Raw genomic sequence first — 263,097 nt, 5'->3', positions numbered from 1 at the left:
TAACAAACTTAACTGAAAGAGGGTGCGGTGTCACTTTTTCCCGAGCAAAGTGGAAGTGGTAATTTAATTCTATATGCTTGGAGCAACCATGAAATCAGGGGTGACCCTGGGCCAAAGCGAACAAAGCGTCGCTTCGGGCCACCAACTTTTAGGGGCCACCGATACATTAATTTCTGTTAGAAATATATAAGAAGTCCAACTCTCTAAGAAAATTATAAGGGCCCCATTTGAAAAATGTTAAGTAAAAAGGACCGTCAAATTCGATGATCTTTAAATGAATAGTAGGCCCAACAGTTTGTTTGATTTATGAGAAAGTAGAGTAGAAAGTGTTGATTCAAAAACTGGTGGAGACAAATGATGATTACGAGAAGCTTAACCCGTTTAAAAAATGTTAAGTAAAAAGGACCGCCAAGACATTAGGTTTCAAGCTCCACAATTAGAAGAAGCTTTAGAAGAATTCGTGGAGACAAGTGATAATTCAAAAACAGTTTATGATGCCGAAAATATATTAAAACAAGACTTTGAAAATTTTGAATTCCTTTTGAGCATGGTTATTTGGCATAATATATTGTTTACGGTAAACTCTGTTAGCAAAACACTTCAAACTGAAGATATAGATATTGAAGTTGCATTAAAGAAATTGAATGGACTCATTCGTTATCTTGAAGATTATAGAGAAGTGAGATTTGAAGAAGGCATGGTTGAAGCTAAAAAAATTGCCATTAAAATGGGAGTTGAAACAAGATTTCGGGAAAAACGTATTATTCGAAGAAAGAAACAGTTTGACGAGAATGCGTGTGAAGATCCATCAATGTCACCTGAAGAAGCATTTAGAGTTAATTATTACATATACATATTAGATCGAACTCTTTCTTCATTTAAGAGCAGATTCGAGCAAACTAGAAATACAAAGAAATATTTAGTTTTCTGTTTGAGTTAAAAAAGATAAACTCCCAAGATGATGGTGATTTATGATATTCATGTGTTCGCCTTGAAACCCTTTTCAAGCATAATGAGTCATATGACATAGACAGACTAGACTTATTTTCTGAACTGGAAGTGTTGAAGCGTCTTTACCAAATGAGATCAAAAGACCAACTGAAGTGCTAGATTTTTTTAAAGATATGAAAGGTTGTTAACCAAACACATGGGTTTCTTATAGAAGTATGTTAACGATACCAGTTATTGTTGCCTCTGCAGAAACAACTTTTTATAAGTTGAAGTTGATTAAGTCTTATATTCGATCTACTATGTCAGATTAAAGGTTAAACGGGTTAGCTACATTATCTATTGAGAAGAATATGGTTGACAGTCTTGATTATTCGACGATTATTAGTGACTTTGCATCGAAAAATTTAAGAAGAACAAAATTTCAGTGATTGTAATGTCAAAAAAATTATTTTTGTATATAAATATGAGAAAATATTTTGCAGTACTTATTGTTTTCATGTAAATACATTTTTACGTTTTACAATTGGATAGAAAGGGCCACATTTTCAGACCTCGCTTCAGGCCACCGAAAAGTCAGGACCGCCCCTGCATGAAATACCAGATTTCCTATATCATATATATCGCACTTTGGTTATTGGCCGGTTGGGCGAGATGAAAGCCGAACTCATTTAGTACAAAACCTACCCATGTGATGTTTGCAGCCGAAACAGAGATGGCTCTATCGATCTTCGGCTTCTGAACTTGAACGTGATACAGTCGGCTGCTTCTGGGCGCCCCATACAATAAGATTAAGACCCAAGTAGATAGAGAAGCCAGTAGTGGATCGTCGAGGATCAGGACAACCAACCAAATCGACGGCCGAATTGGCAATGATCATGTTACAACGAGAGTCTTTGAAAATCTGAGGATGTAAGAGAGTAGCAAGGTCAGAGTTTATAGAAGATGAAGATAATTGAATTACCTATCAGTTCTATAGGCACACTCGACTTTAAAGATCAGAACATATGTTTCTGATAAGAGGACTCTCCCCACATGTGTCGGCTTGTGTGAATTAGTTACTAACTACTTTAGTTAGTTATAACTAATTTACTCTTTCTCTCTCTAAGTTGTCTGATTAAGATGTATTCTATATAAGGAGATGAGTGATAACTTTGTAATTAGTTGTTCAAGAAGTTCAATAAAAGATTATATTTCAAGAAAATCATGAAGTTTTACATGGTAACAGAGCCAGTATATATCGCTTAAGAACCCTAATTTTGATTTCCAAAACCAATTGGATTCAGGAACTCGAAGAGAAGCTGATCTTCTATCATCAAAGAATCAGAGATACAATTTTCATCCTGAATGAGTACTCCAACACTGAATATGAACACTAATCAAGGTCAGAGATCTTACAATCCAAATCTTAATAGTCTTATATCTGCTAGACTAGATGGTTCCAATTTTCTTGTTTGGAAAGATCAGGTAGAAAATGCCTTGAGTGGAAATGATCTAGTGCGCTATATTGATGGCACCTATAGTGAACCCCCTCAATTAATTTTTGTGGAAGGAAGAGATGTAGCTAATCCAACTTATCTTCAATGGCGGAAAACTGATAGTTTTGTGAAGGCTTGTATTAAAGCCATCATTACCTACTCTATTGCTTCGGATATTCTAGGTTAAAATACATCTAGAGAAATTTGGTATTATTTGGAAATGATATTTCTTCAAGAATTTGAAGCACAAAAATGTTCATTAAGAAATAAGCTTCAAAACATCAAGAAAGTATCAACTTTTATATCTGAATACTTGAGCAAGATTAAGACTCTTGTTGACTCTCTTGTAGCTGTTAATGATAGAGTTAGTGACTCTGAATTATCAAGAATTGCCTTACAAGGCTTAGCTAAAGAGTATTCTCAATTTGTCATAGCTATACAAAATAGAGATGACTTTCTTAAGATTTGCAGAACTCAGAAGTATATTAACTCACCATGAACAATGGCTGAAAGAACAAGAAGCACTTAATGATCCAAGTGAAACTTAAAATCATAAGCGAAGTGTTGAGTCAAGTCAGAGAACACAATTCAGACCAAATATAAGACATTCAAAATCAGTCAAGAAATAATTTTTTTGATTATACCATTGTGCCTTGTGCAATCTGCTACAAATGGGAGCATACAACAAGACAATGTAGGATGAGATTTAAAATTTTCTCAAAATCTTCCAAGTCTACCCAAAGAAATTTCACAAATTTGCATTTACAAGAAGTTGAAGAAGATGATGAAGATGAAGAAACACTTGACCAATAAGAAAGTGAAGACGAATAAGCCCACTTTGGTGCTATGGTGAATGTGATTCTTCTAACACTGAAAGCACTTATCTTTCTTCTGCAACTGTCCAAGATAAAAAGTGGATTGTTGATACAAGAACAACAAGCCATATGACCCATAATAAAGAATATTTGATCTCTAATACTTCTTATAAGGGTTCAAATAGAGTTTATGATTGAAAATGGCAACTGTTTGGATATTGCTAGCACAAATCCAACTACCTTGGCTACTGGTTCGCCTACCTTCCAACTCAAAAAGGTCTTACATGTTCCAACTCTACAAAAGAATCTCTTGTCCATTTCAAAATTCACTAAAGAAAATTTTTGTAGTGTTGAATTTCTTCGATGGGGATTCTTAATAAGAGATTTATGGTCGAAAGATGTCTTGGCAGAGGGACTAACGGTTAACGACCTCTATAACATTGATTTTCAGATGGATTCTTATTTCACAAAGATAAAAAAGTCTGAGGTAGCATATCTAGCAAAAGCTACAACTGAAGTATGCACAATAGACTTAGACATGCATCAAAGGAGGTTATCTTATCTCTAAAAAGATATAAAAAAATTAAAATCACTTCCAAGAACTTCAAAAGTTTATGTTCCTTTTGCCAATTGGGAAAGAGTCAAAGATTACATTTTCCTGTATCAGAGAGCAGCTCATCTATTCCCCTGCAGTTGATTCACTGTGATATTTGGGGTCCAACACCCATCACTACTAAGTTTGGTATCAGATATTATATACTGTTCCTTGATGATTACAGCAGGTTCTTTTGGATCTACCCTATGAAGTTGAGATCAGATAGCTTGAAATGTTTCCAACACTTTCAGACACAACATGAGAAACTCTTCTCATTGCCAATCAAGTGTTTTCAGAGTGATGGCGCTCTTGAATTGAAGAAAAAAGAGTTTCAGTCTTATCTTACTAAGTGTGGCATTGTGTTTAGGAGATCTTGTCCTTACACCCCATAGCAAAATGGAATGGCAAAGAGAAAGAACATGCAAATAACTTCAGTAGGTAACACTTAACTTTTTTTAGCATCCATGCTAAAGGAATTCTGGTTTGCTGCTAATTTAACTGCTACCTATCTTATCAATAGAACTCCAAGTAAGTTACTCTCCTATAGAACGCCCTATGAGGTTTTATTTTAGACATGTCCTGATTATGTTATGATTAAAGTCTTTGGGTCATTATATTTTCCTTATTTGGAAAATGTAAAAGGTGATAAGCTCAGACCCAAGATAGCTAAGTGTGTGTTTATTGGGTGCAACCCCATTCATAAGGGCTATAAGTGTTTAGACCTGAGCTCCAACAAGAAATATGTGTCTAAACATGTCATCTTTGGTGAGTCTTCATTCCCCTTTACCACTCTATCCCAAATCAATTCTTCTCCAGCATTGTTGAATGAATCATCTTCTTCTTACCAAATTTTTCCTTTTCCCACTTTACCCACAAGTTCAGATATGTTACTTCCTTCTTACCATACTACCAATTCCTTAGATGATCAAGTTTCCCCATCTCAAACTTCCTCCACCTCAGAGCCTTCTCAGTCCTCCTTTTCCAAGCTCACATCAAATGGAGCAGCCTTAGTCTTTGAGTAAACCAACTTCAATGGTTACTGATGCACCCGAAAAGGTTGCACACCCAAGCGGAGGTATCAAGTAGTAACCGGCAAAGCCAGGATCGATCCAAGGATAGGAAGGTAGTTTGGATATCGAAGGGTCTTATTCGTCGGTTTAAGTGTTACTAGCTAACTTAGACTAAGACGAAAAGGGAACAAAGGTAAATGAGGAGTTTTATAATCGAATAACTAACAAAAGAAGAAAACAAGTAAAACAAACTAAATTATCAATGTAAACAGGCGAGAGAGATTCGAGAGAGGAGTTGAAGGAGCAAGAGTAGGGAGGCAACAAATAAGTGAGAGAAGTGTCGAGGTCCGAGAATCCATAATGATAAACCTATGACTATGTGTGGTCCGATCTAATGTGTTGACGTATAATCGATATTCGACTCCTGAAGTAGATGTCTCTAAGTACTACGTATATCCGGAGATCATACTTAGTCAAACAAACGTCATAAATCGGTTAATCCCGAGTCATCGAAAGTGTTGTCTAGTCGCCTAACGATGTGAAGTGCATGACAAGACACATGAAATTACGATCAAAACAATAATCGAATTAAATGAACATCAATTCATAATCAAAACATCAAATCATATTAAACATAGTCACGAATTCATCACATTTCATCTCATATAATCGACACGCTAAAGTTAGCTAAACATGGTGATTGAATAAGAAATGGAAAGAAAATGATGAGAGAATCCCCCTTTTTCGACGTGGTTCGAGGCTAAGATCGTCGGAAAATATGAGTCTTTAAAGTGCAGCCGATCTCCCCTTAGCAAATTCTGGGTTCCCCATAACGACCATCATCATCTTCTCCATTTAGAACTCAACCTCCATTAAAGCTAAACCCTAGCTTTCTCTCTCAACAATTTCTAGCCCAAAACCAAATCAAACACAAGAGAAACAAGGCAAATGACATGGGGAGTAGAAACCCTAACTTTTCCAACCAAGACGGCTTGAAGAATCCGGCCAAATGAAACAGTTAGGTCCGGCCAACTCAAACAAACATGGAAATCCGGTAAACACCAGCCCTCCCGGCCTTAATGCTGTTGTTCCGAGCATGTTCCAAGCCATCCCGAGCTATGAAGGTGAGAACCCGAGCTGCTTTTGCGATTTGAGACCATCCCGTCAAGAGTACCAGCAAATCCCGAGCTGCTGTTGTTCGGGTTGCTTCCACGCTTGTCCCGTGTGCTCTATGCTGCTGCTGCCGTACGCGCGTCCCTTGCCGTGAAGCCCAAGCTGCTGCTGGCCGGAACCTTGCTAGCAGCTCCCGTGCTTGCTCCTGCCTCGATTTTGCCCCTACCGAGCTGCTCCAATGCCGGCCAAAGCTTGGCCGGCCTTAGTGTTGGCCGGCCAAACTTGGCCGGGTCTCCCCTCTCTAGCTTCTCTAAACCAAACCCTAGCTTTTGATGATGAAAACCAAAACCCTAGCCCTTCTCTCCCAAAACTTGTGTGTTGCTTGGTGAAGAAGATCATGAATAGTAGTTTTTCTCAATTGACCCCTTTTTCTCACTTGTGTATACACAAGTTTGACTAAGTCTTAGACCATTTGACTTGGACCAAAGAGAGGGTGCTCATAAGTTCTCCATTATTCTCTTCCTCTTTGGGCTCTTAGGTTGGGCTTCTTTCTAAAGCAAGGGAGTGCCTTCATAGAATCCTTGTTTCAAAACCGAACCTCGGCTTCTTTCATTCACAACTTCTCCGTCCGAACTCCGAATCGACTTCCGTTTTCACCGTCGGACTCGTCATTGACTTCACTTGTTGTTGGACTTCTGATTTTGACCAAAATACCCCTGGTGCTCTTTTCTTCCCTTTTGCCGCATAATATGAAAATGTGATAATTCGTTCTCTTTATTCCGAATTACACGTCAAACCCCAAATAAATTACCTAGCAATAAAAACACATAAATAATAAGAAATAAAACTCGAAAAGAACTAACTCATCAAAGTTAAGTGACCTAAATGTGGCATTTTCACGCCACATCAAACATCCCCAAACTTAGAATTTGCTAGTCCTCGAGCAAACAAACAAAACAAGACAATAAAGTAAACCTAGCTCACTTTCGGAGGGCTCCCGGTTGCATTTAGCATATGCAACAAGCCTTTAAACCCTTAGGTTACCCCTAAAGGACGAGTTTTGTCTCGTGAGGGTTTCCAGTGAATACACCCACAAAGTTCTAGATTTCCAAGAGACATAAGGGTTCAACTATCGATGCAAATAAGGTGATGATCAACAAGTGAGAGACTTAAGTATGTCAAACATATGAACCAAACCAATAAACACAAAAGCATGCTAAGAGTCTCCTCACTAATAGTTTCATACTCAAGTGCAAATGTCTCATCATCATGAGTATCATCCAAGGCTAAAGTTACAAAACCTTGTTTCCTATCATAGCACATTTCGCCTCAACTTTAGCCTCACGGTCATACGCTCTTAAACATGAAATCACTCAAATCGAATTGTAATGGTTCACTCTCATGTGTGAGCATAGAATAACGGAAACTCAACACATACAAAATTAAATGAGGATAACAAGTTCTAAAACGAAATGATCTCTTAAGAATGGAAATAACCACTAACGGAATGGGGAAGCTCACTCACCCTTCTCACCCACTCTACCCTCTAATAATATCTCTTAAAAGTCAACGGATACAAGTGATGGAATGGAAGATGATGAAATCCCGAGAATGTCGACGCCTTCAACGATAAAAGAACACTCAAACAACCTTTAAACTTAACTTCTTGCCTTGAATACTTTATTTTCCACAACACTTACACAAACACAAAATAACCCATATAGACTCTTTCTTTCTTTTTTTCTTTTTTTTTTCCTTTTTTTCTTTTCTCTTCTTTTCACTTTTTTATTTTTTTCGTTTTTTCCTTTTTTTCACTTTTCACTTTCTTACACACATACCCAAACACCAAAACAAAAATACGACTAGTATTCTCAACAAATCACCTTTACTTTCACATTTTGCTTTCACATCCTTTCTTCTTTACTTTTCATGCCTTCATTCTCGAGAGTAGTATGATGAATGGATGGTGGAGTATCCGTTTTCCTAAAGTTGACACCATTATCGGGTTTCATGGACTACAAGAGTAAGGTTTATTCGCTATCCTAATGTCACTCCTAGTGGCTAAGGAAGTTGAGCTCATGAGATCTTCTAAGCTCCATTGAAAGTTGCGAAGTTGAGTAGCTCTTCATTCTACTCGGAGTTAGCGCAGAAGAGTACACTCAAAAGCAATAAAAAGGCTCAGATATCTCACATGGGTTTAAGTCTCCACTAATGACTATTTTAGGTCACTTAGAAGTGTTCCTTCTTCCTTAAGATGCTACTCACATGATAAGACACCAACACCAAAGGACTCAACATTCATGAAAAGACTAAGAGTATGCATAAGATTTATCGAGAAAGACACACATGCATCAACATACTTAAGAAAACCACTAGAGTCATACCAAATCTACCCAAAAATTTTCAAATTTGGTCAATTTGTTGAACCCTCTTGTCTTTTGAAATCTAAGGTCATGATGTCATGCGACCAAAAGGTCGTATCCCTATCCCCAAACTTAAAACTAACATTGTCCTCAATGTTCTAAGCATATACTCACCAAAAGATAAGAGGTACAATAAGTTAAAGAGAAGAGTGGAAGGATATTACCATAGCCGACGGAGATAAAAATTTATACTACCAAGACTTGTGCATTCGAGTTCCAAGTTGATGATAAGCCCATCGCCATCCCCAAACTTGGAACGAACCACGTCCCAAAAGTATACAAAGTGAGAAACACTCCTAACACATCAATATAAAACATAAGAATGAAGCATAAGCATGACCACATAAAAATGACCACTCACGCGGGATCACTCGATTGCATCAAGCTATGCAACTAGCCTTTGAGTCTCTCGTATGCACGAGAGCACGAGTTTTGTCTCGTGGAGGGTTTCTAGAGATGATACCCACAAACATCAAAGCCCATCTTAATCGGTTCAACAATCATAAAGCAAAAGACGAAAGATTTGGGGATCAACCCAAAGAAAAGATGTAACCGATAAGAACCGTCTCACAAGAATGTAATGACATAGGTATATTAGTGAGGCGGCCACAAGGACGAGGTAATCCCCAAACTTGAATGACGAAAAGACAACAAAGTTTGGCATACTAATAGAGGGGGCATGCATTTCACCAAAATGATCTACAAAGGTCTCAGGAATCAAACTAGTCATGTTGTTATGGTCCTGAGCATTAATAGTATTGCCCCTTTGAACTACCGGTGCAAGCATATATATATCACAGGTAGGGAATAATTGTTGAGAGAATGAGGGTTTAGGTCTATCAACTGGTTTTGGCCCAGATTTTGACTTAAAAGCCTCGTTATGTTCATCTCCTCTCTCGGAATTTGTAAGATCCTCGGGTATACATACCTTCATAGGGGTCTCCAAGTTAGATACTTCATCTATTTCGAGAGTGGAACTAAACGTAACACATTTAACACTAGCACTAGGTGTATTACCCTCACCTATACCCTTGGAATTTGTTGGAGTTTGGGGTTGGGAAACCATTTTCTCGATGTCTTTCAATTTTTCCTCCATCTCTTTAAGGGCGTGCAAGGTGTTTTGGCTAATTTGAGTTTCTGCCTCATAAAATGATTTCGAAACATTTTCAAGAGTCCTCTCATGATAAGACGCATAAGTGAAACCAACTAAGGGCTCTTGAAGATTCTCACAATCATTTGTAAAGGCATCACTCCTTGAACTTATGGGCTTCATATGAGTGTCCACGACATTTGTGCATCCTAGTGAGATATCTCGACAAGGAGAAATAATAGGGCATTCACCCGCTAGGTGTTCTCGACTTGCACAAATGCTACAGACACTATCAATCACCAAATCACAATCATGCATATCTATAAATTCTTTCCGAGCCATGTAGGCAATTTTATCTTCTACTTCCCCTATCTCCTTTAAAAAGTATATGCCTCATTTTGAGTAACAGTTTCCTTCGGCTATATCTCCGTCACTCTTAACGGGTGTGTCCCAATCTTGGACTTTCTCCGCTAAGAGGTCGAGATACTCCCAAGCCTCATTAGGACTTTTACTCATAAACTCTCCGTTGCACATCACTTCCACGAAGTGTTTCATTTTGGAGGTCAAGCCATCGTAAAAGAACCCGATGACCCTCCATATTTCATAGTTATGATGTGGACATGCGAGAAGGAGGTCTTTAAATCTCTCCCAACACCCAAAGAAGGTCTCCTCTTTGTGTTGCTCAAAATTCATAATTTCTCTTCTTAAGGTGTTGGTTCGATGGATTGGGAAAAACTTTTTCAAAAACACCCTAGTCATCTCATCCCAACTTCTTATAGTCCTAGGCCTTAGAGAATGAAACCATATCTTCGACTTTTCTTTTAATGAAAACGGAAATAATTTGAGCTTAGCGATTCCCTCAAGTTCTCCATTGATTGGGAGTATCGAGCAAATCTCATCGAACTCTCTCAAATGAAAATATGGATCTTCATTCTCTAGGCCTCGAAATATAGGAAGTAATGGAATAATCTCAGGGTCTATGTCTAAATTACACTCATTACTCGGAAATATGATGCATGAAGGTATGCTAGCCATATTAGGTTCAAGGTAGTCTCTAAGACTTCTAAGTGGTCGATGAACCTCATACCCATCATTCCAACTATCATTCCCATAAACATCCATTGAAGCACAATTAAAGCAAAATGCAAGCAATCACAAGTGTTCAATTCAACTACTACTATCAATAATAGACAAGATGCAAATGCACTTAAGCCGCTCAAATAGGCAAAGGTTAGGAACGATACTAGAGGTGGCGTTTGTTACCACAATTTGATCCTCTTCCCTTTTCTTGTCTCTTTATTTTTATCCCCAATCTTGTTTGCTTTCGTCCTTTAAAGCTCCTTGGATGAGTACCTTCGAGAAAACAAAAAAGAATAAAAATAAACTAGGAAAAATGAACAAAGAAAGCGTCTAAGTAAATAAGTAACACTAAACTAATGAACAAAAACGACAAACGATCTCCAAACTACTAAACCTATCCCCGGCAGCGGCGCCAAAAACTTGATGCACCCGAAAAGGTTGCACACCCAAGCGGAGGTATCAAGTAGTAACCGGCAAAGCCAGGATCGATCCAAGGATAGGAAGGTAGTTTGGATATCGAAGGGTCTTATTCGTCGGTTTAAGTGTTACTAGCTAACTTAGACTAAGACGAAAAGGGAACAAAGGTAAATGAGGAGTTTTATAATCGAATAACTAACAAAAGAAGAAAACAAGTAAAACAAACTAAATTATCAATGTAAACAGGCGAGAGAGATTCGAGAGAGGAGTTGAAGGAGCAAGAGTAGGGAGGCAACAAATAAGTGAGAGAAGTGTCGAGGTCCGAGAATCCATAATGATAAACCTATGACTATGTGTGGTCCGATCTAATGTGTTGACGTATAATCGATATTCGACTCCTGAAGTAGATGTCTCTAAGTACTACGTATATCCGGAGATCATACTTAGTCAAACAAACGTCATAAATCGGTTAATCCCGAGTCATCGAAAGTGTTGTCTAGTCGCCTAACGATGTGAAGTGCATGACAAGACACATGAAATTACGATCAAAACAATAATCGAATTAAATGAACATCAATTCATAATCAAAACATCAAATCATATTAAACATAGTCACGAATTCATCACATTTCATCTCATATAATCGACACGCTAAAGTTAGCTAAACATGGTGATTGAATAAGAAATGGAAAGAAAATGATGAGAGAATCCCCCTTTTTCGACGTGGTTCGAGGCTAAGATCGTCGGAAAATATGAGTCTTTAAAGTGCAGCCGATCTCCCCTTAGCAAATTCTGGGTTCCCCATAACGACCATCATCATCTTCTCCATTTAGAACTCAACCTCCATTAAAGCTAAACCCTAGCTTTCTCTCTCAACAATTTCTAGCCCAAAACCAAATCAAACACAAGAGAAACAAGGCAAATGACATGGGGAGTAGAAACCCTAACTTTTCCAACCAAGACGGCTTGAAGAATCCGGCCAAATGAAACAGTTAGGTCCGGCCAACTCAAACAAACATGGAAATCCGGTAAACACCAGCCCTCCCGGCCTTAATGCTGTTGTTCCGAGCATGTTCCAAGCCATCCCGAGCTATGAAGGTGAGAACCCGAGCTGCTTTTGCGATTTGAGACCATCCCGTCAAGAGTACCAGCAAATCCCGAGCTGCTGTTGTTCGGGTTGCTTCCACGCTTGTCCCGTGTGCTCTATGCTGCTGCTGCCGTACGCGCGTCCCTTGCCGTGAAGCCCAAGCTGCTGCTGGCCGGAACCTTGCTAGCAGCTCCCGTGCTTGCTCCTGCCTCGATTTTGCCCCTACCGAGCTGCTCCAATGCCGGCCAAAGCTTGGCCGGCCTTAGTGTTGGCCGGCCAAACTTGGCCGGGTCTCCCCTCTCTAGCTTCTCTAAACCAAACCCTAGCTTTTGATGATGAAAACCAAAACCCTAGCCCTTCTCTCCCAAAACTTGTGTGTTGCTTGGTGAAGAAGATCATGAATAGTAGTTTTTCTCCTTTGACCCCTTTTTCTCACTTGTGTATACACAAGTTTGACTAAGTCTTAGACCATTTGACTTGGACCAAAGAGAGGGTGCTCATAAGTTCTCCATTATTCTCTTCCTCTTTGGGCTCTTAGGTTGGGCTTCTTTCTAAAGCAAGGGAGTGCCTTCATAGAATCCTTGTTTCAAAACCGAACCTCGGCTTCTTTCATTCACAACTTCTCCGTCCGAACTCCGAATCGACTTCCGTTTTCACCGTCGGACTCGTCATTGACTTCACTTGTTGTTGGACTTCTGATTTTGACCAAAATACCCCTGGTGCTCTTTTCTTCCCTTTTGCCGCATAATATGAAAATGTGATAATTCGTTCTCTTTATTCCGAATTACACGTCAAACCCCAAATAAATTACCTAGCAATAAAAACACATAAATAATAAGAAATAAAACTCGAAAAGAACTAACTCATCAAAGTTAAGTGACCTAAATGTGGCATTTTCACGCCACATCAAACATCCCCAAACTTAGAATTTGCTAGTCCTCGAGCAAACAAACAAAACAAGACAATAAAGTAAACCTAGCTCACTTTCGGAGGGCTCCCGGTTGCATTTAGCATATGCAACAAGCCTTTAAACCCTTAGGTTACCCCTAAAGGACGAGTTTTGTCTCGTGAGGGTTTCCAGTGAATACACCCACAAAGTTCTAGATTTCCAAGAGACATAAGGGTTCAACTATCGATGCAAATAAGGTGATGATCAACAAGTGAGAGACTTAAGTATGTCAAACATATGAACCAAACCAATAAACACAAAAGCATGCTAAGAGTCTCCTCACTAATAGTTTCATACTCAAGTGCAAATGTCTCATCATCATGAGTATCATCCAAGGCTAAAGTTACAAAACCTTGTTTCCTATCATAGCACATTTCACCTCAACTTTAGCCTCACGGTCATACGCTCTTAAACATGAAATCACTCAAATCGAATTGTAATGGTTCACTCTCATGTGTGAGCATAGAATAACGGAAACTCAACACATACAAAATTAAATGAGGATAACAAGTTCTAAAACGAAATGATCTCTTAAGAATGGAAATAACCACTAACGGAATGGGGAAGCTCACTCACCCTTCTCACCCACTCTACCCTCTAATAATATCTCTTAAAAGTCAACGGATACAAGTGATGGAATGGAAGATGATGAAATCCCGAGAATGTCGACGCCTTCAACGATAAAAGAACACTCAAACAACCTTTAAACTTAACTTCTTGCCTTGAATACTTTATTTTCCACAACACTTACACAAACACAAAATAACCCATATAGACTCTTTCTTTCTTTTTTTCTTTTTTTTTTCCTTTTTTTCTTTTCTCTTCTTTTCACTTTTTTATTTTTTTCGTTTTTTCCTTTTTTTCACTTTTCACTTTCTTACACACATACCCAAACACCAAAACAAAAATACGACTAGTATTCTCAACAAATCACCTTTACTTTCACATTTTGCTTTCACATCCTTTCTTCTTTACTTTTCATGCCTTCATTCTCGAGAGTAGTATGATGAATGGATGGTGGAGTATCCGTTTTCCTAAAGTTGACACCATTATCGGGTTTCATGGACTACAAGAGTAAGGTTTATTCGCTATCCTAATGTCACTCCTAGTGGCTAAGGAAGTTGAGCTCATGAGATCTTCTAAGCTCCATTGAAAGTTGCGAAGTTGAGTAGCTCTTCATTCTACTCGGAGTTAGCGCAGAAGAGTACACTCAAAAGCAATAAAAAGGCTCAGATATCTCACATGGGTTTAAGTCTCCACTAATGACTATTTTAGGTCACTTAGAAGTGTTCCTTCTTCCTTAAGATGCTACTCACATGATAAGACACCAACACCAAAGGACTCAACATTCATGAAAAGACTAAGAGTATGCATAAGATTTATCGAGAAAGACACACATGCATCAACATACTTAAGAAAACCACTAGAGTCATACCAAATCTACCCAAAAATTTTCAAATTTGGTCAATTTGTTGAACCCTCTTGTCTTTTGAAATCTAAGGTCATGATGTCATGCGACCAAAAGGTCGTATCCCTATCCCCAAACTTAAAACTAACATTGTCCTCAATGTTCTAAGCATATACTCACCAAAAGATAAGAGGTACAATAAGTTAAAGAGAAGAGTGGAAGGATATTACCATAGCCGACGGAGATAAAAATTTATACTACCAAGACTTGTGCATTCGAGTTCCAAGTTGATGATAAGCCCATCGCCATCCCCAAACTTGGAACGAACCACGTCCCAAAAGTATACAAAGTGAGAAACACTCCTAACACATCAATATAAAACATAAGAATGAAGCATAAGCATGACCACATAAAAATGACCACTCACGCGGGATCACTCGATTGCATCAAGCTATGCAACTAGCCTTTGAGTCTCTCGTATGCACGAGAGCACGAGTTTTGTCTCGTGGAGGGTTTCTAGAGATGATACCCACAAACATCAAAGCCCATCTTAATCGGTTCAACAATCATAAAGCAAAAGACGAAAGATTTGGGGATCAACCCAAAGAAAAGATGTAACCGATAAGAACCGTCTCACAAGAATGTAATGACATAGGTATATTAGTGAGGCGGCCACAAGGACGAGGTAATCCCCAAACTTGAATGACGAAAAGACAACAAAGTTTGGCATACTAATAGAGGGGGCATGCATTTCACCAAAATGATCTACAAAGGTCTCAGGAATCAAACTAGTCATGTTGTTATGGTCCTGAGCATTAATAGTATTGCCCCTTTGAACTACCGGTGCAAGCATATATATATCACAGGTAGGGAATAATTGTTGAGAGAATGAGGGTTTAGGTCTATCAACTGGTTTTGGCCCAGATTTTGACTTAAAAGCCTCGTTATGTTCATCTCCTCTCTCGGAATTTGTAAGATCCTCGGGTATACATACCTTCATAGGGGTCTCCAAGTTAGATACTTCATCTATTTCGAGAGTGGAACTAAACGTAACACATTTAACACTAGCACTAGGTGTATTACCCTCACCTATACCCTTGGAATTTGTTGGAGTTTGGGGTTGGGAAACCATTTTCTCGATGTCTTTCAATTTTTCCTCCATCTCTTTAAGGGCGTGCAAGGTGTTTTGGCTAATTTGAGTTTCTGCCTCATAAAATGATTTCGAAACATTTTCAAGAGTCCTCTCATGATAAGACGCATAAGTGAAACCAACTAAGGGCTCTTGAAGATTCTCACAATCATTTGTAAAGGCATCACTCCTTGAACTTATGGGCTTCATATGAGTGTCCACGACATTTGTGCATCCTAGTGAGATATCTCGACAAGGAGAAATAATAGGGCATTCACCCGCTAGGTGTTCTCGACTTGCACAAATGCTACAGACACTATCAATCACCAAATCACAATCATGCATATCTATAAATTCTTTCCGAGCCATGTAGGCAATTTTATCTTCTACTTCCCCTATCTCCTTTAAAAAGTATATGCCTCATTTTGAGTAACAGTTTCCTTCGGCTATATCTCCGTCACTCTTAACGGGTGTGTCCCAATCTTGGACTTTCTCCGCTAAGAGGTCGAGATACTCCCAAGCCTCATTAGGACTTTTACTCATAAACTCTCCGTTGCACATCACTTCCACGAAGTGTTTCATTTTGGAGGTCAAGCCATCGTAAAAGAACCCGATGACCCTCCATATTTCATAGTTATGATGTGGACATGCGAGAAGGAGGTCTTTAAATCTCTCCCAACACCCAAAGAAGGTCTCCTCTTTGTGTTGCTCAAAATTCATAATTTCTCTTCTTAAGGTGTTGGTTCGATGGATTGGGAAAAACTTTTTCAAAAACACCCTAGTCATCTCATCCCAACTTCTTATAGTCCTAGGCCTTAGAGAATGAAACCATATCTTCGACTTTTCTTTTAATGAAAACGGAAATAATTTGAGCTTAGCGATTCCCTCAAGTTCTCCATTGATTGGGAGTATCGAGCAAATCTCATCGAACTCTCTCAAATGAAAATATGGATCTTCATTCTCTAGGCCTCGAAATATAGGAAGTAATGGAATAATCTCAGGGTCTATGTCTAAATTACACTCATTACTCGGAAATATGATGCATGAAGGTATGCTAGCCATATTAGGTTCAAGGTAGTCTCTAAGACTTCTAAGTGGTCGATGAACCTCATACCCATCATTCCAACTATCATTCCCATAAACATCCATTGAAGCACAATTAAAGCAAAATGCAAGCAATCACAAGTGTTCAATTCAACTACTACTATCAATAATAGACAAGATGCAAATGCACTTAAGCCGCTCAAATAGGCAAAGGTTAGGGAACGATACTAGAGGTGGCGTTTGTTACCACAATTTGATCCTCTTCCCTTTTCTTGTCTCTTTATTTTTATCCCCAATCTTGTTTGCTTTCGTCCTTTAAAGCTCCTTGGATGAGTACCTTCGAGAAAACAAAAAAGAATAAAAATAAACTAGGAAAAATGAACAAAGAAAGCGTCTAAGTAAATAAGTAACACTAAACTAATGAACAAAAACGACAAACGATCTCCAAACTACTAAACCTATCCCCGGCAGCGGCGCCAAAAACTTGATGCACCCGAAAAGGTTGCACACCCAAGCGGAGGTATCAAGTAGTAACCGGCAAAGTCAGGATCGATCCAAGGATAGGAAGGTAGTTTGGATATCGAAGGGTCTTATTCGTCGGTTTAAGTGTTACTAGCTAACTTAGACTAAGACGAAAAGGGAACAAAGGTAAATGAGGAGTTTTATAATCGAATAACTAACAAAAGAAGAAAACAAGTAAAACAAACTAAATTATCAATGTAAACAGGCGAGAGAGATTCGAGAGAGGAGTTGAAGGAGCAAGAGTAGGGAGGCAACAAATAAGTGAGAGAAGTGTCGAGGTCCGAGAATCCATAATGATAAACCTATGACTATGTGTGGTCCGATCTAATGTGTTGACGTATAATCGATATTCGACTCCTGAAGTAGATGTCTCTAAGTACTACGTATATCCGGAGATCATACTTAGTCAAACAAACGTCATAAATCGGTTAATCCCGAGTCATCGAAAGTGTTGTCTAGTCGCCTAACGATGTGAAGTGCATGACAAGACACATGAAATTACGATCAAAACAATAATCGAATTAAATGAACATCAATTCATAATCAAAACATCAAATCATATTAAACATAGTCACGAATTCATCACATTTCATCTCATATAATCGACACGCTAAAGTTAGCTAAACATGGTGATTGAATAAGAAATGGAAAGAAAATGATGAGAGAATCCCCCTTTTTCGACGTGGTTCGAGGCTAAGATCGTCGGAAAATATGAGTCTTTAAAGTGCAGCCGATCTCCCCTTAGCAAATTCTGGGTTCCCCATAACGACCATCATCATCTTCTCCATTTAGAACTCAACCTCCATTAAAGCTAAACCCTAGCTTTCTCTCTCAACAATTTCTAGCCCAAAACCAAATCAAACACAAGAGAAACAAGGCAAATGACATGGGGAGTAGAAACCCTAACTTTTCCAACCAAGACGGCTTGAAGAATCCGGCCAAATGAAACAGTTAGGTCCGGCCAACTCAAACAAACATGGAAATCCGGTAAACACCAGCCCTCCCGGCCTTAATGCTGTTGTTCCGAGCATGTTCCAAGCCATCCCGAGCTATGAAGGTGAGAACCCGAGCTGCTTTTGCGATTTGAGACCATCCCGTCAAGAGTACCAGCAAATCCCGAGCTGCTGTTGTTCGGGTTGCTTCCACGCTTGTCCCGTGTGCTCTATGCTGCTGCTGCCGTACGCGCGTCCCTTGCCGTGAAGCCCAAGCTGCTGCTGGCCGGAACCTTGCTAGCAGCTCCCGTGCTTGCTCCTGCCTCGATTTTGCCCCTACCGAGCTGCTCCAATGCCGGCCAAAGCTTGGCCGGCCTTAGTGTTGGCCGGCCAAACTTGGCCGGGTCTCCCCTCTCTAGCTTCTCTAAACCAAACCCTAGCTTTTGATGATGAAAACCAAAACCCTAGCCCTTCTCTCCCAAAACTTGTGTGTTGCTTGGTGAAGAAGATCATGAATAGTAGTTTTTCTCAATTGACCCCTTTTTCTCACTTGTGTATACACAAGTTTGACTAAGTCTTAGACCATTTGACTTGGACCAAAGAGAGGGTGCTCATAAGTTCTCCATTATTCTCTTCCTCTTTGGGCTCTTAGGTTGGGCTTCTTTCTAAAGCAAGGGAGTGCCTTCATAGAATCCTTGTTTCAAAACCGAACCTCGGCTTCTTTCATTCACAACTTCTCCGTCCGAACTCCGAATCGACTTCCGTTTTCACCGTCGGACTCGTCATTGACTTCACTTGTTGTTGGACTTCTGATTTTGACCAAAATACCCCTGGTGCTCTTTTCTTCCCTTTTGCCGCATAATATGAAAATGTGATAATTCGTTCTCTTTATTCCGAATTACACGTCAAACCCCAAATAAATTACCTAGCAATAAAAACACATAAATAATAAGAAATAAAACTCGAAAAGAACTAACTCATCAAAGTTAAGTGACCTAAATGTGGCATTTTCACGCCACATCAGTTACCTCACCCTTGCCAGTCTTGAGTGCTCATTCGATGTAAACAAGACTAAAGAGTGGTATCACCAAACCAAGGAGTATTCCTGATCATGTGTCTCATTTCTCAATACCTACACACTACTTCTGTTGTGACTGAGTCTTCTATAGTTGAACCCACCAGTTATATAGACGCCATTAAACATGAACATTGGGAGTTGGCAATGGAAGATGATCAGTTTAAAACTCTCATGAAGAACAAGACTTGGTCTACCACACCTAGACTACCTTCTATGAGTGTTCTTGGGTGTAAGTGGGTCTTTAAAATTAAATATAACTCTGATGGGTCTTTACAAAGGTAAAGGCTAGGCTTATGGCTCAGGGATATAATCAACAAGAGGGGATAGACTATTTAGAGGCATTTAGCCCTGTTGTTAAAATCAAGAAAATGAGGGTTGTTCTCACTTTGGCAATCATGTAAATTTTGGTTTTGTGTCAAACCCAGCAGTGGAAATAGTAGATCATGCCCCTGAAACTGAAGCAGAGGCAAATGTTGAAGAGGATTACACTGATGAAGAAATGGATGTTGATGAGCTTCAAAGAAAGATGTGGAGAGATCAGATGCTCTTAAGGCGGCTTAAAGAACAGAACAAAGGGAAGGAATGAGTGGATTCTGTGAAGCAGAAATAGTCTCAGAAACATGTTCGAAGGAAGAAGATGTCGAGAGCCTAAGATGGGATCCCGGAGTGGAATGCTTTGGGGGGTTTTTGATAAAACGATTTCTCTACCTATTTTTGTTCTTAAGAGGGATACTCACGTGAGATTTTCTAAGAGAGAGAAAAGGAGAGAGAACATGAGAAAGAAGATAGAGGAAGAAGAAGAGAGAGAATTTTTTTCTTTTAATGTTTGAAGGTCGCCGATCGGAAAATTGGTCGGTCGACGACCTTCGCCGGTGAAGATGATGAGGTGGCGGCGAGAGGATGATGAGATGGAGGAGAGGGAGTTGGTGACTAGTTAACAAATGTATAACGGTAACGGAGAACGGGGGCCATCTGAGTATTTTCGATAAAGTAGGGGGCCACACATGAAGCTGGTCATAAAGTTGGTGGCCATTTGGAAAATAACCCTTAAAATAATAGATGGTCACCAATTGTTCATCAATGTCCACAAATGTCTACAAAAGTAGAAATATATATTTTTGAAATATTAGTAAAAATATATTATTTCGTACGATTAGATAATCATGATAATATTAAAATAATAAATGTACACCAATTGTCATATAATGATGGGATAATAATAATAATAATAATAATATCTACTACAAATTTTGTTTTTGAATTCAATATCTTAAAATGTCTCTGAAATATTTTGTCTCCAAACTCAATGTCTTGAAATCTCTATAAGACATTTTGTCTATACATAAATGTCTCGAAATGTATTAAAATATTTACGAGACATTTTGTCTATAAATGTCCTCCAATATCCTGAACCACTACCACCCCCTTAATTTCACTTTTCTCTTAAGAGGGAAAGAGAGAAAGTCGTTTTCACTTTCCATCACCTTCCTTTCTTCTCATATCATCACAAGAATCAGATAGCCTTTCTTTCTGTGCCATACACTATGGCCTTGAATTTTCTCATTTTGTTATAATATAATTCTTACCGTATGATTATTCTCTTTCTCATTAGGGTTTCTGCACCAGGTACTGATTAATCTCATTTTCTTTCAAAATTTGCATCATCTTATATGATAGAGTTCCTATTAACTATATTAGATTAGATTTTTGGGTTATTTTCCAAATGGCCCCCAACTATGTGACCAGCTTCCTGCCTAGCTCCCTACTTTATAAATAATTTTTATATGGCCCCATTTCTTAGTTACCGTTAACTTTCCGTTAACCAATCATCATTTATCTCTCCTCCATCTCATCACCTCTCTCTGCCACCTCATCGTCTTCTCCGGCAAGGTCGCCGGCCAGCCAATTTTCCGGCCGGCGACCTTCAAACATTTTTAAAAAGTTTTTTTATTTTCTCTCTCCTCTCTTTCTTTGTCTAAATTTTTTTTTCTCTCACCTTTCTTTCTCTCTGTTGATCTGGTTCTTCAAGAACCAGATCTGACCTTGCAGACCTTCTTCAAGGTCTGTTCGGACCTTGAAGAACCAGACCTAGAGAGAGAAGGAAAGGTGAGAGAAAAAATAGTTTTAGAGAGAGAAAGAGAACAGAGAGAAAATAAAAAAAAACTTTTTTTAAATGTTTGAAGGTCGTCGGCCAGAAAATTGGCCGGTCAGAGAAGACGATGAGGTGGCAGAGAGAGGTGATGAGATGGAGGAGAGATAAATAACGACTGGTTAACGGAAAGTTAACGGTAACTGAAAAATGGGGCCATATGAGAATTATTGATAAAGTAGGAGGCTAGGCCGAAAGCTGGTCACAAAGTTGGGGGCTATTTGAGAAACAGCCCTAGATTTTATTGTCGAAACAAAAGAACCACAATCCATATGCCCTCAAAGGAAAAAAAAAATAATCATTCTAAAGCAGCTTATAGTTCCATGTTTTTGTTATTTTCCCATTTGCCTATACTTTTGTTGCTTTCTAATTAACAATAGTGAAGCCAGTAAAATCAAGATAAAGAAGAAAAAATAGTTTCCGCTATATATATATAAATAAGATCCTTGAAACTCATACTTCAAACAAACGTATAAGTCACATGACAACTTAAGTAGTCGAAACCAGATGAGCAACAAAATCAAAGTTGAGAAATCATTAAAAAAAAAAAAGTTAATTCCTATTTGGCCCCTACTTTGTGACCAACTTCAAATATGACACCCAAATTTCTGTAAATTCAAATATGACCTCCTATTTTCAGACAAATGTCATAACTACCCCTCCTATTAATGTATTTTCAAAATAAAATAAAAAAACCTAAATTCTACCTCACTTCCCTCTCCACCACTCATCTTTCTCCACGTCACCTCTCTCTCTCCAAGTCACCACTCTCTTCTCCTATGAAGGTCGCCGACCGGAAAATTTTCTGGCCGGCGACCTTCAAACTTAAAATTTTTTTTCACTCATCTCTCTCTCTCTAAAAATTCTGGCGAAGAACCCCTTCGCCGGAATCTGGTCTGTTGAAGAACATGAAAATTTTTCCGGCCGGCGACCTTCATCGGAGAAGAGAGTGGTGACTTGGAGAGAGAGAGAGAGGTTAGTTGGAGAGAGAGGTGACGTGGAGAGAGATGAGTGGTGGAGAGGGAAGAGAGGTGGAATTTAGGTTTTCTTTTTTATTTTATTTTGAAAATACATTAATAGGAGGGGTAGCTATGGCATTTGTGTGAAAATAGGGGGCCATATTTGAATTTACAAAAATTTGGAGGCCATATTTGAAGCTGGTCACAAAGTAGGGGGCTAAATAGGAATTAACTCTTAAAAAAATTACTGAAAAGCTAAACGGTTGGATGTTTACTGAACAATAATGTAGTAAAATGGCGTTCAATAGTATTCTGTCACTCAATTACCATTGGACACAAAAAATACGAAAAAAAAAACTAGTTTTGAAAAGGATAAATTAATGAGGTTTTCTATTCAAGGGATTTGCGTAATTCAACGACTAAAGTGTAAACTTAGTCTCGGGGCTTTTACATGATAAGGCATCTTATGTACGTACGTATTTTGTTTTTCAGTCAAAAATACACGAAAAGCCCAGAGAAGAAGTTGAATTTGTATTACAGCTGATAGTACCTTACTTTTCTTTCTTTTATTATTTGTGAAAAAAATTGGAAGTGTGAAGAGATCGAAATGAAATATATCCCTTTTGAGGAATCAAAATATTGGCGGAGACACATTTCAAATCGACAGCCAAAAGGGGTTCCCAAAACATGAATAGAGCTTTTAGAGTTGTTGTATCAGACCCTTTCACAACATAAATGAGATCTAATTTGTAGAAATCATAGGTTGAGAAATGCACCTTTTAGAAATACTGAGAACCTATTGATTCGTCTGTAATTTTAATTTGAAGAGGAATGATACCACGTACATTATAAAAATCAAAAGATGAAACTGAACACTAGTGTTGTTATTTCTGTTTGGAGTTCACTACAAAATTTGAGGTTCGAATCAGGTTACATTTTGTGACGAAGATGGTTTTTTCTATATTTGGGTATTGGCGAAATTTGTTAACTTACATAGACGGGTCTTTCTTTATCTTGCATGTGCTTTAAGTGGTGTTTTCACTTTCATTATCACGTTGTACAATTGTAATAGTGGCAATCTCTTTTCAAATGTCTATCTTGGGGAATTGGTCCAGTTAGTTGGGAAACCGTAAATTTTACAATGGGTTATGATAGAGTGACTTAGAATTTGATACTTAGAGGATGACATGTTTCCTCATTTAGAAAGAAAAGCGGTCCCCACCGTGGTCAAACTTTGAAAAACCTTGTCTTTTAGTGAATTCCACGTCATTGTGTCATCCTCTAAGTCATCCTCTAAGTCACTCTAGCATCTCCCTTTTACAATAGGTCTGCATCACTCGTTTCATACCCTAATATTTTACTTTTTACGATGTTATTGTTTTCTGATGAATAATGTATATAAACTTCAACTTTTATCTCTTACTTACCCTAGGGCCTGCCGGCCTGGTGAATTCTCGAACTGTGAAGCGCATATTGTTATTACATTTATAGCAGTTTTATGGCAATGAACATGTTCTCGAGGGTTTTGAATTCGTCAAAAGTCTCATTCGTATAAGTAGAATTTAAATTCCAACCAAAGAAAGTTTGTTTCATTATGAATAACTTTTTAGTTAAAATCATGTCGATAACTTTTAAATTACTGAAGTAGCTTTAGCCGAAATGATTGAATTGTCTACTTACGGATTTTTTTATCAACGTGGTTCCTAAGGTCGAATCACATTCGATCTTGCAGGTGTTGTGTTACTCTACATGGACAGTGTGTTAAATTTACTAAATATGGTTAACCTAAATTACTCAACACTAGAACTATCTCTCAAAATGAAAAGGAGGAATTATATTAGTAGTTATAAAGATTTATATTTCAGAATCTATTATATGTTATTGTTATATGTTCATTGTTAATGACGAATGTTAGTCTAAATAGGCCGGTTCTGGGCCTAGGCACCTAGGAGGCCGCCTAGGGCCCCCAAATTTAGGGGGCCGCCAATTTATATAACATTATGGCTATAGATAATATTATTATAGGGGGTGTAACCCGTGGCCGTGGGCCACGAACAGTTTGTTCAAATGCGTTACGGATCGAGCAAACTATATGCACGATAATAAGTTATTTTTGAATGAATGTTTCAATATTTATTCGTTATGTTAGTTCATTGTTTACGTACTTCAACAACTAATTCTAATAAGAAGTAACTTACATTTTAAAGAAGTCGCGAGTTTTTTTTTACAAAAATATCTCATGTTCTCATCCAAATTCGCATTTACGGTACCTGGATAACATTACAGAAATTAGTAACATGCAACATCACATTGTCAACGTAAAACAATCATCATGAAAGATCTTATAAATACGATTTTTTTTTTTTAACCAAGCGAAACAAATTTTCATTCATAAGTGCTTAAATCACAATGTTACATGGATGATCATAATTATTTCTCTCATCTGAAGCTTCATGAGAGTTACATACCTTTAAATGCAAAGTACCTCATGAAGAGAAAGAAATGGGACTAGACGCGACTCGATAAAATGACCCTAAAGGTCGAAAGATGAAAGGATCCTAAAGATCGCGGATGAAAGGACCCTAAAGGTCAACAAAAAAACTGATAATACAAATAATATAGAAAATATTAATTTACATTCCTCTTAACTGCCGTTGTTGTAGTAGATTGATCATCCTTGGTAAAGCCGCATATCATAATACCACCATCAGAATTCTTCTGAGAAGATCAATTAATAAATAACAGCAAAATCAACAACAACATCAAAATATATACAACCTGTGTTTCCAACCACAATTCCTCTCCGATAACATTCAGTCAAAATCAATATGATCAAGAACATCACTAATCGTCAAAACACAACCAAGTGATGGTAAACAATTTAGGGTCTCGAGTTGGAATTGAGGACATCACTAACTGTCAACAACATCTGTTTGAATGAAAGTTTTGAATTTCAATTGATCTTGGAAATTGGGATTGACTGGGTATGGGAAAAGGGTAAGAACAACTGGTCTATGATCTTCTTCTTCTTGTTGTGGTGTTGTCATTATTTAATCGATTTGGTTGATAATTTTCCCTCTTGAAAAGAAAAAAAAGTTTCTTCTTCCATGGAGAATCGTCTCTCTCTCATCTAATTTGATGGTAAGAGATTTAAAAACGAAATCAAGAAACAAAACAACAAACTATTTCATGAAAGAAAAGAGGGATTCCGACGAAAGGATAACGTTTCGCCGGACAAAATCAAATATTTACTCGAAAATCTCTCTTGAAGAAAACGGTTATGGAGATCCTATTTCTCTTGAAGAAAACGGTATCCTTATAAATACGAATTAGAAAAATTATTCACAATAAAAAGATTGTTTCCACTTCAACAACTAATTCTAATTAGAAGTAACTTCCAATTGAAAGAAGTCACATGTCTTCTTTAGAAAAATATCTCACGTTCCCATCCAAGTGTCGCAGTTTACGATACCTGAATAACATTACAAAAATTAGTAACATGTGACGTCACATTGTCAATGTAAAATCATCGTCGTGAAAGATCTTCTCAATACAAATTAGAAAATAAAATAACAATAGAAAAGATATTGCAATGGGGGCATGTAACCATATCGAGCAAAGACAAAACAAGATAATATGGAAGATATAATTTTCACTAAAAACAAACCATTAACGCAACGAAAAGTAAGTAGAGACAAATAAACTTGAAACATAAAGCAAATAGCACAAACCAATGACAAAATTCTGATAAGCAAGACAGGGCTTAAAAATCTGATAAAAAGTACGTACCGAAAACTGTAACTTTTCATGAGGATCTAATAACATCCGAATATGTCGGAATATAGATGATCCAGTCTAACGAATATAATACTTATTTGGAATGAATTAAAATTTGTACCTATTCAGGTATTTGTAAAAGACATAACCATATTCACTATTAAAGCAAAGCCAAGACGAAAAAGAAGTACTTGCAAATAAAAGAATTATAACCATTCAGCAATACCTGAATAGTTATAAACGCAATAAATTAAAATTCGCAATATATTTAATCAGTAAAGTTATCAAATTAGAGTGAGAAAAATGTTGACCTCTTTCAAATGTTCCTTTAGTGTGATAGGGAACGCTGAGAAGTGAGCACATCTCCAAATCACATAATGATTTCAATGTCTAAAGCATGAAAAAATACAAAGGTTATGTAGTCAAATATCACAAAAATTAATAAAAGTGGAATCTATATAAAATTAGACATGACCTGGTAAAAATATGTTTTGTTTCAAATGTGGTTGATGCACAACAAATTATCGTTACAATGTATTCTTAAGTGTAAGGATGTAAACACATTATCATAAAAGAATCATTCATTACATAAGAGTTAGATTAGAGTCACAAAAATAGAAAAAAAAAAAAAAAAACTTTTATTTCCTATATAAAACTTCACAAAAGTATAATTGTATTGTTTCTCTCTACAAAAGCAATCATCAAAGTTTGTTCCTCTCTACAAAAGTATGATTGTGTTGCTTCTATATGGAATATGCATTCATGTGCAGATATCATCTATTCTATAAAAAAAGTATGTCAATGAAGCATATGTTTTGAATATCACAAAATACATAGAGTTTAAAGACTTTTAGACGAAGTAGTTTTCAATCAAAAGAGGCATGTAAGCTATTATGATTACTCTTAAGAAAGTAACTGTATCCACATGCACCTGCGATAACCAATGAGCATGCACAACAATGCGGCTCTGGAAAAAAAAAATTGATGGAAATGTGTCTGAATGCACAGATCGCTTAGAAATTTTGTTTACCATTCCAGTTATTGTGGCTTCTGCGGAGAGAAATTTTTCAAAGTTGAAATTAATGAACTCTTACTTGCGATCTACAAAAATGTATTAGCTTTGTTATATATTGAACATAAATTAGCTGTAATTATAAACTACAGAACAATGATTAGTGATTTTGCGTTGAAAAATGCAAGAAGAGCGGTGTTTAAGTAGTATTTGTTTTATTTATAATTTTAACAACTATAAATTTTATAAAAATATTTAAAATTTTATATTTGTTTCGACTTAAAGTGTAAGGGCCCCTGTCGATACGTTCGCATAGAGCCCCCAAAAGTCAGGGTCGGTACTGAGGCTACGATGTATCATTTTATTCTTTATTTTTTATAAACATATATTAAGTATAATAGATTATATATATAATATATTTATATTTATATTTGTATTTATATTTATATATAATTGTGTTCATTGATTAGATAAACTATAAAGCAGAGAAATTAATAAATAGTTGAAAAAGTCAACTATTTTTAATTAAAAATATTAATATATGTACATATAAAAATAAAAAAATACTTTAAATTACTAAATCACATTTCACAAGTTAGCAACACCTACAAAAGACTTATTTCATTACCTATACAAATAAAAGAAGTAGAACTGTGTGTAACACGAGCATACCAAACTTGAGATAAAACATTGAGGTCATCACATCCGCCAATAACAACTCCAGAAGTTACAGCTAAACACTATCAATATACCAAGAAAAACTGGTTTCATTATATTTATGAACAAAAGAAGTATGCAACGTAAGCATAACATACTTTAAATGAAATATCGGAATCATCAAACCCGCGAATAGCCACAGTAGAACTTGCATTGGAACAAACTAAACTTAGCTACGTTGGAACCTTTGATAGTCATATTACTTATCACAATGGTAAAAACTCTTTCTTTTACAACTTTAAATATTATTTAATATAATAAATTATATATAATATACTAATATATAAATGTTTTTAAATATATAAATATAAATAAATTAACAAATATATACATATATTTCTATATATATATTTATTTCTAATACTAATTGATAGATTAAATATATTTATATAAATGTTATTATATATGTATATATATAATATATTTATCTAAATGTTATTATCTATGTATATTTATATATAAATATAATTATATATATACACAATAATCTATATAGTAAAACAGAAGGGAAAATGCTGACTGAGACAAACATCCTTTTTAAATAAAAGATATTGTCTACAAGTCCTTACCAAAATATAAAATATAGTAATTCTTAGAAGTAAAATAACGTAATTTAAAAAAATAATTGTGTCCTTAGAAATAATAACTAATTTAATAAAAAAAAAAAAAACAAAAGAAATTACAAGGGTTAAAAAAAAAAAATTGAAATCTCTCTATCTCTCTCAACATATTAACTAATTTAAGAAATAAAAGAAAATAAACAATAAGTGGAATACCAAAAAGTTAGGGTATCTAGAATATAGCAATAAAAAATAAAAATACGAAAAGTTGGGTGGCATGTTTGGGGAGAGCGCCCTATAGAAACACTGGGTTAAAATTCCGTCAAATTTGATTGATACAACTATCGTGCCCTAGGGCACGGATATACCCTAGTATACTATATAACAAATATACTATAGAAATTATTTACATTTTTAAATATATACTCTATAATTGATTGATTATATAAATTATAAAGAAAAAATTAATGAGTAGTTCATCTAATAGTTCGTTTAGGATCATGAAACCCAGTTATTTTTAACATGTTTCTCTTAAAATACCCCTATGTTATTATTGTGATTTAGATGTTTTAAAATTATATCTACATCAAACTCTTGTTTTCTCTACTTTGTAATGTTCACCAAATCCAAATTAACCACCACCTTTGTAATGTTTTGCGGTCATAATTCTTTCTAGATCATTTTAAGGCAATATACCTCGCTTGTGCGCATTATAGAGAGATTTTATGGAAACTATAGGTCTTACAAATTAGGGCACTCTTCATCATTTGTCTTGTGTGACAAATTGATCGCATTATCATCTTGATCGAGGGACACTTTCTTCAGTAGCATCAAGTATCTCATAGTTATCTTCGACTACGAAGAAAACTTTGTCGAGATGGCCTAATGACACTGTCGGACTACTTTACGACAGATCGACGACCCGAACAAACCTCCCTTAGAGTCCACATTTATCGTGGATTACAATTATTTAAGATTTGATGAACTCCACAAGTCTGTCAAACATCTATAAATGGAAGGAGACTCTCGCCTTTAAATGGAGTGATAGACATAGCTCGAGATTGTTGAGATTTATTGTAGCCCAATGCTATAAGTGGAATTTCAGACGTCTAACGTCTAACACTATCAACCTAAGATCACATGCACACTATAACTTAAAGAAAAACATACTGTGATATGATGTAATGAATCTTTAAGAAAAAAGAAGTGGTAAATTATCGGATAACAATCTAAAACAGTAGTTGAATCAATAAGCAATAAAATATAAGATCCTACTCCTAGAGTTGTCTGTCTTGTCTAACCCAATTTGATATCTTCCTCTTCTTATGTACTTGTTTATCCATGCACGCCTCCAAAAGACTGTTGAGATTCTTTCCTATATCAAAATATAGCATATAATATATTTCCTATATTGGGATAATAGAAAATAGTAAATATTAGAAACTAGTAAAGATATTAGAAGCTATTAGATATTGGAAACTATTAGATTTTTTAGTAACTAGTAAATTGGAAACTAGTAGTATTCTAACTCTATAAACAGAGTCTTGTATTTCTTTTGAGATTCATCAAGGAATAAAATAATTTCTTTGATCAATTTTTTATTTTAAAGACAAAGAATTTATTTTGTTATCAAAAAGAAGGCAAAAAGACAAACAACAACTTCAATTGTTATTGTGTGATCTATATTGTCTCACAATTTACAAGACTTTGGGTTGGTAGAACACATCTTCCCACAAATTCAGTTTCTTAAATTTTCGGATATAAACTTTTCCTTATAATTAATATAGTAGAATATATGGATCAGACAATTGGTCCAATTTTTCAGTCAGGAGGATCCTTTAATTCTGTGGTCTCAAATCATGGAGATGCATATTGCTGAACAAGAAAAAATTTCGTTTATTCGAGGTAATTCATTACCACCTGCTGAAGATGACATTAAATATGAGAAGTGGTACGCAGAAAATCAAAAAGTCAAGAGATGGTTGTTGATGTCTATGACTCCAGAATTTATGAAGAGATACATTCGTTTACCAACAGCTCGTGATATTTGCAAAGCTTTATCTAAAGCCTTTTATGATGGCTTCGATGAATTGCAAGTCTTCTCTTTAAATCAGAGGGCGTTTCTGGCAAACAGAATGAGAGGACACTTTCGGTTTACTACGGTGAACTGGTTGAGATCTTTAGTGAATTGGATCACTGTGATAAAGTGATCATGAAAAACGAAAACGATATTGTATCTTATCGTAACCCAGTTCAACGACAACATGTGCATATTTTTCTTGCTAGGTTAGATGGTGAATTTGAACAAATTCGTGGTGAAATTTTGAGAAAGGATCCCACTCCTGATTTAGAAGAATGTTATGCTTTGGTTCGTCGTGAGTTTGTTCGACGCACAACGACGGATGAAGAATCTTAAACAACTTCCGCAATGATGATTCGAGATAAGACAAAAAATAATCTTAAAGCTATTTGTCAATCCGACAAATCTTTTTATAAGTGTACCCACTGCAATAAAACTGGTCATACCAAAAGTCATTGTTATGAATTGTAGGTTATCCAGAATGGTGGGATCATAATCGAAAGAAAAACCTTAAGAAAACCCTTGTAGCTGCACTTTTTAGACAGAGGAAGAAAATCCAACTGTTGAACAAGCTTCAGGAATGGTAGTCACTACAAGTAACTAAGAGGCGGAGAGGATGAACTTTATGGATAAACTCTGCTACGTGGAGCAGTTAGAGAATCTCAGGAATTAACTAAACGAGTGTCTGCACCAAAAGTGCGAAGTGGAGAAGAAACTAACAAGTCTTAGCTCTCTATCTCAAGAAGGTACTTCTGCGGATACAAGTATGTTGGTAAAGCAGTTGCAAGAAAAGCCAAGGAACTATGAGCTTGAAGTCTAAGAAGAAATGAAGTTGAAATCATCTCATCAAAATAATGAGTTATTAAAAGAAAAATTATTGGAAGAAAAGAACCAAAGAGAGCGTGCGGAACTCGAGTTACTTAAACAACAAGAGAGTCAATTTGATGTGAGAAAGTTGGAGGATGAACTAATGGCATGGAAGTCATTAAATGATGACATTTCTAGTGTTTCATATCCAAGTGACATACGTATTAAGTTCGCAGGCTTGCAGAAAGAGGTGATTGGAAATATGACGGTAGTTGGTAAAGTAAGCGCACGTTTGAAGCAAATGGAGAGGTAACTTTAGAAGCAACTGAACGTGGTAAACAACATGCAGAATTTGTGGCCTCATTGGCCAACAACAAGGCAGAAGAGTTAGGATCAGAAGTTAAACGACGTGAATTAATGATCAGTTGTCTTACTGCAGAAAGAGAAAGATTAAAAAAGGAGGCTATTGAGTTGAAGATGCACAAGAATGTGGAAACAGAGTGAAACAGAACAAGGGATCTTATTCATGAATTGGAGACATCACTTGATAGAAATGAATCCTCCATCAAAGAACTGGAAGGCAAATTATTAGAACAAAAGGAGGTCATAGCTCACCAATATAACGAGATAAACCTGCTCAATGAGCGCAACGAGCAGCTAAACAACGAAGCACGGAGGCTAAAATCATTGGAGCAGGAGAGTGACCAGCTCAGTGAAGAAATTTATGTTTTGGAGTCTGAGTCGGGTCATGGTGATTATTCTGCTGCAAGTGCGAAGGTTTTGCAAATGGTTAACACAGTAGTTGATGTTTTTACCAAAGTTATTTCCAACTGAATATTTTTTTAATTGGTGGACAAGTTGAGCACGTGTGATATCTATGCACCAACTTGAGGGGGAGTGTTGAGATTCTTTCCTATATCGAAATATTTCATATAATATCTTTCCTATATTGGGACAATAGAAAATAGTAAATATTACAAACTATTAAAGATATTAGAAACTATTAAATTTTTTTAGTAACTAGTAAATTGGAAACTAGTAGTATTCTAACTCTATAAATAGAGTCTTGTACTTCTTTTGAGATTCATCACGGAATAAAACAAATTTTTTGATCAATTTCAACTAAGACACCCATTACCAATCCACATACCCTCAACAACCCAACCATGCCAATCACCAAGATCATTCCCATTGGTACCCAAATTGGACTTGTTATTATCATCAATGCAATACAAAAATAAAACCCATAACTATACCCTTGATAGTTAATCCTGCAAATATTAATAAAATTCCACATGAGATTATTAATGCCTTTACACCAATTAATTCTCCTCCTCCGATGGAGGCCAAGCTGTCATTTCTCCTTCTGGTGGTGCGATTACTGTTTTTAGGCCTTGTGGTGGTTGTGGGTTGAGACTGGGGTTGGCGTGTGCCGGAGATTCTGGGCTTGTCTTCTTCAATCTTCACTCTTCACTAATGTTGTTAGTGAGGAAGAACTGTGGATGAATTATCTTAAGGGATTTTAGAGAGAGAAAGTGAAGGGAGAAATTAGGAGGTACGACAAAAGATAATTTTCACGTGTGAAATAACTTATATAAGTGAGTTTTGTATACCCCTTTTAGTGTAGGTAAGAAAAGATCGAGTGTTAAAGTAAGGCCGATGTTTTAGAGAGAGAAGAAATCTTCCGAGAATGGAAGACTTTTGCAGAACATTAGTCAATCTAGTTAAGTATCTCTCTCTTGTTCATCTCTTCACCACCACCACCAACCATTATCATTTCTTTCGTCCCCTCGTTTGGAATATCAATCCAACGAGAGAGACACCTCGACAAGGATTTCAGTAAACATACTTTCAATTGACAGTGTCTCTCTCGTTAGAAAAAAAAGAATGACATAGACGGTGGTGGTTAGGGACAAAAACAGTGGTGTTAATATCGATTGAGAGTGAAGATGAATAAGACTATTCTTTTCAAATGAAAAATGGTTAGGAGGTCGGAAAGTTAAGATTGGCCCAAACATGAAAAAGATCCAACATTGCGAATTTTTTGAGTTAACTCTCTTTCTCTCTAACTTGTATTTTATCTCTTTAGGAAAGCCTGTATTGCCACTCGTTTGATCTATTTTTCAGTTTTGGGTGGCTAAGATTTTTAGCCCCCATCACTATTGTTTTGCGGAAAAATTTGAGAGTTCAAAAATGAATGTTGGGTCTCTAGTACAAGTATAAACCATATTTGTTTGTTGTCTATATTATACAAATACAAAAGACAAAGGTTTCCAAGCTATAGATTTACTACAGGAACAAACAACTTAGAGATTTCCAAGTTGTTTATTCACTCCAAGTCAGAAATGTTTAATGTGGTTAGGTGCGGTTATGTTGGAGATTTTCAAATTTTAAGTCTGGATGTGAATGGGCTTAACGCCTCACCAACATTAGAGCATCTCCACTGCAACACTCAATCTTAGAAACAGTGAGTGCCACATATGATTTTTTTAGAGTTTTTTCTTAAAACTCTCTTCAATGCAACACTCTATTTGGATCTCTAAGATGACGTGTCGAGGGTGGAATAAAAATATCTCAAGAGGACAATCTATTTCTGGAGTATCCTCTTGAGATATCTCTAATTGTCCAACTCATTAGTATCTGATTTTCAACCAATAGTAATCGAGTCTTCTATATTTTCTAAATAATTAATTATTTATTCACAAAAATAACTATGTCACATAAGTAAATAAGATATGTTTAGAGCTTTGCATTGGAGACACAAAAAAATTGAGGATCTCTATTTTCGCTACGTAGGAGTGAGAATCTCAAATTGAAACTTGACACATAGGATGAATAAAGATTTTTTTGAGTCCTGCATTGAAGATGCTCTTACCCATGCATTCTCAACAAAAAGAAAACATTAGCCATGCATGAATTTAATAGACACATCCTAGTGTATGTATGAATCCATTCACATGGCACCTATGGAACGGTTATAAATAATCATCACCCTCTGATGCACCCGAAAAGGTTGCACACCCAAGCGGAGGTATCAAGTAGTAATCCGGCAAAACTGGGATCGATCCATTCACATGGCACCTATGGAACGGTTATAAATAATCATCACCCTCTAACTTTTGTTTACTACTCAAACCCTAAGGTCCTTGACTTAGTCAACTTCTTTACACTATGTTGACTTGGATCCATAAAGAGAGGGTGCCCATATAATTCTTCCTTGTCATTCTTCCTTAGGCTTTTGGGCTTGGATTTAGAAACCAAGATAGTGCATCCATCCTTGTCTCTACATCTTCAAATTCTCACAAGGGACTAGAATACCCTCGGACTTTTTTTTTCCATATCTTCCCCGTCCGAACTCCGAATTGAATATCGTTTTCACCGTCGGTCTCGTCATTGACTATACTTGTCATTTGATTTGCTTGAAGTCTTTTTCTCTCATTTTCGGCACATCAAATGATAGTGATAATTCGCTCATTTTATTCCGAATCACACGCTTAACTCCAAAATAAGTACCTAACATGAAAAACACATAAAATATCATTGATAACACTCGAAAAAGACTAATTAGTCTAAGTTAGGCTCTCCAAATGTGACATTTTCGTGTCACATCAAGATCCCCAAACTTAAACATTGCTAGTCCTCGAGCAAATAAAACAAAATAAAAGCCTAACTCACTTTCAGAGGCATCCCGGTTGCATTTAGCGTATGCAACAAGCCTTTAAACCTCTAGGTTACCCTTAGAGAACGAGTGTCGTCTCGTGAGGGTTTCCATAGATGACACCCACAAACATCGTGGTTTCAAATACACAAGGGTCCAAAATCCAAATCATAGATAAACATGGTTCATATAGTAAAGGGTTTAAGCATGTCAATGCATAATGAATCAAGTAAATGAGCTCTTGTAAAAGCTAAAGGCCCCTTCACTAGTGATATTACCCTAAAGTGCTAGTGTCATACCATAATGAGCAACATCTATGTTCCGAAGTCACAAAACCTTGATTCCTAAGTTAGTACATTTCGCCTCGACTTCGGCCTCACGGACATACACTCCAAATATGAAATCACTCAAGAATGGTTCGCTCGTATGTGTGAGTGTGATCACTAACATGGACTCAACACATAAAAAGGGGTGAGGACAACATTTTAGAATGAATGATTTTCGAAAAGGAATTAGCCACTAAATGGAGTGGGGAAGCTCACTCACCCTTCTCACCCATTCTACCCTCTAAAAATGCGTTCTAAAGTTTAGCGGATACTAGAGATGGATGACGATGGAAGATTCCCGAGAATGTCGACTTCTTTATGATAGAACCTCTCAAGCACTTCCACAATCGTTTCTTGCTCGAATACTTATTCATGAACATACACACAAACACACATATATACAATCACATCACTCACACAAAAGAGCTAACATGCTCAAACATAACATGAACCACTATTATTTCATTCTTGCTTTCTTTTTTCTTTCTTCTTTTTTTTCATTCTTTTTTTTTCTTTTTTCTTTTCATAACACAAAGACAATCAACCAAAACAAAATACAACACATACAACTCTATTCTTGCAATCAACTTTTCTTTTCATACTTGCTTTTGACATTCTTCATTCTTTCTTCTCATGTCTTCATTCTCGGGATATAAGATGATAGATGATGATGGAGTATCCGCCTCCCTCTAATTGGTAATCTCATTAGGTTTCATGGACTACAAGGGCAAGGTTTATTCGCTATCCTAATGTCACTCCTAGTGGCTAAGGAAGTTGAGCACACGAGATCAAATGAGCTCTTTTATAAGTTACGAGGTTGAGTAGCTCTTCATTCTACTCGGAGTTAGCGCGGAAGAGTACACTCGAAGGGCAATTTAGGCTTTGAGCTCTCACATGGGTTAAGTCTCCACTAATGACTACTCTAGGTCTCTTATAGATGTTTCTTCTTCACTAAGATGTTACTCCCATAGTATAACACAAACACTCAAAGACTCGACTTTCATGCAAAGACCATTAGCAATCACAAAACTCATAAACTCGACACTTATGCATCAACATCCTTGAAACTATCACTACAATCGCATGCAAATCTACTCAAAATGTTAAAAAAATTTCAAATTTTGGCTAATTTGAACCCTTTTGTCTTTGAAACCCATGGTCATGCATTGGTTATGGTCATATCCCGCATCCCCAAACTTAAAACTAACATTGTCCTCAATGTTCTAAGCATACACTCACCAAAAGATAAAGAGGCACCTCAATTTAAAGAGAAGAGCGGAGAGATATTACCATAACCGAAGGAGATAAAAGATGATACTACCAAGACTAATGTATAAATTAAGAGGTTCCAAGTTGATGCCAAGCTCGTGCCATCCCCAAACTTGGAACAAACCACGCCTTAGAAGTAAAACATATAAGAAATACTTCTAAAATATCCAAAACATAATGAGAATAAAGATAAAAGACATGACCATATACAAATGTACCACTAACGCGGGCATACACGATTGCATTGAGCTATGCAATTAGCGTTTGATTCTCTTGTTGTCACACAAGAGCACGAGTTATGTCTCGTGGAGGGTTTCCAGAGATGCTACCCACAAACATCAAGACCCATCTTAATCGGCTAACGATCATATAGCAAAAGACGGAAGATTTGGGGGTCAACCCAAAGAAAACTATATACACATGGTAATCGTCTCACAAATATATACAAGCTATAACGTGCAAGTGAGATGAAAAGCGAAAAGAAGCCATCCTCAAACTTAGTGGATGCATGGTCCACTAAGTTAGCATAAATGCTAGGGCCGACGACTAAGAAGTCGTCAAAAGGATCGACATATAAGTGAAATGAGAGGAGGTCAGTCGAAGGCAAGAAGTCAAACTCAAGCTTAGAGGATAAAACATCCACTAAGTCCCTAGACATGTTAGGGAAGACGTCCGAAGTGTCCCAAAAGGGGTCAACAACCGAGTCTGAGATCATGTGGAAGGTCAGAACTAGACTCTAAGGGTAAGGCAATAGGCTCGGGGACCAAGTCAAGGTCCATAATTTCCTTAGGTAAATAATCCAACAAGCTATCCGCTATCTCTTCAACTACTATGTTATCGACATCCTTAAAGGCATCGGGAGCCTCAAAGTTGGTTGCAACACCTTCACTTCTACATACCTCATCCAAGTAATCACAAGTGCTAAAAATTGGAAAGTTCAATAACGTGTGATCCCCAAACTTGCTCATAGAGCTATCATCCTGAACATTACAATCTAATGTAGTTTGATCATGGTGAGATGACAATGGTCGAGGGAGTGAGCAACAAGGGTCATCGGTCAATTCCATCTCAAAAGGTCTATCAGGAGCTTCTTCGACATTTAACTTAAGACTAGAGTTAGGTGTATTACGCTCACCATCATTCATAGTCTCCTCCTGAGTTTGGGGTGCGCAAACCCCTTCCTCGTCGATGATAGGCTCCGACTCAATTTTATTAACAATATTGAGAATCCATTCCGTGATCTCTGCTACATCTCGATTGAACCTAGTCTGATACTCTAAAAATGCTTGGAGAGTGTCTTCAGACATCTCCTCGTAATAAGGCACATGAGTATAACTAGACGAAGACCTGGAAAGTTTGTTACTCCCACTTACCTTCTTGAAACTCGTGATTCAAGATTTTATTCATTCCTTAGGAATCAAAATACTTTGATTGGCTCTATGAATCGAATAATCCAACTCTTGCGTGCTTCAATCCGTTGACGGATTCCCGAAGCATGCTTATGGACATAACTGGACTAGAAGAATCTCATTCGTTTTGTCTTGTTTTGGGAAACACGAATGTTTCCATCCTTCTCAGTTTTCTACTATGGATAACTAATTTAGGTCTTCCGTTGACTTAAATTATCAAGCTACATGTCTTGATGAGATATGGATTCCATATTGTTTCTGCTTGATGCCAAAAACTAGAGTCAGTTTCCGTCTCTGCGCAGGTCTTCTATCTCTTCAGAAAGAATTTAATCTTCTGAGTATTTGAGATTACTGTTGACCTTAAGGGCTTTTGAACAACAATTTGGAATATTCTCAACTACTTGAGATTTTCCGTTTGAGACACTTTCAACTACTTGAGAGTTCTCCTGCGAATCATATTCGCTTTTGTGCGGTAGGTTTTAGATTCTATCTTTTACCTTTTGTGTGGAACCGCAGTTAATTGTCTTTTAACAGTTTTGTTGCTCTTGGTCGAACTTAATCGGCCTGTACAATTTGCATGATTGTTCCTCATGACCCCTCATGACTTTTTTCATGGTCGAATTAATTCGACTTGTACTTTTCTCCCACTTATTCTTCTAATAGTTAGTACCTTGTTACGCTAATTACTGGAAGAATATTATCATGAGCAACAAACACTTTGTTCTCTTGATCGTTTGTGGAAAAAGCCCAAATTTCTTCTAAAGAAATTGCGTCAGCCTTTTAGCTAATTTTTGTATCCTCGTAAAACACTTTTACACAGATTTAGCTTTAGACGGAGTAGGTTAAGTGCGAAAACAATCGGTTCTAGAATATATCCCAAAATATTCGAAAGACTGGCTTAAACTCATCATTGATCGAGTGTTCGACTACTCCCACTGAAACCACCATTCGTCGGATGTGTTCCATGGAGCAGAGTTGGGAAACTGTTACTCAACTCCTTTGATGGTTATCAAATTCTTGACTCAAATTTCTTCTTGTCAAGGTGATTCTTTACTTCGGTGTGTACTTTTTTTGAACATTTCAAACATTCCGACTTATACTTTATTATTTGTACGTTTCCATACTTCACGAAGTTGTCAGAGTACGTATTGAAGTTTCTCTCGTTAGCTTCTGCAAGTGATGGACCTAAAAGGTTACCCTAAAAGGTCTATACCGCAAGTGCACGGTGGTCAAGTAGTAAAAACCCGGTCAGAGCAGGGTCGATCCGCAGAGACTAGTCAAACCTATTCTAACCTTAGAACTAACACAATTTCTTTTGAAAATTGGTTTTGGTGATAAAAGAATAAAATACTAAAGTAAATAATGAAAATAAACTCAAATGGGGGAGAAACCTAGGATTTTAGAATCCATCTTAACACTTTCTAATGAAGACCTAATCATGCATATCTCTCATATCACTCAAGCATTGGTAACCTATCATACCAATCTCCGGAAAATAGTCGAATTAATACCGAATATTCCTAAGTCTAAATCCAAATCATTGATGTATCAAAGTCACAACTATTAGCTATCAATTTATAAGCATGATTCATTAAAGAAGACCATCTAAACATGAATCATCAAACGGAAAGCATAGCTACTGAAGAAAGCTCCTTACATCAAAACTAAGAATTCTTTAATTTAATAATTAAAGCATTTCAAGATATTCGAACATGAAAAAGATTTCATCAAAATTATGTTAAGAGTTCATCATAAACCCTAGTAAGAGATAACTACATATAATCATCAAATTCATCTAAAAAGAGTTTTGTTGCAAACATTAGAGCAAAAGAAAGGGAAGAGGGATATAACCAAAGAATGGAGGTGATGAACATTGATAGAGAAAATTATGATAATGATGATGATTCCTCTCACAAGAACCAAACCAAATAACAATCTTCTTCGAATTTTAATTCAAACAAATAAAGAACATCTTTCTCTGTCTCACTGTTCAATCTCTTTCTCTCTATAGATCTCTCTGTTTTTCTCTTTACAGACCTTCTTCTCTCTCTCACAAAGATACAAAAGTTATGAAGAAAAAAATCAAATAAAGCTCTCTGTTTTTTTCTTATTAATCTCTCTTTAGATTTAAAATCTTCCTTCTTTATTTAACCCGATCTTCATCAATCAACTAAATCTTTAAATTCTGCCTCATTTATCTCTCTCTCTCAGAAAATATCATTTCCTTCATTAGTTACTATTGGAATGATCATGATGATAGAAACAATATCCAAATCCTCTCTGATTTCTCCATCTCTTTCCAATCTTTCTTGGTTCCTGATTTCTTCAAATCTTCATCAACCACCACTAAGGCCTTTACTCTTTATAATTAGCTCAGCTTCTTTCCTTTCATGTTGAGTGTTAGAGAATAAGAAAAGAAACCTAAGAATCTTAGCCAAATTAATTTGAATATCTCTTCCCATTTCTCTCTTCTCGGTTTCTCTATCTACTGTATATTACTATAAGTTAGAGATGAGAGAGAAAGGGGGAAAGAGACATCAGAAATAATGAATAGATGCCAGGCTGGTTTTGACGTGGTGGTTTGTTTCCAAACCAGCAAAAGAGAAAATAAAGGGAAGGATCAGCCAACCGTGTGATGCTTGCTGTCATTTCGCGGATTAATTAGTGTAACAAGGCCTACTTTATTAAACTGCACCGATAGAGTGAGAGCCGTCAAATCCGCGTGCGAGGTACCGAGTTCATCAGATATGCGCGGAGGAGTGCTGAAGTTTATCGCTCGAAGTACCGAGTCATATTTCAAAGAAAATCCTCGGCGCCCTCTTGTTATTCCCCAAAGCATACCTTTCTCGCTTACTGCCGTCCATTTCTTGCGTTGTATCCTTGCCATGTGTCTCCGGAGCTCTTTCATTGACTTTAGTCCATCGCCTTTGACCAAAACTTTGACTAGCTATAATTTTCTCACCCGAAGTCCGATTGGACAACCGTTTTCGCCGCTGTGTTCGCCTTGAAGTCTAATTTTCATTCAGAGTATCAATATTGGTCAGAATTACCAGAGTCAAAAAATGACCAAACTGCCCTTCATGCGTCTTTTATCCGGGTTTTCTCTATTTTTCGCGTTCAACTCCTTAGAATGCACCTGCGTAAGAGAAACAAACAATTCATGAGAGTAACGGCTCGAAATGGACTAACTAACCCAAGATAAGAGATTCAGATGCGACATTTTCATGCCTCATCAGCAAGTAAACTTATAAGTCTGCATAACCACGTATGAGTCCTAATAGATTACTAGTCTCTATGCCTTTTAAAAAGGGTGACTTTGTCAATTGACAATACTAAACTTAACGAGCTTGTATCTCTTGATTTTAGCCATTATCAATGTTAACCTTTAGTTAATTTACCACTGGTTTAAAACATCAGATGTTTCTAGAAGAACAAAATAATTATTATTAAGTTCTAAGCTAGATCAGTGTCTAAAAGAAGACTTCGATCCCTTTCAGCATCCTTAGCAATACTGCTTCTGCCCCGTCTTGGATCTTTACTTCTTTCAGTCAAGTATGTAATCCCTTAAGCTCCCACTGAGCCGCTTATCTGGTATTAAATACCTGATGAAGGAACTCTATGGTACTTGTTTAAGTTTGTTAACAAGGATATTGGAACCGGAATTCATAATTCCATTCCTTTTGTCCTCCAGGTGCTAAGAGTAGTTTCCTATTAAATGGTCTAGCCATTGTTTGGAAATATTCGCAGTAGTGAGCAACATTCTTAATCATGAACTTGGCAACTAATCGCCTTTTCTTTGGTCAAATGTTTGTCTCACTTGACTGACCCTTTGCCCCTTTTGAATCTCAAGAACTTCTTCTTAGATTCCTTTCACCGAATCTTAAGAACTCTTTCTTAGATTCGATGTTCCCATATGTTCTGCTCAGTTGTTCATAACAATCTGAGTGACTCATCTAAGGTCTTATCTATCTTTGTTCAATTGACATTGAATTGGGTGATGGATGAATTCTGATGACTTTTAGATTGCCTTAGAGTTCTCGTACCTCTCCATTTATGACTTCTGTAGGAACTTCTTCCTCAGTTTGTCTTAATGGTCATGCCATCATCCATTACTCTTCTAGAGAGAATGTTCTATGATTGCTTGCAAAAGGCTTTTGACCTTCTCTGGTATGAGTCAACATTGGGTTTGGGTATTCTGGTACGCTTTCCTTTTGAATCTGAGAACTATTCTCGGATTCATTCTTCCATTCTAGGAAGTTGATCAGCACCTCCCTTAGGTGTGATTCAATGTTGAACTCGTTTCCTTGTGTCATCTTAATTCTACGTAAAAGAATTGCAAAGTTTTAAACTCATTATCGTTTTTGGAAAAATTCAGTTTTCCCATATTATTCAATATAAAACCGTCCCTGATTGAATAACATGATTCCAAGATCCCAGTTCTTCGGAGTAAAGCGGACTAGGGCCCAACCCTCGACTCCGTGGTTCCAGGTGAGCAAACTACTTCACTGATCATACCCTTATGACTCTTGGTTGATAGATTTCATTAATGAATGAATAATCTATCCTTTTACCCGTATCCAAAACTCTTTTGTTGATCTGGTTGAGTGGAACCATTTAGACATGTAGGCCTCTGCAATAGGCCTACCCGCATTGTCCCGAGGTAGAGACGGTACTCTGCGAAGGCCGACCCACCATCAAGAACAAGGGCACAACGAGTGTCTTAATCTGGATAGGCACTACACTCAAAATTATTTTTGGGGACTTTTACGCTAGTCTGGCACGTGTTCCTGGTTTGGCCCCTAACCTAGAAGATCTAAACTCCTTTAGTTTCTCCTTGTTTCATCTTTGGTTCGCCTTAGATCGCCATCTTTGAACCTCCATTGATTTCTCCCACTCGCCTTTGGATCTCATCCTCGAGCTTCTTCAATGGACTCATAGACCCTAAACTCTAATTACAAGACTCTAACGATTCCCAGATCGTATAAACTTGAAATTAAAATTAATTAAAAACTTGCACCCATCCGTGCTTAAAACAAGAATTAAAAGAAACAATTTCTATGACCATACTAGTTTCCTGCATTCACATCACATGCATTCATATAATATTTAAAGGCTAAGAATTATATATGAATGGTAATCCGGGAAATACTTTTCTCGACATCAAATGTCACATTACGGACCTTAAGTCTAAATTCGAAGAATTTGACTAATGGTGCGTATCGGTTTTGTCTTTTATGATTATTAAAATCATCTTTAAGAAAAATTCCGTTTTGGGCTTTTGAAGGCCCGGGTCAATTTCGGAAAAAATTGATTTGATTTTTGATGATTTCACAAATCAATTTTAAGAAAAAAATCCATTTTGGGCTTTCGAATGGCCGAGAACAATTTTGGCAAATTTTGGGTGAAATCGGGAGAAAATTTTGACTTTTGTCGAAAAAACTCCCACTCGGGTCAAGACCCGTAAAATTTCGGCTCGTGGACCTAGGTCAAGCTTAGAAAGGCCCAGGACACTTCTTGGTCAAGGCCCAACAAGTTGGTCCGGGTCAAAGAGTCCTAGGATGTGCATAGGTCCGGCCCATGCACCATATGGCACAAGGCCAAGTGCTCGGGCTGTGCCTAGCACGGTCTGGCCGAGACTAGGTGCGTCTAGGCCCGGTCTAGACGCATCTTAGCTCTCGGCCTAGGCATAGGACACGTCTTGCCACTAGGCCAGGACGTCGGCCTAGGCCCAGACGCGTCTGGTCTAAGGTCGGGCTCTAGGATGCGTCTCGGTTCAGGTCTAAGACTCCTAGGCCGTCCCAGACGCATCCTAGATGCGTCTGGCCTTGGTCGCAGCTGCTGGGCCATCTCGGACATTGTCCGAGATGCCCAGAGCTCCCGAGACGCATCCACATGCTTCTGGAGGAAGCTTCCTCACGTCTCGGATCACATCCGAGACGTGCTCGGACCTTCCGAGCCCCCAGACGCGTGTTAGACGCGTCTGCTCGAGCTGCATGCATCTCGGACGCATTCGAGTTGCCTGGGGCGCGCCCTAGACGTGCCCCTAGCAGTCGCGGACGCGACTGCTCTGGCCGAGACGCGTCTGGCCAACAACATCCCGCATGCATGCAACCCAATTTTTGAAACTTTCAAATTTTTTATTTTTTCTCTTTTCCATCTCAAGCATCAAAGTCCAACTTTTAGAAACTTCCAAAAGCGTTCAAATTTGATTTCCAAAAACTCTTGAAGTCTTCAAATCACAACTTTGATCTTTTTAAGGGAACTTCTAAAATCCAATTTCTTTGTTTTTGAGATGATTCCAATTTTTAGAAACTACTAAAAAAACCAAATTTCTTGATTCTCATCTAATCAAAATCAATGAAAACTAAAGTTTTGAAAACACTTTTCAATACCAAAATTAATCAAAATTGATTCTTTTGAAACACTTTCAATCATCAATCTTAGATTATCAATTTGAAAACCATTGAATCACATTCAAATTGGATATTTAAAACACTTTTAAACATAACTATCAAGTGATGGGCCTAAAAGGTTACCCTAAAAGGTCACCACCCGCAAGTATACGGGTGTCAAGTAGTAATATCCCGGTAAGATCGGGGTCGATCCACGGAGACTAAGTGAAACCTATTCTAACCTAAAGCTAACACGGCTTTCTTCAAAATTGGGTTTTGGTGATAAAAAAAATAAAAAATTGAATACTGAAATGAATAACGGAGATGAACTCAAATGGGGGAGAAGACCTGGGATTTTAGAATCTGTTTTAACAAATATTAGTGATGAACTAAACATGTTGATCTTTTCTTATCATTCAAGTTTTGGTAACCAATCATACCAAACCTCTGAAAATAGTCGAATTGAAACCAAATAACCCTAAAGTCTAAATTCAAAGTATCGAAATATTAAAGTCGCAACTACTAACTATCAATCTATAAGCATGATTCATTAAAGAATTTAATCTAAACATGAACCATCAAATCAAAAGCATCGTTAGTGAAGCAATCTTCGTATATCAAAACCTAGAATTTAATATTACTACGATTAAAGCACATTAAAATAATAGACATGAAAAGAACATCAACATCATATGTTAAAATTTCATCAAAAATCCTAGATTGAGATATTTAGGTACTCATAGTTATCAAATTCATTACAAGGAGTTTCAATATAAGAATCAAGAGTAAAAGACAAGAGAGATATCACCCAATATTAAGCTTCCATGATAATGGTGATGAACATTAATGTAGATGAAGAAGGTCGATTAATGTTGATGAGAGTCCCTCTCACAAGGACAAAAAGAAAACTCAAAGAACCATTTTCTTTAATCTCTCTCTCACAAAAAGATTTAAGAAGTCTTGTTCTCTCTATCTCTCTTTTCACCAAAATATGTTCTTTTAACAAAGAAGAGAAAAAAGAAAATATATAGAAATTTGTCTCTCTTTACAAGTCTCTCTTTAACCTCCTCTCTCTTTATCTCTCTCTCTCTCTCTCTCTCTACATAATTACTCTCAAATAAGAAAATAGAAGAAGCTCACTCTTAATCTTTCTCTGTTTTTCTCTAAACAACAGCACCAATCTCTCTCTCTCTCTGTTTTTAATACACTCTCAAAAACAGAAAAGAAAAAAGAAGTAAAAGAAAACTGTTCTAAAACCTCTGTTCTACTCCACTCTCTCTCTCTCTCTCTCTCTCTCTCTCTCTCTCTCTCTCTATAAATGTTGAATCATTGAGGCTCCTCCAAAGAGAAGATAAAAGATAAGATGTCTCTGTTCTGTCCAAAGATGACATAAAATGTTCTCTGTTATTCTCCTTTTTATAATAACTCTACTTGAAAAACGAATCCTTGCTTTCCCTGTCTCTGAAATATGCAAATCCTCTCCATTATCCTCATTTATTTGATTTTATCCAGCTCCTATCATCTCAGCCCAATCTTCCCCTCTTTTCGTTATAACAAGATCTCCTCAATCTCTCTCTCCTGTAATGGTGAGTAGAGATGAGAGAAAGAAATACGCAATGGGTTGTCATGTGATTACCCAATCCCGGTTCCTCTTAAACCTTCCTTCTCTACTGTAAAAGATATTATTTCTCTTTTTGGTTAGTGAGGAGATAAGAGAAGAGTAAGAGAGAAAGAGAACAGAATCTTCTATCTTATTTCCTTCAATCAAACTCTCTTCAATCTTCCTTCTTTATAATCTTTCAAATCCAGATAATGATCTATGTGATGTGCCAAGATTCATTTTAGAGATCCTTAAGAGGACACTCTTGAGTTTCTCTAAGTTCCACATAAGCAGATCAATTCGTTTTAAACTAAAATATAGGTTTTTAGAGTTTCTCTTGAGTGTTGCATTGGAGAGGGTTTTGAAATAGAGTGTCTCTAAATGGCCAAATAGGAAAGAGACCATTTAGAGATCCATTTTTCACACTTGACACATAGGATTTTTAGAGTTTTTCTTGAGTCTTGCATTGGAGATGCTCTTAGCTGTCCATGAGAAAGATTCCACGCATCGTGGAATAGTTTAAGAAGTTGCATCCAAGAACCAAATGAGATGATGTGGCTGTAAAGGCTCCAAACCCTTGGATCTTATGGAAACACTAGGCTACACTGTGATGTAATGCTTCAGGATGCATGGAAGTGTTGGCTACTGGATATCCCTGCGTACAACCTTGTATGCCCGAATAAAGCCCGAACCAACTCCGCCACGTGTCATCTAGTCAACCTTTGTAGACTTTACTCATTGACTTAGCATATCTTTCTCATCCGGACTCCGATTCGACTCTCGTTTTCGCCGTTGGGTTCGTCTTGGACTCTAAGTTTCATCAAAGTATCAACATTGACCAAAATACCAGAATCTTCAAATGACCAAAATACCCTTTTGTATGTCTTTCTCCCGTTTTTATTCATTTTTCATGCTCAATTCTTTAGAAGACACCAGGGAAAGAGAAACACACAATTCATCAGAGTAACTGCTCTAAATAGAATAATTAGCCCAAATTAAGAGATTCCGATGAGGCATTTTCATGACTCATCATCAAGCTAATCAAACATGGATTAGTCTGAAACTTAGCAAAAATTAGTTATTTGCAAGAGGCTTTGAAGCCACTGTTGGGTTTTAGTCCCTACTAATGTTTATAGCGAAATCTCAGACATCTCACGTCAAACATTAGTCTCCCAGGATCACATGCATAAACTAATAATTAACTAAGTAATTAAGTAAAACTAGAAGATTACCTTAATCGCTAGTTTTCCCTCGAATATTCCAATCACTTTAGAAGACCAAGAGCTCCAATTGTTTCTCCTCTACTTGGGACATCGAATGGACTCCTTAATCTCCCACCTTGAAGGTCAGCTAGAACCCCAATGGTAGTTTGATACGAAGAGCACTTCTTCTTGACTAGTTGATAGCTTTTGGGAATTAGCTCACTTTCTCCTCTCAACTTGATGTGGTAGAGTAAGAAAGCTATATGAGAGATTTCACACCTTATTCTCTGCCCTAAGAGTCTTTATATAGAACTCTAGTAAGAGTCCACCTCTAATTTGGTTTCCTAAAAGACCATTTAGAATAAGATTAAGGAAATTGCCGAAAATAGCAACTAGTTGATATTTTCTCAATTCCTTGAGGAGGTGGCGTCCAAACCCAGCCAAAATTGGCAGATTTTATGTTCCTTATTAGAGAAACCGACCCTCCAAAAATCTGCCCCATGCGAGCCAAAAAAGTCTCTTTTTGGCTCTAGGCCCAAAACCCCTTTTTCGGGCCTTTTTGCTATCTTTGCCTAAACTTGTTTTAGGCCTATGAGATATATTTATGGGACACTCCCATTATTATATATCTCACTCCCACTAGTCATATCATCCGATTAAACAACCATTCTTATGTGTAACCCGTTGTAGGATCCAATCGAAGTTAGCCGCGAATTACTTCGTAATTCGACGATCGTAGTTGGTTTCTAGCTAAACACTACGACCCCTAAATAAATCGGACTTCATGATCTTGTTCATCAATTGTCCTAACCGACAAATTGGTCGCATTGCAATCTTGGTCGAAGGGCATCTCCTTCAGCTCATGCCAAAGCCTTGTACTCGGCTTCAGTACTTGATCGAGCAACTATAGGTTGCTTCTTTGAGGACCAAGCCACGAAAGTATCACCAAGAAACACTACATAGCCTAAAGTAAAACGTGTAGAATCTGGCTATTCAACCTAATCGGAATCACTATAGGCAGTTGGTGAAGTTATATCACCAGGGAAAATCTGAACACTAGAACCAAGAGAGCCCTTTAGATACCTTAGGATACACTTGACCAATTGCAAATGAGGCTCTCTAGGAGCATGCATAAAATGTGCTACATAATTCACACCAAACGTAATGTCAAGCCTGATCATTGCAAAGTACTGTAGACAAAATGTTGGATCAGATAAAAGCTCGTCATCCTGGTTTGAAAGCCTTTTACCAAAAGGAATGTGAGTAGCTATGGGTTTACAATCAAGTAAGTCACACTTCTAAAAAAGCTCAAAAGAATACTTCTTCTGAGTCAGAAGTAAGCCAAAAGAATTAGGAAGAGGATCGATAGTCGTTTTTACCCTTTTCGGGGACTAATCCCGTTAAACACAGATGCTCTGCGCTTCAGTAAATCCTTAAGGAATTAGAAATTGATGAGCAGAGCATTGCCTTCTACTCTATCGGAGATATGCGTGACCTCATTTTTAACGAATCTATGCCTCACTGATAATATGGACTTTTGTTTACAACTAGCCTTGACAGGTTGAGAAGTTTAACTAGATCTTCCACTCCTTAGCATCCCGTCGTTCTGCTAAGGAGTGATGTGACTCGTGTTGACACAAATATTAGTCAGTTTTGACCAGTCAAGAAGCCTACAAATTGACCTGGCGACTAAGAAAGAGTAAGGACACATAAGGAAACCTTCAGAAAACAAGGGGTATTGACTGTTAAATTTGACTAACATAATCATTATCTTGGGAGCTAAATTGATAGCGGACCATAAATGGAGATCAAATTTCACTTCGGTTAAAAATTGGGGGCCAAGTTAGAGCTAACCCTTTTACATACTAATTGTGCTTCCTAAAATTATTATTCAAACTACTCTCAACCGTTGGATTTTTCTCATCACTTACTAACGACAATAACTATCCGTCCGATATCACTAATGCGTTGATTAAATGACCTAATAACCCTCCAAAAGTAAAAGTGATACCTTCTTCTTTTCTATGGGTCGCTATTTAAGATCTCAAGTTTCAGTAGCCCCCCATTTTACCGCATACCTCTCCATCATCGTGTGTTAACTCTTCGTCTTCTTCTTCTTCTTCTTCTTCTTCTTACTTTCTCTCTCTAAATCTCTGTCTCCATCTCACTCTACGAAGACTTTCAAATCTTCTAAAAGAGGTGGGTAAGTTCTCTTTTCTCTTGATCCTTATGTTTCTGTTCATTATATGATTTTTGATTCTTATTGTTAGTTTGTTTAGTAACAAATGATTTAGTTTTCAGTTGATTTTTGGATTCCCTTTTACTTGTTTAGGGTTTTGATGATTATATATTCAGGAAAACTATAGTGATGTTTAGCTTAGCTTAGTTGATCTCTTGATTCTTATTTGTTAGCTGTTGTTTGTATATCATTTCAAACTTTTAATGGTTATATTTGTTGTATACAATCATTAGTTGTGTGGTTATTTGATGTGATTTGATTGTTTTTCTTGATTTCTTCTAATATGTTCATTAGAATGTGAATAATATATGTGTTAATATTTTTCAGTTTTTCAATCTTGATCTAGGGTTTCATATGATATGTGTTGATTTTGTGTGATTTTGCTCTGATTTTCGCACATTATTCTTCCGTTTTGGAATTTCTAGGGTTTTACGATGTTATTGATACTTTCGAAGTGGATTTTATTTTGCTATTGTTATTGGTTTACCTTTCTGGGCAGCCTATTATGGAGATTTATGATTTGGGTTTTCTATTACAAGCTATTTCATTTTACTTCTGTCATGAAAATCAGTCCTACTAGATCTGGAATTGGGGTTTCTGCATTTATATACTCTTCCTAGTCCCCGCTTTTACCAAATCTTTCATTGGTTTAAACTTAGTAACATGGTCGAGTTTAATCGCTTAAATCATACTCTGCTTGGTTCTTGTTTCTTCGAATCTTATATTGGTAAAAAATCTTAGTAACATAATTGGGTTTTGTGTAAATTGGTTTACATAATCCTGAACTAGATTGCGGAAATACTGAATAGGTGATTACCCTTAATGTAATATTGTTTTCTCTTTTGTTGTTCTTTAGTTGGTGCTATACCTGAGGTCCTGAACTTTGTACTACATTAACTTCCAGGGCTGGGATAACTTGTTCAATTGAGGATATGTGTACATTAAGTCATTTTAATTTTGCCTTACTGCTATATTAAGATGAACACTGAATCGAGTTGTATCGTGCTGAATGGTGTTTAGTTTTATTGTTGAATGGATGCAACATCTAGTTAGTATTAAACTTCTATAGTTAAGTAGCAGTAGTTGTACTTTTTCTACTAATGTCACATTGACATGGGATCGTGCAGAGATGGCAACTGCAAGTCCTGCACCTGCTCCTAGTGCACCTGCTCCTAGTGCCCAAGTGGTCGGTAATGCTTTTGTGGAGCAATACTACCATATTCTACACCAGTCTCCAGAACTGGTATTCAGGTTCTATCAGGATTCAAGTGTTGTAAGTCGGCCAGGACCTGATGGGGTTATGACTTCAGTTACAACCATGAATGTAAGTGTGCTGAACCCTAAATTATCTATTTCTCTCAAATACATGTAGGTAGTTGAAATAGTGCTAAACTTCATCTAAATAGCCTAATATGATTAACCCTGTGTCAGGCCATTGACGAAAAGATACGTTCCCTAGCCTACAATGACTATAAAGCAGAGATAAAAACTGCAGATGCTCAGGAATCTCACAAGGGTGGAGTCATTGTATTAGTGACTGGATGTCTTACTGGGAAGGACAATGTGGGGAAGAGGTTCACACAGTCATTCTTTCTAGCGCCACAAGACAAAGGTTACTTTGTCCTAAATGATGTTTTTAGGTATGTCGACGAAAATGTATCTGTGGAAGCCAACCCTATTCCTGTATCTGTTAATGGAATAAGCGAGAACATTGAAACAGCTCCTTTGACCCCAGCCCCTGGTAAATTTCATTCCACTTTCTCCTTTTTGATACTTTATTATAAACCATGACATTTAACACTTCATTCTTTTGTTAGAACCCTCCAATGTTCCTGTGGCGGAACCAACAACAGTTATCTTGGAGGAGGAACTTAGTAACGGGGAAGAAGTATATGATCCTCCTGCAGACGAGAAAAGTGTGGTTGTGGATGAAAAGGTTGTTGAGGAAGCTCCAGTCCAGACAATCGAAAATGAGTCTCATCCGTTAGCAGAGCCTACTGATACCATAGTTGCAGAAGATGCTCCCAAGACCTATGCTTCAATTGTTAGTTCCATTCTCATAATTGATATCTTTCTCAAATTTATGAAAGGAATTTCCCAGTTAAAGTTACTGTTGTGATATTTGTTTAACAGCTGAAGCTTATGAAAGCGAATGCTGTTTCTAGTCCGGTATATGTTCCTGTCAACACCACGAAGGTGCTTACTAGCACTGCGAAGGTGGCACCTGCTACTATTGGGAAACAGGTATCTACCCCTAAACCATCTGAACCTGCAGCACCTGCTCCAGCGCAAGAACCTGCAGTTTCTAGCAACACAAACACTTCTGAAAGTATTGTTGAAGAAGGTAACACAACCTTTTCGTTTTTCTCTTATTACCATCCTGGTCATTTTCTTTCTAATTATCCTTTCCATTGAATGCTCTTGTAACTCTTTCTTTGTTCTTTGTATTCCTCACAGTTGAAGGCCACTCCATCTATATCAAGAATCTGCCTTTGAATGCATCAGTTGCACAAGTAGAGGAAGAGTTCAAGAAGTTTGGAATGGTTAAGCCTGGCGGTGTTCAAGTCAGAAGTAATAAGGTTTGGTTTTATTTTATTTTAATGGATCCATTTGATTTCAATACAGCATCCGCCACACTGTTTGTAGAGTTTCATTTGTTCTCTCATCTGTGTAGCAAACGGGTTTCTGCTTTGGCTTTGTCGAGTTTGAGCTTCTGAGTTCCATGAATAGCGCAGTTGAGGTATGGTTTCTCCAATACTGTATCCATTCCAAAATCTTGGGGAATTTGTTGTTTATTGTGGTATTGTTTTGACGAGCGCATACAACCATTATATTAGTGGGACTAACCAAATACAGTAATAAAATCTAATGACCAATCTCCTGGTAGCCCACGTAGCTGTGTTTGCCTTTGCAGTTATGATGAGGACATCTTCAAGGCTCCCCCTTGCTAGTTAGATTATGAGTTATCTGCAGCTCTGTTATCTTGTTTTACTTCAGGTTTTTAAGGTCAGTTATCTGCTTTTATGTGTAAGAGGCAAGTGTAAGCAAGGGTAGTTATGGGTGGTTATGTCACAAGTGGATGACATGTGTAGAGTAGGATAGTTCTAAGTAGTTATATTCTAATATATAAATAAGGATGTAATCTGTAGAAAAAAAAATAGATCAGATGTATAAGTTTGAAGTTCTTAATTGATTCCTTAACTTCGGTGTGAAGCCTCTTGGAGTGATTCTAAGAAACTGTTCTCGGTTTGAAGCCATTAGTATTATTGCGTATCTGTTTATGCAATCTTGTTACCTTCCAGTAACTTTCTCTGTTTTTTACCCTTGGATGATGAGGTTCATTCCAGCTAGAATGTACATAATAACGAATGGTAAGAAACCCTTTACCATTAGGTAATATTTGGTCACTTTCTTGTGGTTTTGGTAGTGGAGAGAAATCGAGACTAGTGATGATGCTATATTTTGAAATAGTTGAAGGTGAGCATAACACTGATTAAATTGATCTAAATGTGCGCTATATTTTGTAATTTACTTTGCTATAAGGGTGGTGGTAGATGGTGGAATTTGGCAACCTTTTTACTGCTAGTGTTGCTTTATAGTGCTAATTTCAGATGATGTGCTTCTGATGACTTTGTCACTGTTGTCATGATTTTATCCCTATATATTGCTATGTAATACATGGATCATCTTTTACGGTTTACTCTTTATAAACGTGTATTGTGTGCTTTGTATTATAGAAAGTGAGGATCACCTTTTTTATTTTACGGATGTTACATGACATAGGTCAATTTTAACTTGTTACGTGCCTCTATGTTGGTCGAACTCTTTCCTTCTTTAAGCACTTCTGGAAGCTTGAATTACGTTAGCAAATAGCAACAAGCGAAAAATTCTTTATCTGCCTTGTTTAATCTACATAACATTTGCCTGTTCATTTTGTAGGCATCATCAATCATAATGAGTGGTCGACAAGTGTTTATTGAGGAAAAGAAAACGACAACTCGAGGCAAGTGAAACTCTGCATGTTTGATTTTCTTAGTTTCAAAACTTCGCTGAAATATTGAGAGCTTACATAAAAATGGAAATGATATGTAGTTAGGTTATTTATTTTATAGAGCGAATCAGATTTAGGAGTAATTTTGTTCCGACACTATCTTTTTCATGCTTTTATCTCTTCAAGTTGATTTTTATCTTAAAACGGGTTTTCCTCTAATGCATATGCTTTCAGCAAGAGTGAACTTGAGAGGAAGTCTAATTGTCTTGGAGATATGGAGTATGAACTTATTTTGAAAAAGTAAATTACATGAGAAAACATAACTTGGTAATTAAGGTTAGAAATTCATGAACTTGCAGTGGGTGGTGGTGGTGGTGGGAGAGGGCGATTTCCTCCAGCAAGGGGAGGATTCAGGAACGACTTCAGGGGACGTGGCGGCAATTTTGGTGGAGGTCGGGGATATGTAAGGAACGATTTTGGTAACCGTGGTGACTTTTCAGGCCGACGTGGTCCACAGGGCCGTGGTGGTGATGGGTACCAGCGAGTCGATCCGAACAGTAACGGTAGGGTTGGTGTTCGTCAAGGTGGTATCAGCGAGACTGCTGCTACTGCGTGAAACTCTACCTGAGATGATAATGTTTTTTTGAGGAGTTATAGAAATTCGTCAGGGTCTGCCCTTGATACTTGAAGTTGAGGTCGGTGATTATATAATTTCTAGCACTGGATAGGAACTAAAATTCTTTTGATTCTGGATATAGTTTTTACTTGTTACCTTGAGATGAGAGGGTTACTTAGTTATAATTTCTTTTTCTTGAAAATTTCTACTCCAAATTTTGTTGGTTACCCTTTTGTTCATATTGAGGAATGGATCCCCTATTTAGTTAAAGAAAACCTAGCTTCCCCTTGCTGGATTATCTTGAAAGATTGAAACGTTCATTAGATTATGATACTAAGGTTGTGTTTGTGTGAGTACTACCTTGAGTTTTATTGGTCCGACTTGTTTTGGTCAAGAGCGTATTTCAATAAAAACTCTAATAATTCGATCTGGCAATCTAATCGAGTATCCCTATGTAAATGTGGTTAGTACTCTAGTCAAAATTAAGATTTGATATTGAAGGGAAAGCAAATATCAACACTAAGAGATCGTAGTTATTTGTGTCTTACATTGCTTGTGATTCGATCCTAGCCCTCGAAATTGAGTTTATATTAAACTGTTCGAAATGGAAATATTTGTGCATGGCAATTTTCTTTACCATTAAAGAAAATCTTACAGTAGAAATAATCATAAGGTGAGGGAAAATGTCTTCACCAACCAATATAACTGAATTTCTTCACTTTAGTAATAATAAATAATAGTAGTAGGGTAAAGAGATGAAAAAAAACAGATTAGGTTAACTTCTGCAAGTTAGATACAAAACTAGAAGCACCAAAAGCAGCTGAACCACCAAGAACAGAAACAAGAGCCACCAAAACCTGCAAGATAACTTCCCATGTGTAGTCCTCAGGAACAAGATAAGCACATAAGGGACCAAGAACAAGCAAAGCCAAGCTGAGGTTCAGGAAAAGCCCTGGGGTTCCTGGATCTGTTGCTGCTGACAGAACTCCGAATTCTTCGGCCTTGGAGAGCAGACCTAATTTCTCGATGGCGGATAGGGAAAGACCTGCTTTCTCAGCAGCGGATAAGAGTCCGGCTTTCTCAGCTTTGGTAAGAAGTTTCAGTTGTTCTACCCTTGTTAGAAGCTTTATTGATGTTCCTTTCGTAGTTGTGCTATTTTTCGAGCTTGCCTTAATTCTAGAGACCTGCCATTGTACATAGAAATGATAGATAGTTCGAATTTAATTTTCTAATCATTCAAAGAATTTGCATCTCATATTGAAGGGATGGAATACATATTACGCTATCGAACCAGGCTTATCCATATGCAAATTGAATATTAAATTAGCCATAAATATAATAGAATTATTTACAATATAATGAAACACTGACCTTTCTAGCAACTTGAGGAGAAGCTGTGGAAAAAGAGTTTTGGGTAGCCATGAAAGATGATGAAGGTGGTGAGATGAAGGAGAGTCCTCTGCTGCAGCAAGAAACTCTCATCTCTTTCCTTCACTGGTTCTGATTTTGGGTTACTTTTGGTGGGTGGTAGAGGGAGACTTATGGATAACTAAGTTTCCCAACTTGATTTGAAGGGTCACGTGTTCAATACTGGTCGGCTAATTGGATGAACCATCTATCCTCATGAATGGGTCTTCTCAACTTCTTTTTTTTGGGTTAATTCTATTTTGCCCCCCTAAAGATGACTAACTGACCAAAATAGCCCCTTAAAGTTGACTAACGGAAAAGTGCAAAGGGATTAGTATTGGACGTTGGTCATCTTTAGAGGGGTATTTTAGTGAGTTGGTTATCTTTAGGGGGGCATTTTAGTGAGTTGGTTTCAAGGTCGTCGGCCGACGACCTTCGCCGGTGAAGACGATGAGGTGGCAGAGAGAGGTAATGAGATGGAAGAGAGAGAGAGGTGATGACTGGTTAACAGTGTTATAACGGTAACTCAAAAGGGGGGTCATCTGGGTATTATTGATAAAGTAGGAGCCTAGGCAGGAGGCTGATCACAAAGTTGGGGGCTATTTGAGAAATGATGTAGATTGTGCGGAAGCGTAAAAGTAATGGAATCCACCATTGTTATTAAACTAAAGTAATGAAATAAAGCTGATGAAATAACGATAAATATGATAAAAACGATAAACTTGATTAATGATAAACTTGATTCATAATATTCTCTGATCTGAATTACAAAGACATACCTGACTTCCTTTTATAGGAACTTAGACACTTCTAGATAGACTCAAACTAGGATTCCTAAATATCAAAGATACTCAAGCATAGAAACTTCTAAACCCGAAACTCTCAAATCTAACCCTAATGGACTCGGCCGTGAGGCCCAATGACTTGGCCGTGAGGCCCATGATGATGACCTCCATCATACTCCTCGTTCGAGAACAAACTTGCCCCCCAAGTGAGACCCAACAATGCGATCCTTAATTTCCACTTTGCACGGAAGTTGCTGAATATCCGAAGAAGAAAAATATTGACCATATCACCAACTATAATTTGAAACATATATTGCCAAGATACTCGCAAAAGAAATACCGACGTATAAACGTCCAATAAGTAATAAGTTGCGACATCGTCCGTCGTCTTTTTGTTTGACGAAAGAAACCACATATACTACCTTCTTTGTTCTTGGAAAAACGATGAATGTCGTCCTCCCATCCAAAACGTATAATAAGAAGCTGTTAAGAACTTGAAAGTACCATATTCTACCATATTTGAACAAAAGGGGGGAAAATACCACATCATTCTTGTGGAAAAATCAACCTTGAAATCCTTTACTTGAACGATCTTCCCACGTTCGTGTTGCTTATAAACCAAACTCGAATATGGCTCAATCAAATTTAAACTAGAATGAACTGGCTTTTTCAAGCTAAAAGAGGATAATTCACTTTGTTCTTCTTTTTCCTCGGTCATTGAGAAAATTTTGTTCTTTTTCAAGAACTTCTTCTTCAATACCATCGAACACGGTGACCGAAGTAACATTGGAGAACTGTCTACTTGATTCAATCTTTGTCTCCACATATGAAAAATATTCATCGAAAGGAAGAAAAACACACCTGAAGATAATTTTCAATGTAGTCCAATCATCTACGAATTTTTTCTCTTGATTAATGAGTCTCCATTGCATTGAATTGTTTATAGATTCTTTTAGACATATGTTGTTCGATGAGAAAAACCTTATCTTTGTCATGGATATCTTGGTTTTTGAACCAATCTTCCATATGTTGAATCCAAAAATTTATATGATATTGACCGTCGAATAGAGGAATTTTAGAAACAGTATTAATTTTTTCTTGATATTTTCGATCAACATAAAATTGTTTTGAATCTCGAAAGGGATCCCAACCTAAACATGGAAAAACATTCCAGCATTCAAGGAGAGATGTATCCATGAAAAAAAATCATCTTTCATTCCCAGATTCTTCAAGCTCTGATAACCAGCTGGTGTAGATTGTTGCAGAAACGTTAAGTAATGGAATCCACCATTGTTACTAAACTAAATTAATGAAATAACGATAAAAGCGATAAAACGGTAAACTTGATTAATAATAAACTTGATTCATAATATTCTCTGATCTGAATAACAAGGACATACCTGACTTCCTTTTATAGGAACTTAGACACTTCTAGTCTTCTAGATAGACTCAAACTAGGATTTCTAAATATAAAATATACTCAAACATAGAAACTTCTAAACCCGAAACTCTCAAATCTAACCCTAATGGACTTGGCCGTGAGGCCCAATGACTTGACCGTGAGGCCCATGACGATGGCCTCCATCCAGAAAGAACCCTAAAATTTAATATACATTCATCCCAAAGGGTAAACTATTTTACTGAAATTTTATAAGACATTGTGTCATGTACTGTACACAATAAAATGTACAGTACATATACTTATGTCTTATACAATTTTCAAATTTATTACACTTTTGATGGAGAAAGTATATGACATTTTGTTATGTCCAGTACATAATGAGATGTCTTGTACATATAATTATGTCCTATACACTTTTAAGATTTTTTACACTTTATGGGCGAAATATACATTACATACTAAAATGTGTTATACATTGATTCCAAAAAACGTAAATTATTTACTGAAGATTTATGGGACATTTGTGTACAGTACAAGAAAAAGATTTCTTCCCTATTAAATTTTCACTGAATCTAACTTTCCAAATTATTTCACCATTAGATTTCTTTAAAATATTTCTTCGCCATTAAACTTTCACCAAATCTGTTCAAGAAATCAAACCATTCCAAAATCAATATCCCTAGATATGATTTCTTCACCATTAAGTTTTTATCAAAATCACCATTTTTCACTATATTATAAATCTCTGTGAAAGAAAAAAAAAATTGGCACCGGGGAGATAGAAATGAAGATTTTAGCAAAAAATTTAGAGAGAGAGAGAGAAGAAATAAAATTTCGATTTGATATTGCATCCTTAAGATCTATTCTTGAAATCCCATTAATCTTCACTTCAAATAAAATTTTAGAGCGAAAGAAGAAATACAATTCTGTAAATATGAAGAGAAAGAAAGATGATGAAGAAAATTTAGAGAGAGAAACAATAAATGAAAATTAATTATGTCCTGTCATCTCCATAAAAAAAGGAAGGTTAACTGGTTTTTGTACACATTCTGATTTTTTGACCTGCTTCTCATTTCCGGTTCACACTGGAGGTCTAAAATTTCTAAGGAATTTAAGGGTATATTGTCAAACAAACAAGGTGAGCCCAATAAAAATGATCTTATTGCAATCCCAAATAGTGAAGAAATTAACCATACCATCCAAAGCCTCAAAAGGGACATGACCCTAGGCTCGGACGAATATCTCTGATTTTTCTATCAGTCCAACTGGAACACAATGGAGCCAAACATTCATAAGATGGTCAAAGATTTCTTTAAAAATTCTAGCCTTCCTATAAATAGTAACCATTCTTATATTTTTCTACTACCAAAAAATCAAAACTTCTCAAACACTGTCTGACTTCAGACTTATCAGTCTGACTTCAGACAAATCTGAGTATATAATTCTAGTGGAAATATAGAAAAAATGAACTTAGGTCAATGATTCAAGAGAAGACTAAAAGTCCGTGGGTCAACCAACATCAAGTCAACAAGGGAGGTCTAATCCAAATGAGGTCTGCCACTCAACCCCTGAACAGGGAGGTCGATACGATCGTCTTAGATGCCTAAGCCCTGACCTGACTCAAATATGACCAGGTCTGTCCTGGGATCCACGAGAAGGCTAGGGAAGTCCATGTAACCAATGTTGGTACCTTAAGCAAAATACGGAAAGGTAGAAGTGTGCCAACGGTTACCACCTTAAGTTTGAATCTAATCAAATATCTCAATCGAAAAAGATCTTAAGTATTTACTTAAACTTAGGCTTCAAAAGTCTCAGAAAGAGGAACACATCTCCTAGACTCCAAAAGATACAAATCAAGGATTCTTAAATAAAGGTACTCCTAAATATCTAAGATATGGGATAACTCCAAAGAGGGAAACTCCTAAACCTCTTACACAATGGTGAACCTCCACAACCATAAAGTCGCTGCCTAGAAACATTCGTCCAAAGCATCCTATAAAAAAACACCAAATCACATCGAAAAAGGTACGTTGAATGCACATTCAAAAAGAACTCTAAGGTTCATTCAATACTCAAATCTTTTATCTGCAAGGACAATCTGACTGTCTTAAGCGTCAGAGAGGTTTCCGAACTCTTTGCAGGTTTTCTCCTCCAGGTTCTGAAAAGCAGGAGCTAGAGCAGGATCGAAGAAGAAAAGAATCAACGGAGGAGGAACAATCAATCACGCTTGACTCAACTTAAGTCTCTTTATTTTCTTGATTTTTCTTTTTCTTCCTCTTCTAATTTTTCTATTTTCATTTTGATTTTTTTTTTCAAAATCTTCATGAAAACATTTAGATTTGTTAATTAAAGAAAGAGAACAAAAATTGCTCCAAAAAAATCTTAATTTCTTATTAGAAACCGGCTATTAAAAACTTACTCTTTTTTAAGGATTTTATCTTCTGATCAAGTGTTTCAAAGTTTTTGAATTGGTTAAATAATTTTGTCAAACAATTGTACGACTTTCTTTTAGAAGTTCTCTTTTAGGAGTAATATACACAGAAAAGATTAAAATATAATGCTTGTTAATTACATAGTGTTCGAGGGTTATTATATTCGAGATTTACGTATACAAAAAAAATTGTTCCATTAGGTCAACAAATCATTATGGGAGAAAGTGTGACCGAAATACGAATAGTTGGTTTTTTTATGGTGGTTCATAACAGACAATTTAAATCTTATGTGTTTACGGGCACACCCAAGGTTCAAAACACAATTTAGATCGGCTGCGTCTATGGCACACTCAAAGATTGCTATAGGCCAATTTCTCTCAAGGTACGCCGTACTTTTTCCCTTTCTTCCGTTGGCACACCCGAGTATTTCTTGATTTTTTTCCTAAAACCTTCAGATTTTTTCGTGTTCTTTGTTGGGTATCATCTATAGTTTGTTAATTAAAAAATGAGACTAAAGATAGGCTTCAAAATATCTCAATTTCTTAGTAGATATCGGTTCTAAAAATCTCACTCTTTTCTTTTTTTTTTTATGATTTTATCTTTTCATCAAGCGTTTAATTTTTTTTTGGAGTGGTTAAATCGTTATAGAGTTTATCATTGTTTTTAGGGTGATTTTCGAGTGATTTGCAAGTAAAAATCGGTCACTCAAATCTGAAAAATTTGGGTGTCGGACTTGAATTGGTCTAAGGTTTGACTTTAGTATTCTCAGACAGAGCCGTGGCTGAGAATTTGACGGCCCAGGACCAAACTTTACAAGAGGCCCTTTTGTATGAAAATATAAAGTTAAAAGATACTACTCATAAAATGTATTCTCAAACAAAATTGTTGACGAAACCAAACACATTGTATGATGTTTCTGAATGGGACTAAACATTTTTTTTTAATAAAAGATATTGTCTAGAACTCCTTCCTAAAATTGAAAATGTAGTCCTTAAAAATAAAAACATATTTAAAGAAAAAAGTAATATTTTCCTTCTTAGAAATAAAATAACTAATTTAAGAAAAAATGAACAATACGTAAAGTGCCGAAAAGTAGAATATCTAGAATATATCACTATTAAATATGAAAAATCGGTGGTATGTTTGGAGAGGGGGCGTAGAGCAATACTATGGGATGAAGATATAGTCTTTTAAAGTGGGCCGAGACTAGAGGCGGAGCCAAGAATTTGAGCATGGACGAGCTGAACTTATATTAAGGGTTTCAATTTCTATACACCCCTATTAAATTTTAATAGCTATGAATATGTATACATCTGAAAAATATTTTGTATAAAAGGAATTATATAAATGATCATATAATCATAGTGCTGATTCACATTTATTTTGGAAAAAATTAGAATTTTGACTAAACTACAAAATCATTGTAGCATTGGATCCATATCTATCTTTTATACAAAATAGACATTATTTGGTTTAATACTAATAGGAATCTTTGTACGAAAAAAAAATTCTTAAAATATTTTAGTATGAGAGGAGAAATATACACAAGAATCAAACCTTAAAATAGTGAAGAAGGCAACGCTAAGGGGGGGGGGGGGGGGGGGGGGGGGGGGGGGGTATTGGTTAGGGACATTTAAAATGTCTCCAAATGTCTGTGTTATTGGTTAGGGACATTTTAAATGTCTCTAAATGTCCGTGTTATTCGTTTGAGACATTTCAAATGTCCTGAAATGTCTGTGGTATTCGTTAGAGACACGAAATTAAGGACATTTCAAGACAAATTGGTTTTGGAGACATGTGAGGACATTTTAGTGTAAATTTGGAGAGCTTTTGGAGAGAAAATGTCTCTCAAAATATGGAAGACACTTGTGGACATTTCATTAAGAAAGATAAAAATAATAATAATTATCAAATTAGATTAAATAATTTGTAATAAATAATATATAAAAATATTAATTATTATAATACTTTATTATAGTTATCATGATATTATTGCCATTACTATATTATACTATTATTATATTATTATAATATTATCTTATTATTATATTATTATACTATATTATTATTATCTTATTATATGTTACTATATTATTGTATTATTATTATATTATATTATTACTATATTATATTATTATTATCCTATTATTATTACATTATTTTCTTATATTACTATATTATTGTATTATTATTATTATTATATTATTATATTATTATTATTATATTTTATAATATTATCTTATTATTATATTACTATGTTATATTATTATTATCTTATTATATGTTACTATATTATGGTAATTATATTATATTATATTACATTATATTATATTATATTATAGAGTTAATTCCTATATGGCCCCCTACTTTGTGACCAGCTTCCTTTATGGCCCCCAAATTTCTGTAAATTCAAATATGGCCCCCTATTTTCATGGAAATGTCATACCTACCCTTCACATTAATATATTTTCAAAATAAAATTAAAAACAAAAACCTCAATTCCACCTCACTTCCCTCTCCACCACTCATCTCTCTCCACGTCACCTCTCTCCAACTCACCTCTCTCTCTCTCTCCAAGTCAGCACTCAAAATTAAAAAAAAAAAAAAAAAAAAAAATTTTCACTCACCTCTCTCTCTCTCTCCAATCAGCACTCTCATGAAGGTCGCCGGCCGGAAAATTTTCCGGCCGGCGACCTTCAAACTTAAAAAAAAAAAAAAAATTTTTTTTTTTTTCACTCACCTCTCTCTCTCTCTCTCTCCAATCAGCACTCTCATGAAGGTCGCCGGCCGGAAAATTTTCCGGCCGTCGACCTTCAAACTTAAAAAAAAAAAAAATTTTTTTTTTTTTCACTCACCTCTCTCTCTCTCTCTCAACATTCCGGCGAAGGGGGTTTCCCTTCGCCGGAATCTGGTCTGTTGAAGAACAGACCAGATCTGGTCTGTTGAAGAACAGACCAGATCTGGTCTGTTGAAGAACAGACCGATTTGGTCTGTTCTTCAACAGACCTGGTCTGTTCTATTGAAGAACAGACGGTCTGTTCTTCAACAGAACAGACCAAATCGGTCTGTTGAAGAACAGACCAAATCGGTCTGTTCTTCAACAGACCGAACTGGTCTGTTGAAGAACAGGCCGATCTGGTCTGTTCTTCAACAGACCAGATTCCGGCGAAGGGAAACCCCCTTCGCCGGAATTTTTAGAGAGAGAGAGAGAGATTAGTGAAAAAAAAATTTTTTTTTTTTTTTTTTTTTTTAAGTATGAAGGTCGCCGGCCGGAAATTTTCCGGCCGACGACCTTCATGAGAGTGCTGATTGGAGAGAGAGAGGTGAGTGGAAAAATTTTTTTTTTTTTTTTTTTTTAAGTTTGAAGGTCGCCGGCCGGAAAATTTTCCGGCCGGCGACCTTCATGAGAGTGCTGATTGGAGAGAGAGAGAGAGAGGTGAGTGAAAAAAAAAAAAATTTTTTTTTTTTTTTTTAAGTTTGAGTGCTGACTTGGAGAGAGAGAGAGAGAGGTGAGTTGGAGAGAGGTGACGTGGAGAGAGATGAGTGGTGGAGAGGGAAGTGAGGTGGAATTTAGGTTTTTGTTTTTAATTTTATTTTGAAAATATATTAATGTGAAGGGTAGTTATGACATTTCCATGAAAATAGGGGGCCATATTTGAATTTACAGAAATTTGGGGGTCATAAAGGAAGCTAGTCACAAAGTAGGGGGCCATATAGGAATTAACTCTATATTATATTATATTATATTATATTATATTATATTAATAATGATATTATTATCATATTACTATCTTATATTATTATTATTATATTATTATATTACTATATTAATATATTAGTATACTATATAAAATAATACATATTTACCAATTGTCCATCAATGTTCACAGATATCTACGGATGACTACCAAAGTTGAAAAATATATTTTCGAAATAATGGTACAATTATTTTTATTTCATATGATTAGACGATAATGATAAAATTAAATAAATAAATGTCCACCAATTGTCCATAAATGTCCTCAGATATCCACAGATGTCCACAAAGCTCGAAAAATATATTTTTAAAATATGAGTACAAATATATTATTTTGTGTGGTTAGAGAATAATGATAATACTAAAATAATAAATGCCTACAATTGTCATCCATGATGAGATAATAATAATAATAATAATAATAATAATAATAATAATAATAATAATAATAATAATAAAGTAACAATAATAATATCCACTACACATTTTGTCCATGGATTCAATATGTTGAAATGTCTCCAAAACATTTTGTCTATAAACCAAATGTCTTGAAATGCCTATAAAGACATTTTGTCCATGAATCCAATGTCTTGAAATGTCTATAAAGACATTTTGTCTACAGACAAATGTCTCGAAATGTCTTAAAATGTCTCGAAATGTCTACGAGACATTTTGTCCACGAATATCCTTCTAAATCCCTATCCACTACCCCCCTAAGTATAAGTCAGGTGGAAGACTCGAGCTACATGATAAAGAAGGCAACGTAAAGTAGAAGTTACAGGTGGGAAGACTCGGGCAGCAGCCCGACTTAGCCCACCTGTCGAGTCTCGAGAGTAACTTTTAAGTGCATTGTATAGATGCATCCATTAGATGTGTGTTTATCTAAATCAGTGGGTCGATTAGGTCAATTCCACTGTTCGAGGGTTCCAGCCCACAACCGTACCAAGGCCACGAGTCTCAAAGCTCGTGAGAATGGTTGTTTGTTATAATGGGGATTCCTGGCAACGGCAGGATTCTTCGGTCGCTGAATCTGCGACTTGGAATTAAAGTGGATGACTTATTTCTCATACGTGTCAATACTTCATTCTATAACCGTCCGTACTTTTCTGGAAAACAGCTCACAGAATCCCATCCCTTTTTTAGGGTTAGAGAGAGAAAGTGTGGGTGAATGGTGGATGGAGTGAACATTACCGCGGCTTTACGAGGCCGCATCATTATTTCATTGACACCTGTCTTATAATTTTCTATACGTGGTTCTTTCTCTCTCTAAATTACTTTCTTGTTCAAATAGAACGTTACAAATTTATTCAGAATTTGACAGCTACGTGTCATCAGTTAACCTTTTTACTTTTGCCACTTGTCTTATAAGGAAACGTTTCTTTATAATTATTCTCATTTCAAAGAAATTTTCATTTATTAATTTATAAACACACACCTCTCTCTCTCTCCTCTATTTGTTTCTCTCTCTATTCTTCCTGAAACTTTTTGTTTCTCTCTCTTCTCTCTGATAGTTTCTTCTGTTCTTCTTGGCATTTCTCCCCTAGTTTTGAACATGCAAGTTAAAAAAATCTGCTACTTGGGGTTTGTCCATTATCCCTCATAGAGTAGTTTATTAATGGGTTCTCTATTGGATTTTCCTTCATTAACTGGGTTTCTGTTTCTATGATGGGTTTTGGTTTGATTGTGAAGTTTGTGAGTCTGGGATTTTTTTTATTTGACCAAAGAATTTAAAAGAGAAATTTTATTTTCAGTTTTGATTTTGTAGTCTTTGTTGATATGGATGAAGAAGGAAAAGAAGTTGAAATAAGGGAAATATCTTCACAAATGAATGGATACCCAAGAGATTTTCTTCTTGGATTAACAGAAGGAAATAAAAAACCCAAAGATTTATTAGAACAAGAAGAAGAAAATCAAGAAATTGAGCTAAATCTTGGGTTATCATTAGGTGGTAGATTTGGTTTAGATCCTAATAATCTCAAAGAGAACAAAAACCCTTTAAGTAGATCATCATCAATAGCAGGATTAACGACATTATTTAAAGAAGATGACATGATTTCTTCTTCTTCTCAACATCAACAAGAAGAGGTTAAATTTTCAGGACTGGTAAGAACTGGTTCATTACCAATTGAAACAGAAGAAGAATGGAGAAAAAGAAAGGAATTACAATCTCTAAGACGCATGGAAGCCAAAAGAAAAATGTCTGAAAAACAGAGACATTTTAGGGCTGGTGATTTTGAGGTTGATAAGCCAAATAATGAAGAAGGAGGTTTAATGGGTATTATGAATTTGAATGTTGAAGGTGGTGGTGGTGGTGGTGGTGGTGGTGGTGGTGGTGATGATGGTGGAGGGGGTTTAACCTGTTACCCGTCCCGTATGCCTCCATCGGTGCCAGGGAACGTTGGGTTACCAGCATGGGCTCGTGGAGTCGTTGACCGGAGCACGGAGGGGCCTCTAAATGGGAAAAGTAACATTCTTGGTTTGCTAGGGTTTCGCTCATCTTCGCCCGTCTCACAGGGAAGCTCTGAGATAACCGAATTTGAAACCCGACCCGTTCAAGGTACTACATGTTTGCTGGTTTTGCATATTTATACTTGATGAACAATTTTCCTAGATGAAATTTTATACTCTTTCTTTGATTGAGTATTTTAACCTTTTGTGCTTGTTCTTGATAATTAGGGTTCTCATTTAGTCAACCTAAGATTGTACAGTAGTTTGCGTATTAAAAACAAAAATGGAATTAGGGTTTAGGGGAATCTTTGTTAAATATGCACAATGTGTTTGTTCTATTTGAGAATAATAGGGATTAGAGTGTGAAAAGTAGAGTAGAATATTAGGTTTAGTACGTGTGATACGTCACAACAATTATGGCGAGCGAGGGAAATGGGTAGACTACATTCCTAGGAGAATATACAGAAGAAATCAATTCAAAACTTATAGAGACAATCTTGGGAGTTAAATAATTCGAAAGTTGGATTGCAAAGAAATATTCGTAACATGAACGTACTTCAGGGGAGTTGCAAATCAAAGGATAGATCATATCTTAATGATTAATTTACTACTTGTTGATTGGTTGATCAAACAACAAGACTACGTCCTTGCTGACACACTAACTATAATTATGGGATGTAGATTCTAAAGATATAAATCTAAACTAAAATGACAACTAGTCTACGTAATTATTGTTCATGGGTGTCGTTATCGGGAATAGAAGCTTACCTCAACTATAGAAATAGTGGATTGTTTACTACTTCCGACATATCTTCAATAATCTAATGTAGTAACCAAAGCGTCTTTCGGTCAAGTTTTTAACTACTACATACAAACCACATTACCTCCGGAAGATTATTGTTGTTACATTTGGTTCGTAGATGTAAAGGGATGTGTTTATCGTTTCCTCTTCGAAAAAAATTAATGTTCTAAAAGTGACCAAACTATTTGGTATTTGTAGTCTATGAAACATGGACTAGTACGAGGTATGTGTATCTAAAACTCCGAAGTGATTGGATCATTGAGTATCTGTCACGGTATAGAAAACAAAAAAGGTTATCCACCTTACATGTCGAGTGTGGTGGATCTTGGTTGAAGAGTCGTACCTCAAATTAGATAGCAAGCCATGCATGAGGCTTCTACCCTTACCCGATCTACCCTTGGGGCATTATTTTAATTTTGATTTTTTAAAATACATCCACATCTCCTGTTTTCTCTCCTACACGTCATCAAACCCTCCACCTCAACTCACCTTGTTCATGTTGCCGGCAAATCGTCGACTGACAACTTTCTTCGGCGACCTTAAAAAACAATTCATTATTTTTTTTCTCTCATCACCTTCTCTCTCTCCTAGCTTCTCTTACTAGTTACTAGGTCCCCCTTCGCCGGTATATATAAACTAAAACAATTCATTAATTTTTAATAGTTAACATCACCAAGCTCGTTTTGGGGTATAGCATATTAGTTTTTTATGTAGAAACGAGAGGATAGATGGATGGACACCAGGAAGGAAGCGGGTTAGAGGATATGTTGTTGTCTCATTGTGGAGTTCATTAACAAGCATATTGCGAGGAGAGTTTCTACTTTCACAAGTAACTTCATTAATGGTTGCGAGTTTGTTCGAGTCATTGAAGTTCTTGAACTTATATTCTAGAGCCATCTTCCTCCTGGATGTGGCAAAGGGGCTTCTGCTTCAAGGAGTCCAAGTCCCGTTATAGTGGTCGGGTCATGACCGCCCATTTTAATTAACTCTGGTTTTCTTTATATAAAAGAATTATTTGTATATGGTACAACTTGCATCCTTTTATGGTTTTATTCTACATTTTTCATGCATGTTTAGATCTCAACAAAACTTCCCTTTCAAATGCTATACAGTTCCATGCAAGTTCCTGCTTTTAATACATTTCCGCTCATGTTAATGACTAAAACTATCACCTTCGTAAATTGATTTAGTTCATACGAACACGTATAGGGAAGCTTAGCCTAGAAATTAACACAATAACAATCAAATAAATGAGCTGCTAGTTAGTCTTAGATTCCAAACTTTGAACTTAACTAAAATAACAAAGATTCGCATAATTTTAATTCTACTGGATGTTTAATTCTCCGAACTAAAAACAATTGCATTAGCTCAAATTCTTTTTCAACAAACTCAAGTAACGTGAAATAGTGAACTCCTTCGATAAAAGTTTGTAATGGCAATTCTTCCAAAAGTCAATGAAAACTTGGCAAGTTATTGAACTCATAATACTTCCTAACGGCAACTACAAAAATTAATAGAGTGAAACTAATTCTAAAATTAAGAAAGAATGAAACTAATTCTAATCCGGATCGATAAGCAAGAAATAAGCAGTAGATGCATAAAGAAAATAAATAAAAATAGTTATTTCCCAAAGTTATAGTGGTGTCTCTAGAACTTAGATTCACATCATTAGTAGATTTAACAATGCAAGCTATTATTAGTGTAAACATCTCTTGTTCATTTATTAGTGGGAACTCGGAAGGAAATACCAATATGTTATTTGATTCTAATTAGTTGCTAATCAGATGGTAAGTCTCTGGTCGTTTCGAGCGATCTAATCATGAAAGCATCATCCACCTACATATTGTATCTGATTTGCATGACCTATGTATTGTTTATAAATGAAAGAAGATTATACTTGATTCTCATAGGTTTGAACAAGCCCGTTGAGCTGGTAAGAAGACAGTCTAGTGTGCAGGCGATGCAGCAGCAAAGTGAGCAGAAACCCATTATTGCAACTGAATTATCTGGCATTACTACTGGAGTTGAAGCAGAGAATCCATTAAAAAAACCAAAGGTAATAAGCGATAGAGTAAAGGAGACTGGAACAACGGCTATCGATGATATGCCGTGTGTGTTTACAAAGGGAGACGGTCCAAATGGCAGAAAAATCGAGGGTTTTTTGTACAAGTATAGAAAAGGAGAAGAGTTGAGAATAGTATGCGTTTGCCATGGAAGCTTTCTCACTCCAGCTGAGTTTGTCAAGCATGGAGGTGGAGGCGATGTTTCAAACCCTTTAAGACATATAGTTATTAGCCCTCCTCCCTGCTTTTTGTAGCAGGTGAATAATTTTAGATCTTTATATCAAGATTGGCAAGAAGAAACAGGAAAAGGGAAAGAAGATGGCGGGGAAGTGTGGGTTTTATTTTTATCATTTTGGGGTTTACATATCTTCATCTCCTACTGGTTTTGTTGGTTTATTTCAAGTCTTAAGAACATCAGATATTGGAGTTGTGTGTACAGGGAAATTGAGAATTAAAAACAGATAAATTGTTCAGGTTGTGGTCTATAAATAACTTCTTATTACACATTCTGGGTGCATTTGTTCTCGTTCTCCTAGCAATGTTTGGAAATAAACCAAGCAGACTCAGGACAGATTTTTTATATGTTTGTCGTGATCCGTAGTTCAGTAAAAGCACGAATTACAACAAGTCACATAAGTTTATGTCTAGAATTTGTCTAGTTTTTCTCATTTTTAGCATTTTTTGTAGTCCGAGTTGGGTGTTGGTAATGGGAGAAAAATAATATTGGGATTATTGTTGTAAAGCACGGTGGTGAGACGGAGTGTGGTGCTCCTCTTAAGAGGTTAAACACCCTTCTCTAGTGAGGCTTTTTAAAATGGTGGGGTCTTTTTTGAATGCAAAATGGTGGGGTCTTGGTGTGCCAAAGCGAACAGTATCAGAAACTTATGGTTCTGTAATGGGTGTTCTTGAGAATTTTAGATTAATCTACTCATCATGGTAAACGATCATGTGAAAGCGGACAATATCACCAGCAACCCAGAAGGCTGGTTCGCACCATCTTATGTATAATATGTTATCAGCACGATTCACACTACTATGATGTGGTCTTGAGAGGTTGTGTTGTGAAGCAATCTTGTATCGGTGTGAGACGGAGTGTGGTGCTTTTCTTAAAAAGTTGAGGACCCTTCTCTAGTGAGGTCTTTTAAAATCGTAAGGCTCGGGTGTCCTAAAATGACGGTATTACTAGCAGTTCAAAAAACTTGTCTGCATGATCTATGGTAGACCATACCCAATATTATTGCGCATGGAAAAAAAATAAAGAAATTTTTGTGGACCAGGACCATATCTACTAATAGGGTGGTCTTCCTCTTTCAGCTTTGATGATGACGCCCTCAGTTTTGTAGACATCCTCTTTTTTTTTTATCTTTGATGATGAACCCCTCCCTATCTTGAGGGGTCGAATTGGAGAGCGTCTGATTGGGCCAAAAGAGCTACACTCCCAACATTTTGTGTTGTTTTACTCTTCTTTTTTAAAGTATTTTATTTTCTCTTTCCTTTCCTAAATCCGACTGGTTATTTATCAGTGACCTTCAACTGAGTTATTCTTCTCCTTTGCTACTCTTTTACTTTCTTTGTGAGCGTCTAATTGTGTTAAAATAGCTACACCGCCAGCATTTTATGTTCTTTTACTTTTCTTTTTTTTGAAGTATTTTATTTTCTCTCTCCCTTCCTAGGTCCGGCTGGTTATTTGTCAGTGACCTTCAACTGAGTTATTCTTCTTTTTTTCTACTTTTCTACTATCTTCCATCTACCATCACCAGAATCATGGCTCTCATTCTTTGTCTCTCCCTCGCTCCTCCCTTTCTCTTCCCTATTTCTCTAAGAATTCTAGATTGGGATTTTAGGAGAAACATCAATTTGTGGTTCTGGTGAAGAGATAATGGTGGTAGTGGTGAGGGAGAGTGGAAGAAGAAATTCTTTTAAAAGAAGTTGGAGGTCGCTGACAGATGGTCCGGTGTCTGACAACAATCATTCTGGGGAGTAAGGAGGAGACAAAGGACAGAGAGGATTACTTTTGAAATACGGGTAGTAAGCAGTTAGGATACCTCTTCTTTTAGTTAGTCACAAGTTAGGGGCCAAAATTGAAATCAACGGGAAATACCATTTTTTTTTTAGAAATTAGTTTTAGGTCCCTCGCCACCAGTGAGCAGTTAGGATACACATTCTTTTAGTTGGATATAAAAATAGTTCTAAGTATATTGTTTTTCCTTTTTTTTCTCCATTTCTTCTCATATCTCTTCGCCAACGTGAGGTTGACGTTTTGCCGACGAATCTTCTTCTTCTCTAATCTCTATATTCTTCAAATTCTTTCACTCTATCTTCATTTCTTTTTCTTTCATCCCGTATTAATCTCCATCTTTATCTTTTTTACAGGAAGCTAGATTTCATTCCATTAATCATAAGGATTTAAAAGTATTGTTCTTATAAAAGGAAACTAAAAAACTAGGTACAATCGCCCGTTCAATGAAAAGAGTATTTATTTGGGTTGTACGAGCTAAACATCAACGACCCTATTGTATTTTCTTAGCTATCCAATAAAAAGTAACCTATACAAACACACTTTTCAACTCCAGAATCTCAGAAATGGTAGCTTGCGTCATCCAGCTGCAAGTGTTCTTCTTTAAATTTACCGCTTTAATCACTTCGCTGGAATCAGCTTCAATTGCAATCTTCAAAAGTTGGAGTTGAATTGCCCATTCTAGGGCAAGCAAACGTGCTTGTCACTCTCCTTGCTCACTTGATTTGCAGCGGATTGATGTTGTTTTGGCCAAAATAAAGGTAGCAGAGTGATCATGAATAACTAATCCAATGGCTGCAGTTTGATCTACTGTAACAAAAGATATATGCAGATTAATTTTAACACAATTTGAAGGTGGTGGTTTTCAAGTTTGGGCAAGTGAAGGACTTGACTGTCTATTTCGTATATCCTTACGAGGAAAGAGAAAGGTATGGGTTAATGAAATGGTCATTTGGATATTGGTTGTGGTTTATTAAAGTGAAGCAAAAATCCTCTCGAACACAGAAGTACACTTGTCTTCGTCTTTCTTTCTAATTTGTATTTTGTACCAAAAAATAAATGTCAAACATGAAAGGTAAAAAGGAAGGGGTGACCGAAATATTCATTTGATTAAGAAAATAGAATCATAAAGATCAAGGACCTAATATAATGTTGATCACACTACAAAATATCAGTTGGACTCGAACCACATAATATGATTGAAAAAGTTGGAATTAAGATTTTACGAACAATATATTTATATTGTTCTGGTCTACACGTAATAAGGGTAAAAGAGGTATTCAAGTCAAGTATTCCTACCCAAGATACAATCAAAGGAAATATTCTCATATATATCTTCATAATATGGATGCACTAGAATTAGGATTATTTCTATATTTACGTTATTTATTTCCATCAATTGTAATTCCCTTCTAGTATACATAAATATGGAGGTATATGGTTTTCCTCATCCAAAACCTAAATCTTTCATGGTTTCAGAGCTACAAAACTCTAAAGAGTATAGTTTGGATCCTATTTTGCTTCCGCTTATCCGGCGGCAGTAGTTGCTTCCATGACTACCGTCCGCCGGAATCATAGTTATTTTTTTTCTTTGTTTTTTTTTTTCTAGTTTTTTAATTAGTTTCGTTCATACTTATCAATAAATTTATTCAAGGTTCATCGTCGGAGTTTTTTGATATTTTTCAATAAGGTTTCAGTAGTTGAAATTCTAGTTATCAATATTATTGGTTACGGGTTTGAGAGGTTTTTGTTATCAATCATGGACGAAATATTTATAATGGAAAGGGGATCAATGGATGTTTCGAGAGTTAAATTGGTGTTCAAGTAAGTTCAAAGTCAATTCAATTTTGGTGCACGGTCGATATTTATAAAAGACAATTTTCGCCGATCGATAATATCGGTCGTCATTGTTGTCGTCGTTTGGAGTGCAAAGTAGCTGCCTCCGCGTTGGTGTGTTTGCTAGGTTTGTCTTCACAAAGAAGACGTCTCGTGTTGTTGCCATGAGCCTTTGAACCCAGAGTGGTTGCGCTTACTAAGTGCAACCTTTCTCGTTGTTATTACGTCATGTTTGTTCGTTATTACTGCAGGAATTTTTTTCGATCTACACCAAAGAAAAGCTTGTTGACCAACTAATTCCATGATTACCTTAAGGAAGAATGCGTCGAAGAATCGTCTCGTCAAGTTATTTTTCAAATAAAACTTTCGGTTTGATTCCCCGTTCAATTTGCGGGAGGGTAATAAGGGTAAAAGTGGTACATAAATCAAGTATTCAGCACGTTCAATTTCCATGATTACGTCATGTTTGTTATGGTCTACACGTTTTGAATGGCAAGATGAATGTTGTAGGTAAATAGTAATTGGAATTTATGAAAAATATCTTTGGGGCAGACTTTGTTTAAGTTGGTGTAATCGACACATATGCTCCATGTGTTATTTTTCTTTGGAACCAGCACCACGCCAGCTAACCAGTCCGGATAGTGTGTTTCCACGTTTATCTTGTTATCTCCGCATGTTTCCCCAGGGTGAAACTTCTCTTTTCTGCTTTTAGGACCATGTAATTTGCCTTGAACTTCAATCAGTGGAAAATAGATTAGGTACCTCATCCGTACCGAAGGCAAATGTGTGACAGTGGCTTTTAGGAATTTAACCTATTCTTGTTTTTCTACCTCGGACAGGGTACTCTCGATGTGAGTAACTTCGGAGGTCAAGTTTCCGATTTGGCCAGTATCATGAGATCTGTCGATAAGCCTAGCTTTGTTGTTGAGCCAGATTCTCGCTCTTTCATTATTGTATCGTTATCGTTGTCTATCCTTACTTTGGCCTCTGCAGTACCAATCTTCCTTGGATTAGGTCTTCTGGTTTCCGTGTTATGGTTTGGCTAATTTACTGTGTTATTGTCAGGGAGTTTGCATCATGCATTGCATGATATTCCCCGCTAATTCTTGTGACACCGTCAAAGATGCTTTAAGTGGACCTCTTGCTTCTTGCTTTGAGAATGTCACATTTGTCGCAAAATCTTCTTCTGCAAACATGTGGAACTTGAAATAATTTCGAGCATAAAAAAACGATTCCGCGAAGAAGCTGGTTGTAGGGTACAAGGTATCAAATGTTAAGATTCTCTGCTGGAGTCTTCCCTCCTTCTAGGTGATGATTTCTACAATTGAGTTTACTTTGTCACTCAGATAATGATGTATCAACGAACCAAACAATGAACTTCTTCTTGTATTTTCTAGGGACAGAACCTGAAAAAAATCATAAACCTCTCCAACGCTCAAGTTAGTAGAGTATTTTTGCAGTCAAAGAATAAAATTCAAAGTCTAAATTTAGAAGTTAAACTTTGCATGACTGATACATGCGAACCTGATATGTTTATATAGACTCGGTTGACCTACTATGATGATCGGTTGTGATGATGCGGCGGTGAGACACCTGCATAGATGAAACCACGCTTTGATGGTTGTCAAAAACATAACTTTCCTTGTTTGCATGTCTTTCTCATTTGATAGATCTTCTCAAACGAAAGTTAGTTTTTGGCATGTTTTATCCTTTCACGGCACCTGGCATGTTCAAGCTTTCCTTAAAGCTTAGACGGACCTCGCTTGTTTGGTTGATCGTGATTTTCTCTTTTCTAGACTTCGAATCAGGACAAGGCTTAGGTTGGGTAAACCGTAACTCGAATTCGCCTTCTCGTGTCTTGAGGCAAAATAGACTTAAGGGTCTAGCTGATTTCCGCATACCTCCCTTATGAGTTGACCAAAAACTACACCAAGGGCCTCACCGGTAAAGTGACCCTTGAGACGTCAAACCCAACGTAATACACTTGTTCTTGTTTAGGCCCAAGCCGGAAGTCTCTCAATGGGTCGTTGTCGACTAAACCCTTGGAACTCATGTCGAAGCCCAAACACATGCAAAGAGTTTCCAAGTGCACAAAAGTCCATGCGTGTGAATCTCTACACGTCCGGAGCTCGACGCGTCTAAATCTCTACGCACCACGTGGAACAAAACATGTAATGAAGATAAAACGAGAGTGATCTCAGACTTGGTCAAAATGCCTTCAAAGGCAAATATTCCCCTCATTGATGACACTTATAGCGTGGAAACATCTCACACGTTGATGAGATCGTGTACACGCATACTCAGGCCAGTTACCAGATGACATGCACAACCGTTGTGCATGTACAACCAGTATACACGTCACCCAATCTCCAGTATCACGTCATGCACTTACTTCGTACAGTTAGCCATTATTCATCCCAACGGATCTCTCCTCGTGCCCATATAAAGAGGAGTACCTCCATTTCTTAGAGGATCGAACACAGAGCAAAACAACTCCTACTTCTTCTTCTCCACTCGTTCTATGTTCTTCGATTGTCCTTGAGTGCGTACGAGTTACCTGGTCCCCATATGCCTTATCTCCTTTTCTTTACATACTCTTCTAGTTCTAATCGTTCTAGACGTCTTCAAAGATATTATCGATATCATTTGCTCGACGCTTACAGAGATCCTCAAGGAGACCAAAGGTTCTCGGCGCTTCTGGTAACATCTTAAGCTCACACGCCTGATAATCTTCTCCCGTAGCCCCGAGCTCCGACTATTCTACGAGCCTAGCCATTCTCCGATTACACGTCACCTGTGATAACCTCGACATTTCGTTTATTATTCATTATTATACTTTGATGACTTAACTGTCGGAGGCCCCTTAGCAGACACCATCCCGGTGTCCCCCAAGCCTTCACGGGTTTGTTCATGTTTGTTCACCTTCTTTTACAGGTTACATCTAGACGTTGATTGTGCCCATCAATCAAGATCTCGACGTTTGGAATTCCAGAAGACGTTCACGCTTCCGATCTTCTGATTTCCGACCTGTAGACTTCCCACCGTCTACACCTTACTGCTTCAAGCCCCAGAACAGAGTTTTGACCAAGGTCGACCTGGACTTAGGTGACATTGCTCTTTTGAATTCACCTCTCTAGTGACTTGGACACGGGTTGCGCCATTTGTTTCTTGGTTTGTTGTTAACTTCTTGACTTGGTCAAAGCTGACCGTTATTTGGCTCAGCATCTATAACAAAAATTCAGAATTTGACGTTTAGGGGTTTTACAATTGAAATATTTGTAACACAGAAAGAGAGATAAATTTGATTATCTTCTACCGCATTGAAGAATAATCTATCATTCTTGGGAGAAAACCCCCCTGTCAGAATTACATCTGTACAGCAATTGTTAAACTATAGTTGTTTGAAGAAAATCCTATGAGAGTTAGGTCAATTCAAATAATAAATTAGTCTTTCCAGATGTATCAATTAGTTTCACACAATGGATCAATTGTGTGTCATTTTTAACGCATCAAAATTAATTAAATCAATGTAGGGATCAACTGATAAATATAATCTTTTCTTAGATGGGAGGCAAAAAATCCAAGAAACCCAGTGGAAGGAAAAAGCCAACAACCAATATCCCAGTATCCACTTATTTTTTTGAAGCCCCCAGTATCCACTTATGAGACATGCAATAAATGTGGGGAGATTTATGAGAAGGCAAAAGGCTGGAACCATCACATTACCACCACCGTGCATAAAGAAAAAATGAAGAAAATACGCGGAGCAGCAAAATGAAGGAAAAACGCGGAGCAGCAGCAGCTGGAACTTGACAATGGTTATCAGCAGCTAGAACTTGACAATGGTTATGGTCTGTTGACCCTTTACTTTAGTTATATGAACCTTTACTTCAGTTATATGAACCTTTACTTTTGGATGAATCTTCACTAGGGTTTTAGTTATATGAACCTTTACTTTAGACTATTATGATGAGTTTAATATGTTCATGATTTGCTATACTAAATGTTATAAATCTGCAACAATCAAATCTTGAATTAGAAGAGAAAAGAACATTAGGGAATGAAACTAGTATAACCACAAATTCAGCAAATCATTATGTCGATAAGTTTTTTTCGGTGTTCTAGCCTATCTTATATGCACTATATCAGTAGCTTCCTTGATCTTGTGTATATATTCTTTGTTGTGACCTGTGAATTAAACTATTACAATCACTTATAGAATTTTTTTTTTTGAATTGTTCAGCGTGTCTCGAACCCTTGACCTCTAGGGTGGAAGATTATACCTCTTACCACTCCAACCAATGGTTGTTGACAATCACTTATAGAAGTTACTTTCCCAATTCACATAGTTCATTAGGGATTCTAATACTGTATATTCAAATGACGAAAACTTTGGGGGTGTTTGCTTTTGTAATTGTCTGGATATTACACATCCAGGTCTGACTCACCTCACTCGTCTGACTAATAAGGATCCAAAATCTCTCCACGCTCAAGTTAGTAGAGTATTTTTGCAGTCAAAGAATAAAATTCAAAGTCTAAATTTAGAAGTTAAACTTTGCATGACTGATACATGCGAACCTGATATGTTTATATAGACTCGGTTGACCTACTATGATGATCGGTTGTGATGATGCGGCGGTGAGACACCTGCATAGATGAAACCACGCTTTGATGGTTGTCAAAAACATAACTTTCCTTGTTTGCATGTCTTTCAGATTTGATAGATCTTCTCAAACGAAAGTTGGTTTTTGGCATGTTTTATCCTTTCACGGCACCTGGCATGTTCAAGCTTTCCTTAAAGCTTAGACGGACCTCGCTTGTTTGGTTGATCGTGATTTTCTCTTTTCTAGACTTCGGATCAGGTCAAGGCTTAGGTTGGGTAAACCGTAACTCGAATTCGCCTTCTCGTGTCTTGAGGCAAAATAGACTTAAGGGTCGAGCTGATTTCCGCATACCTCCCTTATGAGTTGACCAAAAACTACACCAAGGGCCTCACCGCTAAAGTGTCCCTTGAGACGTCAAGCCCAACGTAATACACTTGTTCTTGTTCAGGCCCAAGCCGGAAGTCTCTCAATGGGTCGTTGTCGTTTCCACGTGCACAAAAGTCCATGCGTGTGAATCTCTACACGTCCGGAGCTCGACGCGTCTAAATCTCTACGCACCACGTGGAACAAATCATGTAATGAAGACAAAACGAGAGTGGTCTCAGACTTGGTCAAAATGCCTTCAAAGACAAATATTCCCCTCATTGATGACATTATAGCGTGGAAACATCTCACACGTTGATGAGATCGTGTACACGCATACTCAGGCCACTTACCATATGACATGCACAATCGTTGTGCATGTATAACCAGTATACACGTCACCCAATCTCCAGTATCACGTCATGCACTTACTTCGTAACAGTTAGCCATTATTCATCCCAACGGATCTCTCCTCATGCCCATATAAAGAGGAGTACCTCCATTTCTTAGAGGATCGAACGCAGAGCAAAAAAACTCCTACTTCTTCTTCTCCACTCGTTCTCTGTTCTTCGATTGTTCTTGAGTGCGTACGAGTTACCTGGTCCCCATATGCCTTATCTCCTTTTCTTTACATACTCTTCTAGTTCTAACCGTTCTAGACGTCTTCAAAGATATTATCGATATCATTTGCTCGACGCTTACAGAGATCCTCAAGGAGACCAAAGCTTCTCGGCGCTTCTGGTAACATCTTAAGCTCACACGCCTGATAATCTTCTCCCGTAGACCCGAGCTCCGACTATTCTACGAGCCTAGCCATTCTCTGATTACACGTCACCTGTGATAACCTCGACATTTCGTTTATTATTCATTATTATACTTTGATGACTTAACTGTCAGAGGCCCCTTAGCAGACACCATCCCGGTGTCCCCCAAGTCTTCACTAGTTTGTTCATGTCTGTTCACCTTCTTTTACAGGTTACTTCTAGACGTTGATTGTGCCCATCAATCAAGATCTCGACGTTTGGAATTCCAGAAGACGTTCACGCTTCCGATCTTCTGATTTCCGACCTGTAGACTTCCCACCGTCTACACCTTACTGCTCCAAGCCCCAGAACAGAGTTTTGACCAAGGTTGACCTGGGCTTAGGTGACATTGCTCTTTTAGATTCACCTCTCTAGTGACTTGGACACAGGTTGCGCCATTTGTTTCTTGGTTTGTTGTTAACTTCTTGACTTGGTCAAAGCTGACCGTTATTTGGCTCAGCATCTATAACAAAAATTCAGAATTTGACGTTTAGGGGTTTTACAATTGAAATATTTGTAACACAGAAAGAGAGATAAATTTGATTATCTTCTACCGCATTGAGCTTTGAAAATGATTTCGATATACACGAGCTTTGAGAGTTTGTATTAATGGTAAGTTCGTGAGTATAAATAAATAAATGAAGTAATGCAGATAATAAAGGTGTTATTTAAGAAGAATCAACAATAATTTGATAATTGAGTGGAAAAAATCATTCGAGAACGAACAATCGTTCAAGATTAGTTCTTCGAGGAGAGACATCATTTTAGCTAGAGATATACTAGTATTTTAGTTTCAGGTGTGGTAATTTAGCATTTTACTTACATATTTAAATACAAACATGTCCCTACTAAAGTCTAGACTATCTTTATGGTGTGTTTGTATGAAGGAATTATGGATCTATGATTACACTGTTTCATGAATCCTAATGATTTTTTTTGTTTGTTTGTTTGAGTACTAATAACAATCCTAGGATTTCTATTGATTTTTTTAAATGCTTCTTAAAACAAAAATTCATAAAGAGTTTTTTGCGAAAAGTGTTTTTATTAAAAAAAAAAAATTTCTCAGAAACCGTTTTGCCTAAAATCCGTTTTAAATCCTTTCTTCTCTCCCTACTCTCTTTAAAGCTCCGACAAAGGGGAGCTTGGTCGGATCCCCTAATTTTGCCCGAGAGCCCGATCGGGCTCTAACGGGCTCGGGCAGATCGGCCCGCGGGCTTTTAAAATAAAAATAATTGAAAAAAAAACTTAATTAAAATAAGTTAAACCGATTTTCATCTATGATTTTCATTTATGATTTTCATCCATGATTCATCAACCTTTATTCATCATCCATCATTCATTATCCATCATTTACACAATACTCTATCAACATAAAAAAAAAATTACATCATTTAAGATTAAAAAAAACAGAAACAAAAAAACAATATAAAACTTCCTATTGTGTAAGCGTCTTATACATCAAAAGATTAGAGAATATAGATGTAAACCTTCCTTGATTTGATGTTATGGTCGCTCTGTATTGATTGGATCCTTTGGCATCTCAGAAAACTTCGATTCGGTTACATAATAAAGAGAGATATTATGAGAAGCTTTGATCGGTTACACCTTAAAGAGAAAGTGAAAGATTCAGAGAGAGAAGAGAAGGGTTTCTGACTGATAGAGATGCAGAGATTCAGAGAGAGAAGAGATTCAGAGATTCAGAGAGAGAAGAGATTCAGAGATTCAGAGAGAGAAGAGAGAATAGAGAGTGAGAGATAAAGATGCAGAGAAGAGAAAAGAGAAGGGGGCGGTGGGGTTGTAAAGAGTTATTAGGGTTTGGTGGTGTATTTAAAGAGTTAGTTGTTAGGGTTCTGACTGATCCAACGGCTGGGGATTTATCCGCCGTTGGATCATGTACAAAGTCGCGGGTATGTAACGGGCGGATTGGGTAGGCTATATTGCGGGTAGCGGGTTCCTTCGGGCGGGCGGGTCTCGGGCATATTTCGGGCGGGCGGGTCTCGGGCGTATTTCATGCGGGCGGTATGGCTCGGTACTCGGGTAAGACCTCCTACCCGAGTACCGCCCACGCCCGCCCCGAAATTTCGGGGCGGGTACGCCCGACTCAGATTCCATTCGGATTACTAACGGTCGGGTCGGATCTCGGATTCTTGGACCGTTTTCCCACCCCTATGCAAGAGTAATAGAATTTTGAGCAGAAAAAAAAAAAATCTTAATTCTATGTATCCAAATACACCCTAATTGAACTTTTTTATCTAAGAAGGAGAGAGAGATTTTACCAGCTATCCAAATTAACAAACTTATGGAATCTAGCAACAAATCGATGGAATCTTCTAAGGCTTAAACGGATATACGATTTTTCCGAGAAAATCGTTGAAATTGTATGTATCTTGTTCCTAATTTGTTGTCCTACAATCTACACAACTAAACAGTATCTTTGTTTTGTCACCGTTAGTTCTGATATCAGAAAAGTTTCAACGGTTAATATTGAGAAAGTTATTTGATTGGTATTGCCGCGATGTACGAGATAGTCTTCTCAAAAGTCTTCATAATTCGTAATCCCCAACCCCAACAATTCATATCTATAAATTATTATGATTTCAATAATTTGAGAGAAGAAGGAGAAAGAGAGCAGTCAAGATGTCTTCTTCATCACTCTGTAAGCTAAATTCTTGAAACCCTAGTTTTATTTTTTAATCTGTTTTGATTTCTACATGTTTGATTACTGTTTCTAGTCTATAGATGTTTGTTCTTGAAGAAGATATTTGGATTTCTATTGAGTTAATTATTGTTGCCCTAGTTTCTTATTATTCCTGATTGGTGTTAAAAAATGTTTATTCAGTAATTTCTTTGATTAACTATCAACAATTTCTCTATTTATGTTTGTATAAGGTTCATTATAATTTCTATTTGATTACTATATTGATTCATTTAATTTTTCTAGGGCTTCTCTCTTTTATGTTTCTATCAATTGTTGCTGGAATTGCTGGGAGACCTTTCTATCCTCTTCCAAGCAAACTGGGTGTGAAGAATAAATCACCATTACAAACTTCTCGACCTTATAATATCGCTCATCGAGGCTCGAATGGCGAAATTCCTGAAGAAACTGCTGCTGCTTACATGGTATGGCAGTATCTAATTCGAACAGCGTAAAAAAAAATTATGTCGATAAGTTTTTTTCGGTGTTCTAGCCTATATTATATGCACTATATCAGTAGCTTCCTTGATCTTGTGTATATATTCTTTGTTGTAACCTGTGAATTAAACTATTACAATCACTTATAGAAGTTTTTTTTTGAATTGTTCAGCGTGTCTCGAACCCTTGACCTCTAGGGTGGAAGATTATACCTCTTACCACTCCAACCAAGGTTGTTGACAATCACTTATAGAAGTTACTTTCCCAATTCACATAGTTCATTAGGGATTCTAACACTATATTCAAATGACAAAACTTTGGGGGTGTTTGCTTTTGTAATTGTCTGGATATTACACATCCAGGTCTGACTCACCTCACTCATCTGACTAATAAGGATCCAAAATCAGCCCAAAACCGTCATCCAGATGAATCACACATCATGGACCAGAAAGAAACAAACATTCTAAAATCTAACTCGGGTCAATTCAGACCTTGAGTCAGAATTCAGATTTGACTTATAAATAGTGAGGAATGTCTTAAATAATATTATGTTTGAATCATAGAAAACTGAAACTCCAAAGTTGAGTAAGAAAAAAATGAAAAATCCTGTAAGATGCATAAACTACATCATTGTGAGCAAAAGCTATGTGAGGGAACTTGGAGAAACTAGAGAGTTAATATTAGTTGGAGAAGGAGACATTACTACAAGTTTTCTTTTATTCGATGGAGCATTATTGTGCCCTGGTCACTGTTTGTTGTACATCAAACAATTTATGCTTTAAACACAAGAAAGTAGATATTCAAATGACATGAAACGTGAGTTGGATGTAGTTCTTCAAGATTTGTTGCCTCTATTAAGAGTTTTTCAGTAGTGGGATCGAAACCAGGGGTTTCGTTTCAAATATGCTTTTATATTCAAGGGTCGAACCATATTTTAGGTTGAGTTGCTAGATCCTTATGCAGTATGTACTGTTCTAAAGATTTTGGTTTCTGTTTGCAGAGAGCTATTGAAGAGGGTACAGATTTCATAGAAACTGATATTCTTGCTACTAAAGATGGAAAGCTAATTTGCTTTCATGACGTAACACTTGATGCTACGACCGATATTGCAAACCATAAACAGTTTGCAGACCGTAAAAGAACATATGAAGTCGAGTATGTGAATATGACCGGATGGTTCGTTGGTATGTATCACATGCAACTCTACTCAATTATTTTTATTTTGGATCATTAACCATCTTACTAGTTTCAATGTTTCACATGTTAATAACCTAAAGTCTTTTCTATTATGAACAGTTGACTTCACGCTACAAGAATTGAAGACCTTGAGAGTTAAGCAGAGATACCCATTTAGGGATCAACAATATAATGGTAAAATCTTGAATAAACCCTTTTCGATATTAAGACATGTCAACCATATCCTTGTCATTGTCATATTCTTATAAACATGTTTGGTGGCCATTTGGCAGGTCAGTTCCAGATTATTTCTTTCGAAGAGTTCATCTCAATTGCTCTAGATGCATCGAGAGTTGTTGGAATCTATCCAGAGATAAAAGATCCAGTTTTTATCAACAAACATGTAAGTAATTTCCTTGTGAATCTTCAAAGAGTAGGAAAGCGAAATATCAACACTTTTTTCCGCTCAACCAAGTATATGATGTTTGCGAAGTGAGAATGAGTGGAACTCTTTTAGTTACGTTTTTCAAGTCCATTTACTTCTGCTCATCCAGGTGAAATGGGCTAATGGGAAAAAGTTCGAAGATATATTTGTCGATACACTTCAGAAGTATGGATACAAAGGCTCGTATCTGTCAAAAGATTGGTTAAAGCAGCCTGCGTTTATCCAGTCTTTTGCTCCAACTTCACTTGTACATATTTCAAACATGACGGATTTGCCAAAAATCTTCTTAATTGATGATACAACTATCCGTACCCAAGACACAAATCAGGTTTTTCTCTTCTTGTTTTGACTTAAAATCTATCGAGCAAGCACTATATATATGTAGTACATATGTTGACATTTTGTTCATCTATATGCAGTCATATGATGAGATTACTTCAGATAGCTACTTTGAATACATAAAAGAGTATGTGGTAGGAATTGGACCATGGAAAGACACGATTGTACCTCCTGACGGAACACATCATCTCACCACGCCAACAGATTTAGTTGCTAAAGCACACTCTCATGACCTACAGGTTGGTAACTTCTGATGATGTCCATATTAATAGCGCTGATATAGTGCCCTTATTGTTAATTTTGTTTTCAGGTGCACCCTTATACTTACCGAAACGAGAACCAGTTCCTACACTTCGATTTCCATCAAGACCCATATGCAGAATATGATTACTGGATTAACACAATTAAGGTAGACGGACTATTCACCGATTTTACAGGGAGTCTTCATAAGTTTCAGCAAATGACAACCTCGCGAGAGGACAAAGACAATTCTGCTTCAAGAATTTTGCAGAAGATCGCCCAAATGATCTTGTCCGACAAAAAGACTAATTGATGAGTTGTGGAGGTGATGTAATTAGTATTTTATGAGGTTGGTTATGCTTGATTTCATGTGAAATTAGGAAAAATACACTAATAACAAGTGCATAGCAATGAATTTTGTGATTAAAGTAGTTGGTAGTTTTATTCCTGCTTGTTTGATTTGTTCAGAGGATAAGGAGTGTCATTGAAGTGTTTGCTTTATGATGTACGTAGGAGAGGATTAGTAGTTTTAAACTAGAACAATGTCAACACTGATAAGGTTGAATCGTCATAAATAATGTCAAAGCCGATAACATCTCGTCTCTAAGAAAGATGTTCAAGTCGTCCGTTGCTTAACGCAACGCCCATATCCAGTGGGTCGACCTATGCAGTGTTATAACTGCTCGAGCTTGATAAATATGTAAGATATTTTGTGTATTCATGGGGTCAAGACACAAAACATACACCAGTCTGTCTGGGGGTCTGGGCCTTGGGTGACAACAAGGTGGAAGTATTGGTGACTATTAGGGGCTTGGGTCCTATTATCACATGGACCTCATTTTTTTTTAGTGGAATGTTAAGAACACTCCCATTTTTAATAAAAGCGCCCCTTTTCTTCAAACTTTTACACTAGTTTATTTTAAAGGATAAGCCATTAACATTTCTAGGAGGCACCTTTAAACTTCCCTTTGCTTTACCTTTATGCCTTGTGTTATTAACTTATAAAGTTTTGTCTTATGCTTCCACTTATGTGTTCTTATTATTCTTCACACTTCAATGTAAGATGACCCAAATCTAATCTGGCCAGTTTGTTTTTCTTATTTAGTTTTCTTTATAAACTAAGTACACCTGGTGACATGTAATTTCTTCTTGCTTTTATCTTAAACACATTAGGTTTTTTATTGACACAAATTTAACATTTCTTTCAGGAATGTAGATATTTTTAATGACTTGACATGAATTAGTATGACTCGGGTTTCATTAGTACTAGTGTTTTTTCAACGTATTCCTTAAAGGGAAGTTTTATAAGGCCTCCCCAATTTTGTTAAAAGGCTTCCCCATGAACCATTTTACTTGCTAAATTATCACTCAGGGGAGGCCTTTTAACAAAAATGAGGGGCCCTATAAAATCTCCCTTCCTTAAATGGCTTACTACACTGAAAATTATTTAGTTTTCTAAATTGTCTTAGAAAAGAATTGATTTTTTAACGTGTACTAAAAATCATGTGAACAAATTCTTTATTAATAGAGTATAAAAGTTCTTCTCACATGTGTTTACACCTTATATGTTCTATTTTCATTAATTTTTTAATGATATAAAAGTAGTTGACCTTCTCTGAAAATAACAAAAAAAAAAAATCTCAATATACAATACATATATATCATTATAATAACTTTTTATTTTTTGGTGAAAGTCATTATCTTAATTTAAATAGAAGAACCTTTAAAATAAAACTACAGGTTTACCCTTTTACCATAAAAGATTGATGCTCCCAAGATTTACCATTTAAAACAAGAAAATGGAGTAACACTTTTCTTATTTTCTTGTTGAAAGAAAATAACACCTAAATAGACATTTTGTTTCTTAATATATCAATAACATATTTCATCAAAAAAAAATATCAATAACATAATGTCCTAAATATTAGTATTTTTTTTATATGGAATCTCACTAATTTGAAAATTTTGTTCACAGACTTTTTAGTGAAAGAAGTAATTTCCTTATATCTCAACTGTCATTCTTCTTCATGGAATCTCACTTTTTCTCTCACTACAAAATCACTGTCTGTTTCTCTCTCTAAATTCTTTAATCAAAAAATTTTCTGTCCCTTTTGACTCCCAAAAGAAATGGGTAATACACCACCTTCTTCATCTTCTCCAAAACCAAGAACCAACATGGACCTTAATGAACCTCCTCCTCCTCCTCCTACTACTTATCATCGTCCTGCTTATCATCCTCCAAAACCCACACTCCAAAACCCATCACCAGTCATACAAAGACAATTTTCCACCGGAATCGGAAGAGTCCTTCGCCGTCCGATGGAAGATGTACGGTCAAAATACATATTTGGACGTGAATTGGGTCGTGGGCAATTTGGTATTACTTATTTAGTTACTGATAGAGAAACTAAAGAACAATTTGCTTGTAAATCAATTTCAATTCGGAAATTGATGAGTAGATCAGATTTTGAAGATGTAAGAAGAGAAATTCAAATAATGCATCATTTAACTGGTCATAAAAATATTGTTGAATTGAAAGGTGCTTATGAAGATCGTAATTCAGTTAATTTAGTAATGGAACTTTGTGGTGGTGGTGAATTATTTGATAGAATTATAGCTAAAGGACATTACTCTGAAAGGGAAGCTGCTAATTTATGTCGTCAAATGGTTAATGTTGTTCATTATTGTCATTCAATGAGAGTTATGCACAGAGATCTTAAACCTGAGAATTTTTTGTTTTTGAGTAGTGATGAAGATTCACCATTGAAAACTACTGATTTTGGGTTATCTGTTTTCTTCAAACCAGGTGATTAAATAAATACTTCCATCTTTTTCTCTGTTTTTGTTAGTTGAGTTATTTTATCGAATATGTTGTGTGCAAGTTTTAATGTATACAAATTTCTTTTATTACAGTTGAGTGATTAGTGAGAATAGTCCCACATGGGAAAATATACTCTGGTAACTTAGAATATTATATCTAGGTCATTTCGACTTACTGTCAAATTGGTTTTGAGCTGGATGTTAACACACTTAACATGATATCAGATATAGGTTGGTTGTACGTGATAGGCCCAACATTTAGACACCCGACAAAAAGGCATATTTAAGGCTCCAAGAAAGCCACACATAAGGGGGGAGTATCGAGATTGGCCCAATATTTAGACACCCGACAAAAAGGCATATTTAAGGCTCCAAGAAAGCCACACATAAGGGGGGAGTATGAGAATAGTCCTACATCGAGGTCCTCTTTACTGATTGCGAATTTGTTTTGAGTTGGATCCCCACAAACTTTAGTAATTAAAATAGTTCAATTGCGAGTAATTGTTAAATAGTTATCATCATTAGAGTTGCTTTCATCTCTAGTTTGTGTTGTTTTAGTAGAATTATCGAGAAAGAATTGTCCATATAGATCATGTTAATGAAAAAGATTATGACATGGGAATTGTTTTGTACTCTCTTTAGTTTCATTTCAATTGAAGATTTGGAGTCTAGTGATAGCGTAGTTTTAACGGTGACTTAGTCTTTGAGGTTCACTTGAGTGCAGGTGAAGTATTTGATGACATTGTAGGAAGCTGTTATTATGTGGCTCCTGAAGTATTACGAAAGAATTCCGGAGTTGAGGCTGATATCTGGAGTGCTGGTGTGATACTCTACGTTCTTCTTAGCGGCTTCCCACCTTTTTGGGGAGGTATATGCTTCATTTATATTTCTAACTAATGGTGCTTAATCGGCATCCACAGAATGGTGGTTTTACTAACTTTTATAGAATGGCACCAGATGCTGCTTTGGTAGTATGAGTTTTTTTTTCTTTTGACTCTCCTTTTCTCATGCAGAAACTGAAGAGGGCATCTTTGAAGCTATTTTACGGGGCCAAATTGATTTATCTTCTGATCCGTGGCCTTCCATTTCGAGTAGTGCAAAGGAACTTGTACGAAATATGCTTCAGTATGACCCAAAAGAACGTATTACTACTGTTGAAATTCTAAGTAAGTTCAAGTTCGAAATTTGTGTTTATCTTTTTATGTATTTGGAGGAATCGAGAAGTGTAACTCAAATCTGTAAACAACTCTCAGATCATCCATGGGTCAGAGAAGATGGTGATGCATCTGATGAACCAATTGACAGTGTTGTCTTATCTAGGATGAAGCAATTCAGAGCAATGAACAAACTCAAGAAAGTAGCTCTTAAGGTTAGTCTTGTTTGGTCATCTTTCGGTTTTCATAAGATCACCTAATGTGTTGTAATCTAAACATTCTTTGACTTTATTTCGTTATCAGGTCATTGCGGAAAATCTATCTGAAGAAGAAATCATGGGGTTAAAAGAGATATTCAAATCCATGGATGTAGATAACAGTGGAACAATCACATTTAATGAACTCAAGGAGGGTCTTCCTAAACTAGGAACCGTGCTTTCCGAGTCTGAAGTTCGACAATTGATGGAAGCGGTATGATTTCATTTTTCATTTAATCGTCTTTGTTTTCCTTTTCATTTCATGAGCTATTGTCGATATCTCACACGGGTAATTTACTTATCCGTTCTCACTCTTTGTTAGACCAGCCTCCCTTTTTGAGAAGTATATAAAATATAATATGCCGTTTCGAAAGTCTCTTCAGAACCTAGACTTCTTACTAGAACAAAGGGTATTTTATTTTCTCCTGAAAGGCAATAATGTATGAAGAAGGCTAACCTTAAGAGCTTATATTGATGGAAATGGAATCATTGATTCGTGAACAACAATTTTGCTCTCTCTGTGCGATGAAAGACTAGACTTATTAAAATATTGCTCTCTCTGTGAGATGAAAGACTAGATTTGTGTGAGCTGAAAAGGAGACATGAATGGGGCGAGAAATTGTAACAGAGAGCAATTAAAATCTCACAGAAGAAACACATCCTAATTCGGCACGAACATGTGAAAATTGACCCAAGCTAGCTCTTTGTAATTCGAGGCTCACACATCAAATGTAGATTTGATCTCAATAATGATCACTTCTGTAAATCTACTGCACCTTCCAAGAACCAAGTGCTCCTCTGCTTTCATACTTAGTGGGGGATGGCAAAGAAAGTTAGCTCTGACATATCCTTGTACATGGAGATCCCTGGCTGGGGGAACTTCCAGGAGAGGAAGTTGTTTACCATCTTCTTAGAAGGTGTAAAAATAGTTGCCTCCAACCTGTGGAAGAGTAGTAGCAGGAAATAATCCAAGTTTTGAAAATTCATCTGCTCTCCACGAATACGAAACCCATTTTCTGAAGTCTGTCCTGAACACGAATTTTGCCAAGGTACCACCCAAATGAATAAGAGTATTAAGGTTTTCACACTAAAAATCATTCTTACATCTACTTCCAAGTTGTCTCGTCAACTATGTTCGTGCTGCTTCTGCACTGGTTACTGTACTTACCACTCAAAAAGGTTCCCCCTCTATTCTAAATCCGCAACAGCTCCGTACTCTCTGATCTCATGTCCAAAATCGTAGAGCCTTTCTGCAATGAAACTTGGTATAGGGCCAGGAAAAATTCTTGCAGTTTAATAAATCACATGTAAAAGATTATACTTTGTATGACATTTGTTTCTAAATGTGGAGATTATGTGCAGATATATCGTACGATGACTGCGTCTAGTTTAACAGATTTGCCTACATGTTATACCTACTTTCATCGTTTTTCTATCATATTATAAGTGAACAACGATTTTGCTTCTTTTTTAATTCAGGCTGACATTGATGGTAATGGAATCATTGATTATATAGAGTTTATAACGTCTACTATGCACATGAATAGAATGGAGAAAGAAGAGCGTCTCTACACTGCCTTCCAGTATTTTGACAAGGATGATAGCGGGTGATCTTTCATTTCTCGTTAAAAAATTTTAGTTATAATTTTCTCGACACTCGAAATAACAGACTTCAAAGTTTCCAGTATTCTCTTATCACTAATCTTTCTTAACTACTCTACTTTTAAGGTACATCACAAAGAGTGAACTTCAACAAGCTCTCACAGAGTATAATATGGGTGATCAGAAAACTATCAAAGAAATAATTGAAGAAGTCGATACAGACCATGTACGTTTCTTTCAAATCAGTGTTCTATAATTATGTGTACATATGTATCTCATGAACATTTTTTTACCTTTTATAACTCCATTTTTTCTTCTTCGATTATAACTGCAGGACGGGAGAATTAACTATGAGGAATTTGTCGCCATGATGAGAAAAGGCAATCCTGAAATTGCAACTATTTGGAGGCGTAAATGAGTAATAGCACAGTTACTTTAAGCTTTGAAAGTGGTGTATTAAGATTATGGTTTACTTCATGGTTTCTTGTTTCTTACATCAACCATGAGCATATGGTGACTACAAATTTTTTTTTTGTTGAAATTGGTGACTACAAATTAGATGATTGACTGCTAAATGATATAATGCTTATTTCTGATACACTGCATTAAAAAAAAACTTGGTTCATGTCGATTCAATTATTATGATAGTGATGTTTTATACTGATAGTTGTCTGTCACTCTGTCTCTTTTGCTGCTGAATGATTGAATACTGTGATAGCTGGAGGAAGTGTCTGTTATATATGTGTGAGCTCGAGCTTAGTAATTGTCGAGGCCTTTGGTGGGCTCGTGGAGCCTTTGTTAGGAATGAAACTTGGTATCAACGGAGTTGAGTCTGGGTGTCAAAACCGAGAACCATATTGATAACTATTAAGGCTTGGGGTGTCATAGACATAAGTCTCTCTGCTTCTCATTGATGCTGGATGATTTAAACTTAACTCTCTTTCTCTCTCTTGTGAGTTGAGTTCATCACAGTAGATATTTCAGGCATTCCTGGTTAAAAGTGATCTCTGTACTGTTACTATTTTTTTTTTCTTATATGATCTCTCTTCTACTCCAACATCAAGACCGCTCCGAGTTATCATCTTTCTCGATCGGTATGTCATTACTGTTACTATTTTCCTTCTTATAAATCAATAAGATCTTAAGATTTTTTCAGTGAACAGAAGAAATACTAAACCATCCTCGGAAAACACCAAAGCGAATGATCTATACTCGTCAAAAGTGAAACTAACTGGAGTAAAACAAGGAGGTGAAGGGACTAATCCGAACCTCTCTTCAGACAAATCAAAAGCGCCGATCCTCCCTATATTTTCCGCCCAGTTAAGAGCTCTAGTCGCGAGGGTACAAATAGTAACTCTTAATATTCCAAACTAGAGAAGGTGGTGTACTGGTGTGTGAATAACACTTGACTCAATAATAGTAAATTAACCAGGTCAAGTGAAAATGGTAAATAAACAAAAGCTTACAAATTTCCGATTATATTATTGAAGAAAGAAAAGTTCCCGAACAACAAAAAGAGAGTTCATAAGAAATTTAAACTAGTATCTCTTAAATGCTTACCCATTTCTTCTGCGAATCATCTCCAGATCTTTTTCTCTCAGCAGTTAAGATTATTTTCACTTCATCTAGTAATCATTTACCAACTTGTATCGTTTTTGTGGTTTTCTCAAGAGCACTCAATGAAACGAAGGTGTTCATATGATCAGGTATAACTCGATAAAACGTATCAATGCAAACATCCACTGGAGATTTTACTTCTGTAGTTTTTGTGTCGTAGAGATAAAGATTTGATCTATTGTATAATAAAACTTTACGGCTCTTTGTCAAGAGAATTTGAGGCATACCATCAACAAAACAATCAACCAAATCCACTTTTATAATCAGTTCCATATTCCAACTCGACGAGTGGGAGTTACCATCTTTTTTATACAACCATAGCTCTACTTTTCCGTTGCTATGATCATAAGAAACACTCAGCAATCCTCCGAATACCCCAAGTCTAAAAGTGTTGTCCTTTTCAATAAGATTATAATTCTGAGGAAAACAAGGAGGAGATGGGAGGACTCGGAAACTTTCGTCGGTCAAATCAAAAGCCACAATCCTCCTTGTGTTCTCCTCCATCCAGTGAAGAGCTCCATCTGCAAAGGTACCAATTGAATAATTGAACCATTTATCACGTTCCAACTGGTAAGTGGTCTCTCCAACGTTTCTCCATCCACGGTCACTGCCAAGAGTGTATACATGGATGATTGCAACAATGGGTTGCATGATTCCAGCATAGCGATGTTGGGAATCATCATCAGAGACAGAGTAGTCTATTTTGACGACCTTGTACTCGTTCGTGGGGGAACTGTAACCAAATCCGACACCCACCGTATAGAATTTTCTAAAAGGATTATTTGCCACCGTGTTAAATTTAGGAAGATTCACATACTCTCTAGTCATTCGATTACAAATAAAAATAGGTTCCCATAAACATTTACCATCACTTAAACAAACTAAACCATTACATGAACCAACAGTACAAGAATAGTAGGAAGAGTAGGGTGGTTGAACTTTAAACCTTCTAACTGTCATGCTAGACTTCTTGGACTTTTGATCATAATTATATTCTCCATAACAAAGTGGAAAATTATATTGAGTAGCGAAAATGAAACCTAATTTACCAGTTGAATCATTAGGATCTTCAATTTGTTGAACAAGATGCATATGAGCGAAGGAAGAATGGCTTATTAGAGATAACCAAGTTTTGCATACTAATTTACAATTTAATACAGACAATCCTGGCAAGCGAGTAAGTATGTTTAATATGATCTCTTCAAGTATAAAATTATTCATCTCTCTTACTTCAACTATATAAGTACTATAATATGATTAATAGTAACGAATTTAGTAAGAGATTGATAGCAATAGATATTGTTTCATACCAGAGCAAAATTAGGTTGGGGTATACAACAGATTGAAGGAATTAGGTTAGGGTTTGATGATCAATTTCTCGCCTACCTGGGATGGTTAGCCGTTCTAGGGTTTGATGATATAGGTTAAAAGAACAACGGAGAAAGTTTAGTAGGAGTGAAAGACTCAAATCTACTTTGGAGAAAGACCACCTCTTCGGCTCAAACACATTATTCTACTTATGTCGATCTCTTGAAATAGAAACTCAAGATAGGGTTTTAGAATGAGGGAAAGTTTGAGATTTTGGAGGGAAAGATATTATTTGGAAATCTGGGTTAAAATGGGGGAAATTAGGTCAAATGACCTTTGACCCAATTGACTTTGGTGGAATGACCCTTATTTCTCAAGTTCCTTGAAATGACCCTATTTTTGCTATTTTCTTCCAAGTTTGCCCCTCAATATAAAATCGAGTCTAGATTTTCTAGACACCCGATTTTGATCCAAACCGAGAAACCCCTCTCTCTCTAGAACGAAATTTGATGGGTTCTTAGAGTTTTCAAAATCATTCCACCCTTCCCTCTTCAATTTATATGGCATTAATCAATGCAATTGAGTCTCAATCATGAAACATCTTGAATCTTCTCTCTCATCTAGGGTTTTAATTTTAAATCTCTTCTTCTTCATCGGAAATTTCGCCCAAATTTTTACTTGGTTAGGGTGGTTGATTTGTTGAGGTAAGTTCATCTTTGTTATAGCTACCTTATTTCATCTTGATTTTTATTTCGTTTCTTACTATATGTTGTTTTGTTTGGTTTTGAATTGGTTTTTGATTTATCTACCTATTGTTCATCTTCTTAGAGTGTTACAACTTCATGATTATCTATTGTTTTAGGTTATGTTTTGATTGTTTATCTAATGTTTAATGTAATTTCATCTAATATATTGTTAATTTTTCAATTTTTGCTTGGGTTTTACCTTAATCTTATGCATTAGTTACTTTGCTTGACAATGTTCACCATGTGTTTGTTAATAGTCCTCAATGAATGAAAATATTGTTCATGTTTGTTGAAGTTTGTTCTTACTTCATCTTCATTACTACATCTTATGTATTGCTTGATTGTAAATTTACATCTTGAATTCATCTTCCTTAATTGGTGCATACAACAAACATCTTCCTTATTCTTGGACCAAATAATATAGATGTCATGACAAATGGTAGAACTTACAAGAATTTATAAGATGAAGTTACTTTTTTTAACACAAAACAAAAGTTCCTCATCTATCTTCAGCATTTTCACAACATTTCCACGACCAAACTGATACTTCAGAACTGTTGTTTTTTACTTGGGAACCTTGCATATGGTGTAGAAGCTGACTTTTGCAATGAAGGTTAATGCAAGTTGCTGCTTAAAACTAAAAAATAATGTGTATAAAGTTCTTTTGTTTATGGTCATCCTTTTCTGCACTAATGCATGTGGTGCTAAGCATAATTCCTGAAAATTTGGATGAAACACTTTTAGCGTGGGAGAGTGTTACTTTTCAAATTGGTACTTCGCTTTTGTCAATTTACATGTTGAATTCATCTTATGTGTTGTCAATTTACATGTTGAATTCATCTCATGTTTGTATGTATTTTGGAAGTTAGTAGTAATTTTAGTACGTACAAATAATGAATTTATTTTTGTTTTGTAGGGTAATTCCTAATAGAATCCGTGAGCATTTGGTTATTTCATGGTGGTAGATTGGAAAAGGAGTTCAAATTGTATTTCTTGACGCAATGCACGGTGCATGCATTTAACACCTTAGTAATAATTTGAAGGCAAAGTTTAAGAAAGATGATTTCCTTTCGTTATTTTTTAGAGCAAGCAAAAGCTACAAAACTTTCAGACCTTAAACGGTTATTTTTTATAGTATGCCACGATTTCTCGATACATAGTGAATGAATTTGTATTTTTGATTTGCAATGTTTGAAAATTTGACCCAAATAACAGAGAAGAAAGATTTAGAGATATTGTCACAAAGATTGTTGTGTCGATGAAGAAAAATTATTTGTGAAGTCTCTTAATGTATCTCAAATGAAATATATTCTAATGTAATATGACCTTTTACTTTGTCCACTTTTAATTCTGTTGTGAACTCATTGTATGTATGTGACTATTCCAAGACGTAAATTTATGTTCTTCCATGGTTGTAAAAAAACTTAGACGGTGTTATATGACAAGAGTACAGTAGTCTAGACTCGGACTGCAGGTGTCTAGACTCGGTCTCCAGGAGTCTAGACTCGGACTCCAGGAGTCTAGACTCGGACTCCAGGAGTCTAGACTCGGACTCCAGGAGTCTAGACTCAGACCGTCTCAGTCTAGACAGACCGTCTCAAGGAGTCTTTCAATGTCTACTCCCACACTGTGTGGACAAATCCATAAGAAATTTAAGCATTCAAATTAATATTACTAAATTGTAATAGATATCAAAGTAAAATAAGTCGAAGTATTTCCATAGGTGAAGTACTTTGAATTGTCCCCGAAACCATAAAACTCAATTTTGTCAAGCTATTCTTCCTATCTTCTCATACTATTTTATTAAAAACTTCACGAAGTTCTCTAAGTGTTTTCCCGTCTGATAGAACTTTTTCGGTTTGTTTACCACCAATATACTTTATTTCGTCATTCACATTTTACAATCTACCACCATGGAATAACCAACCGCTAACGGATTTCATTAGAAATTATCCTACAAAACAAAGATAAATTCATTATTGGCATGTATTAAAAGTACTACCAACTTCCAAAATACAAACAAAACAAGATATTATGCTTGAAGATTATTAAGTAATACAAGGAAACACAAGGTCAAACATCAACAAAAAATAGATACATTTAGAAGCTATATATATATATAACACCGATTTCATCGAGGAAAGTAAACTTGTATAGGTTACAATCTAGACTGAGTCTGAACTAGTATAGGTTACTAATATTGAGGACTATTAACAAATCATGTCTAGCATTCTTTCAATTATTCGTCACGTTGCAAATATTTTAAGTGGGATCATTCACAAAAGATTATCTTATGTCTCGCAAGACATTAATACCTAAAGATATGAATTGATAGCCATTGAGGACAACTATCAAACACATGAATGATGAACAAACTTCAACAACATTAACAATACTTTCATTCATTGAAGACTATTAACAAACACATGGTGAACATTGTCAAGCAAAGTAATCAATCCATAAGATTAAGGTCAAACCCAAGCCAAAATTGAAAAATAAGCAACACATAAGATGAATTTAACATTACACAATAGATAAACAACCAAAACATAACATAAAACAATGTAATAATGTACTTATTACAAGGTAAACCCTAGGAAGATGAACAGTACATAAATAAATCAAAACTCATACAAAACCAAACAAAACGACCTATAATATGAAACAAATTAACAATGAAGATGAAATATGGTAAAACCATAACAAAGATGAACTTACCTCAACAAATCGACCAAACCCTAACCAAGTAAAAATTTGGGCGAAATTTCCGATGATGAAGAGACGGGAGAGAAGATTCAAGATGTTTCATGATTGAGACTCAATTGCATTGATTAATGTCATATAAATTGAAGAGGGAAGGGTGGAATGATTTTGAAAACTTTAAGAACCCATCAAATTTCGTTCTAGAGAGAGAGGGGGGGTTTTCTCGGTTTGGATCAAAATCGGGTGTCTAGAAAATCTAGACTCGATTTATATTGAGGGGCAAACTTGGAAGAAAATGACAAAAATAGGGTCATTTCAAGGAACTTGAGAAATAAGGGTCATTCCACCAAAGTCAATTGGGTCAAAGGTCATTTGACCCAATTTCCCTTAAAATGGTAGTTGAAAGATTATGGTGATAAAATAGGGAAATTGGGTTAAATAACCTTTGACCCATGAGAATTTGTTGGAATGACCTTGATTTTTTGTTACCTCTCAAATGACCTAATTTTTGTCAATTAGTTTCAAGTTCACCCTCTAATATATATGGAGTCTAGAAAATCTAGACCCCATATTTCGCCCCAAACAAAAGATAAAGGAGAACACCCCCTCTCTCTCTCTAGACTGAACCCAATAATTACAACGCAATGAAAGAATAGTTCAAGTGAAAATGAAGTTTGATTAGAACAAATTGAGAATAAAAGGGGGAAAAATAGTTTTGCTAATCAATCATCTTCTTTACCTATGATGTATAATGAGAAATTGAAGGATTTCTTATGATAAAGCTATTTAATAATCATCAAGAGATTAATGAACCCATGATGTATAATGAGAAATAAATGAATCTTCAATTAACCTTAAATCCCATGAATTTGTGTTCTTCTATGTATATTGTTGGAACCCTAAATCCCATGATGTATAATGAGAAATATAATGAACAATTGTTTGGTCAATTTGTGTTCTTCACTGTATATTGTTGAAACCCTAAATCCCATGAACCTTATTTTGCTATAAGCTATCAAAATTTGATTATTCGCCATTACTAATAAAAACTGAAACCCTAAATCCCAAATACACATACACTTCAAAGAATCCTGTACTAGCAAACACAATTAGATGCCCTAAAAATTGAAACCCTAAACCCCAAACCCCAAATACTAACTCAAAAAATTGAGACTTAAGTTTCGTTTTATAGAGAGAGAAAAGGTTTATCTAGGTCTGTCTTTAAGAATTGTGGAGTCTAGATTTTTTAGACTCTCTATATATGAGAGGGTAGTGTTGGAAGAATTGGACAAAAATTGGGTCATTTAAAAGGTAAACAGAAATTGAAGTCATTCCTACAAATTCTCATGTGTCAAAGGTTATTTAACCCAATTTCCCAAAAAGAAGGATTTTTGAGTGAAAGGTCCAATTTTTGGGGGGTAAAACCAAAATAAATCCTACCTTCCCAAAAAATGAGTTTTCAGTCCAAATGTGAGGACAACTCATTGTTTCCTGGTTTTTTTTTATCCCCCTCTTGCCCTTGGATGGGACATGCTGACGTTTCATGACAAAAAAAAAAACTGAATGGTAAATAAAGTAATTTTTCGTACACAAAAAAATTCAAATTTTTTTGAAAATTCAAACAAAATTTCAAATTCCCGCCCAGCAAACCATCTCTTCCTGATAAATAAAATAATTTCCCGTACACAAGAATATTCAAATTTTCAAATTTTTTTGAAAATTTCAAACGAAATTTCAAATTCCCACCCAGCAAACCATCTCCTCCCGGTAAATAAAATAATTTCCCGTACACAAGAAAATTCAAAATTTCAAATTTTTTTGAGTAATTTCAAATTTTCAAATTTTTTTGAGAAATTTCAAATTCCCGGTACAAAAGTGTCTAGTACAGAAGAAAATTTTCGGTAAATAAAATAATTTCCCGGTCACAAGAAAATTCCCGGTACAAAAGTGTCTAGTACAAAGAAAATTTCTAGTAAATAAAATAATTTCCCAGTGCGTCAGACAATTTTTTTAAAAAATTTCGTTTCCCGAAAATTTTTCGATGGCAATTCCGTAAATTTCTGAACAGTACAGATTCTGATGGACGGGTTGTCAGATTCCTTTTTAGAAAAAAAAATCGTTTCCCGAGAAAATTTCGATGGCAATTTTGTAATTTTCGATGGCATGAACCGTAAATACTTTGTTTTCCAAGGGTCATTTCGTCATTTTTCCCAACCTGACTCTTTGGACCTGCCTTTTATTTTTTTCGCTACCTAGGATGGGAAACCTATTTCTTCCCTCATTTTGGATGGTTAACCCAATCCCCCTAAAAAGAATCTGCAAACAAGTATCTGCAATATCAAACTAGGACCCAAGTACCCAACACAAAGTGATAAATCACGTAAAAGATGAGAATATAGAGAACAGAGAAAGAGGGATATGAAACAATGATCAAAAGGGAAGGAAAAATTAGAGAAAGAAGATGCGAGTACGAAAGAGATGAAAAAGAATAAATAGAGAAGAGATGAACGAAATCCCCACCCCCTGTTCCCTCTCTATATCACTGATATCTTTTCTTTCCCGCCCTCCTTTGTCTCGTCTGTTTCAAAGAAACTCAATTGATGAACATATTTTTTGCGAAGAATATTAGCTCCTGCATTTAATTTTCTTTAAGCAGTTCTATAAAAGATCAGCATGCCATTAACGTAAATCTAACAAGATAAAACATAGAGGTAAAACTAGTTAACATTAGATTAATGTAGTAAACCGTCAATTATGCACCCATTTAATATAAAATTAGAGCTTAAGTTGTGAAGGAGTCAAACATTAGCCTTCACGAAATGAGCCCAATTCTTTTTACTTGAGTTCAGGAATACTAGACATGAGCGGACATCTATCAACTTTGAAGTGTTCATCCTCTTTATAATTATAATAAACGAGTATGATAGCACAGAGCTCTAATTTTCTACTCAAGATTAGTAAAGAAAGTCTCTTTGTGAGTTCCATGGAACAAAATTAAACAAAACAGTTTGAACTACAAGCTGCATACTAGTCAGGTCATAAGTATCAAGTTTCTATATAAAAGAGACATCGACAATTATAATAGCAAAACCTTAGAAACACCATTGTCCAAGATGCATGTTCACAGATAACAAAAATATATAGGGTAAATCTTCACAAAATGATGACGACCAACAGATACCAACATACGGGAAATTAAATAAAGAGAAAACATAGGAAGATAACAAAATCTCAAATCTGTTCATTGTAAGTCAGACTTACACGGTCTAGAGCTTACTTTCAGATTTCCTCTTTCTCCACCTGCTGGCAGTTCAAGACGACGCTTTCTACCTCTAGTAATCACATCACCAACTTTAATGATCTCCGTACTTTCTTCTAAAGCTTTCAATGAAACAAATGTGTTCATGTGATCAGGTATGATTTGATAAAAGAAATCCTTTTTAAAATCGACAACTTCTACATCTGCAGTTTTTGTATCGTAATGATAGAGTCTCTTCCTATTGCATAATACAACATCACAGTCCTTTGTCAATAGAACCTTCGAGATATTGTACTCACTATCACTCATGAAGTCCACATCGATAATCAGTTCAACGTTCCAACTCCGAGACTGGGAGTTATCATCTTTTTTCAATACGTCACTACTGTTACTATTTTCCTTTTCTTTATATGACCATATCTCTATTTTTCCTTCCCTATCATCATAAGAAACACTCAGCCATCCTCTAAACACCCCAAGTCTCAAAGGGTTATACTCTCCTACTGGTATATCGCCCTTAGGAAAACAAGGAGGAGACGGGAGCACTCGGAAACTTTCTTCGGCCAAATTAAATGCTACAATCCTCCCTCCCTTGTTTTCCGTCCAGTGAATAGCTTCATGTGCAAAGGTACCAAGTGAGTAATACCACTTACCACATCCCAACACGAAAGTGGTTTCTTCAAGGTTTCTCCACCCATTTCCATCGCCAAGAGTGTACACTTGGACGATACCAACGGATCCACCAACACAGTAGACAATTCTGACAACCTTGTATTCGTTAGAGGAGGAAATATACCCAAACCCGACACTCACTCTACGATATTCCGAAGAAGGTTTTTTTTCCATCATATTTAAACTGAAACTTGGCAGATGCACACACTCTCTGGTAATTGGATTAAAGATATAGATAGGATCCTCGAGTCCATCGTTAACAGCTAAACAAATTAACCCATTACATGAACCAACAATCCAACCGTTAGAAGTGGGTGACTTAATTTTCGACCTTACAAGTTTCATGCTAGACTTGGACTGATTATCATCATATTCTCCATAACAGAGTTCCACTGGACTCAAGAAAAGGAAACCCATTTTACCAGTAGAGTCATTTTGATCATCTAGTTGTTGAAGAAGATGGAAATGAGCAAAAGAAGAATGCCTAATTAGGGTTAGCCAGGGTTTGCATACTAATTTGCAGTTAAATACAGATTCTACAGGCAAGCGAGCAAGTATGTTTACTATGATCTCTTGGGGTATAAGATGATTCATCTCTCTTTACTACTTTTTCTATGAAAATTTAAATGATTCAAAGCAATATTTAGTTAGAGATTGTGAAAGAGAAAACAGTAGAGATGTCTTTATACCAGAGCGAAATCTTCTTCAACCTCACAGTGGATCGCTAGATTGAATAAATTAAGAGTAGAAGTAGAGCTTGAACTTCTGAGTCAGTATCAGATCAGAAAACTGAATGATGGTATTCTCCTAACACTTCTCCCGCGCAGTTGGTTCTAGGGTTTAAAGGGAGGGAGTTTGAGATTTGGAAGGTAAAGATTTTTTATTTTGGGAAGTCGGGTTAAAAAGGTAAGTTAAGACAGGGATATCGGGGGTTCTACAAACGCTCATCATAAAATGCTATTGGGGGCGACATAGTTGTAGCGACTCAAAAGCGAACTAGTGGAAACCTGACACGTGGCGCCAGAAAAAGAGAATCACGTGAACTTCAAAGAAAGCTTTTTCGATTTTTACACTTCAGTCCATATTTATCCCGTGTTTACAGTTAACTCCCTCTGCCCAAAAAATTCATTTCCAGCAAAAGTAAACCCACACTCCTGACTGGTCTCGGCCTCTCTCTCTCTCTCCATCCTTTTTTTTTTTCTATTCTTTATTTTGTTAAACGTCTGTCCATCCTCCTTGACACTTTTGAGTCTTGTTTGATAAAATAAGTGCAATTTAAAACAACGTTTGTTTCTAATGATATAATCTATGTTTACTTCTATAGTATATGATGTTTCGAGTATGTTAAAGAGCTTTGGAATTTTTCACAACCTATGTAGTAAACAAAATAAAATAACATACCATAACACTATAATGTAAAATATGTAATAAACTAATTGATCTACCGATGAACTAAACAGGATCACTGTTATTGATGCTAAAATTCCAATTGAATTTTATGCTAAGACTCAATCAACATTATGGCCCCTACTTACAAAACGAATGACTTGTGTCACAGTTTTGACCAAACTCATTAGACAAATTATCTCGCTTGTATAGTTTTATAATTATAACTATTATTATTGAGTATTAGTTTAGGAAAAGGTGAAAATTTGCAAATATCAAAATTGTCTAATTGTGTGTGTAATAGTTTACAAACTTAAAGAGAAATAATGAAAATTTTATGTTATGATTTTCATATTATCTTTCAAGCATGCTGCAAGAAAATCATAAGATTGTGTTAATATTAGATGAACCCAAAATAAGGAAAATTAATTTTTTTGTACCAATGATTTGAAATATGGTTAAACTGATCATGTAACTCTGAGTCTAGCCAAAAGTCGATCTTCTTTAGATTCAACTACTATTTTAATATCTGAATTATTTAGATATTCAGAGTCGTACGAATTATGTACGCGAAACCGCACAATTTAACCAGAAAATGAATGATTGGATATTCATTTTTAACATTTTTAGTAGGGTCCATGATGTTTTGGTTTGTGTACCCAAATGTTTATGATCCAAGTTAAAGAAATATAAGGGTTGGTTCAAGAATCCAAGTTGATACTGGCCCCAAATTGACAGATCAGTAAGAAACGGGAGAGAGAGACCAGCTAGGAGTGGGGGTTTACTTTTGGTAGGAATGAATGTTTTCGGGCGGAAGGACTCAACTGTAAAGACGGGATATATATGGACTGAAGTGTAAAACTCGAAACAGCTTTCTTTGAAATCCGCGTGATTTTCTTTTTCTGTCGCCACGTGTCAGGTTCTCATTAGTTCGCTTTTGAGTCGCTACAACTATGTCGCTCCAAATAGCATTTCTCAATCATAATTAGTGTAGACGCATCGTTTACACGAGAGGAAAATTCTAACCCCTAAAATTCAACCCAAAATACCAAACCAAACCCAACCCGGAATAATATCTAGAGGTGCTCAAAAGGCCGGGCCGGTCCGGGTTGGGCCCAGGACTGGTCCGTTCCGTACATGCCCGGACCGGCCTGGCCCGTACGGAAAACGGGCCAGGTCAACTCGGGTTTTGTTCCGGGCCCGGGCTGGGCCTCTATTTTGGGCCCGACGGGCTAGGTCCGGCCCAAAAAAGCTCGGTTTGAGCCCGACAACTTGTTTTTTTTTTTTTCTTTTTCTATTTTTCTTTCTTTAAATATTTATATTCCTCCTGATCATTTATATCCTATTTAAAAAATATAACAAACTTAAGTTGGAAAAGAAATTTTTGGTAAGCTTTAAAAAATCTTATCTAAAAATAAATTTAGGTAAGTTGTTGAGTTAGAAAGAAATATTTATGTTTAGGATTCATATCCTTATGTAAGTTTAGAAAATCTTTTCCTTTTTAAGTTAGAGAATATAAAAAGAATATAGGTAAGTTTCATGAAACCATTTTTGTGTAAGTTTTAGAAAATCTTTTCTTTTCGAGTAAGAGAAGAAATTTTTAGTAAATACTATAAATTATTTAAGTAAGTTCCATTTTGTTTTAATTTACTTTAGGTAAGTTCGATTTTTTTAGGTAAATAGTCATTACTTTAATACTACGTGATAAGTTTTATTTTCTTTTAAGTAAGTTCTATTACAAATAGTTTTATATTTGTAATATTTCTTTTTAATTTACTTTTAGGATTAGTTAAGTTTTAATTGAGTTTCATATTAAAAAAAAAAAAAAAAATTAGCCTGGTCAAACCCGGGTTTGGCCTGGCCCGGCCCGGATAGGCCTGGTCTGGGTCAAGTCACGGTCCCGGGCTGGGTCATAGGTTTAGCCAACCCGGGACCGGCCCGACCCGGGGCTATTCCAGCCCGGGTTGCTTGGGCCCGGCCCGCAACCCGGCATGGACCGTTCTATTCCAGGTCGAGCCGGCCCGGTCCGGCCTTTTGAGCACCACTAATAATATCTACTATATAATAAAACAGAAGGGAAAACGATGACTGGGACAAACATCTTTTTCTTAATAAAGGATATTGTTTAGAGAGCCCCGATTCAATGAGCTCAAGCTCATAAGGTGAACTACGAGCTTGAGCTCATGACCGTTAGATCATCGGAGATTATACCATAAATCAATTTATAATTAGATATTCCTTGATTTCATCCTTGATTTAAGGATTAAGTTATACAAAGAAATATTTTCGTTAGATCGCTAGAGATTATGCCATAAATATTTTCATAATTACTATATTACCATCCCTTCCATCTTACTCCATCATTCCTCTTTCTGTTTTCTTTCTTTTTCAATCACTCTTCATCATCCTCCTCTAAACTTTCATCCTCCTCTAGACTCTCCTTCCCATATTATAAACCGATAGAAATCACGTCATCTTCAATTTCTTCAGTAGCGAGGCGAGGATATAATGAATTCTGTTACTGGATATGTTTAGTAGTAACCAATGAATCTAAAACCATTACAGAAAAAATTTGATTATTTAAAAAAAAAACTAAGAAGACAGTAAGGTTGAACTGAAGTAATCATAACTAATTAATCTCTTTCAAGTTTATCTTTTTTGATCATTGAATAAGCAATGGCATGATTACCTATTCTTCTCAACTTACGACCCACTGGTTATTTGATTATGAGTTTTGAAAGAAATTCTACAATTGTGAAGAGCATTGGTGTTCTTTATAATACTTGGAACAGAAATTCATGGTTGATTGGGAATCATAAAACCCAAAGTTGAGGCACTTGATTACTACCAATAGAAATCTTGATCGGGTTTTGTTGCTTATTGAATTCATCTTTTACTTAAATTTTGATACTTGGGAAGATGAGTAATTCAAACTAGGATGGAGACTATAGAGATCTTCCATTGATGAATTGAAGAAGAAAGAAAGTGAAAGTTAGAGATAGAGAGAGAGAAGAGTTTGCGGAAATAACAGCCTAATACAACTTTTGGTTATGGCAGTTTAGTAATTAAACTTATATGGATGGGTTAATTTTGTTGGTTTGTAGGGATTCCTTTAATTAGAGAGAAAACAGCTGGATATATTTTGCTATGGGTAGATCTTGATAAATCCAACGGCCATGAGCTCAAGCTCATATTTCTGTCCATGAGCTTGAGCTCATTTAATCACCACCCTTGTTTAGAAGCCCTTCTCAAAATTTAAAATATACTCTTTTGTAGAAATAAAGTTACCTATTTAAAAACAATAATCCTTTACTTCTTAGAAGTAAAATAACTAATTTAAAAAAAAAAAAAAACAAAATAAATTTCAACGGTTAAAAAAGGAAATTAAAATCTCTCTCTCTCAATAAAATATAACAATAAATTTCGTAACATTTGATTGTTACAAGTGTTTGTGCCCTAGGGCACCGGATATACCCTAGTCTAAAAACAACTCAAAAGTTGAAAATATTATGTTACCCCCCCCCCCCCCCCCCCCTTTACACAAATGACGTCCACTTAATTCCCTCAAACGAATCCCCTTCACTTTTTTCTTTCCTTCTTTTCACAAAAAATGAGACAAGCCAACCACTCTCCCATCAAATCGTAAAAAGCTGATCCGGTTATTAAGGCAAAAATCAGACTCTCTCTCTCTCTTAATGTCCACAAAAAGCTAACCCAATTATTAAGGAAAAAGTCATAGAAAATCAGACTTTTTTCTGCATTTATGAACTTGTGTTTGCATATTCTGAATTGCTCTAAATTGGGTTTTATATGTTGTGAACACTTTTCAAAATGTTTACACTAACATGGTTGGATGCATTTTTTTGAATGGTATTAGTTCTTGTACAAATGTTGTCAACATATTTAAAAATGTTTTAATATTTCATGGTTGCTCTTAATGTTGATAATTTTTCATGGATGTATTTAGTGTTTTCCTTTCCCTCCTATATCCCAAAGCACTTTTCCGACCAATTTTAGTTTTTATCTTTTTACGGGAAAAACGAGATAAACGCAACCCATACAATCAATCATTAACCATCTGATATTTAAAGAAATGGTTTCACATAAAGTTATTTATTGGGAACATTTTACAAAATGTTCTGAGTACATTTTTAGAGTTTCAAATTAATTTAGGGTGCTTCTAAAGGCACCAAGCCAAAAGGCTGTTAGCATCCATCTCTATTAGCACCAGACCCAACTGCTCATTTCTCTGTTAGCACCGTTCAACTATGTAGGCACCAGTCAAAGCCAACTTAACCCTAACACCTCCATCCGTTTATCACAAAATCAAACAAAATCTATCGGACGGACTGAACCAGTTCGAGCCTTAAGAGGATCAAACATATCTGTTGATCCGGGACTTAAGAGGACCAAACGGATCAGAAGATGCGAGTACGAAAGAGATGAAAAAGAATAAATAGAGAAGAGATGAACGAAATCCCCACCCCCCTGTTTCCTCTCTATATCACTGATATCTTTTCTTTCCCGCCCTCCTTTGTCTCGTTTGTTTCGAAGAAACTCAATTGATGAACATATTTTGTGCAAAGAATATTAGCTCCTGCATTTAATTTTCTTTAAGCAGTTCTGTAAAAGATCATCATTCCATTAACGTAAATGTAGCAAGATAAAACATAGAGAGGTAAAACTAGGAGGGGAGAATCTAACATCAGATTAATGTAGTAAACCGTCAATTTATGCACCATTTAATATAAAATTGGAGCATTTTAATAACAAAGTAGTTGATGATCGATCGGTGCTCCATCAAACATCCGTGGCGGTAAGGTTAATGATTCCTAACATAGCTAATAATACTGGTTTAGCTGATATTATGCAGGTCCAATCATGGATTCCTCCACCTCCAGGAAGATTCAAAGTAAATGTTGATGGGTCTTTTACCCAAACAAGAGCAACAGCAGGAGTGGTTGTTAGAAATTTTAAGGGTGAAGAGATCGAACAAAGAACGGCATGTTTCGCCCCTATATCTCCCATCCAAATCGAAATTGAAGCCTTCAAATTAGGGCTGGAAACAGCTGAGAACTTAAGGTTTACAAACTATATATTGGAAGGGGATTCGTTATTAACCGTCCGATACCTCACAAACGGTGTGGATCAGATCCCATGGAGACTGTTGGATGAAATACTAGAGCTACGTGATATAATCTCACGAAGCCACGTGGAAGTTGTCTTTTGCCCAAGAAGATGCAACTCAAGAGCCCATGAGCTGGCGACAGCCTTTCATCCTGATAACTAGCAAGAAGCAGTTATAGCCTTTGGTTAATGTAATTACTATTGGTTACGTATTTTTTGGAATACGGAACTGTATTGTATACGATTTTTATATAAAGGTTTAACTTCAAAAAAAAAAAAAAAAATATAAAATTGGAGCTTAAGTTGTGAACGAGTCAAACGCTAGCCTTCACGGAATGAGCCCAATTCTTTTTACTTGAGTTCAGGAATACTAGACATGAGCGGACATCTATCAACATTGAAGTGTTCATCCTCTTTATAATTATAATAAACGAGTATGATAGCACAGAGCTCTAATTTTCTACTCAAGATTAGTAAAGAAAGTCTCTTTGTGAGTTCCATGGAACAAAATTAAACAAAACAGTTTGAACTACAAGCTGCATACTAGTCAGGTCATAACTATCAAGTTTCTATATAAAAGAGACATCGACAATTATAATAGCAAAACCTTAGAAATACCATTGTCCAAGATGCAATGCTCACCGATAACAAAAAGATATAGGGTAAATCTTCACAAAATGATGATGCCGACCAACAGATACTAACATACTGGAAATTATATAAAGAGAACGTATAACAAAATCTCAAATATGTTCGTTGTAAGTCAGACTTACACGGTCTAGAGCTTACTTTCAGATTTCCTCTACTCCACCTGTTGGCAGTTCAAGACGACGACGCTTTCTACCTCTAGTAATCACATCACCAACTTTAATGATCTCCGTACTTTCTTCTAGAGCTTTCAATGAAACAAATGTGTTCATGTGATCAGGTATGATTTGATAAAAAAAATCCTTTTGAAAATCGACAACTTCTACATCTGCAGTTTTTGTATCATAATGATAGAGTCTCTTCCTATTGCAAAATACAACATCACAGTCCTTTGTCAATAGAACCTTCGAGATATTGTACTCACTATCACTCATGAAATCCACATCGATAATCAGTTCAACGTTCCAACTCCGAGACTGGGAGTTATCATCTTTCTTCGCTATGTCATTACTATTACTATTTTCCTTTTCTTTATATGACCATACCTCTACTTTTCTTTCTAAATCATCATAAGAAACACTCAGCCATCCTCTGAACACCCCAAGTCTGAAAGGGTTATACTCTCCTAAAGGTATATCGCCCTTAGGAAAACAAGGAGGAGAAGGGAGCACTCGGAAACTTTCTTCGGCCAAATCAAATGCTACAATCCTCCCTCCCTTGTTTTCCGTCCAGTGAATAGCTTCATGTGCAAAGGTACCAAGTGAATAGTACCACCTACCACATCCCAACTCGAAGGTGGTTTCTTCAAGGTTTCTCCACCCATTTCCATCGCCAAGAGTGTACACTTGGACAATACCAACACGAGGTGCGCGTCCACGAATCATACAGTAGACAATTCTAACAACCTTGTATTCATTAGAGGAGGAAATATACCCGAACCCGACACTCACTCTACGATATTCCAAAGGTCTTTTTTCAATCATACTTTCACTGAAACTTGGAAGATGCACACACTCTCTGGTAATTGGATTAAAGATATAGATAGGATCCTCGAGTCCATCATTAACAGCTAAACAAATTAATCCATTACATGAACCAACAAGCCAACCCTTAGAAGTGGGTGACTTAATTTTTGACCTTATAAGTTTCATGCTAGACTTTGACTGATTATCATCATATTCTCCATAACAAAGTTCTAAAGGACTCAGAAAAAGGAAACCCATTTTACCAGTAGAGTCATTTTGATCATCAAGCTGTTGAAGAAGATGCATATGAGCAAAAGAAGAATGCCTAATTAGGGTTAGCCAGGGTTTGCATACTAATTTGCAGTTAAATACAGATTCTAAAGGCAAGCGAGCAAGTATGTTTACTATGATCTCTTCGGGTATATGATTATTCATGTCTCTTACTACTTTATATGAAAATTTAAATGATTCAAAGCAATATTTAGTCAGAGATTGAAAGAAAAAAATAGTAGAGATGTCTTTATACCAGAGAGAAATCTTCTTCGACCACATATTGGATCGCTAGATTGAAACAAATTAAGAGTAGAAGTAGAGCTTGAACTTCTGAGACAGTAGCAGATCAGAAAACGGAACGATCGAATTCTCCCAACATTTCTCCCGCGCTGTTGGTCTTAGGGTTTAAGTGGGGGGATTTTGAAATTTGGAAGGTATAGATTTTATTTTGGAAAGTCGGGTTAAAAAAAGGTAAGTTAAGATATGGAAATCGGGGGTATTTATCCTAAATTTGATTCGCGGCTGGAATTCATGGTTATTAAATTTGAGTTATTAAAGGTATAAACATGTCGGACTTTAGGCATCTTTCATTTCGTTGAATTTGGGTCTCTTTCATTATAAGTTTAACTTAGGTGGTTATCGTACTTATCACATCTTCATGATGTATCAATGCTTTGTAACGACTAACGTAGATCGTACTCGATATCTCAAAAAAAAAGATTGTACAGAAACAAGAATGAGAACAAAATCAGTTTCATTATAAGATATATACTTAGATATCCATTAATATTTTACTATTAATTGTATGACAATATATATAACATTTAATCATGTCTGGTTCAGGACCCACGGGATTGTCAGTAAAATGACCTTATCGGACCTAAAGAACAGTTCAGTAAAAAAAAAGACCGACCATTATAGACCGGCCTTTTTTTTGTCCGGTTTTTATGGTACGGTCGTTCAGTTTTCAATGGATCTTCGCGGTCTTTAATTTCACCCCTATCTAAAACCTTTTTGAGTTTTGAGGCTTTGCTTGTAAAGAGGCGCCTACATCAACTATTTTGTGCGCCTAAGGGTGGGAATTATGCCCGAAAGCCCGAAACCCGTCTCGGAACACCCGAGTCCGAAGAGGAAATGTTCAGCCCGAAGCCCGACACGGGTAGTGCACACCCGGCCCGCCTCTAGATAGTGGGCGGGCTTGGGCTACTTCTGAAAAACACCTACCCGTCTATGAAGCCCGTCTAAGAAGCCCGACTAAAGAACCCGTCTACAGACACCTTCAGCTATGATCCGTGTGATAGTGGTGGTAATTCTTTTACTCCTACATCCAACGCCCAGAAAAGAAAGGTTCCTTCACCTTGACCGTTGGATGTATGGTGGTAAGTTCCTGAACCCTATTTCAATCAATTTCTTATTTCTACAAATCCAGCCGCACCTCCTTGTTTCCTCTTCCACCTCTTTCCTTATCCTCCTTACCTTCTCCAACCTATCATTAACAAACACCAATCACTTCTTTGCCAACCTAATTTCTCTTGCTCTAAATGGATGAACAGAGAAAGATAGTGGGTGGATAAAAAAACATTGAGTGGTTCTTAACCGTAACTTTTGCTCATTGATCATTTGTTTCTTTTATATTTTCTTTCTTAAATGTTAATGTATATATATTTTTAGATTTGTAACTTCTCTTTATTCATGTTATGATGATGATATATGTATTTTCTCTCTCTCTCTCTCCCTCTCTCTATTTGTATTATCAGTGTATTTTTCTCTTCGTATCTTTCTTACCCTCTGTATATTTGAGTGGAAGCTGGTGATGACCAAAGACAATGGTGAAGAAAATCTGTCCATAGAATATAATATTTGACTCTTTTTGGCTAGGGTTTGTAGAGATCTTTTCTCTTTTTTTCATTCATGATGGTGTGATCATTCATATCTTTTTATCATCTTAAATTCTTAATCCTAAATCTGTAAGAACATATTCTTTTATGAAGATGATTATATTAGATCTTTAACTTGAGTATTTATATATTTTTATATCTATTCTATAATTTCATAATTTGGATGACCTACCCGAAACCCGGCCCGCCCATAGCCCGAAGTACCCGCGACGGGCTAGTGCACATGACGGGCTTTGTGCAAGAGACTTGAGTTTTTGCCCGGCCCGAGTCCGCCCGTTTAGTGAAATGTGCATTGAGTAGGGTTGCTCGAAACCGAGACATTGGTGCCTATGGGCGCCCGAGCCCGGCCCGTTTCCCACCCCTATGTGCGCCTATAGTACCTCCCAATTGTAGACCAAACGAAATTTTACACGCATACACATATTTACAAGGGAAAACGACGGTTTAGGTTTAAAAAGATATCATATTAATAAAAAAAACCTACATGATTTCTATTAACTACAATTTATTAAATTATTGTTAATAACAATAAATGAAGTTTAGAATAATATAAGTAATTACTAATAAAGTCATTTTTTATATTTTTTATTCCACAAATACCCTCATCTACTAAAATTCAGTCTCTCTCAATGATCTCAAACATTTGGGGGGTTTTTTGGGAGGGGGGGGGGGGGGATTTGCTGTTTGGACTCCCTTTTTTATAATTGACTTGCTATTTGGACCCCATTTTTTCAAGAGTTGCATTTTGGACTCCCTTTTTTTCAAAGTTGCTTCTTCTGATCTTCTCCCATTCTTGTTCGTCTACTTCCTTTATTCTTCTTCTTCTTCAATTCTTCTAATCTTATTATTGATTCTCACTTTATGATTTCTTATAGACTTCAGAAATCTTGTTGAGAATCTCTTGTCACGATTGTTCGCTTGAAAAATTTACAAACCCTATAATCTTCTACAAAGTTCATTTGAGTTCTGACTGAAGTTCGTTTTCACACGGAGAGAGAGAGAGAGAGAGAGAGAGAGAGAGAGAGAGAGAGAGAGAGAGAGAGAAAGAGTCTTCAACACAAATTTGTCATCAATTCGAACAGTTTTATTGTGAGAACAACTAGTTTTATTTTTCCCAGATTCAAGTACTTGATCTTGATTTTTTTTAATTTCAATGCAATTTATAATGTTCCGATAACTTTCATAATTATAGATTCTATGAATTTGTTATGGTCACTGTCATTTCTCTGAAGTAATTAATACTGAAACTATGTAGTGTTTCATGATCATGTGATGAGATGAGGATGACCATAAAGTTTGGTGAAGATATGTTACACGTACAACTAACTTGTTGAATTATCCGAGTTTGGAAGGGATTGTGTATCAAATAAAACATATGTTAAGGTATCTCACCAGACCATCCCACCGAGCCCATCAAGAGAGGTCCAACCGACCTCATGCAAGGCCCAACCGACTGACCCACATGCCTAAATCGGCTAGGGTTGGATATTAAAGAAGTTGTTATTTTATGTAATATTCTTGTCTAAGGAAGTTTCCCAATTTCCCTAGATTACTGCTATGTGTAACTTACTTGTAAAACTATAAATACCCATGTAAACATATGAATAAAACACACAGAGAATTCTTTCTCCCATCTCTCTCTCTCTCCCACACGATTTCTCTTCCTCTCTCTGTGTTTAGTTAATTATTATCTTCTATTATCAAGAGGTGATTTACCTCCTCACATGGTATCAGAGCCAATTCAATTTTTTTTAATATCACTTTATTTCATCATGACTACTGATATCGATTCTGGAGATTATACTCCTCATTCTCCACCTAATCCGGTGTTTGATGTTCATCACTCTGATTCACCAACTACTATTCTCATCACTCCATTATTAACCGGAGATAACTATGCCTTGTAACGTCCCGTGCTTTCGATTCAGAAAATATAAGACTAAGGTTAGGCGAAGGGCCATTTGAAGTTTAGAGAAAGTTAGGACAAGGACTAAATCAACAACTGGTGCAGAAAATAGGGTGTTTTCTACGACCAGGAAATATTTAGGGGCTGCTTTGCAAGTTTATAGAAGTTGAGGGACTAAACTGTAAATTCGAGTGGATAAGTTGTAAGCCAAAAAAAATCATATTTTCTTCCTCTCTTTAAACCGACTGAGATTAGGGCTTAAGCTCAAGGGAAGAAATTGATTAAGATTGAGAGTTGGGTGAATTTTAAAGAGAAATTTTGAGTTCAATCAAGAAGTAAGTGTTGTTCTTAAGCTTTTTTGTTTAGGTTTTTGATGGAAACTTAATTTTCTCTCTCTCTATGATGTTGAATTGAGTTTTAATGGTAGTTTTCTTTACTACTTGAAGAACTTGGTGAATTGAGGAGGAATTGGAAGAGAATAATCAAGAGAAAGCTATTGAAATCGATTTTATTGGAATCAAGGTAAGAAATTTTGATCCCTATGGTTGTGTAATGAATTTTTAAGGGTATTTCCTTACCTTTATGTGTGATTCTATGATGTTAGTTAACTTAAAGAGTTATGAAGTTATGTATGAAGAATCAAGTGGATGAATAGGTCAAGACTTGATGAAAAACAGTAGGTTTAAGAACAAAACTGCTACTGTTTTTGGGTGTTTAGACAGTCTTAAAGGCTTCGGAAGAATTTTGGGTCTTCATAGATATTATAGCTCGTCTCGTTCCGATTCCAGAAACATATTATAATGATTATTCGGAGTTCGTATGAGGACGATATGATGGTTAGAGTATGCAGCATACGAGCAGTAAAACTGATGCACTGCTGCGTATCTTTTAGGTTTTTCCGGCATGTTTTAGTCGTAATTAGGAGAAGACACCTGAGAATGAAATGCTAGGAGTGAAGTTAACTTTCCGAAAACTTAAGAATCAGTTGAATCGGATTAAAGACTAAAGAGTATTGTTTGTTTGAGTGCGCAGTGCGCAATTAAGACTACTTTGTGTGTTTATGCATTTTGGATACGGTTCATTCGGATTTTAGCAAGAGAACCGATAGAAATGTTAAAGGGCATAAATATACTTTAAGCGATATATGATTCAACTTAATTAAGTATGACAACGAAAGTTTTTAAATGGTCGAAAGTACTCGGTATAGTCGATTTCGTTACAAGGAACAACTTCGGAATAGTTTGGTTTATAACGGGACCTAATATAGGTTGGATTTGTATATTAAGGGTGTGAATAAGATATTCTTGTTGTCAGAGTGAAGGTGACTCTTGTTCCTTGTACTTTCAGCAGGAAGCGAATACTACGTAGAGGAGAGACCCGAGGAGTCCGAATCTCAGGTGGACGACAACGAACCGGAAGTGTACTACATCTGAGGTAGGATCCTATGAATCTTACTTGGAGCACGGGTATTCCCCGTTACACCATTTTATATATATATATTTAGTTTTTATCTTTTTCTTTTTCTTTTCCGTTCTTTAGTTAAAATTATGACATAATATGCTATGGTGGGAATGTATGTGGTGTGTTGTGTGTTATGGATGTTTATCTTTTAAAAACAAATTGGTTTTTCTGAAAAATAATCACATGGAGGCGGAATCGCTTGATCTGTGTGATCGTTTTGTGTGAATTGTAAACACGTGGTGGCGGAATCGCTTGAGCTGCGTGTATAACATGGAGGCGGAATCGCTTGATCTGTGTTACGTGTATTGATTGTTTGACGCCGGGCATTGGTTGGTCCCCTTGTTTATTTTTTCTGTTATGGATTAGCCATGAATTCATGTCAAGGGTTACACTCGGTGCATGCGCAGCCGTTTGGTAACGACCATTCCAGTTTACCCAGAATGGGGTCCGAGAGAGATTGGGAGTTGGGGTATTCCGACCCTTGGAGTGATTAGGGGACTGACCAGTGCCATGTTTGTTTATTTATTCTGCTAAGCCACTGGTGTTTGTGGTTTGAATTCTGTATGATATGTGATTGATACTTACAACATTTTCACCGAAATGAAATAGGGTGCTTACCCGAGTTTTCGTAATAAGAAAATACTTAATCCCTTAAAGTGGACACTTATAAAAGCTTGGCTTTAAACAGGGTTTACCCTACCTTGAGAGACAAGAAAGCTCTTCTCCTTTGGGTTGATGGGACCTTTAGGAGGGCTCTGTTCTTGTAGCTTTGGGAGCCTATCAGATCATTTAATATTATTATAGGTTCATGCATATGTTTGGGTATTCTTCGAATGGTCAATGAGTTACCTTGCGAGGAAGCGTCAGATCTGGCCGGAGATAGGACGCGCCTCAAGACGAGATAATTGTATCGCCGTGGGTATATGGCTCTACTAAGCGACGATACTCTTATAGTCGTCTGGGTAAGTCATGACATATTCTAAGCGTATCATTGTTTGGGTGAGATTTACTATTCGATGCGTATTGAGATCACAAGTTAGCCCGATGGGCGATGATGACGAAGGGAGAGTTACGGAAGCTCTTACCGGGGTATTACGTGGATCCATGTGTACACTGCAGTAGTCAACTGTTCGATAAGGCGCCGCCTGCCTACGTACTAACAAAGGCCTAACGGTTCTTCCTAGCCGAATAGTAGGTGACCCCGACTGAGGGCGTATTCAGTCATGATCTTGGTAAGCTAGAAGAATTATCTTGCTGTATTGCCTTGCTTGATGTGCATAATATCAATTTGTACTATTGTATCACCTAAACTATTGTTTTATTAAAAGGTTGATGTGTGGTGCGGGTAGGATGTCTAGGTATCCTACTGAGCTAACTTTCGAGTTATCTCACTCCTTCATTTGTTTTTGTTCAGGTACTATAGTTCCAGATCGATCTAATCTTGCTTGTGAGCAACTGGTGATGTGAGATCGATTTGTTTTTGTATATTTTGAAGTTATGTATATTATCAGAACGAAGAATATATATGTATCACTGTAGTATATAGTAGGTGCGAGATGTTTGGGGTTTGTAGTTTGTTTTGTCGTGATATGAGTTTATGTGCATGTATATATGTATGTTTTGGCAGGTTTTACAGGTTTTATAGACTCAATTTACAGAGGAAACTCTGCCGAAATTTAGTCTCGTCTTTTTGACTTTTAGTTCGTTTTCAAAAACTATGATTTCTTATTAGATTTCCGCTGCTTCATTTTATTTGTTTGATAACAGAGATAAGTGTGTTGGCTTTGGTTTATTTTAGAAACTCTGTTTAAGCGAGACTGAGACTTAGTTTCTTTTATAAACTGCCGGGCAAACCGTGTCTCGGAACACTGGGCGTCACAGTTGGTATCAGAGCATGAGTACGTGCATTGGGCCGACTGGCATCAGAATATATTCTGTGCAATAATGAGTGAGGTAACTAAAAACACCAAGGCTTGATAAATTCGTAAAAGCTTCAAGATAAAATATGAAAAGATAATAATATTGCTGATTTTATTTTGTTTTATTTGAGATTTTAAGATTTTGATTCTATCTTTGCTGACTTTTATGTGCTCAGCACATCTGAGTCAGGCCTACGTGAAGGTCCCACTCAGATATCATAATGTGAGTAAGGTTCCTTTAACGGTAGGTCACTTACATTGTGATTTTGTTTGCCGAGTACATTGCCTGCAGAAGATAGTGATGACAATCAACTGAGCATTATTGAGGTACGAATTGCATTCATATTAGGCTTAGGTTCATATCATTGGTTGGTTGTGGATAGACTTCTCTGATTTTCGATACTTCGATGTACTCTGAAAATGAATACTTGGTGAACGGTTTACATTGGTCGTTTGTTTCCTCGATTATTGTGCAAGGTGGTACAAGTGGCCGATCAAGGATTGATAAGATGGTTTGGTATAAAGTTTTGGGCAGGGCGGCATATTGATGTTGTGAAAGTATCAAAGACAAAAGTGCTTGAGGAAGTTAAGTGTAGTTGACTTTTGACATTATACAAGTTCACAAAGATCGGCAATTGGAAAATGCTAAGAAAATTACAAGATGAAGATGGATATATTGGTTCATTTAGGACAAGGATAGCGAGCTAATCCCCATAGAAGGACGATTTGGAAATCTATAATGACTCAGGGAAACCGAAGCAAGAAATGGTGCTAACAACCAGGTGTCCAGCAACAATAACCTAGGGCATCAAAGTCAAGGAATAATATGCGTGGACAACTTATCTGATATGGATGAATTTGTGGTAAAATTTTGTGAGCCTAAGTCACTCGAGCAGGTGATTCTCATATGAAGACATTGCCAGAATTAATTAACCTAGGTGAATCGGTAATATGAGAAATGCTATCGAGTAATGAAGAAGCTACAAATTGAACCACTAAAGAAGTATTGTGATCATAATGGTGCGAAAATATCTCTACGAAGGATTAACTAGATGAGAAGATGAGTCGGACCTTTTGTGTTATGGACCTCATGGTAGTTGTACACCTTCCTTCATTTACGAGTTTCGATCAGATCAATTAGAGAGAGTTGAGGTTGACTTTGATCGGTTTTGTTTCGAGCATGTATTATTTTAGTTTGATTACAGATAAGGTATGGTCTGGTTGAAAGAAAGTTATATGATAGAAACATATCTTTTATCGGCTATAGTTGTTGGTGGTGAGATTTAGGGGCATCAGACACATAACCTTATCGAGAGAGACTACTTCACTGAATGGTAGTTCGTCACCTGGAAATAATAGATGTGTTGGTCTTCAGATTTATAGATGTGGCACAAATGTCAGTTATGTCGGGGGTTTTTATCAGTTGTCAGAGTATTATCAGTGACAAGGATAGTTGTCTAAGTCCAGTTGTTATCTGGTACATCTTTTCATTCAGTTGCACTATACGAGATGGTATTCTCAAGTTATATGTTGACTGCACGATATTGAGTTCGATTTTTCTAAAGGATATATATTTTTCATATAAGACTACGATGGATTTCATCGACAATATTCAGTTTATTTAGTGATTGAGGAAATATGGTCTAGCAGGCTAATGTACGGGATTGAACTATATTGGTTCAACGAGATACTTCGTTGTTAGAGGTCGTATTAATTGAGACATTATTGGTTATTAGAAATATCTGGGATTCTCAGGTTATTGTAGAATGATTATCGAGGGTTGGTTTCTGTATGACTTGTATAGATATTATAGCGATTTTCTATTTATATTATATCGTGTTATCGACAACAACTATGTTTTCTTTGGGATTATAGTTTCGACGCCAAAATCGACTTGTATATATTATAGATGCCCTTAATCTTTATTTTCTTATTCTATGGGCAACGGTATTTTCTTATATTATTGAGAAAGATATTTTCTGAAGATGTGGGATCCACGACAACTTATACTTACAGATAGATTATAGATTATAGGGGGCTTCATTCTTTATTTTCTTATATCGAGGATAGTTATAGAATATTCTTGGGTCTTGTAGTAAGATGAAAATTCGACTTTATTGTTCAGTTGTTTGATATTTAGAATTTGTTTCAGACTTGGAGGTTGATGTCGGAAGAGGAAACATATGTGACATCATTTCTATGGTTGCACATATTAGTGTTTAACCTCAATTTCACTTCATAATATTACTAGTTCTGCAGAAGAATTCAGGATATGAAGGGTTGGACCTTTTTGTTTATAGAGTTTAGCCAGACTGATCTTTGTTAGATGCAGTGGGTTTGTGATTTAGAAATGGTACAGGTTCTCTCAAGTTCAGAGTTGGTCGAAAGAACTGGGCAAAAGAATAGAAGAGGTTGGTTAGTTGTCTTCTTAGCATACAATCAGATTTATAACATCATAGTCGTTGGTTAACATGGGATCAAGAGATTACTTATCAAGGGTTCATTGCATTATCTAATTGTTAGATTCCTCAGATTTTAGTGTGGAGTACTTTGGATAAGAATTCGAGAATTGTTTGTAGTGGTTAAGTTATGTACATAGTATTGGGGTACCACGTTGAATTTCATACCCCATCTCTCTACAGATTGTTAGATTGGTTGTCTGAATAAACTGGTTAGTTATCAGTATCTTTTGTTCGAATTGATAGAATATTGCCGCTTAAGTATTTTCATGTGACAGTGTTTTCTCACAACAACAACAACAACAACAACAACAACAATACTCAGTTTATTCTCATCAGATTGATTCGTTTGTGTTTTTGTGTGGGAACTTGTATTGTCAGCATTTATAGATTTGAGTTATAGACTTTCTTGGACCAGATAGGCAGAGAAGATAGGAAAGTTTTGTTGATCATCGACAAAGATTCTTGACTATGAGGGTGAACACTTTTTTTTTTATGTCAGAATTTTACGACAGAATAGCTCAGGAGATTCGGACTTCTGTTAACTACCTTTAGGAATAAGGGAATCCTAAGAGATTTACAAGCTACTAATGTCCAGGTTGGCGTCGAAAAGGCACTTCTCTTGGTTCGAGATTTGTGACAGCTTGTATTGAGATTGACAACTGTTGTTTCATTATTTACTCTCTTTGAATTTCGAGGACGAAATTTCATTTAGGGGGAGAGAATTGTAACGTCCCGTGCTTTCGATTCAGAAAATATAAGACTAAGGTTAGGCGAAGGGCCATTTGAAGTTTAGAGAAAGTTAGGACAAGGACTAAATCAACAACTGGTGCAGAAAATAGGGTGTTTTCTACGACCTGGAAATATTTAGGGGCTGCTTTGTAAGTTTATAGAAATTGAGGGACTAAACTGTAAATTCGAGTGGATAAGTTGTAAGCCAAAAAAAATCATATTTTCTTCCTCTCTTTAAACCGACTGAGATTAGGGCTTAAGCTCAAGGGAAGAAATTGATTAAGATTGAGAGTTGGGTGAATTTTAAAGAGAAATTTTGAGTTCAATCAAGAAGTAAGTGTTGTTCTTAAGCTTTTTTGTTTAGGTTTTTGATGGAAACTTAATTTTCTCTCTCTCTATGATGTTGAATTGAGTTTTAATGGTAGTTTTCTTTACTACTTGAAGAACTTGGTGAATTGAGGAGGAATTGGAAGAGAATAATCAAGAGAAAGCTATTGAAATCGATTTTATTGGAATCAAGGTAAGAAATTTTGATCCCTATGGTTGTATAATGAATTTTTAAGGGTATTTCCTTACCTTTATGTGTGATTCTATGATGTTAGTTAACTTAAAGAGTTATAAAGTTATGTATGAAGAATCAAGTGGATGAATAGGTCAAGACTTGATGAAAAACAGTAGGTTTAAGAACAAAACTGCTACTGTTTTTGGGTGTTTAGACAGTCTTAAAGGCTTCGGAAGAATTTTGAGTCTTCATAGATATTATAGCTCGTCTCGTTCCGATTCCAGAAACATATTATAATGATTATTCGGAGTTCGTATGAGGACGATATGATGGTTAGAGTATGCAGCATACGAGCAGTAAAACTGATGCACTGCTGCGTATCTTTTAGGTTTTTCCGGCATGTTTTAGTCGTAATTAGGAGAAGACACCTGAGAATGAAACGCTAGGAGTGAAGTTAACTTTCCGAAAACTTAAGAATCAGTTGAATCGGATTAAAGACTAAAGAGTATTGTTTGTTTGAGTGCGCAGTGCGCAATTAAGACTACTTTGTGTGTTTATGCATTTTGGATACGGTTCATTCGGATTTTAGCAAGAGAACCGATAGAAATGTTAAAGGGCATAAATATACTTTAAGCGATATATGATTCAACTTAATTAAGTATGACAACGAAAGTTTTTAAATGGTCGAAAGTACTCGGTATAGTCGATTTCGTTACAAGGAACAACTTCGGAATAGTTTGGTTTATAACGGGACCTAATATAGGTTGGATTTGTATATTAAGGGTGTGAATAAGATATTCTTGTTGTCAGAGTGAAGGTGACTCTTGTTCCTTGTACTTTCAGCAGGAAGCGAATACTACGTAGAGGAGAGACCCGAGGAGTCCGAATCTCAGGTGGACGACAACGAACCGGAAGTGTACTACATCTGAGGTAGGATCCTATGAATCTTACTTGGAGCACGGGTATTCCCCGTTACACCATTTTATATATATATATTTAGTTTTTATCTTTTTCTTTTTCTTTTCCGTTCTTTAGTTAAAATTATGACATAATATGCTATGGTGGGAATGTATGTGGTGTGTTGTGTGTTATGGATGTTTATCTTTTAAAAACAAATTGGTTTTTCTGAAAAATAATCACATGGAGGCGGAATCGCTTGATCTGTGTGATCGTTTTGTGTGAATTGTAAACACGTGGTGGCGGAATCGCTTGAGCTGCGTGTATAACATGGAGGCGGAATCGCTTGATCTGTGTTACGTGTATTGATTGTTTGACGCCGGGCATTGGTTGGTCCCCTTGTTTATTTTTTCTGTTATGGATTAGCCATGAATTCATGTCAAGGGTTACACTCGGTGCATGCGCAGCCGTTTGGTAACGACCATTCCAGTTTACCCAGAATGGGGTCCGAGAGAGATTGGGAGTTGGGGTATTCCGACCCTTGGAGTGATTAGGGGACTGACCAGTGCCATGTTTGTTTATTTATTCTGCTAAGCCACTGGTGTTTGTGGTTTGAATTCTGTATGATATGTGATTGATACTTACAACATTTTCACCGAAATGAAATAGGGTGCTTACCCGAGTTTTCGTAATAAGAAAATACTTAATCCCTTAAAGTGGACACTTATAAAAGCTTGGCTTTAAACAGGGTTTACCCTACCTTGAGAGACAAGAAAGCTCTTCTCCTTTGAGTTGATGGGACCTTTAGGAGGGCTCTGTTCTTGTAGCTTTGGGAGCCTATCAGATCATTTAATATTATTATAGGTTCATGCATATGTTTGGGTATTCTTCGAATGGTCAATGAGTTACCTTGCGAGGAAGCGTCAGATCTGGCCGGAGATAGGACGCGCCTCAAGACGAGATAATTGTATCGCCGTGGGTATATGGCTCTACTAAGCGACGATACTCTTATAGTCGTCTGGGTAAGTCATGACATATTCTAAGCGTATCATTGTTTGGGTGAGATTTACTATTCGATGCGTATTGAGATCACAAGTTAGCCCGATGGGCGATGATGACGAAGGGAGAGTTACGGAAGCTCTTACCGGGGTATTACGTGGATCCATGTGTACACTGCAGTAGTCAACTGTTCGATAAGGCGCCGCCTGCCTACGTACTAACAAAGGCCTAACGGTTCTTCCTAGCCGAATAGTAGGTGACCCCGACTGAGGGCGTATTCAGTCATGATCTTGGTAAGCTAGAAGAATTATCTTGCTGTATTGCCTTGCTTGATGTGCATAATATCAATTTGTACTATTGTATCACCTAAACTATTGTTTTATTAAAAGGTTGATGTGTGGTGCGGGTAGGATGTCTAGGTATCCTACTGAGCTAACTTTCGAGTTATCTCACTCCTTCATTTGTTTTTGTTCAGGTACTATAGTTCCAGATCGATCTAATCTTGCTTGTGAGCAACTGGTGATGTGAGATCGATTTGTTTTTGTATATTTTGAAGTTATGTATATTATCAGAACGAAGAATATATATGTATCACTGTAGTATATAGTAGGTGCGAGATGTTTGGGGTTTGTAGTTTGTTTTGTCGTGATATGAGTTTATGTGCATGTATATATGTATGTTTTGGCAGGTTTTACAGGTTTTATAGACTCAATTTACAGAGGAAACTCTGCCGAAATTTAGTCTCGTCTTTTTGACTTTTAGTTCGTTTTCAAAAACTATGATTTCTTATTAGATTTCCGCTGCTTCATTTTATTTGTTTGATAACAGAGATAAGTGTGTTGGCTTTGGTTTATTTTAGAAACTCTGTTTAAGCGAGACTGAGACTTAGTTTCTTTTATAAACTGCCGGGCAAACCGTGTCTCGGAACACGGGGCGTCACATGCCTCCTGGTCAAGAGCTATGAAGATGGCTCTTCGAGCAAAAGATGAGTTCGGGTTTGTTGACGGTTCTATGCCCAACCCCACTTCTCCATCTCAATTACATTCATGGGGAAGATGTAATTATCTTGTTAGTAGTTGGATCATCAATTTTATTGCTCCGGATATCCGGTCTTCCGTTCTATACGATGATAATGTCGTCGATATTTGGCGTAATCTATATGATATGTTTTTTCAAATCAATACTCCAAAAATTTATCAATTAAAATGGGCAATTACTTCCGTCAAACAAGAAGGACATGATGTTTCTTCATATTTCACTCAACTTAAATCTCTTCAAGATGAGTTACACACCTCACCTAGTCAAACCGTCCCGGGCGTTAATCTCACGGGTTCGGTTAATAATCTCTCAGGTATTTCTTTTCAATCCCCTCCTTGGGTTATCGATTCCGGCGCCGCCAAACACATTTGTTGTCACTTATCTCACTTCTCTTATTATACTAATGCCCCATCTAATTATTTTGTCCGTCTTCCGGATGGTTTTCGCATTAAAGTTAGTCATATTGGAACGATTGTTTTCAATAAACAATTTCTACTTCATAATGTTTTACACATCCCAGAATTTAAAATCAATTTTTTTTTTGTTTCTCAAATCACTAATTCTCTTCGATGTCTAGTAAGACTCAATTGCGCTTCTTGTGTCTTTCAGGACAAATTGACGAAAGCGACGATTGGACTTGCTGATCTCCATGATGGACTTTATTTTCTTCGCACGGATCTTAGGATTTGTTCGTTTTTAGTTTCTCATACTAGTCTCAATAATAAAGATGTTTCCGATATATGACATTGGCGCCTCGGACATCCTCCTTTTACTACTTTTAAGTATTTAATTTCAAGAACTCCATGTATGAAGTTAGTTTCAATCAATAAAATTCTGTGTGAAATTTTCCCCTTGTCCAAATTTACACGTTTACCTTTTTCATTAAGTCATACTTCTTCTTCTCGTTTTTTAGAACTTATTCATGCCGATTTATGGGGATCTTTCTTTGTCCCCTCACATTCCGGTTGTCGTTTTTTCCTAACTTCGGTAGACGATTTCACTCGTTGTACTTGGATTTTTTTAATGTCAAACAAATCTGACACCTTCAGATTAATCTAAAAATTTTCACGATATGTGTCAAATTAATACAATTCGTCCATCTCTCACTTACAATCCGGACATGGAACGATTCCTATTCCCAGAATTCAGACCATTCGTTCAGACAATGGTACGGAATTTATGAACAACGTTATCCAATCTTGGTTCCGCAAAAAGGGTATCGTCCATCAAACTAGTTGTCCTCATACTCCTCAACAAAATAATATCGTCGAAAGAAAACATCGACACATTATAGAGGTAACACGTTCTTTACGCCTTCAGGCTCATCTTCCACTCTCCTTTTGGGGTGAGTGTGTTCTAACGGCACTTTATCTAATTAATAAATTGCCCGCACCCACATTAAAGGGTCTTTCTCCTCATGAAAAACTATTGGGATCTCCTCCAAAGTTCGATCATCTTCGGGTCTTTGGTTGTCTATGTTTTACTCGACGATTATTGGTCAAAACCAAATTAGATCCCTGCGCTTTTCCGGGAATTTTTGTCGGCTACCCTCACAATAAAAAGGGCTATCGCGTCTTCGACTTAGCCTCTCGTAAGATAATCACGTCTCGTGATGTCATTTTTCACGAAGATAAATCTCCGATGTTGACTCCACATCCGGTTCCTCCGACTACTCCTTCACTGTCGATGGTCTTCATCCCGGGTGATGGCACATTCGTTTTTCCCACCGTCTCGTCTCCATCTCCTCATTCGGGTCCTACGATCGGACTGATGTACCTATCAGTATACCTTCACGGGTTTAACACATCGCCCCTGCCGCTACAGGCACCTCAGGCCAACCGTCCTTCGTTCCCTCTACGAGCACCTCCGGGCACAACCCTGATATGTCTACTAGCCCAGCTCGGTCACCAATCGCTCCCGCATCAATTTCTCTTGAGGCACCCTCACCGGCTGAACCGGCTACATCTCATCGGCCTACACGCGTCCGCCGCCCACCGTCACATCTTGATGACTATATTTGTCACTCTTACCCGAATTCTAAAGCTTTATTCCTCTTACTGAGTATCTCGATTTTAAGAAACTTTCAGACTCTCACCAGGTCTTTCTCAATTCGGTTATCACTACCGTTGAGCCTACTTCGTTTTCTCAGGCTGTTAAATCACCTCATTGGCGTGAGGCAATGGAAAAAGAAATCGTCGCTTTAGACTCCAATAACACATGAACCATTACAGACCTTCCCTCGGGAAAGAGGGCGATCGGCTGTAAATGGGTATATAAATCAAATACAAAACCGATGGCTCTATCGAATGATATAAAGCTCGTCTTGTAGCAAAGGGCTACACCCAAATTGAGGGTCTCGATTTCCATGACACCTTTGCTCCAGTCGCAAAGTTGGTTACAGTCCGAGTCCTTCTCTCAATCGCAGCTGTTAAAGGTTGGTCTCTTCACCAACTAGATGTCAACAATGCCTTTCTCTAGGGTGACCTCGATGAAGAGGTTTTCATGAAACTTCCTCCTGGTTTTTCCAAACAGGGGGAGTCTAAAGTTTGTCGTTTGCAAAAATCACTCTATGGCCTAAAACAGGCATCCCGTCAATGGTTCTCCAAATTTTCTTCTGTTTTAATCAAGAAAGGTTTCAAACAATCCCTTTCTGACTATTCATTATTCTCTCTATGCACATCATCTATTCGTATATATGTTTTGGTTTACGTGGACGACATTATCATCACCGGAAATGACGAATCAGCCATTTCTAAACTTAAAACCTTTCTCCACAATACCTTTTCTCTTAAGGATTTAGGTCGTCTTCAATATTTTTTAAGAATCGAAGTTTCGCGATCATCCAAAGGTATCTTTCTCTGTCAACGAAAATACGCTCTGGATATTATTAAAGACTCAGGCCTTTCTGCCTGTCATCCTTATCTGTTTCCAATGGAACAAAAGCTCTGTCTCAGTCCTTCCGATGGTGATCCTCTTCCAGATCCCACCATTTATAGACGTCTCATTGGCCGTCTTCTGTATCTTACCGTAACACGTGTTGATATCAGTTACGCAGTTAACAATCTTAGTCAATTTCTCTAGAAACCTAGCACTACTTATATAGATGTTGCTCATCGCGTTCTGCGGTATCTCAAAGGATCTATTGGCCATGGCCTTCTCCTATCTTCATCCAGTTCTCTCCATATAACTGGATACTGTGACTCCGATTGGGCTCTAGCTCACTATGTTGGGTTCTAGCTCACTCTCTTGGAAATCCAAGAAGCAACCTACAATTGCTAAATCATCTGCCGAAGCAGAATATCGTGCGCTAGCACATCTTACTAGTGAGCTTCAATGGTTGCAGTATCTGCTTAAGGATTTTGGTATTGATCATTCTTCACCCATGACGGTTCACTGTGATAATAAAGTTGCTCTTCACATTACCGATAACCCAGTTTTCCATGAACGAACAAAGCATATTGAGATTAACTGTCACTTCGTTCGGTAAAAGATCAAAGCAAATATCATCGCTCCTCATTTTACACCAACTTCTGAACAATTGCGGATATTTTTACGAAACCACTTGGAGCGGATGCATTCAAGAAGCTTATTGGCAAGTTGGGCATCACGTCCCTTTCTGCTCCAACTTGAGGGGGAGTGTTAAGGTATCTCACCAGGCCATCCCACCGAGCCCATCAAGAGAGGTCCAACCGATCTCATGCAAGGCCACATGCCTAAATCGGCTAGGGTTAGATATTGAGGAAGTTGTTATTTTATGTAATATTTTTGTATAAGGAAGTTTCCCAATTACCCTAGATTACTGCTATCTGTAACTTACTTGTAAAACTATAAATACCTATGTAAACTTATGAATAAAACACACAGAGAATTCTTTCTCCCATCTCTCTCTCTCCCACACGATTTCTCTTCCTCTCGATGTGTTCAGTTAATTATTATCTTTTATTATCAAGAGGTGATTTACCTCTTCACAACATATTTACCATTAGGGCCAGTGTAGTTGTTACTAACATGATCTTAGGCTCCAAATTACTTTTTTGAATTTATGCTACAAAACTCGTACATAAGAAACTAAAATATGCTTGTGTTGCCTTAGTTCGAGCAACATCTAACGGCTCTAGTGCTATCAACAGTTACTACATGTACTAAGAGGGAAACCAATTAACTTTTAACATAACTTAATTATTTGTGGGGATTAACAAAAATTTGAAGCTAACCGTTTAATTCCTAATTCTGCTGAAGCAGTAGTAATGACACTTGTTCCGCGCTTAGGTTGGCCTCATTTTAGGGTTGGAAGAGAATCAAAGTATCAAACAATAGTATATAAAGCAATTTTTGCTTCTAGACTATACTTTATTGAGTTTTTTCCCCTTTCTTTCTTAGAGTTACTAATGTTTTAGATTTCTAACCAAGAACGAGGTTGTTAGTGTCCGCTATTTTGTCATTCTGATGAGAAAATGTTGTTGTATGTAGCCATTAGCAATATTCACATAGTAAAGTTGTTGCGAATTGTAGTGTTCGTTTGAAGTTAACTGTGAACCTTTTCATGCATTTCCATATTTCCCACCTCAACTGCATCCATAAATGTATGACTGTAGTATCAGTTGGAATCGTAGATTTTGTCCATATGACTAGGATCATTTGAGCTTGTGCATCTGTTTCCTTAGTCCTTAGATGTTATACAAAACTAAAAATAAGTTATTTTGCTTCTGCTTTTGCTAGTTTTGTGTTAGAAGAGAAAAACAAATTATTGGAGATTGCAAATAGAAAGAACAAAGATACTGAAAACAGTATTGCTTCCGTGTAATATACTATTTATTCAAAGATGACTTTCCTGCCGTGTTTTAGTCTCTGGGTAAAACATGTAAAGATGCATTTTAGCACTTGGCATATGAAGCTCTATCTTTTGTGAGAATATAAAATTTTTTCTTGCCCACAGTTGATTCCGAGATCAAGTGAAACTCCTAAAAAGGGAGACGTAAGTTTTGTATCTCCTACAGGAGAGGAGATCACCAACAAAAAATAATTGTACTTGAAGGCTCATCCAGGAGGTCTTCCTTCTTCCCAGTTCGACTGGACTAATGGTATTGTCTCTTTTTTCTAATTCTCTTCCTTTTAAAGTCGTCATCAGAAAGTTCTTTTGTTTTAATAAACATCCAAATGTAAGCAGTCGAATCACCAAGACGACGATCTGCCAAAATCATTGAGAAGGTGAAGGGTACAGAGACACCTAAAAATGAGCCACTGAGAAAGCGTGAGAGGAAATCAAGCTAAAAGATGGGAGCAAATGACAATGACGAAGTAGACGATGAAGTCCCAAAGAAAACCAAGATGCTGCAGCTAGACAGGAACCGAAAGAACGGAAAGATGACGGGACGAACAAAGCAGAGACTGAAGAGAAAAATGCAGAAGAGGTAACTACGGGAGATGGAGTTGGTTCCAAGAACGAAACTGAAGACTGCATTGCGGATTTCGAACCCAAGGAAGAGAAAGTCTCTGAAGGGACACCTCCCTTATCAGATTTTGTTCTACCTGAGAGAAAAGGAGGTCCTCTGAGAAAGAAGGTTTGGGTAGGCAGCGATGCTCCTCGGCAAAGTTTACTCGAAGCTATCCTAGCAACAACCCCGACTATAAGGAGAACCAAGAGGAATAAGAACCACCAATGACCCACTCGGTATAATTGCCAAGGAGCCCAGCATCGGAACATATCTCCTTTTCGTTGTTGAAACCCTCAATGTAATGTCTTCTCTCATACACAAAATATTCTCTGAAAACTTAGTCCGGATTTCATTTCTTCTTTTAGACTGGATTCATGAATGGTGGTAAAAAATGAATGGCAGTAGAGTCGATTTAGTTCAAGTATTGGTGCATAAGTATTATATACTATCTTTATGATTCATAATTTCTGCTAATCGAGTGATCTGTTCAGACACCAACCAATCCAAGCTCGCAATTCTTCATTTCAGGCATTCTTCCTTCTAGTTATATTATCACCCTCGGACTTTTGAAAATTTTATTACTGACAGTCAACTAAGGTGAAGATGTGCATCAATTTTTGCATATAAGATTTCAATTTTTGACATAGGAATTCCAAGGCCATTGCTTATCAATAGGGTCAAACTCATGATTTTGTAGATACATACTCTTAGTTTATATTCTCGATGATATGCAACTCAAGATTATATTCAAAGCTTGCAAATCATGTTTGCAACTTATATTTGCAATCACAGTTTGCAGTTTACATTATGCAAACACACGTTTACAGAACACGGTTGTTGCAAACACGTGTTTGCAGAAGTTATTTGCAAACATTTGTTTGCAGAATAGATTGTTGCGAACACATGTTTGCAGAAAAAAAGTAAGGAAAAACGCCATTTTTCTGTTTTTTTTTTTAAGTATTGAAAGTGGATCTCGTTAGAGAGCTAATGAAAAATGATTTCTAAATATATAATCTATTATATTAAAACAGATCAGTCGGTTATTCAAGGGATAAGTCTGGCCGTTCATTTTATTTTAGAGATTTGGTTCGGAACACATCTGACGGATAATATAAAATCTTTTTATGTAAATACACTAAAAAAAGAAGGGTATCTATGTAAATCAGTCAAAATTGGTTAGAATAACTACCCACATATTTCTCTCCCTATATTTTTTCTCCCACGGATTACATAAACTACCAACTTTATAGTAGAAAATCGTGGGAGAGATCTAAATAATTAACCCACTCTCCCATATCTTCCTAATTTCTCTCTCAACCGCCTAACTATTTCACTTAAAATTGAAACTAAGTCTCCCAATTTTTTTTATCTAATCTTTTCTGTTAGTGATATTTCTTCCATAAATACAGTTTTCCCTCTCTCCTCTTTAAACACACGATTATCTCTCCTCTATTGATTTCGGAATATGATTTACAAATTAAGGGAAGTTAATGTAATTTATGTTGTAATTTAAATTTATTTTTCTCTTCCTCAAAGGCGTTAACCAAGAGGGATCTTCCCCGTCCATAGGACGGGGAAGAAACCTGCTATTTATAGAAATCCGACATCCCAAACAAAAGTTATATCGATTTAAAGTTTAAAGAAAAAATAAAAGAATTTAGTTAAACAAAATGATAAAAAAAGGTATTTTAGTATTTGTATACTTTTTTACCTGAATAATAATTTTCAAATGTTTTACATTTTTTTTACTTATTTTCTATATTATTTTGACCCATATAGTAATTACCCCTTTTTACTATCCACAAGCACATGATGTTCGCACACGACCATCGTGAAGGGCAACTCACCAATGCACATGATATCTATTCGCTCCCTCAACTAAGAACCCCCTATCTTAACTTCTTGATCCGCCGTAGTCTCTCTCTATCTCTCTCTCATATGTATCTTCTTGTTGATTAATTTCTTCCACTTATTTAGAACATGTCCTGCTCAAACATGGATGACCATGGTACAACAATTAATCGACCAACACATTGCCAATATGGGATTAGGCTTTTGCAATATTGATCTTCTCAAGCAATATCTCATACTCATGCTTAGAGCAAGCAGAGAAGAGGACACGCGAGAATGAACAAATTGGAGAGAGAAAGATCTTATCTTCCAGCCTCCTTGCCGTCTTTTATTTAAACAAATATAGTAATGTTGATCTCTTGTGCTAAGAATGAAAGCGTATTAGCTCACACTTAAGAATAGCAATATAAATGTCTTTGGGAAATGAGATTAGGACTATATGGGATCAGTTTGAGACTTGTTCGAACAAACATGTGTTTCGGGAAATAAACCAGGCGGCCGACTATCTGTCGAAACTGAGGACACAGGAAGGAATGTCAGAATATATGACACGTGATCTTCCTTTCGAGTTGCAGCAAATAGTGAGAGATGATCATAAGGGTGTAATTAGAATTCGGTATACTTAGGGATTGTGTGTTAGTGATGCTTTCCTTTTTTTTTTTTGATGAAGGAGTGATGCTTTCCTTATGATTCTTTTGTTACTTTCGTGTTCTTAGTTATTCTTGTTCGGGGTCGGGCCCTTTAAACCCGTTGACAAATTCAAATAAAAAAATATAAATGTCTTCTGCTCAAGAAAAACTAGACTGAACCATTTACGCCCATTTTTACATTTTACAGGTAGCTAAAGTTGATAACAGCGCAAATAACACATTATCAAGATGGAAGAGTTCATTCTCTTCGCAAATTACAAATAACAACATAGTATATGATATCATAGAAGCTAGAGCCCTAGTTTTTTGTTCAAGATTAGTAAAGTACGGCTCTTCGTGAATTCAGTGAGCCAACCAAAGAGAAAGGTTTGAAATACCAGCCGCTTACTAATAAATCGTGATCTGATCAAGTCATGACTAGCACAAAATATCTCAACTGGTTTTCAAGTTGCTAACAAGATAAAACTGAATGAAACCATCACTAGTCATCTGCAAAGTCATATAACATGGCCAAGATGTTGGGAGTAAACAAAGTTATAAAGGGCAATTGTCAGAAATCGATGTCGACCAAAATACATCAACAACATATCAGAAAATACATACTATACAGAAACACTAGGAGGGTCACAGAGTTTCAAATTAACTCCATCCTAACACACACTTACTCCACATTGCAGTTGATGCGATTACATCCACCTCTTCTAAATCTCTCAACGAAACAAGGGTGTTCACGTGATCAGGTATCGCTTGAAAAAATAATTATTTCCTAAAATTTACATGTTCGACATTAGCATTTTTTATATCATACCGATAGAGATCTATCCCTAAAATTTCACATTTCTTTCTGCAAAATAAAACTTCACCTCTCTTTGTCAAAATAACGTCAACGCTCTCTCCTAATGATGGGAGTCCCGGCATATTGCTCCTAAATTCTTTCATAAATCCCACATCGATATTCAATTCCTTATTCCAACTCCACCATATGTTATTACTACTATTACTACTACTACTACCTTTTTTCTTCTTATATGACCATACCTCTACTTTTCCTTCCAAATCCTCACAAGAAACACTAACCCATCCACGAAACACCCAAAGTCGAAAAGTTATATTATCTCTAATTTGAAAATAATACGGAGAACAACAAGGAGGTGACGGGAGAACTCGGAAACTTTCTTGGGACAAATCAAATGTCACAATCCTCCTTGTGTTCTCCATCCAGTGAAGAGCTCCATGTCCAAACGTACCAATTAAATAATCCCGAGTTCCCCATTCCAATGCATAAGTGGTTACTCCAAGGTTTCTCCACCCAATTCCACTGCCAAAAGTGTATACTTAGACGATACCAACAAGAGGAGATTTCTCGTAGAGGATTCTAACAACCTTGTACTCGTTAATGGCAGAAATATAACCGAATCCGACACTCACCCTACAATAGTCTGAAGTTCGTTTATCAATTATATCGAATTTAGGAAGATACACACACTCTTCGGTTATAGGGTTACAAATATATATAGGATCATGGAGTCTATTTACAACACCTAAACAAACTAAACCATTACATGAACCAATAATCGCATAACGAAGACCGGGTGATTGAACCTTTGACCTTGTAAGTTCAGTGACGGAATTTGATCGAGAATCATCATATTCTCCATAGTAAAGGTCAAGTGAGTTAACCAAAATGAAACCTAGTTCACCACTTGAATCATATTGATTCTCAAGTTGTTGAAGAAGATGCATATGAGCAAAGGAAGAATAGCGTATTAGAGTTCGCCAGGGTTTGCATATTAATTTGCAATTCAAGACAGACTCTAAGGGCAAACGAGTAAGTATGTTTACTATGATATCTTCAAGTATAATATCACTCATCTCTCTAACTACTACTATTTTCTATGAAAATTGAAGTGATTCAAGAAATACAAAAATTTAGTGAGAGATCGGGAAAAAAAACTGAGAAGTAGATTATGTCTTCATACCAGAACGAAATCTTCTTCAACCAAACATTGAATCGCCAGAATTTTACGAGTCAAGAACAGAACTGGACCTTCGACTTCTGAATCACTTCCGGATCAGAAAACTGAATCACAAACTTTTCCCACATCTCACGTTCTCACTACTGCTTTAATCTAGGGTTTTCAAATGCTGAAAGTTTAAGCTGTAGAAGGAAAATACTTCTTTCTTTGTTGCAAGGAAAAGATAAGGTATTTCATAAGTTGGGGTGAAAACAGTAATTTTTTTTTTTTTTTTTGAAACCAAGCGAAACCATATTCATTTATAAGTGATTCAATCACAAGTTACATGGATGATAATTTTTAAAATTACATGAGAGTTACATACGATAAGTTCATAGAACTTTCGAATGTAAAGTGCCTCATGAAGGGAAAGAAATTGACCAGACACAAACTCAAAACAAAAGACCCTAAAGATCCTGAAGATCGAGAATGAAAAGACCCTAAAGGTCGACAAATATAGAACTGAAACTAAAATTGCTCCAACGAGAGAACCACCGTCGCCGATGAATGTAAATCGCAAGGCCAACCACCACCATCACTGCCGAACAAGTCTTTGAGTCCTTATGTTTATGCTTGTTAATTGATAGATCCAAAGATTCAAGAAGTCAAATGTTGTTGTAAAAATTCCTGTTGAACTCTAGAAATCCCAAATCTCTCTTCTTTTCTTCCTCTCTCAGTACTCCACCAATCTGTTATTAAATCTTTCGAATCCTTTAACAAATTGAAAGAATCGATGTGTGGTAAGTCCAGAAAACAATCTATAAAAACTCAATCTCAAAAGGAAAACAACCCTAGAAACTATTTATTGAAGGATAACAAACTACAAACGGAAACAGTAATTTGAAGATATGTAAGTACAAAAATGCTAAACGACCCAATTTTTCAGAGCGACCACGGGCCGAAAGCAGACGTGGCTCGTGGCCGTCTCTAAATGGTCAGCCTGTGAGGAGAGAAACGGTCTGACCACTTGGACACTGTCACGTAGGGGTGAGAAACAGACCGGACCGGACGGGTAGTCCACGGTCACTTACTCTTCCGGTGCGGGTGGAAAGTGACGGTGAAATGGGTTAATAACGTACTAGAACCATGAAATCGGTTATTGGGTCGGCTGTTGGGCTTGTGGGCGACACTAACAACGGAGGTCCGAGACTCTCCAACCAACTTCACCTCGTCTTCTCCGTCATTCTACTCTTCTTTCTCGCTCTAAAAACTCTCATCTAATTCTCTTCCTCACACTAACCACAAAGCTAGAAAGAGAAAAATACAGAAAGTAAAATCTCCTTTCTCTTCTTCTTCAATGGCTTCGATTCTACTTTCTAGGGTTCCTATAACAAACAACAACACAATCTCATTTTCCTCATCTATTTCAAATGCTTTACCATTTTCATCTCGTCGTTCATCATCGTTCACTTCATCTCCTACCATTATCAAACCAATTAAGAAGATCTCAACTGTTAATGCCAAGATCAGAGAGATCTTCATGCCTGCTTTAAGTTCCACCATGACTGAAGGAAAGATTGTTTCTTGGATTAAATCAGAAGGAGATGTTCTATCTAAAGGAGAAAGTGTTGTCGTTGTTGAATCTGATAAAGCTGATATGGATGTTGAAACATTTTATGATGGAATCCTTGCTGCTATTGTAATCGGAGAAGGTGAAGTTGCTCCTGTTGGTGCTGCAATTGGATTACTTGCTGAAACTGAAGATGAAGTTGCTGAAGCTAAATCTAAAGCTGCTTCAAAATCCTCTTCTTCTTCTTCTTCAAACGCCACTCCTCCTCCTCCTTCTTCTTCTCCACCTCCTCCTCCACCTTCTTCTGATTCTTCACCAGTGAAATCTACTCCTAGTTCTCCTCCTGTTTCAGAAGGTCCAAAGAAGATCGTTTTAACACCATATGCGAAGAAGTTAGCTAAACAATATAAGATCGATTTAGGTTCAGTTGTTGGATCTGGACCATTTGGTCGAATTACGCCATCAGATATTGAATCTGCTGCTGGAATTTCGCCTTCTAAGAGTACTACTCACAATGTAGTATCACCATCTGCTTCTGCTCCTGTAATTGCTCCTGCTTCTGTTCCAACTCCACCTAAATCTGCATCTTCTCTACCTGAAATTCCAGGTTCTACTATTGTTCCTTTTACTACAATGCAATCTGCTGTGTCAAAGAATATGATTGAGAGTCTTTCAGTTCCGACTTTCCGTGTTGGTTATCCTGTTAAAACTGATGCCCTAGATGCCCTTTATGAAAAGGTATAATGAATTTCCATTTGGTGTTTACTTGAATTAGTATTCATTGTTAGTTTTTTAGGTTTCGGATTGAATTGTTTGGATGGATTGATTGAATTTCAGGTGAAGCCGAAGGGCGTAACAATGACCGCGTTGTTAGCTAAAGCTGCAGCAATGGCTCTCGCTCAACATCCAGTTGTGAATGCAAGCTGTAAAGATGGCAAGAGTTTTACTTATAACAATAGTATTAATATTGCTGTAGCAGTTGCGATCAACGGTGGGCTTATAACTCCTGTTCTTCAAGATGCTGATAAGGTTTGGATATCGATTCTTAATCTCTTAGAATGTATTATTAGTCGTGTTTATATTCTTGCATCAATTGGTTGTTGGGTATTTTGAGTTCCAAATATTGCTAATTTTCTACCTAAATGTTATGAGTTAAATCTTACCGATGACCTTTTGTTATAGTTGGATCTTTATTTGTTATCTCAAAGATGGAAAGAGCTGGTAGAGAAAGCTCGTGCGAAGCAACTTCAGCCCCATGAATACAATTCAGGTTCTCCTATTGCAGAAGTTTTTAAACTTCTGGGATTTCGAGTTTTTTTTGTATTTGACCTGTATACGTTAGTTGTTTGGTTTTGTGCTATCGGAATTTGAGAAGATAAACTTTCTTTTGCTCCATATGCAGGAACTTTCACTCTGTCCAATTTAGGCATGTTTGGAGTGGACCGATTCGATGCTATCCTTCCACCTGGTCAAGTATGTGGTTAACTCTAGTGCCATTTTCATGACCATTTTTTGCACGATATTTGTAATGCTTAAGAATTTATTCATCATGAGCTCAATATGATGTGCAGGGAGCTATAATGGCTGTAGGGGCATCAAAGCCTACAGTTGTGACAGATGAGGATGGATTTTTCAGTGTGAAGAGTAAAATGCTGGTAAGCTTTTCTTTTAAGTTTCTTCTATTGTTGATTATTTTCATGACAAGTAAGGCGACATTGCAAATGATAAGCTTGCTTAGAATCTAATAATAAAGAACGGAGTAATACTATTTATTCGAATAGTTGTCTGAAAAGTCTTCAAGTTAGGGTAAGTTTGTCTTGCAACAGACGCTAACAAGTCTCGCTAATGAGCACTTCGGTTAAAGGAGGGTGTGAGAAAGATGAAAGAACAAAGAGAATGGTGAAATGCATGAGTTTAAAAGAAAAGTCATGATAGAAGATGAACTCTGGCTTACATTTAAATGCAAAAATCAACTTTATCATTAACCCAGCATCGGAAACAGAAGCTAGCCTTACTAACTATCATGCTCGAGCCTAATAACCAAGATGCTTTGTTATTCTTCTGGAGTTCCTAGTCTATAAAGCCTAAAAAAATGATGAGTCTACACCCAAACTCTCCAAATTATCACTCACCCACCTAGTAGTTGTAGATATTAACCTTAGCAGGGGTCATATCGGACAAGCTAAACACGAGATGTTACCTAAGTGAACTGCCATAAGCAGTGTGCGGAGTGAAATTTTTATTGCCCCCCCTAGATTCCTAGAACATCAACTACTACCTGGCCAAGTAAGTATACCCAGCTAGCCTATTGTATTGGGGTTGAAATAATCTTTGGCAGTAGTTTCAATTACCATCAACCTAAACAGACGAAGGCTAATATCAAGTAGCTTCAAGGCTGAAAACCAACTTACCAAAAAGTACAGTATCTAAGTGGGTAATAGCATCGATATCAGTTCCTTTGCCAGGATCTTTGGTTGGGAGGCAGACAAATGGCCTTTCTACTTGCCTAGGGTTGGTACGAGGACAAGGTACAAGTGGAAACAGATCTAGAACCTTAGTGATGTAGTTTAGTTAAGGACCCACAGTATTAGCTTCAATTAGCAGAAAGACCGTGGTTGAAAGTAAAACTAAACTACAATAAGAATTTTGAACTTTATAATAGTATTAAATAGTTATTCTACTTCCTGCATTTTATTGCATAATAACAATTGTCATGACTATGAAAGTTCTAGTTATAGTGGATCCATTTAGATCTAATCTTTTACTCATGGGAGATTACTCATTCAGCCTGAATGCAAATATTATTCTCAGGTTAATGTGACAGCTGATCACCGGATAGTATATGGCGCGGACTTAGCATCCTTCCTCCGAACATTTGCGAAGATCGTAGAAAACCCAGAGAGTCTAACAATGTGATAGACCAAGAACCGTATTTTACCTTTTTGTTGTTGGACGAGAAAAGCCATGATCGAGTTCCTATCTGAATGGAGGGGGTCTACAGCAGAAGAAGTTGGTTTTTTAGAAATATTAATTAGAACTGGCTTTGGTCATTATGTCTCTATTTCTCATGCTTGTTTATTTTTCTATTTTAGTGTTGATGTTCTATTTATTGGGGGTTGAATGGTTAAAATTGATAAATAGGATCCATTTTTGCTGAAATCTGCATGTAAGATTTGCGATATCTTCGAATTAGGTACCCCTTACTGTCTGTTGCATGTCTGCTCCTTATGCGAGGGCAGGGGGTCGCGTAAGCTCAGTTTGGACATGTTTGCCGTTTGCAATAACAACCCGAAGCCTAAAAAAATTGACATGTCCTGTACTCCTATTAACCAAGAGTAACACGAAATAATAGGATATGATTACACTCAATAAATTCGTATTTTAATGAAATAGGATATGATTTTTTTAGTTTTACATGGGTTAACTTCCAAGTAGGTTACTTCAACAAAAAAAAAAAACTTCCAAGTAGGTTATCTATATTTCAACAACAAAAAAAAGTAGTTTATCTATAACTTGTATAGTTGTATGACACTTAAGCAAATACTACTACCTAAACAAACACAAAGTTAAGTATATTCCGACTGGAGTCCAAAAAAATTGGTTCCCAAACAATTGCTAGATAGATGCTTGCGATTTTATGATATTTGACTTCAGCCAATATAATTTTTGTACTTCTTAAATCCTATATAAAAGGTTATTTCGAGAAAACCTAATATTCTGCCAGTGCTTTTCTAGTTTATCTTCTTGAGGGTAAGTTGTTTACATGTTTGTTTCCCTGTAGACAAATAGCTTGTATATGCTTAAATTAGAGTACATTTTCACCATAAAAGAGTATAAGAGTAATAACATAAAGAAGCATCACAAGATGCTAATGATATTTGGACATGCTATAGTCCTTAAGTAGCTTCATCAACGCGGAAATGAATGTCAGAGATAAGGAAGTATGTTGAAAAAGGAGGATATAAAATCGAAAATGGCGGAGATATAGTAATGTGGGTTGACCCATAGATTTTTTTTTTGAGAGGATACAAACCGGAGAGAAATATAACTGCAGTAAGTGTTAGCTATGGCTTTTGGGTAGCTCATTTCATAGATAAGATCTCGGTTGAGATGATATTTAGAATCCCACCAGTATGGATGTTAACGGGAGAATGCAGTGTTCACGGACAAGCCCTTATACAGTCCCTAACAGAAGAGCAAGCGGCAACCTCTGTCACAATGCACTTGCTAGATGAATTTTCATGGTCTAAATCACGGAGAGTTACTGGTATTGCTCCTAATGTATGGTCTAGATCTCCTCTACGAATGTGATTTAAACCCCATGACACCATGTTTTGAGGCTGCAAGCAGCAAGCTACGGCGAAAAGCAGCCTAGAAATATACATGCCCAATTGAGATGTGATATGATTTCATCGCGGTGCCTAAGGAAACAAGGAATCAAGCCTTGGAATAATCTGAATCAATATGACTCAATGAATTTGCTAATCGAATTTATACTATAAGGTTGATCTAGGCCGGAGGCAGACCTACGTCAAGGCAACTCTTCTTTCAAACACTTCTTTTTTTGTTGAACTTCTTTCAAACACTTTGGTAGTGGAAATGATGAAGAAGCAGCTAAGAGAAGAAGGAAAATCAGGCATGCACCAAGTTGGCCCAATGCTTGTTGTGGCAACTTGGGAAACTAATAAATAAACTAGTGTTTCAACAACAGAAGCCTTCTCAATCCCCAACCATTAGTGCACCAGTAATCCTTAGTAGGAACTTTAATGAAGGACGATAAGAATTAGACGTCGAGGAAGGGATATAGAATACACTGGTCATACTTGAAACCTTCACTCCATCCAAAGGTTAGACTCAATGTCGATGGGGCTTAAGCAAATCTCAAGGGTGCAGCGACAGGTCTTATGAGAAACTCAACGGGTGATGTGTGGATGTATTACAGACTGCTCTCATGCGAGCTTAGCCATGGAAGCAGAGCTAAAAGCTATTAGGTCGAGTATCAAACTAGCATTGCAACTAAAAATTACTAAGAGATTAAAGGGGATGTAAAAGAAATTATCCGCTCATGTTCCACACAAGCTCTATGGAGGATAAGAATAATAGTGGTAGAGGAAGAAAAAGATAGTCCAATTTGTTTATGCGTCGAGAAATTCTGATATGGCTGCGCATAGCGTAGCTCAATTTACTTCTCTTAACAATGTCAAGAAGGTATGGATCGAACAGAACATATCGAGTTGTATTACTCAAGCTGGATAGATCTTCACTCTTGCTGTGCAATTTTAAAGAATAAAAGACAGGAGCAGGTTTTCCATCAGAAAAGATACATGAGTTAGTTGAATGCTAATGAGAACTTGCAATATTAATATGTATACAGAGAAATGAGGGCACAAAAAAGAAGCACTAAGCTGAGACTAAATTGTTTTCTCGTTGCCAAGAAATGCGAGCGTTCTAAAATTTTCTTGTGCCGAGATGAATTGTGTGCCTGCACAGGAACTGACATTGTATATGATTCAGAGGGATTTCCTGAACGAAATAATGGTATCACCAGTCCAATGTGATATTCTTTGAGATATACAATTTATCGATATATTCTATTACTGGAAGCGAAGCTTTGATGTACCTTCTCATTTCCTTCTCCACTGAGTGTTCTGCAAACCAAGGGATAATGATAAGCAAACATGATATGATATTTGATGTCTCTCTAGGAAATGGACTAATCGTCACAAGTTCAAACATAAGAAAGGTAACTACGAAATAAGCTAAATTGGTTAAGAAAGTATAATCGATCCTTTTAAGCCTTTGAGGGAATCTTGTAAACGATGAAAAAGGTTTTGTTTGAAGGCGAATAACCGAGTTATTTAAAAGTTTAACAGTCAAAAACAATTTTGTGAAAAGTTTACTTGAATAGAAACTATAGTACATATATTCACGAAGCAAGAACTTAAACTCAAACAGACAATCACCTGTTTCGTTAAGTTTTAGTATAAGCTGTTGCTTTGATGGAAGTGCATACATTCCCGCAAAAACCGCTGTCCTAACTGCCCACGTATGATATGGAGCACAAACTTCTGCATAAGCAGATGAAGCTGCTTCTCTCAAAGAACATTCACTGAAATGGCAAAAAAGTAACGTCTTTAACAACACGTAACAAACGCTTACGTATAAAGCGTTATTCACGACGAATGAATATTTTCTAGTTGCGCAAAATATTCATCTATTAACAGTCCATAAAATAGTGCGCATAAAGAATTGCTCGAATAAAGCAAACTACTCAAATAAGCAACATGAATAGATGAATACAAGATTTAACATACTCTGATGATAAGAATTGCTCGAATAAAGCTCTAATGAGGTCAAGACCCTGTCTAACTCGTCGTAAGTTCCGTGAAAAGCTCCCTGGTTGTCTGACAGTATCATTTTCAACATCATGGTCAAGAATATTCCTCAAAGTATCATATGTTTTTGATGCTTCAACTAAACCTTGCACCTGAAAAGATCAATTGCAGCAATAGTTCGACTCAGAACATCTGAATTCAAAGAGCAATCTACAAGTTACTAATTATAAACTAAGATAAAGTGCGATGAAGTTTGACAAGAAATCATAGAGAAAATCTAATCGCCACGATGTCATTCATTTGTTCTTCATTAACGAGGGAGTAACTAAGCCATATAGTACCTAGGCAGACGCAGAACTATACACCAATATAGCCTAAGACCAAACAAGAACTGATGCAAACTCTAAACGAGTCGTTTTTCCCATCATACATGCACGATTTATAATTTATTTTTCACTATACCGATACAATTTCCATCTCAAAGTAAAACCTAAAAGGCTAAAACCCTTTTTTTGTACCTTCAAAATGCAGATGTTAGCTGAAAAGTGTACAGCAAATTGTCAAGTTACATACGCATATGCTTGAGTCTTGACAACCATTGTGTCGTATTGCATATTTGCATTACCCATCATATAATGTGGGATCTACCGAGAAGATATAACCATATTAACTACGACTTTGAAATGGTAAGGTTCCAAACTCAAAACCAATTGGCAATGACCTGCACATTATATTCTTGTTGCTAGATCGCCCTTCTCCAATGTGGGACTATTCTCACACAATATTCAGAACTTAGAAACACCCCAATTTTGTAACAACATAATAATAAGTAAAATACTACAAAGATTGAATATTTTAGCCCTAAATGTACAAAAAAAATGAAGAAAAGAAAATGTGGTACCTTGGCAACGTACTCAATCTCAGCGAATTTAAAAGCAATGCCAAGGCAACCAAATAAAACAGAAACGAGAGAGCAAGCATCAGTGAAATTACTCAATCTAAGATCTTTAAAGTTTTTGGAATCGATTGATTTAGCAAGCTCTTCGAAACTAGCAGCAATGAGGGAAAGAGGTGTTGGTGTATTAGTTATTCTTCCATTGGAATCATTCATGGTGACAAAATAGTGGAGGTGGAAATAATTGGGTTTGTTTCAGGTGAAGCGATAAGTATGGAAGAAGAAGAAGAAAGGTGGTGAGAGAATCCATTGACGTGAGATTACTTGGCGGTTTCATGGTGAAGGAGAGAGTGATTGGGGGTTTGAATTGTATTTCTGAGGTTTGCCTACATATGCGGCTCGCCTCAAGTGAAGAGTGCATTATTATTAAAACTACAAAACTTATGGATGGAATCGGATCGGACTCTTTAACAAAAAAAAAAAAAAAAAAGAAAGGATCGGATCGGATCGGATTGGACTAACTTTTTCCCTACTAGACCTCCATGGCAATACTGGTGCCCGTGGAGAAAAATTATTCGGCTTAAAGAGTCTTTGGAGTACTTCAAAATTGAGCACATATATATACATAGAAGCGAATCAGATCAGACACAGGTGGTGGCACATGAAACCCTCATGCTTGGCATTTGTGCGAAACTGCTACATTAACATGACGAAGACATAACCAACACCATATCAAGTCATTAAGCTTACGTGGATATGAGTTGAAAGTTTGACTCTAGAATCTAAATCATTAAAAAACAAAGCGTTCAGATTGAATGGTTCAGATTTTTGAGTCAAACTTTCAATTCATGTTCATGTTAGCCCTTTCAACAAAAAGAAATGTTCATGCTAGCCCGATGATTAGGAATGGACATATGGTGTTGATTATGTCCTCCAATCCTCCGTCATGTTAATGTAGCATTTCATAAGGACGATTGGACTAACTTTTTTGCATTGCTAGACCCTCGTGGCAACACTACTGTATGTGGAGGAAAATCGTTCCTTTTGAATTACTTTAAGATTGAGCACATCTACATGAAAAAGAATAAGTCTACAGATATTTTGGCAAGTTGGATGACAGACTCGGCATTTGGGGAACTCTCTTCTCCTAAGGTTACTAAAAAAATTATTGAACATTCTTCAAGAAGTCTGGTTGATTATATATCAGAGGTTTATTTTATTTGTTTTTTTTCCCTTGGGATCTGGGCCCTCGACCAGTGTATCGTTTCAAGAGAACTTTTTGCCCTACTGACGGGGTAGGCTCATGCAGTCATGCTACTACATGAACAGGAGTAACAAACTAAGGTCAACTACCAACATAAAATGCACACAAATTATTGGTCGTTAACTAAAATCTAGCTGCATATTATCCCCCAATTCATATAATCTTTGTTGGGTCAATTGAATCAAAGTATAATAAGATATTGAAATAGAACATCTGTGTACCTAAAAGTATCATTAGTATGATTTTAAATACTAGAACTTCCAGTGGTCGCGCAATCATAGTCCGACCTCCACAGATTTAGGATTAAGCACAATTGTTATTGTCTCTACGACCATGTGGAAGACCAAAAGTGATTGCACTCTCAAGAATTCAGGAAACAGGAAACCGTCTCCCTGCCTAAGCGGAGAACCAATCATTCCTCTTTGCTCCCCATCGAAGGGGATGCCAAATTGGGAGAAAGAAGGCAGAGAGAAGATATCGTTGTCACCACCTTGCTCCGACATCAAAAGAGGGGCTGATAAAGTGAAAGGAAGAAGGCAGAAAGAACTACTGCCAACACTACGCTCCCCATGGAGACAAAGGATAGCAGTGTCAGAGAAACTATCTCCACCACCTCTGTTTCTCTTTCATTCTCCTGTTTATGCTTTTCGCCTCTCATACGACAGAAAGGCATTTGTCTGAGTCATGTAAAACCATTTAAATTTTCAAACCAATAGATAACAGTAAAAGATGATAAAATATCAGGAGAAAACTTAGAAATTTCCTCACCAGACTTTGTAATTTATAATACTCAATCCAAACTAACTAAAGGTAACGAAAATGAGTACGAAAAGGAATAAAACATAAAAAGAAAAAGGAAGTCTTCAAGGCAGAAAGAAAGTTGTTTTCAGAAGTTGGAAGTAACCGAGAACAGGCAAATCTCTCCCCCCACAAGATTAATCGAACTCGTGGCCATGATCTAAAAGGTAGTTAGCAGCGAGCTCCTCGTTCTTGTTGCAGGCAAAGAACACTTGCAATACCACTGCTCTGTCAAAACCCATTGCCTCCAGCTGCATCACACTCGTAAATACAATAAGAGTTTTTTCCAGTACTTAAAAAAACAGTAACATTGCATAATACATCTTAATTTACTAGAGGCTTCAACAATCGAAGGTGAAAGCTCGAAGAACATAGAACTATGAACTAGAAAATGTCAATGATCAGCTGACAGATTATATCCTGTCAACTTTGTATGATGAATGCCGAAAAGACACCGTTTTTAAAGTGAAATCTATGGCCGTCGTACACTTGGAAAAGGCTTAGACTGGTTGAAGTCCAAGAAGAGTGATTAACACATCCAAAGTTTCAAGTTGTAGTCATGATTGATAAGGCGTGGACCCCTTTTAAGAGTTTGTACTCGTGAAGATATCGAAATATTCTAAGGTAATATCCAAGTCCAAACAAGAGCAATTAGTAGTTTTCTGTATACGAAATTCAAAAAGTAAACATACACATGAACTTACACGTTCAATGGCTTCCTGCTCCTCGGGTGTTACTGCTACTTGCTGAGGCATGGATGCAGCAAGTTGCTCCATCATGTTACTGATTCAACATTGATTAACAAATTAAACATCAAATACTACCAAATAATAAATGTAGAAAACATAGGTAATTCTGCAGTGGGATCTTACTCCTCTCCTTCAGCAGGTTCATTGATAAGACTAAGGAAATCAGCCTGATGTTCTTGGATGAGTCTCACTAATTGAGGATTTTGCTTCCCTAGCTCTTGAAGCATAGGCTGCAATTAAGATCAATGTCAGGTACCATCAACAGAAGAGAACAAGACAAGCAACACATTGGCTTTCTAGTGAATCAAATCAATACCTGCAAAATTTGTGGATTTGCCTGCACCATTGCTCGCAAAGCTTGGAACTACATAAGATTAATAAAACAAAAGGGGAAGAGAGAAAATGCAGTATTAGTCGGACAGCTAAATCTGAAATATCTGAATCACCATGCAAATACATTTCAAGTACCTGTGGGTTGTTTCTTAAGAATTCCAAGTTCCCTCCACCAGCAGCAGCATTAGCACCACCCATATTTGGGAGGCCCTGGTTGACAGAATTTGAATATCATCATGATTATTGAGTAACAAAATTTCAACATATTTTAACGTCGAGGACCCAGTACATACCTGTGGAAAAAGATCTAATGGATTTGCGTTAGGTCCACTAGAAGGGACCGCAGCCTGTGCAGGTTGTGGGGCCTGTTGAGCAGGAGGTACCAGAGCTTGCCCACCCGTAGGAGCTTGGGTTGCAGGCACCACATCTGGTTGCTCAGGGATACCCTGATATGGAAAAGCATAATATTGATGAAACCCCGATAAAGCTCAATCATGGAGTTCAAATGATCTTGAGTAGAATTGAACCCGTTTTCCTCGTAAAGAGAAGTAAGAACTTACAGAGTACAAATAGTCAACAGCTCTCTCTGGGTTATTGAAAGCGGCACGGAGTGCGCGAGCTACAGTGTCTCTGTCCCACATTCCTCCCCCCATTTCAAGTATCTCCTGAATGGTCCCCTCAAGGTTACTTCCAGCAACAAGATTAGACGCTGCCTGACCATAAACATCTGACCCCTCGCTGCTTCAACACATCATGAAGGAATATCAATAAAAAACAAACACTAGAAATAACCAGGTGAATTGATCATTTTTATAAAATGTTAAAAGATGCTACTATTAAAACTGGATTAGCTACAAGTAGAAGATGCAGTCTTGGAGGATAGAACAGTATATATGTAGGCAGTTTATAGCGCAAGTATCTACTCACGGGGCAGTAACCGACGGAGTAGGAGTGGCAACAGGAGCCGGGACAGGAGTTGGTGGTGCTCTGTAATAATACAAGAAAGATACATGAACAAACTAATGGCACAAAATAAACATGTATTCAAGTGAATAATTTACATTACTACTTATACTAAGTTCTGGGAGGACAAGTAGTGTATGTAAGCACTGCTCATCATCTATGATAGAAGATAAAATACAGATACGGGGTCCATGTAATCCTACACTATATGGGAATTACTGGAATCTATAACTATTTAAAGACTTCCACAAATCAGCAACTACCTATTTTTCCTCTACCAAATTCTAATTTAAACCAAAAGCATAGTAACTACTTTCAGAAATCGAAACTCACTGGACCGTAGTTGTAGCCGATGCGGGACTTGCAGTAGGAGCCACTGAACTTGGTGGAGCCTGCATCGAACGATGCTAGTTAGACATAACAATTAATCACTAACCTTGGATACATTGCCAATTACAATTCAGATCACTACTAGAAAACAACAATTTTCATCTTCTTTCTGTACCATAAAAGCATAAAGAAATTCACGAAACGAATTTATAGATATTTCTCTTATTTCAACTACCTTTACCGACATAACATGGCCTGTTTTTAGAATTTTTGCTGCTGTTATCTGTATCTAATGAGAATATGTACGAAAAAGCTTTTGCTTATATGGAGGCATGACTAAGATGAATGTTCAAACTACTGCAATAAATATTATGCACTTACCTGAGCACTTGGTGTAGGTGTAGCAGTTGCTGTTGAAGCACCACTAGTCGAGCTTTTAGCCTAAGTAATTTAAACACCATAACAAAAATGAGTACCAAGGAAACTGAATAGCCAATGAGTGTATGATAAAATACTGATATAACTAATATCTCATTAAATATTAGAAAAAAGGAAATTTCCACACACTGGAAGAAGTAAGATCTGATTTTATAAACGGCTAGCTTAAATCTGAATTTACATCACTTCATTTTCAATCCTCCAATGAACAAAGGGTAACCATTGTTTGCTCTTTCAAAGAAGGAATGCTCTTCTCGACAAGGCAATCCTTTTATTACAACAATTCTGCGCTACCATTTTGAGACTCCTTTTATTACAACAATTCTGCGCTACCACTCCAACCAAAGGTTGTTGGCAAAATATCAGTCTTAGTTCTGCCTACATCAGTTCTATACTTCAATGAACATGTTGTCTCTAAACTAACCAAAAATATGCTCTATAAATCAGAGCTGACTTTGTGTTACAAATTTAATTATGTATTAACAGCGCGGAACACTAAGTGCACCCATTTAGAGAACTAAATATAAAGAGAAATCCCGTCTGAGTATCTTCCTCATGGGGAAACCAATAATAACTACATCATTCAAGACTGAGTCACATAACGTCATCCAGGATTAAATTGTACAGGTAAGAAATATTCATGAAATATTAGTATGGAAAACTCATTTATCCCTTACCTTGGTCAACATCATGACAATAAAACTATTGTCTGCAACATTGTTTTCATTCAATGTTGTGTCATCTTTAAGAACTTTCCCCTGGTGAATAAGCATTTGTTGTGAGGCCTGTGACCCCTGAACCGTTTCAATGTTTTTCTTCACATCAGAAACCTGCAAAATACAGTTGAGTGATAAGTCACACAGTAGAACAAACATGTATACAAAAGACTAGACAAGTTTCAATAAACATCTCCTACAAATTTCACATTAACACATGTTAATGGAAAGCAGTATCTCTAAGGCGTGAACCTGAGACACCTCATAAACCTAGAAAATCACGAACTTGGTTACTTTTGCACCTTAAATATGCTTGAACGCCTAGCAAAAGGATGAATCTTGGAAGAAAGGAAGATTTCTTTTCTTTCTACCCTTCATGTCTCTCTGGATCATACAGGTTCCCATATCTAAGATGGAATTTTCACTACACGCTAGTGCTAACCAGAGTACGGGCAAACAACAAGTACCAACTAACAAGTATTAACATTTGTTTGCTTTTATTCTCCTTACCTCCAACCCTATCAAAAAGCCCTAACGTTCACTCTTTAGACAAAACTACTGAACGGTGGAGAAAGCACAGAAATGTAACATATCTTTATATGAAAAGCTGGTAAACTTCACCCATAAAACATAACGCTGTATAACTCTGGTACCCTAAATCAATTAAATCAAGCAACAATGAAGAACTTGAATCTACCACACGGAAAGAATAAATACTCAGCTTGAAAAAGAATTCACCCTAAATCATCTAGTCCAACCATCTTACTAACAAGAAAAACCATTGATCAATGATTTATGCACATAATATACTAAGATTATCAATCGCATACCTAATCTTAACAAAAACAGATACGCAAGTACAAAAACATAATAGAAACCCTAATTCTCACTCCAAATAACGAACGAAGTATGATAAAAGATTAAATCCAATAAACAGAAAACGATGAATAATACCTTATCGTCTGGATTGACTTCAAGATCGAACTTAGAACCGCTGAGGGTTTTCACAGAAATCTTCATCTTCTCTGTAGATGTTAAGAGAGAGAGAGAGAAAAGGAGAAGAGAAATGAAGTGTGGAGAGAGAGAGAGAGAGGGGAATTATATAGAAAATCTGAGAGAGTCCGAGACCCGTCCGAATTCTACTTGTTTCCCTTCTTCCTGTGTGTTCGCTTCGCCTGATTAAAAAGGGGTTTTTAGAAAAAGCTAGACTTGTATTTCGAGATCTCTTACTTGAGAAACACTCTTTCTTCTATTTATCTCTCCAGACTAGAGGATTAGTTAGTGTTTCTCTAAAATTTTACTAAATCCAAGTTCACGGTAGGTCTTGTGGGACACCCAACATACCCAATATCCATGGATTTTAGGGGTGTGGGGATTAGATCCCGTCTCCGGTGGGTCGGACTCCAGGATTTTATGTTCATTTAGATTATCGGATGTATAATTTATCAAAAATTTGTGTCTCAAACCCGATCAAGTTTACATACTTTTTCTAGTTTCGGGCTGTGGTACACTCTTATGTCACCTGATTAGGTGATCCTAAACTTTTAACAGACAAGACGAATATGAATTGTGGGGGGGTTGGAAATTTACAAAAAACTAATGCACAATTCACTTAATATGTAAAAGAAGTTTTGTTTCTTTTTCACTGTGAGACAGTGACTACATTTGTTTGTAGGCTACTTTGCATAATTTTGGGCCAAAATGACCTATCTTTAACCAAAATTAGTTGAATTTAGGATTTTTTATTACCTTTCAACTTGATTTTAAGGTTCCCATTGAAGAAATTTTAAAAACTTTTCACTTAGAGGAAAGTTCTTCTCGTTAAGTGAATAAAAATGATTAATATAGTTAGTTCTTCTAAGTAGCAGTCACGTACCGTCGGTCAAACACTAACAAGTCGGGATTGGGTGAGATGTCAGGTACCATTTTAAAATTCGTAACGCCCCTATTTTTTATATACTAGGTTTTCGTCGAACGCTAGTAGATCACACTTTTTGTGAAACCTGCATTCCAAAAAAAACTGAACTTGAATTGTATTTTCTCTCGGATGAAGAAGAATGATAAATTATAAAGAAAAAGAGAAAAAAGTGTAACCGATTTTGAGAGACCGTGAGAGAGAAAACTAGAGAGAGAAATTACGTGGAGAGTAGTTTAGATAGTTTGAACACAAAGATATTTTAGGGAGAATGTAACCGATTTTGAGTTTTAAACTAATTATCGACACTAATACCCTTTTGTTTTGATTCGAATTACATAAACAGGGTTTATATCGGTCATCAGATGTGATTTATATCAAACTCTAAATAAAAATGATTGGTCAGACTTATACCTCATATAACTGACTTGGCTGTTTTAATATATAGGATAGCAAATTGGGTAGAAGTAACAAAATTCTAGGTCAGTTTGGTTTGGATGAAATACTAGTGGGTTTAAAAATCATATCCTCTTTACTTTTGAAAACAAACACACAGAAAAGAGAGATGGTGCAGCCGCTCCTTAATGAAGGTAGTCTAAATAAAGAAGAAAGGAAACAGAGATAGCATTTTTTAGAGAGCAAACGAGGCATCACTCTGATCTTAAAGGCGTCTAAGGCGAAAAGAGGTAGATTTTCTATCTCCTGTTTCTTTTGTAGGCTCTTTCAATTTATTCCATGATAGGTTTAATATTGCTAATCAAATAGTTTCAATCAAGAATGACTAAATGGTTTAGATATTAGTTTTATCTAGAATTTCATTAAACATCTATAGAAGACAGTATTTCGGTCTAATATAAATTAAATCTGGTATTGATACGTGATAAATTTGGATGTTTTTGTTATACGTTTAGAAATTTTTGTTTGTCTACTTTCTAACGGTTGAAACGGTGCATTAATTAGAGTTCCGAGTGAGAAGTTATGATAGTTTTCGTACAAGGTGTTAGAATAGTCTCCGTTGATCTACTTTAAAATTGAATCTGGTATTGATACGTAATGAATTTGGGTGTGATTCTTACATGTTTAGCAATTTCTGTTTGTCTACTTTCTAATAGTTCAAACGGTGCATTAATCGAATTTTCGAGTGAGGAGTTATGATAGTTTTCGTACAAAGTGTCAGAACAGTCTCAACTGTAATTCGGTCTAGTTTGAAATTGAATCTGGTATTGATAGGTGATGAATTTTGGTGTATTTCTTATATTTCTTGAAGGTCTATTCATCTACTTTCCAATTGTTCAAACGGTGTATTAATCAGACTTTCGGGTGAGGAGTTGTGATAGTTTTTTTGTAAGGTGTCCAGACAATCTCCAATGAACGAATTTATGTAGATAGTTCACATGGTTTCTAATCTTTAGGCAATGTATCTCTTCTTGTGGTGAGTCTCTATTTTTGTTAACTATTATTTTTATTGCTTGTTTGAGGTTGCTACCTCCGTGGAGATCTACTATCAGCATCTTCTCTTTTTGACTTGTCATGTTTCGTAGGTTTGGTATATTTAGTGAACTTGTTTGTAATTCAGTATAAGCGCCCATGTCTGTTTTATATAGGTCTGAGACACCAAGAACCTTGAAACCACAAATTTGTGTTGACTTACATGTCAAGTTTGGATATTATAAAGTTTATGTTAGTTAAAGCCATCATAGTTTATATCTACTGAAAAAAAAGGTAACATCGTTGTAATGCGAGGGTTAGTATTGGATTAGAATACAAGAACCTTGAAAACCTAATAATCAAGAGCATAAGTTATTAGTTTCTATAAGCGTAAGCTAAATCGCTTTGTATAATGTTTGTTGTCACGGTTGAATTTCAGAGAATGACAATAATTAATATGAATGCAATGCTTCCTTAATTGGATATATTGAGCTTGCCTACCCGGACCTTAGGTTTGTGAAAATCTACTACAATTTTAACTCAGCTATTTTATTTTGCAAGTATTGATTGTGCACTCATGGTAGGCGTTGCTCGTGGATCCAGTTTGAAGGTCTCAAATCTTCAATTTCAAGGCGGTTAGCTTGAAATTTGTGATTTGGGACGCTACAAAATGGTATCAGAGCTCTAGTTTTAGTGGTTCTAGAGTAATATTAATTGTGGATTTGATTGTCGACGTTAGACACGTCATTATTAGGAACGCTTTGATTATTGTCTTGCACAACTGGTGGAATCTAGCAGAATATGTGTTCTTGGAATTGCTTTCTTGTGAAAATCTCAAAGAAGTTTGCCTTTGTATTTTCTGAATCTAAATTGTGAGTACGAATTTTCCATATGAAGGATAATGCCAATTGATACGATGTATTTTTGTTTGTGATACGTTTTAGCAAATGTCTTATTTGGCCGCGATGTCAAACCTATGGTATGTGATTGTGATTATAGCAATCCATATGTTTATGGTGTACATGAGGGTAGTGAAACTCCGTACTTTTATGGGGCTTTGAGTTGTTTAAACATATGATGTCTTCTAGTGTATTAGTTGGTTATGAATCAACTTAAAAAATTTATTGAGTGAGAAAATGTTAACTAAATTAGAAGTTTACTCGACGTAAGGGTCGATAAACACATGGCTAATGTGTGGTAAGCTACGTAGTGGACCATTGAGTTAGATGTTAACTCAAAAACATTTATCAAAGTGAGGCTAAGCATGATTGGCTCAATGAGAAGGTCGATGTAAACACACGTTCGCCAATAAGGTGGGTTGCCTAGTGGACCATAGACTTAAGTCCTAATTAGGGATCTGATTGTTTAGTCATCATCTATTAGTGGTTGGATCGTCGTTAGAGTCGATGCAAACACAAGTCCGTCAACATGAAACTAGGCTACCTAGTGGACCACATAATTGACTTCTGGTATAAGAATGATTAACAACTAGTGGTTGGTTTGGCAAGAAAGTCGATGCAAACACGACTAGCTAATACGTAGTTAGGCTATTCAGTGGACTACAAAATTGGTTGTTATGGAATGATGATAAATCAGAACTAAGAATTGTTGACTCGACACATGGATCGATGCAAACACCAGTTTGTTAATGTGACATCAGACAATCTAGTGGACCATGATTTAGAATCTGACAATGGATTGAATTGAGACTGGTTGGCTCGACATGTAGGTCGATGCAAACACAAGTTTGTTGTCGTGATAGTGGACAACATAGTGGATCATGGTCTCGAGTTCTGTTAATGGATTGAACAAAAACTGGTTGGCTCGACATGTTGGTCGATGCAAACACAGGTTTGTCAATGTGATAGTGGACAACCTAGTGGACCATGGTTTTGAGTTCTAATGTGGATTGACAATCGTAATCCCATTATTAATTAGTGGTTGACTTGACATGGTGATCGACGCAAACACAAGTTTATTCTTGTGGACCACATACTTCTAGTTTGAGTAGTAATTTATTAATCAGAGGTTTACTCGTTTCCTGCTCATAAGATGCGATGACCGAGGGGTCGCATGGTTTACTAAAGAGGATTAAGTCAATGTAAACACGAATGGAAAGTGAAACTATCGAGAGGACCTCAAAATTAGTTGTAACACGTCGAAGGAGAAATCGAAATGTATGAATCTTTAGAATCGCATAATAGATCTGTTTAGAATACATTATGATGGAAGCTTTGATATCATATGAGTCTGCAATTGTCACCAAGAGATTGTACATCGCTTGTGACTCACTTGTATCAAGTCTGATCATGTGTGAATTATGATTTGTTTTAGCGAGCTTGTGAATGTTGTTGGATAAAACCTCTGAATACGGAGTATCTTATGTTGTGTTTTATTTCTTGTGTTTGTAGAACATATATGTTCTAGCATTTGTTAGTTAATTACACTTGATTGCATATCGTTCGTAGTTGTGGTATGTGCGATTTCGAGGACGAACCTCTTTTAAGGTAGAAGATTGTAACACCCTAATTATTTCGTAATAGTGGAAGTAACAAAACTATAGATCAGTTTGGTTTGGATGAAATACTAGTGGGTTTAAAAACCCTAATCCTCTTCACTTTTGAAAAGAAGCATATAAAAAAAAAGGTGCAACCGCCCCTTAGTGAAGGTAGTCTAAATAAAGGAGAAAGGATACAGAAATAGAGTTTTGTAGAGAACAAACGAGGCATCATTGTGATCTTAAAGGCATTGAGGCAAAAAAAGGTAGATTTCGTATCTCCTAATTCTTTTGTAGGCTTTTTCATTTATTTCATGATAGGTTTAGTATTGCTAATCAATAGTTTCTATCAAGAATGACTAAATGGTTTAGATATTAGTTTTATTTTGAATTTCATAAAACATTTACAGAGGACAATATTTCGATCTAGCATAAATTGAGTTTGGTATTGATAGGTAACGAATTTGGGTGTCTATGTTATACGTATGGAAATTTTTGTTTGTCAATTTTTTATTGGTTCAAACGGTGCATTAATCGGAGTTACGAGTGAGGAGTTATATATGATAGTTTTCGTACAAGGTGTCAGAATAGTCTCCACCTGTCTACTTTAAAATTGAATCTGGTATTGATAGGTAATGAATTTGCGTGTGTTCTTATATGTTTGGAAAGTTCTTCTTATCTACTTTCTAATGGTTCAACCGGTGCATTAATCGAATTTCCGAGTGAGGAGTTATGATAGTTTCGTGCGAGGTGTCAGAACAATCTCTACTGTATTTCAGTCTAGTGAAATTGAATCTGGTATTGATAGGTGATGAATATGGATGTGCTTCTTATATATCTCAAAGGTCTATTCATGTACTTTCCAATGCTTCAAACGTCATATTAATCAGAGTTTTGGTTGAGGAGTTAGTTTTTGTGTAAGGTGTCAAGACAATCTCCAATGAACGAATTTATGTAGATAATTCACATGGTTTCTGTTCTTTAGGCAATGTATCTCCTAGGTACATACCTTCTAATGACAAGTCTATTTGTGTTAACTATTATTGTTATTGCTTGTTTAAGGTTGCTATCTCCGTAATGATCTATTATGAGTATCATCTCTTTTTGACTTGTCATGTTTGGGTTATTTCCCATATGACACCCAACTTTGTGACCAGCTTCCTGCCTGACCCTTTACTTTAGCAATAATTCCTGTATGACCCCCTTTTTTCGTTATCTTTAATTGTTCGTTACTCTCTCTCCTCCATCTCATTTTCTCTCTCTGCCACATCATTTCAGCATGCCACCTCATCATCTTCCCTGGCGAAGGTCGCCGACCGGCCAATTTTCCGACCGGCGACCTCCAAATATTAAAAACAAAAACTTTTTAAAAATTTCTCTCTCTAAATTTATTTTATTTTAATTAATTCCTCCCCTCTCTCTCTAAATATCCACTACACATTTTGTCCATGGATTCAATATGTTGAAATGTCTCCAAAACATTTTGTCCATGAATCAAATGTCTTGAAATGTCCATAAAGGCATTTTGTCTATGAATCAAATGTCTTAAAATGTCCACAAAGACATTTTGTCTACAACCAAATGTCTAGAAATGTCTTAAAATATTTTGAAATGTCTACGAGACATTTTGTCCACGAATGTCCTTCTAAATCCCTATCCACAACCCCCCCCCCCTCCCCTATTATATAGATGGGTTAGTTTCAATTTGCCCCCAACTTGTGACCTATTAGAAAATTTAGTTCTCATATTTGTCCAACATTCGAATTCGACCCTCAAGCCTATGATTTTGTTAGTCAATTATAACCGTCAATAACTTCTTTTGTTACCCTTCATTTCAAAAGTATAGAGAGAGAAAACGTGTGATGGATTTGAAAAATCGTGAGAGAAAAATGTAGAGAGAGAAAATTAATAACATAAAACTATCGATTTAATCTTAGTCATATAATCCTAGATTAGAAGACAATAAATGGTCAGACTTATCCCTTAACTAACTTACTAACCTGTGGTAATATATAGGATTTCGGATGTTGGTTTTAGAAGGAATCGACTCAAGTGAGTAGACAAACGGGTTTTGGGGTTGGCATAGAAAACAAAAATCGAAGTGCCCATATAATTTCCAGGGCTGGTTGACGTAATGTGGCCTCATGGGCTCACATTCCCTCGTTTGAGGAGAGAACATCCTACTTCCAACGGTGGTGCTTCTAGCAAACTAGACATGATAGTGGGCTTGTTTCATCAATGATTGGATTAAGCTAGTGCTTAGCTCGTTGGGTAGCTCTATAGGCGGGTGTCATTATGGCTAAGACACCTCCTCTTGCTGGTTGTAGTCTTGTAGAGAGGCACTTTAGCCAAAACCGGTCGCGGAGAACCTCACTAGCTCGTATTAACTCCCTCCGCGCCAAGTGAGGATTGTGTTGGGGAAGAGTTGTTCCACTTCGTTTAAGTGGGTTGATCCTAAGCTAAGAAATTGGGGTTCCAACTAAGTTGAGAGAGTTGGGTAGTGATAAATGTATGTGTAAAATAAAAATATTTTTCAACGACCTACTATTTAATACTGGTTGTCTTAAATGAACCCGTTATAAGTTAAATTGTTGTATACCCACCCTTGGATATAATCCACCAAATATTTTTGTAGGAAAATAAAAGTGAGAGAGACAACAAATAAATTGTTGGAGGAGTTTATGTACCCATCAAATTTTCCTCTTTTTTTTGTTGGAATTTTTTTTCTCCATTCACTCAGAGCAACTTTATTGTGGGCTGGCTCGGATTTCCAAATTCAAATTTGAGAGTCCTTACGCACATGAATTTCAACCCAGGAGTCTTACGATTGGGAGTCCGAGCTGGGGGGCTTCCAACCCCTAAATATAACCGTTGGGAGCTCGGGCTCCCAATCCCCAAAAATAACCGTTGGGAGTTCCTAACAAGGCATTTGGGGTGGATCCCATTTGTTTAAAATCAATAATACTTTAAGAAGAAATTAAATCAATAATATTTTAAAATGCAATTTTTTTAATAGAATTTTATTGATTGAAACGCCAAATATATAAATTCTCCCAAAAGCATATAACTGAAATACATAACTTCCCCCAAAAGTATATAACTAAAATTCAAAATCATAATTTTTAGAACTAATAATTTCATGTTTGAAAATTAAAACACAAATTCCACACACATACACCACACATGCACATAATTTGGATTTGGGAGCTCTTATGAGGAGTCCGACATTAGAATTGAAAAAAATTAGAGACTCTCAAAATTGAGAACCCGAGTCCTATATTGGAGTTGCCGAACAACCTCTCATTATAGTGTGGGTCTTTCGTCCTCTGTGTAGAGGAAATTGTGCTCCTTGTATGAGTTTGGCTACTTGGTTGGTGGGGAGTGGGGACAATGTTAACACTACTACCAAACAAGTCTAATCTTTGATGTGCAACATTATGCATGCGTAATGTGGTCCATTGACCATAAAACTCAACAGCTTTGCTACCACTTTATTCTCTTTTCAACTCCTTCGTAGATTGAATAGTAGTTCTAGCTTTTGGAAATTATTAGATCTACTAATTGGATATGTAAGTGTTCTTGTAAACAGTAGCGTCGTTGAGAATTTAGAGGATCAATGCCAAAAAAATGGGAGTCATTTCTCCGATAACTTTGAAACGTAAATTTCTTTGCTAAATGTAAAGCATTTAGCAAAAGTCCAACATAAACTAAGTTAGAAATATTTTATTACTTCAGATGAATGTAAGTTGTGTATTTCTTTTGTTCCAAAAAATTTGTTTAAGCAAGAAGCACACACATCGAACTAAAGTTGTTCTGTGAAAAAAAATGAAACAATAAGTATTACATTTCACAAGTAGTCTTTTAAGTGTATAGACTAACCTAAAACTAGTTGATTATCTATAATTAATAGTTGTTACTATTAATAGTTCGGGATAATAATGAATTGAGAAAATAAATAAAATTGACAAGAGAGAGTATCAAACTTGTGAGTTCATGTGTTCTTATGCAAGATGTTTACCAACTACGCTACAGTTCTTTTGTTGAAGCATTTTACATTGTCTCGTTAGTAGACTTGATTCGAGATTTAGGAACACTTCAATCTTACTATTTAGTAGTGTGAGGGTGCGGTGCGGCCGCACCGTTCGCTCCCCCTCAAACACGCCTATGCTTGTAAAGGCACTTTTTTTTTTTGCTCAGGTTGGCCTTCATTCTTGTCACTCTTCGTGGGTTCAGACTGACCTAAGTCTTTGTTATTCAAGTCTAATAAGGATTAAGCTCAGTCTAATTGCGCACAGACTTGCCTATTCATGAGAACGCCAAAAAGAAAGGTAAAAAGAATGTAGCTTTGTAATTCTTTTACATTATAAATGCATCATCCTAATCGTCATATCTGACTCACATAATGTGTTTACCATACCACTATTTCGTGTGTTGTTTGTTTCCACCTACATTATTGGTTCTTATTGCAGACTACTTTATCAATTAAGTTCTAGGTCATGGACCATTACTTTCTCTAAATAATTGAAGAAATCTTTGGACATACACCCTACCACATCACTTGTTTCTTTCAATCTATTCATTAGAGGGTACGTATAGATTTAGGTCGGTGTTCATTCTGATCTTTCTTTCTTTTTTCTTTCTCAATGATTCTTTCGATCTACGTGGAAGTTATTTTGAAGTCGCAGTAGTTTTCAATAACTCAAATCACAAACTCATGTGACCAATCATATGCTATTAACCAATCATCAAACTACTCTCTACTGAATATGACACTTGTGTTCCATGGCAAGACAAAAAAAGAGTAATGGGGTGTAAGTTGATTACATTAGAACTAATATAATAATATTCTTACATTTTAATATTCCCCCGGTGAACTCAGTAGGGATTAATTTGGAGGGTGAACTCAACTACTAGTGAGTATTGAGGAAACAAAATCAAAATTCCTTTTAGTTCTATAATATATGTATTCTTTATTTTTTTGATAGGAACTTGAGGAGACAAATGAAAATTTTATTTCGTTTGAGTTTAATTACTTTTCGTGTCCATAGTTACTGTAAATTTAGCGATAAAGAAATTTTAATTTTGTGATAAACAATAGCATCCAATTATCAACCATAAGATTTCTTGAATGTTGAAGGAAATAAAGAAGCATTGACTCATTCATCTCCACCAATAGTTGAAGTACAAGCTCTGGTCAACAGACCAGAATTCCGCCGAAGGGAGACTCACTTCGCCGAAGTTTTGAGAGAGAGAGAGAGGTGGAATTTAGGTTTTTGTTGAGAAGAGGCCAGGGAAACTGGTTAGCAATTGATGACTAGTTACTTAGATCCTATAAATTTATAGTTTAATTGAATTAGAACTACAGGCCGAGCCAAGAATTAAGGTAGAGATAGGCTGAGATTTGAAATATAAATTATTTTTTGTATCTCAGAAGTGGAGGATAATTTTTTCTTTTCCAGCTTTAAAATATCTAACTATTTTTAATTGATTACGGATATATTCACACATATAAATTTTGTCATGTAAATAAGATATAATTTGTATTTAAAATCAAATTTGTGATAAAATTGGAACACATTATTGAATAACCAATCTTTGTCACAAATTCAAAAAAATAAACGAATCTTTTTCACACTATTCAATTACTCTACTATTGATTTTTATATCTAATTTGGTGCTTCTATTTACACAAGCTCGTGTTTGCTTTTACAAAAAATAATTAGGTTTATTAGTAATATGATAAATAGAAGTGTTAGAATCTGGATATCAGAAGATATATAACTTGATTAAAGAAATCGATGTTAAAAGTAAATAAAATATTTAATAAGAAATTGATGTAAAGATAATAAAATGTTTGATAAGTTGGAAAACAATTGGTGAAATAGTGTTAAAACTGATAGAAGGAGAAGCAGACTATTGACATCAAGAGATACTTAATGGCTTTGCCTCTGATTATAACTCAGATAACTCCTCTTTGTTCCTCAATAATACAAAGAGAGATTTCAAAATATAATTGGTACAACAAGCCATAAACTAACATACCAATTGTCCACATGGGATATGTTTATTGGCTAGATTACAACTCAAATAACTCCTCTTTGTTCGTCAATAATACAAAGAGAGATTTCAGATTATAATTGGTAGAACCACCTTTAACCTAAGGAAATGCTAGAATCACAAAAGATTTTGACAAAAAAGTTATCCAACTGATGTGGTGGTTGAGATATTCATCTCTCAATAGTTTAGATTTAGTCAAAATTTCAAATCACAACCGCTACATCAGTTGGGTAACTTCTTTTGTCAAAATCCTTTGTGATATTAACACTTTCCTAACCTAAAATACCGATTGTTTACATTTTTTCAAATATCAATTGTTTACATGGGATTTGCTTATTGGCTAAGTAATATTTAAATTATCCAAGATCCTAGGTACATATTTGTTATTGTGGACGGTCTTCATAAGAACATAAATATTTTGGCAATCAGTATTACTATTTATCGATTCATTGATTTACACAATATACCGACAATACAAGTTTAAGTTTCAAAAAAGAAAATACAAGTAAAAAAATTTCTCGGGTTGTCATGCCCGAGAGATCTCAGTGCAAAACCAGTCTGAAAGCTTATACAAAGTCACAAACTGTGTGGTCTGTGTGCTAGTAAGAGAGCGCAAATTGCCCGGTCTGTGTGCTAGCAAGAAAGCCCGGGTAATTCCAGTCCGGTAGAGATTTTAGAGGTATAGCCTTATTCACCAATTATTGCCTTGAGACGGGTTGACTCGTTGGGCTTCTGCTCTTTTCTTTACTTCTTGACATCTGTTAACGATTGACCATTTTATGTACCATCAGTTTTGTCCGGCCTAAGAAAAATTAAACAACGAAAAAGAAATTACAAGTATAAATATAAAAAAAACAACTACAAGTATACAAATCTCTCGGACTGTCATGTACGAGACGTCTCAGACCAATACCAGTCTGAAAGCTTATACAAAGTCACAACCTATGTGGTCCGTGCACTAGCAAGAGAGTCCAAATTGCTGGTCCTTGTGCTAGCAAAAAGAACGGATAAGTCCAGTCCGATGGTATAGATTTTAGGGTTTAAGTTTCACTAAACTAAATCAGTCCAACTTTACTTTTCTTCTTGAAATAGTCTTTCCGAACATTACTTTTCTTCTTAAGTCTTTTTGACAAATGTCTGCTGCCGATGGTATAGATTTTAGGGTTTAAGTTTCACTAGATTAGAGCATCTCCAATGGGGCACTCAATCTCTAACACTTAGAGTGTCACATATGACTTTTTGGAGTTTTTGTTAAAAAATCATCTCCAATGGGACACTTTGTTAGACACTTTATTATGAGGTGGACACATTTATTGTAGAGTGTCTAGAGAGAAAAACTCTAAAACTAGAGTGTCTCTTTGAGACTCTCTAAGGGGGAGGGGTAGTGGTTGTGGACATTGGAGGACATGATCGTGTCCCCCAATGTCTGTGTTATTGGTTGGGGACATTTAAAATGTCCCCGAATGTCTGTGTTATTGGTTAGGGACATTTAAAATGTCTCTGAGTGTCCGTGTTATTCGTTTGAGACATTTCAAATGTCCTGAAACGTCTGTGTTATTCGTTTTTGACACGAAGTTATTGACATTTCAAGACAAATTGGTTTTGTGGACAATTGGAGACATTTTAATGTAAATTTGGAGAGCTTTTAGAGAGCAAATGTCTCTCAAAATATGGAAGACACTTGTGGACTTCAGTAAGGAAGATTATAAAATAATTACTATTATTGTAATAGTTTAATATAGTAATATTGATATTATTATCAAATTACTATATTATACTATTATTATATTATTATAATATTATCTTATTATTATATTACTATATTATATTATAATATTATCTCATTATTATATTACTATTATTATATTATAATATTATCGTATTATTATATTACTATATTATATTATTATTATCTTTTTATTATATAACTATATTATTGTATTATTGTATCATATTATATTCTATTATTATTATTATTATATTATAGTAATGATGATATTATTATAATACTATTTTATTATATTACTATATTAATATTACTATTATTATTATTATATATAAAATAATAAATATTTACCAATTGTCCATCATTGTCAACAAATATCTACGGAAGTCCACGATAGTCGAAAAATATATTTTCGAAATAGTGGTACAAATATATTATTTCATATAATTAGACAATAATGATAATATTAAAATAATAAATGTCCACAAATTGCCCATCAATGTCCACACATATCCACAAATGTCTACAAAAGTCAGAAAATATATTTTCGAAATAGTGGTACAAATATATTATTTTCATATAATTAGACGTTAATGATAATATTAAAATAATAAATGTCCACAAATTGTCCATCAATGTCCACAGAGATTTTAGAGATCTCAATATTCAATTTAAAAGTGACATGTGTATTAAGTAAGAGATTTTAGAGATCTCCATTGGAGACCAAACAAATTTAGAGTGTCTCTATATGGACATTAGAAAAGAGAATCTTTATTTGATACTTAACATCTAGACTTTTAGAGTGCTTATTAGAGTGTCCCGATGGATTAATGGAGATGCTCTAAATCAGTCCAACTTTATTTTTTTTCTCGAAATAGTCTTTCCCAACTTTACTTTTCTTCTCAAGTCTCTTTGACAAGTGTCTGCTCATATTTTTGTCATGATTTTTTTTTTTTGACAAATGTCTGCCCTTAGATTGGGCTCCAGCATCATCTTGCCACACCTAAGCTGCTGGACTCAAGTCTGTTAAGTGTTAACAAAACAGTAATAGAAATGGAGAAACCTTAGCCAAAACATCCTGCATGATCTGTGTCCTTTGGGAGTTTAGCAAAACGTATGTACACAGGTGGTAGCCTTTAAGCTTGGGTAATGAGTCTGAGTGGGACCCAATGACCCACCCCAATGACCCCACCCAATGACCCATCCATCATCAATTCATCATCACATGCAAATGACCACCCCATCCTCCTCTTCACATGTATCTTCTCCTTCTGCCCCCCCCCCCCCCCCCCCCCCCCACCCCACCCACCCTTTATATCTTCCTTCATAAACCCCAACCCACAGCACTTATTACTACTTGTACTACTACTACTCATCCTCTCTCTCTCTCTCTCTCTCTCTCTACTTTCTCTCACTAACAATTACAGTGAAAGAAGGTCACCCATGAGGTTCTTTTCTTCTCCATGGCTTCCTCCTATATTTGTCATCATTTTTTCTCTTCTTTATGTTTCTCTACTAGTCTCATCCACCACCACCACCACCACAAAAATTGGTCAAGGGTATAGCCTTATCTCCATTGAAGAGTCTCCTAATGGTGGTCTCATTGGTCTCTTGCAAGTTAAGAAGAAAACCAACACTTATGGTTCTGATATTCCCCATTTACAACTCTTTGTCAAGTATAATCTCTCTCTCTCTCTCTATATCTCTAGCTTTTAATGTTTATTTGTCTTTCATTTTGTGGGTTTATTAAATTTTTCTCTCTCTACTTTTTCAAATTCTTGTTTTTATGACATCTCTATCTCTTTATTTCTTTACCTAATATGGGTTTATGATAATATTCACTTACTAACAACCGTTGGATGATCTTCTTCTAGGCATGAAACTCAAGATCGATTAAGGGTTCACATAACTGATGCTGATAAACAACGATGGGAAGTTCCATACAACTTACTACCAAGAGAACAACCACCAACATTGAAGAAACCTCTGAGAAATTCTGGGCAAATCCCTTTATCATCTTCTTCTTCTTCTGAAAGTTCAGGGAATGAACTTATCTTTAGCTATACTTCTAACCCATTTGGATTTGCAGTAAAAAGAAAATCAAATGGACAAACCCTTTTTAATTCAAGCTCAGATAAATCAGACCCATTTAGTAATTTGGTATTTAAAGATCAATATCTTGAAATTTCAACAAAATTACCAAAAGATGCTTCAATTTATGGGTTGGGAGAAAATACCCAACCAAATGGAATTAAATTACAACCTAATGATCCTTATACTTTATATACTACTGATATCTCTGCAATTAATCTAAATATGGATTTATATGGATCTCATCCAGTTTATATGGATCTTAGAAATGTGGGTGGTGAAGTTTCTGCTCATGGAGTTCTGTTATTGAACAGTAATGGAATGGATGTTACATACAGGGGAAATTCTTTGACTTATAAGATTATTGGAGGGGTTTTGGATTTTTACTTTTTTGCAGGTCCATCACCTCTTTCAGTTATTGATCAATATACTCAATTAGTAGGAAGACCTGCTCCTATGCCTTACTGGGCTCTGGGTATGTTTTTCTTTTTGACCTAATTTTTTTTGTTTATTCCAGTATAAATCTTGGAAACTGTTCATAATCTACCATTAAATACTAGATTTTGTTTTAGGTTTTTTTATTATGTTAACAATTGATATCTTTTTGCCTTAATTGTCAATTTTGCTTACCCTATTATGGAGTAATATAAATTGATTTGTGTATTTAATGTCATCTTACCCAATTAGCCGCACCATGTTTGTCGAATGATAATATAATTATATAGTATTGAGAAACACAAAGATAGGGTAATATAATTAGATCCAATCTTGAGAAACACAATGATATGGCAAATCTTTATATTGTTTGTTTTTGTGTGAAAGAAACATCTAGATGTCGTCGTCGTAGGCGTATATCATCTTCACTGAAGTTTAAATGTGGGCTTCATGAGTAGATTGTGAAAATCAATTAACAAACTAAAGTAAAATTTCTAGATCAGTATATTTGTAAAGCTAGAAAAAAGAATCTAGAAAGCATTTTTCTTCTTCATTTTGTGAGTAAATTTTCTTGCTAAGTAAAGGTTATAGTCAGTCTTTTTACTCTTTTATAAAAGGAAAACAGAGAGATATGGGTGTCTAAAAGTGTTTATCTTTTATTATCTTGTAGTACTGATAAATTTGTTTTGATCTTAGCATATAACATGGAAGTGGTCCTACAAGGTCTGATTTTTTAATGGAGGGTAGGGCTGTGGTTGTTGAATAATGGGTCCATCTACTGAAAAAAACAATTTGCATATCTTGTATCTTTGTTCACATTTTTGGAACTTGTATGGTCACGGAGGGAAAACTCTGTCTCGAAAACTAAGTTTTGTTTGTATACTAATATATTTATTATATAAAGATAGAACATTTTGTTTACTGCCACAAGGAATTTTGAAGGATGTTCTTTGGGAAAAATTGTTAGTTTTTACCACACGATTGAACACCGAGCTCTGTATGTGCAGAATCTTGCGGTAGTATATATAGCCTACAAGTGTTGTGGAATATGAATACCGCATGAAATGTTAGAATTGTCCTACGAGAGGAGTTGTAGGTTCCGACATCTCTAAGTGGTGAAAAATCTTGGAGGAAAGATAAAGTTTTGTGGCCTCCACCACTTAAAACATAGTCAATAATGTAGAAAGACCAAATTACATGAATAAAGCAATTCTAGGAGCCAAGCTATGATGAATCATATGATGAATTTGTTAATAAGTATTTATTAAAGTGGGTGCATTTTTACGTCCGTTTTCCACGGATACCCTCTATATGTGTCAAATGGATTGGACTTTGAACATATCATACGATGGTTCTCTGATTTCCATACATGTATATATATATATGTGTGTGTGTGTGTGGGGAAGTATGAGTTGATGACATAGACTAACTAACCAAGGCCTACTTAATATTTGAATACAGGATTCCACCAATGTAGATGGGGTTATAAGAATGTATCTGTGGTTGAAGCCGTAGTTGAGAACTACAAGAAAGCTCAAATCCCTCTTGACGTGATTTGGAACGACGATGATCACATGGACGCAGCCAAGGACTTCACTCTTGATCCCATCAACTTTCCTCGTCCAAAGCTTCTGGCATTCTTGGACAAAGTTCATTCACGTGGGATGAAATATATCGTCCTCATTGACCCTGGTATTAATGTGAACTCTTCTTATGGTGTATTTCAACGAGGAATGGCTGATGATGTCTTCATCAAGTATGAAGATGAACCTTTCCTAGCTCAAGTCTGGCCCGGCCCAGTCTACTTCCCAGACTTCCTTAACCCAAAAACTGTTTCTTGGTGGACTGATGAGGTAACCCGGTTTCATCAACTAGTACCTGTTGATGGACTTTGGATCGATATGAACGAAGCTTCGAATTTCTGCTCGGGTAAGTGCACAATAGTGAAGGGAAGGCCATGCCCCGGAGATCCTGGTTGGGAATGTTGTTTGGACTGTAAGAATATAACAAAGACAAGATGGGATGATCCTCCTTACAAGATAAATGCTTCTGGAGTTCAAGCACCGTTAGGATTCAAAACTATAGCTACAAGTGCAACTCACTACAATGGAGTCTTGGAATATAACGCTCACAGTCTTTACGGGTTATCTCATACCGTTGCTACTCACAAAGCCCTTTCTGGCCTAGAAGGGAAAAGACCATTTATTCTAACACGGTCAACTTTTGTCGGTTCGGGCCATTATGCTGCTCATTGGACTGGTGATAACAAGGGTACATGGGATGATCTCAAGTACTCAATATCTACAATGCTAAATTTCGGTATATTTGGTATCCCGATGGTTGGCTCAGATATATGCGGATTTTACCCAGCACCCACAGAAGAACTCTGTAACCGTTGGATTGAACTCGGTGCATTCTATCCATTTTCAAGAGATCACGCCAACTACTATTCGCCAAGTCAAGAACTTTATGTGTGGGATTCCGTTGCAGAATCTGCTCGAAATGCACTTGGTATGAGATACAAGATCCTTCCTTATCTTTACACATTGACCTACGAAGCTCACATTACAGGTGCTCCTATTGCCAGGCCAATTTTCTTCCATTTTCCAAATTTCACAGAGGGTTATGAATTAAGCACTCAATTCTTGCTTGGTAGTAGTGTAATGGTTTCGCCAGTACTCAAGAAAGGAACTTCAAAGGTAAATGCTCTGTTTCCTCCTGGATCTTGGTACAATATTTTCGACATGACACAGGTAGTTATAGGCAAAGGGCGGCACGTAACTCTCGATGCACCGTTACATGTAATCAACGTTCATGTTTACCAAAACACTATCCTTCCAATGCAACAAGGTGGATTGACTTCAAAAGAAGCAAGAACGACTCCGTTTAGTCTAGTAGTTGCTTTTCCATTTGGTGCTTCAGAGGGAGATGCCAAAGGAAAACTTTATCTCGACGACGACGAACTTCCTGAAATGAAACTTGGAAATGGGTATTCTACATATATTGATTTTTATGCTACTGTGAGTAAGAAAGCAGTGAAGGTTTGGTCTGAAGTTCAAGAAGGTAAGTTTGCATTACAGAAAGGTTGGACTATTGGGAAGGTTACAGTTTTGGGATTGGACGGAATCGAAGAATCGCTTACTGTCGACGTCGACGGCTCTCCTATGTCAGATGTTTCTAGTGTTGAATTGAGTGCGTCCGAACACTTTTCTGTAGAGAAGTTAGAAGGAGACACCAAGAAGAAGACTATGATGGTAGAAATTAAGGGTCTGGAGTTGCCTTTAGGGAAGAAATTTGCTATGTCCTGGAAAATGGGTGTATGAGAGAAAGAGATTTGGGTTGGGTTTTAGGTGTCCAGTTGTAGTTCTAATCAGTGATGGGATAATGAAACTGCCCATCCCTTGCTTGAGAAAAAAAGAGAAGTATTGTTCATCTTTACTTTATTTTTTTTCTTTAGAAAGGCCTTTATTGTAGTTTGAACTATTTGGAATAACAAATAATATTTGCAGTTCTGTTATCTGCAAGTTTTATAGGCACTCTCAATTGTTCCTTTTCCGGCCATTGTCTTTGCTTTGGGCATTACTTAGAAGCAAAACAAGAAAAACTTTATCCCAAAATTATGAACCCTGTCACTGTCCAATTTGCTTATTAGTTGTGGGGATTTATTGTCCATTTCTTCAATGTTAAAGCGTGTTCCATAGATGGTTTCGGTTAAAACAAATTTGATTATGGAGCATGGTTTCGGTTAAAACAAATTTGCTTGCTCCATAATCGAAATCAAAAATATGAAACCGTATTGGTTTGTGTATATTTTATTTGTGAGCTATCTAGTTATGATAGGTTTGTTCACAGGAAGGGGTTTGAAATCAATACCTTGTCAAGAAACAAGCTCACCAACCATCATAAAACCTAGCCAACAACTCTCATTCAACTCCATAAGATCTAAGTACTAGTAGATACAATCTATTTAAACACCAACCATCATAAAACCTAGCCAACAACTCTCATTCAACTCCATAAGATCTAAGTACTAGTAGATACAATCTATTTAAACCCGTTCTAGGGCTAATATTGTCTTCACTTTAGCCACCCGCCCTCTAGCTTGACCTTAAGTTTTTAATTCAGTAAGTATGCAAAATAGTTATATATTATTAGCTCCCTTTGAAGTCTTCTAATCAAATAATAGGCTATTTTGGCCCATCCCTTAGTGACTTCATGAATGAAAAAACAAGCTAGCTAGAGGAACAAAAACAATCATTATTTCAACCATTCTTGCACTATGAGGTAAAGCAAAGAAAACAAACCTACTACTACTTGATCTAAAATTTAACAAATCTTGCAAGTAACCAATTAACTTTTATGTATATAACCAACTACACATTATCTATTCTTTTTCATTTCTCTTTCTTTCTCTCTAATTCCCCAAACACCCAAACCCAAAATTCATCATCAACAACATGAGCAACAACGAGTACAAACTTTTCCCCTTCATCTTCCTTACTCTTTTTCTCTCTATCTTATGTTACAATAGTCGGTCGGCTAACGCTTTGCCGGGGAATCTCTATACTAATTCAAGGTGGATAGTTGACGAAAATGGGCAACGGGTAAAATTCGCCTGCGTAAATTGGGTATCACATCTTGAAACCATGGTTCCTGAGGGGCTTAGTAAACAACCATTGGATTCGATATCGAAGAAGATAAGATCAATGGGATTTAATTGTGTGAGATTAACTTGGCCATTGTTCTTAGCCACTAATAATACGTTAGCGTCGTCGGTCACGGTCCGGCAATCCTTTGAGAGTCTAGGACTGGATGAATCCACTTCTGGCTTAGAAGAAAATAATCCAACTCTTCTTGATCTTCCACTGATTCAGGCTCTACAGGTAAAGTCAATTATTATCCACTTTACTTTAAAATAGGAAAAGAAATGGTCATAAACCAAGTGTCTCCTTTTTATTGGTATATGAAACTTAAAATATCTTATCTACAATTCTATATGTCAGACCCAATAGGTGATTCCTACAAATTTGTAGGGTGACCCTCAAATTTGATTGGACAAAACTCAGTAATTTTTTTTTTTTTTTTGTTGAAAAACAAAACTCAGTAATTAGAGAAGAGAATTTCAAAGGCGCCTAACATTATTCCCCTTGGCGCCCTTCTCACACTTGGGATTGGGAGCACCTTAAAATTTGGCTGTAAAGGGGCGCCAACAATCAAACAATGGGGCGCCTCCAGAAGCATCTATTAGAGAAGAGCCGAAGAGGGAAGTTCTAAAGGTGCCCTTAAGTCAACACTTGCTCACCAAGCGGTTGATAGTTTTGACATAAATTCCAAAACTTTCCACATTCAATTCCATAAGAGTTGGAATCATGGTTATTGAATTTTGTTTATTAAAGATATAAATTATAATATAATAAGTTTGTGGGGGATTTAGGCTCTATGTTGCGGGTATTAGAGCAAGTCCAAGGCTAGCCGGTCCCGGGCTCTTAATTTCACTTTTTCATTCAAATTTAAGGGCCTCAGCTCAGTCCCTAAAATTCAACTCCAAGAATAGCCGGTCACAGGCCCTTAAATTAGATTTTAAAAAATGTGTGAGTTTTTGTCAAATTTTAAAAACAAATAATGTGTGAGTTTTTGTTAGATTTTTACAAAAAAGATAATCAAATTAAATAATTTAAAAAAAAAATCGACCGTTGGATCGAATCCACCGTTGGATGTGATCCAACATGTGACCGTTGGGGACCTCCCCAACGGTCATATGGGTTGTTCAGCCCTTGTTCAGCCGGCACCGAATAAGGGCCGCTGGGGTTGGAGCAGTTCAGCCCAAGGGGGCTGGGCCCTTAATTCAAATTAAGGGCCTCAGCCCCCTCCCCCTTGGACTTGCTCTTAGATCTCTTTAATTTTTTATTAACCTAGACAGTTATCGTGCTTATGATATCTTGATGATGTATTAATGTTTTGTAATGGGTAACGTAGATCATGGTCCATTTCTCAAAAAAAGAAGGTGCCCTTGAGAACTCACGTCATAGTGAATAATAAGTGAAAGTTCTGTAGGCGCCTCCTTTCAAGAGCCCTTTTCTTTCTAAGTGGGGGTTATTCGTTCAGAACTTTTGTAAGATCTTCAAAGGTCTTAAGAGCTTTGAAGTTTAGCGTTATTGGTTCACAACTTTTTTTAAGAACTTCAAAGTTTAGTGTTATTGGTTCCGGTCTTTTTTTAAGAATTTCAAAGTTTAGTGTTATTGGTACAGATCTTTTTTTTAGAACTTCAAAGTTTAGCGTTATTCAATTTTTATGCAAAATTAAAAACTTTTAGTCCAAAATCCGACCCAAGATCTTTTGGAGACAAATTTACTCACAAATTACCTGAATTCAAAGTTTTACCAATTGAGGTGGATCTTCGAAATTCTTTTTATAATGGGTGTACGCAAAAAATATTGGGTTAAAATAACCAACCAAACCCTTTTATCTCTCTATATAAAACAAAACATACTAAACCCTGGCCGTGAAACCGAGTAACCTCCTGTCTTTCTTGTCGGTTGTTGTTCCACATTCTTTCTCTGCCTCTCCATCCGTTGAAGAAGGTACTGCAAGAGTGCAAGGTAATTATTTCTCTCACTACCACTACCACTTTTTCCAATCACCAATTTTCTCTCACTGCCAATACAGTAATCATAGGTTTGAAAAGTTATCTTTTGATTTCAAAAGTAATAATAGGTTTAGTTTCCAATGTATTTGTGTATAGTTGCTGTTGATTTCAAAAGTTATCTTTTGCCAATACATGTATTTGTGTATTTGTGTATTTGTGTATGGTTTGATTTTATGAATCCAATGTGTATATGTCAGTAGCATGGAAAAGGGTCAAGCCAATATTTTTTTATGAATCCAATGTGTACCGTAACAGTGAAGGAACATCTTTTTTATGAACTAATGTGTATAGGTTAAACATTTTTTTTACGAGTCCAAGTCAATATCTTTTTTATGAACTAATGTGTATAGGTTAACATCAGTTTGCTATGTAGTATTAAAAGATTACTATTTTTGATTCCCACATGTATTGTTATATCATAAATATTATTTTATTTTTTAAGATTAATTTATGTGAATTTATTGTTCCATATTTTGTATCAGATTAATATATTTCTAGGTTAATTATTAAATAGATTTTGTTTACGTTCAACTTGTTTTTGTTAGATGAGTTCACACAGAGCGAAAAAGTATATGAAATGGACCTTAGATGAAAATGAGGTGTTACTTCAACTTATTGTTGAAGCCATGAACAACGGTAAATACGGTAAAGATGGTGCATTGTCGAAGACGTAGTATGACCAAGTTATAATTCCAGCTCTAAATAAAAAATGGACCCTTCAAAGATCTAACAAAAAAGATCCAGACTTTTTAAAAACTTCAAAACTTTTAAAAAAATGTCCTAGTACTTAATAGTTTAGTACATAAAAGTTATGGTCCCTTCAAAGTTTTAATAAAAATTTCTGAGATCTTTGAAGATCCGGACTTTGAAGATCTAGTAAAAAGACCTTAACGAATAACAGGCCCTAAAGGTCCTCTCTTCCAAAATGACCAAAATTGCTATAGGGGATTTTGAATCAATTTAGACCGGAGCATTATAAAGTAATTTTTTTTTTGTTGAACGCATTATAGAGTAATTAATTTGAAACCAAGACAAAATTGAGTATTTTGTAGAGAAGTTTCAGTTGCAAAACAAATATTTAGTTAGGGGTTGTTTTCAAGTCAAATTTAAAATCTGACTCAAGGTCTGAATTGGCTCTCAGTTAAATTTCAAAGTCTTTGTGAGGTCTGACAGTTTGAATCGATGGTTTAGGCTGATTTTGAGTCTATTTGATTCAAACCTATCAAATTGATGAGACAATGAGAAAAAAAAAACACTACCATACTCAAGAATGATTGAGTATTAAATCAAAAGTTCTCTTCCACAAAACTGGGAAATCTGATACATTCATGTGCTTTTGGTTCCAAAACTGGAAAATAAACAGGCAGTAGTAGCAAGTATGGAGGAGAATGATGTAATGGTGATACTAGACAACCACATTAGTAAGCCAGGATGGTGTTGTAGCAGGACTGATGGTAATGGTTTTTTCGGCGACCGTTATTTTGATCCACAACTCTGGATCAAAGGACTCACTTTTATGGCCACCATTTTCAACTCTTCTAGCAATGTTGTTGGAATGAGTCTTAGAAATGAGCTCAGAGGTGAAAAACAGAACATCAAAGATTGGTACAGGTAATTTGCACCAGTTTCTGCCCTCTATTTTCACCTTTTATTCTATATAAATGCATCCACTTATATCACTTTATGTCAAAGTTTAAACAACGGTTAGAAAAACGATTGTTATAGCATGAATAGAACATATCGGCAATCGTTACTACTTTACTCTATGGTCATATTGGTTTAGTGTTGAAGTGTGTGGAATAGAACATATCAATAGTTTCTTCAAATAGACTCAACTAGTTTTTTTTTTTGATCTGGATGAACATTCAGGTACATGCAGAAAGCAGCAGAAGCCGTCCATACAGCAAACCCTAATGTCCTAATTATACTTTCAGGGTTAAATTTTGACAATGATCTAAGTTTCATCGACAAGCAACATGTGACCCTAACATTTGATAAGAAGCTAGTTTTCGAGTTGCATTGGTATGCATTCACCAATGGGCAAGATTGGAAAAATGGCAGTCCAAATCAAGTATGTGGAAGTCTAGTGAATGGTATAAAGAGAAGAGGAGGATATATAGTTGAAAAAGGGTTAGCTCCATTGTTTATAAGTGAGTTTGGGATAGATCAAAGAGGTACAAATGTGAATGACAATAGATTCTTCAATTGCTTCATGGGGTTTGCAGCTGAACTTGATTTAGATTGGGCTTTATGGACATTAGTAGGAAGTTATGACTTGAGAGAAGGAGTTAAAGGAATGGAAGAATTTTATGGAGCTTTGACTTGGGATTGGAGTGATATTCGAAATTCGACCTTCATTCAAAAGCTTTCCTCAATCCGATCACCTTTTCGAGGTATGAGTGTGTACTTTGTATTAGAATGGAGTAAAGGGGTAAGATCTAAGGAACGACAATATAACACCGTGTCTATCACCCCTCATATCAAAGGCAGAACTACTTGTAGGCTAGCCCGACTAGCTTATCGACGGATTCAATAATAGACGAGCCTAATGGGTTCAAATTTTTTATGTAGGATTTATGCATCCATTGTTCTAAATATTATCTTGTCGAAAAATGCAGGGCCTGGCTTCTCTCAGAGGCGTACATACAACATAATGTTTCATACATCAACCGGACTTTGTGTCGCTCGAAAATCTTGGTTTGAGCCACTACAATTAGGATGTTGTTCAAAATCTGATGCATGGAATTATACACCACAAAAGATTATATATCTAAAGGGTACATATTTCTGTATTCAAGCTGTTGGAGTAGGGAAACCAGTTAAACTTGGGATTATATGCACAGGCTCTAATTCCAAATGGGAAACAATATCCGACTCGAAAATGCACCTTTCTTCAACTATTGACAATACTCAAGTGTGTCTTGATGTTGATTCTAACAATGCTATTGTTACTAATCCTTGCAATTGCTTAGGTAAAGATAATATGTGTGATCCTTCAAGTCAATGGTTCAAAATTGTGGATAGTACTCGAAGTCCATCGTCATATTTGAAGCTCAATTTACCGACGGAGAAGAATGACAACCCACAGATATTGGAAACTTTAACGGTGCAAAATTCTGAAGGAAGAAGCATAATTTGAAAGGCTATACAAGGTCGAAAAGGAAGTATGTAATAGTCGTTGATGAACAAGCACACGCTTTCATTAGATGGGAACAACGAACAACTTTTATTTCATTCTTTGTCAACAAGGTCGAAAAGAAGTATGGTCATATGATGATGTCTCATGCCTACCTACATAATGAAAGTGTCTAAACATATATTAGGAGGCACTTCTAAGACATATTTTAGCAGAAATTCGAACAAATATAACTTTCTAATGTCAAATATTTCATTTTTAGTAACTCAAAAGCTTTTGGATTTCCTTACACTACAACATTTGATTTAGGGTTTGTTTGATACGTGTGAAAATAAGATGGGAAAATAGATTTTCGTAAGAACATCCATTTTTTTTCTGTTTGATAGAACCCAAAAAGTGTGAAAGCGGTTTTCTAATGGGGAAAAAAGGTTAGGAAAAGCACTCTTCAAAAATTTTACCATTAAAAAAGTGAGAAGTCAACAGTTGGTAGCCCAAGTGGTTCCAAAGTGTTGACATAAACTCCAGAAAGCCCTGGAGGTCCCAGGTTCGAATCCCAGAAAAAGTGGAATCTTTGGTTATTTGAATTGGGATTATTAGGGTGTAAATAATGTTGTTGGGCTTTAGGCCATGTCTTGTTGGGCTCTAGGCCCGGTTCTGTTAGTGTTTGAGTGAAGAAAGATAACTAAGGAAGTTCCATAGGCATCCATAATTTTTTTTTTTTTTTGAGAAATTGACTACTATCTACGTTAGTCGCCGTCTAAGTTAAACAGATAACTAAACCTACCAACACAAGCCCTAAGGCTTCTGTGATTTTGGAGTTTATGTTAACACTATCGACCACTTGGCAACCAAGTGTTGACGACACCCATGTTATTACTCGCCCCTTTTACAGTAAAATTTGCAAGAAAATTTAGTTGCGGAGAGCACCTATAGCAATAACGGTGCCTATATTATTTCCCCTTGATTTATTCAAGCCCCGTACCTTGGAGTACATATCATTGATCCCAAATCAATCGAATTAGTGGTTAGGTGACATAGTTAATTGTTATATAGGAAGATGAATGTACGAAGTTTTCATTTTCCTTATGTGACACCAATAGAGGCACCCTTGTGTTTTTCTTTTCGGCATAAAGAAACAAATGTTCCAATATTAACTTACCACGGTACAAAAAGAAATGTTCATATGGAAAAATGAATCACTATCATTTAAAACCGGATCGGCTTACAAGTTGAAATTTGACTCCAATATATTTTTTACAACAAGTTAATAATACTCACCCATTCTTAACAAAAAAACAAAAAAGTTAATACTCACCCACAAAATAAGGGCTAAACACCTATCAAGTGAGAGAAAATAAGAAAATGTCAATTTGGGTGAAGAGGAATCGAAGCCAAATCGGTGTATCACAACAATAACCGACTAGGTGGTATGTCTAGTCTTGTGAGAGAAAAATTCTTATTTGGGTGATAATGAATCGAAATGAAAACGGTGGTGAATCACAACCGATTCCGTACTCTTAAGTTTCCTTAGATGAGGCACAAATATCTTGCTTGGGTTCCAAGAAACATGTTAAACCCCACAAAATCTTTAATTCCAAAATGACCCCTAAAAACTGCCTTTTTAAATACCTCATTAATTCAATATTGTTTTTGGAAAACAAATTAACATATAAAAAATAAATACTAATTAGGAAAAATAGAAATACAAAATAATAGAAAGAAATAAAATGAAATTTCCTTTACAATTGTGAAATAAATACTATTTATTTATTTTTAGTAACTCCATTAATTAAAAATATCTAATAATAAATGTGAAAGATTCTTAATTTATAATTAAAATAGATATAAAATCAAAACAAAAAAGGGAAAAAATAAAAAAAAAGTTGGGTTAAAAGGAGATACGTTTTATTTGGTAAGTTATGATTAATTCAAAGACCCTTAATTAAAGGACTATTTAGTCGGGTATAGAGTATGACCGCCATTAAAAATAACTCTTAAAGAGACACGTTTAATTTTGACAGGTAAAATATTTGTACTGCCAGTCCAGAATATATTTTTACCATGTCATATAAATTCTTTAGAAGATGAGAAGGTCTCTATTGTGATTCAGTGATTGATTCTTAGAAGAGCTCAAATCTTGAGTATAAACAGAGAGAGTAAAACCAGTAGAGAGAGAAAGTATCATTCTAGAGAGAGAAACAGAGAGTGTGTCATTTTAGAGAGAGAAAGAGAGAAGCAAGCACAAAGAGATTTCTACTGCTACTACTTCTACCAGGTACTTCCTTTTCAATATTTATGAGGGATTTAAGTGGTTTGATGTTTTTTTTTTTACTGAAATTTCTATTTGGTGTTTTAGATGATTTATTCTTGTTTATTAGAATTGGGTATATAGATGATGAAGAGATAAATTTGTTCTTAATTTATTTGGGTAATTGATTAGAGATGAAATTCTAACCATAAATTTGTAATCTAATTTTGTTTTTTTCAGTTTTTTTTATGTGCAGATTTTCTCTCTTTCTTTAAAGAAGAAGAAGAGAGGTTTTAATTTGACAAAGTAAAGAAGCGGATTTATGTCGTCTGGATTTAATCTATTGATTTCATTCTTCAATATCTTCTTCATATCTTGTCTCTGCATGCAAATTTGGTTTTGTTATCAATATAAACGAAAACAGGGGTTTGAAACCGTTTCGATGCGTTTGAGATCAAAACGGTATGTTAATTTTCATCATTTCACTAAATTAATTCTTACCCAGATTGAGTTTTTGATTTTTATGAAATGGGTTTTGATTTGTTTTGGATTTGGGTTTTTTTTATTTTGCAGAACTGGTTCTGGAGTTCAATACTTTGGGGCTTCTCATAGTAAGAAATTGTTTGGTTTATTTTTGTTCTTCAGAATAACTCTCTCTTAATTAGGGTTTTGGAGTTTTCAGAGATTTTGCCCTTTGGTTAATTATCTTCTTCATTTTTGAAGAAATTATTTCATTTAATTATATTACATATTATTGAGAGGATTATTGAGAATGGTGGCTCTTCAAAGTAATTTGGCCCGAAAAATGAAGAGCAAATTAGTTGCTAATGGCCAATTATTAGTGGAAAGGAAGAAAACAATTCGAATTATTTATACTGATCCTGATGCTACTGATTCTGATTCTTCTGATGATGAAATTAAAACATCAGATAGAACTGAAAAGAGGAATGGATTTAAGAGAGTTATAAAAGAACTTCATGTTACATTTCCTGTTTCTAAATCATCTGTTCCTTCTCTTGAGAGAGCTGAATGTGTCGAAACCCCTAAAGATGGTGTAGAAACCCCTAAAGATTGTGCTGAAAACCCTAAAGATGGTGTGAAAAACCCTAAAAAAGGTGTCAAAAAACCGAAAAATGTGGGCAAAAATCTTAAGAAAGGGGTTACCTCAGTGAGGACTAGGTCGAGAGCTCCTTTGCGATTTAAGGGAGTTAGGCAAAGAACGTGGGGAAAATGGTCTGCTGAGATTCGAGATCCGATTAGAGGACGACGAAGATGGTTGGGTACTTATCTTACAGCTGAAGAAGCAAAGAAAGCTTATGATGATGCTGCTAGACAATTCGAATTGGAACTAGAAAACATAACTCTCACCGGAAAGACTAAGGTAATGATCAAGAAGAAGGAGGATAAGAAACATGAGAATGAAGATGTATTCTCAGTTTGTGGGTCTACTTCACCTAGAAATCTTTCAGTTTCGGATCAAAGAGATGAAACCCAAGTTTCTGCGTCATCTCCTTCCTCTGTTTTAGACATATCTTCTTCTTCATCAAAAGCTCTTATTGAAGTTGTAGGCAACTCAATTCAGATCGAACAGGATGGAGGGGAGGTAAAGAAAGAATTTCTTGAGCAAGAACAAAAACCAGCCGAAGAATTATCAAATTTTGGTATCTTCAATGAATCTATATTGCAATCTTCAATGGGGGAAGGAACTGAGATGTCTTTTGATCAACTAAATTTTGATTACAATGAATTTGGTTCAAATGATTTTGCAGCACTAGATGAGCTTCCTATTTATGAGTTTGGAACAGGAGTAGGAGATTATAATGACTTGATGAACTTAGATGTTGATTTCAATCTCAATTCTGAGGATATGTCTTGGACAGATGATCAACCTATGAAGAATATAGTATGCCAATAAGTATTTACATATTTAATGAGAGTTGTTAAGCAAATAATTCTCAAACAGTACTCAAGTTTACTGGTTGAGTGAGAGTTTTTATGTTTAGTAGAGAGAGATTGGGGAGAAATGTCTTGGGGTTAGAGATTGGGGAGAAATGTCTTGCGGTTGTCTGTACTGCCTAGAGTTAACCCAAGGTTTTCTTTCTTCCCAATAAGAGAGATTAATGTTCATTTAGGGATGAAATTTTGTTTAATCTCTTAATTATCTACTCTAGTATTTTTGTTAGTGATGGGAATTTTTTTTATCTTTTTGGATTTGTTAACTCATGAATAGTTTATTTTTTCAATCTATGCATGAGTCTCATATGACCATTATGAGTTGCACTACTTTTTTAGGTGAAATTTGGGTGTGTTAAGGTTCTTTTTCTAACCAAAATTTATCTTTTTTTTTTTTGTTGAACTAAGGAAAATTTATCTTATTAATATTGAGAAGATTTTCATAGGTATAGATATAGATAGAACATAGTCTCCCATATCCTTTCTTGCTGGATTGGTAGTGGTGGATGTTGTGGGAAAAAAAGAACAATTTCGAAATTAATAGGCCACCCTCCTTCTCATGTCGCCCTTAAAGGTCGCGGGTGACGACCTATGACCTATATCTCTTCTTTGTCTCTTTTATTTTTCAGTTTCTATCTTTTCTCTTTGTTTCTCTCTCTCCATCCCTTTCTCTAAGTTTCGGCGTTCAGCGGAACCATTTGTTGGGTTTCTGGAAGAACGAAATGGAAACTAAACGTCGTAGGTCGTTTGGATTATCCTCTGATTCAAATGATGGTTGTTTCTTTTTGTCTAGACAACCAGGCGAGGGTTTGGGCGAAGTGGGCCTCCACTTTGCCAGAAATGAGAGAGAGAGAAGAAAGAGTGGGACATAAAGAAAAGAGAAAACGAAAAGAGAGAGAGAGAGAGAGAGAGAGCAGAAAGAGTGGGAAATAGAGAAAAGAGAACGAAAAAAGAGAGTCAGAGGAGGTCGATGATGACTAACAAACGGTGTTGGTGGTGGAAATGTCGGTAGAGTTGATGGTGGAGGTGTGGCCTGAGTTGATAGTCGTGGACTCGTGGTTGGAGGGGAAGATGGAGGAAGAAGAAAGTGAATAAACATTAAAAGCTTGGTGGTGTTTGTAGAAAACAAAACAATACACAATTTTTTATTTACATTTAAAATTTTTTATTTTACAAATTTTTTGTTTCCCAAAAACATCAACCTTAATTAAAGTTCTAACTTCTCTCAAATTATGTTGATTCTCTCAAAACATCAACCCTATTCTTTAATTATCATAGAAAACAATTTTAGTTGACTATTTTTTCTCTATGTAAGCAAGGGTCGCCGGTAAATTGTCATTATCGACGAACTTTAATTTTAATCGAACCTTTCTATCTCTCCTCTATCCACTACCTTCGACCACCATTATTTCTCTCTCTTCCTTCCTCTTTCTTTTCCTCCCTCTCTCTCTCTCTCCTCCTTCCTTTCTCCCTCTCTCTTACTCTTCTCATCCCCTCCTCATCTCTCTTTAGAAGCTCTGACAAAGGGAAAGATCCCTTCATTAGAAAACGACACTGGTTTAGGGGACTTCTCAAACCAATGTACTAGTTTGGGAGATCCCCTAAACCAGATTCGTTGGTTGAGGGGATCCCCAAACCAGTCTGATTTTGGAATCCTCCAAAACCGAAAATTTGTTTGAGATTTCGCAACCAACGTACTGGATTTGGGGATCACTAGTATCATTTTATCTAATTAGATTCTTAAAAAGGTCGCGATTTTGGGACATCCCGAAAAGTCTGCGGAAAATAAAGACTTAGTTAATCAAGATTGACTCATGAAGCATATTTATTTTAACCCAAAAATTTACTTGATCGTATTTTGCCCTCTAATCTTCATCTTCACCTCACATCCACCACCACAATTTCTGCCCACCATTACCATTTCTGACCACCGACCACCTCTTCTCTTGCCCTCTCTCTCTTTCTCTCCCTCGCTCGACCTCTCTCCCTCTCTCTTTGATCGGAGTTGGTAGTGGTCAGAAGCGATGGGTGGTGGTCAGATGTAACGGGTGGTTGTCGGATGTTGGAGATGAAGATTAGGAAGTTAAAAACAAACAAGTTAATTTTTTGGATTCAAAACAAAATGCCCCTCATTCAACTTTAATTAAGGAAAGCTTTCACAAAGATAAAAAAAACATGAACATGGTTTTAAGTTGAGACAAAAGTACTCTTGAACTTTAGTTTAGTAAAGCCTTGTGATGAAATATCCATTGACAACATCAACATATTCTAGAAGCTAGCAACAAGTCGAATTATTATATGTAAGCACCTATTTGCACATGAACTTTTCAACACTTTTGATTGTGTAACGGTGTATACAACAACAATGTGGGGTGCCTATTGAGAAAACTAAATCATGTCTAATCAAGAGAGTCTGTTTCAACCCATCTATTAATAACAAATTTAAAGAGAGACTGACCTATTTACATCCTTACCACGAGAACCTAAATCTGAAAAGTTCAGGTGGACTTTCCACAGTGAATCTTGAGGGGATTGGTACCATCCCCCTCCTTTTTTACTTAGATCCGCCTTCCCTCCTGACATTTTTTGTGGGTGGACAGTAGCGTTCGAGTCCCACAGATTAGGCATTTCGAGGATACTCGGACTGGACTCAATCCAAGTTGTTCAGAACTAGGGGATTAGGGTCAGTCTTAGTGTTGTCGAACTTGCCTAGTCTAGGGGGAGTGAATAGAAAAAACCAACCTGAATATAAAAGAAAGACTCATATATCCACTCTACGGGGAATTATCGTAGTTCTTTTTTTTTTTTTTTTTTTTTCTGAAGAAGAAAAATTATGACTTTTCTTAGTGGATTGAGGGAAACAAACGTGTCAAACTTTTTAAGGAAACGAGTTATTGTGTCACAAATTGTGTGTGATATCATGTGTTGAAGAATAATTGGAAAAATCCCTAAAAATAGAAATTGAATCATGACGTACATGTGACTAGATTCAGAAATGAACCAACCTGTAAATATGTTCATATGATGGGCGTGCATGTGATTTTGCAGGCACCACCATAACAGTTTGTCTAACTGTAGTAGTCTTCGCTTCTCCACCAATATCCATTTATAGAGATTAGAGAGAGAGAGAGAGATGGCTACGGGAACGCGAAGGGGAATGGCGGTACTTGAGGATCTGATAAAGAAGGCGGGTGGTTGCGCCGTCGTTGATGGTGGATTCGCTACACAGCTCGAAAAACATGGTGCTTTTATTAACGACCCTCTTTGGAGCGCTCTTTGCTTAATCAAAGATCCCGATCTCATTAAAAAGGTCTCTCTCTATAAATCTCTCTCTCTCTCTCTCTCTCTATTTATAAATCTCTCTATTTATATATATATGTTGTATATGAGAATGAATGAAATCTAGGTTAAAAATGTAAAATTTGTAGGTTCATTTGGAGTATCTTGAGGCTGGTGCAGATATATTAGTAACTTCATCTTATCAGGTACCCTATCTATTCCCCCTATTCTCATCAAATTTTCATTTTTATAAAAAATGATAGTCTCTTTTTTTATTCGATTGGTTCCTTTTTAAATCTATGAATTGGATATGAAGGAAATCTTAAATCATTGTATAGATCAAAAGACTATTTAAATGTAAAATGTTTATTAATATGTTTGTATGGGATACACAAAGTTTAAACTCTACAATTTTCATGTTTTTTTTTTTTTGGATTCCTTGCTTATGTGAGTAATGGGTTGTATTTGTTCTTTTCCTTCTGGCTTTTCAAACGCTTTTAGTGGGATTTCAAATGCATACAGTTTAACTAGTCTATTTCGTTTTGCTACTATTCAATTTGTTCTTGTTTTAGAAAGTTGGTTAGCCTCCTTCCGAATTGTCTCGCATATCTTCTCGATTGGAGTGAGAACGACCATTTCTATCGTTGTTTTAGATAGCTTACAAATCATTGTTTCCATTTGTTTTAGCTTATTGGTAATCCTAAGTTCGACTTGATTGAAGTTGTCTTGTAGTCCTCCAAATGAAGCGTCCAAATTTTCAATCCTCTCTTTTTTATTAACTATATGAACAATGCTCTGTACCAATGATAGGTCTCAATCAAAGCAGTGAAACAAGTTTGCAAATAAAATTCTATTTAGGGCTTGAATAAACCACAACTTAGTTCATTATCTCTATTTTTTTTTTCTGCAATACAGATATTTTAGTTTGCAAATAGAACAAAATAAACCAACTACCACAAGAACACCTAAACTAACAAAGTGACTACCCGCTATCACTAATTAACTACCCACTCTAAATTACTGTAACTACCCTAAGGATGTATGTACTATGGCTTGGTAATCCACCAATTATTTACTACCCACATCTTTTTCAGCTCATCAAGATGTTGTTAAATGTGATGCATTTGAGGCCCCCTCTTTCTAAAAGGCTATATTTTGTTTTATATTTTCCTGTCCCTTTTCCGAGTTAGCGTCTTATTGAATGGTGGTAGAAAACTTAGGTGTTTGATCATTCAAATAACTGAGTTTATAAGCATATTCCGTCATGCTCTGGGCATTAAAATTTGTGATGTAGATAAGTCTTGGGCAATTCTTTACTTGCTACTTACCATCCTGTCTAGTCCCCGCTCTATTAGTACTTGTCTCTTTTGTGCTACCGTGCTTCGCCTTTTATCGCCAACAATCTTGCCTCATTCTCCTAATTTATGTTTTGTGTTAAATATCAGTTATAATTGTTTTGGTTCTGATTTTGCAGGCGACAATCCCAGGATTTTTATCTAGAGGTCTATCTATGAAGGAAGGAGAAAGTTTACTTGAAAAGAGTGTTAAGTTAGCTCGTGAAGCCCGGGATTTGTTTTGGAAATCGTTGGAAAAAACTCCTAACCACAGTTACAATCGAGCTTTAGTGGCAGCTTCCATTGGTAGCTATGGAGCTTATCTTGCAGATGGTTCAGAATATAGGTTTACATCTTAAGGACTACTTTTTAAACTCAATTTTACTCGTTCTTTCCTGTAACACTAAAGTTTCCCTTTGTATTAACCTATATTTCTTCGCTTTACGGTATATAAATCTGAGTTTCTGTAATTTGATTTGTGTCTTATGCTTCCAGTGGATGTTATGGACCAAGTGTGAGTTTGAATAAGCTCAAGGATTTCCACAGACGGCGACTACAAGTTCTTTTAGGAGCAGGTCCTGACTTGTTAGCTTTTGAGACTATACCCAATAAACTTGAAGCTCAGGTTAGCCTTCCTAGACACTTCTTAGTTCTTAGAAAGATCAAGCGTATGCAGGTGGTAGCTTGTAATGTGTAAGTCTGACCCACCCATTAATCAGGCCAGTCCCAGGCTAGCCTGTCATGTCTCGTTTATTTCACAGGTCGGGCTAGGACAGCCCATGGCCTATCTGGGGCTGCTCGAGATAGGCCTGGCCGGAAGCATTTGAAATCACTATGTCATTCTCATAGGGTAAAAGTAAAATTTCTGAAATAGATTCAAGTTGTGTAATTTGCAGGCCTGTATTGAGTTGCTTGACGAAGAAAACGTCCAAATTCCGTCCTGGATTTGCTTCAGCTCGGTGGATGGTGTGCATGCCCCCTCAGGAGAGAGCTTTGAGGAATGTCTCGACATTATAAACAAGAGTGAGAAAGTAAATGTGGTTGGAATCAATTGTGCACCTCCCCACTTCATAGAAAGCCTAATCTGCAAATTCAAAGAGGTAAGGTTACCAAGTTCTAAATCATAATACAAAGTTCAATCTTTTCAAAGGCTTTCCTTCAGTGGGTCTACATTTATATTCTTGAACTGTGAAATCTCTCTTGTTTTCAGCTGACTGATAAAGCAATAGTCGTTTATCCGAATAGCGGTGAAGTATGGGATGGCAGAGCGAAGAGATGGCTGGTGAGTTCAGTGACTTCCTTGATTTGTTTTCTTCTATTCAATTTATGTATCAACTTTGAATCTTGATACTTGATCTCAAGCATTTATTTTTTATATACATTGTCTAGAGAAACTATAATAAGCTTAATGTTGACAGCCGTCGAAGTGTTTTGATGACGAGAAGTTTGAAGAATATGCAACAAGATGGCGTGATTCAGGTGCTAAGCTGATTGGAGGATGTTGTCGGACAACCCCTGCTACCATTCAAGCGATTTCTAATGTTCTAAAACACAATCACTGACTACAAGTCTCATTGTTTCATTTATTAAAGGAATTATGTATCTGTATTTGTAATCCTAGTACTAGTTTATTTATGATTCAATTCCTGAAACTTGTATTCAACAAAAGTGTCTGTTTCTAGTTCAATGTTGATTTATCTACCGTTGAGAAAGTGAAAGACTTCAGTCTAGGCTGCTTTCTCTTTTGAGCATGGTTGTGGTTGACAATTTAGTGGTCAAAGTTCAAACTTTGATGGGACTCCTTGCGAAAACTAAGTTTCTTTTATTACACCCACACGATTTCTCTTTTTGCAGAGACTTTTATTTCCGCTACGCCTTATTTTCGAATTTTAGAAGAAAAGAAGGAAAATGAACTCGCAGAATGTGATTAAATATTTAGCTTTGGTTCACTTGCGTGAGAAGAATATGATGAAATATTTAGGGTTTAATATTTGGGCTTCTCATACAATCTAATTAGAAAGATAGAATTAAGAGAGGCCAAGAGAGATGAGATCTGGGTAATTTCTTTTTTGGGGGTGCAAATACCAGACCCATTGAGTTTAAGACTAATGAGAATAACATTAGGGAAAGTTTGTGCTATTACAAAAAGAAGATAGTAATATTGCTAATAGTGTGAACTGAGTTTTATATCATTCATACACAATCTAAGTAGCATACCATCAATCACATCTTTTTGTCCATATGACAAATTAAGAAATTAGTCAAATTAAGGTATTTGTTGGATATTCAGGATGGATTTGAAACATTTTCAAGGGGTGGTTTAAGGGTGCTTCTAAAGGCACCGGGCCAAAAATCCGTTAGCATCTGGAATCGAAATAAACTTACAACATTGATCGTAACCAATCCAAATAGACAAGCTTTTCACACTTCAAAATGACAACAACCACTGACAAGTATTGTTTGGCCAATCTTTTTTTTTTTTTTTGAAATGTTCAGCGTGTCTCGAACACTTGGCCTCTAAGATGGAAGATTATCTCTCTTACCACTCCAACCAAATGTTGTTGGCACTAAATTCTCTTTGCATTTTCCTTGACCCAAGATCTTACACCATCAATCATTTTTTATGGAGTTAATGAGCAAGTGTCCATGACGGGCTTTGTACATAGAATTTTCGAATCTACCCAGCTCGAGCCCGCTCTCTAAGCCGTGTATGCCATAAGTGTGGGTACCCGGAACGCCTGAACCCGAGACAGGGGTACCCACGGGTACCCGAGCCCGACTCGTTTCCCACCCCTAGGTAGGGGTGGGAAACGGACCGGACGGGTAGTCCACGGTCACTTACTCTTCCGGTCCGGGCGGAACCGACAAATTCTTGATTTGTCCGTTCGGACATCCGGACAAATCGGGCGGTTACTTGACAAAATTTGGTTATCCGTTGCCCGTCTGTGTCCGCCTAAATTGTCGGGCAATCCGGTTACCGGACTGGTCGGACTCAGGCACAATGTTTCTTTTTTTACTTGAATGCCTATAAAAGATATTTATTAAGATTTCACCCAAGCAAAGTCGATAAAACATAATCCCACATTGTAAACTTTGTATTTCCATGCATATGTAAGTATGTAGTCTAAATGTTAACTATATCAATTGATTCGCATAAACGTGTAAGTGTGTAGTCTAAATGTTAACTATATTAATTTATTATAACTATCTATATATGATTAAAATGTCTAAATAAGTCGAAAATATCAATCGGTCGGGCTTATCTGTCGGACTCGGGCGGAATGCCGGTTAGAGCCTCTTGTCCGTGTCCGTCCGACTAAATTTGCCGGTCCGGTCGGGTAGTGTCCGTCTCGGACACCGGGCGCCCACGGTCACATCGGACTCGGGCGGTTCGCGGGCGGATCCGGACTCACAGGCCTTTTTCCCACCCCTACCCCTAGGTCTCACCATAGGCAAGTTATCCAGCAGTGCAGCTCGGACTGTGGTAGGTTTAAGCTCGGGCCGTGGTAGGTTTAAGCTCGGGCCAAATAGACTCTGTTCATATTTTAATTGTTCCATACTTCGCCAACAACTACTCTTCGATTACAAAGTTTTTAGAACGAAGAACAGAAGAGAGACTAATCACAATCAGTAAAAAAGGTTTCAAAGATGGAAGAGAAGGAGAATGGAAGTGAGAGATGGAAAACAGCCATTGTGAATTTATCAGAGATGGGTTCCAATTTGGATTCTTTACAAAAGGTTTTGATGAAGAAAGCTGTTTTTCTAGATGAAGAAACTTTTGCTAAAGCATCTCTTACTTCAGAACAAGCTAGAACAATCAAGGTATTTCGAATTTCGGTTCTCTCATTCTTTTAGGGGTTATGTTCGTTTGATAATTTCACGATCTGGGTAGGTTTACTTTTATCTTTTCCAGATTCTGTTTTTCACAATTTTGGGGCATAATTTTATTAAATTTGAGTTTTTAACAGTGAAATAATGAGATTAGGTTTTTGGGTTTTCTCTATTTGGTGATTTTTATGAATTGGGTTTGGTCTACTGTGAATTGACTGTTGATCTAGGGTTCTGTGGATAAATTTGCCTTGAGTTTAGAGATATCTGGAAAGAAAAGGATCTATCTTTAGTTGTGAAACTAATCTATTTAAATGTATAAGAACTGATCTGAACTATGAATGAATTGGATCATCAAAGTAGCTCCCATCTGATAGATACAATTTTCTAGTTCATAATTTCCCACTTCATTCTGCTAACTTTGACTCCATCCTTATGGATTTATCACTACTCAATGCTATTAGCTATTAAACTCTCAATCTGCGCTTCGAAAATGGTGTTACAAGTATTTTCTCCATTGTTGTTTTGTAAGTATCAATGTATCATGACAATGGAAGTTGCAGTATAGCCTTTGAGTTATTTGATAATTTGTGCAATAAATCGATGAAATGAAATGGAAGTAGTAGAATGTTCAATGTTGGCTAGAAGGATATTGTTGTTTCTATCATTAATTCATGACATATCGCTGAATGCTGATATATCATTTTATCACGTCTCGTCACCGTTATGCAGAATTTCTGATCTATCACCCTCACCCATATATTCAACATATACATATCTGATCAGTAGCCATTAGTGGCTGGATATTTTAAACTTCTCTTGACGGTTACCTCATCTCTTGTAGTTAAAGGTTTAAACTGAAAAGATATTGGGGTTCACATGAAACATCTCACTGAAATTACATGTAACATTGTTTAGAAATAAAAGAAGTATCTGCTAGAACTACACGGCAGTGTGAAATCGAGGAAGTATGCGCAAATTGGTGCACATGGACATTCAATTTATCTCTTGCACTTTTCGAATTGATATTGAACAAGGGGAGATGTTGTCTTGTTGATAGAGTTTGAGCCACGGGAGATGAATTGTTTTGAGATTAACGAGTTCATTTTTCTAGCGAAGTATGTTGTTGTTATTTGATAGTTATATGAAACTCTTGCTTTCTATAGGATCAAACATGTGCTTCTTGAGAAATATACAGCAATCAAGAAGCATTTAATACTCTTATGTACTGGTCTATTGACCTGATTTCCATGTACTTCGCTTATTTGTTCCAGCAATTTTTTCTCACTGTAGGCACTTGAACAAAGGGTAGAGGCATTAGAACGGGAGCTTGATGCTGCAATAACTGCTGCTGCACGGGCTCGTGCGGAAAAGCGTCAGGCTGAGGCAGCAAAAAGAGCTGCCGAGTTACATGCACAAGAGGTTACCAGAGAGCTCGAGAACACCTCAAGTACGTATTTTGTGATTCTTCGTTTCATTACTTACTCCGGATCTAAAGATTAATATGTTTATATTTACAATTTTCATCAAGCTTTATGTTATGATGCAACACATGTCTCAATACCAGCCATATTGTCCTTGATTCAGGCACCACCCAGGCCCACGGGCCTAGTTCCACATGGTACAAGGTTTTCGTTGGCATGGTCGTGCCCTAGATCACCCCAGGCTTTCCCACTCTAGGCGCCAAACCCACCCAAAAGGCCAAGCCAACGTCGACATGTCAAACAAGGTGTTATGTTATAACCTAGATCTCAAAGGTCTCCTTAAGCGATGTGGGGCTAAGTGCCTTATACATAGCTTGCATCATCTACAAATTGAAAACCTACACCTTATACTGCATTCTTAATACAAACGAAGGATACATGATTCTTTGGATTTCGGAATCCTAGGATATATAGTTACCAAGAACAAGGGATTCGTGTTCCTACCAAATCCTACCTTTCGCCGAAAAACCTTCTTTGTGTTCCTTCATCCAAACAGACCGTTAAAGATTTCATCAAGCTTATTGTACTTGCTAATTGTAAACCTATACTAAACTGCCTTAATGTGAAACGAAGAAAATAACAGTTCCCGGCCTGTTAATTTTCAAGCATTAGTATAAAATGTTTCAGATTATGAGTTAGATTTGATTAATTAATAAACCTCGAAAGATTCCTTAGATTAGATATAAGAAACTTACTGTTCTTTATTTTCCTAATTGATTTCATTGCAGAGGTTTTCGAGCTACACATGGAAGAATTACGAACTAAGCAGGCTGAAATATCAAAAAGAGATGGTGAAATTAAACTTTTAGAAGCTATAATCCAGACTCTTGGTGGGAAAGATTCTCTAGATACACGTTAATAAGTCTATTATTTCGTGTTCAGTCTTCAATTGTAATATTAGTTCAAACATAATTTTACGAGTCAATCAATATATCATGATGATATTTCTTGTATATTTTCATCTGAAGAAAACTTGAGAATGAAAAATAAAATTCCACTAATCCCATTCTTCTCGAGGGGGCCCATTTGGAGCCATAGGACGGAACCAGGATTCTAACACGAGGAGGGCAGGCGGGGGGGGGGGGGGGGGGGGCCATTTGGAGCCATACCCAAAAGCCAGGGACGAACCAGGATTCTAACACGAGGAGGGCATTTGGAGCCATACCAAAAGCCAGGGGCGGAAGCAGGATTCTAACTCGAGGAGGGCCGAAATGTGTTATTCCTCCCCACAATATCATTTTTACGTGTTATGTCAGATTTCTCATTTAAGACATTTTAAAATAGCAATGAGGCAAACTACCACATATTACACCTGCTGAAAATTTTCTAAAAATGATGAGGGCACACGTGAAAATCCTCCAATTTTTTTTTCCAACTTTTGGAGGGTGAAGTTTTTGAATTTTGAATGCGCCTGGCAATAGTAATTATCCCGTCTATAAATATCCCACTCACTTCAATACCTCCTTATTTACTAGTACTTCTCTCCACTTTCTTCTCATTTTCTATCGTCTTTCCTGTTCGGTTCCGGGATCACAAAGGTGCGAAACCCTAATTTAGTTGTTTTACTTTCAGATTCATCTATTTACCACTTCATATGTCTTTTCCTCTGTTTTTTTTTTGTCAATTTCGACCAAAAAAACGTATTAGATATTGTTCATTTATCTCTTAATTTGTTCTTAGTTAAGGAATTGTAATGATAGATTTCATTGATTCTGATGTTATTTTTTTTTTTAATCATTTGATGTTTTCTATGGCATCGTGGATTTTTATCTTTCCTAAGCATTTGAATTCTCTCTATGCTTGTATTGCCTTTGGTTCTACTCTTATTGATTAATCTTGAATATTGTTGTATATGGCACTGGCATAAATGAAAACTGATCTATGAGATACCCTAACGAGGATGGTAGATCTGAAGCGGGGTTGGACATCTGTAAGGATTAATTCGAATTTACTTATAACATGACTTTAATACGAAAGATTAGTTAGTCTCTCTACTATGATTACTTAGTAAGTAAACAAAACGTATGACTTTAACAGCCCAAGAGGTAATGTTGAACAATCGAAGTTGAAGCATTTAAGAAACCTTTTGATTTTCAAGCTCTATAAGGGGCCGGAGATTTGATAGAGAATTGGAAACATCGAAGTGAGCTCGGGCTTATTAATAGGACGATGAGGAAGTAAGGGTGTAGGTTTATTCATGTTCATTTGGTTGACTATGGAGTAGATACTATATGTGCATTTTGCCCCTAGTCCTTATAGTTTAGAACATTAAATTTGATCAACTGATGCAGTGATAACTATATTTTTATTAGACTTCTCTAATTACTTTTGTGATTATATTTGAATGATTAGTTTTAAATTGGTATAATTGGAAGTAGCGGAGTGAGAAGTGTTGAAGGTGGTGGTTGCACATTGTTTTGAACGCGTTCCTAATATAAGCTAATAGAAAACTTAAAAACCCAATTTTGAATTTCATTTATTGTGTTTCCTCAACACGAAGAATGCGTCTTTAAATGGAAATAGAACATTGTAACCTATGTTCTTGCTCACAGCTTTTCCATTTTATTTGGTTTTCAGGTGATCCATTTATGCACCTGATATATGCTTTCATTTCTGTTTCATTCTTCACTCATTTTATTTGCTTCCCATCGTGCAGAGTTGTATCCGGAGAGAAGTTACTAGAGAGACTATGGGTCGTGGAGTCAGTAGTGGAGGAGGTCAGAGTTCGTTGGGGTATCTCTTTGGGAGTGGCGAGGAACCAAAACCATCCCCACCTGCTGCTGAGAGTCCTGTTCAGGTGGCAGACGATGTACCTTCAAAAAAGTCGACTACTTCGGCAACACTGGATAATAATAAGCAGATTCCAGCAGGGATCCAACAAGGTAGCCAAGCGAACAATTACTACCGTGCAGATGGTCAGAATACTGGAAATTTCATCACGGTAAGATAAAACTATGGTTTTTTAAAACTAAAATTAATTATTCTGATCTTGTTTACTCAGCTAACTCTGCATATTACCCACTTGATCAACTTATCGTTATGACGAAAATCGGTTATCTTGATACCAATTATCTGTATACAGGATCGACCTTCCACCAAGGTTCATGCAGCTCCTGGTGGTGGATCGTCCCTGAATTACCTCTTTGGTGGAAATGGTGGTAGCAAGTAAAGATATTCATTTCTCATCGAAAAAAAGTAAAGATATTCATCTTCCTTGAGAAAGAAACAGACAATGCTAGCTGATGGTGATGCAGTTTATCATTATCAACCTCTTACTTTTCTTTTCTTTTCTTTTTTTTTGTCAATCAATTGGGGCTGGTTATCTTAAGAGAGTTTAAGATCATGTCCAGGAATCACCATCAATGAGAAGACTTCATTTAGGAAATGAAGAGTGTTATCTTCCATTTTTCAAGTTTTGTTTCTTAGATTAATGAGATAAACATGGTGCTTATCTGGTTTATGTAGCTGTTGTTTTTTTGACCAAAACTCCTTCCATCTTAGTCACAACTGCCGACCACAAGCATTTTTTTCTTTGTGGCCCTTATTTTGCGACTAGCTTCTTTTTTTTACTACATTTTTTTCGTAAATTCAAAATAACCTTCTTTTGTTAATACCGTCAGTTAACTTTTTTGTTTTCATAACTGCCCTCCTTGTATAAATGATTTGTAAATTCAAAATTGACCCCCTTTTAAATGTGGGTTAATTTCTAGAATATTCCAACTTTGTTAGAACAAACTAAGGGGTCAAAATGAAATTGATTTTAAAACTTTAAAGACACCTCTCTCTCAATTGAAAAATGATAACTTACACATCTTCCTTACTCCCAACCACACTGTCTAAGCTGACGTGTACAAGGAAGATGGGTAACGACGTAACGTGATAAGTTGCCGTTATTTTTAACTTTGATTGTCCTTTCTACATGGAGAGAGCAATCCCAACCGTCCGTCATTTTCCAGCAAATCGAACCGTTCATATAGATTAATAAGAACACGAAGGTTTGGTCTGTTCTTCCTTTCATTGAAGAGAGAATTACTGAAACCCCCCAATTCTGATAATGCGTTTACTGAAACCCCCCACTTTTATTAGTAATTACTGAAACCCCCCACTTTCGTTAGATTTGACGGTATTGTGCCGTTAGAGAAAGTGAAATGACCAAAAGACCATTTACTAAAACCGGACCTAATAAAAGTAGGGGAAAATGGGGCGCCTTCGACTAAAATGTGGGGCGTTTATATCACTGAAGTGTCTTCTCCCTCACGGCCTCACGTACTGAACCTAAATCGCTCATCTCCTCCTCCCTAATGAAACCAGACGAACTCCCACCTCCATGAAACGATCTCCCTTGCTGAAACTAGACGAAGACAAATCAATAAGCACACTTTCCGAAGATAAACCACTCAAACCACCCCTCAGATCACCACCCAAACCACCACTCCATCTTCACTTGACCAGCAATTTGGCCGAAAAGGCATCAAATTTACACAATCCAGCGACACCCCAATTGTCCAACTTGCTGTTAGAAATGGAATTTCTCTTTCTCTTCGAATACCCGACGGTCTAGTTACCTCCTACAAACCAATTTTTTTTGGAAAGATGATGGTTATGAAGAAGTTCTTTATACTGTACCTGGTCCTGTTGGTTCAAATTCTATTAGGTGGTATTGGTTTAGTCCTTAATGATGTTTCTGAATCAAATTCAATAGTCACACCTATATGTAATACGGCTCAGTGGGTCGTTAAAGACATTGATTCTGACTCCATTGATGCTCTTCAGGTACTTCAATTATATACCATAACCATCTTAGTGAAAACAAGAAACAAAAAACTCAAATTTTCTTGGATTACTCTGTTTTTTTGCTTATTTATATCATATTCACTTGTGGGTATATTGGATCTTCTCTGTTAGTATATTTCGATCTCAATTATGGGTTCTTCTAATTTCGGTTCGAGAAATTTTATTTGAGCTATTTTGTTTGCTGTTGCAGGTGGAGTTGAGTTGCAGTAATGGAACTCTTGACATAACTTACATTATTTCATTGTATCCTTTGAGTATGGCAACAGCAGTAGTAGTTAAAAACAACGGCAAAAAGCCCGTAAATTTAACGAGTGCTATTTTGAGTCATTTAAAATTTAAAATGAGAGGTAAATCTGCAGTTCAAGGACTTAAAGGTTGTTCATACTGTACTCATCCACCATTATCTTCGACTTTCGAAATCTTGTCTCCTGTTGAAATAATGAAACCTGACTCTTCTTCGGGTTGGTTTTCTAGTCCTGAACCTGAACTTAAACAAGGTTTATGGGCAGTAAAAGATAATCTATTCACAATGTTGAAGAACAAGTTTAGTAGAGTTTATACTGCACCTCCTACTGAAAGACTAAAGAGAATATATAGAACTCCACCTTCGAAATATGAAACGATCGATCAGGTAAACACTTTCTTAGAATTCTCATTTTTTTTTCCGACTTCTATTTTGATGGTTTTCGAGTATTTTTCATCATTTTGGGTGTTTCTTAGATCAATTTGCTTTGTTTTTTCTTCGTTTTTCAGGGTCGAGAACTTCTATTTAGGATTATAAGGATGGGTTATGATGATATTTACTAGTCAAGTCCAGGTTCTTTCCATGAAAAATATGGGAAAGACTATTTTATTTGTACGGGTCCTGCGTCTATGTCAGTGCCCGTAGTTGTGAATCCGGGCGAAGCTTGGCGTCGGCACAAGTTATTGAGCATGACAATTTGTAATTAACATATAAAATCATAGTTTATCTTTCTAAATATTTGTAAAATGAATGAATTGGTTCATTATAATCAACTAAATCTTTTGTTGAAAGAATGGCCAACCAAATTGAAATGTAAACCCGAAGTCCTAATAACAATGTCATTCAAATTTGATCCAATTCTCCACCCTGGTTCTGGTATGTGTGAAATCGTTTTTGAAGTTGTGGTCGGTGAAATAACGAAGAAAAACTACTTCGTTGAACAAGAACTTCAACCGCATTTTAGTGTCTAATTTTCGATGTTAACTAAGTAGAACGTAATTACTAATAGAAGTGGGGGGTTTTAGTAAACGGATTATTAGAAGTGGGAGTAAAACGTAAGAGGACAAAAAAGTAATATCGAAAATATCAAAGTTAAATCTAACGAAAGTGGGGGGTTTCAGTAATTACTAATAAAAGTGGGGGGTTTCAGTAAACGCATTATCAGAATCGGGGGGTTTCAGTAATTCTCCCTTCATTGAATGTAAAATTCAAGTTGGTGAAAGAGAAGAAATGCCTTCCAGCCAAAACCTTAGAATTATAAGAAATTCTTCAAATTACTGGGTATACCTTTCAATAGCTTATAACCACTCAACAGAAAGCATTCAATATAGAACGGTTCTTACAAACCTAAGTCCTATAATTAGGGCAAAACTGAAGAAATGAATCAAGAAAATTCATATAAACATAAATAAAACAGAAACCGACGAGAATCATCACATACATGAGAAATTACTCAGATCAACTTCAAAATTTCCGATCAAGGATTAAGAAATCGAGAATTCTTAGATCTGACACCAATCTTCAAAAGAAGAAATTAATGAATCAAGAAGCTTTAAGATTGATAGGAGCTTTGATGTACTTAACAATTTCAGAACTACACTGATTTTCTCTAACTTCATGTTTGTGATGTCTTGATACATACTCCGACTCAATCATGTTTCTTCTATTGATGTTCATGGCTTAATTTCTTTTCTCTCAACAATCAATCACGAAAAACACACAGATTTTTTTGAGAATTCGACTACGGTCTACGTTAGTCGTTGCAAGGCATTGATGCATCATGGAAATGTAATGAGCACGATAACCGCCTAATATAAACTGAGAATGAAAGAGGCCTAAAGCCCGGCAACGAAGAGGCCTAAAGCCCGATAAATTATTACATTATTCATAGCCTAAATTACATAGGATAAATCTTGATGGCAACTGCTTCCACCGAGACTCGATCCCACGACCTCATGGTCTTAAGGAGGGTGTCCAACCGTTACACCAAAGGGTGGTGGACTCAAAAAACACCATAGCCTAAAAAACACACAGATTTGATCCATCGTTCTCTTTTAAAAACCTAATAAGAACTCAAAAACAAGTTTTTTCAAAGATTACTCCATGAAAAAAACATGAAGGGACATCTTTCTCTCTCTCTCTCTAAAAACTTTCTCTCTCTTGGAAGCCTCAACAGACAAATGACAAAACTAACCTTACACTCACTCCATTAACAACATTAACCACCGAGACCAGTCATCATCTCTTTCCAAATACACTCATCACTTCCCAAGACAAAAGTTTATTCTTTTTTGACACATCACCCTAGACGGTAAGGTGGGGAGTATGCATGACGGGTACTGTATCACGGTTGCTCTCAATTTCATCATCTCTCTTCCACGTCATCTCTCTCGCCATCTCATCATCTTCTCTGGCGAAGGTCGCCAGCCGACCAAAATTTCTGGTAACCTTCAAACTTTTTTTTTTCTTCTTCAAAATTTTCGACCTCCTGCCGACCTTCAAACTTTAATAGTTTCGTCTGGAAACCAAACAAGATCTAGTCTGGTTGAAGAAGAAGGAGGAGGAAGAAGAAGGAGGAGGAAGAAGAAGAAGGAGGAGGAAGAGGGAGGAGAAGAAGATGAATGACAATTATGTTTTGTATTTTTAATTATTGTATTAGTTAATGGTCCTTAGATTAATGATTGTTTTAATATTTAAGGGCTTATAGAGTTACTCCCTTATTAATGAAAGTCAATTAAGTCAGACATAGTTGACTTGCACCGGTTTCCCGAAAAATAGTTGTTCATATAAGATATTTAGTTCTCCTATATTAGCCACCAATAGTTTTGGTTTCTCTTTAGTTTCTCATAGATATTGTAGCTGGTTTAGGGCAAGTCCAACATGGGGCTCGGGCTCCCAATTTTGGGAGCCCCTGATTTTTAGGAGCCCCGGGGTTTTTCTCAATTTCAACGTCGGACTCCAAATCGGGGCTCCCAAATCAAAATAATGTACGTGTGTGAAGTACGTGTGCGAAATTTTGATTTTAGATTTCTATTATGAATTATTATATTTCGACTATGAATTAAAATATGATATTATTCGAGAGAGATAATTTCAAAAAGATAAGCACAAAAAAAGAGGTAAAATTAAAAAGAAGTAGTTCAAAACATTTTAAGAAGATTAAAAAAATCAATTGAAAAAAAGAATTTTTTAAAAAAAAAGAAAAATATTTATATATATATAAGTAAGGTGGATCCACCCCATTGTTACCGTTGGAAGTTACCCAACGGTAACAATTGGGGTTGGGCTCCAAAAATTTGAATTTTTGGAGCCCATCCCCCCACGTTAGAGTTGCCCTTAGTCTCCAAAGCTTGATTCGTATCTCCCCAAAAATTTGTACCGAAGTTATAGTTCTTGTGCGGCATAACAACCCCATCTGTAAACGTAGCTTTCGTATGTGAAGTCTCTACAATCACCTGATGGTCCTCGTCCTAATGTAACCCACTTCGTCTTTTCCCGTCGCAAAAAAAAGAGTTGTCCTACATTGAGTAACCTCATATCTTCCACTAGAACGGAGATAAAGCAAAAGAGATAGAAAATGACTTTGTAAATTGATAATTAGACCCAGGGCCGGCTCTGAGATTTTGGAGGCCATAAGCGGATTTTAAGGTGGCCCTCACGTGTTTAACAATAAAAAAATTATCGGAACTTTCTACATTTTTCTCTACACATAATGTGAGGTTTAAACATGAAACTTGTGTTCATAACTTAAAGTTTGAATCAAATGATCTGATTGAGATACTCGAAAATCGGCTTGGATTCGGGGGAGAGCCTTCGTCGGCCCATGGTCGACCTCATGATCAAGTGGTACGCGAGTCAGTAGCTGGTTTAGTTTTTTCTTTAAACTGAAAAAAAAATATTAGGAAACGATTATCCAAGAAAAGAGCCCAAACAAATTCCATGCCTTCTTTTTGTGGAGCTTATGGTGATAGTACTGTTGGTTGAGGTTTCGGGGTGATTGTGGCGGTGGTCGTGGTATTGAAGTTTAGTAATGGAGGCGGTGATGGTAATGGAGGTATCACGGTAGAGATTTAGTAATCGTCGTGGTAGTGAAGTGTCAACTAAAGTAATTAAATAAAATACAGTTTAATGGTGGTAGTTGTGGTGTTGAAGTTTAGTAATGGTGGTGGTTGTGGTGATCGCATTGGTGGTAGTGGTAGTGCTAGAGGTTTAATAATTGACTATCCGTGATTGTGGAGGTACAGTGTGGAGGCTTAGATATTGTGGTGGTGGTAGAAGTGCCAACTAAAGTAAATAAAAAGAATACAATTTAAGAATAAAAAAGTGTTTATGCTTGAGATCAAGCTTGGGTTGTTTGGACTCTTAACCATGATTTCTACCCCATGAGATAAAGTAGACAACTTGTTATTATTGATAATTATTTTTATAAAGATCAAAGGAAATCGAGGCTATTTTAATTCTCTAGCTATAACCTTTGTGCGAGGCTCCTTGGCTCATGGGGGCCGAAGCGAAGTTTTGCTCGCTTGTCTCCAGGGTCGGCCCTGATTAGACCGGTTTTGAACAAAATCAAGAAGGAACCTCAAACTTCAAAAACGTTAATCATTCATTAGTATATATTATGAAAGAAGAGAAGTATTTTTTTTTTTTGATGAAGGAAAATACCATTAAAACCAAGCGTCTATTACATAACAACTAGAAATCCGAAAAAAAAGACACAACATCATTCCAAAGGTTCTTACACCCGTGAGCTCGCCCCCATTTGGCTAACGCATCTGCATAATTATTACTATTCCTAGACACATGAGAGAATATAATTCCTGAAAAGTTTTCCTTGATGTCTTTGATCTGCCGGATGATACTTTGAGATTGCCATTGAATACATCCTTCTTCGCCATTGAGAGCTTGGATTATTGCTTTATTATCACTTTCTAAATGCACATAAGATAGTTGCATTTGCCTCGCGCTAAGTAGACCATATAATACCGCTAAACTTTCACATTCTTCAGCATTTTGCCCTCGTACACTATCTGCTACCGCCAGTATAAAGTTGGCTTCTGCATCTCGCATAATATTCCTGCCTGTTCATGTAAGTTAACAAAAGAGGCATCTACATTGATTTTAATATAAGGTGTCGATGGAGGTCTCCATGTTTGTATAACCGTTTGTTTTTTACCCTTCGTGGTAGTGCAACTCTCAGTTCTGAGAGGGGTAGTAGTGGTTTTGTTTATCCTTTCTATCATTTGCATTGGATTCTGTTTAATCGTCGAAAAGCAGTTTTCACATCTGGCTTTCCATGGAAACCAAAGAATTTTAGCATACAAATTAATAGTTTCTTCGTCAAGGGATTTCCATTGGTGTATCCATTGAATAGTGGTACTAATGTGATCAGTTCTAACTTGGTAATGAAACCAAGTTGCTTTCGCAAACGGGCAATGCAACATAACATGATCTATGGTTTCCTCTTCATTACAGTTCACACAGGAGTAATTATTACCGATGAATTTGCCGATCTTTGATTTTACTGGTAAGCTATTCGTACAACACTTCCATAGGAATAGTTTGATCCTAGGAATAGTATTCATATTCCATATGAAAAACCAGTCCATCTGGTCCTGCGTATTATAGATAGTATTGGTGCGTAAAAAATTGTACATGGATTTAAGAGAGAAGTTACCTGATTTAGTCAATGTCCAGATTGCTTTATCTTCATCATTGGGATTAAGGTTGATGCTAAGTATCGCCCTGCAAATCTCATTAGTAAAGTACTTATTTATTTCATTTAAATTCCACGTACCGTTCGTGATAAGTTGAGAAACCCGATCATAGTTACAACCTCTATCATTAAGAATAGGTGGAGGATGGTTAGGTATCCAGTAGTCAGTCCAAATATTGATTAGTTCTCCTTTGTTAATATTCCAAAAAATCAGACTCTCACTTTGATCATAGTATTTCGATATAGATTTCCACGGCCACGAATAATGATTCTTGGGGAGCTTAGGTTTCTGGGATTTATGAAAATACTTCCCTTTCAGCACTTGGACCCAAATAGCCTTCGGGTTGCTGATAATACGCCAGTTCAGTTTGTGAAGGAAAGCTTGATTGTCGAGTTGAGGAAGACGAAGCCCGAGACCACCATATTTGCGAGGTTTGCAAATAGAATTCCAGTTGATAGTATGGAAAGTTTTGGATTTTCCCCACCAGAAAGTCCGTTGAATAGACTCAATGCTGTTGCTTATGCCTTTAGGAAGCGCAAAGCACTGCATTTGGTATCGGGGAACAGCCGCTGCGATGGTTGATATAACTACCGAGCGGCCAGCTTGCGAGAGGAGAGGCAATAAACCAAAGATCGGACAAAGAATAGATTCACATAACTGCTAAGAAAATATGATAATCACTAAGAAAGATAAACCATACACTAACACAAATATCTCTATACCTAAGCAACTATCTTATACTAGTTGCAAACAAAGTAAGCTTCAAAAACTAATACTCCTGACCTCTGTGCTAGGGTTAAACCAAGAAGAACAGAGCTAAGTATAACTTCAATCAAGCTAGAACACTAGAGCAAAGCAAAGAAAATAGGCATAAACAGAAGTAATTAAGCTAAGGACAGGAAGGGACTTCCCTGTTTGGCTGCCTTTGCTGGTTGTGATTTTGCTGTTGCTTGTTCGTGTGGTGTATGCTTGGAAGATGGCTGTTGGTGATTTGTTTGGTTTTGGTGTGGGACAAGTTAGTAGTAGGTTAAATTGATTAGGGCTTATTAATTGATTGTTGTTTGTGGTGAGTTTTTTATGATTGCATGTACTCTTATGTTACTTTGTATTTGTAATTTAGATGGTGAGATGAGTTTCTAGGGTTTGGTTAGGGGAAAAAGGAGAAGAAGAAAGGAAGGGTGGCTGACGTCAGCCTGGTGTTTCTCTCTCCTCAAAAACGCCCTCGAAAGAAGAGAAGTAGAGAAGCATACAAAAGCAAGATTGCTGATTCACCCATTCAAACAAAAAGTAGAAAAAAATAAAAGTAATATGTGGAAAGTAGTCATTATCCACAAAGTAAATGGGACATCTCTTTTCATAAAAAAAAAATAAAAAGAAAAATGGGACATCTCTGAAAAAAATAGAAAAATATGTCCTAAAGAAAGGTACATATGTTACTCCAGACAGGTTCCCTTATGCTTTTAGGAGATATATATACTTTAAAGGCAAAATATCAAGGTTTAATGTCAAAAATATTCTCATTAATCTAAATGATTTAGTTTCTTGAATTAGAAAAGATATGTGGCCTGGTTTAAACGTATATATCGTATGCTTTGTGCTTCTCGGTGTTGCCCTAATTATCATCTATATATTCGAGCTTATGAGGTTCCTAGTAAAGCAATTGTCGACTCCTCTCTCATCCTCTCTATCTCTTCGTTGTAATGGAGACTAGGGATAGGTAGTCTATTTGATTTCTTAGGTATTATAGTTTTTTGAGTTATTTCTTTTTAAGCCCCTAGTTTTACTCTACATAGTTTATTCATTCTCAAATTTTGTAAAGTAGAAAGGAAGTAACAACTTATTTTGAGAATCATAACAAACTCAATTTGTTTTAAAAGGAAGAAAATTCAGTTATTTCATATTTTTTATTCTCTTTTGTGTTGAAAATATTATTACGTAACATATGTTAACACTACTTAATTATATTTCTTCATTGTTGAAATTCTAGGTTAAGAAGAATGTACACTTCAAAAATCCCAACCATCGGATCAACGATTTACCATAAAATATTTGTCTCCATGAACATGATAAGCACATTTTTTTTACAATAGCTTTTAAATTCTATTTATCGTCATTTTTATTCAAAAAAAAAAACAAAATTCGAGGTTTAGAAAGTCTTGAAACATACAAGATGTTGTTAAAATATCTTACTTTTTCTTTGTGGGGGAACCTATGAACTCAAGAGAAAGTTTTCTTTCAATTGCAATTTTTATAATGAAAGTATTACCAATATAACGACAATTGTTTACGTTGTAGTATTGGATGAAAACGCCATCAATGTCGAAATCACAGATTTGGTACGCAAGAATGTTTTATTAAGACCACGTTCAACTGATAGAACTTTATTCCTGACTTTTTGGGCCGAAATGAAGTAATTGATTTCTTTATAACATATTAAGGGGATATGGTTGAGGATGTGACCATAGAGGGAACAGTTGGAGTTTCTCCATTTTATGGAACAGTTTTGTTTAGGGACGATCTATTGTTACAAATACACTAAATGAAGATAGGAAGGTTTGTAGTCCATGGAAGGGATTTTTGAGGCAAAAAGACAGAGGGGGTTATTGGTGATCATGGGACTATTAGTAGTTCAAGTTTTAAGTTAATTGATGATGGTAACTATGTATCCAATGTGGAAGAGTTACACTTAGTGCTATTGTGTTTTATGATTAACTACGTATGAATAAAAACATTTGATTATGGAATCACTGAAAACATAAAAAAGGTTTGATTACGGAAACAACCCAAGTTTAATATATTAGTTGGCAAAAGCTTAAAAAGTCTTACATGTTATAAATATTTGATTGACGGTGGAAAACCACCGCATTTTGTAACTTTCACCACCATTAGTTCTCCATCATTACTTTGTATTCAAACACCATTATTATGTGGTTGTTGGTTATGTAACTCATCTAGCTAAATGCTTATATAAAGAGGTTTCTTGCTAATGGAGAATATGTATCATAGCATCAATGGATCAAAGTATCAATGTACCAATGTACCAATGTACCAATGTACCAAAGTATAGAATTTCTCTGCAAATACAAGAATACAATCCAATTCTTCTTGTCTATTATCTCTTAATTTATATTTCTTTTATCTTTTTTCTTATCTCTTTTATTTTTCACAACATTACATATATTCTTGATGATCTTTTACAACTACATATTCTGATGTATATAGGCACCCTATACGCGCCCCAAGTTATTGTTGTAGGCGCCCTAAAAGGCTAACAACAAGCTTCATTTTTCAATCATAGACAATTTTCCTAGAGAAAGGAGAGACTTTTCTCTTAAAGTAGAATTTTATGGGTGTTTTGGTGATAATATGGAGAAAGAGAAACCTTGGGTCAAGTGACTCACATTTCTAATTTTTTCCTCTAAAATAGAGAAACTCTTGACTCACCTATTACTAGAGAAAAACTTTCTTTAAAGAAAATTATGACATCCTAAACATCCCATATTCTACTTGCTCACTACTTTATCATTGTTATACAAATAATGTTGTCTGTAACCAAAAAATTATGCTTCCCTTCTCTCAGTATATATATATATATATATATATATATATATATATATATATATATTTCTCCATTTTTTTTCTTTGCCCTAAATCGCAAACACAACCAATTTCTTAACCTATGTAGTTTTATGGTTGTTTGTAGTTTTGGAGCCATTTCTGATTCCTGGTCATGTAAATTATGAGCTGAAAATTCAAATTTACCTATAAAAATCAATCTCTTTAACCTCTCTTTCCTCTTTGTATCTTCTCTCCAAACAAATAGGTCTTTTGAGAGGGTTTGGCTTCTTGGTTTTTGAAGAAATTTGTCCAAACACCTTGTAATGGCCAAAATTCGTATTACGCTACTCCGCCTAAATGTTGCATAGGCCCAGCCTACTTTGCATAAATGTCATTGAGCCCAACGCGCTGACCCACTGGTTGGACACCCTTTAACATGGAATACGACTCACTAAAAGTCTAAAGGCTTCGAAGCCAATGTAAATGACCATCTAGGCGAACATTTATCCGTTGATAATACTCCAAGCACCCCTTGATCGCCTCAAATCGAACCAACCTCAACTCCGAAGATCAAGTCACATATCTCTTGACTAGGTAACTCAAAAACCCCACGTTGCCTTAAATACCTCGAAGCCATCTCAGGCTACGTCACGAGTCTATCAATCGCATATAAATTGGAAAGAGACTCATACTGAAAAAAGCATCGAATGTTAGCTTAAACTTGACGACTCAAATATCCTCTCAACCACTATATTGATCTAATATCCCCTCTCGCATTTAATTGTTAGAATATTTAACCTTACACATGCATATAGTCAAATACAAAACCACCTGTAATATGCCATGTATAATATAAACTAGACATGCTCTCCACAAGATTCAAAGAGATTAAACTTAATCACGAAAGCGTACCTTGATCCATAGCTTGAAGATGGTTGGGTAGGGTTGATCTTCCACTTAGTTCTTCTTCCTTTAGAACCTCTCTTGTAATGAAGGGATTTCACACTTAACCAAAATATAGAGATTAGGGAAGAAGCCCAAATGGGGACCATAACCCCTATTTATAGACTTTTATTTCTAATTTGGCCCCTCATCAAATTAGAAATCACTTATTGGTCTCTACATGTTTATTCCATGACACTTTGATACCTACTAGTCAAGTCAATCCATATTAGACCACTTTACGACTTGACAATTTACTGAGATAGCCATACACATGTCTATACATATGTGAGCCCACATATATTGGAATTTCTTCCAACAATCTCCCATTTGGGCCACATATGCTATCTAGAAATGTGTACATCCTTATGAGCTCAAAATGTGCTATCAAATATTAGGTATCCCAAACAATCTGGTCCATCAGTTGTGCTAATATGGGATTAAAGGGACTTTCGTAACATTCAATCGTCACTAAATCCATCAGTAGTCACACATACCAACATAACCAAATGACATAGATCAATCATGGACGCGTAGCATGGAAATTACATGCAATGTGATCTTACCATGCCTGTTCCCAACTGGTCCTACCGAAACTTTATTGAGATCCATACTTAACTTAAAAACAAAGTGGAATGTACTTAATACTTTATTTCTGCAGAAAGACTTTAGCTGAAATAGAAAATAGAGCAACATCTGAATTACATCAACCCAAACATAACAAACTCCCACTAAACCGAAGTATCCTTAAGTGGTGCAACACCCATGTGAGCAACATGCTCATGAAAGACCTTAGGTGTCAATCCTTTAGTCAGCGGATCCGCAATCATGGAGTTTGTCCCAATATGCTCTATAGATAACTGTCCACTTTGTACTCTTTCTTTAACAACAAGGAACTTTATGTCAATGTGTTTTGACCGAGAAGAGCTCCTGTTGTTGTTGGAGTATTGAACTGCTGAGTTATTGTCACAGTATAACTTTAGTGGTCTTTCAATACCATTCAGAATGCGCAACCCAGTGACAAAATTTCGCAGCCATAGTCCATGGTTTGATGCCTCATAGCAAGCCACAAATTCCGATGCCATGGTGGAGGAAGTCATGAGTGTTTGTTTAGCACTCTTCCAAGATATAGCTCCACCAGCCAGTAGATAAATGTAACCTGATGTAGATTTCTTACTATCTTGTCATCCAGCAAAGTCAGAATCCGAGTACCCTATGATCTCCAAGTGATCTGATCTCTTGTATGTGAGCATGTAATCCTTAGTTCTCTGCAAGTATCTGAAGACTATTTTGGCTGCTTTCCAGTGATCCATTCCAAGATTGCTTAAATATCTGCCTAACATACCGACAATGAATGCTAAATCTGGACGTGTACATACTTGAGCATACATCAGACTCCCAATTGCTGAAGCATAAGGAATCTGTTGCATTTCTTTAATTTCTAGGTTGGTTCGAGGGCACTGGTTTGGACTAAACTTGTCTCCTTTAGCGACCGGGGTGTCTCCTGATTTACATTCTTGCATACCGTATCTTTTACGAACTTTTTCAATATAGCTCTTCTGTGATAATCCAAGAATACCTCGTGCGCGATCGCGGTGTATCTGGATTCCTAATACAAATGAAGCTTCGTCAAGATCTTTCATATCAAATTTCTTTGATAGAAATTTCTTAGTTTCATGCAACATTTCCTTATCATTAGTAGCAAGTAGTATGTCGTCGACATATAAAACCAGGAATACAAAGCTACTCCCACTGAACTTGTGATACATACAATCCTCAACAATATTTTTCTCAAAACCAAATGAGACTACGACTTGATGAAATTTGTAGTACCACTGTCGGGAAGCTTGCTTGAGCCCATGGTTGGATTTCTTTAATTTGCAAACCATATTCTTTGGATCACCAGATACAAAGTTTTCGGGTTGCACCATATATATTGTTTCATCAATGTCTCCATTGAGAAAAGCCGTTTTGACATCCATCTGATGTAGCTCAAGATCAAAATGTGCAACAAGTGCCATAATTATCCTGAAAGAGTCTTTCGAGGAAACCGGAGAGAAAGTCTCTTTATAATCTACTCCTTCCTTTTGAGTGAAGCCTTTAGCCACAAGACGAGCGTTATATCTCTCCACATTACCTTTCGAATCCCTTTTGGTTTTAAAAATCTATTTGCAACTAATGGGTTTCTTACCTTCAGGTAATGGGACAAGATCCCAAACTTGATTGTCCTGCATTGATTTGTATTCTTCATTCATGGCGTTGATCCATTTTTCAGAGTTAGAATCCTGCATGGCTTGACGAAAGTTGATTGGATCATCTTCTGTCAATCCACCAGTGTCCTCATGTTCTTGGAGATATACTACGTAATCATCCGAAATAGCACTTCTCCTCTTTCTGTTGGATCTCCTTAATGGCATTTCCTCTTGAGGTTGTTGAGTTTGTCCTTCAGGAACAACTTCCTGAACTGGAGTGGGGAGTTGTTCAACATTGTCTTCTAAGGGTTCCAAATCTCCTTCTTCGACAATCGTACGCATGAAGATTGGTACATTGTCAGAAGTAGTAGCAGGGATACAATCGGTTTATCCTCAAAGACAATGTCTCTGACCTTATTTCTCCCTCCAAACTCAACATCCTAAAAAAATACTGTAGTTTGTCTCAAAAATAGACTTTCTTGTGGGATCATAAAATTTGTAGCCCCCTAGATCGCTCCGAGTATCCAATAAAGTAGCTGCTTATCGTTTTGGAGTCCAACTTCTTTTTGTTCGGCCTATAAAGCCTTGCCTTAGATGGACATCCCAAATATGTAGATGTTTTAGACTTGGCAGTCGCCCTGTCCAAAATTCATATGGTGTTTTAGCAACTGCTTTAGATGGTACTCTTTTAAGGATGTAAGCTGCTGTCTTTAAGGATGTATAGCTTATCATAAGCACTTAGGGAACCAGTACCACACTTATTTGAATTTAAAGAAAGACTAAACTGATTGTTTCCAAATGAACAATGATAACCAGATTTGTCCAAAACAGAAACTGAAACCAAATTTCGTCTAAATGACTGTACAACAAAAGTGTCTTTCAAATCTAAATAAAAACCAGTTCCTAATAATATCCTGAAATAACCCATTGCCTCGACCTCTACCGCCTGCTTGTCTCTCACATAGATGTATCTTTCACCATCAATTGGCTTTCGGTAGCTCAGACAACCCTGCATAGAAACACTAATGTGAGTAGATGCACCTGAATCTAACCACTACGTGTTTCTAGGTACTGAAGATAAATTAACTTCAAAACATACCAAAGTAAAGAACATACCCTTCTTGGCACGCCAAGTAGCATACTCGGTACATTCTTTCTTCATATGCCCTGGTTTTCCGCAAAAGAAATAGTCGTTTTCTTCCTTAGGTTTCTTTTGCTCTGGACCCTTAGCAGCTTCATTATCCTTATTCCTTTTCTTTCCCTTCCTTTTTGAAGTACTGGCCAAATGAGCACTTTCAGAGTTCTCATGCTTCACTCTTTCCTCTTCTTGCACACAGTTCGAAATGAGCTCATTAAGATTCCACTTCTCCTTCTGGCAGTTGTAACTGACCTTAAACTGACCAAATTGTGCAGGAAGAGAGTTCATTACCAAATGCACGAGTAAGTCCTCAGACAGCTCGAGCTTCAGTGCCTTAAGTTTGGAAGCTATATGAGACATCTTCATGATGTACTCCCTTGCCTTTATACCTCATAGAAGTCAGGTTCGCCAAAAGCGTTCCTGTTTCTGCCTTATCGTTCTTTTCATACCTTTTTTCGATTTCGGCAAGGAAATCAATGGCCTTAGTTACCTCAGCAGAGATTGCGCCTCGAAAAGCTTCTGGAATGCCGCACTTAATGATCATGAGACTCATGCGATTGGAGCGATCCCATCTCTCATAGTGTCTCCTTTCATCAAGAGACCTATCATCCGTAATGAAGGAGTTGAAGGAGATGTCCTTCGACCAAGGTGACAATGCGAACAATTTGTCGGATAGGACAATTGATGTGGAAGATCATCAAGTCCGATTGACTTAGGGATCGTAGAGTTGTAGCTAGAGACCAACTACGATCGTCGAATTACGAAGTAATTCGCGGCTAACTTCGATCGGATCCTACAACGGGTTACACATAAGAGTGACAAATTGATCTAGGATATGACTAGTGGGAGTGAGATATAATCATGGGAGTGTCCCATAAACATATCTCATAGGCCTAAAAAGGAATTAGGCAAAGATAGTACAAAAAGGCCAAAAACAGGGTTTTTGGGCCTAGACCGGTTCGGGTACTTCTAGGACTCGGATTGTGCTGAATTTTGGAGGGTTAGTTGCTGATATAATAAAAATTATATCTGCCAATTTTCGTGGTGTTTGGGAACCTCCTCCTTAGGGAATTGAGAAAATACCAATAGTTGCTATTTTCGACTATTTCCCTAAATCTTATTCTAAAGGGTGTTTTAGGAAACCTAAAAGGAGGTGGATTCTTATTAGGGTTCTATATAAACACTCTTAGGGCAGAGAATAAGGTGTGGAATTTCTCTCTAAGCTTTCTTACTCTACCACATCAAGTAGAGAGGAGAAAGTGAGCTAATTCCCATTAACTATCTATCTAGTCAAGAAGAAAGGAGTTCTTCTTTTCCAACCACCATTGGTGTGCTAGCTATACAACAAGGTGGGAGATCAAATTGATTGCTCGTGTCCCAAGTAGAGGAGCTACACTTGAAGCTCTTGGTCTTCTTCAATCAATTCAACTAGTTCGAGGGAAAAGCGATTAAGGTAATCTACTATCTCCATTAGATTAATTACTAGTTTTGCATGTGATCCTGGGAATACTAGTGTAGACATTAGATGTCATATTTCTGCTATAAACACTAGTAGAAGGGTGTAAATCCCTACAGTGGCGTCAGAGCCTCTTGCCATTAACTAGTTTTTGCTAAGAATCGAACTAATTAATATGCTTAATAGTTTGAAAATTGAGTTTATAAAAGTATTTTAAACTCATAATTTGATGGGATTCAATAAATTTTCAAATTGAGAATCAAATTGATGATTAAAAGTGTTTTAAAAGACTCAATTTCATTGAATTTCAAACTAATCCATGCTTGATTATGTTGATAGTTATATTTAAAAAGGTTTTAAACATAAAATTTGATTAATTATGAATTGGATTCAAAGATTTTTTTCAAATTGATTTCAAAATTGTTCTTTAAAAAATTTCAAAAACCTAGATTTTGATCCAAAATTGGTTTGATTAAGAGTTGTTTTTAAGTTTTGGAAACTTTTGAAAAACAAAATTTTGGAATTTTAGAATTTTAGAAGTGTTCTAAAAAGAGTAGTTTTGACTTTAGGAAGCTCTCAAAACAAATTTGGAAAAATTTAAAAGTTTCTAAAAGTTTTGAAAAATTTTAGAAGTATTCTAAAAGGAATTTCAAAAATTTAAGAAAAGTTTTAAAATTGGAAAATAGCAACTTAAAGTTGCATAAGAAAAAAAAAAAAAAAAAAAATTCTTTTTGGAAACTAGGGTTTTGAAAACCCTAGTGTCCGGCCAGGAAGCGTCCTGGCCGGACCAGAAGCTCCTGGATGCGTCCTCTGGACGCGTCCAGAGCAGCTGCTGAGACGCGTCTTGAAGACGCGACCAGCAGCTGCGATAGAAGCTTCTGGACGCGTCTTGAAGACGCGTCCAGGTCGCGTCTAAGACGCGACCAGCAACTGCGAAGGAGCTTCCTGGACGCGTCTAGGACGCGTCCAGAGCACTCGACCAGACGCGTCTTGGAGACGCGTCTGGGAGGTTCTGGGTGTCTCGGACTAGTCCGAGACACCTAGTGCTGGTCCGGTCCAGTACCAGACACGTCTAGGACGCGTCTGGTACATGGACTAGCGTCTTGGCTCCGGCCAGGACGAGACCAGGCCTTGATAGGCCTCGGCCAGGACATGCCGGCCCTATGGGCCGTGCTATGTCCGGACCTTGTCCGAGCCCTTTTTGGGCTTGGGCCGGGACTTGTCTAGGACTTGTCCCGGGCTTTTTTTTTTCGAGGCTTTTCGGACCACAAAAAGGGACCATCATTCGAGTGGGAGTTTTTGCCAAAATTTTTTCCGATTCCAACCAAATAATTCCAAAATCAATCCGGGCCATCCAATAGCCCAAAACAGATTTCTCTTTAAATTGATTTATGAAATCATTAAGAATCGAACCAATATTTTTTCCGAAATTGACCCGGGCTTTCTCGAGCCCAAAACGGAGTTTTTCTAAAAGATGATTTTAATCATAAAAGATAAAACCGGAAAGCACCATTAGTTAAATTCTTCGAATTTAGACTTAAGATCCGTAATGTGACATGTGATGTCAACAAAAGTATCTCCCAAGATAATCATGCATATATAATTCTTAGCCTTGATATATTATATGATTGCATGTGATGTGAATGCGGGAAACTAGTATGGCCATAGATTTATTTCCTTATTCTTGTTTTAAGCACGGATGGGTGCATGCTTTGTAATTAATTTTAATTTCAAGTTTATACGATCTGCGAATCGTTAGAGTCTTGTAATTAGAGTTTAGGGTCTATGAGTCCATTGAAGAAACTCGAGGATGAAATCCAAAGGCGAGTGGGAGAAATCAATGGAGGTTCAAAGATGGCGATCTAAGACGAACCAAAAGGCGAAACAAGAAGAAAACCAAGGGTGATTAGATCTTCTAGGTTAGGGGCCATACTAGGATCCATGTCTGCTTGATTTACTTTCTCGCGCGCATTTACTTACTTATTTACGCTTTATGTCGTGGATGTTAGTTAGGCTAAATAGTTCACTATAACAAACGCCAGACTAGCGTAAAAGTTCCCAAAAGTAATCTTGAGTAATCGCCTATCCAGATGAAGACACTCGTTGCGCCCTTGTTCGAGGAAGGTGGGTCGGCCTTCGCAGAGTACCTCCTCTACCTTGGGACAATGCGGGTAGGTCTATAGAAGAGGCCTACACGTCTAAATGGTTCTACTCAACGAGATCAGCAAGAGAGCCTTGGATACTCGAGGCAAAAGGATAGATTAGTCATTCATTAATGAAATCTATCAACCGAGAATCATAAGGTATGATCAGTGAAGTAGTTCACTCACCCGGAACGACGGAGTCAAAGGGTAGGGCCTTCGTCCGCTTTACTCCGAAGAACTGGGGTCTTGGAATCACTTATTCAATCGGGGACGATTTTTATTGAATAATGTGGGAAAACTAAGTTTTTCAAAAACGATAACGAGTTTTAAAACTTTGCCATTTCTTTATGTAGAATTAAGATGACACATGAAAACGGTTTCAACATTGAATCACACCTAAGGGAGGTGTTGATCAACTTCTTAGAATGGAAGAATAATTCCGAGAATAGTTCTCAGATTAAAAAGGGAAAGCGTCTAGAATACCCAGTCCCAATGTTGACTCATACCAAAGAAAGTCAAAAGCCATTTGCAAGCAATCGTATAACATTCTCTTTAGAAGAGTAATGGATGCTAGCATAACCATTAGGACAAACTGAGGAAGAATTTCCCACAGAAGTCATAAATGGAGAGGTACGACACCTCCAAGGCAATCTGAAAGTCATCCTAACGGAAGACAACAGAATACATCTATCACCCAATTCAATATCGATTGAACAAAGATAGATAAGACCTTAGATGAGTCACTCAGATTGTTATGAACAATTGAGCAGAACATACGGGAATATCCAGTCTAAGAAAGGTTCTTGAGATTTGGTACAAGGAATCTAAGAAAGAGTTCTTGAGATTCAAAAGGGCAAAGGATCAGTCAAGTGAGACAAACATTTGATCAAAGAAAAGCAGTTGTCGAGTACATGATCAAGAGTATTCCTCATTACTGTGAATGTTTCCAAACAATGGCTAGACCATTTAAAAAGGAAACTACCTTTAGCACCTGGAGGACAAAAGGAATGGAATTATGAATTCCGGTTCCGTATCCTTGTTAACAAAGTTAAAAACAAGTATCGTAAAATTTCTTCATCAGGTATTTTATACCGGATGTACGGCTCGGTAAAGCTCAAGGAAATCACATACTTGACTAAAAGAAGTAAAGATCCAAGAGGGAGCAGAAGCAGTAATGCTAGGGATGCTGAAAGGGATCAAAGTCTTCTTTTAGACACTGATCTAGCTTAGAACTTAATAGTGATTATTTTGTTCTTCTAGAAACATATGATGTTTTAAACCAGTGGTAAAATTAACTGAAGGTTAACATTGATAATGGCTAAAATCAAGAGATTCAAACTCATTAAACTTCAGCATTGTCAATTAGGTCTTAAGGACTGAATTGACAAAGTCACCCTTTTCAAAAGGCATAGAGACTAGTAATCTATTAGGACTCATACAGTGTTATGCAGACCTATAAGTTTACTTGCAGAAGCTAACGAGAGCTACTCCAATATGTACGCTGATAACTTCATGAAGTATGGAAACGTACAAATCATAAAGTATAAGTCGGAATGTTTGAAAGGTTCAAACAAAATACAAACCGAAGTAAAAGAATCATTTTGACAAGAGAGTTTAAGTCATCCGATTAGATTGGAGTGATAAAAACTTGAGTCAAATACTAAATAACCATCAAAGGAGTTGAGAAAATGTTTCCCAACTCGCTCCATGGAACACATCTGAGGGATGGTGGATTCAGTGGGAGTAATCGAACATTGCTATGCATAATTCGATCAAAGATGGGTTTAAGCCAGTCTTCCGAATATTTTGGGACATATTCTATAAACGATTGTTTTCAAAACTACCAAAATTCCGTCTAAAGCTAAATCTGTAAAAGCGTTACAAAACTAGCTAATATCTGACGCAATTTCTTTTTGAAAGAAATTTGGGCTTCTTCCATAACCAATCAAGAGAACAAAGTGTTTGTTGCTCATGATAGTATTCTTCTAATAATTAGCACTAATTATTACAAGAATAAGTGGGAGAAAAAGGTACAAGTCGATTTAATTCGATCATGAGAAAAATCATGAAGAGTCATGAAGAACAATCATGAAACTTGTACAAGACGATTAAATTCGACCAAGAGCAACAAACTGCGGCTCCTCGGAAAAGGAAAGGTTAAAGATATGATCTTATAAACCCACCGCACAAAAGCGAATGTCATTCGCCGGAGAACTCTCAAAACAAATGAAAATGTCTCTAAAGGAATATCTCAAAGTAGTTGAGAAAATTCCAAATTGTTGTTCAAAAGCCCTAAAAGGTCAAATCTCAAAGACTCAGAAAATAAAGGTTATTTCTGAAGAGATAAAAGACCTGCGCAGAAACGGAAACTGACTCTAGATTTTGGCTAGAAGCCAAAATCATCATGGAATCCATATCTCGTCAAGACATGAAGCTTGATAATTTAAGTCAACAGAAGACCTAAATTGGTTTTCCAAAGTAGAAAACTGAGAAGGATGGAAACATTCATGTTTCCCGAAACTAGACAAGAAGAATAAGATTCTTCCAATCAAGTTATGTCCACAAGCATGCTTCAGAAATCTATCGACGGATTAAAAGCGCGCAAGAGTTAGAATCTTCGATTCAAAAAGGCAATCAAAGAAGTTTGATTCCTGAGGAAAGAAGAAAATCTTGAATCACGAGTTTCAAGAAGGTAAGTGGGAGAAACAAACCTTCCGGGTCCGTATGCTGAGTACATACAAAAGATTGAGTACGACATAAGATGTTGTATAACAGTAACGAACTGACTCAATAAAGGACCACACACAAAAGGATAAAATGCCATTTTGGGCATCTGAAGATCTATAAGCATAGATCAAAAGGATGATAGGATTAGAGAGACTCAGTACTCTGAGATGCTTGAGATCCGAAACAGAAAATCTAAGACTCGGAAAGTCTAAAAGATTTCGACCCAAAAACTCATGACAGAGGGCGTTGCAAAACTCGAAGTCTGAAAAGACACCGATGAGCTAGCACGCATGAGAGAGACATTTATGTTCGAAAACATAAAGTCAATCATGTTGGACATGATTAGCATTTAAACATCCGAATTCGAATTGGAAAACCGAAACACTACTTAGTACATCCTAGAAGGCTAAAGGATGAAGTAGTACAAAAGTTGAACATGTCATCGTAGCAAACTTCCAGACATGGAAGGAAAGTAGGCTAAAAGTGTTTTAAGCCGGGAACTGTTGCAAATACTACATAAAGAATTAAAAGCCTTAACTCTAGTAAAAGTTACTAGATATTATCAAGGTTGAAGTTAGCAATCTTCAAATTAATTGATAATAAGCAAAGTTTAAAACCGACTACCACGGTAGTCAAACTAAACTGTCACCTAAGACATAGTATGAGATTCATACACAGTCTAAGGCATGAGGTATAATTTTAAACCTCGACAAGTAAAACTGAGTGGGTAAAAAGAGTTTTACGGAAGAGGCTCAGATTTACAACTCTCGTTATCAGAAATAATAGAGTTATTTCACAAGTCGTCTAAATTTGGTTTAGTATTTAAACGACAGTCCATTGATGATAAAACATTCCGAATAGGTTTGTCAGATACGTGATCTGATGAATGAAACCCTATTAAGTGAACTTGGAATATTTATTATCGAATTCCCTAGTCCAGGTCATTGCATGGACAACAATGACTCACGAAGACTAGTACGGGAGTCGATGGGATAGCGCAGTTTCATGGGCTATAGGAATGGTATATTCTATTCGACTACATGGGTGTGTAAAAGGTTTATACACTGGATAACCCTCAAATGAGAAGTACATCACTCGTGATGAACGTCAATACTTCTCATAAAGACAATTGGAGAGATTCCTCAAAACATGAGTGCTCCACTCATCTTATGTAAGGAATGCCCGACTTTGGTTCCGTTAAACGCCGCGCCGTAAAAGGAGGTTATAAAGACGGATACTGGGAAGGACAGGATAGACATGAAGTTAAGTGGGAGCGCAAGAATGGATTGTGTCACCCTAATCACATTAGGTACAAAGTGTCTCAAGGCCACTTGATGAGTAGCAACTGAAAATGCGTGGCCGCGCTCAAACGGATTAAAAGTTAATCGTTTGTCTTTTACAGTTGTACTCGGATATCAAGAAAGTATGAATGATGTGACGTATCAGATGGGATACTAAATTGACACGGGAATCGAGGCATTGCACTTGTTCTAAGTCCAAGTGGGAGTCTGAAGGAGTTGAAGGAGATGTCCTTCGACCAAGGTGACAATGCGAACAATTTGTCGGATAGGACAATTGATGTGGAAGATCATCAAGTCCGATTGATTTAGGGATCGTAGAGTTGTAGCTAGAGACCAACTACGATCGTCGAATTACGAAGTAATTCGCGGCTAACTTCGATCGGATCCTACAACGGGTTACACATAAGAGTGACAAATTGATCTAGGATATGACTAGTGGGAGTGAGATATAATCATGGGAGTGTCCCATAAACATATCTCATAGGCCTAAAAAGGAATTAGGCAAAGATAGTACAAAAAGGCCAAAAACAGGGTTTTTGGGCCTAGACCGGTTCGGGTACTTCTAGGACTCGGATTGTGCTGAATTTTGGAGGGTTAGTTGCTGATATAATAAACATTATATCTGCCAATTTTCGTAGTGTTTGGGCACCTCCTCCTTAGGGAATTGAGAAAATACCAATAGTTGCTATTTTCGACTATTTCCCTAAATCTTATTCTAAAGGGTGTTTTAGGAAACCTAAAAGGAGGTGGATTCTTATTAGGGTTCTATATAAACACTCTTAAGGCAGAGAATAAGGTGTGGAATTTCTCTCTAAGCTTTCTTACTCTACCACATCAAGTAGAGAGGAGAAAGTGAGCTAATTCCCATTAACTATCTATCTAGTCAAGAAGAAAGGAGTTCTTCTTTTCCAACCACCATTGGTGTGCTAGCTATACAACAAGGTGGGAGATCAAATTGATTGCTCGTGTCCCAAGTAGAGGAGCTACACTTGAAGCTCTTGGTCTTCTTCAATCAATTCAACTAGTTCGAGGGAAAAGCGATTAAGGTAATCTACTATCTCCATTAGATTAATTACTAGTTTTGCATGTGATCCTGGGAATACTAGTGTAGACATTAGATGTCATATTTCCGCTATAAACACTAGTAGAAGGGTGTAAATCCCTACACGTAAGAGGGGCGGGTTGCTCCACCCTAAGTGCAAGATCCAGATCCATGCAGCCCAGAACGATCATAACGCTCTCTTTCCAGTCCTTAAAGTTATTCCCATTGAGAATGGGAATGTTGTTAGCATTCATTGGTATATTTGCAGCAACTATACACAGAGAATATATATAATAAATTTACATGTTCACATCGTGATATTTAAAATTTAAACGATAACGAGATACATAGCAGAGTACCGAGCACAACATTAATATCAAGTCTTTGGACAGTAATACTAATTTGTAAGTGGTATCTCTGTTGCAGTAATCAAACATAGACGATAAATCCTGTCAAACAATAAGTCTATCTTTGGACCAACTCATTATTCACATGGACACCTTACAATCATCTCACATTTATCACCGCATGTGTGTCGGCCAAATATTAAACTACCTTTGGGTCGAATTAATATCCGCATGAATTTACATACACACGACCTACTCCAACATTGTCATTGAACTAATCTACATAAAAGAGGTCACTTTGGCGACATTTTACTTCAATAAGTTCTATCAAATGTCGAATATTATTTGAGGGATGTATCAGTTATTAGTTGTTTAAATTTTACAAAATAAATGTTCAAAAAAAGAACTTTTAATTTGGTCTGTAATTGACCCAGTCAGATCTGAGTCAGGTATGTCTGACTCAGCCGAGTCAGATCTGAGTCAGCACTGTCTGACTCGGTCGAGTCAGATCTGAGTCATAACTGTCTAACTCGGTCGAGTCAGATCTGATTGACTCAACCGAATCAGATCTGAGTCAGATTTGTCTGACTCAACCGAGTCAGATTGACCAGTCAGTCCGGTCTTCCCACGTTCCACATTAAAGTGGAACGTGAGTATCCCACTTTAAAGTGGGGCGTTACTAACAGTATCCCCACTTTAAAGTGGGGATACTGTTAGTAACGCAGTCCACATTAAAGTGGGGTGCTGACGGTTTTCATTCCCCACTTTATGGGGAATTAAAAACCCAACTTTAAAAAAAAAAAAAAAAAAAAAAAAACAGGAACTTAGTTCATTGAAAAAAAACTTAACACCAAATTTTCATAAATAATTTGTTTGAATCAATAGGTTTCCACAAAATTTTGATAACTTAAGTTTATACTCAATTCAAAAAACTAATTTTACCTAAAATCAATGTGACTCAATTTATATCAAAACTTTGATTCTTAAACATTGAAATGAAACCAAATCACATAATATAAATACTTATGTGTCTAGATAACCTATCTACAAATTATCCGAACTTAATTCCATGGAAGATCAAGATAACCAAAATTTTGGACACAACAAAACCTTCATATGGTTCATAAGATAAATCAAATACCATAGACTCCTAAATTTCTCAATGAACCTTAAAATTGGGGTGGCTCTGATACCAATTGTTGGAATATTTAACCTTATACATGCATATAGTCAAATACAAAACCACCATGTAATATGCCATGTATAATATAAACTTGACATGCTCTCCACAAGATTCAAAGAGATTAAACTTAATCACGGAAGCGTACCTTGATCCACAGCTTGATGATGGTTGGGTAGGGTTGATCTTCCACCTAGTTCTTCTTTCTTTAGAACCTCTCTTGTGATGAAGGGATTTCACACTTAACCAAAATATAGAGATTAGGGAAGAAGCCCAAATGGGGACCATAACCCCTATTTATAGACTTTTATTTCTAATTTGGCCCCTCATCAAATTAGAAATCACTTATTGGTCTCTACACGTTTATTCCATGACACTTTGATACCTACTAGTCAAGTTAATCCATATTAGACCACTTTACGACTTGACAATTTACTGAGATAGCCATACACATGTCTATACATATGTGAGCCCACCTATATTGGAATTTCTTCCAACATTAATATCCTCTGAAAGTTGGTCATCATCATTTCTTCTTCGTCGTTGCTTACGAGCACTTTCATTCGCTTGTAGGAGGAATACGTGATGCCATAATATTTGTATCATAATACGTGATGCAAGGAATATACACTAAATGATCAATATGCTTTCTAGCAAGCATATATTATTAGATTCTAAGGAATTCAGGTGTCACTAGTAAAAAAATAAAAGAAAATGACGATTAGAGCGAGTGGGACCCTTTAACTTAAAAAAGTACAAAATTCACGAACTGGGTTTTCCGTGACGGAATGAAAGGTCACGGATAGGCCTATCTGTGAGACATTTCACACTTCAGTCCGTCACCATCATTTTTTATGGCAGACTCATGCTAGGGTTTAAGGTTCTAAGGCAAATTATATAAAAAAAATACTCCAAATTTTTTTGAAATCACAGAAAAATAAACATTCTAAACATGTTATAAGATGTTAATGAAGGCAACTCTTGTTTGATTTGATCGTTAAATACTATTTTGCTAAACAATGAAATTACTTCTTTCTCCTTATCACAAGATTGTAACACATTACGTTTAATGCCTCTAAACAACATATCAACTAACGACATTGTTCTCATGGCTTAGGCTACCCACTATGAAGGCAAGGGATATCTCTACTCCGATGTATCTAATTAACTGTGTTCAGTCTCGCACGATAACTGGACGAACCCAACATCACCCAGATATTACATCATGTGGACCTTACTGATTGCCGCTGTCAAAGCCTTCTGATAAACCTACGAGGTATGTACCGATCTTTGAATCGCGAAGAACTATATAAATATAGACATGTGTGACAAAATCCATATGATCGTATATTTGTTTGCTTAAATAATTACGATTTACAATTAACAAAGGGAACACAAATGACTTAGAATACATGCGTATACTATGACATAAAACCCAAATTTAGGCATGGGCTTTATTAATTTTGTTGAATGATTATATCAGAACGATCAAAATTAGTGTACCGGTTCTGGAATTCATTATTCTTCTAGTTTGTCGAATATGAATACTCTTTCACATCTCTCCTTCATTCCAAAATGTCATTTTTGCCAGAGACGTGGGGTGAGGGGTACAGCTGGTGTCATCATACTTGATGATCCAAAAAATGGTAATCAGATGACTACGGTTAATAAGCCAAGAAAAGAAAAAAAGTCTAAGAGGTCAACCTCTGTCAAGCCAAGAGGGATGTTGAATCTCGAAAGAAGTCTGCAGCTCAACAGAACTAGGGAGTCGGTACGATTGTCCAAGGTGCCTAAATCATGGTTTGTCTCGGATACAACCAGGTCGCCCTGGGATTTAAGAGAAGACAGGGAGGTATGCGTAAGTGGGACCGATACCCCAATCTCGAAATATAGGGGCTAGAAGCGTGTTTGATGCTTTATCGACTTAATCCCGAGTCATATCAATGATCCCAGTAGGTGGGGATCTTAAGTATTATTATATTTTGGCTACAAAAGTCTCGCAAGGAGGAAATTTTTCCTACATAATCTACTAGATCAGAAACACGATTTTTCATAAATATCAAGTATCCTGGCATTAGGGAACCTGACTAAATCAAATATACAAGATAATTCCAAAGAGGAATCATAATATCTCACAACTACAACATATTATTTTAATCCAACACAGTGGATTTTAGCCGCCTCATGAACAAGACCTATCAACACTCAGTTAAGGAAGTTATAAAAGGTAATAAACTCGCCTCAAAGCATGCAAGATGAGCGAACAAACTCATATTCTACGAGTAAGTCACAACTCCATAAATGTCGGGTTCACGATCAATACTCAGTATTTAACTTCAAGTATAATCTGACTGTCTAGAGCGTCAGAGAGGTTTCTGAGTTCCTTGGCGGTTTCACTCCTAGACCGAGAGGAGTAAAACAGGATTCAACATAGTAGCCTCACCATCTTGAGTGGTAGTAGAAAGAATGCTTTTGACATCACTAGTACCTAACCCCTTTGGCCCGCCCCATTTTTTATTGCAGAGTTCGTTAATGAAAAATATCAATTTAATAATAAATGTTTAGACATACCAATTGGCAAAGATACTACCTTATGCCTCAATGATGATGCGCTTAATAATCATACAACAAACTTTTAGTATTCATTTACCTACATACTTGAGGGGCCCCTAGGAATACTCTGTCCAAATTTTTTTTCTCCGGTCATGTATCTTTATTTTTCCATCTTAATCACATTCTTTTCGGCTACTTAACTGAAAAAGAATTTATTTTCCCTTCTCTCAAGTATGATATTTTTTGAAAGTTGGTTGTTTGGGTAAAAAATTATCTGTAATAACAAAACAAAGCAAGTAATTTTTCTAGTATTAACTAGAAATTGTCAAAATATTCTGAGTAAATTATTCATAAAGTGCAAAATAATATGGGTAATTATAATGAGATCATTTTCTAAAAAATTTGTACCTGAAATACCTTTACACATTAAAATTCGCTTTATCTATAAATAAAACCCCAAAAAATTTGTAGGGGTTTCATCTTATTCTTCTTCTTCTACGATTTGATTCATCAAACACGTTTTGATTTAAAAGTAATATGAAATTCAGGTTTGGAGGTTGAAGAGAAAGTTGAATTTCCAGAAAATATGTAAGAACTTAAGAGAGACCCATCAGCTGCAAATCTTTTCTACTTCTTAGTCTTCTTCAAATCTTCTTCTTATTCATATTTTTTCGTTTTCTTCTTATTTTTCTTTTCTAACGAAACCATAAAGGAGATTCAAAACTTCTGGGTTTGCAAACCCAGGTTACAGCAACTATAAACTTGTACAAACTCAGTTTGCAAAACGCAAATTCGAATTGAGTTTGCAACATTGAAATGCAAACTTACTTTGCAAAAGAAATATGACAAACTCTGTTTGTGCGTTTTTTTTTTTGAAAACTTTTTTTTGAAGAAAAAGTATTGAAATTGGATCTTGTTAGAAGATAATGAACAATCCTTTCTAAATATATAAATTTTATAGATATCAACATCTTAATAAAAAGTCATATACATTTAATGTTTAAACAAAAAATAAAAAATTAGTTGCACGTCAAAAGGGTATTTTAATCTTTATATGTATTTTTACCCAAATAATAATTATGAAATGTTTGTTGTGTTTTACTTACTTCTAAGGTTGTGTTTGATGTCACCTATTTCCATAGAAATAAGAGAGTTTTTATGCAAATAGGTATTTATACCGTTTGATAAAATGTGTATTTCCATGGATTCAATTTTCTTAGAAATCTATTTGAGTGAAATACACCAATTTTAATTCTTTTCTCCATCCTAGGAATTAGATTACATGGAAAGTCAAAAATAATACTAAAAAATATTATTTTAATATATTTAGATACTTGAAACCTGAATACTTATCTATAATACAAAAATGACATTTACCTTTATGTTGTCTTTTTTTTTGGGATATCCTTATGTTGTTAAATAACATATGTATCCTTTTATAAAATCAAACTAACATTTTAGTATTATGTTTTCCAAATAACATTCTTACCACCTCTAACACCAAAATGAGAACGTAAAGATGAAAATGTCATTTTGACAACATGGATAAAATTATCATTTGGACAGCATAGCGGTAAATATGTCATATTAATGGCATAAAGGTAAAAATGTCATTTTAGCAACATAAGGTAACATGTTATTTTACACATAAGGGTAAAATGTCATTTTGATAACACAAGGATAAAAATATCATTTTACCAACACGAGGGTAAAAATGTAATTTTACCACAAAGGTAAAAATATCATTTTGACTACATAAGGCATGAACAAAAGCTTTTAATTAAAATTATATTTGCGGAAGTGAGTTGCCAACCAAATAACAGAATTTCTAATTCCACGAAATAATAAATGACAACCAAATGAAAGAACTTTTATTTCCATGGAATTATTTTCTCTGGTATCAAACACAACAAAATATTATTTAGAATTATTTTGTTAAGACCCCCATCAACATTATAACTAGGGCGTCTTCAATATGAATTAAAAAAAATTATCAAAAAAAAAAGAGAACAACGTAATAAAGGTCTCACGTGAAGATCCATACTTCAATTCATGATCGCTTGTCCTTATTCTTTTAGTAGATACTAGCGTATATCCCGTGCCCTAGGCCACTGACACTTGTACCAAATAAATGTTACGAAATTTATTGTTATATTTTAGGTGGACAATATACGGACAAACAGATTTCTTTTGTGGACAAATATGTTGGGTTGAAATATAACTAATTTTAAAGAGGACAATTTATTTCTTGTAAATTTCTTCCACATAATTCACAGATGCTTTCTCCACCCAACAACCATCTCCATGATGGTATTTCTCTTGATGAGTCAAGACTGCCCAACAACAGAAACCCTAATTATCTTATATATTTGTTCCTATAATTTGATGAATAAAAAATCTATTAAAACCCTAGTAAGAATAATAACTCATTCTTCATCCGTTTATCTAATTGTTTTGCTTCTTTTATAGTTTTCTGCTTAGTAAACCAGTGGAGGAACAAATCATGATATAATGTAGAGAGACAAACTACACTTCCACAAATTAATCTGTTTTTCTATCGTAAGTAAATATGTTTGATTTGATTTTCAAACCCCATATACTAAGTAAATAGGAAGAAGACATCCCAAAATATCTAAATCCTTATATCCCCACCAAGTTGTTTCACATAAACAGAGAGGAGAATGAATAGGTAATTTAATTGACATGAATGATGTTCTACAAAGGGTTTTTGTTCCTCACTTGCATGGTGATGATGGCGGTAAAGGTTAGGAAGTATAGAGAGATAAAGAAATTTGGTTGTCCACTTAAATTAATATATTACTAAGGTATATCCCGTGCCCTAGGGTATATCCCGTGCCCTAGGGCACAGACACTTGTATCAATCAAATGTTACGAAATTTATTGTTATATTTTATTGAGAGAGAGATATTTTTATTAGTTATTATTTTTTTTTGTTTCTTTTTTTCTTAAATTAGTTATTATTTTATTGAGAGAGAGATTTTAATTTCTTTTTTTAACCCTTGAAATTTATTTTGTTTCTTTTTTTCTTAAATTAGTTATTTTATTTCTAAGAAGGAAAAAATTATTGTTTTTTAAATAGACAACTTTATTTCTATGAAGGACTATATTTTAAATTTTGAGAAGGGCTTCTAGACAATATTTTAAATTTTGAGAAGGGGTATTGTCTAGGGTATATCCCGTGCCCTAGAGCACGGACACTTATATCAATCAAATGTCACGAAATTTATTGTTATATTTTATTGAGAGAAAGAGATTTTTATTAGTTATTATTTTTTTGTATTACTTTTTTGTTTCTTTTCTCTTAAATTAGTTAGTATTCTATTGAGAGAGAGAGAGAGATTTCAATTTCTTTTTTTAACCTTATTCTATTGAGAGAGAGAGAGAGATTTCAATTTCTTTTTTTAACCTTTGAAATTTATTTTGTTTCTTTATTTCTTAAATTAGTTATTTTATTTTTAGAAGGAAAAGATTATTGTTTTTAAATAGGTAACTTTATTTCTACGAAGGACTATATCTTAAATTTTGAGAAGGGCTTCTAGACAATATCTCTTATTAAATAAGGATGTTTGTCCCAGTCATCGTTTTCCCTTCTGTTTTATATAATAGATTCTTTAAAGGCAAAATATCAAGAATGAAAATCGAAAAAATTCTCTTTAATTTTAGTGATTTTGTTTCTTGAATCGGAAAAGATCTGCAGTGTGATTTAAATATGTATCTTTTGGTTTGTATTTCTACGTGTTGCCCTAGTTACCCTCTATATATTTAGCTTATGAGGTTCTCAATAGAGTAGTCGCCGACACCTCTCTCGCCTTCTCTATAGCTTCAGTATAATGGAGACCCGGGATCGGTAAAATATCTAATCTCTTTGATACTATTATAGTTTGCTTATTGCCTGTCAGAACTTTATAGTTCATCATTCGCTGATTACTTTTATTCTAAATAGTTTCTTCTCTCAAATTTGTGAATTAGAAAAAAAAAGAACAATTCATTTGGGGAATCATAACAAAATCAATTTGGTTTAAGGGATTGTATTTAATTGATTCATTTTTTTTTTACATCTTCACTGTCTGAAAATTTAGAATGTAATAGATGTTACTACTCTGTTCGTTGATATTCCAGGTTTAGAAGAATGATGTACAATTACAAAAACGGCAACAATCGGATCAACGATTTACCATACAATATATGTATTTATCCACAAGGTGAGAACATGTTTTTTAACAGTAGCTACTAGGTTCTCTTTGTTCATCAATTTCATTCACCCCCAATTGGGGCTTACAAAGTATTGAAAGAGATGGTCTCAAAATTTCTAATTATGTTATTTTTATGATTGTCGGTAATTTTCAAACGGATTGTAGTCTTCAGATTGATCAACCCGAAATCATGTTCTGAAAATCATACGATTACACTTGTCGACATCCAAACTACAGAAGAAATTAGTAAAAGAAAATTAGAAGTAGGATAAAAAATAAAAATAAAACAAGTAAACTACCAAGAGCTTCTAGCTTTTTTTTTAGTTTAACAAAAAAAAAAAAAAAAAGAACTTCTAGTTTTTCAATCATTCTTTTTTGGTATCTAGAAGTCCTACACACAAGTCACATTGAGATAACTTAGTCAGACTCATTACTATTTTTGACTGAAAATCAAATAGAAGCTCAAACGAATCAAGTATTAAAGTCTCTAAAAATAGTGACTGCTGTATCACAATACCCCAGGCACAAGAGCAGAAGAGCCAAGTTCAACAAAGAAGAAAAAGAGCAGAAGAGCCAAACCAACGTGGTTACCAAAGTTGGGCAGTTGAACCAATGACACGACAAAATGGCATTACCAAAGGATTGGATGACCAGGTAATTTTTATCTACAAACTTAATTTCACAAAAAAAAAACCTCTACTTTTCGTGTTCTCGGTTGTTGAGTAATCAACAGGGTTGACGATGGTCGAAACTTGTTTACCCAAGCCAAGTGGTTAGGGGTGTTCATTTAGTATCTAAACCAACCAGCCTGGATCGGATTTGGAGACCGACCCAATGATGATCCGGATTCGTTCGGTTGGTAAAAGGTCAAAACCGAGTGGTTTGGATCGATTAATTGATTTGGTCGATGGATATCGAAAAAAACCGAACCAAACCATAGATTATTATTTTTATATATTATATGTATAAATATATATGACGGGAATCATGGATGGTTGAGATTCAATAGTTAAGTTAGTTCCATCAAAATATTCCCATATTAAAAAAATAAAAAACTGAAAATAAAAAAGAACAATTAGAAAACCTATGTTTATTTATCTTCCTTGAATGTTGAGAATTTATGTCGGATTAATTACGCACATGTAAACGTAAGTGTTTGTGACTCAATACTAATTTTCAACATGTCTAAAGTATAATTATAACAGGTTTTTAAGTCGAAAATGAAAACTTTTGTTTTATGGTAAAATGTTACAGGTGGTTCGGATATCCAACCGAACCAAATCGTTCATGCATAGTTTAGGTCGGTAGTTGAACCAAATCAAACCATGAACGGATTGGTTCAGATTGAGATTTGAAATAACCAAAGCCTTCGGTTTGGACTTTGGATCGGCCCAAGGTATGAGGTTCTCTGGAGCAGTAAGACGACGCCTAACCTAATTTTCCTGCCAAGAGAGAAAGTAGGGGGATATATATTGAGAAAGACATGAAAAAAAAAACAAGAAAAAAAGGAAAGCCCGTCAAACTTGGCGGGTTTTGCGTAACCCTCGCCGGATTTCACGAGGGTTTAAACAAAAAGAACCCTCGCCGGATCCGGCTAGGGTTCACTGGAGTTTTGTACAACAAAAACCATGTTTGTTCAACCAATTTAATCTTTTGGAGTTAGGATATTTTTAGTTTGGTTGTCCAAGGTTTGATTTTTCAAAGTTTCTTATTTTTCTTTAGGTCAGATTCTTTAAATGTTTCTCTGGTTGTTTGGAGTGAGATAGGCAGAGAAGCAAAGCGAGAAAGAGAAAGAAAAAGTTGAGAGGGAAAACGTGAAAAAAATAAAATAAAAATGAAACCTTCTCTCCAAAAACGCTTTTACTCTCAACCTTTTTTTTTAATATAGAACCATGGATTCCACCTCTCCTGACAATCGAAGCTGAGACTTCAAGGATTTTGAAGTTTATGTCAACACTATCAACCATAGTACCCGCGAAAACCCTTAATTTTGTAGACAGAGCACATACTAATCACTACAAAAGAGGGACTTTCGCCTTCTTATTGCTCCAGAAAACCGTCAGTAGCAGTTTTAATTACTACAGGCACTTGTGTTACTAAGGGGTAGATGTTTCAAAATCTAAAAACTTGGGTTGTCTTTCCATTTGCCCTAGTTTCTCGTCTACCCTAGTTCGAGAGAAGAGAGTAGTGGTGGCCAACGGGTCATGTCGGCACGGACACGGACTGGCACAACTCGTTTATAAGGCAACACGACACGGCACGGAACGTCGCGTGTCGTGTCGTGCCGACCCGTCATGGGTCAAGCGGGTCTGGGATTTTAAGCTTCCAGACTCGTCAACCACGACACGTTAGGAATGAAAACACGACACGCCACGACCCGTGACGTTCCTATCCCGCCACGACACGTTAACCCGTTAGAAACGGGTACTTTTGTTTTTTGTTGAACATTAGAAACGGGTACCTAATTTACAAAACATTGTTGTTATCTTGTTTAAAGTAGTTGTTAATTGATCAAATTAATAGTTAATAAAATTATTAAGTAATAAAATAAACATAGATTCTAAAGTTTAAACATAGATCACAACGTTTGACTTAAAAAATATTTAGTGCTTTCTTTTGTTACGTTTGGCAACAGCTGACCCATTAGCCACGACCCGACACAACAACAGTTGGGACCGTTACGGGAACGGCACGGCACGACAACGGCTGGCTCATTGCCATGGGCATTTTTGTGCCAAGACCTTTTAGTCTGGGCACGACACGCCACGGCACGCCACGGCACGATACGCCACGGCACAACTCAAAATCGTGTCTAGTGTGGCTTTGGCGTGTCTAACACGCCACGGCTGTCAAACGGGTCGAGCCGCCACGGAGATAACGAGAAAGAGAGAAATACGCAAAGAGAGATAGAGAGAGAGAGAGAGATGAAGCTACTGAAGTGTAAACCCTAGAAAAAGTTTAGACGAAGCTGCTGATGCCGAGGTTTATTGTTTCCCGCTCTAAGTCTTCGTTCCTCTTTGTATCTAATGTGAATGTGTTAGCTAGAATCTGAGTTTGAATTTATATACATATTGAGATCTTTTCATGTGTTTGTGTTTGAATTTGAGTATCAAAAGATCTAATAGAAATCCTTTCTATTAAATCAATCATATTAGCTAGAATCGGAGTTCGAATTTTCTAACTTGTTTTGTTAATATCAAATTAATGACAAGAGAAAGTTCAAAATAATCCAATTTGAAACAACGGAGCTGAATTTTTCTTGCTGAACTTTGCTTTTTTATTTTGTTAGAAATCAAACTTTTGGATATCTTGTCGTTTTCCTTTCTAATTCATATTTTTACCGGAAGATTCTGTTTGCCCTATCAGATATGATGGTAAATGGATTGTCTCTCAAGTTCCCTTTCAGTCATGCGTCCTTCACATGTAGCTGGTTGCTTTTGCATGATAATGTTCACTTTCTATCTGCTATGGAATTCAGGATCTAGAATTTAGAATCAAATTATGATGTTGCTTAGTGGAAGTCTATATCAATATGTTAACAGCAGCTACTTCCCAAACCAATCTGTGATTTGTATCTACCAAACGAGGATACTAAAATGACTTTGCTGGATGAGGATGGGGTAGTATCCACAGTTAAGTATCTTCTTAGAAAGTGGGGACTGAGTGGTGGGTGGAGAGGTTTCTCCCTTGTGCACAAGTTAGCCGATAGTGATGCATTGGTTTTTCAGTTAGTCAATGCTACCAAGTTCAAGGTGATTTTTTGGCCCATCCTATTGAAATTTTTCATCTCTGTTTATTTTACAGCTAACTCATGGTATTTTCTCTTCGCCAATTGAGCATTCAGCATGGGTTCTTGTCGATAATTTCGCATCTCTGTTTTATAGGTTTACATCATAAGGTCGTGTAATTCGTCCGAAGTTGACATTGTCTTTCCCAAATTGGATACTTCTGCAAAAGCAAACAAATGGGTATGCACTTTTTTCTTGTAAAACATCTAAGCTTGAATAAGTATAAAGTTTAGGATTTGGGAGAACTTTTCTCTACTAATTACCAAGTTTTTACTACTTTGAACTGCCAACCATGTCAATGTAAACTGAAACAATTGGCCAATATGCAGTATATACCATTGTTATACTTCACCATTGTCACTATTATTGCACGATCTACTTCTAGTGAAGTCTCAATTATTTGTTTCGTGAAGTCTAAAAACAAATCATTCTTAGCATTGTTTAATACTTGATTGTACACGAAGAAAAGTAAATTGAGTTTAGTGGGTTGTACCAAAAATTGGTGGTAATACTTCAAAGACTAAGTAGTTGATATTGGACTATTCTATGTTCAGGGTTGGTAGGCGATATGGCATATAAATGGAGGATGGTTTTTAGGTTATATACATGTACGATACGGCAGGTACTTATTCATTCTCTTCTTCTTTTTTCATTCTTCCAGTTTCTAATGAAGAATGTATTTTAACTCGAAAATCTGTTTCTGGGTTTTTATGGTTTCTAAGATTCATAGCTAGTAATCTGTTTCTAGGTATTTCATGCTCCCTGTTAGAATTGTTTGACGTTCTTGATTCTTTAATCTTATTCATGAGATCAATGAATACCCTCTCTATCTCTTCCCAGACCCAATTTCTCTGTTTTAATGCAATCAACATTGCCAAAAACTGCAATTAAATTTTGTCATTACTCTATATGAATTATGATAATCTGTCTGTTTGATCATTTATTGGAATAGGTGAATTTCTTCTGCAATAAATTCTAGTACAATTGATTTAGTTGCTAGAAATCTAATAATAATCTTCTATATTTTCACAGATTGTCCTCTGGATTTGAGTGGGTCATATTTTAACTTGCTATATAGTTCATTATGAAATTTAAAGCATTGGAAACCTAGCTTTTGAATTACTACATCAATTTTAATAATCTTAATAATTATGTACTTTTTTACAGCGAATGGGGGGAGTAGAAAGCTATATGGTATGGTAGCAGCTGAATAGTAGGTATTCAAACTTTAGAAGAGAAGAAAAATTGAATGTTTTGACGATCTAAAAATGTGATGCATATTCGTTGTTTTTTCTTCTTTGAGTTGGATACTTGGAATAGCAGGAGCTGAATAGTAGGTATTCAAACTTTAGAAGAGAAGAAAAATTGAATATTTTGGAGTAGAAAGCTATATGGTGTGGTAGCAGCTGAATAGCAGGTATTCAAACTTTAGAAGAGAAGAAAAATTGAATGTTTTAACGATCTAGAAATGTGATGCATATTCGTTGTTTTTTCTTCTTTGAGTTGGATACTTGGAATAGTGTTTTGAATATACATATATGAATGATTTGTGAATATTTTTTTATTAGATTAATTTGAAATCATGAGATCAATGCAATTTGGGAAATTATGAAAAAAAATGTTTTATCAGTAGGCGACGGTTTTTATTGCGTCATTACTGCACAATAGCGATGGTTTCTCAGCGGGACCAGAAAGTAAAATATCAAAATTCTTTCGCTACGACAAGTTTCTTATTAAAGCCGTCACAAATAATAAACATCAACGACGGTTTTTCAGCTGTCGTTCCCAACTGTCAGTAATAATATCCCCGACGGCCGTTCTGGTGGCGGATTTTATGTCGTCGCTGAAAACACTTAGCTGCGGTTTTGTCCACCGCTAAACTGTTCTTTTTCGTAGTGAATGGAGTTGGTGCAGGCGATGATGGTGTTGAAAGTTATCAACGCTCTCATTCGGGAGAGTCAGTTTGACTCTTAGGCTCGGTGGGAGTAAGATGTTATAAGTATCTTGAATATGGGTCGATGTCCAACCCGGTTTGTGACCCGTAAATGTTTTTACTCGACCGATTTTTCTTGTGTTTGCCCTGGTTTATTAGGGTGGTTATCAATGTAAGGGGTATGCATATATTTTTGGAATTGGAAAAAGACGTAGTGAGGCACTAGGATTATGGTTCCCAATGAGTGATATAAACTAAAACCTAAAAGATGTCTTGGTAACTGAAGGAGATGTCCTTCGACCAAAGATGCAATGCGAGCAATTTGTCGGATAGGACAGATGAAGATCATCAAGTCCGGACGATTTAGGGGTCGTAGTGTTTAGCTAGAAAGCAACTACGATCATCGACTTACTTAGTAATTCGCGGCTAACTTCGATCGGATCCTACATTGGGTTACACCAAGGAATGTCTATTTGATTGGATGATATGACTAGAGGGATGAGACATATAATCATGGGAGAGTCCCATAAATATGTCTCAAAGACCTAAGAGAAGTTTAGGCAAAGATAGTACAAAAGACCCGAATAAAGGGTATTTGGGTCGGGCATAAAAGAGGAGTTTTAGGGCCCATTAAGGGGTCGGTCATATCTGCCCAAGATGGGCTTCATAGGGCCGGCCGTGCTTGGGATATCAAGAAATAGAAACTAGTTTCTATTTTTGATAAAACCCTTGATCTTATTCAAAAGGGACCTTTTAGGATACCTAATTAGGGTTGGACTCTATCTTAGGGTTCTATATAATGTCTCTTAGGACTTGAATAAGGTGCAGAAAAATTCTCAAGAAGCTTTCAATCTCTACAACATCAAGTAGAGAAAGAAAGAGAGATTATTCCCAAACTAGATATCTAGTCATAAAAGAAGAAGGGGTTCTTCAATCAAACCACCATGGGTGCTCTAGCTAGCAACAAGGTGGGAGATCAAGTTGATCATTCGGGTGTCTTGAGTAGAGTAACAACAATTGGGCTATTGGTCTTCGCATTCGATTGGAAAGGTTAGAGAGAAAACTAGCGATTAAGGTAATCACTAAACTAGTTAATTTAGTTATGATTATCAGCTTATGCATGAGATCCTAGGGATACTATTGCTAGACATTAGAAGTTTGAGATTCCGCTAACAACACTAGGAGGCACCATAACCCAACAGTAACTTGTTCTTCGTTCATAGTGAATATCATCGCGCCACTGTTCGTCGTGGAGTAGGTCTCATTAACCGAACCACTTAAATCTCATATGTCATGTGTGATTGTCTACTTTCTTTACTGCTTTTCTTGATTGGTTGTTCTTCGTAAAAACATATATCCTGGGGGCTACATATGCAGGGGTAAAGTAAGCTTATAACAAAGCTAAAAGTAGCCAAAGTTCGGGCATGACAAAGTTTTGTCTGAGGTTGAGGTGTCGGAGTCTGAGTAACGCAAATTAGCTGTAGATCTCTCTGCAACGAGGGTGGTGATGGCCGAGAAAATGAAGTATATTTCAAATGATAGTAGATCAAGAGCAACATTGTAACTTATTACTAAGCCAAATCAACATTTTGTGGTTGAGGATTGTTATGTAGAAGATTGCGAGTGAGGGTTGATCTAGAGAATCGAAGATGCGAAGGCCACCCTTAGAGAATTCGTAGCCCAGACATCCCATCATACTGACCTACTTCCATGAAAACTAGATATTGTGGTACGCCTGAAAATCCAGTTGGAGCGTAAGTCCCTGTTAAAGTGAGAGTTATTCCGGCAAACTTTGTGGATGCTGGATAAACATATTGCCAAGATCCAGACAGACTTTTCAAGCAGAACTCAGTATCGAGGAAGATCTCGAAAAACAGAGGGTAAAGGCGTTGGCCAAAGCCCTAAGTCCATTCTCAGCTCCAGGCGAGCTTGGGTCCCTCTTTAGTCCAGAATCAGTTGACCAGATTGATAGAGACTGGGAATGTGCTCGATTGTTCCAAGCTGAAAATTGGATTCTTCTTCGTCAATCGAGCACCATACCAACATTATTGCGGGTCTATGGAGTAGATAGATGAATTCGATGATTGATTCTCCTTTTGTCTTTTCAATCTGTATTTTCCTAGCACATCGTTTAATCAACTAGTTTGGCTTTCTCATGTTATTAATTTCATGTTTTTTTGTAGGGTTATTTCCCAAATAGCCCCCAACTTTATGACCAGCTTCCTGCCTAGCCCCCTACTTTATCAAAAATACCCAGATGGCCCCCTTTTTCAGTTACCGTTAACTCTCCGTTAACTAGTCATCACTTCTCTCTCCTCCATCTCATCACCTCTCTGCCACCTCATCTTCTCGCCACCTCATCGTCTTCACCGGCGTAGATCGCCGGCCGGCCAATTTTCCGGCCGGCGAACTTCAAACGTTACAAAAAAGAAACTTTTTTTTTTCATAAAAATCTTCTTTTTTCTCTCTTCTTCTCGAGAAAAGCCCTAAAAAAACCTATGAAGAGAAACTCACATAAACAAATTGATCCAAGATAGATAGATCGTTGAACAGCAAAAAAAAAAACTCATTCTGAATCTAATTTATTTCTGAAGATGGTCAGAATCAATAATCCGATTTGGGGGAGTGAAAATCTGGTTCAAAGCTGATGATGATTGTTAGAAGATCTTCAAAAACCTTACCATTCTCTTTCTCTCTCTAGAAATGGCGACCTGTATCATATTCCCACTACCAACCTAACCCAATTCAAAATCCCACTACCAACCTAAGTACCTAATCCATTTCATATTCCCACTTAAGAGAGAGAAAGCAGATGATTCAATTAATAGACATCTTCTATTTGAAGAGCCATTAATCAATTTGCCTCTTAGAAAATGGATGATTCAATTAATAGACATCTTCAAGTTTCAATAGTTTATTTCTAGGGGTGTTCATTTAGTATCCAAACCGACCGATCCAAACAGATTTCAACAGTTTGGATACCGATCCAATAGTATTCCGGATTGGTTCGGATGTTAAAATGGCAAAACTGAGTGGTTTGGATCGGTTTATGGATTTGGTTGACGGATAACCGAACAAACCGAACCAAACCATTTATTGTTATTTTTTATATATTATATATATACATATAAATGATAGGAATTATGAACGGTTGAGATTTAATAGTTAAGTTAGTTCCATGTTTGTTAATATCGTAGCTTAATGCATGTGTAACAGAAGTAAATGACGTGGAGAGTTGTAGCTTAATTCAATAGTTAAGTTAGTTCCACGTTTTTAAGTTGAAAGTGCGAAATTTTATATATGGTAAAATATCACAGGTGGTTCGGTTATCCAACCGATCCAAACCGTTCATGCATAGTTCGGATCGGTTACCGAACCAAACCATGAACGGAGTGGTTCGGATTTAGATTTGAAAAAACCGAACCCTTCGGTTTGGACTTTGGATTGGCCGAAAAAGTCGGTTATCCAACCGATGTTCACCCCTATTTATTTCCATGTCTAAGTGATAATTGGGGAGATTTGCCTCTTAAAGTTGATAGTTCCCAAGATATGGTTCTATGTGGTGTACTTCATGAAGCTATTAACGTTGGTTGGACTTATCAAATCAAAATCCTAAGTTAACTGGTCAATTCAAATCAAAGTAATAAAACAATCTTCTGAAACTAATCCCCCATTTTTAGGATCCATGTAGAAGAACCACGACCTCTAGATGAATCACTGCCGCGAGATCGACTTTCCAATTTGAAATCTGAAATACCCATCTTCAATTTCTCTCTATTGTTTAGCTTTTAGGTTGATTTTGGTCTGTTTCGAACAGATCTTGAAGGTCGCTTCGATCTCCGGCGAAGGGGAGACCCCTTCGCCGGAGTTTTAGAGAGAGAGAGGAAATAAATAAAAGAAGAAAATTTTCTTTTTTAGAGAGAGGAGAGAGAAAAAAAATTTATGAAGGTCGCCGGCCGGAAATTTGGGTGGCCGGTGACCTTCGCCGGGGAAGATGATGATGTGGCGTGATAGGTGACTTGGCAGAGAGAGAGGAGATGAGATGGAGGAGAGAGAGTAACGAAAAGTTAACGGTAACTGAAAAAGGGAGCCATATGGGTATTTTTGTTAAAGTAGGGGGGGGCTACGCAGGAAGCTGGTCACAAAGTTGGGGGTCATTTAGGAAATAACCTTTTTTTTTGTACAAAATTACTATGATTTTTCTTTGTTTTCAATTGAGATAATGAGCAATCATGTGAAATATGGTTTCCAACGTACTTGTTATGTTGCCCATACCTGTTATGTTGCCCCTACCTTTTGACATGAACTCCAATATTCAATTATGATTTTTTTTTTAGTAAGATGTTAAGTATGTCTATATACTTATTCTTATTCCCTAGTCTTTTTCATTTTTTATTCATTTTACAACACGTCATCGTGAAAACTTGCTTGAAAGTTGAAATGAGGGGAAGATTAGTATTGTATCTTGAGATATGTGTGTAGACACGTTATATGCCTGACGGATCGAGATGATGAGATCCGACGATCATGAATATTCCAGGATACTTAAAGATATTTGAAGTTCGAAAAATTATATAGATCCAAGATATGATGTTTCACATATTTGGGATATCTCTTGTAATCACTAATATTATTATTAGATGGATATTATTTACTTTGCTAGATTAGTAGGAAACGGGAAATCTAATTTACTCTATAAATATTTGTTAGATTTTAGGTTAGTCCATTCAGTTATGTCTGACCAATGTAACGAAACAACTCCAAATTTTTAGTGAATACTAATGAAACTATTATTGATTTCTCTGTAGATATAAGTCGTGATTATCCGAACCACGTTAAATTACCGTGTCGACTATTTCAATTATCTCTAAGATCGTCACATAATCCACAACTTCACACTACCTGTTATTTTCCCAGTAGAATAAGAATGTAAAGGCAAACTTGGGCAGTTACTTTGATGTTACCCTTGCATCTCAATTGTTGGAGAAAAACTTGAAGTGAAAGGATTTAAATGAAGGGGCAAAGACCCTGAGCCTAGGCGGCCCACCTAGGCCCCCCAAAATTAGAGGGTCCCCGATTTAAGTAACATTATATATAGATAATATTATTATATGTGTTATTTTATGCACATGTACATCACATTTGTTTGGGTAGTAGACTTGGCATAGTAATTTGAACCTAAGATCTGGGGTTCGACTCCCATGACTTGCAATTATATTTTAACTTTTATATTTTTTCGACTTAAAGTGTAAGAGCCTCGTCGATACGTTCACCTAAAACCCCCAAAAGTCGGGGCCGGTACCGGCAAAGATGAAGGTAAGTTCACTTTCCTTATCTAAAAAATAAAAATGGGTGATTTCCACGTGACCCAACGTGACTAACTCGTCTAGTTGGGTCCCAATATTTTCAGTATTCCTATTTGGCTCCATCATTAGGCTATCCGCAGTTACCTCTTCAGATTCTTTTTGTATTTTCTATTTTACCCTCCCATGAGCTAATCCATTCTCAAGACATTCTTTATCCAATTATTATTTTATTTTTTTCTTTACATCTTTTTCTCACATCTTCTCTCAAATTTCACCATATTCAAAAGAAATCACAATATTAGAGTGAAAGAACTATAACTTTGTTTCATATATAACAACTATAACACAAGAAGAGAAAAAAAGAAAAGAAAAGGAGAAAAAGAAGATGTGAAAAAAGCAAAAGAATTGATTGATCAATTCAAATAAAATTGGTAGACATTATATTTTGATTATCATTATCGACAATAAAACCAGGGTATCTTTGAAAAGATTAGAAAAAATATTCAATAATAGTATGGAATAAGGTAAAAAAGATCCAAGATTTAGTTCCAGACCTACGGTCGACACCAATTGCCATGAATGTCGTTAGTAAGTAGAGAATAATGGCAAAACTAATCAAGAATAAAGGTTGAAAATATTCTCTTTAATTTCTATAATTTAGTTTCCTAAATTACAAAAGTTATGTCATGAATTTCTACGCGTATCTTTTGGTTTTTATTTCTCCGTGTTGCCCTAATCTCTGTTATTTATTCTAGTGTACAAAGTTATGAGCAGAGGAGCCACCCAAATTTCTCTCTCTCTCTCTCTCTCACACTCACTTTTGGTCCTCGTCGTAACGAAAATCAGGGATTGGTAAAGTATATACTTCTTTGTTATTGTAGTTTGCTTCTTGTCTATAGGAACCTTATATTTTCACCGTCGATTAGTATTACTGTGGATCATTTGATTCTCTCACAAATTTAATGAATTAGAAAGAAAGTAACAATTGACCAGGAACAACAAAATCAATCTGTTTTAAAATATCATATATTAAGTTGTTTCATCTTTGACTCTTAATTTTTTTTTTTCTGTAAATTTTACAATGTGGAGAATTAAACACTACTTGAATTACATGACTAATTCGTCTAGTTACCCCTAATATTGTGCACTGTTCCCACTTGGCCCACTTTCCATTTCAGTTAGCTCCCTCCTTAAAATTGTCATAGTTGTTAGGTTTTATTGTTTCTGTCTCTAATTATTTCATTTTTCTCTCATATCTCCCCACTCATCTTAATCTTCTCTGTTGGCCTCTATGTTCATGTTCTCTAGTATTTATCTTCTTATCCTAAACATTAGACTTGTAAGAGAAGGGTGCGACTAAAAGCACCCCCCAACCCGCTGTTAGCACCCATCCAAAACACAAATTTAGAGATGTCCCATGTACAATCCGGGGTGCTAACAACACTTTGGGGGGGTGCTTTTAGCCCATCCCGTAAGAGAATCCACCACATTTTCTTTGAAGTTAGGGATGAAGTGGTTATTAAAAGTTAAGCATACAATTTCTAACACAAAAGCACTAAAAACATTCAACAAAGTAGTTCTAGACGGGGACTTAAAATTAAATTTGTATATTAGGTGAGAACCTGAGTTGATTCATTTGATTCTTGATTTTCTAAAACATATCTTATGAGTCAAAAATTTCGGTTCTAACTCATCTTGTGTTGCGTTTCATTGGCGTCACAAGAGCCAGATGATGATGCTTATAAAGAGCAACAACCAAGTGAATTTTAAGTCAGAGAACCACCTTTGGATACATTTTCTAGAGAGAGCAAAAAAAAAGAAATCCAGATCTGTGTGACAAAAGGAAGATGTTGAAAGTTCCTTGAATATGGGCCTATATGTAACAGGTTTGGGACCTGAAAATTTTGTTTCAAGATAATGGTTTAGACATTTACCCATATTCAAAGCCCTTTCAACATCTTGATTTTCTTAGTACAATTTTCGGGTTTCTCTCCTTTTTTTTCTCTCTAGAAACTGTCTATGAGTGGTTTTCTCACTCTAAAATCACTTGGTTGTTGCTCTTTATAATCATTGTCATCTGGCATTTGTGATGCCAAGGAATGCTAATAAGATGAGTTATAATCAATATTTCTGATTCATAAGAGGTGTTTTAGAAAAGGAAGAATCAGATGAATCCACTTCAATTCTCTCTTAATTTATGAATTTAACTCTTAAGTTAACTTTCAAAACTAATTTTGTTAGGTGTTTTTAGTACTTTATCGGTTTATTGTGTATTTGAAATTGTGTGTTTTGAAATTGTGTGTTGATTATGAATAACCACTTCAGTCCTAACATAAAATAACAATTGGGGGATCCTCTTTTTGACCAGGCTTATAATTGAACTTGAAGATGAAGAGAGTAAATAGCATTGAGTGACTCTCCACAAAAAAAAATAGCATTGAGCGATGAGAAGGAAGAGAAAAAAAGAAGAATAATGAAAAATGGTCGGTGATTTGGGGTAATAAGAAAAGCTTCCGGAAAATAAAATATCAAAGGGTGGAAAACTAAAAATGTTCCCCCAAACACACCTCCCTTTTATGTGGCCGGTATTATCGCTGGCCGACGAAACTGTTGGCGTTTTCATCTTCTATCCCCTCCCCCCCTCTCTCATATCTTTCTTCTATCTCTCCTCTTTTTCTCTGACCCCTTTCTCTATCCTTTCTCTATATCTTCAATGAAGGGGAAGAGCCCCCTTCGCCGGTTATATGGTTTCCAAACGAAACCGATCTGGTTTCGTCTAGAAACCAGACAATCCAGACGAGATTTGGTTTGAAAGATGAGATCTCGTCTGGTATGGCTGCTAGTAACAAACTATGGGACCTATTCAAAGGGTAAAACAAGATATCAAGGGTACAATGAACATGATCTATAGCTTAATAATAAGTAGACTACTTCAATGTACATAGAGATCTATGTCTAACCCTGTGAGAGCTTCTATAACTCTCTCTTCACCATCATCGCTCATGGGGCTAGCTTGTGATCCCAATATGCATTATAATCAGTGTCACCCAAACAGTGATATTCTTAAAATATATCACGACTTACCCTGACTATTATAAGAGAATCATCGCATAGGAAGACCATATACTCAGGCTGATACAACTAGATCGTATTGAGAATCGTCATATCCCCGACAAATGTGGTGTTGCCTTGCTAGGCAGTTCAATAATAATTCAAAAAATATCTAAACATATTCATGATCACAATAATAAAAAATCTTGATGGATCTCACAGCTACAAAGTTTGAACCCTTCAAAAAAGTAACATCAACCAAAGGAGAAGACCGCTCTAACATCTCAAGGAAGAAACCTTGTTAAAACCAAGCTTTTAGCAGTTTTCACTTTCACAAATTACATATTTTTTTTCTTGACGAAAGTGGAAAAAACACCCTTTTGGTTTAGCTAGGTGAAAACATTTTAAGTCTCAACCACATATCATACTAGAATTCAAACATCGTAATTCCCCACTCACTCCATGGGTCGGAATACCTAAAATCTCTCATATCTTGCGTGTGATTCAGAGTAATATTGAATGGCAGCTACCCACTCGAATAACCACGAACTAGAGTGTGGTACTCTTGACATGAATTGATGACTAATCCATAACAAAAAGTATGTCAGGGGACCAACCAATATTTAGTCGTATAATCATTAAAGGTAAGGCGATCCAAGTAATTTAGACACCACAATATTAAGAAGCGATTCCGCCACCACATGTCTACCGTCCACACAGAATTATGACCCGGTTTAAGCAATTCTACCACTACATGATCATAGTTTAGGTAACTCTTCTGAAAAGAATTCACCTTCTAAAACTAAAGACTCATAACGTACAACACATAAATACACATCCATATCATATTCCTTCGGTATACAACGACCGACTATCCTTTCAAAATTATGATGATACTTATATATTTTGAAAGCGGGCGAATCTTTGGAAGTAATACGAGCTCCTTGACTAATGCGACTTGATCTTCCAGACACTTGAATGCTTATGAATTCACTCGAATGCTTCTTTCTTCGAAAATATAGACACGCTAGAATATTTCTGAAATCAGAATTATATTTCCGACACACTGGAGTGCCTATTTTAAAAGAGAATGATCGGAACTATTTTTTGAATGAATTTGGGTGGTTTTGTAGGGATTGAGTAGGCACATTTATTAGGGGCGGGTCCCCTAGTTTTTGGAGCATATCCCTTGGCTTCTTGGGACACAACTCTTGAATAAGAATTAGTTATAACCATATCTTGGTCGACAGCCTTCTGCATCGTCAGATCGGGATCAATCTCGCGGAGAGAACGTCAGTCATTAGATCAATACAGAATGGTGCCCAACAGAATAGGACATAAGCCGTTAGATTAATGATCTGGGCTATCCCACTTCCTGCATGAAGTGGGTGGGACGCGAGTCATTGGATCCTCGCGCATCCAACGCTCCTAGAAATGACCCACCAAGATCCCGAAGCCTACGACGCGCAACCGTTAGATCTAGAACATTCCCACGGCTTGAACTCGGGTCGTCCAGATCTGGACGTATCAGCTTTGCACAAATGCCCCCCCCCCCCCCCCCCAAGCAGACTTGTTTGTTTTGTTGTTTAGTTCTTAAGTTGACCGAACTTTGTCAAACTTTAAACTTGAATTTTTCATTCATCTGGAATCGAATTAGAGTGATTTTTGGCTAAAAATTGAAGAGCTCGACGAGACGAACGCACTAACATGCTGTAATTCTAAGTTTGACGAGTCTGGTCGAGCCAAAATTGACTCTGGTTCCAACACAAATGGCCATTAAATCTCGAGGGTACTCCTTAAAAGAGTAGAATGTTACCCTCTTAATGTAAACATGAGATATTATCCTTGCAAGTCAAGTTTTTCAATACAAAACCGATAAAGGATTCTCAAATTTAGAATTAAATTGGCATGAAATACCTCAATTTCCGCAGTTGGATCTATTTTCATGCCAATTTCATGTTCAGTTTCTATAGAACGGTTTGTTTTCAATATGCATGTATTTTACATTCAGTTTCCCGGGAGCAAATTTGAAAACCAAACCTTGCAAAAATAGGAAAACTAGGAAGTAGACAACATAAAAGAAAACGAAGAAAAAGGGAAGACTCATTAAAGCCAATGAACCATTTGTGAAGGACATTACCCTGTCTAAAATCCGACATACCATTTCCTATAAACTTGTGAGATGAGAAAAATCTTTGTCAAGTGGGAGGTGAGAGGAAGATAACACGTCTTCATCGATGTTTCAGATCAATATAATGGGATGCACTATACCGAACTCCAAAATAGTCTATATGACACCTTTTTGTCTTCCAAGAAATTTAGATCATAAAAATACTTAGTTAGCTTAGAAGTGCGCTTCTTTTTTTCCCATTTTACTTCCTACTGCTTTTGGCAAATTTAAAAAGCCACGAAATATATCAATTGTTTCCGATGCTATTAGAATAATCAAATCAAATTCGAATAGAAATAGATAATAAGCATACGTATTAGGAGACCATAAAGCAATGCATAAATGAAAGGAACAACCGGTCTATCATTAAATAGTGAACAATAAAAAACATCTCCACCGGCAATAATATTATATATATATATATATATATATATGTATATGCATTACGCCTTCGTTGTTCTTGACTAAACTTCACCTCTCCTACAAATCCCTCTATACAATATGTTTCTCTTGCTATAACAAAAAAAAAATAAGGAAAACTTGTGGCAAGAGAGACCCTGTAAAGTAAGGATGCATAACATTGATGAAACTACATTAAGAATGACTGTTGAAAATATAGAGTTAACTTATACATTTCGTCGACATTCTAGTTGCATTATCACTATATCACAAACCCATAAACTCCATTCTACACTTAGGAGTGTCAAATTTGAAAAATCATACACATAACTCAGAAGTATGAACCTATAAACCAAGCTATTCATTATATCAAAGTTTGACGAATTATGAATAGTTGATCTAGATATTTCAAACTACTGTGAACCTTTATCGAATATGAAAATCGACAAGCCAAATCAATTTGATAGCACCTTGATTATATAGAAGTCAATAATAATTAATCAGACAACATGTCATAAGTTTCATTTCTAGCTAAACGAACGGATCCATGGCAATATCGGATCAACATATGGTGTGCATGAATAGGAGGAGATGGTATATATATATATATATATATATATATATATATATAGATATATAAAATAAAACAGGTGGATGGGTGCTGACTGGGACAAACCCCAGGATAAATCCAGCCGTCCGTCCCACGTCAGCACTATCATCCACCATCGGATTCAACAAAATCTCTAAAATGACAGTGTGGACGGTTCTTCTTAGTTGGCGGGATGTATCTTCTCACTTCACCAGACACATCTCCTCTCTCTCACTAAAACCCACACTTAAATCATGGGCAGATTTCAATTCCATTCATTCAATTTCATTCTCACTTCACCGTGACTTCCTCCTCTGCCTTCTCAACAGACATATCTTTTCAAGACAGACATATCTTCTCAGTTTTGTTCTTCATTTTGTTGCTTCTCAGTTCTGTTCATTCATTTTGTGCCTTCTCAAGGAATGTTAGGATTTTTGTGAATGTTTATATGTTGTTGATTGCTTATTGGGATAATGAAATTCAAATAAACCGGAACTAGGGTTTCTCAAATTGGTTTACGAAGTAGGTTTCCTGAATCAGAAACTAGGGTTTGTTTTGTTGCTTCATTTTGTGGCTTCTCATTTTATATTCAAGGAGATAGTCATCTTCTCAGTTCTGTTGCTTCATTTTGTGGCTTCTCAGTTGCTTCATTTTTTGTCTTCTCAAGAAAGGTTAGTATTCTTTTGCTTCATCTTTGTGAATGTTTATCTGTTGTCGATTTCTTATTTGGGTGATGAAATAATATTTATTTAAATCAGAAACTAGGGTAACCCAGGAAATAGAGTGAGATTTCTTCACACATTGATTTACAAGTAGGTTTTTTTTATCAGAAACTAGAGTTTGTTTGGTTATTTCAAACTAAGGTTTCTTCTCATTTTATATTCAGGGAGATAGTCAGAAAACTGTAATAAAACTGAAGCTCTCTAATGGGTGAACTAGGATTTGGAGGTGATGCTCTATCTTCGTTACAATAAACATATAATTTTTAGGTTAATCTAATTTGGAGGGCTATTCTTATCTACTTTGTGTATGTGTTTGATGTTGTCATATATGTGCTTAACTCTTTATCATGTGTTTGATGAAGTGTCAAATAGAAATTAATATAGCATGTGTTTGATGCTGCCATATGTGTTTGAGTAAATGTCTAAAGAAATTTTGAATTAGAACGTAAAATAGGATAACCTCCTACCTTTGTTTTCTCAATTTGCGTTATCGTGATTTTTTCTAATATCGATTTCGTAAAAAGATTTGGGCTTCTTTTTCTTTTCTATCATTCCTTGCTTAGGAATAGAGATTTCATTTTCAAGGCTACGTATATACATGGTTTTGGAGCACCTACTAAAGGATTTAGTTGTCATGAGTTTTACATTTAAGATTCTTAGTTTTCTTTAGGCATTTTTTAGAATTGTCAAAATGATGAATGATGAGAGTATTTTTTATTGTAGATGAGCTCTTAAACCGTTATTTTTAAGAGCTTCAAAATGATTCAAAATGATGGAATTGACATCGTAGGCCACCATTTCTTTTCTATCATTCAATGTTAGATCGACACGTTGAACCATAAATGGTATAGAGAATACTAAAAATATGGTGGGAAAATTCTCCAGTGAGGAAAACAATCACATCTCTTCAGCTTCGATGATTAGCACTTCTTTCATTAAGAGGTTAGCCCTAAAAACCTAAGTTCTCTTTAGTTAATTTTCAAGTAAAAAATCCTAATCTTTTGTTGAAAGCCATTAGAACTCTTTCTTTGTGGTTTTGAGTTTAGGTTTTTATGGAATCAGGTGATGGCAGGAATGGCTTCATCAAAATGTATGTGGTGTTTCATTGAAGTCGATTTTAGCTTTTGGACTACAATATAACCTTTATCTTGCTATGTTTCGATTTGCAATACTTGAAACTTCTGTAAGCTCCTATAGTTTTCTTTGAAGTTATTCTTTCAGATAAATTAAATTAAACTTCAGTGGTGTCGTTTGTTTATATCTAACTTAGATGTTTGATCATCTCTTCCCTTTAACATTGACTATTTGATTAAGGTTGTGAGATTATCTCAGGTGGTATTTGGCTAGACATATTTTTGCAGGATTTGCGTTATCGCGAGCCATGGATGTCAGAAGATTAAAAATCAGCGTACGTATATATTTTAGATTTATACGCATTCAATTATCTAATCTCCCAATTACTGGTCAATGTTCTTGATCCTATACAGCTCTAATAATAAATGAGGTTTTAATCTATCTAATTTACGAAAACCTATTTGTTCTGATAGTTTGGTGTTTCGAACTCAAATTACTGGTCAATGTTCTTGGTCCTATATAGCTCTAATATATATATATATATATATATATATATATATATATATATATATACACACGTATGGCTAATATATATTTCATTTTTAATTTTATTTTCACAAATTGGGACAAATGCAGAGAACTATTCTTCACTGGAGATCAAACGAAGCCAACTCAGGTCGAAGATCTATGTTTTTAGGTTTGTCCTCTAATCACGCCTTTCTCCAAACTTTCTTATGTCATTGTTGTTCGATATGTTTCAAAATGTTTGTATCTTTTGATTATGATCATTGTTACTTGTGGAAACTTTTCCTTACCTTTGAAAGTTTCCTTAAATCTAAATTAGTAAGGGGTTTGTAGGACACGTGTAGTTTAATCTACAACAAATTCCTATCTATTTATACAAGGAAATACAGAAAAATTATTTGCAGACCTTCAATTATGTACTTCCAAGTACAAAATATGAACTTTAGGTTGCTACCTATTTCGGTTTAGTGGTAGTGTGAGTTAATTTTATGAAAGTCTCAATATGAGTTTATACACGTACAAGTGAACTTGAGAAGGTCATTGTTGCTTATGGAAGAAATAACGCTTTTCATTCTACTAATTTACTTGCATATTATTTTTTTATATGGACCTTATGGAAAGTTGGGAAACTTGATAATGAAATAAAATGCGTAAAGCATCTATTTTTTTGGGAAGGTAACATGAGAACAACTTAACTTTCTGAAGCTAAACAATGTATGTGGTTTGTGGTGTTTGCTTGTCAATCTGGAGGTTTTCATTTGCCAGAGCTTATATTTTACTACCTTGCAAGTTATATTCGATATTCTCCGTCCATTACTTTTGTTTATACAATCCATGTTTCTATTGATTTGATTAAGCTATGAAAATCTTTATGCATTATCTTTAAATTACCTATCTTGTGGTATTAAACACTGAAAATTTTCCATAAAATGCTACTTCAATTACAGAATTACATTGTTATGTCGCCACATTGAAGTGGGAACAAATAATGCAAACTTCATCAGAATACCTTGATCATGCTTGTGTCGCGATAAGTAGTACATGCACAGGAGATAAACATCAACGGCAAGAAGTGTTTGTTCAAGTGGAAAGGACCAAATAAGATAAGTTCTGATTTAGGATTAGAATTCTGGTTTGATTCATAATTATATGTGAACATACTTTTAACATTTGGGTATATGTTAGATAGCAAATTTTGAGAACTATATTTGTTTCAACAGTCTCATCGTTTGGGTTCGGGTTCGGTCTGGTTATGATGACTAGGATCAGTTTGAAGTAGTATTGTTGATTTGTTCAATCAGGTTGGTAGTATAATTTTATTCTATTCTTTTGAACCAATTCAAATTTCTATTAATAAGTTCAGATTTACTTATGTTTTCCGTGCCGGAGACACGGGCCATACCCTAGTATATATATACTTCAAAGAAATTTCATTGAATTTGGATTTTGAATTAGGAAATAGTGAAAGACTTGCATTGTTTACTTCTCCCAAAGAAATTTCATTGGATTTGGAGTTTGAACTAGAAAGTAGTTAAGGAAAGACTTGCAGTGTTTTCTTCTCTGAAAGAAATTTCATCGCCCTTAACAAAAGAAAAATCATCGAATTTGGAGTTTGAACTAGGGAATAGTTAAGAAAACAACAAGGCTACACAACCCAGGACTCCCACTTGAATCGCATGTCAGAGAAACTCACATGTTCAGTCACGTGGAGAAAGAAACAAGAGTTTCTCTCACATGCAGTTCAAGTGAGAGTCCGTAGAAGTGGGCTGAGTATAATTTTTGTTAAGAAAAAGACTTGCAATGTTTTCTTCCCTAAAGAAATTTCTATGCATCCTAACGACTCCCCTCCAGAACTGTATTGCTTGGAATCTCAACAATCACCTCATCATACTGATCTCACTCTATCCACTAGCAATGAGAATAAAGATAAAAAGTGAAGAGCTAAAAGTGACTTTTTTAAGAGGATAGGCGCACCCTAGATCTCACCATTCTTGCTCTCATCTCTCTCAACTTCTTCCACTACTGTCCTGTTCAGATGCCTCTTGAAAGCATTTGCCTCTTCTCCTTGGCTCTTCCCCAATTGAGATTGAGATTGTTCAAGCTCATGTGGAGAAACAGTTCAATCTCATCTGGAGAACATTTTTCTACAACTTGTATACCAATGGATTTCAGTCTTCACCAAGACATGGAAGAAATCAAGAAATCTTGGTCGAAATCGAGCTGAATTGTAGAAAAAACCACCCAAATAAAGCCGCACGGGTTTTTTCCTCTCTTGGATTATCATCATTCTTGGAATTAAAACACAAATCAATTACCTAGAGTTTTTTTTTTTTTGATGAAAGCAATTACCTAGAGTTGTGAACAAACAGTTTCTTTAAGCCCTAGAGCTCCAGCTTATTTGCAAGGCGTCAAATAAGAGACTGCATGAGCAGATATCTTGTAAATTTTCACAACTCTCAGGCCAGCTAGCTGTTCGGCCCGAGTTGTCACGGGCCTCGTCAGGTCTCATCCTGCATCTCAGCCGGGACAACAACATTTCTCATAGCCATGACAGGTGAACCACAACAAGTTGTCTCGCAACTGTTGGCTAAATTGGCCAACTATCAAGCTAAAAATAGACAAGATTCACACAAGTATCACAATTGAAACTTGCTCACGGTCATGCACTAAATACCAATTGAAATAGAAGAAGATTTTCTAGTAACACACATGAAACAATAATGCAGGATGAGGATTTAGGTTGAATAATAGCTAGAATCTCAATTAGGAAACAGAGCGGAGAATACACACTTACGCTCTAATCAACTACCTAATCGGGCAAATATAGCTCAATCTAACTCTGAGATTGTATTTTTAACCTAACTAGTTAGCTCTCCAAGTCAGGGATGATCCCCAAGGTACAGAGTCGTACACAGACGCCTCAGCCAAGCCAAACAGATACCACCAAGAACAGACTATTTTAACTCGGATGGAGAAGCCTAAATCTGCTCCAAATCAACACCGAATCATCATATTCACTAGGGTTGTTACATGCTCACTGGTCATGTAGGACTCCTGATGCTAGGGGAAGCAGGAACTTTCACTATAGAAGGCTATTACAAGTGCTAGGTTTATTGTCAACATATAAGAAGTCAAAACAGCAAATCTCCTCAAAACCCTAAATTGGTTCTTCTCTGGTAAATACTAATTTGACATCAGTTTTGACTGGAAACGTTATCATACAGGATAGGAATGACTATGAAAACCCTAAATCATTCTAAACTGAATCTATTTGCAAAATATGATAAAGAGCATACAATATTAAAGCACAAACTGATTGATTATCAAAATCTCCATCAATAAACTTTAAAGACCAAGTCTCATAATTCTAAAGACAAAAATTCAACCTTCTGATTGGTCGATTCTAGATCCAGATTCTGAAAATGAAAACAAATAAGAAGTCCAAACAGCAAATCTCCTCAAAACCCTAACTTGGTTCTGCGCCAGTGCCTGCGCTTAGCATTGTACCTGGATAAGACAAACAAAGAAATCAGTTTCGATGAAAATGGAAGATCGGAAGAAAGTTTTAGTATGATTATAGAAAGGATGAAGAGGGAAACCTAATGGTGTTGTCGGTCCTCATACGGATCCAGTGAGGAATGGGCCTGTTCTGCCTCATCTTCTTCGCGAGCTTCTTCTTGATCATGAACGATTTGTGAGACGGCTGCAATTATTCAGGAAATGATAAAATTAACAAGTTAATCAACTATCAATCAATCACACAAAACCATTAGGTAACAGAAAAACCCTAGAAAGGGAACGGAGGGGCAGAGAGAGAGAGATGGATTCACCATCTTCGCTTCTGGTAAGCTCCCGCGATGACGGCTCTCAATGGTTAAAGATCAATGAAACCCTAGAGATTTTGATTTATAGATAACTCGATAGTTCACCGGCACCTTAGACGGGTCGGATCTTGGGCTTCGTCGTGCTCTATCTTATGGGCCTAACCTCAGTCATTAAGAACAACGGGAAATTTTAAATGCACTCACCATTTTGTTATCTGACTAATGGAGATGTGACTGTGGCATGTAGAAATGGTAAGTGTACATAAAATTTCCGTGGAACTATATTACCCCTCATAGAGATACATCGAAGTAATTTTTTAAGTTTTTAGAGTGTTGTACATGAGATGTCTTTTGAGTAAAGGACCTCGATAGTGTATTCAGAGAAAGACAATCTCAATTGAGATTTGACGTGTAATCTTTTCTAGTTGTGCATTACAAATACTCTAAATACAGCAATTGATTTATATCCAGCAAGGGTTGCGTGGTCGGGTCCTCTTTCCTCTTAATTTCGGTTTTTTATTTTCCCTTCTTACAATAATGTAATTTTGAAAAATCAAAAAAATTAGGCATTTAAGTAGTGACATGGATGGTATACTATTTGGATTGTGAGCGAGTGGTACAAGGTTCAATTCACAATGTTATCTCTATGCATAGTAGGTTGACGATTTGATAATCTACACTATTTTGATCGTATAACAACTCAAATATATGTACGACATGCAAGACGGAAATGGCGCGTAAATCCCATCTCTTTCTCTGTCCGTCTCTCTATGTCCTTCTAAACTCTAATTTTAGATTGTACGGTAAGAAATGGCTTAAATACTCAATTCAACTATTTCCGTCGAACAATGAATTCGGATTCATCCATGATTTAATGCATTTTTCATGTCACATTATGTGAAAAAAAAGTTTATTGCTTCACGTGTTATTATTTTTAACATTCATATTTTTGTAAACATATTGGTTGAAAATCTGCACTGAGACCCTAAATTATTTCTCATGACCTTGTATCCAACCAGGGTCGTTCTTGAGATTTCGGAGGCCTGAAACGAGTTATAAGAATGTGGCCTACATAAGAAAAATGTATACATCAGAATTCTCAACATTTTTCTTGCGCACATGTGAGGTTTAAATATGAAACTTGTGTTCATAACTTGCAGTCTGAATCGAACGATCTGGTTGAGTTACTCAGAAATCGGTTCGGAGAAAGACATCGTACGTCCTTAGTCGATCCACCGGTCAAGTGGTTCAGCGAGTCCGGAATTCGATGAGTCAGCAGCTTGTTCAGTTTTTTTTTTGACAGAAAAAAAAAACATTAGAAAATGATTCTTTGAGAAAAATGTCCAAAGAAATTTCAACCTCCTTTTTTTGGTGCTTAAAAGGTGATAGTGTGGTGGTGGAGGTTTAGTAATTGTGGTGGTCACGGTGGTGGTAGTTGATGTACAATGGTAGAGGTTTATAAAATGTGGTGGTGGTAGTAGAGGTATAATGGTGGGAGGTTTATTAATCGTGGCGGTGGTAGAAATTTCAACTAAAATAATTAAGAAAAGTATAATTTCATAGTGGTGGTTGTAGTGTTGAAGTTTAGTAATGGTGGTGGTTGTGGAGATACAATAGTAGAATTTTAGTAATTGTGGTGGTGGAAGTAAAGTTACAAAACTAAATAGATAATTTAAGAAGCAAAAAAAATGCGTGTGCTTGAGATCGAATGTAGGTTGTTTGGATCCTCTTATCATGTTTTTTTACCAATTGAGCTACTTTATACTACTTGTTGCGTTTAGTACATGTTGTACAAAAATAATCAAAACCGAAACCCCTTACTTCTTTCTACTTGTTCTTCTTGTGAGGCTCTTTGGCCCTGGAGGGCGAAGTGAGGCTTTGCTCGCTTCCCCTTCAGGGTCGACCCTGTATCTAACCACGTTTGTCCATATAGCATCCCTAATGCAAAACTAAAAACAACTCTAATTGTCCAAGTGCTTATAACATCAAGATTCACTTTCCTAGATGACATTACTCAGATTCTTCGTACACAATACATCTCCAATAAAATACTCTACAGACTAAAAATCACCTAGTTGACATTTCGTATATGGATAGTTTTCTTGTTACTCTAGAAAGTGTTGAAGTCGACAACTGAAGTCATGATGAAAATTTTAAATGTTGAATTTTTTCTTTAGACATCTTAGAATTAAATGTTACCACATTGTCAGAAGACTAAAAATGAATTTTCAATAGAAATTTTTAAATTCCAAAAATCCTATGGGGTAGTAAAGTTTTTAAATGGGTTATTTCCCAAATGGCCCCCAACTTTGTGACCAGCTTCCTGCCTGGCCCCCTACTTGAGCAATAATTCTCGTATGGGCCCCTTTTTTCGTTATCTTTAACATTTTGTTTCTCTCTCTCCTCCATCTCATTTTCTCTCTCTGCCACATCATTTCAGCACGCCACATCATTATCTTCACCGGCAGGGGTCGCCGCCCGGCCAAATTTCCGGCCGACGACCTTCAAATTTTTTTTTCACTCTCTTCTCTCTCTCTCTAAAAAATAAAAATAAAATTTAACACGAACAGACCCTGATCTGGGTCTGTTCGTGATGAACAGCCCTCCGGTGAAGGGAAACCTCCTTCGCGGGAGTTTAAAGAGAAATTTTTTTTTTTTAAAAAAAAATATATATTTAGAGAGAGAAAAATTAAATTTTGAAGGTCTCCGGCCGGAAATTTGGCCGGCCGGCGATCCCTGCCGGTGAAGATGATGATGTGGCGTATTGAACTGATGTGCAGAGAGAAAAAATGAGATGGAGGAGTGAGAGAGTAATGGAATGGTAAAAACGGAAAAAGGGGGTCATACGGGAATGATTGCTCAAGTAGCCAGGCAGGAAGCTGGTCACAAAGTTGGGGGCCATGTGAGAAATAACCCTTTTTAAATTAACTCTTGCGCGAAGATGCTATTATTTAGCTTTAATGAATTTCGGGCATACCTAACCGATATTTCTACCCGGAATAGTTATATTCAGATAAACAAAATAAATTTAATGGCATTCATGTGCTAGATACAAAGGCCAACGTTTTAGAAAAGTAAAATAGTTACCGGGGTGTGAAATTTTAAAAGGAATATGTAAATTTTGAAAGTTTTCCGGCGAAACAAAATTTATGGGGAATACCTTTTAGCAAGTGCAAATACTTTTTATTTTTTTCTGATAGGTCCTTCTCTACTCTCATATCCCACTCTCCTATCCCACTTTATTCTTCCTTCTAATAATCAACATTCTTAGAGAGAGAGAAAAAAAAAACCTAGAGAAATCATCAAGAAATTCTTCTCATTCTTCATCTTCAAGGAATCAAGTATGGTTCGTTCAAAGGCTTGTTCATCCAAACAATAGTCTTCAAGAGAGGTAATAATTCTTCTTATTATTCATTATTGAGATCTCTAAAACCTAGGGTTTTGATTTTCGTAACCAAGGGTTTTATTTCTTAGATTTTGTAAACTTATAATCTATTTAGGATGTTCAGGTATGTCATCGTAGTTCGCTTGCTCGACCTCAATCAAGACGTCATATGACAACTGTCTCCAATATCTATCGATGGCATCTAGTGGCATATGAACATTACTAGAAAGTTGCTCAATCAACTCATGTTTACAGGGTAAACCATGTATACGCCTAAGTATACAAAGGCAAACATTCTCAATCCCATAATCAACCATGAGTCACCTCTTGCAACATCATATCCATCGTGCGGTGTCCAACCACGTTCCTCAATTTGTCGAAAAATCTTAATTTGATGGGCATGCATCACCTTTCTCAAATTATTCTCAAATGAGTCCGTGAGGCCAATAAATTGAACATCTAAGCACTTATGAGCAGCTTCCCAACATGAAACAAAATTTCCTAACGAATTATTCAAGAAACACTTCAGCCTCTCCCGTGTTCTCCCTCAGTTCTACTTGTTGATGTGGTGTCGTAATGTCGTATCTGGTTTGTCCAAAAATTAATAAATCTCTCTTTGTAGAGTGACAACCATGTATCTTGACAATAACTTACTAACTCTAGGGAGATTTTTCTCCATTTCTCTACGAGCTTATTAACCCGGGTCTTGTATAGTTCCTCGGTATCTGCCCACGTGACAAGCTGCCATTCATTGAAAAACTCATCAACCATTTTATCTTTCTCAAGTTTCTTCTCACTTGCATCCATCTTCTTATCATTATCGACAATCTCTAAGTATTTTCAGCCTTGACCCGGACATTCTTGTTTATATGTCATATACAAAGTATATGTTTCGAATCTGGAAATATGATCTCAATTGCATTTACCAATGCGAGTTCCCTGTCAATAATGAATGCAGTAGGAGAGTCACCAATATATAACTAACGCAAACATTCCATAACCCAAGTATAATGTTCCGTCTTTTCGTTGCTTATAAATGTGTTTGCCACTGTGAAGGTCTTCCCAGTCGAAGTGGCTGAGACTATCTGGAGAAAAGGGTGTTTGAACTTGTTGGTTTTATAAGTGCAATCAATGACAACAAACTGAGGGAAACACAACGCAAGCTGAACACTCCTAGGATGTGCAAAAAACAAGTCATTTACCTATTCAGGATTTTCATAGCATCTATACTTGACTAAATACTGGTAATCCATGCAAAACTTCATAAACTGTTGCATTACTGACCTACCTTCACTTTTCTCACACTTGACCTTGCGTTGTGCATTCTACACAGTCCTCATTGTAGAAAAGTTATCTTTCTTCGTTTGTTTTATATGCAACAATATATCTTTGGGGCGTGATCCACTTTTAGTTAGTGCAATAACTAATTCTAGTTAATCTTCTTTAAACCTAACTGCATATGCATGACCCGTGAGGCTTTTCTCCAACAGGTGGTTGTGGTGTCTATCTAGTAATTCAACAATCCACTTGTCGTGAGGTACGTTATATTTTACCTTTATACCAAATGGCAATCACGTTTAGAAGAACCTGTACGCTTCCTTTTACTTGGGTCCGTATTAGAAACTCAATTTTTCCCTTTGTAGCTACCAAAAACACCACTTCGACTACACAGAAACAAGGTATACGACCCCTTTCCTTCTTTGTTTACTAACCTCCCCCCCTTTTTTCACAATAACAAATCGAATTTCTCTAGTAATTTCGGTGCACCAAACTATTGCCTTATCTCTTGAATCAAACAACTGTGGCATATAAAAAAATACATTATGTGTTTTGCAAGAATGAATCAATTCATACATCGATAACAAGGTGTTTCACAAATTACGTACCATGCCTTTTGGAAATAAAATGTGATACATCGACAAACATTAGAATAGGTGCTCCATCTCTGGACATTGAAGAAGCATTTGAATCAAGTTTAAAAGACTGAAAAGAATGAAAAGGAAATAAGTACATAAAATATCTAGTGGAAGAAAAAAGTCACTGAAGCATTTCGTGGACTAAGCAGACACGAAATATTCTGTGTCTCCGTAAGCCACGAAATATTTCCTAATATGGAAGCGACGAAATGGTTCGTGGGCCGTACAACAACGAAACGACTTTTTCCTTGTTCACAACCCTCCGAAGTTTTGAAACAGCTGGGGTTTTAGAGTTAAAAAAGTTCGAAATAAATAAAGAAAAAAGTCATTACCTCTTCAATGTCATCTAAACCCAACTATGATTCTTGGTCTTCTTGAGTGATGCCATCTTGAGTTATACTTCCATCAACATTATCAATTTTGTTAGGTTCTTTCTCCATATTTTAGGGTTTAAGAGAGTGTAACTAATATGAAATTTTTGAAGAAAAACAAAGTTGTTTAATAGTTCAAAGATGAAGATGAAGAGTAGTTATGAACATATATAAGTTTTGAAAGAAAAATTATGAGTATGAAAAACTTGAAGAACAATAATAGAGGTGTAATGGAGTTGAGTAGAAATTTTAACAACCCAACTTTTTTGTTTGATCCCTAGAAAGATTTTCTAAGTTTTTTTTTTGTTTATTGAAGTAATTAATTAGCAAACCATCCAAAATTTGAAATTGTTTTTTAAGTCTTTAAATTTATCTCCCTATAACAACTTAGAAAAGAAATTTGTCAAACCAATCAATTTTTGATTAAGTCTTCACACCCCGAAAACTATTTTGCTTTCCCAAAGCGCTGGCCGATACAAATACCATCAAGACAAGCAAAATATAAATGGACCATGGAAAGAGCCTCAACCAGGAAGAGGAAAACAGCACTTGTAAATATCGAGTCGATGCCCAATAATCTTAAATCAGTTGATAATCAGTTTATAACAATTAAAAGATAAGAAAGGGTTTCTAAACTAGTTGGGACAACCAATAATTTACCCAAACATCTGTAAACCAAAATTGTTTGAGCACTTTTAGCCCAAACCAGAATTATAAATTAGCATGAAGGTTGCAGTGAAAAAACTACCCTCCAGTAGATGCTAACAAAAATTTCGGTACTATTCGTTTTCTGAAAACTTCAGAAACTTAAATAAGCGATGACACTACAAGAAAACCTTCGATTCCACCAGTTATTCTGCTGTAGAACTTTCTTTCCGGCCTTGCAGCTACAACTTCATATATGTCTTCAATTTTTAGAGATCATGGGAATCTAATTTCTGATACGAAGCTTCTATGGTTGAAAAACATTGCCAATCTGCACATCTTTTGGTTGACAAGAAGCGGAATACGTTATGTAGCTAAAGAGTTCCCTTCCAGAACCGTACTGATCTATCAGTTCCACATGAGATAAAGGCCGACTCAGTTGGAGACTGCTCCAGCCACCTTGGTGCACCAATGTGGTTGGACGGCAACCTAGCCACTTTCTCGGCGGTTAAAGCATCCCAGACAACAATCTGCAGTTCATTTTTCTGTTAATTCCGTTCCGTACACTCGAAAATTTTTGTCAGAATGAACTTCATAAAAGCTAAAGGAAAAGGAGAAAACCTCATTGCTAGGTTCGTCTATGGATAGGATGAACTCTTCTGTTTCGTTGAAAACAGCCTGTGGATACAAAATAATTCAAAGATATTGAAGGTTTTACCAAGAAACAAAGCCATGAAACTTCTCAGTGTCAAAATATATCCTACATGTGTTCGTATTTAAGTTCAGCAAGGAATACTTGTGGATAAGGAATAACTCGGAAATACTAAGGTCATCCTCACACACTTCATGTTTTTCTTTATTCAGAATGTATTTAGAAAGACCCCTTGTTTCAGGGTGTGCATTTTATACAAATGGCACAGGTTTTCCCCGTCTATTCAAGAGCAAAACCCTTAAAGATTTTAAATATGCACCAAGCCACCAACCCTTTTCTTGTTAAGTACAACAACCATGAGTTCCATGACATATACTACCATTGCCGATATTCACGCAGAAGAGGATTGCAAGCTACTTATTAAAAAAGTTATAAATTTAGTAAAACTTTCAATCTTGTTGGGAAGAGAATATATTGTAGAAATATATTTGGTTTGTGGAAAATTATGAAAAGATGGAAATATTGATGCAAAATAGCAATGCAGACTGCCTAAACTAAATGATGACACTTTAGATGACACGAAATGTTATGAGAAGGGCCTTATCTAAACCTAAGACAGCTAACTATGCAATAAATTATAGTTTAAGCTTGCTGGAGTTTTATGTAACACTTGATGTGCAATGCAATATGATGATTTCAGCTAACTAAATACACTAAACCATGCTCTGATACCACTTGATGCAATCCTAGGGTTTAGAAATATAAAGATAACAATGGGAGTAAACCAGAACTTCAACAACTAGCAAATTATATTAATCCCAAAGTAAATAAGCAAACAAAAGTAGTAAAGTTAAGTTCAGGTAACAACCAATAAGTCTTAGCCCTCACAACCTCATTACCAAACAACGACTCCTAAACATAACCAACTTAGGACAAGCACTAGACAACAATACTTGGGTAAGCAACAAGTACTAAGATGTGGAAACAACAAGGTTGAAAGGTGTGAAAGTCAGAGAATAGAAAGAGAAATTGAGAGAAAAGAAAGGTGCTCAGAGAGAAAGTAGAGAGAAGAAGAAAATAGAACTAGAGGAGAGAAAGAAATCAGATGAGAGAGAGAGAGAGATAGAAAAGAGAGAAAGAAGGTTAGAAAGGACAGGAACGAACCTGGGAAGAAGAAGATGATGGAGAGGAAGAAGAAGACTTGAGAAGTAGGATTTAGGAGGCAGCTATAGCTGAATACTCTTAGTTGTGATCTGCCCTTTTGTGAAGGTTGAGGTGGTATTTATAGAGTAGAAAACTTGCTGCCCAAGTCTCTAGAAAGAGGCAGCTTGCTGCCAAGTCTCTAGAAACTTCTTCCTTGCTGTCCAAGTAGCCTCTTGCTGTCTAAGTTCTAGAGAACTCTAGCTGTTGTCCCAAGTTAAACAAAAAATAATTCCTAACCATTCTAAATACCACAACTAACATAACTAACTGTTAGACACACACACACTACACACTCACACACTACATGACTTGTCCCTAGGCTACATCAAATATTATCTCATTTTATGTGAGGAAGATCTTCTCAAGAAGAGGATCATCCTCAAATGTCATGCTACGGACAATTTCCCAGCAGAGAAAAGATGAAACCCTCATTTCTTTTGTTCCAGAAGATGCAAAATTTGAAGATGAAGAAATTGGAAGGTTAGAGTTTCTACGAGGCATTTATATGTTTCTCTCTAGGTCAATCTTAGATTTACATTATTCTCCATTTCTCACGCAAAACCTATTTCATACTTAACTAATTTTGAGGTAGTTTCTCTTCTACTTCATAGTTCTTCAGTTCTACCCATAAATTCATGTGGGAAGTGGGGACTAAAATTATCTCCTACATATTGAACTTTTCGTACTCTTTTCCTCCAAAGTCTGTCAAAATATATTGTTCAACCATCACAGCAATAATTCCTTACTTTGGTTGTTTCATCAGAAATAAGTAACATGAAAAACTGTGAAGTGCAATTTCATGTCAGTTGAGGCGAAATGAAACTATTCATTTTGGTGGAATATGTGAACATTTATTCCACAACTGCAATTATAAATGACAAACCTGGCAACGCAGCTGTGTATGTGTAGCTCCTACATATTGTTTGACCAGCCTTCCTGTACCTACTTCCCAAAGCTTCACCATGGAGTCCTTCCCGCAAGAGAGAACAAACCTAGTAAATTAAAGACACTCAAGGAGATGGTTAGACTGAAAGCGCACATATAAGTGTGTGATGTATGATGTTAACTCAGCAGCGAAAGCAAATGATTCTGTTTCTGACAAGCATAATTAACAGGAAGCTTTTTCTTTTCGTTTGAATAAGCAGAACAAGGAAGTGGGTTTAGGGATTTCTTTTTCGTCAGGCGGCTGATTAGTGAACATCATACATTCATAAATCATAGGCCCTAATTGGGACCTCGATGCAACAAGAAGAGCGCAACCAGCACTTACTATAACACTGTCAGGCGGCTAGAGAAGTGTGGGATTTCTGTGTTCATTCTTTCAGACTGAGGTGGGTAAAGCAGGCGTCCTTAGATTGTTGCATCTCTCAACGGAAGAACCTGAAATTTCCAAAGAAAGGGAGAGAGCTGTGGAAGATAATCCCACATGCCATTGTCTGGAGGATATGGAAGGATAGAAACAAAATCATCTTTCAAGATAGCATTTGCGACAAAACAGAAACCATCCAGAATATTCAGGCGAACCTCTTCCATTGGAGAAGACAACTGAACTGAGCTACGAATTTTTCTTTCTTATACTTAATGTAAACTGCGAGGTTATAATGAATACTTTCTAATTGTGGGTCTTTTCATCATTGTCTTAGTGTTCGTCTCAGGATCCACCTTTTATAGGACCCTGACATCTTTGTATTCTTTTCTTCCTTCATTCAGTCAAATCGTTCAAAAGTAGAACACAATAGTCATCTGAAAGAAACTGATTGATGACGAATAACATGAACCTAACGTGGAAACAAATTTTTTACCTTTGGTCCTTTGTGAAATTTGCACTGGTGGACTCAGCCCCATGTGCCCCAACGATGGAGCGCACGCATTGGGCTGTTACTCCATCCCAGATCCTCACAGCACCATCCTTAGATGCTGTCACGTACATGCCACCAGTAGACGAGTACCTAACCTGCGTAACCACATAATATTTAATATAAATAGATAGATGTCTGTAGATCCACTTCTGGTGCCACTTGTTTGGATCAATGTTACCTGGTATGCGGGTCATTCTGGTACATGGTACAGGTACCGGTACATGATACGTTGAATTCTATTCCAGTACGTTGTGGACTATTATCTATGTGTGTGTATATATATTATAGATAAGCCTATTCTTAGACATTCTATCTCCATGAAATTTAAAATCTTAATTAGTTAACTAAAAAAAATCTTGTGGTTAACTACTCAATTAGTTGAGCTAATAGAGTTTTACAGATTAAAGTTGAATATTCCAATAACACCCAATTTGGATTACTGAATCATAAAACAACCCAAAAAGGGTACGAGGAATACACGGTACACAAAGGGAGGTAAAGTGCCTGGTAACATTGATTTGAATCATCTGCAAATTAGTAATGATCCTCAACTTGAAAGAAACTGTACGGATATTGAAATGACAGAAAATAGAATATGAATCCACATGCCTGATTGATTGCGCCATTTACACCTATTTCTGGTGCATTTGCTGATAAATAACACTGAAAGGTATTTATATCGTACAAATGTGCAATTTGGTGATCAGTTCCTGAAAATGCATTTCCATCCTCATTAACAGTCAAGATTTGATAAGTGCTGGACAGTTTGAGATTCCAGAGACATGCTGAGCTCTAAAATGCATATTGAAGGGGTGCATATATGTATATGAGAAAACTAAACTGCTGCCAGGTTTAATAGTATTGAGTGAAGTACTAAATATTATAAAATGCATTTAACTAGTTTCCGGCCCTCATCTGGATCAAATGCCAACGCACACTCAATGACATTTCAACATAATGGAATAAAAAAAAGTCTATTGAAGAAGAAGCAAACATAACAATACCTGCTAAAAGGAAGTCCCCTGAAGGATGGAAAGATACAGATCTCACATTATGGGTATCCTGCACCAATACCCCGAAGAGAATGTCAACCAGATAGAAGCCAGTTTTGTTCTCTAAAACGTATGGAGTTCAATTTGAAATATAGGGAAAGTTAGGAGAGGGGAGGCAATCTGAACCTGGATAACACGAAAAGCTCTCTTTGCCACTGTTTTTGAAAAATCGAAAAACCTGAAATAGATTTGGTTAAGCAATGTAACATACTAGGATTAATTATTACATTTGTCTTAAAGAACGGGTCACAAGGCCCATAACTCTCATCCACATGCCACACTTGAAACCAAAAAAAAACTAAGAAAAGATGTACGATAACTCTTTGCCTATATTGGATACAAGGACACGCAAATACACTTGTCAAATAGTCCCTGTCAGTTCATTTGGTATAATGTGACATTTTGCATGCAAATCTTTGCTAACTTGTACACTTGTCACTTTAAGGTAACATCTTTTCTGTAATAGTGGTTGTTCCAACAGTAACAAAAAGACACTAAATTATTCTACGAATCGTGTTAGACACCTCATAGCACAGCCGAATATTGATTCATATATTCGCATCCATGTTACATAAAGTTAAAGACCTTCCAAATGCTTCTTCCTCATCTCAAACTTCACCTCTCTCATAAACATACACTTCTGTCAAACATCTCCAGTACTACATTTTACCAATAACTTAAGGGCAAAAAGATTTAGATTTTCACAAAAACTAGAATCATGAATTGCCAATTTTTCATTTAACTTCGTAGTAAAAGAATGAATACAATAGGAGAAAATAAAGATTAATATGGATTTATTAAGCAAGCAACACAAATGAAAGTTCATTGGGATTAGCCGTGTAACCAAAACAAGTTAGTGACATGGTATAAGTATGTCTGAAAGGGCAACATAGTAATGACTTGAACTCCACGGGCAAAATATTTCGGTTTTGACGGCCACCAAAAATACTTCTAATATTTTCCATAAAAACTTCTTGCGTTCTTCTAAAAATAAACCATCATTTACTCACCATCAGATTGCTATTATTTTAAAACTAAGCAAGTAACCAAAATAGTTCCACGAAATATTTAGGTTTCCAAGCAAACCAAAATTTTAGCACCATAGGCGATTAGTAGCTAACTGTAAACCACTTGAAAGGCTGAAGATTCATTTCTTGAAACTTGAAAGTAACAAACAGTCTACTTGAAAATAAATGAAGGCCTTTTGGAGGTGTCATAGACGAAACCAGGATAATACTGCAAAATCAATTTTTATTTATTCTAGAGATTTAGAAAGGTGTAGCATGCAACTTGCACCTTATCTACTTTTAAGTTAGGTTCCTCTCATTTTTATGCAACATCTGTGCAAATCTTTCCTTAAGGAGCGGTCTGCACCAAATTCTCTTCTGTTGTTTTCCTCTCATTCCAACTTCACTCCCAATGATTGTATCTCAATACCAAAAAAAAGTACAGCTCCTGAGTTTCTACTTTGCTGCTAGAAATGTGACGTATAAAATGGGTAGGAAAGGTCACACGATCTATAATTCGCATTATGACATTCTAATGTCAACGGAATTAACATAAAAAATATGAATATACGAAAATCTCCCATATAGACAAAATTTTACATTTTCTTTGTCAGATGACAAACTACAAATCTTACTTTATTGTGTGATCCTTCGCTCCGGATATCAGTATACTAGATTGAGGATGGAAATCCAGATCATTCACAGGCTGCAATTTAACCAGTAAGCTTCTGTTTAAGTGAACAAGTTAACAAAAAGTCAAAGAAGTAATTTCAATAATGTCACAGATCCAAAATATGAGGCAATTGATAAGGTGCTTAAGAAATCTAGCTCAAGACGAATCTGAACATGATAAGGTGGATACAGATATCAAGATACAAAGTCTAACAAACATTATGTTCCTCGACAAGCTAAAATGGCACCTTTACTCATGAAATAATAGGAAATAGATAAGAAGAAAACAATCAAATAAAGACAGCACCAAAAATCTCTTGATCAAACAAAACTCGATGAGTTGATATCGGGGAAGTTCAGTGCTTTCAACACCCTCGGTGATAAACTGAGTAACGTGCATCCCTCTTCCAAAGACTGAAAAGAACAAACAAATTGCAGCTTTGGGGATAAACTCATTTTGGGAGAAAATGAGTTCTTGACATAACTTTTTTACTTTTATCACGGCCAGTTCAGGAGCACTCTGTTGAGGACTTCACATTTAGATTAAGAGATGAACACGAAGTTATGATTACACATGATACCATTACTATGTATGTCTTGTAGTTGATAAGGGAAATTCACAAAGTTGTCTCTCTATCTCTTCTTTGTTAGAGGGTTTAACACTGTAAATGACACTATACATTCATATACTGATAATTACCTAAAATACACCAAAAAATAAATAAACAAAGTTATAGTAGAAGGAAATGCAAATGGTCAATGACAAAAGATCAATTCCTTACAAGCAGTCCATTCAGAAAACTAGTAACAGAGAAAGAGGAATGAACATAGCGTAGTACCGCAGCACCTAAAGGGACTTGAAAGAATTTAAGTTTTTGATATTAAAAATTATTTGCTGACAGAGAAACAGAGATTTACTTGTAAATGGTCATAGAATGTCCTTATTACAGGTCGCACTGAACCCTCTACAGATTCTGGGAGCATCATTTGCTTCAGCTTTGAAACCTACAAGGAAAGTTAAAAATCTAATAAGTAGGAACTAGACGAGAGTAAGAGATGGTAGTGTACATGAATAGTCGAATAACTAACCTCAAAGAGCTTAATTGACGTGTCAGCACTTCCAGTTGCAACAAATCGCCCATCAGGACTAAATCTTGCACATCTAGATACGTTCTACACAGTTCAACTGGCACTGTCACAATAATACCGTTTTTTCTAGAATGTAATATATAAAACCAATCAATTGTAGAAAGATTCCTATGATGAGACCAAGTCCCCCAAACAAAATAGACCTTTCTCAATTAAACGTGTTTCTAGAATATATATATATATATATATAATATCATAAAAGCGAATTACCCTACACATGCTTTGCATTTCAGATATGTACCTTATGTTCGGACACATGTCTCGTCTCGTGCTTCGGGAAGCTCTTTGAGGTGCCCTTGGTATCTTGCACAGCACTGTTCTTGAAATAAAAGTTCATTAGCAATTATGTTTTTCAAACAAAAGATGACATTGCTATCGACGGTTGAAGAAGTTAACACCCTCTAAGTACCTAATTACGCTTCTAGTTTTGCAAACAGCTTAATGCCCAAACAGGATCCAGGTTAACAAGCAAAACCGTTTTACCACATGGTTATCTAACCCGTTTCCTTTCTCTCAAACATCAAAATGATGCTAATCCGTCAAACGGGCGAAGAAGCGGAGTGGATGGGTGAGAGTCAGTCGTGTATGTTGTACAGAAGGAAACATGAACACATGATAATTTGGGATTACATTAGCACAAATATGCGCCCTAATAGAGTATTACTTATCATAATTCAGTTATCTAGTTAAGCACTGTTTCAAGATATGCTCATGGAGAAATAAAACGGAAGTAGCAGTATATTTGAAGAAGATAATCAGTAATGGACATAACATAAGCAGAGACATGAAACTTGACAATAGAGTAGATTCTACAAGAACGACATTCGTACGCCGATCCAGCTAATTAGATTGCCCCTAGGCCAAATTCTCTTTCATCAATAGGGATCCAACTTTTAGGCTTACGCTCCCTATGAAAAGGTTTGCAAAAGTTAGGCACCTTGTATGTAAAGTTTGCACATAGTGTCCACTTTCAACAAGTATGCGCAGTTCGCATAGGGAGCCCAAACCTAAAATGTTGACAGTCTTTTTAAACACGACAAATAGGAAATCGGGTCTTGGCCCAATTTCATGTTCTCTAGATAAATATGGACTTGTTGGACATAAAATTGGATAAACTCTTAGTCAGGATCCGATCTTTTTCACTTGATAGTTATTTACTTCAACTTATTACTTATGTACTTATATGTTGCCCATTTGAGACGGTGATTTCTTGCATACATTAACCAAATAAAACTATAATCCACTCATGAAATTTCATCTACAAAAATATACATAGAAGAATGTGTTAAGATAAATTGCCTGAAATCAATAGAAGTGATACGAGGAGGTACAACGACGCCATATCCGATTGCAGAACCAGAATCAAGAAGAGCAGTAGGAGCAATTCCTTTCAATGCATCATCTCTTTCCACTGATAGTCCCTGTTAATTACACCATTAGAACAAGAAAAACTTTAACAATACCAAAAATTGTACATGATATCAAGGCAATAAATTTAACCTTAGAAACCAGTTCAAGAAGCTTGTTTGGAGGTGCTTCCACATTCAATGGCGTCATTGTAGCTGAAGCAACCGCTATAGCAGCCTGTAGAATAGATTAATCACATTTACTCGTTTCCATTATTACAGAGAGAGAGAGAGAGAGAGAGAGAGAGAGAGAGATTACTTGATTGAGGTTGTTATCTCGAAGATGAGCGACGATCAATTCATTAACCTGACGAAGCAATTTTGCGTCCTGCAGAATCTGCTCTAGACTTGTCTCCATAGGAGGGGAGAAATGTAACTTTCAAAACCCTATCTCGTCGTCCAAAAACCTAAACTTTCAGATCAACTCAAAACCTAATTAGATTATCCAGTAATGGAAAGAAATTCCAGTACAAAAAAAAAGTTCGTCCAGCAAAATTCACTTCATTTTCATTCAAAACCCTAGTTCCAGATGAATTGCGATATTTCAGTCCTGGCTAGTCACTGCCTCGAGGGGTTACCCCAAACTGCCATTAGTGTTCTTCACTCCCGCTTCCCGATCACAATTACTAATCTAACCCTGTTAACCCGTCTAAATTACCACGGAGATGTAAATTGGGGTTGTCCAAAGTATACGTGTTTATCCGAGAATAGGAATGGGACGCAATTCGTTTGTTCCGGTTCTTATTCCACGTATTACACAAATAAATATTTGTCCTGATCAAAAAAAAAAATTTTGAACGTGACTGCAATACTCGTTACGAGAGCATTGATATATCAATCAGATCGAATAACTACGATAACCGTCGAATTTAAACTCTTAGGCCCTGTTTGGCGCGCGGGAATGGAATGTCATTTCCGGGAATCACATTCCCGTAATTCGATTCCCGGGAATCAGATTATTTTGGTTTAATGTTTGGTTCGACCAGGAATAGGAATTCCATTCCCGATGGATTCCTAACTTGTTGTTTGGTTTGTGTAGGAATAGGAATGTACTTTTTTACGAAAGTCCGGTTATATCCTTTTACTTAAACTACATAAATTATAAGTCAACTTTGTTACTCCCTCCGTCCCATTTTGTTTGTAGTTTTGGGAAATTGAACTTATTAAGAAAACCTTATTTAATGTTGATGACTAAAGTTACTTTACCAAATTATCCCTATTTAATGTATAATATTCCTTGGAAATAACATTGATAGAAGAGTAGAACTAATTAAAAGTAAAGGGTAGTTTTGAAAATGTCATCACATTAGTAATTAAATGAGTTATATAAGGAAAGTTAACAAACATTTTAGGACATCCATAAAAGGAATAACAACCAAACGAAATGGGACGGAGGGAGTATATATTTTAATCAGTATTGTCTATTCAAAGTTATAGATATGAAATAGTAACGTAATACACTAATTTAAGTTGTATTTAAAGATTTATTTAAAATAAATAAGGTCTCGACTAATTTTTTTTAAACGTTATGAAATCGATTTTTAATGAACAAGGAGCAAGAGAGAAGAAATAAAACTAGAGATATGAAGAGAGAGAGGGAGAGTTACGTTCGAGCGAGAGAGAGTGGGTGGGAGAGAGATAGAGTGTGTTGCTATGGTGGTGGTTGAAACCCTAGGTTTTTAATTTTTTAATAAAAATATTATGAGAATGACGATTTTAATATTAGTCATTCTAATATTTTATCAAGGATTGTTTTGTCCGGAAATATTAAATCAAATCATTCCCGGGAATGGGAATCACAAACCCACCCCCTCCCTAGGTTTGCTATTACCCCATTTAGGGGGAATCCCATTCCTCCGGGAATAGGATTCCCCCTGCATTCCCGCGAGCCAAACATAGTCGGGAATGTGATTCCTGGGAATCACATTCCATTCCCACGCGATTCCCGCGTGCCAAACATGGCCTTATAGAAACGGACTTAAAGTCCAACTAAACAACATCCTAAAACCAACTGAACTACGAGCCTAAAGCCCAACTAAACTACTTTATTTATACCTTTAATAACTCAAGTTCAATAAACCATGGATTCCACCTCCTCTGAAATCGAACTTGAGACCTCCACAGTTTTAGAGTTTATGTCAACATTGTCAATACGTCTACGCCTTTAATGGCATAGTGCGTTAGCCAAACTGTCTTTGCTTATGGTTGCAAGTGTTAGCGGAACGTATCGACT

General features: G+C 36.3%; 23 protein-coding genes, 5 long non-coding RNA genes and 1 pseudogene across 34 annotated transcripts; 17 read left to right on the top strand and 12 right to left on the bottom strand.

Moving 5' to 3' along the window:
- Positions 1-15,962: 15,962 nt before the first annotated feature.
- LOC147543396 (uncharacterized) lies at positions 15,963-16,888 on the bottom strand. The gene has a single exon (XM_086635428.1). It carries the CDS (start codon positions 16,689-16,691, stop codon positions 15,963-15,965), a length of 729 nt encoding a protein of 242 aa, XP_086491554.1. The 5' UTR covers positions 16,692-16,888.
- A 13,263-nt stretch (positions 16,889-30,151) lies between these two features.
- LOC147543395 (uncharacterized) lies at positions 30,152-30,708 on the top strand. Its single transcript, XM_086635427.1, has 2 exons — positions 30,152-30,332; positions 30,407-30,708. Exons 1-2 carry the CDS (start codon positions 30,152-30,154, stop codon positions 30,706-30,708), a joined length of 483 nt encoding a protein of 160 aa, XP_086491553.1.
- Positions 30,709-49,005: 18,297 nt separating this feature from the next.
- On the top strand, positions 49,006-54,156 carry LOC147543394 (nuclear transport factor 2-like). 2 transcript variants are annotated; one of them, XM_086632539.1, is made up of 9 exons: positions 49,006-49,234; positions 50,402-50,598; positions 50,706-51,015; positions 51,092-51,318; positions 51,408-51,618; positions 51,732-51,853; positions 51,949-52,014; positions 53,214-53,277; positions 53,625-54,156. In XM_086632539.1, the coding sequence occupies exons 2-9, from the start codon at positions 50,404-50,406 to the stop codon at positions 53,879-53,881; spliced, it is 1,452 nt and encodes a 483-aa protein (XP_086488665.1). In that variant the 5' UTR covers positions 49,006-49,234; positions 50,402-50,403; the 3' UTR covers positions 53,882-54,156. The 2 variants fall into 2 exon arrangements, with proteins under 2 accessions (XP_086488665.1, XP_086488664.1); XM_086632538.1 differs by having other exon boundaries at positions 49,014-49,238.
- Positions 54,157-54,494: 338 nt separating this feature from the next.
- Positions 54,495-55,521, bottom strand: LOC147543393 (wiskott-aldrich syndrome family protein, putative (DUF1118)). Its single transcript, XM_086632540.1, has 2 exons — positions 55,253-55,521; positions 54,495-55,065 (listed from the first exon to the last, which is right to left on the bottom strand). Exons 1-2 carry the CDS (start codon positions 55,361-55,363, stop codon positions 54,652-54,654), a joined length of 525 nt encoding a protein of 174 aa, XP_086488666.1. The 5' UTR covers positions 55,364-55,521; the 3' UTR covers positions 54,495-54,651.
- Positions 55,522-65,059: 9,538 nt separating this feature from the next.
- On the top strand, positions 65,060-69,481 carry LOC147543392 (ninja-family protein AFP3-like). Its single transcript, XM_086637767.1, has 2 exons — positions 65,060-66,221; positions 68,825-69,481. The coding sequence occupies exons 1-2, from the start codon at positions 65,441-65,443 to the stop codon at positions 69,229-69,231; spliced, it is 1,188 nt and encodes a 395-aa protein (XP_086493893.1). The 5' UTR covers positions 65,060-65,440; the 3' UTR covers positions 69,232-69,481.
- Positions 69,482-80,969: 11,488 nt separating this feature from the next.
- GDPD6 (PLC-like phosphodiesterases superfamily protein) lies at positions 80,970-84,364 on the top strand. Of its 2 annotated transcripts, none has more exons than XM_086672819.1 (8): positions 80,970-81,256; positions 81,542-81,720; positions 82,734-82,917; positions 83,030-83,104; positions 83,203-83,312; positions 83,464-83,682; positions 83,774-83,932; positions 84,004-84,364. In XM_086672819.1, exons 1-8 carry the CDS (start codon positions 81,238-81,240, stop codon positions 84,244-84,246), a joined length of 1,188 nt encoding a protein of 395 aa, XP_086528945.1. In that variant the 5' UTR covers positions 80,970-81,237; the 3' UTR covers positions 84,247-84,364. The 2 variants fall into 2 exon arrangements, with proteins under 2 accessions (XP_086528945.1, XP_086528946.1); XM_086672820.1 differs by having other exon boundaries at positions 81,208-81,256; positions 81,542-81,884; positions 81,987-82,917.
- Positions 84,365-85,870: 1,506 nt separating this feature from the next.
- On the top strand, positions 85,871-90,428 carry LOC147543390 (calcium-dependent protein kinase 1-like). The gene is made up of 8 exons (XM_086635072.1): positions 85,871-86,739; positions 87,478-87,621; positions 87,767-87,919; positions 88,007-88,122; positions 88,211-88,378; positions 89,644-89,771; positions 89,893-89,992; positions 90,101-90,428. The coding sequence occupies exons 1-8, from the start codon at positions 86,061-86,063 to the stop codon at positions 90,182-90,184; spliced, it is 1,572 nt and encodes a 523-aa protein (XP_086491198.1). The 5' UTR covers positions 85,871-86,060; the 3' UTR covers positions 90,185-90,428.
- Positions 90,429-91,228: 800 nt separating this feature from the next.
- LOC147543389 (F-box protein At3g07870-like) lies at positions 91,229-92,992 on the bottom strand. The gene has a single exon (XM_086635073.1). The coding sequence runs from the start codon at positions 92,602-92,604 to the stop codon at positions 91,399-91,401; it is 1,206 nt and encodes a 401-aa protein (XP_086491199.1). The 5' UTR covers positions 92,605-92,992; the 3' UTR covers positions 91,229-91,398.
- A 2,116-nt stretch (positions 92,993-95,108) lies between these two features.
- LOC147543388 (uncharacterized) lies at positions 95,109-96,381 on the bottom strand. The gene is made up of 2 exons (XR_015224102.1): positions 96,156-96,381; positions 95,109-95,391 (listed from the first exon to the last, which is right to left on the bottom strand). It is a non-coding gene; the product is annotated as an uncharacterized LOC147543388 (long non-coding RNA).
- Positions 96,382-99,190: 2,809 nt separating this feature from the next.
- On the bottom strand, positions 99,191-100,992 carry LOC147543387 (F-box protein CPR1-like). The gene has a single exon (XM_086672821.1). The coding sequence runs from the start codon at positions 100,663-100,665 to the stop codon at positions 99,382-99,384; it is 1,284 nt and encodes a 427-aa protein (XP_086528947.1). The 5' UTR covers positions 100,666-100,992; the 3' UTR covers positions 99,191-99,381.
- Positions 100,993-107,107: 6,115 nt separating this feature from the next.
- Positions 107,108-108,904, bottom strand: LOC147543386 (F-box/kelch-repeat protein At3g06240-like). 2 transcript variants are annotated; one of them, XM_086637960.1, is made up of 2 exons: positions 108,724-108,904; positions 107,108-108,485 (listed from the first exon to the last, which is right to left on the bottom strand). In XM_086637960.1, the coding sequence occupies exon 2, from the start codon at positions 108,453-108,455 to the stop codon at positions 107,376-107,378; it is 1,080 nt and encodes a 359-aa protein (XP_086494086.1). In that variant the 5' UTR covers positions 108,456-108,485; positions 108,724-108,904; the 3' UTR covers positions 107,108-107,375. The 2 variants fall into 2 exon arrangements, with proteins under 2 accessions (XP_086494086.1, XP_086494087.1); XM_086637961.1 differs by having other exon boundaries at positions 107,108-108,228.
- A 3,598-nt stretch (positions 108,905-112,502) lies between these two features.
- LOC147543385 (uncharacterized) lies at positions 112,503-115,410 on the top strand. Its single transcript, XR_015223906.1, has 4 exons — positions 112,503-112,609; positions 112,721-112,796; positions 113,622-113,708; positions 115,150-115,410. It is a non-coding gene; the product is annotated as an uncharacterized LOC147543385 (long non-coding RNA).
- A 1,011-nt stretch (positions 115,411-116,421) lies between these two features.
- Positions 116,422-121,979, top strand: LOC147543384 (uncharacterized). The gene is made up of 4 exons (XR_015239626.1): positions 116,422-119,178; positions 119,290-119,365; positions 120,191-120,277; positions 121,719-121,979. It is a non-coding gene; the product is annotated as an uncharacterized LOC147543384 (long non-coding RNA).
- Positions 121,980-131,442: 9,463 nt separating this feature from the next.
- On the bottom strand, positions 131,443-132,150 carry LOC147543383 (F-box protein At3g07870-like). The gene has a single exon (XM_086672818.1). The coding sequence runs from the start codon at positions 132,087-132,089 to the stop codon at positions 131,553-131,555; it is 537 nt and encodes a 178-aa protein (XP_086528944.1). The 5' UTR covers positions 132,090-132,150; the 3' UTR covers positions 131,443-131,552.
- A 968-nt stretch (positions 132,151-133,118) lies between these two features.
- LTA2 (2-oxoacid dehydrogenases acyltransferase family protein) lies at positions 133,119-136,901 on the top strand. The gene is made up of 6 exons (XM_086672814.1): positions 133,119-134,480; positions 134,580-134,771; positions 134,925-135,012; positions 135,145-135,215; positions 135,314-135,397; positions 136,554-136,901. Exons 1-6 carry the CDS (start codon positions 133,530-133,532, stop codon positions 136,656-136,658), a joined length of 1,491 nt encoding a protein of 496 aa, XP_086528940.1. The 5' UTR covers positions 133,119-133,529; the 3' UTR covers positions 136,659-136,901.
- Positions 136,902-139,014: 2,113 nt separating this feature from the next.
- On the bottom strand, positions 139,015-141,382 carry LOC147543381 (Glycolipid transfer protein (GLTP) family protein). The gene is made up of 4 exons (XM_086635209.1): positions 140,979-141,382; positions 140,057-140,229; positions 139,706-139,851; positions 139,015-139,390 (listed from the first exon to the last, which is right to left on the bottom strand). The coding sequence occupies exons 1-4, from the start codon at positions 141,186-141,188 to the stop codon at positions 139,284-139,286; spliced, it is 636 nt and encodes a 211-aa protein (XP_086491335.1). The 5' UTR covers positions 141,189-141,382; the 3' UTR covers positions 139,015-139,283.
- A 1,572-nt stretch (positions 141,383-142,954) lies between these two features.
- RAD23D (Rad23 UV excision repair protein family) lies at positions 142,955-147,978 on the bottom strand. Of its 2 annotated transcripts, none has more exons than XM_086672817.1 (12): positions 147,518-147,978; positions 146,525-146,677; positions 145,791-145,850; positions 145,413-145,471; positions 145,044-145,103; positions 144,677-144,854; positions 144,410-144,562; positions 144,252-144,326; positions 144,100-144,147; positions 143,907-144,013; positions 143,739-143,817; positions 142,955-143,285 (listed from the first exon to the last, which is right to left on the bottom strand). In XM_086672817.1, the coding sequence occupies exons 1-12, from the start codon at positions 147,581-147,583 to the stop codon at positions 143,172-143,174; spliced, it is 1,152 nt and encodes a 383-aa protein (XP_086528943.1). In that variant the 5' UTR covers positions 147,584-147,978; the 3' UTR covers positions 142,955-143,171. The 2 variants fall into 2 exon arrangements, with proteins under 2 accessions (XP_086528943.1, XP_086528941.1); XM_086672815.1 differs by having other exon boundaries at positions 144,677-144,857; positions 147,518-147,953.
- Positions 147,979-161,530: 13,552 nt separating this feature from the next.
- Positions 161,531-166,248, top strand: XYL1 (alpha-xylosidase 1). Its single transcript, XM_086672811.1, has 3 exons — positions 161,531-161,862; positions 162,061-162,752; positions 164,174-166,248. Exons 1-3 carry the CDS (start codon positions 161,630-161,632, stop codon positions 166,033-166,035), a joined length of 2,787 nt encoding a protein of 928 aa, XP_086528937.1. The 5' UTR covers positions 161,531-161,629; the 3' UTR covers positions 166,036-166,248.
- Positions 166,249-166,728: 480 nt separating this feature from the next.
- Positions 166,729-172,783, top strand: LOC147543378 (glycosyl hydrolase 5 family protein-like). Its single transcript, XM_086672812.1, has 4 exons — positions 166,729-167,595; positions 170,722-170,969; positions 171,228-171,751; positions 171,977-172,783. Exons 1-4 carry the CDS (start codon positions 167,170-167,172, stop codon positions 172,495-172,497), a joined length of 1,719 nt encoding a protein of 572 aa, XP_086528938.1. The 5' UTR covers positions 166,729-167,169; the 3' UTR covers positions 172,498-172,783.
- Positions 172,784-173,304: 521 nt separating this feature from the next.
- Positions 173,305-176,896, bottom strand: LOC147543377 (uncharacterized). Its single transcript, XR_015239625.1, has 2 exons — positions 173,806-176,896; positions 173,305-173,767 (listed from the first exon to the last, which is right to left on the bottom strand). It is a non-coding gene; the product is annotated as an uncharacterized LOC147543377 (long non-coding RNA).
- LOC147543376 (uncharacterized) lies at positions 174,475-176,943 on the top strand. The gene is made up of 3 exons (XM_086672813.1): positions 174,475-174,769; positions 174,983-175,204; positions 175,316-176,943. The coding sequence occupies exon 3, from the start codon at positions 175,515-175,517 to the stop codon at positions 176,655-176,657; it is 1,143 nt and encodes a 380-aa protein (XP_086528939.1). The 5' UTR covers positions 174,475-174,769; positions 174,983-175,204; positions 175,316-175,514; the 3' UTR covers positions 176,658-176,943.
- Positions 176,944-179,546: 2,603 nt separating this feature from the next.
- HMT-1 (Homocysteine S-methyltransferase family protein) lies at positions 179,547-183,020 on the top strand. Its single transcript, XM_086672810.1, has 7 exons — positions 179,547-180,005; positions 180,124-180,180; positions 181,449-181,654; positions 181,804-181,933; positions 182,205-182,408; positions 182,519-182,590; positions 182,727-183,020. The coding sequence occupies exons 1-7, from the start codon at positions 179,829-179,831 to the stop codon at positions 182,868-182,870; spliced, it is 990 nt and encodes a 329-aa protein (XP_086528936.1). The 5' UTR covers positions 179,547-179,828; the 3' UTR covers positions 182,871-183,020.
- A 1,791-nt stretch (positions 183,021-184,811) lies between these two features.
- LOC147543374 (tropomyosin) lies at positions 184,812-187,612 on the top strand. The gene is made up of 3 exons (XM_086637294.1): positions 184,812-185,130; positions 186,430-186,586; positions 187,349-187,612. Exons 1-3 carry the CDS (start codon positions 184,957-184,959, stop codon positions 187,477-187,479), a joined length of 462 nt encoding a protein of 153 aa, XP_086493420.1. The 5' UTR covers positions 184,812-184,956; the 3' UTR covers positions 187,480-187,612.
- Positions 187,613-187,818: 206 nt separating this feature from the next.
- LOC147543373 (protein SPIRAL1-like 3) lies at positions 187,819-190,080 on the top strand. Of its 2 annotated transcripts, XM_086637296.1 has the most exons (4): positions 188,017-188,158; positions 189,277-189,561; positions 189,703-189,799; positions 189,830-189,963. In XM_086637296.1, the coding sequence occupies exons 2-3, from the start codon at positions 189,310-189,312 to the stop codon at positions 189,787-189,789; spliced, it is 339 nt and encodes a 112-aa protein (XP_086493422.1). In that variant the 5' UTR covers positions 188,017-188,158; positions 189,277-189,309; the 3' UTR covers positions 189,790-189,799; positions 189,830-189,963. The 2 variants fall into 2 exon arrangements, with proteins under 2 accessions (XP_086493421.1, XP_086493422.1); XM_086637295.1 differs by having other exon boundaries at positions 187,819-188,158; positions 189,703-190,080.
- A 399-nt stretch (positions 190,081-190,479) lies between these two features.
- On the top strand, positions 190,480-192,322 carry LOC147543372 (photosynthetic NDH subunit of subcomplex B 2, chloroplastic-like; annotated as a pseudogene).
- A 27,658-nt stretch (positions 192,323-219,980) lies between these two features.
- LOC147543371 (B3 domain-containing protein At3g19184-like) lies at positions 219,981-227,524 on the top strand. The gene is made up of 8 exons (XM_086636101.1): positions 219,981-220,041; positions 221,580-221,820; positions 222,093-222,175; positions 222,689-222,820; positions 225,712-225,918; positions 226,051-226,134; positions 226,509-226,576; positions 227,122-227,524. Exons 4-7 carry the CDS (start codon positions 222,779-222,781, stop codon positions 226,515-226,517), a joined length of 342 nt encoding a protein of 113 aa, XP_086492227.1. The 5' UTR covers positions 219,981-220,041; positions 221,580-221,820; positions 222,093-222,175; positions 222,689-222,778; the 3' UTR covers positions 226,518-226,576; positions 227,122-227,524.
- A 13,334-nt stretch (positions 227,525-240,858) lies between these two features.
- On the top strand, positions 240,859-242,960 carry LOC147543370 (uncharacterized). The gene is made up of 4 exons (XR_015223855.1): positions 240,859-241,307; positions 241,457-241,532; positions 241,835-241,895; positions 242,671-242,960. It is a non-coding gene; the product is annotated as an uncharacterized LOC147543370 (long non-coding RNA).
- A 2,063-nt stretch (positions 242,961-245,023) lies between these two features.
- Positions 245,024-245,615, bottom strand: LOC147543369 (large ribosomal subunit protein eL39z/eL39x-like). The gene is made up of 3 exons (XM_086637277.1): positions 245,554-245,615; positions 245,323-245,426; positions 245,024-245,230 (listed from the first exon to the last, which is right to left on the bottom strand). The coding sequence occupies exons 1-3, from the start codon at positions 245,554-245,556 to the stop codon at positions 245,182-245,184; spliced, it is 156 nt and encodes a 51-aa protein (XP_086493403.1). The 5' UTR covers positions 245,557-245,615; the 3' UTR covers positions 245,024-245,181.
- Positions 245,616-251,768: 6,153 nt separating this feature from the next.
- On the bottom strand, positions 251,769-261,533 carry LOC147543368 (Transducin/WD40 repeat-like superfamily protein). 2 transcript variants are annotated; one of them, XR_015239624.1, is made up of 14 exons: positions 261,124-261,525; positions 260,959-261,042; positions 260,758-260,879; positions 259,700-259,772; positions 259,399-259,482; positions 259,228-259,314; positions 258,273-258,343; positions 256,757-256,808; positions 256,583-256,640; positions 256,188-256,288; positions 255,522-255,673; positions 254,044-254,711; positions 252,486-253,061; positions 251,769-252,394 (listed from the first exon to the last, which is right to left on the bottom strand). XR_015239624.1 is itself a non-coding variant. In XM_086672809.1 (14 exons), exons 1-14 carry the CDS (start codon positions 261,220-261,222, stop codon positions 252,239-252,241), a joined length of 1,305 nt encoding a protein of 434 aa, XP_086528935.1. In that variant the 5' UTR covers positions 261,223-261,533; the 3' UTR covers positions 251,769-252,238. The 2 variants fall into 2 exon arrangements, 1 of the variants encoding a protein (XP_086528935.1); XM_086672809.1 differs by having other exon boundaries at positions 252,486-252,542; positions 254,603-254,711; positions 261,124-261,533.
- Between the last annotated feature and the right edge of the window lie 1,564 nt (positions 261,534-263,097).

The sequence above is a fragment of the Eschscholzia californica genome, unplaced genomic scaffold, assembly GCF_041429995.1.
Source record: "Eschscholzia californica isolate CP2 unplaced genomic scaffold, dmEscCali1.0.p SCAF_4, whole genome shotgun sequence".
Taxonomy (NCBI): domain Eukaryota; kingdom Viridiplantae; phylum Streptophyta; class Magnoliopsida; order Ranunculales; family Papaveraceae; genus Eschscholzia; species Eschscholzia californica.
This window is presented reverse-complemented; position numbering and strand designations above follow the sequence as displayed.

Excerpts from the sequence above, each read along its gene's own strand:
- LOC147543371 (XM_086636101.1), top strand. The coding sequence starts at position 222,779 with ATGACACGACAAAATGGCATTACCAAAGGATTGGATGACCAG. Across the intron at positions 222,821-225,711 it reads CCAAAGGATTGGATGACCAG|CTACTTCCCAAACCAATCTG; the intron begins GTAATTTTTATC and ends TGTTAACAGCAG. Across the intron at positions 225,919-226,050 it reads TCAATGCTACCAAGTTCAAG|GTTTACATCATAAGGTCGTG; the intron begins GTGATTTTTTGG and ends TCTGTTTTATAG.
- LOC147543392 (XM_086637767.1), top strand. The coding sequence starts at position 65,441 with ATGGATGAAGAAGGAAAAGAAGTTGAAATAAGGGAAATATCTTCACAA. Across the intron at positions 66,222-68,824 it reads TGAAACCCGACCCGTTCAAG|GTTTGAACAAGCCCGTTGAG; the intron begins GTACTACATGTT and ends TGATTCTCATAG.
- LOC147543376 (XM_086672813.1), top strand. The coding sequence starts at position 175,515 with ATGGTGGCTCTTCAAAGTAATTTGGCCCGAAAAATGAAGAGCAAATTA.
- LOC147543394 (XM_086632539.1), top strand. The coding sequence starts at position 50,404 with ATGGCAACTGCAAGTCCTGCACCTGCTCCTAGTGCACCTGCTCCTAGT. Across the intron at positions 51,016-51,091 it reads TCCTTTGACCCCAGCCCCTG|AACCCTCCAATGTTCCTGTG; the intron begins GTAAATTTCATT and ends TTCTTTTGTTAG. Across the intron at positions 52,015-53,213 it reads CCATGAATAGCGCAGTTGAG|GCATCATCAATCATAATGAG; the intron begins GTATGGTTTCTC and ends TTCATTTTGTAG.
- LTA2 (XM_086672814.1), top strand. The coding sequence starts at position 133,530 with ATGGCTTCGATTCTACTTTCTAGGGTTCCTATAACAAACAACAACACA. Across the intron at positions 134,772-134,924 it reads TTCTTCAAGATGCTGATAAG|TTGGATCTTTATTTGTTATC; the intron begins GTTTGGATATCG and ends CTTTTGTTATAG. Across the intron at positions 135,013-135,144 it reads GCCCCATGAATACAATTCAG|GAACTTTCACTCTGTCCAAT; the intron begins GTTCTCCTATTG and ends CTCCATATGCAG.
- LOC147543386 (XM_086637960.1), bottom strand. The coding sequence starts at position 108,455 with ATGGGTTTCCTTTTTCTGAGTCCTTTAGAACTTTGTTATGGAGAATAT.
- LOC147543374 (XM_086637294.1), top strand. The coding sequence starts at position 184,957 with ATGGAAGAGAAGGAGAATGGAAGTGAGAGATGGAAAACAGCCATTGTG. Across the intron at positions 185,131-186,429 it reads AACAAGCTAGAACAATCAAG|GCACTTGAACAAAGGGTAGA; the intron begins GTATTTCGAATT and ends TTCTCACTGTAG. Across the intron at positions 186,587-187,348 it reads AGAGCTCGAGAACACCTCAA|AGGTTTTCGAGCTACACATG; the intron begins GTACGTATTTTG and ends ATTTCATTGCAG.
- LOC147543369 (XM_086637277.1), bottom strand. Across the intron at positions 245,231-245,322 it reads AGGACCGACAACACCATTAG|GTACAATGCTAAGCGCAGGC; the intron begins GTTTCCCTCTTC and ends TGTCTTATCCAG.
- LOC147543378 (XM_086672812.1), top strand. The coding sequence starts at position 167,170 with ATGAGCAACAACGAGTACAAACTTTTCCCCTTCATCTTCCTTACTCTT. Across the intron at positions 170,970-171,227 it reads AACATCAAAGATTGGTACAG|GTACATGCAGAAAGCAGCAG; the intron begins GTAATTTGCACC and ends ATGAACATTCAG. Across the intron at positions 171,752-171,976 it reads AATCCGATCACCTTTTCGAG|GGCCTGGCTTCTCTCAGAGG; the intron begins GTATGAGTGTGT and ends CGAAAAATGCAG.
- LOC147543373 (XM_086637295.1), top strand. The coding sequence starts at position 189,310 with ATGGGTCGTGGAGTCAGTAGTGGAGGAGGTCAGAGTTCGTTGGGGTAT. Across the intron at positions 189,562-189,702 it reads ATACTGGAAATTTCATCACG|GATCGACCTTCCACCAAGGT; the intron begins GTAAGATAAAAC and ends ATCTGTATACAG.
- LOC147543381 (XM_086635209.1), bottom strand. The coding sequence starts at position 141,188 with ATGAATGATTCCAATGGAAGAATAACTAATACACCAACACCTCTTTCC. Across the intron at positions 140,230-140,978 it reads AGATTGAGTACGTTGCCAAG|GTGCAAGGTTTAGTTGAAGC; the intron begins GTACCACATTTT and ends TGATCTTTTCAG. Across the intron at positions 139,852-140,056 it reads GAGCAATTCTTATCATCAGA|TGAATGTTCTTTGAGAGAAG; the intron begins GTATGTTAAATC and ends TTGCCATTTCAG.
- LOC147543393 (XM_086632540.1), bottom strand. The coding sequence starts at position 55,363 with ATGAGAGTTTCTTGCTGCAGCAGAGGACTCTCCTTCATCTCACCACCT. Across the intron at positions 55,066-55,252 it reads CTCCTCAAGTTGCTAGAAAG|GTCTCTAGAATTAAGGCAAG; the intron begins GTCAGTGTTTCA and ends GTACAATGGCAG.
- LOC147543383 (XM_086672818.1), bottom strand. The coding sequence starts at position 132,089 with ATGAGTGATATTATACTTGAAGATATCATAGTAAACATACTTACTCGT.
- LOC147543396 (XM_086635428.1), bottom strand. The coding sequence starts at position 16,691 with ATGGATGTTTATGGGAATGATAGTTGGAATGATGGGTATGAGGTTCAT.
- LOC147543395 (XM_086635427.1), top strand. The coding sequence starts at position 30,152 with ATGGAGATGCATATTGCTGAACAAGAAAAAATTTCGTTTATTCGAGGT. Across the intron at positions 30,333-30,406 it reads CATTCGTTTACCAACAGCTC|AGGGCGTTTCTGGCAAACAG; the intron begins GTGATATTTGCA and ends TCTTTAAATCAG.
- LOC147543387 (XM_086672821.1), bottom strand. The coding sequence starts at position 100,665 with ATGAATCATCTTATACCCCAAGAGATCATAGTAAACATACTTGCTCGC.
- HMT-1 (XM_086672810.1), top strand. The coding sequence starts at position 179,829 with ATGGCTACGGGAACGCGAAGGGGAATGGCGGTACTTGAGGATCTGATA. Across the intron at positions 180,181-181,448 it reads TAGTAACTTCATCTTATCAG|GCGACAATCCCAGGATTTTT; the intron begins GTACCCTATCTA and ends CTGATTTTGCAG. Across the intron at positions 182,409-182,518 it reads TAATCTGCAAATTCAAAGAG|CTGACTGATAAAGCAATAGT; the intron begins GTAAGGTTACCA and ends TCTTGTTTTCAG.
- XYL1 (XM_086672811.1), top strand. The coding sequence starts at position 161,630 with ATGAGGTTCTTTTCTTCTCCATGGCTTCCTCCTATATTTGTCATCATT. Across the intron at positions 161,863-162,060 it reads CATTTACAACTCTTTGTCAA|GCATGAAACTCAAGATCGAT; the intron begins GTATAATCTCTC and ends ATCTTCTTCTAG. Across the intron at positions 162,753-164,173 it reads TATGCCTTACTGGGCTCTGG|GATTCCACCAATGTAGATGG; the intron begins GTATGTTTTTCT and ends ATTTGAATACAG.
- LOC147543368 (XM_086672809.1), bottom strand. The coding sequence starts at position 261,222 with ATGGAGACAAGTCTAGAGCAGATTCTGCAGGACGCAAAATTGCTTCGT. Across the intron at positions 261,043-261,123 it reads GAGATAACAACCTCAATCAA|GCTGCTATAGCGGTTGCTTC; the intron begins GTAATCTCTCTC and ends TCTATTCTACAG. Across the intron at positions 258,344-259,227 it reads CATTCTATGACCATTTACAA|CCTGTGAATGATCTGGATTT; the intron begins GTAAATCTCTGT and ends GTTAAATTGCAG.
- LOC147543389 (XM_086635073.1), bottom strand. The coding sequence starts at position 92,604 with ATGAATAATTTTATACTTGAAGAGATCATATTAAACATACTTACTCGC.
- GDPD6 (XM_086672819.1), top strand. Across the intron at positions 81,721-82,733 it reads AAACTGCTGCTGCTTACATG|AGAGCTATTGAAGAGGGTAC; the intron begins GTATGGCAGTAT and ends TTCTGTTTGCAG. Across the intron at positions 83,933-84,003 it reads CACACTCTCATGACCTACAG|GTGCACCCTTATACTTACCG; the intron begins GTTGGTAACTTC and ends TTTTGTTTTCAG.
- LOC147543390 (XM_086635072.1), top strand. The coding sequence starts at position 86,061 with ATGGGTAATACACCACCTTCTTCATCTTCTCCAAAACCAAGAACCAAC. Across the intron at positions 86,740-87,477 it reads ATCTGTTTTCTTCAAACCAG|GTGAAGTATTTGATGACATT; the intron begins GTGATTAAATAA and ends ACTTGAGTGCAG. Across the intron at positions 88,123-88,210 it reads TCAAGAAAGTAGCTCTTAAG|GTCATTGCGGAAAATCTATC; the intron begins GTTAGTCTTGTT and ends TTTCGTTATCAG.
- RAD23D (XM_086672815.1), bottom strand. The coding sequence starts at position 147,583 with ATGAAGATTTCTGTGAAAACCCTCAGCGGTTCTAAGTTCGATCTTGAA. Across the intron at positions 144,327-144,409 it reads CATTAGATCTTTTTCCACAG|GGCCTCCCAAATATGGGTGG; the intron begins GTATGTACTGGG and ends TCTGTCAACCAG. Across the intron at positions 144,014-144,099 it reads CAAATCCACAAATTTTGCAG|CCTATGCTTCAAGAGCTAGG; the intron begins GTATTGATTTGA and ends TCTTAATTGCAG.